At 42.5% G+C, this 288358-nt stretch overlaps 5 protein-coding genes and 1 long non-coding RNA gene across 19 annotated transcripts; 4 read left to right on the forward strand and 2 right to left on the reverse strand.

The window, feature by feature from the left end:
* The first annotated feature begins 41555 nt into the window (after window positions 1-41555).
* On the forward strand, window positions 41556-65495 carry SERPINE2 (serpin family E member 2). 4 transcript variants are annotated; one of them, XM_051781449.1, is made up of 10 exons: window positions 41556-41608; window positions 55147-55421; window positions 56599-56718; window positions 57884-58111; window positions 59209-59406; window positions 61885-62083; window positions 62206-62306; window positions 63309-63395; window positions 63946-64029; window positions 64835-65495. In XM_051781449.1, exons 2-10 carry the CDS (start codon window positions 55166-55168, stop codon window positions 64870-64872), a joined length of 1311 nt encoding a protein of 436 aa, XP_051637409.1. In that variant the 5' UTR covers window positions 41556-41608; window positions 55147-55165; the 3' UTR covers window positions 64873-65495. The 4 variants fall into 4 exon arrangements, with proteins under 4 accessions (XP_051637409.1, XP_051637410.1, XP_051637407.1 ...); XM_051781450.1 differs by having other exon boundaries at window positions 41564-41617; XM_051781447.1 differs by lacking the exon at window positions 41556-41608 and having other exon boundaries at window positions 56602-56718.
* Window positions 65496-74032: 8537 nt separating this feature from the next.
* On the forward strand, window positions 74033-119461 carry WDFY1 (WD repeat and FYVE domain containing 1). 3 transcript variants are annotated; one of them, XR_007903539.1, is made up of 16 exons: window positions 74033-74261; window positions 80320-80387; window positions 81083-81156; window positions 82357-82411; window positions 83748-83898; window positions 86570-86682; window positions 89272-89398; window positions 90866-90971; window positions 93317-93418; window positions 94192-94322; window positions 95342-95450; window positions 96136-98231; window positions 99249-99324; window positions 101255-101438; window positions 102695-102868; window positions 119339-119453. XR_007903539.1 is itself a non-coding variant. In XM_051781452.1 (12 exons), exons 1-12 carry the CDS (start codon window positions 74125-74127, stop codon window positions 96193-96195), a joined length of 1233 nt encoding a protein of 410 aa, XP_051637412.1. In that variant the 5' UTR covers window positions 74033-74124; the 3' UTR covers window positions 96196-98996. The 3 variants fall into 3 exon arrangements, 1 of the variants encoding a protein (XP_051637412.1); XR_007903540.1 differs by lacking the exon at window positions 102695-102868 and having other exon boundaries at window positions 119339-119461; XM_051781452.1 differs by lacking the exons at window positions 99249-99324; window positions 101255-101438; window positions 102695-102868; window positions 119339-119453 and having other exon boundaries at window positions 96136-98996.
* Window positions 106246-123433, forward strand: AP1S3 (adaptor related protein complex 1 subunit sigma 3). The gene is made up of 5 exons (XM_051781459.1): window positions 106246-106339; window positions 119339-119517; window positions 120681-120789; window positions 121715-121852; window positions 122782-123433. The coding sequence occupies exons 1-5, from the start codon at window positions 106337-106339 to the stop codon at window positions 122815-122817; spliced, it is 465 nt and encodes a 154-aa protein (XP_051637419.1). The 5' UTR covers window positions 106246-106336; the 3' UTR covers window positions 122818-123433.
* SCG2 (secretogranin II) lies at window positions 106324-161800 on the forward strand. 2 transcript variants are annotated; one of them, XM_051781439.1, is made up of 2 exons: window positions 106324-106339; window positions 159450-161800. In XM_051781439.1, the coding sequence occupies exon 2, from the start codon at window positions 159464-159466 to the stop codon at window positions 161330-161332; it is 1869 nt and encodes a 622-aa protein (XP_051637399.1). In that variant the 5' UTR covers window positions 106324-106339; window positions 159450-159463; the 3' UTR covers window positions 161333-161800. The 2 variants fall into 2 exon arrangements, with proteins under 2 accessions (XP_051637399.1, XP_051637398.1); XM_051781438.1 differs by lacking the exon at window positions 106324-106339 and adding an exon at window positions 156221-156270.
* Window positions 138564-240820, reverse strand: LOC127468378 (uncharacterized). 8 transcript variants are annotated; one of them, XR_007903546.1, is made up of 6 exons: window positions 240497-240648; window positions 231846-231900; window positions 231210-231302; window positions 198615-198717; window positions 156828-156944; window positions 156162-156720 (listed from the first exon to the last, which is right to left on the reverse strand). It is a non-coding gene; the product is annotated as an uncharacterized LOC127468378 (long non-coding RNA). The 8 variants fall into 8 exon arrangements; XR_007903544.1 differs by lacking the exon at window positions 156162-156720 and adding an exon at window positions 213446-213520 and having other exon boundaries at window positions 156803-156944; XR_007903545.1 differs by lacking the exons at window positions 156162-156720; window positions 156828-156944; window positions 198615-198717 and adding exons at window positions 138564-139063; window positions 147438-147614.
* Window positions 240821-283959: 43139 nt separating this feature from the next.
* On the reverse strand, window positions 283960-287020 carry KCNE4 (potassium voltage-gated channel subfamily E regulatory subunit 4). The gene is made up of 2 exons (XM_051781458.1): window positions 286944-287020; window positions 283960-286522 (listed from the first exon to the last, which is right to left on the reverse strand). Exon 2 carries the CDS (start codon window positions 286497-286499, stop codon window positions 286008-286010), a length of 492 nt encoding a protein of 163 aa, XP_051637418.1. The 5' UTR covers window positions 286500-286522; window positions 286944-287020; the 3' UTR covers window positions 283960-286007.
* Between the last annotated feature and the right edge of the window lie 1338 nt (window positions 287021-288358).

Consider the following 288358-nt stretch of genomic DNA (forward strand, 5'->3'; position numbering starts at 1 on the left):
GTTCATCTCCTCAGGAAGTTTTGTCACACTGCCAACCCCCTCAAACATTTGGGTTTCCAAACCCAGTTTCTCTTGCCCTCTAAATCAGCTCAGTGTGCCGTGCAGAAAAGCAGTCTGAGGGGCAGTGTCCTTGACAGAGCTGGTACAGCTTATTTTGAATTGAAAATAATGAGCCAGATGTTCTGAATATAAGGGGAAACTCAAAACTCTGCTGCTGTGGGGCCAGACCTACAACTGGTGGAGTGGGACCCCGTGTTGCTTGGGGCACTTTCCCCCCCTGGAGCTGCTTGCTGTCCCACTCTCCTCCCTGCACGTTGTCCTTGGGCTGCAGTGGGGCTGGGCATTTGTGTTCCAAGCCTCTCCCTACCCCATCCTGTGCTGCGTTACAGCTGACCCTAATCCTAACACCAAGTGACTCAGCCCTTCTGTGGGGCAGCTCCTTCTGCCCCTTTCACTGTCCCTGCCTGACCTCCCATGCACTCAGATGTGCTGTTGAATTTTGGTTTATATGCTTCTTTGGAGTCAGAAGCGTAAGCGGAAAAACAGCTGCCGTCAGGAGTTACCTGACTTGTCCTTTCCTGTGTGGCTTGGCTGCTGCCCCAGTTCTCTGGAGCAGCTCAGCAGTGCCCAAGCCTCCCAAGCTCTGGCATCTGGTCTGAGAGAGGTTTGCGTGTGGTAATGTGCTCAATGGCTCTCAGTCTGAGTGCTGAAAAATGCAAAGCACTCTGGAAAAACTGCTGGCCTTCGGTATTTAACTCTTTCACGATCATGTAACAAGCAGCTAATAGCTGTAAAAACTTAAATGTTTCCTCTTTTACCACCGACTTAAAAGAGAAGTTAAATCTGACTTCCCAGCCTTGTGTAGAAAGTCTCTGTAGACAACTTTTCTTGTCTGTATAAGATACTGCTATTTGCTTCACTCTTTTTACTCTATTTCGGATTTAATATCCAAGAATTTACTGATTTACTGTTTGAGACATTAGTTACCAATTTTCAGATCCTTGCAGGAATTAATCTATAAAGACACCGTCCCACAGACAGTTCCAGTGAGACTTGCTGCATTCCCTTGCTGAGTGATGTGTTGTACCTAAGCATCGTTTGCAGTGAGGTTTATCTCAAGTGGCAGTGTCTCCTGTCTACAGTATGAAAGAGGTCCACAGACTTGTGTCACGAAGTAAAGGTGACAGAAAAGCTGAAAAGTGGCTCTAACCTCTCTACTGCTAACCTCTGCCAACAGGCCAGGTGATGGCTGGGGCCTTCACAGGGTGGCTGGGGAGAATGGGCTGCCCAGGCTTGAGGCAACGTTACTTCCCCTGTGCATCACTGGATTAGTGGGGGCACCTGGAGCACGGAGGCTATGTCAGAACTAAAACACTTGTGAGAATTTCAAGGCCCAAACAGCAGTATGAATTCTGGTAACTAGTTTTTATGCACAAAGTATTACAGAAAAACACATTATAAGTTCCAACATACGTAGAGGGTGTGCGTTCCAGTAACACCTCAGCTCTACTGCGTGAAAATGCACAAGCTCCTCTGTGAACTTCAGCTGATCTTTGGTCCTTCCTCTAGCAATCAAGTATATTTTTTAATTGTTTTGGACAGTACCACATCACTGACAGGCACTTCATAAATACAGTTAAATCCATCCTGGCAGGCTTCATCTCTAATTTTACAATGTGGTTTCCTGTGGCAGATGACTACATTTTCTCCTAACTGTTTTAACAACAGCATCCAGCATGATTCAGGTTTATTCTCCTATCAACTGTACATGTTGTGCATTCAAAATAGCCAACTCTGATGTCTGGAGAGCTGTACTGTGCTCTTGAAGCAGCAAGTGAGGTGCTTTAATCTGAGATTCCCATTATGAAGATGATGAAATCAATTCATCTGACTTCTTAATACCTACACGTGGGTGTTTTCCCCCCTCGGTGACTACAAGTGACTCAGTGCAACTTCCCTGAATTGCTCTGGAGAAGCAGCCTGCTTATCTGTGATGCTTGTCCTGCTTCTGTTGCTCTTGGAGGGTGAGTAATGGGCCTGTACCTGTGCAGCTTATCCTTAGTCTGGCTCTAGGGACAGGCAACAGTGCAGAGCTGCTGTGCCCTCCCAGGGGATTACTCTGTACCAGCCTTGGCACTGAAGAGCTGTAGGAAGAGGTGCTGCATTCGTGGTCGGTCTCTTGGTGCTCATAGAGCCAAAAGTTTTACTGGTTTTTTTTTACTGTGTTCTACTTTTCTCCCTATGCACGCTCTCCTTTTGCAAGCAGAAATGTTCAGAAACAGCTGGAGCTGCTGGGTGAGAAGAAAACCATATCAGCAATTGATTTGAAAGGAAATAACAGACAGTTGTTGATGGGAGGTCAAGCCTATGGTACGTCATGTCTAACTAGCTGTTTATCTTCTACAGTTCTTTCAGAATGTTTCCTCACTCTTTTTTTTTTTTTTAAATGGAAAATCTGGGGGTGGTTCTTTCCTTTCTGCTTGTAATCTCTCATTTAGTTAAACCCACAAAAATGCTGAGAGAAATTGCTTAATCCCACAGAAGTCTGTCATCATCTTTCAGCTCAATATAAATTTTAGTTTGATTTTTGAGGAAACAGTTGTTTAAAGTGTTTCCTAGGCCGTGACAAAAGATGGTATCTGTATGTGTTATGGAAAGTTATTTAATAAGTACAACTAACATATTGCAAAACTGATGTTCTGCACGTTCAGTTTTTCTACCCAGGTCAAGGAAATGTCCCAGAGAGTCAGGCTCAGCAGGCTCCATGTGCTGTGCTCGGGCTAGCACAGGTTTCACCACACTTGATGACTAAGAGTACGTGTCTGTGAGGGTCTCACTTTCTGCTCTGTTATGCTTTCATATATCAAAGCTCCTGCTCTTAGTGCAAAGATCGTCTTCCAGGCTTTATGGCATTGGTGCAGCCTTCTCCAAAGCAGATCCTTACTATGTTCTCCCGTGTAACTTCCTATAAAATCACCTTTCTTTGAAAATACACATTGTGCTCTGGGTGGTTACAGCTTTGGCAATTACCTGTCTATGCACTTTGCAGGACAATATCTGCAGCAGAACAAAATAGGTTTACAGATGTATATAGGCCCTGACATCCCAGTAGGGTTATTGGTAAGAACCCCTTTTTTGGCCAAAATGTCCATGATACAGCATCCATCACTGATTCCAGAAAGTCATTATCATACCTGTCAAACGCTCAAGTTTTTTCCAACTCATAAATTTCCTAAACTGCTGTTGCATATACAACCTTTTATTTAGATCTTTCTTACAAGTCTGTTAATTTCTCAAAAGAACAATCTGTACTAACTGGATAAGCACCATATCCCTTTCCCTTTGCCTTCCATCCTTCCAAAAGATCTGCTTTTAACTGTGGCAGGTATTTGAGTTCAAGTCATCACCTAATCTAGAAAAATTAGATGATTAGATGATTTTGTCCATAGCACTTAATTCCTTATGCCTGTACTTCAGACTCACAGCTGACACTGAGCCGAACTTGCTGTTGAACTCTCTGTCCAGCAGCTTGAAAACATCTGTTCCTCTGTGACCAAATTGAATAAGCAGCAAAACTCAGAGGCTTTTTTTGGTTGGGTAGGTTAGGTTTTTTTGTTTACAAGTTTTAGCACAAATTCTGAGAAACTTCCATACCTTTCATGGTCTGAATGTACCAATGAACCTTCTTTGGTATAGGAAAATACCTGTGTGCCTGTATAATAGTTTTCCCATTCTTATTGTCAGTTGAAACTCTGATGACAGTAAGGTAGCATGATGTAGTGTACCAGGTTGGGAAGACACTTCCTGACTGAAAAACCTGTGTCTCTTGGTGGCAGAGGCTGTACAGACCAAACAGATTGCTCAAGTTGAGCTGTTTGGGAGGTTGCCCTCACTGTTTCCCGAGATAAATATGTGGTTTCAGTAAAACATAGTGTTTCTTTTTTTAAGAAAGAAAAATCCCACACTTGATTTGTCTGAGTAAGGGAATTCAATTCTCCATCAATGAAATCAGGAGGAGACATTTCCTCTGGGAAATGTTGATGAAATGTTGATACTTGTCTGCTTTTACAACAGTGGCTCTGTGCCAGCGTTGTGGCTAAACCTCAGTAGCTGAACACTGTCCTGTGACTGACTCACTGTGGGGCAGGTGCTGCACTGAAGAACACGGGGCCTCTGAGCCCAGTTTCACAGATGTTCATCTGAGCAGGTACAGGCGGCTGATTCCCCACAAGGAATGTTGGAGCCAAGAGTGTTCTGAGCTCCCGTGCTTCAAGGGAGGTTGCAAAACATGACCTTTTCTGTTCTGCTTTAGGACAAAGCCAAACATAGTTTCAAACAGGAAAAAGCAGTGATTCTTGAACCATCACCCATGGCCCACCTTAAGGTCTGGTAAGTCAGGATTAATGGAACAGACACACAGTGGCCTTAGAGACAGTCAAAGGCTGAGCCAAAATATTTTCCAAGGATTGCAATGGAAGTGGCCAGGGCAGATTGTTCTTCTGTCATCAGCTGTGCCTTAAAGAAAGCACTGCTGTTTTAAATGAAGAGTGAACAAATGCGTTTGAAAATAGAGCAGCTCAATACCTTGGCCAAGGACAGCAGCAGAGCTCTGACTTCACCTCCTGCAGAGTGTTTCCACCTTGCAGAGAATTACAACAATAGGCTGTATTTAGTCACCACCTCTGTGCATGCCCTCTGGATGTGGCCTTGCCTGGGACTCTCAGCTGGTGGCAGTCCCTGGCCAAGGTGGAAGGCACCTCCCCTGCATGGGGGGATGCTTGCCTGCATGGCTGGGCAATAGCGGCATGGGGGAAGTGAGGAGCAAGTGCTAAACTTTGGGTTGGAAGAGTGTAGGAACCAGAATATCACTGGATTGCTTGGAAGGGTGTGGGATCAAGTACTGGCATCTCATCTTGTTCTCTGTGTGACAGGGCTGCTGCTGTGCAGGTAAAGGTTGAGCTTTATTCATTGTTTCCTTGCAGCTCTTCTGAGCTGTTTTCTGCTGGCTGTGAGTGTTGCGAGGTTTCACTGGGCACTTTGCAGCTCTGAGGTATTCCAAAACAACCTCAGAAGGTGTTCTCTACAGCTTGGAGGAGCTGCTTTACAGCATACAATTGGATTATTTTGCCTTAGTAGGAATCCTACACTTGGGTTATAAAAGATAACAGACTTGATCCAGTGGGCAAAAAGGAAGCTCCAGCATCACCCCACTCACGCTTCACTTGGAGATATGAAAAGAAATGAAGTTTTTCACAGCAAATGAAGTAAGTTCCCATTTGGAAAGTTAACATAAAGTTGAAGCCATACTGATTTCCCTTGAAAATTCCTTAGAAAGATCAGTCGTAGCCAGTTCTTAAAACTAACTTCACTTATAGCATCTTATAAAATCATGTGATAGATGAGGAACATGTGACCCTTTTGCCTGTATTATTCTGCCCTATTTCAGCTCCTTTCTCTCACAAAGTCTGTCTTATGCAATATGTCTTAGCTTTATCTAAGGGCTCCTCCACAAATCTACACTGTTTCCACCCTAGTTAAGTGTGGAGAAAATATTGTTCAACACAGCCTAAAAAATGAGCATAAGAAAAGACTCATCTGAATAATTTCTGATCAATTGAGTTTTGGTTTGTTTTTATAACTGAGTTAAAGTAGTCCCACCTTGTGCAAACTCTTGTGAAAAAAGTGCAGCCAACATTGAATGTCATAGTCAGGAAACACCCACTACAAGGTGGTGATGGTAAAAGCCTGGCAGAAGCCAACACCAACTTACTGTTGGTGTTTGTACAGGGAGTGCTACTCCCTGCCCTGGGCAGGAAGAGTTAGCTCCCTGTGCCTTCCCAGCAGTGTCTGTCTCACACCACATGTAAAGCCAGGATGCTGTGGGGCAAAAGCTAAGGAAAATGTTCTTCTGGGGGCTCTGATGTCTGAAGCTGAGAGGCTGAGAGAAAACAAGATAAATCCACTGAGTCATCTGCCCTGGGAACAGTGTGCACCTCACTGGCTTCTGGAAATGGTTATAGCTGTTAATTTCCCAGGACAATCCCTCAGAGCAGTTCCAGTGCCATGACAGGAAGTGTTTGCTGTAAATTTAGGCAGGAGATGGATTGCCTGTGTTTCTAATCAGCGGGCCAGAGGGATGACTTGGATGACCAGCCCATGGACACCAGGGTCTGGTGCACAGGCAGTGTAGCCAGGAAGGAGACAATCTTCTCTCTGGGGACAGGTGCTGCAGCTCAACCAGGCCATTGGTACCTTGTCCCTGTGGCATCCTCCCAGCTTCCTGGCAGGCTGTGTTTTCCTGGTATTGAGAAGGGAGCAATTCTACCCCACACACTCCTTCTGACAACCAGATAAAGAACTGAAACATGGAACTACTGTCATCACTTTTTGGTGGCCTCCAGCTGCACCTTTGAGGGAGAGTATTTGTCTTTGGGGCCCAAGCAATGGACTCCAGACTGGGCTCACCCAAAGCCCCAAAGCTGTGCTCCTGTTTAGAGAGCATGGATAAACCCCAAGGCTTTGAGCACCAAGGAGATCTTTAGCAGGAAAGAAATGAAGAGAAAACTAAACACAGCTGAAAAATCCCTCAGTGACCCCAGATCCAGGGTTAGCTGTTCCCTAATAGGAGAAAGGAGGAATAATTTCCTCAGATCTCTTTTAGTGCCTGTTAAATAACTAATGTCTCTCTAGTTTAAACTTGAGCACCTGGAAAGCCCTGGATTGCATATAGGCCAAAGAAAACATATTTTTGCTATTAAAAGCACCCTCATTTTATCTTGTCAGCCTATGAATTTCTTGCAGACTATGTTAATGTTTGCAAAAGGGAATTTCTCATTTCTCTTTTCTCCTTGCATGCAACTATTCAGTTGGCCAAAGGTAAGGGAAAGTCTCTGGAGAAGACCTGACCTCACTGTAGACAAATGTCCCATTCTGGGTATGGAGGGTAAAAAACCTTTTTTAGTTGATTGCAAAGTTTCTGAGCTGACAATAGGCAAGACAAATGCCACGGTGGGGAGGAGAGAACTGCTCTGTTATGAGGAAGAAAATCTCAAGTTGCTGCCAATAACACAGGGGCAGAAATATTGAAAGAACTTGGTGAATCAACCCTTTCAAACTGAGGTCTTCGAAGTTAGATATATAGTGCAGCAACTTGATTTTCAAATGCTTTGGAATGAATGACAGCCTTGTTTTTCATTTGCCTTTCTGTGTGTGACTAGCCCTTGACATCCAAATCCTAAAGCTGTAGCTGGAGACTAGCCAGAGCAGGGTGGGGGAGGCAGGTGGAGGCAGCTGAGACAGCCCAGCAACCAGGCAGGAGAAGGGGAGGAAGGGCCTGCAGGGTACCATCATCGATGCTAGAAGGGAAGAAACTTGCAGCCTGTCCATGATGAGCACCACCTTGGGCAGCCTGTGCACAGGAGCGATGCTGTCTACCCACAGCGACCTTGGGAGCTGGATGTAGAGGTGAGGGAGGGAAGGGGTTGGACCAAGAACTGCTAATGTACTGTAAAGGGGCTTGGGCTATAGAAACAAACTGCTAAGGTTAGATTTTACTTGGTTTAAAGAAAATATTTCCATTTCATTTACGTTTCTTGTAGCAGCTGGGCCATCTGCAGGTCCTGTTTACCAGCATCCTCCCATCACCTGTCGATTCCCACCTGTGTTTATGGCAGAAGAAGAGAACGATGTTAAAGGAGAGATCCAACCTTTAAAAGCATCCAACTGTGTGTCTCCAGGTTTCTTACTCCCAGGCCTCTGATGGGAATTTCTAGATTTTTCAGGTATACAGCTGAATTTTTCAGGTATGCAGGTAGCCCTTGCTACCCTAGTGGCTAATTTAGTAAGCAAAATAGAGCAGCTCCCCTCAGCCGCTGGAAAGCTGGTACAGAGGGTTCTCAGTGCAGTGCTAGGGCTGGGAATAAGCTTTACTTCATCTGATTGTTGTTTTCTCCTGCAGTATTTCAGCTGGGAACAGACTCGACCTGCTATTCTAAACAAAGAGGACCTGTGATTTTCCTGTGTGATTGATGAAAAGCAAAATCTGCCTGGCATCCCTGGGGTGGGTGGAGGAGCTGTGGCAGCAGCCAGAAGAGGGAAACCCAGATTTTCCCCCTTACACAGAAAACAGAGCTAATTACAGGAAAGGGCAAGGTGGGGATGGGAAGCATGCTGTGCTGCTGCAACCCAGCGAGACCTGACGTGCCAGAGAGGGGCAAGGTGTTCCAGGGAGGAGTCTGGTGTCACCCGCGGTCTGCTCCCCACTGGATCCCTCACAGCTCGCTGGTGACTGGCTGGGAGAGGGTCAGGGCCCACCAATGTGCCATCCTGCCCATACTGCTCCCCTGGGACTGCTGGGATGGCTGCAGGAATGGCTGGAGCACAGAGTTATTGCAGGGCTTAGGAGCACTCGCCATGCCTCGTGCTGCCTGCTGTGCCTGCTGCTGCCAAGGAGGAATAGAGAGACATGATTCTTGCTCCCAAAACCTGTATAATTTTAGGGGGTTTTACATGATTAATAGAGCTGTTCCTACCTTTATTCCTACAAGGTCAAACCATTTGTTTTCATGAGGTATGCTAATGTAATCTATTTTTTCTTCTTTCTCAGCCATCTCTTAAAAAAAAAAGTTCTAAGAGGTTTGTTTGGGAAAGTGTTGCAGATGTATTTCTACGTGACATATTTATGCACACTGTCGCTGATCTGAATTCAGATTAGTGATACTGCACTATAGTAATAACTGATGGGTTGTAATGTAAACGTTGCTTTGAGATTTAAATTTAAGAGACAAGCATAGGAAATAGATCTTATCACAATACACTGTAACCAAATAGAGTCCCGATAAAGAGGAATAAAGAAAACAAATTTTGTATCTGGGCATTCAGCTTCTCCCAGATGTTAGGGACCATCTGCCAGGATTTTTTAGCTTTAAAGTAAGCTGCATTTATAACACCTATAAACCCAGTGATTTCTTCCCATCTCCTCCCCTACCCACACTTTTACAAGGGAAGGATACACATGATAGTAACTCATGTATTCATGTGCAGTTCACATGCATTAGTCACTCGATGTTTCAACTCTGACCTTTTTACTCCATGCTTGTCACACCCAGAGGATTTTTGGATTCCCTAGAACTCAGGTTTTTACTGGGAAAAAATGATGATATTTACTGAAATATTAAAAAATTCTTATCCAGTTTTGTTTTTGTTCTGAATCCCAGGGATTCCATACAAAGATGAGATTTATGAGAGACTTGAATGCTCAATTGTGTGCATTATTTCCATTGGATTGGGAGCAGATTCAAAACTGGAGAACTGGACATTCACATGGTCCAAGAACTGAAAGGTACAACTAGCACTGGGTTATTTTTTTCCCCTCTGAGTTATGCTGACAGCAGCCATAACATTTAAGCTGAAAAGTTTATTTACTATATAAAGGGCATATTTTCCCTTCTTATCCCAGCTTTTCTTGGCTTTCATTGCTTGGCAGTATCCCCTTAACCACTAACACCCAGAGGTGTGGTATTAAACTGGGATGAAAAATGAACATGCAGAAGAATATTGGAGATTTAAGTGGGTATGGTTCTAAGAAAAACGGTGGAAAATATGTTTACTCCAAGCATCTGTAGCACCTAATTGAAGCAGTGATATTCTCTGTAAGAACATAGGGAATGCTTTTCTGCTTTCTCTTTGGCTTTGAATTTCACTTTGAATCGATGTGACATAATTAATGGAATAATTTTCTCACAGCTGCAATGGAAACTTTCTGCCAATAGACAAGGATGTGTTAATCGAGGTGAAAAAGCTCACATTCAGTCCAGCTTTTGTGTTTTCTGGAGTTCTTGTTAGGAACTGTTGCTTCTTCCTAATTTATTGAAATCTAGTACACGGTAAACACTATTACTTTTGAACTATTAATGTTGCTGTAAATTCGAATGGCTAGAAAAGGGTGGCAGATTGTGATCAAAAGGGAGCTGATCTACAGCTGTGTGTGAAATCATTGCTGATACTAAATGTGACAGAGAATGAAGCACACATTAATGTGCCCATACAGGATGATGTAGTGCTCCTGGGCCAGCAGTATTGGCATCGCCAGATGAATTCCCCTGAATCTGATTTAGAAGAACTTAAAAAGAACCCATATCACCTTTAGGGCATCTGCAAGGGCTACTGGTTGGTACTTAGTTGTTTATTCATAATACCTTTCTCAGGCATCTTTAATTTGAAGGCTGAGTTCCCCTCCAATGGATTTGCCAGGACTGGTGAGGACATGCAGCAATCTTGGGAGCTGGGATGGGGGACCAGCCACTGATGCTGGCAGTGGCTCCTGGCCAAGGGAAGGCTCCTGGCATGTTGATCTCCCCCTGGAAGAGGTGGTGGGATGTGGGAAGGCCCTCAGTGGGGAGGCTGTCAGAGCACTGCACACACTCCCCCAGCACACCTCGCTAGCACCGTGCACGTACTGGAGTTGTAATTAAATTCAGCTAAGCCCTGGTCAGCAGTTTTAGCTCACTGTGGTCTGTCACTCCAGTGCCATTCTAGAACAAATAAAGAAAAGGCATTGTGCATGTTGAATGGGAACACATGGGCAGGGATGGCCTTTTCTTTCCTGCATCCCAGTCCCCCTCTTTTTTGAGGCAGTGGGGTCCTGCAGCAGCCATCTGTTCTAAAAGCTACAGAGTTAAGCAGCCAAATCTTGTTTAACCGTATCAGTCTGTATTTGTACAGGTCACTAATCTTCCCAGGCACACATCACAAAATGCAGGTAGGTAGTAAGCCCCTGATGGACTTGCACTGCCCAAGAAGCCATCAGTCTCAAACAGGGAGGGGACTCCTCCAGCCTCTGCCCTCATGGCAGCTGCATGGCCAGGCAGGCTCACCCACAGCTCAGGCATCCCTCAGCATCAGCTCAACACCCTTTTGCTTGCTCCCCAAGGAAACACTACTCCTGGCAGAACTGCCCAGGCCCCTGCTGACAGCCTGGACATGCCCATAGTCACTGGGAAGGGCCAAGCCTGGAGAGCTGCCCTCTGAGCCACTGGTGACTGCCCCAGCCACTCCCCAAAGGAGAGTAAATGGGTTTCCACAGCTCACTTATCAGTCCAGCCCTCTGTTTCCTTGCCTTTTATCACATATGCTTAAACAGGAGCTGTTTCAAAAAGGTGCTTTTTTTTCCCCAACATACAGATTTACATTTTTCAGAGACCTTTGAAGATGTAAATCGAACAAGATAAAATTTAAAGTTCCTTTTAATCAGCATCACAGCCCTGGTTTGTGCCATATGGAGGAGCAGAGGAACAAGTGGAGCTGAGAGTGGGATGGGCTGGGTGATGCACCAAACAGCCTCACCAGCGAGTTGCAACAGTGGAGGTAACCCCAAACAGGGAGATTTTACTGGGCACCACAGAGTACATGGTGATGGCCAGCACAACAGGGCATGATAGTGCCATCAGGGTGGCTGGAAAAAAATAGATTTTTCTCATTTAATCAACTGTATCATTTTACAGTCATGTTTTGTAGATTAACAATGAACAGAAGAGGCTACTGGTGCAAGTGCTTCAGAGACAGGGACTTCATCCTGCAAAAGGGTTATTGACAGCCCCGGCTGAAAACAGCAGGACAGTGTTCAAGCTGAACAAGCAGGGCCAGCTATGGGCTTTGAGCAGAGGTAATTTCCTGAATGTATCTGTGGGGAAAATGGTCGGAGTAGAAACAGCCCCAGTTGCTGCTGGAACGGCTGCTGCAGGCAGTGCTGTGCCTGGCTCTCACAAGCCTCTGCACAGCAGCAGAAATGTAATACTCACCTCACTATGAGGACCAGCATCCAAACATTTCCTCAGTGAACTGTTGAAAGGAAAGCTAATGTCCCTTCATGGACAAAACTTTGCTACTCTTCTACTGGCCAGTTGTCAGCCTGAGTGATGGATGTGGTCTTGGGTATGGGGTTCCATGCCCAGGAGGAGGTGGTTCCACTGCAGGGTCACAGCACTTCATGTAGTGGGAAGGGTCTTAGGGATTTGCTCAGTCTGGAAGAGGTGTTGTGATGGGAGGGAGTAGGCTGACTCCCCTTGCTCCCCATCCCTACCAGTGTCACTCCAAAGCTTTTTAGTGTGGTAACTTTCAGCCAAGTGAGAGCAGGATCTGACCTGCTGAGTGGCCCTGTGGTTGCCAGATCACTGTCACAGGGCTGCTTGTGAGGGTGCAACCCATGTCAGAGGTGGGAGCAGAACCTCCTGCTCACCTGAACACTGGTTCTCTCACTTCCCATAAAGCAGAGCAGGGCTTTATTCCAGGATTAGCCCCTGGGTACAGACACGGCTCCTTAAGGCACTGGGGCAGAATTCAGCTCGGTGGGGTCTCCATTGGTGTGCATAAAGAGCAGGTAAGTGGGAAGAGCTGTGGTACCTGACAAAGCAAAACCAGAGATGAAAAGTAAGTTCAGACTTTACCTTCAGCTTCCCATACATTCAAAACGGAGCTGGATTCCCTTCTCTGCCTTAAAAGCTCATCCAGCCCTGCCTGACTTTGAGCACTGAAGAAACATCGATTCTGCCACTCTTTTCCACCTCTCAGCCCTGTTGGTTTTTTTTCCCTCAGCAAGATTATTCTGAATGCAAACTGATGGGCTGAGAAGGACAGAGCTCTTCCCCAGCTCCCATCTAAGCCAGCAGAGGAGACCTGTGCCTCCCACCCATGTCACCATGAGACTGGCTGCTGGGAAGCTCCCTTTGGGTGACAGCTCTTCTGGGGGCAGCTGGCCTTTCACAGCTCTGCAAATATCCAAACACTGACAGGGATTTCTAAAAATGGTATTGAAAATGTATTTTTACCATTGCAAGTGCTGTCAACCTTTGCTGAGATCTCTGGGCTGGCTTGCAAAGGAAGTGCACAATGCTGGGCACGAAAATAGAAAATATTTATTTAAAGAAGTTAAAAGTTCTAATGTCTTCTCTCTTCTGATAAGTGTAAATTACTGGCAGTTCAGTGCTGTGCTGAAATAAGTGGGGTGAGATTGTGGGAGAGCTCTTTTCAGTCAGAAATACACAACACTTTAATTGTCACCCACTTGTTTGCTTTTTAATGTGAACGAGGCTTCAGCACCTGCTACCCACAGCCCCACCTGCTCTGGAGTGGCTCCAGCCAAGGCCCTCCAGCTTGCCCACAGGCAGGTTTTGAAAGAGCTACAAAATCACTGCTCAAGGAGCCGAATAGCTGCTCCTGTGTCTGTGACTGCAGCCTGGATAAAGGGCTCCACGCTTCCCAAAGTGGCAAGCTAGCAAAGGAAATGTGGGAACACCCTGCTTTGCTTGTTTCCCATGAGGCATCACTGGGTTATAACACCCTCCCCAGCTCCTGTGGCGAGGACACGCCCGCACAGCAACAGCCATCACATACTGTAGTGGAAGGGGGTCAGTCTTTGGGTTCTTCCTTCCCCAAATCCATGGTTGTTTTTGGAAGGGAAAGGGCCTCCCTCTATTTGAGGGTTTTCCAGAATCCTCTGCAGTGGCCAAATCCTGCTGCCACTGATATCCACTGGGAAAGCATCTGACTGATGCTGATTATTTCTGGAAGTTAGGTCCAAATACCCTGCAGGGGAGAGGAGCTGGACACCCCAGCAATGTTGTTGATGGGACCTCCAGAGCCATTAGACCACACAGCTCCTGAGAGCCACCTCTGGTTCTCTGTTACTTTGTATTGATATTCAGATTTACCTTGTATTTTTGCAATTTACTGTCAGGGAAATGGAATAATATTCCTTTCCTTCACCACTGTATTGGAGTCTAATCACCATCCTTAGCCATGTGCAGAGACCTGCATCCTGGAGCTGTAATTGCACCTGGGACACACCATAATGCAGAATAACAACTCGATGCTAATGAGCTCTCTCTGTTCGCTCAGGATGTCGTCCTCCTTCCCAATGAAATTACTGCTGGTCTGCTCATGCTGCTTTTTCAAGTGTGTGCTAAGATTTGCAACCAGTTTGAGCAATTCCTAGTTTTGATTCAAGTTGTCTCCTGAAATATCCAACAAAGAAAGGCAAAGCTAGGACAACTAAGCAGAGATGAATGTGCTTAAACCGGAAAAAAAAAAAAAAAAGACCTAAAGCTCTCTTTAATTTGCAGTTTATCTGCAATTTAAGGGAGTAAACACAGCCATGCTGAAGATGCCTAAACACAGCTTGGAGAGCCATTGAAATCTAGGTCAGGGTTTCAGCTGTGCCTGGGGATCTCATTACATGAATCAGGGAGATTCTGTGCTGCCCCAGGAGCCAGGCAGAGGACCCTTCTGAACGGGTACGATAAAACCAGGTAGGCTCCTGCACAATCAGCAGCAGCCCCACTGCAGACTGATAAACAGGGCACATAGACCATTGCTGTGCTTAAATTGCTAAATTATTCCAGAATCCCACCGGTCAGTCATGGTAAAGGCCTTTGACTCTCCAGTGGCTTCAGTCTGCAATTGTGCTCCAGGGAGCACCTCAAGCATTTGCCAGCAGTAACCAACTTGCCTTCCAGGTGCTTGGAGAGAGGTATAGAGCTGTCAATCTGATAGTTGTTCACAAAACACATAATTTGGGGGGAAAGAGAAAAAAAAAATCGCATTGATCCATGTTCATTTGCTTTGCAATCCAAGTATATGAGTGCTGCAGAGCATGAATCTATTCCGTATTTGAGACCCAGTCTGTGTTTGTGTTTTAAGCTAGTCTTCCAAGCAAAACATGTGAAAAGAGAACATTTAAACAGGAAGGGTTTGATATTTTTTTTTCCCTCATAAATTTCTTTAGGTCTTGTTACTGCTAATTACTGGAGATCTCAGCACAAGAGCTTTTCTTTCTAGCAAACCAGCTTCTCATGTTTCCTGCCCTTCAGTTAATCAGTTATAATCTCCTGCTCTGTTTGTTTATTTAACTTTTTTAAAAGCTAATTGACTGTTTGTGACATGAGTCTGTCTGAGACTACGAGAGCAGAGTTTGTTTGTGTGTACCCGCAGCGCAGACAGCGGGTGGGCTCTGGCAGTGCCCACACTTGCCACTGTGGCCTCTGTATGTTCCTCCCCTGATGCCCAGAGCCCACCAGCGTGCTCAGTGGGTGGGTTCAGCGCAGCCTCCTGGCTCAGTGTCCCTCAGTGTGCCTGCCAGGGAGGCTGTTTTCCCTGGAGGCAGGCAGTGGCCGGCAGGGCTGGCAGGTAGGGCACAGGCAGCTGCCAGGGCTGATGGTTTGCAGCCTTGCCTAACCAAGGCAGAATCCCAGCTGGAGAGGGTGGTTGGCATCAAGAAAGGCAGGGACATGGATGGGAGCCTGATCCTCTGATTCCTCTGGTGGGATGCAAAAGCAGATTAGCAAATAAAAATTTGAGGAGCTTTATAGCTCTGTGTCTCTGTTAATTGAAGAAAGATGTTTGTGGTGAGAGTGGTGGGCTTGTGTCCTCTTTTGCTCCACTGTCCCCCTGTTCCCTCCCTGGCACAGACGCCCTTTGAAAGGCCAGGCACCTATTGCTCACTGTGAACACGTGGCACAGGACGGTGGGTGCACCCACAGCTCTTTATTCCCCCGTGCCCCGGGCAGACTTCACAAGACACAAACCAGCACGTCTGGGTGTCAGGGCTCTGCCCTCAGTATGGTTCCTACCCACCTGGTACTGTGCCTCCCACCCCTGTGCCAAAGAGGCCTCTCCCTTGGGTGTGCTCCCGACAGTGGCTGTCTCCCCACACAGGTGCTCTGGGGTGTCACCAGTGGACCCTCCGAGCAAGATTACGAGATGGCTTTTCTCAAAATCAGTATTTAGTTGATTGTGAGGATTTTTTTGACCCTGTGGTTTTTTGCCTTGACCATGCAAGAATAACTAAGCAATGCTGATTTTAATTTTTTTTTTCTTTTTACCCTTTAAAATGGGTTCCTACATCAAATCAAACTTTGGCTCCCTTATAATTTCCTGTGGCATCACGTGGCTATAGGCTCAAAGGATATGGCCAGTGGCAAAATCTTGCTGCCTAAGGGGACTTTCTGAAAGGATGGATCTGCTATGAAATATCTTAGTTATGCTCATGCATGCATATTATCACTACAAAAGAGACTTGTTTTTTTGGCAACTGAGTGCTCCTGGATTGTGTTTCACCATTGGAGGAACAGGCTGAAGTGCAAAGACTCTTGAAAGGGTCCTACTTGAGTTTGTGGTATGACAAAACTACCCTTTAACCTCAGGCCATGAGGTATGAGGCACTCTCTGTTTCTAAAGTGACTTGAGACATTATGCACAGTTCTATAAAAATGCAAAATGGGGCTTCTGTATTACCCCCTATAGTTGAGGAGGTTTTGGAGCAATTGGTTCACCATTTGTTACCAAAAAAGCACTTCCTTAAAGCCACGGCTGCTGCATCTTCTTTTGCAGCAGGCTCTTTATTTTTGTGCTTATAACATTGCAGTTTATTTCCGTGGCAACAACTATAATGTGGTAATTTGCATCTATAATCACTGCTACTAGAAAAGGTAAAACTGTGACGATCATTTTGACAAAAATTATTTGAGCCCAACTGAAATTGCAAACTATAAAAAAATATTAATGGCTAGGGCATTAAATCATGACATAGTGAGCTGAGCATATGATTTTTATCGTCTCACTGCCACACTGAGGGGCAAGCCTGTGTAAAACGGCTGGAGAGCTGAGACTGGGGATGAGGGAACACACAAGAACTCTCATTCATATTTTACTCAAGCTTTGCCAATGTTGTTCTCTGTTTTCCCTTCCTTGAGGACTGCAATTACTCATGTACTGTTTTCCTTCACTTTACTAAGTGATGCACAAATTGTTTCTACATTCCAGGTTAGTTTCTGACCTCCCTCTCTTCTGTTTGTGTGTGGATAATGAAGATGCTGCCCTGTTCATCAGGAAATGAGTAGGCTGCCTGACTCCAACCTGAGCTGAAGGAGAGAAGTCACATCCAGGTCAGTGGAATTGCTATGGCTTACCACCAGCCCTGAACCAGGGTTTGCCTCAGCATTGCAAGTTGTTCAGTGATTTTGCACATGTTTTATCTTTTACCTGTGTCCAAAATCTCAATGCTGTCCTTCACTGTCAAGTTTAGGATGTAACATGGGCTCTGCTGGGACGAACACTGCACACAGTCATTGAGAAACTAAGGTCAAAATGCATTTTTCTTGGTTCAAATTCCAAAACCAACCACAGAGTGTCTTTCCTAGTTCTGTCTCCTGTGGGTTTGCTTGCTGTAAATCTTTTAGAACATAGCAAAAGTTTTTTTATTTTCTTGCACGTACACACACACTCTGGTTGGGTGATGAGACGCCTACAAAGGGTGTGTAGGACTTCACACTTGTCTGGTCTTCAATGCCATGTCTTGATTCAAATGATTCTCTGTTTTGATGAGTTGATTTAATCTATTTTAGCTAATACTTAGCAGAAGTCAGGCTACTGATAATATAGAACAAGCTAAGAAATCTGCTGTCCATATCCTTTGAGCTAAGAAATATACTGTCCACCTTTCACCTTGAGTGAAAGGTGTTCTTCCCACGGCAGGGGGGTTGGATCTAGGTGATATTTAGGGTCCCTTCTAGGCCATTCTGGGTTGGAAGGGACCATAATTCTATATTTCCTCCATAAATAGAAGTAAGAAAGCTGGCACTAAGAAAAAAGAGCAGGCTATCAGAGAGCTCAGTTTGACTGCTGTAGAAATGTCAGGTGATATGATTTTCTGTGCACCACTGACTGCATAACCAGGTTGAGAAGTTAGACAGTCAGACTTCTCCAGAAAAGGCAAGACCCATGTGAGCCATCTGAACCCACACGTGGCCATGAGCACTTCATCCTTGCTCGAGGCACCCGGGCAAGCAAGTATCGCTTTGCTTCGTTGTGTGTGATGTGGGTTGAGAGTTAGAATTACGAAACAAACCTCTTCGCTTGCTGCTTTGTCTCTTCACGTTTTCATAGGCCAAAAAGAACAAAAATCCCACATCCAATAATGCAAGTGTGGGCTTGCCTCAGCCCTGTGTTCCCTTGCCAAAGGGTGGTGAGAGGTCTCTTCCCAGCCCCTGAATGCTCCTAGGACATGCATGACCTACATCTCAGCTGGCCTAGGTCTGCCTCTTCTTCCTGTGTGCTGTTCTTGCCTGTGGTGCTCACCTACATCAGTACATGGATTTGGCAAGTATTTTGTGGCTTATATAGATGATCTGCAATCTGATAGTTAATGAATGGTCCTAATTAGAATACAGTTCTGAAGAGTTAGCTCTCTTTTAAATGTCCTGCTTTTCCTGTTGCATGATGTTGCGGTCTCTTAAGAGCTATTGGAGTCACCACGTGACGTGCTCCTTGTGGCTTTATGTGTTTATTTTTTTTGCTTCATATTCAGAGTATTATCAATATTGATTCTCAAGACAGTTGGTTTGTTGTTTCTAGAGAGACATGTAAATTGAGACACTTTCCATTTAATATTAACTGAAACTCCCTGGAACATTATCATCTGCATGGCAACCAGAAGCCCATCTGTGCCTAACATCAATACTACAAAGTGAAGGAGCCTGCTTTTTACAGGATAAATACACACTGTGAAAATCCTTATCAGCTCTGAACAAGGGCTTGGTGGGAAAAACCATCCCCTCCCTAACACCAGCTGCAGGTCACATCCTATTTCAGCTGTGAGTAATGGACAGCAGTGATTCACTCTGCAGCCAGTCTCATAAAAGTCCACTCCTAATTCTCAGAGATAAATAGGACTGATATTTTTATAGTCAAGTGTTGTTTCTGGTAAGTCCTTTCTAGGCCAGTTTAAACCAGCATGTGTAACCCCTCCTGGTTGATTCCCAGATTCATACAAGCTGGCAGATCCACTGGAGTACTGGAATGGTGCTTTGGAGGGGACATGCTGGACAAGCCACACGGTCAGGATTGGGAACTGGGTACAAAACCCCAAATATCAAAACTCAGGAGTGCTGAGCTCTCCTCTTTCAGTGAAAAATAAGTGTGTCAGGTGCTTGCTGGTGAGGAGGAAGCCTGGTCATCTGAGCACTGGCCACAGAGAGGACCTTCATACTTCCTGATGCTCTTCTGTCAAGGGGTGACATCAGTGTGGGCTCCCTGTTTGGGGCCTTGAATTCCCTCAAATTAATGGTGCTCTGCTGCTTATAAGAAATCAGGACAGTATTAATTTAGCTGTGTCTTAAATATTCCTTTTCTGTCTTTCTACGTATATGGCTGCTTTAATGCTTTAATGCAGTATTTTCCATTAAGCATTTCTATGCAGTACAACAAAAATAAACACTCTTATAAAAACATGTGTAAGATTAAACTATTAAACGTGCTCAAAGTATACAGTTCATAAATTAAAAGTGCTTATGCTCATACTTTAGTATTGATTGCTAAGTTGATACAAGTAGGAGAACTTGCCCTTAGGAAACAAAAATCACGGTTCCTTAAGCTTTTCTTTGTCAGGAAGCCAAAAAGACAACAGTACATGGAAATGTCACCATTTGTTCATGTCAAATATAGTTTATTCAATTAGATATTTTATAACTCTACTGAGTTATACAAAGGAGGTTAATATTTTTTATTGTTTTTCTTCATGCTGTGCCTCTCATATACACAGAGATAACGTAGCCTAGTAAAATATACAGTGTAATTTGGTAATGTGCTTATTGGATTCCAGCAAAAGTCTATGAGAAATTATTCAAGATTTTTGCTTCTTCAACTGAAATTTTCTTTCATTTTTTTGTTGTTTTAGTTTGGTTTTCTTTGGAGTTTTTTATTTTGTTTTCTTTGGGGGGGTTTGGGGAATTTTTTTATTTTTTTTTAATAATCTTGCAAGGTTTTTGTTTTCTAGAAATGCTTCAAAGAAGAAATCACTAGAAACACACTTGCATTTTTTCCTCTCAGAGTCAGGAAATAAGGACTTTCTGGAAAACAAGGACTTCAGATACATTCATGTTTTCATAAATTTGTCTATGGTTGTGAAACATATTTGACATCTTGCAGAATGATAAATACAAGAGGAGTGAGCCCAAGTTTACAGTAACTTGCCTTTTGAAAGTGTCTTACTGAGGGTACAAATGAGTTCTGGTTTTATGGATATGGTTTAAGTTAGCAAAAAATATTCCTTTTTCCGTGTGGAGTTGGTTTTCTGCCCAACTGGAGGCTGAAGCTCCACTCAGCTCCAGCTGTCAGATAAATGCCACCGCTGATGCAACGGAGAGAGGTGGGAGCACACAGCCAGTGAGAGGGAAAGGAGAGGATCAGTGACATCAACTTCAGGCTCACTTAACAAGCGATGGAACTTCAGCCAAAGCAGCTGGGTAAAGCTATGGGCGTGCTCCCAAGTTTTACTGAACTGAGGCAGTGGTACCCTGCCCTGTAAAATGGCCTTGCCACAGATGTAAAGGAAAAGGGGAAGCCAGGCTCTTCGGCTGACTTTTGGCTGAGAACCACCTTTGTGGTCCATGGTACTTCTTAAAAGTACCTGTGAGCACTTTCATTGTGTGAATCTGCAGGAGGTGACGTTTCTTGAAAGAACCAACACCCTTCCTGGAAAAATTGCAACAGTTCAGAAAAGGTGAAAGTTGAGCACTGCCACCCTCTTCCTCTTGCGTAATTTGATTAGCTCATCCCCTGAGGCAGCAGGAGTTGCTGTCCCCACAGTGCTGGCTTTAGGGCTTTTTTTAAGTCCTATGTTGTATTAGGAACTGCTATCATATTTGAACTTGATTGAGGACATGAAACCAACTGCAATTTGGCAAGCCATGCAGATTGGAGCTAATTTTTGTTCTCTGTTAATTTACCTGCCTGTGGTATTTTTGTGCTGCCCAGGATTTAATCTCAGCTTGCTCAGGAGATGCTAAACACGTTTGTCTGGAACTGTGCTGGCTGCTGACCAATGGGCAGCAGCAGCAGTGTGTCACCAGTCTGATTACTCCTCCCCATAGCAGGTACAGCTGCTGTGCTGTGACAGAGACAGACCCCAAGGCCAAGGCTTCCCATGACTACCACATCCCTGAGTACATGGGAGGAGCATTGAAGGGGTCTCTCACAGTGGGTACAGCTTTGAGCTGCCCTGGCTGGTAAGGAGTTAGTGGGGCTGACAGGCAGAAACCCCTCCATGAGCTTCCAGGCCAAACAAAGGAAGAGAAATGCTGGAAATGATGGTGTGCTGTGGCACAGTTTGTGGAGTGGCCTCTGGGAGGGGCGCCACAAACTGTGATGACTAAGAGTGGCCTGGAAGCTAAATCAAGTGTAACTAAGGGTGCAGATTCATGAAATGCTTAATCCAAGTTAAATGCAAGCTGTTTCCAACACAGGTGGCCCCTCCACATCTCACATGTGCATTCCTACCCTCTCTGTCTGTCGCCTCTGGGTGTCCCCAAGCTGTAGGTTGACTCAGATCACATTGCTCACCCAGTGCAAAGCAGCGTCACTGTAGGTTTGGTTTGTGTCAGGCCATAGCTATGCATACGAGAATCTGACCTAGGAGGCCCCTTCTGGTAGGGCAGAGGGAGAAATGCTGTTGTTTGGTAGCTTTCAGTTAGACAGGATTGAGTAAAAGGAAACTGCACTACACAGAAGCCAATTTGAATAATGCTCAGGGCTGAACTGGATTCAGCAGCTCAGGAGACTAAAAAACAGAAAACCACTGGAAACTCCTCTTAGCTACTTTGTGTAGGAAGCACACAAAACCTGGAGCCTTGCACTAAGCTCCAGCAAGAAGGGCTGTAGACAGAGGAGCCCTCTTTTGGAAACATCACTTGAAAGAAACCAGCCAGCCAGAAGTGGTTTGATGGGGTTTGCTGATACATTTATACAGGTCAACAATCTGGAGGCCAGGAAGGAGCTCTGGTTTCCAGATAAATGCCCTCTCTTGCATTCACTTTATTACTGGTCACAGTTCTCTTCCATTCCCTTTATTCCTTCTTGCTCTGGTTTCAGGACAGGGATGTGGCAGAGTTTGAACAGGTCTGGTGGTTGCTCATCGCTTGCACAGTGCTGTGAAGGAACACAACCACAGCATTGAAATCCAAACTAAATACCCCTTCATTGCTGCCTACTTATGCTTTGATTTTAAACACAGCTTTTTCTATTCCAAATGTAAACACTTCCCAGGTTTATCACCTCTGGTTTCTGCAAATGGATGCTTCTTTCAGGAAAAAAGTGGAAGAGCAGCATTCTTCCCAGGTAAGTTCCCAGGGCAGGAGGTTGCTTCTCTGCAGTGAGAAGCCTGTGGTGATTACTTCTTCCAGTCTTGTCAGATGAGTGTAGTTGCAGAGTGGAAACAAAAGCTGTTATAGCACTTCTGAGAGGAGCAGTGACTCAGGGAAATTTTGGGAAGATGCAGGTGGGAGCTGAAAGTGAGGGACAGGAGAAGATTTCTAGGTTTAATCTCTGATGGAAAAAACCAAACCAAATCAACCAACCAAACAAACAAAACCACAAACCTTAGAGAAATTAGGATATAAAAGTGGGGATAAAAGCAGGAAAAAAACATGGGAGGTCTTCTTCCAGCTTCTGCTTGCCTGTCCTGCTCCTCTTCTCTCTGTGTTTGGTGTTGGTGTGTTGCTGCTCTACACACTCACCTGCAGTGTTGCTGTGGATCCCACCCATCCTCCTCCTCACGTGGCTCACATGGTCAGTGCTGCAGGGGATGTTTTCTGACACACACAACTAAAGACTGCCCGGGTGGGTGCCCACCTCAGGCATTCCCAGAAGTGTCATGCCTACCAGCCCCACACCAGGAACTCAGACCAAGGTGCACACGGGATTTGTGAGGCTTGTGTGCAGCAGAAGAGTGGCTTCCACATGCCAGGATGTTGTGGGTGAAAAGTCAGATGATGGAGCAAGATTTAGGGGCTCACTGACTGCCCAGACAACACACCTTCCCATGTAGGCCTGTGGAGTCTACAACAGCTTCTCTGTCGCAGGTCAGGGATGCACTGCCTGCCCCAGCCCCTGCCCACAGTGACACAGCTCCATCCCAGAGCTGCAAATGAGGCTGTTCCCAGCCTCACAGCGAGAGAGTGAGGGGAGCAAGTGACTGGTAAAGAGCACGAACCCTGCAGACCTGGAAAGGTCTGCACAGTTACTGAGCAGTGCTGGACTCCAGACTCTGCAAACTTTATGATCACATAAAGTAAATACATAAAAATAAATTAATTTAGGTGGTCTGCTTTACACAGTAATGTCCTGCATATACCATCTCTGAAGTCTTTAATGAGTTCCTTGTACCGTAAATTCTGATCTTTTTTATTATTATTTTTAATTCTGTACTGTTCCAAAAATGTCATCCTATTTCCCGCTGTCATACAAAGTGCCTGAGGCTGTGATTGAAAAATCTTATGAAAAGACTCATATTCTGTTTCTAATCTGATGTTTCTGTCTTTAGAGTGCCTGCTAGTTTCTTTTTGCCTGCATGACATTTCTATTTTGATCTAACCTCTTCCTCTCCTCCCCTGTTGCAGTGCCTCTGTCTGCAGGGCCCGTTTCTCCTTCACAAGTTGTTAACGTGAAAAAACTACACTGCCCCATACTTGGGCAGGTCAGCTTCAAGCACTCCTGAATCACAGCTTCAGCTGGTGTTTACAGTGGCTAACAATGAAAAACCGTTTTTACGCTGAGGATAATGGTGTATTTGCTCTGTAAGATAAACCTTAGATGTAAAAGTCATTACTTATTTAATAAGCACATCAAAGAATACCACTGGAGAAGGGAATTTCAAAGTTTCCCAGAATAATCAGATTTCTGCTATTATGTGAAGTATTTTTTTCTCCTGACTCCATAATAATGAGTAATAGGAGTATAGTTCTCAGAAATCGTTGAAAGCATTACTAGATTGAACTAAAAAAAAGTGAAAAAGGAATTAAGCGTTTCCTTAGAAGCTAGAAATCTAGTAAGCAACAGGACTGCAGAGCTAATGAGAGAAAGAAATTCTGACTTAGAGCAGAATATAGCACTTCCCAAACCTGAGAAAGATTTTCTTTTAGGAAGGAGGAGAAGTACCATTGGGAAGGCTCGTTGCTTAATTTCCTACAGGACTTGCCTTAATTAAATGCATATTTAAATAAGCAGGAGCTCAGTAGTGGAAGTATCCTATAGCAACATTGTGCATTGTGCTCCCGCGGTACAGAAGCACCACTGAGGGCAGCCCTGTCCCCAGCATTGCATATTCTAGGTAAAGAGTGCCACAGAAAAGACATCCTTTGTGGCTCTCCCCTTACAGATTTGTCTGAACGACTTTCTAAAGCCTCTGATGACCGACTGTGAAACAAGGCCCCAGTTGATTAAGAAACCGAATGGCTTGGCAGAAGAATGAGGTCCTCAGTTTAAATTCAGGCTAGTTTCCGTTTTCTTAGTCCTTTCCATGGCTCACAGAGAAATCCCTCACAATTTTTTAACCCTTTGCTCTGCCTGGCTGAGCCCTGGAAAGATGGGGGCTGCGTGGGTCACCTTGAGCTTTCTTTGTTGGCAGCACCTCACTGCTGGAGTGACCCTGTGCCCACCTGGAGCCACAGTATGGCAGGAGAAGGCTCACCTGGCAGGGCTTGTGGAAGAGCTGGGTCCACTGGGCAGAAGGGAGTAACCAAGAGGAAAAAGGGGGCGTCCAGAAGGTGAAGGATGTATCTTCCAGCAGGATGGATTAAGGTCCAGGTGATGTAGTTTGTGGCAGAGAAGGAAGTGTGGTGGTCTCTGTCTCTCCCAGGTGTCTCTCCTGGGTGGTCTCTCCCAGGTCCATGTGCCACACACTGGCCCTGTCTGTGATCCTCCTGTGTCTGATGAAAGCCAGGGTGGAGAGTTCCCTGCTGTGAGTGTGACATTTGGTGAGCAGGCATTTGTGTTTGGCACTAATACAGGCAGCTACTGCTTCATCCCAGGCATGGTCGTGGCCCCAGAACTGGCAGGTTTTGCCAACAGCTCTGAAAGGTTTCTTCATCCTGAAAGCACAGGGTTCATTTCCTATCCCCATGATAGGTGCATTGTTTGCATGCTGTTGGGAAGGAAGAACAGTTTCTAAGTTGGTAGGGCAATGATCAAGGTCTCACTGGACATGGCTTCTTGTCTCACAGCTATCAAGAGTCTGCCCAGTGGCCTCCAGCAAATCACTTCACCTCCTCCTGTCTCAGTTTAGCTATTGTGAAACAGAAATATAGGTGCTAACCCTTGGCAAAGTTCACACAGGGACTTCCCTCAGCAGAGGGTATGGAGGTTAGACCAATATTATTATTACAGCTTGCACAAGGAGAACAATAGACAGAACTGGAACAAAACCAGATGAAGTGGAGGGGGGAAAGGATGGAGCTCACACTGGAAAAGAACATTTTATAACAGTGACAGCAAGCAGGAAAAATAGTTAGGTGAGAGCATGTCCTGTTGCCTAAGAGCAAACAGTGCTATGTCTGTGCATTAGGAGACATGGGTGACCTTAGTGTCTGTGTCTGATGACTTCACCCAGGTAGATTTCTGGACAACAATATGTGCATTGCAAAACTCTTCCCAGCCTTTGCTTGGCATTCTCAGACAGTGCTCCACAGTCCTCTGTAGGCAGCTGTGGCTTGCATGGCCCATGGTCCCAGCTCACTGGTGGCTGCTCGTGCTGCCCCAGCTCCCCAGGCTGAGATAACAAGCCCTGTGAGGGCTAAGGTGATGCTCATGCAGGCACGTGGCTTCTGGCTGGCTCACAGCATGGCCACAACTCGCTCAGGCATGTCTGCACAGTGCCTGTCAGGCTCCAGATGGGATCCAGCCTGCCAAATGACAACTGTTTTAAAACCTGGCTGGTGAAGAGTGGTGACACCCCCAAAGGCAGCTCAAGCTGCCTGCAGTTAGGTGTCCAGGAGCTCTGGCCGGGACATCACTGTGCCAGGGATGGCCAGTGCCCTCACCAAGCTGACTGGGGGCTGTATGCAGCACAGGAAAGCTTCAGGGTGGGCTGGACTGAGCTGGGGAGGGATGACCAAGTTTAGACTCTCCAAGGCATTGCACTGATTGGGGTTGTTCAGGAGAGCAGTGCCTCACCTGACAGAGCAAGAGATAATTTATCCTTCTGTAGCTCACCCAGAATTGCTCCCTCTGACACCACTAACACTCTTTCCTGTGGGTAGGGGATGTGCAGTGATCTGTATTCTCGGCTCACACAAGATGTACCTTTTTCCACAGCGCTTTCAAGTGCTATCAAACACAAAGGTACATTTTCCTTTGTCCTAAATACCATATTAAAAAAAATAATCTGTGGTTCAAGTGGTCCAAAGTATACGACTGAGAGCTTTTTAGAGATAATAATCTGCAGGTGTGTTCCAGTCCTGGACAGTGATGGATCTACTGCAGAGAGTCCTTCCAACAAAGAAAGGGGCTCCTTCTTGTGGGATGTGAAACACAGCAGGAATGAAATGCTTGAAAGAATATTGATCTATGTACGGGCGGCAAAGATAGTGTCAGTTTAATTTTAAAATCAATACAGGCGCTTGTAATGATTCCTAATTGCAGCAACCGAGACTCTTACATCTTTTGTTATTAGGGCTGGTGAAGTCAGGACAGAGAACTTCAGTGGGAGATTAGTACAGCTCTAACCATGCCATGGGACAGGAGATATGGGCCAGAGTTTCAGAGTATAGTTCCCCCCCAGAAGGATTTTTACTGTGTCAGGAGGAGTAAAAAGGAGGCTTATCCTCAATGCAGTACAGTACTTTTGGGGGAACAATACTAACAACAAATAGGATATAAAGCTGTCATAAGGGAAATTTTTATGGACCAACTCCAAGGAACAGAGGCTGGACCAAAAAAGCCCTGCAATAACAGGAGTGATAAATATAATATCTTCTAGAGCCTAAAAAGTGAAACCTAGAAAGTGACATAGAAAGGCTGGAAAGAACAGTATTTTGTATGAGTTTTGTGGTATTTTTGTGGAAAACTGACTAACAAGCACATGATGTGCAGCTTGGTAGAGTGGGGGGAAAGTGCTGGGACAGAAACCTGAGCTTTCAGAGAAATTAATCTCACTGACATTAAAACAAACTCAGTTCACACATTGGTAGGAGAAAGACTCAAGTGCCAGATTTCTAATGAAAACGTAGCTCTGATCAAGCCATGGACAGCAAAAAGGCATGGCAAAGGTTTAAAAAAAATGGCAACATATTGAGGAAAATCTAGGTGGAATATGTTGGCTCCAACTGCAATATTGAGACAGCTGTTGAATTGCAGGCTGAAAAAGCATAAAATATTGAGAGCTGGTAACACAAGCTCCAATTCTGAAATACTTGTGTGACAAGCAGAAGAGAAACTTGTTAGGAGCTGAAAATGTCACAGAACTAATTGCTTCATTTTGTTAGCTACCCTCCGTTGCATGCACATCAAAAACCACACCAAAAGATAAGGAATATTCAACTTTTTTCAAGCAGTAGTAGACTGTGACATCTGAACACCTCCATGCTCCAAATTTTTGCTGTCTGGCACCACAGTAAAGAAATGCCACTATTCCCATTTTACAGACAGGGAGGTAGATGAAAACAAATGAAGTGATTTTCTAAAGGTTGCACTGAGAGTTTGTTGGTGGGTCAGGGACTGAACCCAAGTCCCCAAAGAACTAGCTAAATCTTTAGCCACTGGATTTTTTTTTTTTCCTGAGTTGTGAAATGGGTCATTGTTAATAATCCAGATTTGTTATTCTTTTCTCCTTTGACAGATTTAAGGGTTTTCATGTGCCACCTCCTTGTTCTCTCGTATTTTTATATGGAGCATGCACTGCATATTTGGTTGAAAGCCAAGTCTGTGTGCCTCAGTTCTCCATCTGCTCTTTTTATGTTGCAACTTATCTCCCACCCCACCTCTGCATTGTCTTTTATAAGTGTATCTCTAATCTCAAGCAGCATTTAGCAAACCGAGATACCAGTGTCACAAGGGGTGACTGCCACAGCAGTGCTCCTCATGCTCTCCATGGTGCCTCTATGGAAAACTTGGGCAGTCCTAGGAACAGATCACTAGGTGTTTGAGATTATTTTCAAGAACCTTTGCTAAGTATTCACCAGGAATAGGGAGACAGCTGTTAACACTCCAGAAATACCAAGTGAAGGTTTGAATGCCAATCCAGAAAAGGAGTTGAGAATATAGGAGATGATTTATCAAGGGCATATTGGAGAAGTGTGAATAGAGATGGTGCTGTCATGATGTATCTCACAGTGTCTGATATTGGAATGACTGCTTGAAGACTTCTAGTTAGATGCAGCAAAATTCATGATAATTGCCAGTGTTGAGGGAGTCTATGTTAAATGGGCACCAAAAAGCAAAATGTGAAGAGCCTGAGGACAAGGAATTTTGTTGAGTACAATGGAATTTGGGCGGTTGGGTTTGTGGATTTTCTAATTTTTTTTATTTATTTATTTTTTAGGTTTGGATTTATTTTTTTTAAAATGTTCTGACAGAGATTATTATAGAGAATTAAGAAGAAAATGTCATTTTATCACCATCCCACTATTTACTAGCAGTGGCAGTTCTCCCCCTCTCTAGATCCAGAAATCAAAGGAAGGAGAGAGGACAGAGGTCTGGGGATGGACTGCTGAGTGCTGCATGGCAGTGTGTGTGGTGGGGACAGAAGGAAGAGCATCTGCTGCTTTTGTTTCCCTCAGTTCATCTCTGTTGGTTTCACAGGCAGCTGGGAGGTAGCCAGTCATACAAAGGGAATAACTTAATCCAAATAACAGAAATTGGTAATAAAATATAAAGGATACTTGCCAAGAGGGCTGTACAAAAAAAAAAAAAATGTTTTAGCCTGAGGTGTGATTGCACCTGAGGTGTGAGGTGTGAATTGCTGAATGCAGCTTTTTTTAGGAAAGAAGGATGCAAAACAAGGGAGCTGCTGGCACTGCTTGAGTGATACATGAGCTCGGTTTTGTCTACGTTACTTGGAATTGGCTTTTAACTTCTGCTACTCTATTATCTGCTCTTTTTTGACAGTAACTCAATAAATATAGGAGCCAACTGCTCTGAGGGGTCTATGTGTCCAACCTGGATGTGCAGTCCAAGTCCAGCCTGGTGTGTAGCTGGCCGTGTGTGTGCACAGATGCCCCTTTTGTGCGCGCAGTTGCTGTGTTAGTGCCAAGACGTGTGGAGTGTGCAGTTTGTGCAGGTACATATGCAAACAGGTAACCTGAAAATCGAGTCTTGAAAGTATTAGGGTTATTACCAGAAACGTAATTCACCTTGAATCAGTTTAATAATAGCATTTTGGAATGAGCCAAACCTAATGATTACGAAAAGAGACCTGCAAGGTTCCGTTCATTTTGAATACAGCGTATGGATACTGGGCTCTGATTCCCTGCCTTTGATCCTTGGGTAGTCATTTATTTCCTATGCAAAATGGACTCTAAATGCTGCTGAACTCGAATTCAGTTGTCCTGTGTTGCTCTGCTAATGTGAACAGACCGCTCCTAAAAGGTGAGGGAGCTCTGTTTTGTGACTGCCCGACTCTGGTTCTACAGACGTGTGAAAGGCTGGGGTCAGGCTTACTCTATTTGCCTGAAACACTCAGGCTTAGTAAAAACGTCTTTGTTTCAACTCTGAATGGAACTAATATCCAGTAGGCAGTTCTCTGCTCTTGATGACAGTGAACACTCAGTAAAAATGATGTAATACTAGACTGCTCAACACCTGACATGAAAAAAAGCTTATAAAAATTGTGTATATGAAGATTTACTTAGAGAAACCATGGCAAGGTTTCTCTCCACCAGGAACTTTTCTGTGAGAGAAATAACCACCCTAAGAAAGTGAAGTCCAGAGCACCTCTGAGGAATGGGCTGGCCAGAAGTGACAGTGAGAAATGGTTGCTCTAGAAGCACAGGGAATCTGAAGTGCTCTTGGAAGAAATGGATGGATGTGAGATGCTAGTGCTCTGAGCTGTCTCAAAGCTACTTTAGGCCTAATACCTAACCTTTCTCTTACAAAGTACTAAATACAATGGCTTCATATATATACCATTTATTTAACACAAATGATTGTTCAGCCTGAACAAATACCAATCACAGGGGGTAGGCATAAAGCACCAGGTGAGTGCTTTGGACTACCTTTGTGTATGAACCTTAGTGTATGAACCTTAGTGTATGAACCAAGTGAGAAATTCCTAAGGAAAGCTGAATTTGCTTTATGCAGCTCCTTGCCATCTGGACTACCTTCCTGGACCTTCCTGATAACAGGCAAATTGCCAAAAATAGCTTCCTCTGATACCACAGGGCACAAGAACCGGAAACATAAGGCCAGTGCAACATAAGGTGTACACCTCCTGTTGCTTCACACACCTTGTGTCCCTTCCCCCTCCGGGCACAGTTAGAAGAATCCTCTATGAGGGGACTTATCTGCATTTATTTGAACCCAGGCAGATGTTTTACATGGTTCTCCATGACCTCTGAACCACAGAGTGCACCAAATGAACTACAGATATTGGCTGCTTCATAGCATTGTGACTAGAGAGAGGTACATCCACATTCTACAGCTCTTGGTGCCAACTATCCAGGAACTCATGAAGTTAAAAAGTCTAATCCATGCATTTATTACCTTTGAGTAACTGACTCTGGAGATAAGCTGAAATGAGCCATCATTTCTGTGGTGATCCTTTCTCCTTGAGCACTGACAGCTTTCCTGAGTGCTGTCATCTCAAGGGAAGGCACTGGGGCTACTACATCAATCATTTCTGAAGTGTTGTCAAGCCTGATGGGGCAAGAGCAAGCCTGAGCTGGGGATGCTGCTGCCTGTGTATGAGCTTTCTGACTTAACAGCCTATCCACTGGACCCAAACAGTGCGACTGGAAAACAAAGCAGCAAAATCCTAGCTGACAAAAGTGGATGGAGGCAAGCCAGGATTAGAACAAAAAAAAACAAAACACCAAAGCTGCAAGTAAAATATAGATCATCTCTGCCCTGTTAAAGAAAAAAAAAGAAATTGCATTCTTGTGTGGCCAGGGGAAGTCCATGCAGTGGTGGGGACCTTGATTTATGTCCCCTCTTATGACACTGAAACACAGTGGAGAAGGCAGAGCTGTCTATTCAGCACAAAAAAAAAAAAAAAAAAGTCATGTTTACTTTTCCTTTAGAAGGAGGTGACATGAGACAACCTCCGGTTCATGGTGTCCTGTCTTGGCTAAGGAGTAGCTTTGATCTCTTGTCTGCTGGGCTATGTGTGTTTGTGGTGAAAAGGTGTTGACCCAGGAAAGACCCTGAGAGGGAGACTTTGGTGCAGAGCTGAGGTTTTCTTAGGCTAGTCCATGAGCCCACCAGTTTACATGTGGTTTCAGAATGCAGACAGTGTACACAGTTTGGAGACTGAAACATATCCCAAGCACTGTTATGATAGCTGTGGAAATGGAAGTCACTGTCTGCGGAGCCACAGCAAGATGGATCAGTGTTGGCAACATCTTCTGTTCAGGAAGGGACACTCCTGGTACTTGGGCACCAGCCAGAGGTTCAGGCTTGGGAGGCAAATGCCCTTCACCAGAGCTGTTCAGCCCTACAGGATGACTTCAGTGTGCTGAATTGCTTCTAGAGGGAGCCACTGGCTGGTGTAAGTGTCTAGGCTCCCAACTTCTGGCACGGTGAAAGGTACTCAGCCTGAGACAGGCTTTCCTAGTGGTGCTTGGATTCATGGATGGACCTATCTGCTGAAGCCTCAGAAAGAGTTGGAGCTTGTGTTGGTGCAGCAGGGAAGGGGCCTGGCAGAGGCAGGGGCTGGCCTTGGCCATCTGGCCAGGGTTTGACCTGGCACTGACACCAACGGGGACGGAAATAAATGAGGTGGTGGGAAGTTGTGGTGCAGGCTAACCACAGAACAAGAGCATGGGCTGCATCTGTCCACAACACCCACATGCCATAGGAATGGTGCTGCTGATGCCTGGGAAACGGTTCACCATCCTGTCTGTCCCACTCTTCCTCCATTTTCTCCTTGTGGTATCATTCCCGGCGAGCACTGACTGAGCAGATGTAGCATATTTAAGCTTCAGTTAGGGCTTAGTTAAGTTTGACTACAATGGTACCTAAACCACTTGTCCCAGAAAGTGTTCTGACCATAGCTTTCACCCTCTTCCTAATCTACAAATTTATGTTTTTGCTTACTAGGAACTGCAAGATGCAAAAGGGCCCTGCAGGCTCAAGGGCAGAGGCACTGAGTGGGGAAGGACACCACACTCACCAGAGGTAAGACTGCAACGTCTTGCTTTGATCTCACCATCACTGATGCCCAGACTAAGGTTTCAGCCAAAAAAACCCCACTTAGGCCACTGGCTGCAGTAGTGTAAGAGTGAATTGAGGGAGGGCGAATGTCGTTTTTTTCCTTGGTAGCTGTTTGGAGACTTCTAGAGCTTTCTTGGACACCTTTACATGAATAAGGACAAAGTTGTTTATGCTCAAAAGTCTATCTAGCTGTTTGTACTAAGGCAATGTCTTCTGTGATTAAAGGAGTTTGTTTTGTTATTGGTAGTTGTAAAAAACTTTTTCCTGAAACTTTCTGTTTTCTCCCATAGCACTGGTTTTCTTTGCTTTTCTTTCTTTATTTTAAATTTAAAAATCTTTGCTGCTTTTCTTTCTTTCTTTTAAATTTAAAAAAAAATAAATCTAAATTAATGTCATATGTGCTTTTATATATATTCACCATGTATTGAAAATATATCAAATCTTTCCTATAGAGTGATAATGGGTAGTTGATATTTTAGTCCTAATACACAGTAGCAACTAAATCTGAAGAATTAGATTTGTCCTCATCTTTTTTCCTGTTCCATCCTGTCAGACAGTCCTCCAAAGCAGACTGCTCTTGTCCCTCAGAAAACTGAAACTAATTCACAAGCTAGTGTGGCCCCACCCTTTTCTGAAAGAATGAGTTTGGACTATGAACCATTCAGTCTATTTCTGCCTTCAGAAACTGAAACTTCACAAACTTCAGAAATTCTGGCTTAAGGAATCGTTAGCCTGAACTCCAGCTCTGAGAAGGGGACATGGAAAAGGACCTTTCCCATCATGTCTCAAATTAATTCTTAAAGCTTTGAACGAGTTAATCCTGTCTTTACTGTTGTTGCAGCACAAACTGACTCAAGGGGATGTCTGGAGTCAACCATAGGCAAGAATCTCTCCTCCCAGAGAGGACATCAGTCCTGGAAGAAGCTGGTGCTGGAGTGCAGAAGGGGATGGGCAAACCCAAGACACTGAGGCATCAAACACACCAAATAGAGGTGGTGAGTGGAGAAATAAATTTGGGGAAAATAGAAAAAGAATGTTTTTCAGTACGGTGATAGGTGCTTTATATATATAACAAAGAAATATACATATAAATAAAAATATATATGAAACCTCCCCTTAACCAGAGCTGAGTGCTTAATTGCCAAGCCCTAGAGACCAGAAAGGTCAAGAAAAGCATGACAGAAGTCACAGAAGATGAAGATAATTAGCATGATCAGAGTTGCAGTGCAGGCAGGAAAACAGACCAGAAGAAATCTATGAAATATCTTGCTAAGAAATAATAGGCTTTTCAAGGACCCGAAGTATATTAATTAGTTGAAAGACAAAAACTGCCCAACCTGCCATCTCACGCATTGTTTTAGCAAAACAAGCAAAGCAAGATTTCCTGTGTTACTCCAGCTCGTCAACTCAGAAGCTGCCTTTGTTTTGGGAAGGGGCAGGCTAATGAGAGATGCTGAGGTTTAGCTAAGGTGTCAGGGCTGGCTGCCCTGTGATGGGGGAAGGTAGTTCTGATGGAAGGTGTTTGGGGGTGAGCCGTGGTGCTGCCCTGGCGCGCAGAGGAGCAGGTTTGCCGGGGCAGGAGCAAGGTAGGTTTGCATTGTCCCTTGGCTCCCTGCTGCTGGGCTTCCTTCCTGCCTGAGTGGCAAGTGATTACAGGCTGCAGCTGCTAATTGTTTCAGACAGTGGTTGGAACCTCTGGGGAATCAAAGCCATAGCATTTCTCTTAACTTCTGGACTCTTAATTTTGCACTTCAGGTGTTTACTGTCGGCTGAATAGGCCAATAACACGCTCTCTCCAACAGGCTGAGCAGCAGCCTATTTCATCCAAGAAGGTTGAAATCAAAGCCCTGAGCCTTGTTCCTTTCTACAGGCCTCTGAAAGAGAATAGTAATCAAAATTGATTTAATATTCTTGGGCTGAATATTGAATTTCTCTTCAGTCCTCATCCTCAGAGAATACAATGTACTTGTTAGCCTCAGAAGTCACTTGAGTGGGTACAGCACAAACCAAAAACCTAAATTCTTAATCTGTAAATGTTGGGGGGAGAATATTACCTTTTTATTGTTTCCCTGTCAATAAAATGCAGGAAATAGTCCTAACTGCCCCACCTCTACAGCTTCCCATTATTAATCACAACAAATGTCCCTTCTAGGCTCTTTGGTTTACTCCTGCAAAGGGATTATGCCAACATGTCCCACAGTTCAGCATATGGAACAGAACAGATCCAAACCCTGTTCAACCAAATGCAAGGTGCCTTCAGGTGATGCTGCTTCAGAGTGTGAGCTGACCTCTCCCAGGGAAGACAATGCACTGCACTGTCTTATGAGCTGTATGAAAACACTCAGGTAGGCTTGGAAAAACGGTTATCAGAAAGCATTCACTGGAGCTGTCAGGAAAACACATTTTGGAAACGCTTGTTTCATAAATATTTATTTTAAAAATTGAATTTTGTGAGTTTTCAGATGAAAGAAACCATAAAACAGCGAACAGAAACTTCAAGATTGAATTTTTTTATATAGAGTCCTTATAACCTCTTTTATCCTTTTTCAGTTTGAAAGAACTGAAGAAACTAAAATCTAAAAAAACCTGTCTCAGGCAGAATGCAGAGCCAAGGCCAGGTTTCCCGAAGAATGAGTCAGTAATAAAGAAACCTGCGGCTTGTAACCAAAATGCCTCGAGCTGTTATCATAAGTTATCTTGAATAAACTATGTATTGTGTGCTTCTTGAAGAGCATGACCAAAAACTCACTGAGACAGTGGATCTCCAAGTAGGTTATGGCTAAAAGCCCAACTAATGTTTTATGCCTCTTTTTAGTTCATATCCAAAAGGATGTTTGTTTGTTTGTTTTTACTCATTCATTACTCATGGAAAAAAAACCCCAACAACCCAGTGAACTTAAATGGGGTTTACAATACAAAATTAATTTTTCATTTCTTAGAGAGCACCTCCTCCAGACTGTAGAGAAATTGTTTCCCAGCATAGAAAAATCTTTACTGATGTGGTCAAGATTTAAAATTCAGTGATGTACTTCCTCTACTGGGGAAGTTCTGAATTTCTTCAGTGCAGTGAATCATTCTGGTGGTGGAACCGAACACAACTTACTTATGTTGAATGGCAAAAGAACAACAAAAACTTTCCCAAATTTGAAAATATCACTGAAAAAGAATAAAAGCACAATTGTCTTCAGCCATTATGGGCTGCCTTAATTTGAATCACACGGGAAAATGCTTTGTTAATGGCTTTCTTCTTTTACTCTTCATTGGCAACAAACCAAACCAAACCCTTTTCTTTGTTCTCTTCCTTTATGCATTGCTTTTCCATCTGGTTTTAGAAGAAGCTGGTCCTGTGGGTTAGCAAAGATGTGGAAATACTAGAGATCTGGGGTCATTTCCACAGATTTCCTGAACAGCCATGGAGTGATCACTTTACCTCCACTACTCTTTTGTAAAACAGGAATATTCCACTTTACCTCACAAGGCTGTGACTAGAAAATTTATTTACTGCTGTAAGATGTCCAGCTACCACTGGAATATTCAAGGCATATATATTTTGTATTTTTCCTTACAAGTGTGTGCTATGTAGAGTTTAAGCTAATGAGTCCCGATGATGATTCATGATGATTCATAAGAGGAACAAATTTGAATATATTTAAATACATACATGTAAAAGAAACATGTGAGGCCTCCCAGAACTCTTTGAAATATAAATGTGAGAATTCCTTTAGGTATAATGCTGGAAGCCTTCACATCAGACCATATTGGCAGGTGCCAGGAAGAAGGAGCCAGCCAGAAAGACTGATTTATGCAGTTTTTAGCTGGCAGACCCCAAAGATTGCAGCACTGCATCACTCCAAACCGTGGGGCGGGTAGTGGGATGCACTCCACTACCACCACCATCTGCTTTGAAACACAAGTAGAAGGCTTATTCCTCTGTGTTCTGGACCTATGGACTTTTTTTTTCTTCTTATACCAGCTTCTCCAAGTTTGATTTTCATTTTATTCCCCATTTTATTCCCCTCCTTAGAGTATTATTTACAACTGAATAGCAAAATGTTATAGGCTGAGCTGACAGGGCACTAAATATAGCAGGAGCAAGTTCGTTCCCCACTCTAATCATCTCCTTCTGCTTTTATGCAGATAGTAAATGATGGGCCACAGAGGGAATTGCCATTTGTCCCTAGGAAATGCATGTCAAAGGAGTTTAAGCGCTACATCCTGCCCACACCAAGGGAAGTTAATTTAGGCTTGACGCAGCAGCACTGGCTTTTCCTAGCGCTGAGGAGCTGCAGAAGAGATCTGTTGTCCTTCAGCTGAGTGCCATAGAACTCATGTTTTTGAATAGGGTATTTACGGTGGCAAATGGCAGCATTTCCAGCCTGAAGTAACAGGCAAATTTCAGCCAAAAAATTGTGGCATTCATTCACATCATCTCCCTTGCTGACCCCGCTGCCGACATACGCCTCTCTCGGCCTTGGGAACCCGGCCATGCCTTGGCCGGTGGCTCAGCTCTGCCTCACCAGGACCTGGGCCAGCCCCAAGGCTGCCATTTGCTTTGTTTGTGCTTTAGGCTCGCTCCTCTGACTTGCCTCCCCCGAGCCAGCTGACTTGCCTTTGCTTTTTTACCTCTGCCAAGTCTGCTTTTGCTGCCTTCTTTCAGGTCTGGAGCTGTTCTGCTGCCTGCTCTTTTAACAGCTGTCCAAGTGTGCAGAAATAGTTGAACCAACAATACAACTTCGCCAGCTCTGGTCACTTGGGTCCTACAAACTTAAACACAGTGTGCAGAAGTTTAAGCAGCGGCTTCGCTGATGGGGCTTAGCCCCAAATCCACACAAATCCAAGGTAATCTGGAAGCAGCTCACTGCTGCTTCCTTAAAATCAGCGTGAGACGGCTTCAGATGAGACGGGGGCTGAAGGAGCTGGGAGCTGTGTGCGTGCCTTGACAGAGAAAGTTTGTGATCTAAAGGTTTTAAAATCTGCATAATGAAAACTGCCAGAAAGTTTAGTGCAGCAGTTCTGCTTTTCTCCGTGCAGAGCTACAGGGCACAGGTTAAGGCTCAGCTCCAAGAGGTATTGCAATGCAAAGGAGCAGAGGAGATGCTGAGTACAAGGATATCAGTTAAAGTTTCTGTCCAGCCTAAGGGTTGTTTCATGTATTTTATAAACTGGTTGATTAATGTAAAATACAAAAGTATTCTGCCTGGCAAGCAGGGAGCAGAACTGCAGTCTCCACCCTCCCAAAGGATGACTTAGATATGGAGCTATGGTGCCATGCTCTTCCTTTCCTTCTGCCTGATCAAATGCATTTTTAATTCTTTAATGCAAAGAAGGAAGGCACCAAAATGAAGAGCTCTCTCTTGCTCCAGAAAAGCCTCAGACAGGGTAGATAGAGACCTCTCCTGGGAACACCAGCAACTCTCCTCCTGCCTTCCAGGGAGTTAAACTCACACGCCCCATGTTCTAAGTGACCACCTAACCCTGCAGTACAGGAAGAATGGAGCTCCACCCCCTCCCTAGCTGTGTGCAGGAGCACAGCACCAGATCCCATGGCATTTTGTACCCAAGCAGTCTCAGCAGTGACTAGAGCCAAGCCACCAGCCTGATTGCACAGGGCCTGTGGGCAAAAGCAAAAGCACAGGTTTAGTCACCGAAGGGATATGAGCTCTTCATGGCCCACTCCGAGATTTAAACATACTTTGGGAAGTCACCATTCAGTAAGAATTGCCTTATACCCTCGTGAATGTACAAAATACAGATCATTATAGTGGTCTTCCAAACTCAAAAACTGAACACTGTTTACTTCAGTAAAAGCACTGTTTACTTTATTCATTACAGGCAAAGCACTTCAGAGCCATTCCTCCTGAGGTGCTAAGGTCACTCACTGTGGTGTTTCTGTTGCAAGCTTACTGTGTCCCAAGTCACCAATAATTTCCAGTTAAAACACTTCAGATGAACGCAATGGAAGCCAATGAAAAACAGGAGATTTGTTGATTGGAAATGTTTCCCCATTCCTGCCACCAATGAAAGCAACCAGCAATCTGCTATGTTTGCACGGCGAAACAGAGTACAAACTTTTTAATCCTCAATTCAGAGTTCACCTAAAAGATTTAGAGCCAAATATTCCTCCTTTTACACCAGTGTAAATTTAGGGAAATTTGATCCAACTTAATGTACTACCAGGTGGTGGATTTTGCCTCAGATCTCATTATTTTTGGGCTTTTATTTATATTCAGCCACTGTGTGTATACACATATACAAAGCAGTAATTTTTTTGCCAGCAATGAGAGAGTGGAGTTTGCTATATAAATCGGTATTTCTCAGTCAATATGTTGCAACCCCTGAAGGGGTTATAAAAACCATCTGGGGGCTTGTAAAAAACTGAAAATTTTATAACAATCTAAAGCAAAGAAAATGTCATTTCTTCCACTCTCCATAGAGCAGCACCATTCTCTTGGCAACCTGTCAAAACCATACATGAAACAATAAATTCTATAGGCTTATCACTTTTACCATAGTTTTTTTACTTTAGCTTTACAAAACACGTATGGGAACTGGAAAGCTTTTTTTTTTTTTTTTTTTTCTCTTTTATATACGATTTCCAATCTGAACTGCTTGAGAAACGCTGCTTTAAAATTTTTGGCCTCAAAAGGCATTAGATTTCATGAAGGGCCTCCGCCTTGGTCTTCTCTTAAGCTGCTTGTTAAAACTACGGCCTATTTTGTCAAGCTTAGGCTTGTTTGTGTTGGAGCCAGTTTTTGTATTTCACTGTGACTTTCAGCCTGTCAGCTTCCTCTTTAAACCTAAATCATACAGGGAAACATCAACATTTCCCTTTGTGGGAAAAGATGTTTTGCTTCAAGTGGAAAAAATGGATGAGATTTCCTGTATCCTCATTAGCAATGTGGTGTATGGTTTGAAATCTGCCCTTTCTAAGGTGAGATACCATCTGAAGAACCTCTGTGCTTTAAAGTGTAGCCTCACAGCAGATGCAACTTGTCAGTGAATTTTGCTTTCATGGACTCATCTTTCATCTCTGTGCATAAGTACTTATCTATGAAATTAATTTCAGTAGCAACCAAGTGTATCCCACCTAAAGGAATCAGAGAATAAATTCAGAAATAAAGGCTCGGCGTTGTTTTTCTTCCCTGCCAGGATGAGATGGGTCACACAAGGACTGGGCAAGCAGCAGAGCTGGTGAGGCTCTGAGACCCTCAGAGGGATAGGGGAAAAAGGAGGGGATGGTAGTGCTCCCCTTTTGGCAGCTGTTTGGTTGGGTGAGCCAGTCTCATGCAGCTTCACCCCAAACTCCTCTTGGCTTCAACTATTTTTGCCTCATGCTTGAATTTCCACAAATTAGCTGTTTGTTGATGCTAAGTACTTTATAGGTGTGGTGTCTCTTTCCAAAAAGTGTGACTAGTTAACTGCTTAATGGGCACAAATTTGATCACTCAAATGACTTGCTAAGGAGGAGAAAGTGATTTCTTGCCTGGGTGGGAGGTGCTTGTCCACAGATAGAAACTGAACGAGCTCTGGGCTACAGGGCGACAACTAAAGGGAGGCTCCTACTCTTTAGCTCGAGTTTCACTGGATTGGAACTGTGCTGTCCAAACTGGGTGTAATCAAAACTGAGCCTATTTCATGGAAATCATTTGGAATGCAACTTTATCCTTGTCCCATTTCTACTGAACAGAGACTATAAAGTTTCCATGTGCAAAGGACGGCTTCAGATCCAAGCTGAGGCTATTTGGGGGCTTGACTGTTGGTCTTCAGCCTTTCAGACTAGAACCAGGGTTCTGCCCCAAGATCTGAGTTCAGCTAGCTAGTCAGGGTCTGGCTCTTTTGCTGCCTTTCCATAAACCAGATTGTACCAAAAGGATCCTAAACCCACTCAATTATATTTTTCCATGTAGTTTTCATGATTCTAAGCAGCTGGGCAGGAGATCTGACAGGGTCTACACAGCTTTCTGTTTTTGTCCTTGAGAGAAAATGGATGCTCAAAGGTTGTCTCTGCTAACTTGAAAAATCATGCAAAAGGCAGGTGGGTTTTGTTGTTGTTGTTGTTTTTAATTAATCTCTATTCTCAACTCAGAAATGGATCTGTGTAGGAAAGATGGTATGAAACATTTTTGGAAAAGAAGCCAAACTTTAATTAAAATAAGAAACTTGAGCTAGTTAGTAAGTAGCCTAAGAAATGTCCAGCAGACAGTGCTGCCCACAAAGAAGCCGTTCCTGGACATCTTTGCCTGCTGGTGCCAGCACCTTGTCTCAGCCAAATTCCTCCTGCCCTGGATGAGGCTGAGCTGCCTGCCTCCATGTATGGCCACGCTGTGCCACCTCCCTCATCCCTCTTTCCAGCATTTTGGTTTTGCCCAGGCACAGGGGCCCTCCACTGAGAGAGTCCACCTTGATGAACACAAGGCTCTCCACCATAAAGACCAAGAGCAGCTGCCACTGCTGCTGCTCCGGCTCATGCCAGGAGATGGGTTGTTTTGATTTTTTTATCCAGAAGAGTCCAAACTCCTGAGGGAAGAAATGTGGTTTATTGCATACTCATCCTGTTTCTTCAAAGCTGGACTGTGCCATGCATGAAAAATGTTTTGGAAAATAGGAGCAGAAAGAATGACTTAACAAGGCAGTATTGTCCACTGCTGGACCAACACACTGCCCGTTTCTCAGAAGTCAGCAGCGGCACCGTTTTGGTACGACGAGTAGAAATTGCTTCTTGTGCTTTGTCAGTCCAGGGCTGTCAGTCGGTGTTAAGGTTCACACGTGCTTTCCCGAGGTTACACTACTGTCCTGCCACTCTGCTGTGCCCATGCCTGTGCCATTATGCTGGAGCAGCAGCTTGCCTCAGATCCCTTGCACGGTTTGTGAAGATTAAAACCCCAGTGCCATACGAGGGACCGAGGTCCTTGGCTGAGGCATTTCCTCGTCCTCGCTGCTGGAGGACGTGGGTGCAGTGGTGGGTGATGAGAGGAGGTGCCCCTTTGGCCGAAATCGTCCAATGTCCCACCACGCCACTGGCCAGGAAGGAGCCTCCTGGTGCTGGGGGACGCTGCTGCATTTGGCCTCGGTGGTCTCTGTCCCCTCGCCACCCCTGGGCTGGGCACCGGCACTGCTGCCCCGGCTCCCCCTTCTCCCCGCCGCGGCTGGCGCGACTCCCGCCGAGCCGGCGGGGCTGGGGAGGGTCCCCGGGGCAGGGGCACAGGCCTGGGCAAAGGGACTCCGCGGGGGTACCCGGGCTCCCCGGCCCGGCACAGGAGCGCGGGGCGGGCTCGGGCCGTGCATCCCGGGCCCGGGGCGGGCCCGCGGCGCGGGGCGGGGCGGCCGCGGGCCCCATAAAGGGCGGGCGGCGGCGGCGCGGTCCGGCCGAGCCGGGCGGGCGGAGGGGCAGCGGCGGGGCGGGCGCGGAGCGGCGGGAGAGGTGAGAGAGGTGAGCGGGGCCGGCGGGGCCGCCGTGCCGGGCGCGGGGAGGGAGGACGCGGGTGGGCTGGAGGGGAGCGGACCGGGGCACCCAAAGTTTGGCTGCTGACACCCCGGGTCCGCGGTGGTCGCTCCGGCGGCTCCTCGGGTGCGCTGTTACCTGGCTCCCGCAAGTTTCCCAGTGCCCGGAGCGTGGGCGCTGTGCCGGGAGCGGGGCTGCTGGCTCGGTGAGTTTCTCCTCCCGCCTGTTGGTTTCCTGAAAGCTGGAGGGTTTTCCTGCCGTAGGAAGCGGGTTTCGAGGCTGGTGGCCCCCGTGTCGTCGTGCCCCGGCAGGGCGGGATCGCAGCATCGCCGCCGCGTCCCGGGCGGTGCGGGAGAGGCGGCACTGCCCGAGCACCGGCTGCGCTGGGAGAGCTCGGAAACTGCGAGTTCCTCGCTTCGTTCGTGTCTTCTGTCTGCTGCGAGAGGGAGCTTGCTGTTCTCCTACTAAATGGAAGTAATAAAAATCAAAATTCAGTTAGTAACGAAATTTTCTTTGCGTGTCGAGTGATAGAGTAACAGGGGAGCGGCGTTTTTAGTCTCAGAGAAGGAGAGGGTGACATCCTGATAGTGAAACAGGATTTGGATAGGTCTGGTGGCATCGCATTATGTGCCGAAGCAGGTTAGCTAAAACCTCTGACCTTGGCTCCCTTTAGACTAATATAGGAGCATCCTTCGTGTACTGAGTTCTGGGAAGATTTGGAAATGCAGAGTACGCCTCAGGAGAGAGCAGTTTGTCTCTTGGTTAAAACGGTGTTCGATATCTTGGCTCAATACTGTGCGGTGTAGGAGGATCTTCACAGAGAAATTAAACCTTTGGAGATACTATTGTGCTAATGAATAGGTGTTAAAATGTCAGATGTCCCTTAAAACTAGGGAATAATATCTCTTTATGGATTAGAGGCCTCAGTGTGATTTATTTCTCTCCCTCTTTCCTATGCCCTCATATGATTCTAAAACATGGTTTGTGTTTTGTGGTTTTAATTGCATTCTTGGGCAACTTCCTGAAAGAGAAACCTGGTAGACTGATTTTTTTTTTCTTTTTCACTGCACTGAAAAATGACCTCTTCTTCCTTTACTTTCTCTTGTGTGGGTATTTAGTAATGGCTTGCCCCCAGCTTGCCACAAGAATTCATTAGAAACCTGGTTTCTTAGGGAGTATTCACAAAATGCACGTAGGTGTAAGCAGCTGTGCTGCCGTGTAGCTTGGAAAAACGGGAGAAGCTGCAGACATCCATGAGAAAAGGGAAAAGCAGCTGCAGTGACTGCTGAGTGATCAGATGAGTCTTTAAAGTGTGTGAGGTGAAGACCAGCACAAATAAAAAACCTGAATGATTAAGTAGATTAATTCAACTACATATAAAATGTACTAGCTTGGAGTTTTAGAATTTTATGGGGTGTGATTAAACCTATAGCAGCTCTTTGGCACAGGAGTAAACTTTTGAGTAATGAGTGCTAGTCTGCAGCTTTTTACAATGATAGACAAATTGTATGTCAGACAAACTGTAAGCGAATTTTGTCAGTGCTCCTAAGGTGCTGAAAAGCTGCTTATCTGGGCATTATTGTTTTTTTTCTGCTCCCCAGGTATCAGGGTGATAAAAGAACTCTTTGCTTTGAATGGTGATACGGTCATCACTACAGTCACATATACATATCTATATATAGCTCCATGTATCTCGTGTGGGAGGCAATAGAAACTCACGTCAGTACAAAAAAGAAAACAACAGAAGCCTGCAGTGGATTTTGTCTCAAGGTGTATACAGAAGTGTTGAAGCTTCTGTTTGGTGTTGTCATTGACAACCAGGAGAATAGCATGGCTTAGTGGCATGTGGAGACTTTGTGTGGGTCTGTAAATTGCACAGCCAGAAGCGTGTTCCAGTCCTAGAGCTTCTTAACAGAATATTGTTAATCAGAAAAATGTCAAGCAGGGAACCCAGTAAGTTGAACTAGGCATTTTTAGATTAAATTGAAGTGTGTGTGTGTGTGTATAAATACATAAAAATAACCACCTCACCTTATTGCTAGGAATTACAGTGGAAATGGGGGATCAGAGAGAACTCTGGCTGGAGATTTGTGTTGCTGGTGTGATGGTGGGCTCAGTAGCTACCTGGCTTATGCAGCTGATTGTGGCTTTTGATTCTTGCTAGGCAACTAGTGTGCCCATATCTGAAAAACGTGAGGCTCAGTGGAAGGTTTTTCTTGGAAGCTGGAGTTAGGGTTGTCTGGACTGCTTGAATTGCTTCATCACAAGCATGCATGAGAGAGCATGCTTTTGTAATACTAATTAGGGGGAAATTCAGCCTAATCATCAAAACATTTCCAGTTACTTGGTCTGTTAACTGGATTCTACTACTCTCTAGGGTCAAAGGTTTTATACGTGGGAAGATGGGAAAGATGGATTAATCATCACTAATCTGTAAAGTGTTGCTAGATCCAGTCAGTCGTCTTTGTGTGCCTCTGGGCATCTTGCCAATCACCTGTGACATAACTTACAAATCATGTTTTAGACCAAAGTACTGGTTTGTAAGTACCACGTAATTCAGTGCACGTACACCAGCCATAAACAGCTTCTCAATAAGCAGAGTGATATACAGAATTATCTCTTTTCAGCTTTGAAGAACAGGTAGCAGTAGCATGCAGTAGTCAATCACCTACATACGAATTTAAAGATTAGCAATGTAAATGTTATGAAAATATAAGAAGGTTTTTTTTATTGTTATTAAAGTAGATAGCTTCCCTGTGTAAAAAATATGAGAAAGCTGAATATGAGCAACCATGTGCACGTTCAGGTGTGTCTCCTTCTAAGATGGTTAAAGTGGTGGGGTGGGAGGAGAGCAAAAAGAGATGAAAATAAAGGTGGTAGCACTCTACAATTGTAGCTACACGAATGTTTGGGCTGCCATGCTATTGGAAAAAAGCTGTCCTGTGTTCTTTTTTCATGTCTCTAGTGATAGGCTCTAATTCACTACTTGACTTACATGAATACTTCTGCAAGCAGAGGTGAGGTCTCTGCTAAAGTGAGAGTCAGTGATCCTGGACAGGGAGAGGATGGGGCAATTTTAGTGGCAATGCTTCTATTAGCCATAGGTTCTTGAGCTGTTTGTCATGCCTCAAAATATACTTAAGTGCTACCTGAAATGCTGTATTTGTGCTTTAGCACCTCTTCTTGAGCAATGTCTGTGGAAACACGTGCATTTTGGCAGCTGCTGTATCTTGTCTGTGATCTGGTGTTCACCTTTAATAGCCAGAAAGATTTTTTTCTTATATTTTCAGGCTGAAATCAGAAGATGCCTTATGCTGGGGTCGAATAAACTGCTTTGTGGCATAATTAAGTATGAAAGCATATTCATCTTGTGGAATTATCTCCCCGTGGTGGAAATTGCAGTCTTGCTGTCCATACTCATCAATGTGATGTAAAGTGTGGGCTTCAAGCAGTCTCCTGTTGTCTCCTTGGGCTTTGGAAATGTGGCCTGAACTTCTTTTTATTATCATGGAACCATGAAAGCAATTGTGGAAGGCATCAAGGCTGATTACCAGTGAGTTCTGAAGTTAAGATGCCTGCTCAAGGCTGTATATAGGTAGTGGCCTCAGCATGCAGGCAGGTTTGTTTGTGAGAATTATTAGTTGTCAAGAGACTGTAAGCTACAGTTGTAAATCCCACTGGGGTCTCCAGAAGCACAGTTGAGAAATGCTGGTACATCTTAGCTCTCTTAGTTTGGCTGATGTACAGATGATGTGAATTTATGTTAATCAGTTATGTGGCTTTGACCAAGACTTGTTTCTTCCTTAAATGCTTTTTGTATTATTTAACAGCTTGCACTTTAAACTTCTATTGCTGCAGAAGGGCATTTTGTGGTATTTAGTGATGTTTCTCACTGCTTCTGAGAGGCACTGTCACCTGGTCTGAAGTGCAAGCTTCTTCTGGCAAAAGGTTGAGTGGGTTTTGAGGTTTCGTGTTTTCATGGGAGAGGGGCAGTTTGTCATTGTCTCTGACAGGTTACAGGTACAAAACGAAGAGGAGAACTGAACTTTCCCACTCTGTTATTTTCTTATGTTACATCTCCAAGTAAGCTAAGAAATATATGTAGGAGTTGGTGGATTATCTGTTAGCTACACATCTCCATTTTGCTATATACCTTCCTCTTCCAGGAGTAGTTCATGTTGCTTTCTCAGCACTGAAACAAGCCTCCAGCTGCTCTGGCAGCTCAGCTTAAGAGGCTGCTTTCCCAGCTAATTGCCTACTTCCTCTGCAGGGGTTCGTCATCTGCGTTACAGAAATAGTGATGGACTCTGCGGAGGCTTCTCAGCCAACACAGCTCCCAGCTCAGCCTGCAAACTTTCAGGCTGAACTGAATCAGATGGTTTAATATACCAGGTCATGACCTGCTCTTGCAGAATTCATGTGCGTAGTTCATACTCAGTTGTCCCTTTTTTCCTATGGAAATTTAAGTCTTGCCTTTCCAAAAACCTGTAGTAAAGCCAGTGGGATCAGTCGGAAGTGAGGTGAGATTAAGGAAAAGAGTGTGTTCTCTTAAATACAGTCTTTAAACAGCTGGTAATTCTCTTATTAACTGATTAATGTAAGTCCTCTTGCAGATGACTGAGGAGGTGTCTATCTGAGCATATGGAGAGTTCCAGCACAGTGCTTCATTCCTACATCCTTACAGCATCCGTGACTGCTGGTTGCATTTGTGGTTGGCTGGTTCTGCTTCTGAAGCTGGGAGGGGGAAAAGATAAATATATGTAAATCTCTATATCCTGTAAAGAGAAATGTGAATATCCTTATCCTTTTTGAGTAGCCTTCAACCCAGTTCTGAAACAGCTGAGAAAAGGCCACTAAAAACAAGTATCTCATGTTCCTGTGAGCTTAAGTCTCTTTCAGTGATGCTGTCCTGGATACAGAAACTCAGTGTGCTTTTTTTTCATCTTAAGTACTAATAGTTTGGCTATATTACACTTTACATTTGTTATCTAGTCTTTCAGATGAGAAGGTGGTTTCTAAATTAGCTTGCAAATAGGAAGTGGTTGATTGCTAATGTTGTACAGTATGATTAATAAATAAATAAAAGGCTAGTCACCTCTTACTCTGCAGATCTCCAACCACAAGTACAGTAAATGGTTAGAACACTGTTCCAGGTAGTTTTGTCAGTTGGTAGCATTCCTGAGATGCAAATGCTTAAAGTATCAGGTCTTGGCTATCAATGAGTTTGTGTAAGTAAAAGTTTTTATAGAAGTTCTTGTTATGAACAGAGAATACTGGAGTTCCAATTTATTTTTATGGTGAAAAGAGTGTATTGATTGCAACTGTGTAAATTTGGAGAACTGCCAACACTGTTATTGCCAGAGCCTTTCCTCTTGTAGGAGGAAGGATAAGTAAAAAATTAGTAATATTGAATTACTTGCATTATTTTAAGCGGGGTTTCTTAAAGGCCACTTGAAACACTGGGAACCTGTCTCCTCTTACCAGCTGGGCATCTCTAACCCAAACATGAACAGGCTTTGGTTAGATGTCATGTGGCTGATATGTCCTCCTACCTCTCTTAGCTTCCCAGAAGAAGCTACATAGCTTCTTAGCTATGTAGAAAACCTAATTTTGAGTTGTGCTGTAAACCTAGACTGAACCATAGGGTGTGGAATGATGGGAACTGGGCTTTGTAGGGTGTTGCTTCATAGGAAATACAAGTACTTCTTCTGTAGAGTAACCTAAAAGGTGTAGAATCTGAAGGCAAACTGCCATCTATCTCCTGCTCTGCAGCAACTCACGTGCCTTTTCAAAGCTCTACTGAAATTTTCACTACTGGCTTGAGGACTCAATTCTATACCTTTAGCTTTCTTTGTTTCTTATACAGATTTTTTTTTTTCTTTGCTTAACAGTTCTCCAAGTCCCAATGTTATAGATATTAGTATCTTAACCCTTCTGAAGAAGGATGTGTACTGGAAAGCTCTTGGTATTCAATCTGCTCCAAGCACAGCTTTCCACACTTTAAGTGGCCATGGAGCCATCTTCACAAGGCTGTTTCTACTCTCAGCCAGGTAGGTGCAAGACACAAGGCATGAGTCACTGGCCAGCAGATTAAAATTTACCTGGGGAGAGGAGAACCAAATTTGTTTCCCCTGCAGGGGTGTAGAAGTGCCAGAGTCATGGTATCAGATGATACCAAGATACCTGCAAAAAGTGAAAATGAGTAAGGATACTGGGTTTCCCTTTAATATTTTTTAAGGAAGAAAGAAAGGTCAAATCCTATGGCAGAGGTGGGACTTAAGGTCAAAGTGGTGGTGAGGTACCTGATAAGATACCAGCCATTGTTAGTCCAACACATTGTGGACTATTTACTTCATAAATGTGTACTTTTATAACCCATTATCAAAGAGTTAATACCTTGTACCTTTATTAATGGGAGCTTGCAATGCTGTAGGCTTGCCCTTAGCTCCTGATGAGCCCCTGCTTGCATAATAAGCATTGTTAATGTACAGTAAATGTGGGAACTGTGGTTCCATGAGTGTTCCTTCCACAAAAAAAACTTAAAATGTGAACTTGAGTTTAGGCAATTGCTGTGATTGTTGAACCGCTGTTCCCTCTACTGGGGTGAATCCAGAGCTAGAAGGTATAGCCTCACCAGCATGTTGTGAAACACTGCTGTGCTGCCTCTTTTTGGGAAACTGGTTCTGCAGCATTAGTCATGATGAGCTGACTGTCCCAAGCTTGTTTCTTCATTACGTTGAGATAACCACATTGCATAAAGACCTTAAGAGTAACAAAACCACTTCTTTAATAAAGGGACACCAGTAAATTAAAAACATAATTCTCTTTAACCTTCCTGATACTGTAAAACTTGATAGTAGATCTTGGAAAATTCTGTGGCAATGCTGCTTTAAATACAGGAGTAAATAATATTTACAGGAGTAAATAATACAAAGAAACTTTTAACAACAGCTGTTGAACTTATAGCAGTGAGAGAATGCAGATAAAATTTGAAAATTGTGGTAGAAGTGTGCCCTATCGTATCAGCAAACTGTATTTGCTCCATGAAGCAGAGCTTAAGTTGGCTTTTTTAATTATGTAAAAATGAGAGATGGAAGGAAAAGCAAATGATACATAAATGCCTATCTATGTTCTTGAAACTCTGAATAGTGCCTGTGTAGTAGAGCGGTGAAGTAAAAAACACTCTGGTCAGCTTTGCATGATGTAAAATTGGTCTTTGTAATGAACTACCATGACCAAATGCTATTGAAGACAGATAGTGGTGCAAAAATCAGGGTGGCTTAGGAACTGGAGACCCTGTTCATGAGGCCACGGAAAGTTTTCTGCACTTCATGCTTAACAAATCCGCAAGAAGTGGTGCTGGTCAGGACTCTTCACAAAGAAGCCCTGAACTTGTAACTTTCTCCTCCTGTGGGAGCTGTGCTTGGACAAGGAGGTGGTTCCTGTCTGGGACCAGCCCAGTTTAACAAGCCAGGGCTCTGCTGGGAGATTCCTGCTTGGCAGGGGAGGCTGGTTGGACTCGGCAGAACAGGCATTCCAGACCGAAGTGACCCATCTTGAAACAAACACAAATGCACTAAAAAACTGGGAGGAATAGGAATAACAGAGGAAGGTTTAAGGTTGAGAGATGAAGGATTGAGCCATTACCATGCTTTCTACAGCTGTGTGCAGTGGTGGCTGTAGTGCCTGAAATCAGACCAATATCTTAACATACAAAATTAGGGTTTTTTTTAAAAATCACTTCCAGTTTTTCTCTGTGTACAAGTTGTTTATATCTTGTTGACGGTAACTCACTCCTCTTCAAAGCAGTGTAAGTACTGAGCTGTTTAAAAGCTAGCAAGCATCCTTTCTTGGTAACACTGTGCATATACTAAACTTTCCAACTATTGGGTAACAGTGGAAAGAGTTGTTAGATAAAAAGGGAGAGCCAACATTCAGGACGTACCAGAAAACCTGGAGGAAGATGAAATGTTTCCCAGATCTGTTGTGTGGAAGAAGCCACTCCTGAACTCACCTGCATTCAGACCATGATAGGAGAGGATACTGAAGCTGAAGGCTTTGGGATGTAAGAAGCTTAGGTGGGGAGTTATGAACACCTGTGAGGGGGAGAGAAGCCTACTGACAGGTTTGAGTGTTTTAATCATGTTTAATATATATTTAATTATGCTACCAAGTGGGCGTCATCTGAAAAACAAGACCCAGCATCTGACCTTCCCATTGCAACCAGAGTGGTCTCATTGCTTGGAAGAAACAATTGCTGTGTGCCCAGCCAGCTTCTTGAATGACTGTTAACAGGTTTGGTTGAGTATTTATTCAGTCCTGCTGGAGAGAGTTGGTTAAATGCCTGAAGTGAAGCTGCTTTCTTTGAGCTCACATGTCAGCTGAAATAAGACTTTTAAATTAGTAGCCCAGATGGCACTGACATGGAAACATCAACATCTCGGACTTGGAGAGGTCCCTGAATGTTTGTTCCGGGCCGAGTTTCCCTGGGTACACAGCCTGCCCAGTGTCTGCCACGTGGGCTCAGGGGATCTGAGCTTTTTGAGCTTAATGCATGAGACCAGCAATGCTGTGAGACTCTGCTGTTTACTTTTAGTCTGTTTAGCTGTGCTTGCTGCTGTTTTGGTTACAGCTATTCACAGAAGTGCAGTCTGGTGTGCAAACTTCCTGATGGCGTGGTATGTCTCTAAAGAAACTGCAGAATCAATCTTGCAGCTGCAAGAAGGAGTTTTTTTGGGTTATACGTTATTGCTGTTGAAGTCAGGTTTCAAAATAAACTCTTGGAGGTGTCTCATAGGAAGTGCAGCCAGTACAGATATCTGAAAATCTATGTGCAGTTCATTATTTCTTCCTCGATTCACTTCAAAGTGTTCTTCAGGCTCTCTGGGATAGGTCTTTTTCTCCAACTTAGATTTTAAATATGAGTATTTTTTCAGCTTATATTTTGCCTCTGATGTTGAACCAAACTAATTTTTCTTCTTCCTCTTGGGGAGAGGGCAGCAGCTTGGTTTGGCTCTCTGAAAACTAAGTCCGTCCTAAGCTAGTTCTTTCCTGTAGGAGGATCTCCATTCTTAGCAGTTTTTTGTGCTTGGGACTGAGATGTAACTTCTCCCTGCTCTACCAAAAGCGCTTTTCTAGACCCAGATTAAACACTCCATATTAATATAACTTCGCTTTTGTACCAGGCATTCTGTAAATGCAGACTGGAGGCATCTGTCCTCTTTGTTGACATAACTATTTCCATAATAAATTTCAGCCAAAAACTTAAACTATGCATTATGGGGGTGATCTGAATAGCTGAGCCTAGTGAGAGCTGAGTATGCTGCCTAGTGTGTCAGAGGGTTAGTGTTTTGAACACCAGCTTGAGGCTGAGGTCATCTAGAGATTGATATCCTGAAGACTTTTCATCATCTGTCATGAGACAATGCAGAATTATCAGTGTAGATAGGACATGGAACAGTCGTCTTCTCCTGCCTTTCCCAGAGCTCTGTGCCTGACTGGAATAGTTATCTGGAAATTATATAGCAGCTTAAACTAGGCTCTGCAGTTAGATACAGGTATAACTAGTACTCCAGTGTGGTGTACAGGACTTGGTGTGGTGCTGTTCAGTGAGGCAGGGGGAGTTAAGGAGTTCTTGGTGTGCTTGCCATGGACATGGCATCCCCCATACAGCTGAATGTGTGACACTGTCATCTGTTTTGTTCGGAAAATTTAGCATTAGGGTTAAGAACTGGATTTGCATAACAAATTGCAGGGGGGCCTGCTTTGGGTTTTTATTTATTTGTTCTTTAGATACATTTCTTTGGGTTAGTGACAGTATTTACATTGCCTATTAAGAAGTCTAAGTTGTGGGATGTCCTTCCTGTAAGTTCTCAATTTAAGAAGTGGGCAGCCTACCCTGAGGAGGGACAGTTTTTTTGGTCCAACATCTTTCAAAAGCCCACATTTATGTAAATGAATTCGCCTATACACCTTCCTCCTTCTCAGTTAACTTTGTAAAAAATTTAAAGGTCATAGGCAAAGAAATGCCTAGCTTGTATTTTTGTTTGGCTTTCTGAAGCATTAGATTCAGATTTAACTATCACTAAGTTTTCAGTTTCAGTGTTATGAAAGCTTGTTGAAAGCTTGTTGGTATTCTGTATAGCAGGTCAGCTGTTTTCCATCCTACACATTGTACATCCTTTTGGATTTCTTTTCCTTGCAATGTACTTAAGCTGTTTCTTTCAGGATATGCAAATGCACTTGTTGTTACTGAACTGCATAGAAGTTGAATATACTGAAATCCATGACGGAAACATTAATAACAGGGATGCCACTTTTGCTCAAAGATGAATTTATATCCTCAGATGAAATTATCTCCCTTTTTATTTAACAACTGTTACCTGGTTAAGCTATGCAGTGGCCATAACAGGACCAGGCCAAGAAGGGGCTGCTCTGTAACTGGTGCTGAAAAGTGTTTTTATGCTTTTCCCATGCTCAGAGCACTGCATGACTTTATTTCACTTATTAAGTATCTACTAGAGATTGTGCTCCAAAACAGAGACCAACCTGCCTTAATAGCGTGTTGGGGGTAGAGGTGAGGCAAACATCCTGTACTTGGTTTCCCAAGAGGTCTCCATGTTGTAATTTGAAACAAAACAACAAACACAAAAAAAACCCAAACAAAATAAGTCCTGCAGCAGTGGCCTTGGGGGCAGAGTTGGATTGTTTTGACAAGGCTTCACATGTGTCATGGTGAAAATGAAAGGCTGTCATCCTGAGTCTGTAGGGGGCTGTCACCAGTGAAGTAGAAGATTTAGGGACTTGCACTATATTGCGGTATAGGCAAAAAGAGAAATGTCTGACTTCAGCTAGGTTTGTGCAGATGCACTGTGTAAATGACAATGAGACATTGTTTTACTTGACTTCAAAGAAGTGTCACTCCTGTCTGTGCCCTCATAATATACTTCTTGAGGTGTAATGTGCTCAAAGTAGCCCAGTCTCCTTTGGTTTGGGCCAGGTGGAGCTGCCTCAGTCAAAAGCAGGGTTTTCAAATTGCAGCTCAAACTCTGCTTTGTGGTTGTCTGGCACTGTCCCTGTCCATCACTACATGGGACAGGCTGTATTGCACAAACATTAACTTTTGCTTGCTTGTAAGTGCATCTGGTAAAAATCTCTAATAGTTTTGGGGGTTTGAGGCTTTGTTTTGCCAAGGTATTTGGTAAAGGTAAAAGTCTGCTTAGTATTGGGATTCAGAATTTGTTTAAACTGCCCATTGGGTTTCCAAATAGGGAGAAGAGGTGGCAACCAAACCACCAAAGAAACCTTAAACCCTTAACTTCTCTTGGAGTGTCAAGCCACACTTGCCTCCTGCAAGGCAGCGTTGCCATCAGCATAGAGCTGCTGCCTGGGAGAGAGGGAAACCTTGTGCCTAAGAACAAAACTAGAGGTTCAGATGGTTTGTGCCAGCATCAAGGAACACTCAAGAATATTCCTTAACATTTTTTTATTTAAGAGTACAAGTTCACTTTCCCTGTCAGGCTCCTGGCTCTCCCCATGACAGCTTCATGCTGTAGCTGGTGGTGAGAGGTGCAAGGTGAACCTGGGAGTGACTCATGTAGCCTGTTTCAAGGGCTTGGGTGGCATTTGGGTTTTCTTCCTGCAGGTCTCTGCTGCAGATGGCCAAATCCTGTCTAAATTTTGGATTCAGCATGAATAGTTCCTGTTGATGGCAGATGTGGAGCTCCTTTGGAAGGAATTGTACTTCAGTGACTTCAGAACTGCTTGGGGGATTATTAGGTTGATGGGAAAGACTTAATTATTGGGTGGGCTATTAGCCTGCTTTGTAGGACAGTGTTTTTACTTTTACTTGCATAACTTAAATCAGTCCAACAAGCTGCTCTGGTAATACTAACAGTTGGACTGAGGGGAGAAAGATGTCTCAACTCCTTCATTATTTCATTTGGTTTATTCTGTGCTGCAGTGGCAAACTTTAACAAAGCCAGTTCTGTCCCCTGAAGCGGTGTAAAAGAAAGTGGAGATGCTGCATTTTGCTACTTTCAAGTGTTTTAGCACAGCTAAAAGTACATGCTATTAAAAGACGATTAAACAGATCTGTGCAAACGCCAGCTGGTTTGATGGTAATCAAATGCTCCAGCGTGGTTTGAACTCGCGGCGTAGGTAGGCTGGCGATGGCAGAGCTCCTGGGAGCCACACGCCCTTGGAGCGTGTGGGAGGAGGCTGCGAGTGACGCCTCATCCCGAAGCTCTGCGGCTCTGCCGGGCCGGCCCCCGGGATGCTGCAGCCGGGAGAGCCAGTGTGCCATGCTGGGCAAAGGCTCAAGACGGGCACAGACCCGCGTTGGGGGTTTGCGTGTGTTGTGCAAACGACACTTTATTCAGTTGTGTGCCTTCTCCGGCCTGATGAGCCTTTGGTGAACTAGGGAACCAGCTGATTCCTCCTCGGCGTGCTGGAAGACCAACAGCTCGGCGCGTTCTTGGAGTGCCAAAGTCAGCTTAGTGAGGCAACAGACACGCTACTGGTCTGAAAATAGAAGTCAGGGCTGTTAACTGTGCAACTGAAACGTCTTAACAATGTGTGAGCAGGGAACATAATTTAATGAAACTGAACATTATTGCATGACTGTTTCCCTAAGTACCTGTTCGCCCTAACAAAAAAGAGGTTGACTACAGTTTCATGAGTAGGAAATACAGTGTAGTAGTTACAGTACAGTGTTGAAGATTTGGTCTTGGTTCTCTATAATCAGTTGCTGAGAGGTCTTGAACAAACTGTTGCTGCTGCTTGTGCTTCATTTCCTGGGAGATCACAGGTGTCCTGATACTGAATTCTGTCAGGTGTTAGACCTGCAGATAGGCCTGTTTTGAATGTTAACTTCACTCTGTACTCATTAGCTCCTGTATTTTATGAAATGGAAAAGTGCAGGTTGGAATCCAAACTAAACTTTGCATTTTAAAATCTTAAAGTTTTCCTCTACATTCCCATTATGGAGAATGCCAATTATGCAGCTAACTCTTATTGTTCTAGGCAGGTGTAAATTCCCATGACAGAAGGTCTGTTTGCATATGTACACATGCTTTTGTTCACTGTGGAAAATGATCTATAAAGTGTACTGTGCATCACATCTTAGTGGATGAGGACTGTACCACATCACTTCTTACCACTAACTTACTCTAAAGGGCAGTCTAAATAGAATACCAAGACTCATTTAGTTGAAACACAAAACTAACAACTTGTGTGTGGTGGGAGGTAATCTCCCAGTTTGGTGGCTTTTGCCCTGTTACGTAGGCAGTGATATTTAGCCAGTTCATGATTATCTCTGCATCTGGAAACCCCTAGGCCTAAAATACCAGTAGTGGTAAGTAAAATGCAATTGTGAGCCTCACTGCCAGAGCTCTGTGAATGGTGTGTGGCACATGTGCAAGACTTGCCTGCTCTTTAGGTAAATAAGGATTTACATTAAAAATAAAAATGCTGTACTTGTGAAAACTGACTTAACTTTCCCTCTTGTTTTCTTACAGGTATCTCCAACTAGGAATCATGAACTGGCACTTCTCCCTCCTCTTTGTTCTTGGGACTTTAATGTCTGTATGTTCCCAGTTCAGTTTTTATCCTCTGGAGGAGCTTAGCTCTGATGTTGGAATCCAGGTCTTCAATCAAATAGTGAAAGCGAAGCCTCAGGACAACGTTGTTGTTTCTCCTCACGGGATTGCGTCAGTCCTGGGGGTGTTGCAACTGGGAGCTGATGGCAAGACCAAGAAGCAGCTGACAACTATGATGAGATACAGTGTAAATGGTCAGTGGTTCCTAAGGTGGTTTTGGGTGTGTTATGTCAGACTCTTTGTGCTGTGTGAGATGGCTTTCCAAGTGTGGTAGATTGCATCATGCACCAATTAGCTGTGTTTACCAAAGCACAAAATGGACAGACTTGAAGCTAATTGGCAGTTTGAGTATGGACCTATACATATACTCCAACTGGCTTATAAGCAGCTTGGTTAATGACTTCAGGGCCCCAGCTAGAACTGCCTTTGTCCTTGCAAAATTGATTTTTCAGAGCAGTGTGGGAGGTGGTCCAGTGCCAGCACCGTGCAGGAAGGCTGCAGTGTACCCCATTTCAGGCTGTGCTGAACAGCCTTTAATGTGCCACTCCTTAGATAAGAGGGCAAGAGAATATTTATTGGCACCATACTGAAAGCAATGCAAACTAGCCATACTATTGATACTTTCACTTTGCTCTTCAGCTTTTTTTCATGTGTTTTCTGCTGTCAGGATCCCTGTATCTTGTAGTGCCCTCTTCAGCCATTTCTGCTTGCCTCTGTGCCTGACACTGCATGCATCTGTGTTTGTGTTCCTCTGCCAATGTCTGCCCCTTGAGAGTGTGTAACCTGAAGGTTCTTACTGCTTTAATTTGCACGCTATTTTTGTGAGTGTTTGCCAGCAAGACTTAACATCTTAGTGCCAGCATTCTCCCTTACTTCCAAGAATAGGAAACCCTCTAAGAGGTAAGTGCACATTTAAATCTTGAGCAGTATTGTCATATGACATGCTGTTCTGTCTTCATTTGCTTTGCTGTTTTGGTCCTGGGTTTAAAGTACAGCAAAATTATTTGACAGTTTAAGATGGAAATGATGTAGATTGAAATCTCTTAATTGGATGATCAACTTTAGGAACATTTGAATGCTCAAAATAGAAGTACTTTGAAAAATTTTCAAGCATTATATCAACTTGTTTTATTTGGCCCACAGTCCTAATGCTGTGAGACACAGAGGTTCTCAAACACTTTAGAAGGTAACCAGTACCTTGTTAGAGACTTGTTATGGGATGGGGAGATACCTATCTCATTGCACAGATTTCCTCTGCTCTTGTTCATGATTGCCTTGCAGTTCTTTGGCAACTGCAGCAACTGCTTCTTTGGAAAGGTAATAGTTGAAAAGTATTTAATTTGTCTTTAGCTGTCTTTTAATGCAATTTAGCAGCTGGAAGCAAAGAGGAGAGCCAGCATCATGAGACCAGACAGCTCTCCCCGGACCATCAGCAAGTGATCCGTGGGCCACCAGTGGTCCACAGAATACAGTTTGAGAACCTCTGTTATGGTATGTTCTCCAGAAGAATTTGCCCATAGTATTGGAGAGTGAACATTTAGAAATTCATACAACTGTACTGTTAAAGCATTCATGATACGTGAAACAGCAAAGCCATCTGAGGCTTTTTTCTTGTATGCAGCTAAGAGAATAACTCTGAACTAATTTATTCACTTCATATCTCTTAAGTTTGTCTACATCAGGAAGTAGTCTGGAAATGTTTCTGCCTGAGTTGTATTGGGAAACAGAGGGAACTCATTAATAACTCTGAAAAACAGCCACCCAAGGATTCTGTTCAATATAATGGTTGAACATGAAGTTGCTTGCCTGGCAAGAGCTTCCCTGTGTAGACAAGCACTCCTTCATAAGCCATAACACTGGGGAGAACTGGGTATGGTGAACATAGCAGTTCTTCTGTGGTGCCATATGCCTTCTCTCATACACAGTGAAGGAGCTAGCAAGCACTTGATACAATCTGCTTTCAGGTACTAAGGATCTTGACTGTAACACCAGAACCTGCTACTTTCCCTTTTTCCTTTTTTTAGAGACAAGCTCATGTGTTAAGGGATTGATTCCTGCTTGTAGCTGATTTAGGCTGGGACCTAGTCTTGAGGGAAACCAAGACTTGACTTGCAGTTTATTAAAGAAATCTTGACAGTTTACTTTATTCTAGAATAAATGGAAAGGAAGTATGTCAAAAAACAATTTTTGCTTTACACTCTGCAAACCACTTGTTGTGCAAATCCTGCAGAGCTCTGACTGAGCAGCCTGACCCCTCGACTTTCTTTGTCACCGTCGCAGAACTGACAAGTTATCTGGGCTTATATGATATGAAATGTGTTTTGGAAGAGTCTGTTCTGTGGAAGAGTGTGGTTAGTAGCTCCACAGTGAGACTTGAACCTCAGTGTTATCCCAGCACTGTCTGTTGCATTCTTAGCAGACACCTAGAGGGGCAGCAGGAATCACAGCAGAGGTCATGTTTTTCTGGGAAATAGTAGCAATCTTCAGATGAGAGATCAGAAATGCTTGTTTTGGAAGTCCTCTGAGAATGCCTGCTATGATCTCCTTTTCTAGTCCAGCACTTAATGTCTTACCTTTCATGTCATTAATAGTTTGCATATAAAGTAACTGTTCATCAATCTTATTCTAAATTAAACTTGCTGTTCTTTCCAACTAGGAGTTGGTAAAGCCTTAAAGAAGATAAACAGGCTCATAGTCTCAAAAAAGAATAAAGACATTGTAACAATTGCTAATGCAGTGTTTGCAAAGAGTGGCTTTAAAATGGAAGTGCCTTTTGTTACAAGGAACAAAGAGGTGTTTCAGTGCAGCGTCAAGAGTGTGGACTTTGAGGACCCAAATGCAGCATGTGATTCCATCAACCAGTGGGTGAAAAATGAAACAAGGGGTGAGTATTGGTGAGTGCCTCTGTGTGTGGCAGGGTGGTATCTGAGACCTCAGATTCAAATGGAAATGCTGGGGAAAGATGGGGAGGTGGAGAAGGCTCTGCCCTGCAGCTAAAACTGTCTTTTAGCTGGCATTACTGTGGTATTTTAGAGCTGATGAGCCAGGACTCGGCATCTCACTGCCTCAGCAACTGAGCCTATCTGATGACCTGGAAGGGATGTGTGCAGTGTGTGTGCCTGTGTCCATCTGCCCATGGGATCAGGGGAGCTTCTGCTGTTCTTTACATTCATACAACTAGTGAGAAATCCAAGCAGAGTTTGGAACATGCTTTCTCTTGCAGCTATGCTTTCTCAAACATAAAAGATACTTTCAGGCAACTCAGATGTTTTACTCAGTAAATCAGACTTACAGAAAGATGTAGGGCAGTTCAGCTTTTGCTCTGACTGCCCTAAACTCTTGTAAGATATGACCCTGTTCTTATGACTCAGATTTAGTGGAGGATTCCTAATTAACCCTGCCTTGACAGAACTCCTCATGATTCAAGCCTTTTGGCATCTAGTTGTCAAGATTACATGTGCTAAAGCCAAAGATCACGTTTTGCAACATTTCCCAATGTAGGTGAACTACCTAGTTTGGTACCTCTTGGAGTTAAAACCAGTGCCTCCTGGATGTGAGGAGTGTGTTAATGATGTTGGATGTGGTATGTGTGAAACGAGGCTGTCAAATTCTTTCTCAACCACATCACCAGTTTTGCATAGCAATGTTGCAAGCAGCGTGTGAATGGGGAGGTGTTTCAGCTGAAACTATTACCACTGTAACAGTCTTAGATCTGTTCACATGCTGGAAAGGGTAAGGCCTTGTTAGTTGTTATAACATCACACTATCAATTAGTAAGATGTGTTTGAATTCTAGTTATCCCAAAGGCTTACTTTTTGACAAAGAATACCACTGGCTTTATGAATTGTGAATGTATTGCCCTGTGAAGAGCTGGCACGCTCACAGATCTAGAGGTCTAAACTAACATGTGCTTCACATTCCTCATGAACAGCTGGCAGCGTTATGACAGCAAATACTTAAGACTTCCTTTATTTCTTCTAGGTATGATCGATCAGGTTGTAGCTCCAGATGATATTGAAGGCAGTTTGACCAGACTGGTTCTAGTGAATGCCGTGTATTTCAAGGGCTTATGGAAATCGCGATTCCGACCTGAAAATACAAAGAAACGTCCATTTTATGGAGCTGATGGGAAGACCTACCAAGTTCCTATGCTGTCCCAGTTGTCCATCTTCCGCTGTGGTAAGCTCAGCGACTCCCACTACCATGGACAATAGTTGTAAACTCAGCTCTTTCAGACTGAAACAAGAGTTTTCTGTACACGTGGTGTTAAATGGTGCTACTTGTTGCAGCTGATGCAGGCAGCTTGTGTTAGAGAAGCTCTGTGCTGCTGGGGTATGGGTAAGCTTGCCCTGCAAGGTACTTAGCAGTTGCTTAAGGTTGAATATTCTGTCAAATCCTCTTGCCTTCCAAATGGAAAATCTGAAGTACCCAAATTGAGAAATTTGCATGCTACTTAAGCTTTGCTGTAAGGAGAAAAAAAAAGGTACAGATTCCTAAAGAGTGAGAATAAGGAAAAGCTGCAACAGAGACAGAATGTAGAGGTTTACCTGGTGTTGAGCTGTGTATGAAAGAAGATTGGAGTAGAATCAATCTATATTTTACTGCATATAAAGAAATGGAACTTGCACAGTCCCTAGTCCTATGAGAGCCAGAAGAGCACGGGGTTAGTATGTTGGCTGTATCTCTCAAGGTGTGAAACAGCTCTTTAGATTGAGTCACAAGTGAAAAGAAGTTCAGCAGGTTCAGCCAGACTTCCTTCAGAGATTCTCAGAGCTGACATAAGCAGCTTGATGTGACTGACAATGAACTGCAGAGCTGCAGTGTTGCAGCCCTGTGGGGATTTTAATGGTCAAAGTAAGATTGATACTCTGATAAAAACTTCTGTTGCATCCTTCCAAGAAGTGCTACTTGGAACTTGCTTCCTTGTGTGCTAAAGACAATCTGAGGAATAAGTCTGAGAGTACAGCTTTCTTGCTATAAATCCAAAGAGCAAGACCCGCTGTGCTTTTTTTAAATGCTTAGTTTTACTGTCAGTAGTGCTCACCTAATAATATTAGTAATTTATGTTAAAGTAAACAGCTGTGACTTTCTGTCCCAAACCTATATGTTAGAGCAGATGTAATGTAGTACTTTAGGTGACTGCTGAAAGTGTGAGTTGGAGGAGGTGGGGAAGCCTCCTGCAGTATGTACTAATCTGCGGAGTTTCAAAGAAGTTCATAACTTAAGATGGGGTTTAGCAAGACTATTATTTTGAAGGCTTTTGACTTCTGATACTGGTTAAAGTCTCCATTATGTTTAAGCTAGAAAAGCTATTAAGGCTAGAAAGGAACAAAAGAAATACTGCTGAGTTAGGACTCGCTTTAGTTTGTGAATCTCTGGATTTCCTCACACAGGGCTTCTGTTTTATCTATGCTTGCAAAGGGATCTTTAAAAGTTTAAATTTGTTAAGCATCTTGAATCCCATGAGCTGACTGAAGCTGAGCTTCCCCTCCTTTGGGAATGCCTCAGTAATGATGGCAGTGTGTAGCAGATCAGGAAAGCAGTGCTTACCTGTTGGGACAGTTCACCTTGTGTTACTGTCCCGTAGCTGAATTATGCAGCCAGTGTTGTGGTCTGCAGGCTCTAGTTTGAGAACCACTGCCATAATAAAAGGAAATAATGAAACTGCCAAGCATGACACTATTCCTGCAAAAGTGTGGTACTGCTGGTTCTGTAGCAATGTGAACTCAGTCAAGGCACGTTGCATGGCCCTGGCAATAAGATTTAATTAGTAAGGAAACTGTTGATTTTTCGGCTTGGGCTGATAAGTGCAAGTTTAGATGAAGAAAGGGGAAAGATAATAAGATCTTGCTGCTATCCAAAAACTTTGCCTGAAATCCTGTCTGTAGTTAAACTGACAAGTTTTCACTTGAAACTACTATAAAAAGCATTTGCTTCCCAGCCACATGCCAGAAATCCCACAGTAACTAAAGGGAACTTGGAAGAGGAGAGGGTTGCTCAAAGACAGTCTTCCTGACACTTGCTGCAACTTGGAGGTGTTGCTATCTCACTCCTTCTCATCTAATTGGCATTGTGCACTGCCTCTAAGTGGCTGATTTCCACTATCTTGCAAGGCTTAAGACTGCTTCCTAATCAGATCCTTATTCAGCAAGAAGATTAAGTAAATGCCACAGACTACTTCAGACAGGAGCTAGGAGCTCTTGCAATAACTCTTGGAGGAAAAAGCTTATCTACAAGATCTCTTCAAGTTGGAAAGATGCTTTTCCTTGCTTTTTGTTTCTCAGTGTGCAGTTGGTTCTGGTACAGCTGAGATCTGAAGTAGAGATGCAGCTGCTTTGCAGACTTTGTCACTTCTAACGTAGCTTCCTTGCTGCTCTGGGCTGATGAGGTTTGTCTGGGACACAGGATGTACATTAAATGAGTATTTGTTCCTTGGTGTCATCCTGTCTGTGCTTCATGTAAAGCTAGCATCTCTCCAGAGCCCATGCCTTTTGAAGGGTTGCCTAGTAGGAAGCCTGTGACTCTAGAGTCAGTTTTAAAATGTGGGAAAAACTTTCCTAACAAACTCTTACAGCTGTAGGTATCTAAAGGTAAGATGGACACTTAAGGCTGTAGGTTATGGCTCACTAGATTTGTTTTTTTGGTGTTTTTTTTTAGGTACTACAAGTACTCCAAATGAGCTGTGGTACAACATCATTGAGCTGCCATACCACGGTGAAATGATAAGCATGTTGATTGCATTGCCTACAGAAAGCACAACACCACTCTCTGCTATCATTCCCCACATCAGCACAAAAACAATAGGAAGCTGGATGACAACCATGGTAGCAAAAAGAGTGCAGGTTATTTTACCAAAGTAAGTACTGATGTAATCTGTTTCTCCTTCAGAGTGTTTTCAGGGGTTATTTATGTATATCTCGTCTGATACAGGGTGACTTTCCTGATGCATTCATTTTTACCTTTGTTTGTTCCTCCTAGATTTACAGCAGAAGCAGAAACAGACCTAAAGGACCCTTTGCAAGCACTCGGTATTACAGATATGTTTGACCAGTCGAAGGCAAACTTTGCAAAAATAACAAGTAAGGGGGGTTTTTGTTTGTTTTAATTCATGGTGGTCCTTCACAGTTCCTAGCACTGAATAAAGTGCCGCTTTACCAATCCAGTTTTGTCTGCTTTATCTTGGCTGTGTTACTATGACACTGGAGCTGGGTGTTATGTTGTAGCCAGCCAGGCATGACTGCTTGCCTCTGTTGAACGTTGCAGTAGCTCTTTTTTTCCCTTGTCTTGCATCACAGCAGTAAATCATGGCGGTCAGTTTAAGATTTGATAATACAGCCTGGGGGTCTCAAGCATTGTCTAAAATCTGTGGCAAGACTTATAACAATACTGTACCTTAGACTGTGGCAAATACTGCAACTACAATATGTAACTTTCCCTGAAGTGTGTGTTTAATGACTTTTTCTTGAGCTCTGTAGGAAAGCTCAAGGATTACATTCACACTTTAAAGGACTGGACTGACCCAGAGCTGTAAATATTAGTATCTGAAAATGGAGTATAGACACTTCTGAACTCATGGCTGTAAAATGTCATTGTATTTTTCTTCTCTGCTTTTATTAAACTTCTCCATAATGATCTAACAAAAAAGCCTGCCTTGTGCTGGCTTAATTTGAAAACAAATTCCTGTGTTTGATTGAAAGCAAGGTGTGTTGCTAAGTGCTTTTTCTCCCTCCCTGACATGGAGATAAGTGTCTTAAATTCAGGAAGCATATTTTTTTCAGGTGTTTTTTTTTTTAATTAAAACTATAAATGAAAGTGAACACTTAAATGAACACTTCTTAAACCATCAAATCAGAAAACCTAGTTAAATGGGGAGGGAGGGGAGTAAGATGGGTTATTCCCTGTCTTCCAGTTACTCAGTGACTGTATTCAATGATGTTACCAGTAGTGTTCTTCCCTGCAGCTTCAGGATTTCAGCAGCTTTTATTATTCTGAGCCATGCTGGCATAGCTACTAGCTACAAGGTACTTCAGGATTCTTTCAGGTAGTTTTACTGAAAGTGCTGTTCTCCATGGCTTTTTCAGGAACAGAAGGTCTTCATGTATCTAATGTTCTGCAAAAGACAAAAATTGAAGTTAGTGAAGATGGAACCAAAGCTTCTGCAGCAACAAGTAAGCAACTGCACTGATAACTGTCAGAATTGGGAAAACTCCATTATAAGGCTATAGCACTAAGCAAAGATAGTCCACTCAGAGACCATTGCAGGAATAATCTGACTTAGATCAGTTGATGGGTTTTATGTAATATCTCAGGAAAATCCCAATTTTCCCATGTTGATCACTGTAAGAAATGCTAACAGGCTTACTTCTAAAGAAGTGTCTTCTAATAGCTCTGACCACTCATAAAATGTTCTGGCTATCCAGGTGGCAAAGAGGACTGAGCTACTACATGCTTTGGGTGACAGCCCAAGAGTTCCAGCTTTCTGTGGGTCTTGTATTGTCTTTTTAATATGCATCCTGCAAGAATATCATGTGACCTATGTGGCTTTAAAGGTCTGAGTTGGTAGGTCTTAGGCATTTGTCTGCACCTGTGAAAGCCTATATGTATACACACACACATAGATATATATATACACACACACACACATTAGGAAACTGATAGAGTATATCATGTGTTGTCATGCTTGATTTGTCTCACTCTGAGTCTTATCTTTCCTGCAAGCTGCAATTTTAATAGCCAGGTCATCTCCTCCATGGTTCATAGTAGACAGACCGTTTGTATTTTTCATCCGGCACAATCCCACAGGTAAGCAGCATTTGTAGGTACTTTTTGGCTTAGCAGTTGAATGTCAGCTATGTAATAGTGACAAAAGAAGTCTGGAGCTACTGAATAACTATTTTTAAAAAAATCCTGCGAGTATATATTTATGCCTTTAATATTAGATTATTTTATTGGGAATACAACTCAGAACATGGTGAAAAATACATACTGGCTGCAAAGTTAACAGAAATAAGCATGGCAGGTTTATGGGTACAAAAAGAAGAGTTTAATAATCAGAGTTCCTCTGAGGGCAGAGGAAACAACTCTTACTGGTAGTGAATTGGTGAATAGGACCCAGCTTTCTGATGGACAGTCAGCTATTCAGGGCAGAGGCATGATAGGGGCTTCAGAGATCTAGGGTGTTGCTCCAGCCTGCTCTGAACCGAAGTCAGTGTTCAAATATAGTGGTCGTGGCTTCTCTGCACTATGGGCTGATTCTCCTAGAGCAGAGTTGCCCCATTTACTTAGAATAACTTGTCTGCTTCTTGCAGTGACATGTATGATAGATCTGTTAGTTAGCAGGGAACAAATGCGCTGCCAGCACTGGGGGAAGAGCAGGCTCCTGGCAGCAGTCCCCATCCCCAGGCTCCACAGAGCATCAACAGAACTGTGTCTCCAGAAATATGAGCTGGCCACCTATCCAAACATACCCTTCTCTGGGCTCACAAACTCGAGGGAGGCTAGACAAGACTGACGAGGTGGCTTGGCTGTGCTCTGTGAACTTCATGCTTTTATGGAAAAAACTCTACTTACAGACTATGGTAATCCTTGTTTTTGTTTCATCCCTCAGGTACAATCTTGTTTATGGGACAAATAAACAAACCTTGAATGTGGAAAAGACTTTCTTCGAGAAGTAAACAGGCACACCCCTGTTCTGTTAAATATTTTGTACACTACTCTTTGACTTCACTCAAGAGCTAGTTTTAACCACTGACTAGGTTTTGAAACAGGAGTCGACATAGTTCTGGCTTTGTGGGGAAAAATACAGATTGAAAACTACAGTATCTCTTCAAAATGTCTAAAAGATTCCCTAAACTACTGAATGGTTACCTATGCTAACAGCTTTTGAGCTTTTTCTGTATCTACTAAGAATTTTATGTATGGCTTTTTGTGAGAGGATTTTAACAAAGAATGATAAACGTTTCTATTAATGTTGGTTTTTTTCTTGTGTGTGGAAAAGGTCTAATTTTGTAGATACCACCTATCAAGACTACTTTTGGTTCTTGGTACCTGGATATTCTTGGTAGAAATAGAATAAAAGTTCTAGCAGTTTTTATATAGTGCATGTATCACTGAGAGTTCTAAAACTAGTGTGGTGTTCAGTACACATCGCATTGTCCTGTCTTATTGTAATGTAAACTTGTCATTGCTAGTATACACTTTCTATTGGATTTAAATTTTATATTTGTTTTTGTACAAAGGAAAAAATAAAAGTGCATTATGAACAGTCAGTGTTGTGGATCGTGGATGTGCTGGTGGATATTTGGCTCCAGAGCCCTGTGAACTACTTCTTTGAGACTTATTTCTAAGGAAGGTGAAAGGAGAGTGTTTTTGTGAGACCTTTCTGGGGGGAGGGTGTGGGGGGGTGGTTTGTGGGTTTTTTGTGTATGGGGGTTTTTTTTGTTGTTGTTTGGGGTCTTTTTGGTTTTTGTTTTTTGTTTATTTTTAATCCATGCTGCTGATTACATTTTTTTTGTTGAAGTCATTCTGCTGTGGATGAATTATCCATAAATTTAGTATCTGAAGACCAAACTCTATTTGCTGTGCCCAAGTTACTGCTAAAAACTGCCCTGTGAAGGCATCTCAATGCACCTTTGGGACTTTTCCTCCTGTTCCCTATGGTGTAGGTTACATGCTCATTGGCATCTCTTTGTGCCCCTTGCAGGACTCTCCTGAGTGTAAAACTCCTCAGAAGATGAGCAGTAAATCCCTTTGGCTTGTCACAGATGTTCTTTGTTTGAAAGCATGTTGTACTGCTCCTGTGGCAACCGAGGGATTTGGGTGGGTAAGGTAAATCTTTGATGTTAGCTGCTCCTCTTAAGGGCACACCAGCAGGGAGAGCAGCCTGGCTGCTGCTGGTGTGGGAGAGAAATTCCTGCACTCAGCCCTAGTGTGAGTAGATGACTTGCACATATCCATAAGCTGGAGGATGAATGAGCACTGAGCCTCTTTGTCAGGTAAGAATACAAGATGAAGAGAAAAGGCTTCCAGCTGAAAATACCTGAATGTGTTGTGCATGGCCAATCCTAACCCAATACAAAACCTGGGAGGAGAGCTCAAAATATGCTGCCAGATATTGGGCCAAGCTGCTGGCCTCTCATTTCCTGCTTGAGTTGAGTACTGCAGTTGTCAAGATGAATAAATCTGTTGAGCTGTCTTTTTTATGGGTTGTATTAGCTGCCTACCACCAAATCCTCTTAAGCTGGGAAAGGAGTGCTCCTGCTGCAGGCTGAGGGCTGGGTCTCCTGTACTCAACTGAGAGGTGCATGGAGGAACTAGTGTGACCTAGTTATCTTCCTATCTTGTTGAACAGAAAGTGAGCCATGCAGGTGGGGAAGGAAAAAAAAAGACAAAAAAACCCCCCAACAAAACAACCAAAAAATAAGTATGTGAGTAATGTAACTCAAGACTCTGATGCTGAGCAGGAGAGCTCTCCTGGCTAACCTGGCCAGACTTGTTCTCAATTCCTTGCATCTCATGGAGGTAAGGAGCACAAGTACTAACAGAATTATTACTGGGTTGTGTACAATTACAGTGACACTTGCATTGGTTTGTCTTGAATCTAGTTTGGGTATGGTTCCTCCTGCAAAAATAGAGAAATGTTGCATCACAGAAACTACATAGCCAGGACCACCTGAGCTAGACTTGAGAAACCATGATGTGTATGAGGAGTGACTACTGGAGTACAAGGCATCATCTTTGGGCTCTGGAGCAGTGTGGGATTGTATTTCAGAGTAACAGCTGCTATTTTGGTATCAAAATAAAATTGCAGTATGAGAATTTTCCAGTTGCTTCTATTTAATGTTTGTGGTGAGAATTCAAATATTACAGGGTTGGCACTCAAACTGGACTCCCACAGGACTTGCACACAGCAGCAGTGTGTGATCTGGGCAGCAAGTGGGCTTGGGATTAGGTTTGGGTAAGAAAAAAATGCAGTGACATAAGCTTTCAAGTTTGCCTTAGCACAGTTTCTGTGTAAACAACTGTCGGTCCCTTCTCTTAGTCCTGAAATAATTTGCAAAATAACACGATTGCTTTAGGACACTGAACAACGAGTGACTGTGGGTATTTTCTTTTTGCCCTGGTCAGGCCAAAAGTGGACAGTGAAGAGGGTGGCTTGGCAAAGGTGAACAGGCTTATTGAGCCTGATGGGGCCAGGAGTACCTGCCCAGGGTGAGCTCTGAGCAAACTGACTGGGAATGTCACACGTAGCAGCTACTTGTGAGCTTCAGGGTTCTGTGGTACAAGGGTGAAGTAAGTCACTGTGCAGAAAAAGGGGTTTTCAGCTCTGCTGCTGTAAGGCAGTACTACCCCCCCGCCCCTCATTGCTGGGAAGAAAAGCTTAACAAATGGTGATAGTATTTGCCTATAAACTGGGTAAGGGAGATCAGGATAAAAGGAAGTGAATTAAGAGTCTTGGAAGATGGGGGTTCGATTAGCTGCTAAAAATGTCCTTTTTGGTAGTGCTGTAAAAATAGTGTCTGTGCTCTTCTGTCCTGGGAGTTGATTAATATCAAATTTCCAGTCCTGCTTGTCAAAGTAACTAAAGTTCAGTGGGGTGTTTTTAACATTAGGGACATGCTTACTGTAGTCTCATTAACCCTTACTGTAGCAGTCTGTCAGCTGCTCTTGAAAGGCTTTGGGGAATCTGATTGCAATCAGCAGAGGTTGTATGTTAATTTTTTTTAAAGTCATCTTTGTCTCTAGAAGTATCCAGCCTAAGGTGAATGCTCATGTTGCTTGGTTCTGCTTCAGTCTACTCCTTCTTTACTCCCAACTGCTTCACAGTTGAACTTTGTCTTCATGGCAAAGCCAGGGTGCTTTTGAGCCCCTGAGCCCTGTGATGCAGCACCCCTGCACCCTGCTTGAGGGTAGGAGGGCTAGGGAGGAACCATCCTCATAGAAGAACAGAGACCGTGACACTGAATGCATAAAACTTAATAATGGATTGGTAACTTCAGGCAGGAGTTGCAGAATTGCTGCTCAGATGATTGCATTATCTGCTGTTCCTGGCTGCTCTCTCTATGGGTGCCTCAGTTTCTCAGTCTTTAAAAGTAGAGGTAATACATCCTTTGTAAACTTCTGAGGTGGAAAGCCTGGAGAGACTTAGCTCTTCAGTAATGAGAGGCTGAAACCCTAGTCAGGGACTGATTGTGAAAAATGCTTGTGGTTACAATTGCTTTAGCCTAGAAAGTGAGTAGGGAGAAAAAGTTTGGTAAAACTTGCCATGAGTTTCCTAAGCCAGATCTGTAATACAGAAAGTAGTTAATCATGAAGTAATTAACAGGTAAAATAGCAGGCTATTAATCTGCCAAACTGTGTCTCAACTTTGTTTTCCTAACTTGAGAGAGCTCTAAAAAGCTGGTTTTCTTTTACAACTTCCACATTTCATTAAGACTTTGTTTTCAAATCTTGTTTGCTGGACAGAATGGAAAGTGTAGGGAAGGGCCAGTTCCTCAGCCCATGTAAAGGGATAACTGCTGTGCACCCCTTGGCATCACAGCACATTCCCTGCTGGCAGCCCTCTTCTGACTGCAACCTCTCCATTAAAAACATGGCTGCATTGCTTCCCAGCAGCAGTGTGAGTTAATAAAGATGAAAAAGAGAAGTTGAAATACCTCTTTTGTAAGCAACATTTTATAAACTCTCCCTTGTGCTTCAAAGAAAGTAAAAGCCCTTTAGCTTAGCCCCACCAATGGAGTTTAACTGCATGTATTTAGTAGTAATGCAGTGGTTGAAACTTGTCTAACACTAATAATTTCCATTATTACTGTGGTGCCAGGAGTCTACGTTGGATGTGACACCCAGAAGGACACAAGTACCTCTTAAAAGCACCAGGGGACCCTAAAGGTAGAAGCTGCAGGGGGTGAGGCAGTTGCCCTCCTCCCCAGGAGGGTGGTGCTGGTGACAAACTGCAACTCTCCTTGCCGTCGGATTGCTGGGCCTGCAGCTAGGGCCAGGTGGGCACTGTTCACTCACTCAATGACAATTTTCTGTGGTAAGGATGGAGTCATGTTGGGTAGATGCTGCCACATCCACCTGTCCTCACAGCAGGGGCAGCCCCCTCAGTGCTGTGCTGCCTTCAGTCCTCTCTGTCCTTCAGATCATGCTGGAATTACCAGGGTTGTTAATTTTTGCTTTCAAGGCCATGTTGATGATAGCTGTTACAGTCTGGAAGGTTGGACCCTGTCTGGAATGCATGTGGCATGCATTATGCATTACCATTGTGTCATTTCCATTCCACCATACTGCCAATGCACAATCAACCCTGACCCAAGGATTAGCATCCCCAAGCCTTTTCTGGCTGCTAAGCTCATGGCATTTCCCTTGAATACTGGATCTGGGCTCCTAATGCACCACGTTCCCTGTAATTAAGTGTATCAGCTCCTGAAGGGCATTTGTGCAATAGAGGGAGTGAATCAGATGCTTTTTCTTTGGGGCACTGAGCACCTGGAGCCTGTGGCCATCAGTTAATTACGCTGGCTGTGAGCCACCCTGCCCTAGACAGAAGGGCTGGGTATGTCTCCTTGGTTCACAGGCACCATTTGTTTCACTTCCAGACTAATTTGCATTGGCTGGTTTGGGATCAGAACAGGTGGTGGAGAGGGGGGAAGGCAGGGCTGTATCTTTTGCTGTATCTGACCAGCCTGGGCTGTTCCACCTTCCTGAAATGGTTGTGGTGAGGACACTGCTGTTGACCTGCTCCAGGCCTTGCTGGCAGGAAGTACAGCTTTGTGTCACCTCTGGCCCTTCTTGCACACTGCCCCTGAACTCCTGGCTCCCAGCTCTCCCCAGCAGGCACCACTGGGCTTTGGGGGGCTGGGGCCATGTGTGTCCCTCTGAGAAGCAGTGCCACCTTCAGTGCTCTGCCTTGGACTTAAAAAAAAAACAACACCAAAACCAACAACAAAAAAACCCACCAACCAAAGACCTCCCTGCTAAAACCATTCTGAAGGACAATGATGGAATTTGACCAGTCTTGTTTTGTTTTTTTTTTGTGTTAAATTTTTTTCTATTGGGAGCTCTGATGGGTGTCCTCTAAGCACTGAGGTCAAGTAGAGGGGCTGAACAGGTGCCTTTCCTGCCCTGCTGGTCTATCCAGGAGGCAGTGTTTCAGCAGGAGGTTCCCACTGTCCCCATATCCCTCCATCCCTATGTCCCTCATCCCTGTATCCTCATACCCTCCTTGTCCCCCTGTGCCCATATCCCCATCCCTATATCCTCATGTTCCCCATACCCACATCCCCCTGTGCCCATACTCCTGTCCCTCTATCCCCATAACCCCCCTTCCTCATATCCCCATGTCCCCCTATCCCCCTGTCCCTACATCTCCTTATCCCCCTACTCCCCTATCCCCATGTCCCTACATCCCCATATCCCCCTATCCCCATATCCCTCTATCCCCCTATCCCCACGTTCCCGTGTCCCTACATCCCCATATCCCTCCATCCCCGCGTCCCCATGTCCCTACATCCCCATATCCCTCTATCCCCGCGTCCCCATGTCCCTACATCCCCATATCCCTCCATCCCCGTGTCCCCATGTCCCCATATCCCTCTATCCCCCTATCCCCCGGTCCCCATGTCCCTATATCCCCACATCCCTCTATCCCCGCGTCCCCATGTCCCCATATCCCCCTATCCCCGCGTCCCCATGTCCCTCTATCCCCATATCCCTATCCCCGCGTCCCCATGTCCCCATATCCCCCTATCCCCGCGTCCCCATGTCCCTACATCCCCATATCCCTCTATCCCCGCGTCCCCATGTCCCTATATCCCCATATCCCTCTATCCCCGCGTCCCCATGTCCCTCTATCCCCCTATCCCCGCGTCCCCATGTCCCTATATCCCTCTATCCCCGCGTCCCCATGTCCCTCTATCCCCCTATCCCCGCGTCCCCATGTCCCTATATCCCCACATCCCTCTATCCCCGCGTCCCTATGTCCCTATATCCCCCTATCCCCGCGTCCCCATGTCCCCACATCCCCATATCCCGTTGTCCCCCCGTCCCGCATTCCCGATCCCGGCGCTGCGGCAGCGCCCCCTGGCGGCCGGCGGCGCGCACGGCGCCGTGTCCAGAGGCTGGTCCCTCACATTGGAGTTCCGGAGCGGGATGTGCATCGGGACCTGGGAAACACGAGTTGTTTTCACATCCCCTGCTCCCGCGGGAGATGGAACTCCGTCCAGGACATGGAAAAGCTGGTAGAAGGATGTACCTCCGAGCCAAAATGCGTTTCCACCACGCTCCCAAGCCAAGGTCAGCGGGATGATGAGCACCAGATGATGAGGCCGGAGGGAATATCTTATGTGATAAGAAAGGAAGGTTAAAAAAAGTTCAAAACCACTAGTCATCAAATAAAGTTTTTGGATAGTTGCTCTTGAAAACGTTTCCCTGTGGATATGCCATCCTAGAGCCGTGCAGGAGTCCCTGCTGTGCAGCCTTTGTACAGGAGGAGCACTGCCTTCCTCTCTCTTCTTTGGGCAGAGAGCCAGAATCTCACTTCTGACAATGGGCAGCAGCAAAATAGGTCAGGCTTAAAATGCAGAGGAATAGATATGTACAAGTCTGAGCAAAAAAACAGACCACTGGGCAACAAGGTGCCTTTGGTGGCTGCTTGGATCATGAATTATTAATTCTGACTGCAGGTATGTCCACCGGGCCAAGTGCTGTATTGCTGTTTGCAAGCACAGCAAACATAGTCAAGGCCTGAAATATTGTGTTTGAAGGATTTTTAGATCCAGCTGTTCTATGTATTTCACTTATGTGGTCCTTGCCTGTTGTCTTAATTGGGCCAATTTGCTAGACCAGACCTGGAGTAATATTCTTGTCCTTGGTAACCAAACCTGACTGCCATGCACCAGGTCCCCCCTTGGGATTCAGGCCAGGTTCTCATGGCAGCATAGACCAGCACATCACTCAATAAAATCTGAAATTTAACCCTGGAGCTTCTGGTGACAGCAGTTCTTGTACAAGGAACTGGTAAATGATTACAGGTGATCCCACAGAATGGTGTTTGTACGCAGCAGCATCCCTGGGTGCAGTGGGCTGAGCCAGCAGCTCTGCTGTGTGCTGGACCTCAGCTCTGGGGCAGGTATTGAGCAGTAAAACACTGGGAGAAACCCTGTAGGGTACAGCAATGTAAGGTTTGTAGGTGTGGAGACTGAGAGCCTCAAAAGGAGATTTCTGTTTAATTCCCCTAGGTTCAAAGAGGATTCAGGCACCCGCATCCCTCTGAGGCTCTGGGATGGGCTCTTGGGACAGCTCTGCACAGTGAGTCACCTATTTTGAAAGACCTGTTTCCTATATATATCCTCCTGTGTCTGCTCCCTGGGTGAAGGCCTGCACAACCCTGGAAGAAGTGGATGTAGTCAGTCCCTTGTTACAGGGACTGATATCTTCCCTTCATCTTACAGATGAGCCTCTTCAGAACCATGGGAGACATGAGGTCTCCTCATGGGAGAGGTGAGGTGGTGCAGAGTGAGTTGGCTTGCTGCTGAGTTTGATTGTGGTGCTGGTGCAGATGTGGTGCTGGAAAAAATAGGCTGAGAAAGAAGAATAAATGGAGAGAAAAAGCAGGTTTTAAGTTAGGAACTGGACCAAAAGAGGAACATTGGAGAAAGCAAAGCACCATGGCACAGGTATGAGCTGAACGAATGGGGAGTGGGCAGGGCTCAGGAAGTAAGAAGGGTGGAAGAAAGGTGGACTCTGGAAATAGAGAGGAAAAATAAGGAAACAGGGAAATGCTGAGGCGAAACAAAGTGTATTTAACCAAAAGTATCTTAAAAACTTCAAGCTGGACCTATTCTTCCTGTGTCTGTTTCCTTTGCTGTCTAGCCAATCTCCCTTTCTGGGTTTCTCAGCTACAAAATTCCTCTCTTGGAGTAGGTCAGGGTCTTGGAGCAGGTCAGCAGTAAAGATAATTGCTGACTGCTGCCCTCTCCCAGGAGCCTGGGGAAGCCTCATTCAGCCTCCCTGGCTCCAGGTGTGGGACATGGTCTGTGATGGCTTTGGTCAAATGGTACAAACCTCACCACTGTGCTCTGGGAGGTTTGTCTGCACCTCATCTTATAGCTCATCTCTTTGGGCACAGTTCTGTCCAGGACAGACAGAGCTGAAAAAGCTTCATCCAGCTCCCAGTTAGGATTTTCAGTTAAGCCCAGTGTGTTGGCTATATAATATATATAAATATATAAATATATATGCGTTATATATATATATATGATTTATACATATAACACACTGTTGTTCAAATACAAAACCAGGAGGAATTCTGCCCCTGGTTAACCAGCTACATGGCCAATATTCACATGCATTGGACACAGAGGCACAGTAACAGCACAGTCCAGCTGCTTAAGGACTTAAAGGATGAAGGCTTACAGCTGCTTCTGGTTTAAAGGACAGACACCAGCTAATGTATTTCCTGTGACTACACATCCTTCCTCAGCCCATATCCCTCCGTTAATTACTCCAGGGGAAATAGCCTTTCTTCTGCTGTGCTGTGGTGGCCCCAGGCCGGCGGGACTCCTTGAGCCGAGATCATGGCAATGACTTTTCCTGGGCCGAGCACAGCCAGCCCCGCGGCGCACGCCACGAACACACGTGTTTGAGCCCACGGCCACCGTGTCCTCCCGGGCACTGCCGGAGGGGACACGACCGCACCGCCAGCCCGGCCCGGAGCCAGATCGCTCTTCTCCGCTTTTCTACGAAATACGGCCTCCCGCGGCCCTTCTATTCCAGAGAATACGCCCGCCTCCTTATCCCGCCCCACGCCCGTGACGGCATCGGCGCGCGGCTGAGCTGCGCCGCTACACGGGGCACCTCGGCCCGGGCCGGCGCCGCTACACGGGGCGTTACGGCGCGATGGCGGCCGAGATCCACTCGCGGCCGCAGAGCCGGCGGCCCGTCCTGCTCAGCAAGGTCGAGGGGCACCAGGACGCGGTGAGCGCCGCGCTCCTCATCCCCAAGGAGGACGGCGTCATCACGGCCGGCGAGGACAGGTGAGCCGGGGCCTGCTCCCCGCCGGGCCGCGGGGCCGGGGCTGGCGAGGGCGGGGGCCGGAGGAGAGGCGCGGGCGTGGGGGGTGCTCTGTGGGGAATTCGGTGTGGGCGATACCGGTGTGGGCGATGTCACTGTGCCAGGAGGCGCCCGGCCGTGACTCCGTGCCTGGAGCCACAAGGAAATAGAAAGCAATAAGAAACAGCCGGAGCTGCGGTTGCAGGGAGGGACTGGAGCCTCATCAGCTGTGAGGAGGAGCGGCTCAGCGGAGCCCGCAGCCTTCCCCGCCCGCTGTGTTCGTGTGTGTTCGAGCAGCCCCTGCTCGCCCGTGTGTGCAGATGGGCTCTGCGGAGGGTACGACACAACCAGGAGTCTGGGGATGTGTTTCCCTCGGCCTTCAGCCCCGCCGGCTGGGTCACTTGTAGTCACTTGGTGCTTCCCCCTGTGCCGGCAGAGCCGGAGCTCCCCGAGCTGCTCCAGCCGGAACGAGCCCGCTCCGATGGCTCGCCGTGAAGGTTCAAACCTGCTTCGCCCCGGCTGGAGCAGCTCAGGGAGTGAGGTGGCAGAGCGGGGCGGAGGGGGAGTGATGAGCAACTGAGGAGGATGGTTTCTGCTTGGAAAGGAAAATGCCTTCAGCGCCTAATCCTGGTCCGCAGCACTGGCTCACACAGCTGGGAAGCGCCTGCCACGGCAGCTGTGATGGCATTAAGCGGTTATTCGGATGAAAGGCAAGTAGAAACGAGGAAGCGAGTAGCACAGAGGGGTTGTGGCAATGAGAGTGGTGAGAGGTCTACAGCGTAGCGGTGAGAGAGGGGATTTCCCCCGTGCTGTGTGGAAAGTGACTTTTAAACGTTAAGAGGGATAGAAGATGCTCCTGTTTAGAAACGGTATCAGTGTCTTAAAGAAGCGTGTTAAAAATAAGAAAGTGCACTCTTTGAGGTGTAACTTGGTGGAGGGATAATTTTAAACTGAATTTGCATCAATTTTTGCATGAATTCCTATTTGAATAGCCTGACCTTGTGAGAAACAGGAGTGTGTTATCTGAACTGAGTTTTCTGGTATTTATTTTGGGTCAAAAAGCACAATCAGACCAGTTGGTCGATGGCTAGTTGGTTGGTCTCTTCCCTTCCCATGGAGATGACTTTGTGCAGTACATGTTTGATAATGGGTTTTGGATGGGACTGGGCAGCTTCCTTTTTATTCCACTCTTACGTGAGATTGTTCTGGTATCTTGGTGCTGGGCAGGGTGAAGTTGGGATTTAGGTGCCAGCATGGGCTGTGTTCAGTTCAATGTGCTTCCTGAAGGAGAGAAGAGGAAATAGCAATTTTTAAGAGTTCTTATCTGAGTTAAACCTGCACAGTTTCTTGGTGCAGGCTTGCAGAACCTTGCCTGTGGTAGACAGTGCCAACCTTTAAACCTCAAAGTCTAATGCTGAAGGTCAGCAGCCTGCATGTTTAGACTGTTGATAAGAGGCAAGGATGCAGCTGCATCTTTATCTGGGCAAGTTTTGATGTCAGACACAGAGCTGTGTGAGGAGAGCAGAGGCTGCTGCCCATGTTTGGTGTGTGTAATGTTAAGTGAGGCTGTGGACTCAAAGCAGAATTCATGTCACCTGCCTTGCGGTGGGAATTTACTTAGATCTTTAAACTTTCAGAAACTGTTGCACTGTTATTACCTCTAATCCGGGATACCTCCTACAGTACATCAAGCCTACTCACGTATCCTTTACCTACAGTTTAATGTGTTGTCAAACTTACTGCCCTGTTTGTTCACAAAAGTGGGGTGTAGGTGTTAATGCTGTGTAACTGATTATGCTGCTCACAGCAAGCAAAGTACAGAGTACAAGGAGCAAAAGAGCTGCTGTGTACACTAAGAGTAGGGCTAAAGTATTTTTTATTGCACCTTAATGCAGCTGAGGCTGTCAAGTATTTCATAATAACCAGTCAGAGGAATGTGTTTACAGCTTAAGTAGTGAGGAAAACATTGGTGCACATTCTCCAGGATTGTTGTAGATTATTCTCTCATTAGAGAAGTTGTAGTTCTTTCTATTTTAAATTATATTTCCTGGAATGAGAAGTAACAATTCTATTTTTTTTTTGAGAATACAAGAGGTTCCATAGTAGATCTGTGAATGCCAACACAGAGTCTAGGGTTTTTTTAAAGTTTTGAAGATGAAAAAGGAAAGAAGAATGCCATCAGGAGACAAACATTTAGTTTTCCCAATCTGATTGTTCAGCAGGATACTTGCCATCTGTGGAGCTTTCTCAGAACTAATCTAAAAAGGACAATCAACTCTGTGTCCCTGTCGGCATCTTGCCTGACCCTGGCTCCAAGACAGCATTGGGAATTGTTGCAGTGTGTCCCTCAGCAGACAGATAGCTAAGGCTAGATGAGTGTTTCCTAGCTGTAGTTGGGAATGCTGAGAGATGATAAGCTGTGTGCAAGACCCTAAATGCAAGATGAAGGTAATGTATTTACCACAGGCTAACAGGATCTCGAGTCACTGGCCCACCAGCTGCTTACATTGCAGTATTAGGTTTTGTTGGCTTTGCTGGTTTTTGGTTGTGGAACTTAAATATTGGTCAAAACACATTTTAGTGTACAGAAATTCAGTAAAAACTGTCAGCTGCAAGCTGTGTCCTTGAGATTCCACTGCACTGTGATTAAACCAGACTCATGCTGTTTTGGGAACAAGGTCAATATCAGTCTAAATACTTTTGATTTATTTTAACTACCAGAAAGATGCAGTCTTCTGTTCTTGCTAGGAAAACAAGAACTGTTTTAGTTAGTAACTGTTGGTAATTGATTTCAGATAGGAAAACAATTGCTGCTGGTTTGAAGGTGTTAGGACGGTGCAGAGCTTGGAACAGGGCTAGGGTAGCTGTGTAGTAACTTGCAGCAGTGCTTGTATTGTAGCAGGTTTGGATTTGCCTGCTAATCTTTCATCAGTTCTTACTCCCTGACATATGTGCAGTTGGCTTTTAGAGGGCAGCTTATGTAGCACAAGCACAGACACTGTTGTGATGCGGGATTTTCTCTGTTCTCAAACCCCAGACTTTTTCTCCAGCACTATTGGGTGCTTAATCACCCTGTAAAAGAAACAGCAATCAAGAACAATGAAAATTCTTAGAAATTGGTGAGGCCACACTCAGTATTGCTTGAAGATGGCTTTTGTGTGTGTTTCTTTATATTACATTAAAAAATCCAACCGAAAAACTGCTTTGAATGGCTCTTCTATAAATGTGCATGCTATCCAGCTGAAAGCAACTTCTGGTTCAATACTGAATGTTAGGGAAGTTTGGAGGTCATTTTTAGTCTTGTTTTGTTTCCTCCTGCCACTCTCAGCTGTCTGAGTCTACTGTAATTTAAAAAGTATGTTCCTATCTCTGGGTGCTCTTTAATGAGTTTCAACATTTTTATGTCCTTACCCAGACTGCTGTCAAACCAACCTGTGTCTTTCTAGGCCCTTAATAGGAAATGCTGAAGGAAAGGTGAGTGGTAGCCAGCTCTTCTCAGGCACTGAGCACAGGACTCCCCATTAAGTAAGACCAAGGTTTGAGAAGAGTGCTAAAGACTTTAGGGTGGTTCTCATGATAAAGCACTGTTGCAGTAGAAGGAGATTGTGTGAGCAGCATTACTGGAGGACTTCTCTAGTCCTTTAAGCTAAGAACTAGTATTTCACAAACTAATTTGTCCTAACATAAGGAGAGGCATCACAAAAACAGGACTGTATGAGAGAGAATTGAGTAGAAGTGGTATTTTGGCACAGGTCACTTGCTGAGTGAAATGATCTCTTCAAATTTTGCTCAGTCAGAGCTTTGTATAATTAGATATAAAGCTGTCTGACAGCTTATCTTTGCAAGCATGAGGCGAGTGTAGTCTAAATCTCACTTAAACTAAAATAAGAAGCTTTCAGAAGTTAATTTTGCTAACTCTTGCAGCTATTTGCTTAGGCTCTTGACTTCAGTGAGGGACTGAAGTTGATGATCAGTGCAGAAATTATACTTCCAAGAAACAATTTCTTAGAAAAGCCCAATTCTTTGCTTCCTTTACTCTAGTTTAGTATCATTAACTGCAATACTGAGAGGAAGAAAAATCTGCTTGTGAAAAATCTGCAATGGGTGATCTCAATCACCATGATAACCCAGTAGTCTTCTTACATAGAAAATAATTATGTGACTTTGGCTAGAAGTGAAAGAGCTGCATTAGTAAGGGTGGAAGATACCATCTGGTGAAGTTGCTTTACAAAGCAAATTAAAGGCTGATAAAAATAAATAGGTGGTAACTCATGCTACTATTGGCATTTGCATCATAAGAATTACTTGGAAACATTGTTTTTCCCATATTGTCATGTTACCAAGAAATAGCAAATGCTCTTCTGAAGTGTTAACTTACTGACATAAGGCAGGGTGTCGATTCTTGTAAAGAGGAAGTGATAGCTTTTAAGAGACAGTCTTAATGCAAAATATTTAGTGGACTGCATTAATGGACATATGTCATTGAACTGGTGGAAAAGTGACTTGATTTAAAAGCTGAAAATTATTGTTTTGGGGCAGTGTGTACTCAGCTGTATTGATTTCAAGTTTTAGAAAAGTAGTACATTAAGGGTGGGCATTGTTTGCTTTATTTTTGAGTGGTTTTTTAAACAAAAGCCCTGAAGTGGATTGCAAAATTAGAATGCCACCATTGTACCTTCAACCTGAAAAGTTCTAGTCTTGATGCAAGATACCAGTCCCCTGCTGTGCTCTTTTTGTTAAACTCTTTACTGTCAATCCTATATGATGTTTAGAAAAAAAAAAAAACCTAGTATTTTTCTAAAAAATTCTAAATACCAGGCCTTGTATTAGCTAACAGGAAATAGAACAATGCATCTCAATGAAGTCTCTTGACAGTGTTTCCAGGTACATATATTTACAGATCATTTAGGAATGAGGAAGTTGGATTTAAACAGTAACAAAAACGCAAACAATGGTTTGGAGAGGAAATTTCAAGTAGACTTAAAATAACCTGAGCACTGTCTACATGTGTGCTCTTAACTTCTTGATGTAGAGGCCCTTCAAATGTGTCTGTTGTAGGAATGTTTTTAATTGACAATAGCTTTCCACTTCCTTGCTGGGCTCTTATATCCCTCCTCCTAGGATTTGACAGTCATGAGAGCAGTGTAATGCTAAGTGTTCTTAAGATTCTTTTTCCTTTTCTTCTAAGGGGTGATTCTGGAAGGTTGCAAACTAAAACCAATTTTATAAAGAATCTTAGCATGCTGTCCAACTCATCTTGTCAGCTTGTTTCAGTTTTCATTTGAGTGCCTCATCAGTCCTGTTCATGTTTAGGCCAGAGGAGCAATGCAAACTTAAAGCAGCTAATGTTGTTTGTTCTTTGCATTTCTACATGAGGGAGTACAGGTATGGCTTAGTGGAAATAATACTGACTTAGATTTGTTGTCCTCTAAGAATTCACACATTAATTAATACTTGGGGATGGAGATGTCAGTAATATACTGGTCTGAAGGATTAGGTGCATCTCTTACTAATATTCAGTGTCTGGCTTGCTCAAGGCTGAGTTGCACAGAGAAGCTCTAAAAATGAAAAAGTTCAGACTTCCATAATGACATGATTTGCAATTTTTTAAAAACATATCAGGCACTTAATCTGTTACAAAACAAGCTGTGTTTGCACTGCCAAAGCTAGAAAGTTTCTGCAACTTGAATTTGACTTGCATCAGCCAGATCCAAGGAGGGGAATTAAAGGAATGCAATATGTAGCAATTTTGAGGTGAACTGAAATAGCATTTCCATTTCACACTTACTGAAACTCAATGTATAAATAGTCTTGAAGAAAACTCTTCAGAATCCAAGGGTGCCTATTCTTAGTACTATTATTCTTGTTAAGTTAGAGTAATATTTGAGTGCTGTTATTTCTGTTATGTCATTCCTCAATTATGTTTGAGTAGCACAAAAGCTTAGAGGGTTGGAGCTGATACATAAGTGATGAACTGGTTCAGATGCAAGGGATGATGCACTCACTCACAACTGGCTTCTCCCTGCTCTTCCCACGACATAGAACAATACGAGTGTGGCTGAAGAGAGACAGTGGACAGTACTGGCCCAGCATCTACCACACCATGTCATGTAAGTACAATACTGGAGATGGTAAGTGGTGGCCAGGCATACCATGGGGTTTGTGCTGTGTGTGGGAATACCTCCTTCCCATTTCCCCAAGTGCTGGAGTCCTTCAGTCATCTCGATTTTGGGAGCTTTGCAGCAAATCTAGCTCAGACGTCAATTTGAAACAAGCTGCATAGTGGGCAAGGTCCACGGCAGCTGTGTCAGAACCACACCCTTCACCAGGGGGGATCTGCAGCTGTAGGTGCCCCAAGTGCTGGCAAATAACTTGTCTGCCAGTTAAGTGGGCTTTTCAAACCACTAGCTCAAAGTTCAGGCATAAGAATATTCTGTGCTTTTTTATCTTTTAGGGCTCCATGTGAGATAATTTTAGTGAGCTCAAGTTCTTTAGTGTAACCAGCTGCTGATGCTGTTGCTGCTAGCTCAGCTTTCAGCCTGTGTAAAATTCCTCTTGCTGAGTTGCACCCTGTTGCAGGAAATTGTAGTAGTATATCTGGGTTACAGTAGTCATGTACCCATCCTCAGCTTCACAAGTGGGAATTTAACAATCTTACCAAGGGATGTTATCTGTGCAGGCTAATTTCTATCAAGCTACTTAAGTAGCTTTTGCCCTGAGTGAACGATTTGACTTTCTGAAAAGTCATGTGTATCCTAATAACTCTGTTTAAATCACTGTAATGTACTTGCTCTTTTTTTGGCAGCACCATGTTCTGCCATGGCTTATCATCATGACAGCAGACGAATATTTGTTGGCCAGGATAATGGAGCTATCATGGTAAGTTGTTGTGACTTTTCTTCAGAAAATAGATTAGAATTGCTTAGATTGTCTGTGAGCTCCAGGTGTTGCTGGCAGCTAATAATCTGTTTTCTTCCCATTCATTTTGGAATGCAGCTACTACTATATGGCTGAACTTCTTGGCAGTTCAGCTGAGCTGTGCAGGGGAGGACTGCAAAGCAAGGGTTCTTCTGGCTAGATGTGAGCCAGATAGCCTCAAGAAGTCAATGAGCCATTAGTGCAGCAGTGGACCCAAACAACTGCACTTTGTCAAGGAATTATTTTAAGGGGAGTACATTAAGCTGGGCAGGGTGCCATGGTGGAGAACTAACAGGGGTTATGAACTGCCTCTGGCCATGAATAATGATCTGCCTCTATCTTGCCATGCACATGTCTCTGGATTTGTTTTCTGCAGATCTTTTTATGATATGGAAATTTGAACACTAGCTCTAAAATTACAAGAGACTGGGTTTGTTTCTTTTCTTTCTGGGATCTCTTCCTTCTTTCTATACTTTTGCTGTAGTTGCTGTCCTTGTCCTGGAGAGCAGATACACACATAGCAGAACAGAAAGTGGGTTTGTATTCTTCCACTCTGTTCTTGGTAAAGAAGGGGAATCTTGTGACTCTCAGATGTTTTAATGGTTTCCTTTCTCTATGAAAATAAGGTCAAAATAATAACTGTCCTATAAGGAGTCAGGGTATGCATGAGTGTCATAAACAGTGATTCTACTGATAACTGCTGTGAATAGTCTACACAGAACTGCATAGAATGGTGATTCCTGTGGTAAATACTGAAACTTGTAAGTTGAGACTTCTAAAATTTCATAAGCCTAATGCATCAAATAGAGAATACTCTCACTTAAACCCATCCATTATGAAGTCTCAGACATGTAAATCCTAAATACTATAAGATACAGTGTTGTTTGGTTCTGCTGGGGATAAATGAGGTCTTATCTTTTCCTGTAATCTCCCTTCAGCAAACTCAGTTCTGAAAGGATGTTCCCTGTTGAAAATTCTGTTAACCTTAATTTACAGTTGGTATTTCAGTGTGCTTTGCTCCAGCCTCAAAAACGGCTCTGTTTTGGTGAGATATACTGCTGCTATATAACCTTTGGCCTGAGAGGCTACTGCTCCTTTTTGGGTATCAGTGTTGTTTATATCACTGTGGTATGTTTCCTAACAATTTCACTTTGCTTTTAGGAGTTTCATATTTCTGAGGACTTTAATAAGATGAACTTTGTGAAGACCTATCCAGGTAAACTGTTAACCAGTGTCTACACTAACATTTGTGTGAAGGGAAGGCGTCTAAAATGCTTGGTAAACTGGACACAGTCAAGATTAATCAAGTCTAGATATGCTTTAAATCTGACTGACCTCATAGCTGTCACTTAGTTGGGGATAACTGCCATAAGATAAATGTTCTGTCAGTCAGCTGAGTCCAAGTTGCAGTCATTAAGTTCACTACATCATTAGCCTGTAAGTGTAATGAGCCAGAACTAGTGAGTTCAGATTTTGCTCTTCAGTTGGAGTAGTTATACTACATGAGTGTTGGGGTAAGAGTTTTCTAAAGGTGAATTTTGCTATTTACAATTTCCATCCTTTTTGTAATCCCTGGGCTTGGTTACTTCTAGCTGAAGGTAAGAGTCCTTACCCTCTCTATCATCTTAGGAGGGCAGAAGGGATGAAAAAGATCATATTTTTCCTGTACATGGGAAATAGGAATTGTTCTTGTATTTATAGAGATGCTAATTTCAGCATTTGTCTGGACATCCTTAAAAGAAACACAAAACTCAATTGCTGGTTAAAATTGGAATATTAATGTGAAAGGCCAGAAGGAAGCTCTTAAAGACTGTAGATTATGTAGCAAAACAAAGTGCAGTTTGTCTTATGACTCCCTGGCACTGATAGAAGCAATGTTCTTGCTTAGGAGAAAAAGACCTTGTTTTTAAAGCAACAAAACCTCCCTTTATCCTAAGGGAGATGATTGGGAATTTGGTCAAGGGAAGTACTTCCATCTTGGGGTGGGGGGGACTTCTTTCTAATGTCCATGAAACTTCTTGCTTAGTGGCACCATTCAAAACAAAGCTGGGTGAGATTTGGTTGCTGTCACAGGGGGCAGATTGAGTGCCATGGACTACATATGCTTTCAGGTGCTTAAAAGTAGGAATCTGAGCATAGCTTCCCCAGGGTCAGGAAAAGAGGTATTTAAAGGAAGCAATTAAAGTTTTCAGATGTTTTACATTACTCCCCAGAAATCCTGGGCTAACTAGAGGAAGCTGAGGGTTTGCCTGTTCCTTAACCAGTGTGTCTTGGTTATCTGGGCTGAACTCAGCTTCTCTCTCTCAGGGAGTAAGGCTTAAATTAGCTGTCTGATGTGTTTGTTCTGTTTAGTATTTGCCTTCTGAATAGCTTAAGTGAACCAATATGAACCTTTTAATTCAGCCTAGTCACAAGTATAATAGTAAAAAAAAAAAATCTTCTTGAGCATTGCTTAGATATCATCCTCAGCCTCTGTCTCTCTGAATTAGAATGTAAGAACACATCACTTTGATTTTTGGGAAAAAATAGCCAAAATCTTTTTGTTCTCACAGCTCATCAGAATCGAGTGTCTGCTATTACCTTCTGCCTGGCATCAGAGTGGGTTATCAGCACAGGTCATGACAAATGTGTCAGCTGGATGTGCACCAGGAGTGGGAGTATGCTGGGGAGACATTACTTCACCTCTTGGGCTTCATGTCTACAGTATCCTTTGAAAAATGATTGCTACCCTGAAAATGGAAGAGTACCTTTAGATCAATTTGATCCCTCCTTTATGTGTAAAAAAGCTAGAGTGACATCTCTTACAAGTCTGCTAACCCTTACTCTGATTAGAAGTTTAGCACCTTTATTTCTGTTAGAGGTTGTTAGATTGCAGAAGTGACTGTGAGTTGCACAAATCAGTGTGTACTACTTCCTAATTTTGAGGTGTTTGTCTGCAACATCTTGTGGAAGTGACTAGTAACTATCTATAGCCTGGCCTGCATTCTTCCTAGGCAAGTCACTTTGTTCAACAGATGCCAGTGTGCATTTGAGTCCTTCTAGAGCATAAAACATCATGAAAACCCTTTGGACTGCTTCAATTTTTCTGTCTTTGCTCATGTTAATATCTTCTATCTTTAAGCTGCAGGGTATGTTGAAACTTTATTCACTACTAGTAGTAATTTTCTGTGTGCAGTTTGCTTTTTTAACCTGCAGCATTTGTAGGTTAAACACTCTGGTTGTCTGTCCAACTGTATAAGTACTTCAGGGCATTCTTTATCCTATGTAAAAGACTTACAAACCCAGTAACTTAAAGTGTGTTTCACATATCAAAACTTTTGAGCGAGTTAAATACTTAAAATCCTAAAACTATTTTGTAGCACTTGTTAATGGTAGCAGTTTAGATGTGGCTGGACAGTAATTGAGGTACTGGTTGATGTATGAGGATTAATGTCCGTAATGTTTTAGAAGTGGCAAGATTCAAAGATGAAAGAGGTGAACTACATCGCTTGAAAACATGAAGGCCCCCCTGGAGTGGCTATGTAGCCGTGTGGTGGTAAGAAACTAGGAAGAAAGGTAACTCATCAGTTGCCAGCAGCATGTCTGGCCTTCTGAGGTCTCCCATCTGTGCAGACCCTGCCTTACTGAAGAGCTGACAGGTTTGTACTGTTGCTCTTTTTTTGCTATCTTTTTGTTGTTTTAGAGCTCTGGTGGGTTGTGTCCCACAAAACATTTCATGTGCAGTTCCAGTTCGTCTCAACTGAGTGCAGCACAGAATGGGGTTAAAGCTGGAGAGTGTGTTGGAGACCAGCTAACAACAGTGGTGAACAGTCTGAGCCTCACTTAATTCAGTGAGTTCTGTAGCTAATGCTATTGCAAATAATGGGATGGTTTATTATTGAAATGGAGAAAAGAATATGACCTTTTATATCAAGATAAAAATAAATTTCCGCTGAAGAACTTGACATTTGAAAATGCTTTGTAATCAATCCTGCCTTTGGACTTGTGTTTGGAAGACCTAGCTTTCTGATATGTGTTCTAGGTGCTTGGTCTCCCTATTGGAGGTTCCTTAGCAGTTATTTGTTAATGATTCTATGTGTAAGCTTCTGAATAACACAGCAGAGTGCCTATTCTTTACTGGATTAGTGGGGATAATGCAAGTCTGAACTTCCAATATGAGGAAAGGATCACATGTTCAGGGACTTAGAGGATTTGTTGAAAGCGAATTGTTTATCTCAAGATTCTGAAGGCTTAAGAGGTTTTAGAATGTCATCAGATGGCAAAGCCTCTGCATTTTCACTTAAAGCAGTGGGCTTTTTGTTACACTGTCTTTTTAAAGTTAGCCTTTTCTGTGGCATACCAGAGGCTACTTAGTTTGCTGTTGCTTGTGGTTTTGTGTGGCTCCAGGAGGACACCTAAGTTTTTACACAGCTCTTAGGTGATGTGGTGTCAGCTCTATGGATCTTTCATAGCTCTTGCTTTTATTCTGAAGAGCAAAAGTCTTCTAAAGGCAGCAAATGTTCTAGTTCCATTGGCTTGCTGCTCTTCGGTTTCTGGAGACAGTAGTTATGCCGTGACAAAACTGAGTATCACAAAACTGTTATGAGGTATAATGCTTTTGCCCAATGTGCCACCATGTTAATAGATCCCATGTCAGGATGTGGTGTGGCTTTTATGTCAGTGTTAACTGACAGACTCCTTTCTGAAATACAGTTCAGTTTTCAATACCATGCTCAAGGACCTGCACTGGTAAACTTGGAAGTGCAGAGAACAGAACAAGAAACAAGATGGTCTCACCTTCTCTGTAGCCTGAACACTGGGAGTGTACTTCCACTGCAAGATGAACTAGCTGTGGAGGGTCAGCATCTTTGTATCCTGATTTTTTTTGTCTTGAGGATATCAACTATTATAACATGGTAGAAAACTGAGGGCTTATAGGGGAACATACCAGCTAAGACTGAATGCCACCCAGTGTCCAGTGAGGTGCTCCTGATGGTAGCTCTGCACTGAAATAAGTAGCCTGACAAGTTTTGGCATCTCCTGTAGACAAGCATGAGTGTTTTCTGTAAATATATGCTAGAAATGGCCCAAATCTACTTAGCTTGCCTAAAACTAGAGCATGGATTATCTCACAGCTTTCTCCAATGGCTTTTTAAAACTTTTCTCACTCATTTTCTTTATATGCAAGTACAGCTTTACTCACACATATAGGGAAGTGTGATGAGAAGAGAGGAATCAGAAGAATCAGAAAGGTTTATTACAGTCTCCAACCCCTTTAGAAGTATTTATGTAAATATTTATCTGACATATTAAAATGTTCTTTTCTGATTTTTTTTTTTTTTTGGTGCTATAGCTGACTATCTGTCATGTAAAATACTCCTTGACTGCTGTTCAGATATGACCATGAAACTCAGCATGCATTTGTTGGTGATTATTCTGGACAGATCACTCTTCTGAAGCTTGAGCAGAATACGTGCTCAGTTATCACAACCCTCAAAGGGCACGAAGGTAAACTCTTTGCTTAAATCCACTTGTCCTAGATGTAACACCTCGATGTAAACTGGGGTGAGACGTTCAGTTGCATATCTAGCTCTTAAGGATAGATTTGGGATAAAAAACCAGTCCAGGGTAGTAGTAACCATAAACTGTACATATGACTGTCTGCTAAAGAACACACACATTCTTGCTGAGGGTAAATCTTAGCCTAATAAATCTGGACAGGTATTTTTATTACAGGTGAAAAATAAAGGTAAATATATGCATTCAGTTAAACACAAGTTATCCACTAGATGGCCACCTTTAAAAGCTTTAGTCTCCTTAACTTAGAAGAGAAAGGATGCAAATGTGTTACTTTGTGGGGCTTTTTTCTCTTTTTTTAGGAGACCTTGTAATATGATAATACCTAAAGCAGCTTTAACAACCTCCAGTCTAGATTCTAAAATACCACTTAATTCTTCTCTATGCAAACCTTGCTGTTCTGATCAGTCTTTATGTTCTAGTTCAATTTCCTGTGTTTAGCTGAACCTAAGCTATAAGCAAGAAATCTAGAGAGCCTTTTAGAAACAAAAATGCCAAGTCAAAGGCAAATGTCTCATCCTGTATAGTATAGTTGTAGTCCTTGTATCAAATGAAGAACCAAATGGTCTGTAACATGATATAGAGCCACTGTCTGCTGCAATGAGTGGCAAGAATGCAAATCACAGAAGAATGTGTGACTTAATTATATGCTGAGAAAAATAAATAAGACAGTGCCTTTTCCCATGTGGTATTGCCAACTTTCAAATCAGTTGACTAGTTTGCATTTGGGTAAAGTTGAACTACTGGGTCATGAGTCTCTGACCCACTGGAAAAGGCTGCCTTGTTTAACAGCTGTAAGTATAGAGTAGGCTTTGTTAAAGCTGAGGAGACTCCTGATTTACAGATGACTGTGAAGTGATTAAGCTGGTTTGGAATGCGAGAGGCAGGTTGAGATTTTCAAGTGATAAATGTCTCTTCTGCTTTCAAGCAGAATTCCACATTATTTCAGTTAAGAGCAAAATAATTCTCTTGGCCCTAGAGACTCCTTTACCTCTCTGTTCTTTTGCACTAGTCTGTTCAAATGCAACTCCTTGGCAGATGTTCCTGTTAGTCTGAAAGCAGTATGTGTCCTTAGCAGTTCTTATAAGTGCAGGTTCTACCCATTGGGTTGTGATGGACTTCCAAGCACCAACTTCAGCAATAGTGTCTGCATAGCAGACAACTTTGGCTTATGTACTTCCATATGGGGATTGTGACCCTTAAAACAAGAATTGATCTAGAATAAAAGATGATTAAATTTGAGGGGCAGAAACAGGTTTCTCTTCAATTGGTATAATACTAGCTACTTCATCTTTTTTTCCCTTTTTTTTTTTTTTTAGTAAATCAGATTATGTGTAACTTTTTTTCCTCCACAGTATTACAGTATTTGTGTAATGTTCTCAAGATCTAGTAACTCTGAACTTAAATGGCATCTAGTTCTTCTCTGAGTGCACCTGTGTTTGACAGACATCAAAAGTCTGATTTCATCTTGTTTCCTTTCTAGCTCTTGCTAGATGGGACTTCATAAGCAAGCAGTGTTTGCTTTGCAGTTTAAATGGTTTTAGAGTTTGTTCTTCAGGTTAGCTTCCAGAATTCACCATATTTTACAGCTTGCTTTGTGTAATGCTGAGATAATACTCAAACTACTGTCTTTTGTGGTGCAAATGCTATTCCCAATGGGTCAGTCTGAAAACAGTGCAGCCCTAAAGGCAGCTAAAAAAAATCTCTTGCTCCAGAGCATTGAAATGGACTGATTTGGGTTCTAATTACCACTCATCTTGCTTTCAGACTAACAAGGCTTTTGATGACAGCTGAACAGTGGAAGGATGCTTTAAAGGGAAGGATCTCTGCAAAGGAATAAAATATCCCAACCTCACAACTATAGGTGGCATAAGTGACAAAATTACTCCTTTAGTCTCCTGGCTACATTACCATGCACATGAGTTTAATATAAAGCTGCTACTGTCAGATGACTCATTTCTTTCTCTGACTAGTGTAATGCATAGCCAGGCTGGGCCTTCTGAAATTTAGTTTGTAATTTAGTAAGTGGTAGCAGATACGCTAACAGCAGTGAAACTGTGACTTCGTTTCTTATTCCAACTATTTTAAGGTTGTAAATATTTATGTAAGGGAGTTGGTTTACCTGTGAACACTGCATGCTGTCCTGCAACCACTGACCAAGCACCTTGCTGAGTTGTAGATACTAGTCTCTGCTTGGCGAGTGTTCATACTTTTCATCTTCCAAAGCTTACAGAGCAGCCTGGCAACTCTTAAAACCACCTACCTAAATATAAGGGGCAGAAGGCTCATAACTCAAACTTTCTGGTTTATGCTTTATCTGTCTTCTTAGGGACATTCTCTTCTGTTGTCCAGTGCTCTTTCCCCTCTCCACCAGGACTGTATCTTGCTGTTGAATGTTGTCCTTTGCCTTAAGGCTTTCAATATGTTACCGGAATAAGGTTTCACTTTAGTCCTCCAGAAGGGCATCATTGTGCTGGGGAGTCAGTCCCTTACATCTAACTGAGGAATGTTCTTTCCTAGGGAGTATTACTTCCCTGTGGTGGGATCCTGTTCAGCGACTGCTCTTCTCAGGTGCCTCTGATCACAGCATCATCATGTGGGATATTGGCGGAAGGAAGGGGCGAACGCTGCTGCTCCAGGGACATCAGTATGTCATGGTGCCTTATTTTTCCTACGTGTTCAGTAATGAACACAGAGTCCCGGGAAGACTAAGTAGATATTCGAATCTTTGTGAATAATGGAGAAAATATCTTTTTGCAGAACCCTGAGGACTTTGAGGGAAGAAGGATAATCACTACTAGGAAAGCATTACTGATAAATCTTTTTTCTTGCTCGTGTTTGATATGTTCTTATTACTATAGTCTAGAAGTAATATAGAAGTAGTTTATAGAAAGAGGTGGATAAAAATCCTAAATCACCTGGTTTGTCTTTTATGTAAAAATTGGATGTGTCTGTATTGTAAATACTGCACTGAGTTACCTGTGAGGGTGGGGCTAGAACCTTAATGTATAAGCATGTTCATGTACCTGACTAGAATAAGCTTCAGTATGTTCCTGTTCTCTGTCTCTTTCTATCAGTGAGGTGATAAACTGATTGGCTAAATTACAGGGGTGGTCTCTCAACTTCAGACAGTGTGTCACATCTCCCCTGTTCTGCAGATGAGATAGCTGCTGTATTTAATCAACCCTTGATTTTTACAGAGACCCAACACTAGCTGCCATTTTTAAATGTAGGGCTCTAACTCAGTCTGAAAGGCAATTCACCACTAAAGATACATTCTACTTAGAAATGCACTGGTGGTAGAGATCTTGTTTGTGTTTAAAGATGTCTTTGTATAGCGCATTCTCCTCATGTCTAATTCATAGATACCTCCATCCACCTTTGATCAAGACTGATAGCCTTAGCCCTAGAACTCTTGTTAAATATTGAGGATTTAGTTCTATGGCTAAAGAATTAATACTGTTTACAAAAAAGTAACTGAAGTCAGTAGCTGGAGGACTGCTATTACTGCTCCCTCCTGTGTCCTGCTGAAGACTTACAACAGTTAAGTTTCTCTTCAAACATCACACTTAGCATCAAACTTCATACTGAATGGGAAAGGAAGTTCTACTGAGAAGCAGAATGACTTTTTTAATTCAACTTAGATGTTGCAAAGCAGTTTAATACTATTGAGATCCTTTGTTTAGTTTTTTAGGGTAGACTTTTATTTTGCCATGACTTTATTTAGGATTAAATTGTATTACTGGTAAATGCATCCTTTACTTTGCAGCTACAGACTGACTTACTGTGATTTGCTAGCAAAAGTGGAAAGAAGCTCTGTCTGCTTCTTAGCTGCATCTTAAAACAAATATTTCTCTTTATTTCTCCAGGTGTCTCTGTTTTGGTAACTTGGCTTTCCTTGCCAACATAGAAGAGTATTTGCACACACATTTGGAGCCAGTTGACACTCAGCACCTGTCCAGTCATCCTCATAGCTCTACTCAGCAGACTTAGCAAACTGTTTGGAAACGAGTTTTGCCGTCCTAGATAGCTTTACAAGGATAAATCAGGGTTTGCTGGGAAACTAAGCTTTGTTTAAATACCTCTGGTTAAATAGTGTCTACTTTGTTTTCAGTGACAAGGTGCAGGCTATCTGTTACCTCCAGCTGACACGGCAGCTGGTGTCTTGTTCAGCTGATGGAGGAATTGCTGTTTGGAACATGGATATCAGCCGAGAAGAGGTAAATTCATGTCCTAGGTCAAGACACTATTTTATTTTTCCCCCCTTTCAGAGACTGATGTGACTTTACTTAGTCAGTTCTGCAGGCTGCTTTCCTCACATTGTCTGACACTTTAAGATTCAGTGGTATTATTGAAACCTGTTCTGTTCTAGTGGCTGTCCATGCTGCATTGTAGTAAATGGACTCCCAGGACAGGAGAAGTGCAGGACACACTTGGGTCTGCTTAGAGTCTTATGTCAATGAGACAGCATGTTCACTGGAATGGCTGTGGCCCTTGCTGCTAGAACAATCTAAAAGCAGGCAATCTTCTGCAGTAAAAAATGGACTGTGCTTCAACAGTCTTGAAATAAGTTCTCAACTCGTGTCAAAGCAGGTAAAGAAGTGAGATGCAGGTTTTGAGATGCAGTTCAGAAGGCAGAGGTTCAGTCCCCAGGCAGTGCTTTTTTTGAAGATCTTAGTATGCAGCAACTGACCTTGCCATGCACGTTCTGCATCAGTTCATACCCATCACAGGAACTGAAAAGATATATATTACTACTCTCTGTGGTTAAACCATAATTATAGGAGGTAGTTTTGGTTACTCCCATAAAGCAGTATTTAAGGCTCAGCCTTTCTTGTCCTGTTGCTTTTTCTTAAATGCAGGTGTCATGATTAAGAACTGGTTTTTGATGTGTTGAGCTGTCACCTTAAACACACTGAATGCTGTATGTGATGCTCCTGACATTTTCAGCATGATGATCTCTCTTCAAAACTTCTGTAATGTTATGAACCTTTGTAGTTGAAAGGAGTTGACTTATGATACAATTGGGAAAACAAGATGTGGCCATTTCTCTTCTGGACCTGCACACAATAAAGGGATCTTCTAAATAATAGACAGTTTTAATGCAGCTAAAATAATGCAGTTAAGATAGAACAGCTGTGATGTATCAGAACTTGTTGGAAAAACATAATCAAGGCCAATCCAAAAGCAAAGAAACCCAATGTTTGACCAATGATGAACATACTGCCTCTGAAGCATTAGTTAGTGAGTCGTGTTACAGGGGTATCTTCAAATATGCACTAATGCACAGAAGACTAGAAAACAGACTTTTTTGATTAGAAGGAATGGTAACTCCACTGACAGCTGTGTTATTGCTCTTGAGCAGTTCCAACTGTATATTGGTAATAGTGTTGGTAGCATTGGCAAGTTTTTATCTTCTGTTTAATGTGTGAAATTAAGATGAAAAGAATTGGAGGATATCCTGTTTTTCTGCTAGAGGGAGCCAGAAAGGGGATTGTCTTCCCAAAAATGCTTTTAAGTGAAAACTGCTATTCTAAGTAACCGAAAGAAGCAATATGGAATATCTCATGTGATGGAGAGGCAACTCATTTCCTCTACTCTCCCTCCCACCCCCACACTGGACTTGTTACTACCCTTGACAGTATTTTCCACTGTTTGGGGAAGGAAGAGAATACAATTGAGGTTGAAGATTTAGGAACTGGACATCTGGAATCAATAAATGTTCGTGGTGAGATGGTGGTTCAACTGAGAATATTCTTGTTTTCTTACTGTCAGTGATGAATGTATGTGAATTAAGGAGAAAAAATGCTTTGTTGTTCCAGCTTTCCTCCTGTCAAGTCTCAAGGAGAATTGCCCATGAGGTCTATAAAGTTGTATAGAATATACATGTTCTAATTCAAGTCTATGTACTAAAAATATTGTGCCTCTTTCTATCCCTTACAAGGATGCTCAGTTAAAGATCTGAGAGAGTTGAGATGTGTGAAAGCTCTATTTTCATTTGGCCTAGTCCATTTATGGCAGGAAAAGTATGTGGGTGTGAGAAGGATTGCTTAATGAAGATGTGGGCAGGATGGAAAATGCAAAGGAGTTCTTAATTATTTTGAACTGCAATCCTAGGAAAGCAGAAAGTATAGTTATGCAGAATTTACTTCTGGATACCCCCTTCTTAGAGGGGGATAACTGCCTCATAGCTTCTACAGCTTGAATTACACTAGTCCTTAAAAATCATCTAGGCAATCAGAACAGCAGTCTTGGAATGCCTGCAGCAAGTTTAATAACTTAGATGTTTGAATGAGGTTTTTTTATTGAGGTAGGAACATAAGATATTGCTGTAGGTTTAAAAAGTGTAGGAGGTGTGTAGGTAACAAATAACTGTAGTCTTGGATTCAGGGTTTTTGTACTAAACTTCCTCTGTACTATACCCTAGGCAATCTATTGTTGTAATGTTCAGAACTGAGCCAGGGCATCTTTCCAAGTAAAACTTTACTTTTTCTTAAAACAAACTTCCTTGGCTGTTGTATGAGGGAAAACAATTCTGATTGCTTGCATCTCTGCTCTTTTGTAGGCTCCTCAATGGCTGGAAAGTGATTCCTGTCAGAAGTGTGAACAGCCTTTCTTCTGGAATATAAAGCAAATGTGGGACACAAAGACGATAGGGCTGAGACAGGTGAGATGGCTGGTTTGAGTGCTTGGTTATAATTCAGCACTTAAGTAAAATGTAAGCAGAAAACTGATAAAGCCATTAGATCTTTTCAACTGTTGATATTTTTGCTGCTTTGAAGTGAGGGTTTATTGAGAGGTTATGGCTTCTAGGCAGCGCTAAGACATTTCCAAGTTCTGTGGAAAGTGTTGCACCAAACTTCTGTCACAGGTCAAAGCAGGCTGTGCTAGGAGTGTTCTGTTGGATTTCTCTGGATATTTCTGTGCATTGGAGCTTTGAACAGCTAATCCTCAAGTGTTGTGTAAAGTGGCAAACAGTGCCCCATAACTGAGCAAATTGCAGCCTAACATGTTGTAGGTGCTCACTTCAAGGAAGCAGTAATGGCCCTGCTTTTACTGCGTGACAATGTGAAAGCTTTCCAGATAGCCTTTTTATGGAGGGGCTGCACAGGCACCAAGACATTCATCTAGTTTTGGCTTTCTTAGACTGTTATTTCCTTAGTTGCTTGTTCAGTCCACTTTTTCCCCTTCTCCCAGAAGAGGCTTGCAGAAGGAGAAGAGGATGTACACAGAGAATATGGAGATAAAACCATTAATGGCCCAGGTGACTGTTCAGAACTTGAGAGTCCTTGGTCTTTGGTTGAAGTAACAGAGTAACAGGTTGTTTTCTAACAGGTTGCAAAACAGAAGCTTTGTTGTTGTTCACTGAACACTTGGTAAAGGTGGTCAAGGGACACAGTATAATGATTTATTTTTTTGCTTTCTTCTTCCTCCATGAAGCATCATTGCAGAAAATGTGGGCAAGCAGTGTGTGGCAAGTGCAGTACCAAACGGTCCAGTTACCCAATCATGGGATTTGAGTTCCAGGTCCGTGTCTGTGATTCCTGTTTTGAGTCCATCAAGGATGAAGAGTGAGTATTAAGGACTAATAAACTGAGGTAGTACTGCTGGGGTGCAGAAACACTTGTGCTTGGTCCACATCCACACACAGTGCTACAAAACACACCAAGCTGACTCTCTGCTAATAGGCCACCTTTGCCTTGGGCACTCAGAGCACTGTGGTGGCAGAGATCCCTCAACTGGCTCTGCAAGCTCATTTGAATCAGGTGTGGTATTACAGCTTTTCTGTCAGCTTTGTTTCTTCCTCTCTGTGAGCCTAGATGTAGACTTGAAACATATTTGTCTCAAGATTTCTGTTCAGTTAAAAGCTATTGATTGTACTTAAAATTGCTAAATGGCTGCCTGACAATGCATCACAGCTGCCAGCATGTATATGCATTAGGTCATGTACCCTTATTGAATACTATTTCTACTGTTGAAAACTATTTCTACTAATGCTAATATTCTTCACGGCCCAACATTATTTTCCCCGTGCAAACAAATCGGGTTAAACATCATTTGCTGTCTTGTCATTTGCTAAACTTGTCTTAGCAATGAAGAAACGCCTTTTTATTTTGATATGAACAGAGTAATCAGATGTGACAATTTTAAGGGCATTTGGGGTTTTTTGTTGTGGTGGTGTTGGTTTTTTTGGTTGTTGCGGCTTTTTGTTTGGGTGTTGTTTTTTTTTTTTTTTGGAAAAGTGAGGTGCTGTGCCCCAGTTGGCTCACTGTAGCCAGCAGGAAAAAATGTAGCTGAGCTTGACTTTATTAACCAAGAGTAGGAGTATTTGCTAATGCAGTGTCCCACTTCTGCTCTAGTATTATTAACAGGCTGCAGAAGGCCAGGAAATGTCACACCTACACAAGCAGTGCCTTACCATGACTTGCTAATTTAATTCTGTCCCCTTTAATAAGGCACTGCAGCTCCCAGGATTGATTTATTAGTACTTGAGCAACTTAGTTTTCTTTTAAGTTTATTTTGCACTGCTATAATGATGCCATGAAGCTTCATCTGATGACTGGCTTTCATTCCAATCGTTCCTGTGCAGCCGTACTTCCTTGGCAACCTTTCATGAAGGAAAACACAACATTTCACACATGTCCATGGACATCTCCAGAGGGCTAATGGTGACCTGTGGGAGCGACCGGATTGTGAAGGTACTCCTGCATTTCTTAGAGATATTTAATAGAGAGTTAATTTTTGTATATTCTTTTTTCTTTCTGACAACTCTCGTTACAAAACTCTCTGTTGTGGGCAGCAAGAACTGTATTTATGTCAGGCTGTTCTTCCTGCAGCTGAATGACAAATTGACCTGTAACTCCCCTGTGTGGAGCATAGCTCTTGGAACTCATTACTGTTGTGTCTCTAGATGAACAAAGCAGGCAGGAGAATCTGCCAGCAGCCTTAAAGACACAGACCTGATGAAATGTGCAGGTGCCTTTACTCTGAGCTCCATGGCTTGGAGCATGGCCACTAAAAGCCCTTGTTACGAGACAAGCTCAGATTGATATAGAATCTTGGTGTGATTAAACTCAACATCTGCCATGGATATCAGAACTGAGACTGTCCCAGTCTGTCCTTGTTTCTCTGTAAGCATGTTTGTAGTAAACTGCATAGCACTTCTTAAAACAGGTCTACAAAGAAGTGCAAGAAGACTCTCTTGACCCCCAAGTTTGGCTTTTGGTTTGTAAGGCTGGTATAACTCTTTATGGCATTTTCCTCAAGTATAGTTTATCAGGATTTGTTATGTCCAGGGACATCTTTGTTTGCTTCTATGCCTCTTACAGAAAGCCCTGTTAGGTCTTATAATGCTGTATAATTCTCCACAATATTCTCTTCCAGATCTGGGACATGACTCCAGTAGTTGGTTGCAGCCTTGCAACGGGCTTCTCTTCCCGCTGATCTCGTCCACGGCAGGTTTATGCACCTTATGTACAGCAATACGCACCCAACGAATGGAATCCTCCTCGAGAATACTACCACCAACACTGGTTGCTTGATTCTTCTCCTGCTGCTGTTCCAGGATGGACAGTCACCTTTGTAGAGCACAGCTTTTCTGTTGGGCTCACCAGGAATCTCCTTGGTGCCGAAGTGCGGTTTCGCAGCCTCTCGGACTAACATGAAATGGCTTACCTGCAATATGACACCTCGATGGAAGGACCTGTTGTTTCTCAGTTTACATATGTAGTGTTAACAATGTGCTATCTCTGCTGATATATCTTGTATAGATGCCTTGTAGCTAAAACATTATCAGAGTAAAATGAGTGTAGTAAATTCAATTTGTGCAAATAGTAAAATAACTTATTCTCTCTTCCAAAAAGCAGTTCTGTCAAAATACTTTTGAGCAGTCACTTGTCTAAACTGCCTCCAAAAGGTATGTTGGTTATTCCTATGGAAGGAGGAGGTACTTCAAAGTGGCGGGTAGCTTCCTTCAGATGAGATAGTAAGAGAACCTTTTGATCACACAAGATTTCCTGTATTGGCTTTCTTGTAGTGTTTGTCTTCGAGTTCAGTTGTTAGTGAAATCACTTTTGTGGGACAGCTGTTCTGTAGCTGGTGAGTCTTCAAACAGTCCTGGGCTCTTTCTGTAGTCTTTTTAGCATAGCTAATAAACTTCTGTAGTTCTTGTGAACATGTGCAGCCCAGCTACTCTAAAGAGAGGCCGTAGGTATCAACTATATACTTTGACAACTCTATAATGCTGTTAAAAATGGGAACCTAAACAAATCTGCCTTGTTAAAGGTAATGACTAAGAAAAAACAGCCAGCTAAATTTTAGAAATTTTTTCCTGTGGAAAGGCTGTTGTTTCTTTACTGTTAGGGAACCTGTCTCTGCTCAAGTGCAGCATAAATTCAAATACTGTCTTGGTGTTGCTTAAAACAGATAAATACTGAGCAATAATTACTGAAGTACAGAACAGCTGCTTTTTTCCCTGCTCCTAGGTCTGTTAATCCTGAGATATCTATATTGATCCTTTCCTGTTTCAGACCTGAGAAGTATGAAGAAGAGCTGGGAGGCTTTTATGACTGTGCAGTTGGCACATACAGGAAATAACTAGTGAGATATTGTCAGTTAGCTGGTCTGACAGTTGAGTGAATCTCTGCATTTATACTCTGTAAAGAGAATTTATTTTGTAACTTTGAAACCTGAGGTAATATGTCACAGAGTTTAGTCTTGGAGCTGTTTAGATTTGTCTCAAAACAGATGCATATGTGTGAGGACAGAAAATGTGGGTAGGTCAGCTGGCCTGGAATAGGTAGTGTTGCACAATTATCAAAGGTAATAGGCTCTTTCTGGCAGAAGAGTTAAGGGTTAGACTGTCTTTATTTACAGCAACAATCAAGTGGTGCTATGAGTGTTAGTGAATTCAAGTCCTAGGTGTGCAACTTGACACTAATAATCTGCATTGGACCATGCTGTAGGCTGAAGTAGATTTAAGATCGTTATTACGTCATAATTCACTTTAAGCCAAAAATCTGATAGTCTCCAAAGGGCATTAGAATCCAGAATATGCTAGTTACTGTTACTTTTTCTGCCTTTCCATGGGCCTTCTCTGGAAGTTTTGTGAAGAGTTTTTATTTGCTAGCCTTATTGGGCCACTGAAGAATAAACAAATCCATCTTTTGTGGGAATCCCAAAACTTGTCTTGCCTTCAGTTCAGGATTTAGCACTTGTCACACTGATTTGATTCAGCTCTTGCTACATGCTGTATAGCTTAGGTTTTTTGGGAAGGTTTATTTCTAAGCTATTGAGAGAAAATCAGCTTGTACTAGAAAAGCAGTTGCAACTTTCTGCTTTGAAGGCCTTCACCCTTCTAGATTAGGAAGGAAACTGAGTGGTTGTAAGGGTGAATAAGTCCTGATAATGCTCTGCATTCACTTTCAGACTTGTTCCTATCTGACTCTGGAGGAGAATGGAAACCTTCTTCCTTGCAGCATGTAAGGCAGAACTTGAGTTATAGTGCTAGAACTGTTAAAAATCCTACTGTGGTAGGTAAGGAGGATCCAGGGCATGAATTAAACTTGGGGATTGAGTAACATTTTTCAAACCAGACATTCTGAAACTTACACCAATGACACTGAGGTGTAACTCCTTTGCAGCTAGTACTCCAGAGCCTCAGCTTTTTTAGTTCTGATTAGTCAAGGTACCCCCTGCTCAGCATGCAGCTCCCCCTTTCCTTCCCTTCCCTGTGAATACTTCCTTTACTTCTTTACGTTTTTGCCACTAGATAATATATTCTCTACCGCCTAAGGAATCTATTTTCTATAATTGATATACTTAAAGATAGTGTCAGTTCAGATATAACAAGACAAATATGGCCACTAAATCATTAGCCTTTTAAGTATACTCTTGGTGTTGAATGAGTAATGCTTACAAACCACTAAAAAGAGAATGGTTTTGTTTATAAACAACTGTTTTGAAGGCACACACTCTCTCCTGAAACTGAACATATTCAACTCTGTTAGCTCAAGTGTGCAATTACCGAGAAGCCTTGATTTGAAGCATTACTCATCTCGCTTGTGTAACCTCCTCTGCTGGAGCAGGGAAGGGGAGCAAAGGGTACTAATATGTGCTAATTCTTTACTAGTTGTATTTCTGTACCCTGCATAGATAAGAGATGCTAGATAATTCTGTCCTTTGCTCCTTCTTGTCTGTTTTTTAAACTTTGATTACATGTACAATAAAATATTTCTTGATATTCACTTAGTCTATTTGGGTGATCCATTTTTTCTTCCATCCTGTGAAGGTACAACCCCCATTGTATGCTCTGGCTCCTCTTTTATGTGACCCATGTCCAAAATCTGGGTTGATGGGACAGCTTGTCAGGTGTGTTGCATTGGGGCTGAATGAGCTGCAGCAAGTTAAAGGCCCATGATGAACTAGTGCACTGAGGGACAACTGCTGCATGGTCCCAGTTAGGGATGTATAACCTTATCCTGTGTTCTGTTTGCCAGCTCATGTAGACCTCTTCTCTGGTTACCAGTATCAGAGGATTAACCTCTTTCCTGAGATCCCTTGGACCTGTCTAAGGTATTAAAGAAATGTTAATTTTAATGGGGTGAGCAGAGTCTACAATATGATACATACAGAGGACACAAACTGCAGCCACAGGAGGTGGTTACACTTGTCTTATACTTTCTCGCAGAGAAAAGATGGAGATAAGCTGGGAACTATCCTTATCCCTCACAGCTGCTCACAGCCTTCACAGGCTCAAATACAGCATTGGCTGGCTTTGTAGCTCACTGCTTTCTTAGGGTATTTAGGAGCCATAGAAGGAATCTGAAAGAGTTTCACTAACTTGGCACCTTTGAAGGGTGGCTGAGTAGCCTGTGTAGTATATAATACTGTAATTTTTAATTTTTTTTTTAAAGACAGGTCTCATTTTAATCAGCTTAAGCTTCTTACCTTTCTCAAGGCAAAACCCCATGTTTTCGAGTTCCAACAAAGACTGACCGGAAAAAATCAAACTGTTACTGATCTGTAGTCAGAAAAACGTATTTAGATGTCTGTGTAGACCACCTTATGTTTTAAATAAGGCATATGAACTCTAGTTAAATTTCAAAATGTTGGAGAACTGCAAATCACTTGTAGTGAAAGCATGAAAATACACGTATTGGTTTCTAACTAAGAATGCATAGTTGATCACTTTTCACGTTCCTTATGTTGAAAAACTTCATTTAAATTTCAGATAGCTCTGTGCCACCTCTTAGTAACTGAGGGTTCTTTTTTTGGTGTTGACCTTACTCATTGAAGAGATTTCATATGCTAGATGAAGGAAAGGGACATTTTTTTGTTGATCAGATTTACTACTATATACTTCAGAAGGAAAGCTGTCTAAGCTTTATCTCTGTAGACAAGGCCTCAGTGCTGAATGGCCTGGCTTACAGTGAAATGCCATGATCAAACTACAGAAAATGATGAATTCTGCCAGCCTAAAATTTAAAACACTTGTTTTGTCATCAACTAACCATCTTACAGTGAGTTGCAATGTGGCCTTTGAAGGCTTTCTCTGCCTCTCTCGTTCTCATAAGGCAAGTCTTCTCAAGGATCTCTTTAAGTGACTGCTATCAAGTGATCCTACAAAATTTTTTGTCCCTGTGGATGAAGTAAGGGCATGGGCTCTAGGGAACCATGTGGTCTCCTAAACTGACATAAAAGGTAATTATTGAACAGATTCAAAGACAGTGTTGTAGGTTTTATCACCTCAGCAATGGAAGAAAGCATCAAGAGAATAGTAAAAAAATCTATACAGTTTTTTCATTAAATTAAATATAAACTGTTTTATCAAAGAATAAACTGAAATATATGGGGTCATTAGAAACTTTGCTTTCTGCTTCTATACAGGAGTCTTTTGCCCCCTGACATACAGGCAGCTCAGAGTTGCTATAACTAATTGCTGTTCAACTCATGTACCCAGGGTCTCTCACCAGTTTTAGTATATAATCTGTGCTCACACAGAGAAGTAGAAGCATTTTCTTTTAATTCCTCTTGATGTATTATATTAATTTTTGTCAGATTGACTGGCTCGTCTGCAGAATATTTGGTACATTCATTCCTAAACTGCTTTTTATCACAAAGATATGGCTTGTGGAGGTACATGCTTTTCTCCTCTTTAGCTTGTTTATAGAAAAGACACAAAATAGGGTTTAACTTGCTCCTAGCTTTGCTACTATAGCTGTCAAGTAAAGATACCATGCCTCTTACTATCTATATTGATTCTTTTTTTCTGAAGCCTGTTTTCCTTATGCTTTCAGCTGCTCTCAAAATCTACATGCATGTATCTGTCAAAACTCAAGTTCTTGTGAGCTGAAGTGCCACCCCTATGTTGCTGATCAAGAGAGGGCACTGCTTGCCAATACTCCTTGATGGCATTGCTGCTAAGTCACAGCAGTTTTTCTGTTCTAGTGCTGTCCTTTGTCTTTTCTCTGTTCTCATTCATTTCTCCTTCTTTCTCTCATAGTTTATGGCTCCTCCTCCGGGTTTCCTCCACCGCAGCACATCCATGTTGGAGTTTGGCTCCTTGAGACAAGTGATAGCAGCTCTTGAAGTACAAGTGACCTGCTGACCTGGGCCTCCTGATCTATAAGACTGAGCTGGTGTGGCAGTGGCTGAATAAGGGATGACCGAGGCAGCAGACATGGAAGGTGAGCATTGTTTAGGAAACAGCCTGTTACCTTACCCTCAGTTACCAGACTCCATCCCATAAAGCAACCATAGCAGTGCAGTCATAACTTGATCATCTGTTTGCTACAGCCTTTGCATGTTGGAAAAGAATACTGTAAAAGCCACTACCTCCTACAGCTCTGTGCAGTGCCCCAGTTGAGTGGTAGACAACAGATTTTTTAATCTTGGTGATTGGTAGCGAAGGTCTGGAATAAACAGGACAGTCAATAGTACTTACAGGTTTTGGAGAACATCAGAGTGATTTTTATGAGGGTAGAGAATTGCACATGTCTAAATGGTCTCTGTGGGACACTCAGTTTAAAACTTAATCTCACAGGCATTAACTAAAAGAGAGAAATAAGGCTGTGAATTTTGTTCATTACAGTCCCTTTATGGAGGAGAAATGCTGGGAATATAAGCATGCTCACAGGCAATGAGGGGCGTCCTGGTCCTCCTACTCCAAAACAGCAGTTCTCTTGTTTTATGTTGTGAATATACCAACTGAGCACTCTGCTGTTTCAGGAGCATGGGCTGATTTTACAGCCAGGATGGAAGGAGGAAAAACATGAAAGAAACTGAGGGAAGGTGTATAGGGCAAAGAGCTAGCTGGCAGTGTGGTTAAAGCATGCAGAGCCATGATTTCAGGGGTGGTGAGGAAGGGTGCTGTGGATCTAAAAGCTGTAAATCCAACTGAACACAAGAGGGCTACCATAACACATTTTCTTTGATTGAAGCAGAGTGCTGGATGGAGCTTTGTTAATATCTGTCTACCTTTCGGCCTGCTCTTAATTTTATACAGCTGGGAAATGAAATAAAATGCTATTTGACACCCTTTAAGTACTTGTATGCCTATCACTTCAGTACAGGCTATAAGGATTTGAGACTGCTATTTTTAACACTTTTCTAATACTTTAAACTACTTAAATGTTGGGACTACTTACTGAACATGCTGTTGCTGCTGATAAGGTACCAAAATCGGTGGCACAGATATGTAATTTGGTATGCACTCTAGTGATATGAATGCTTTGTTCTGCACTTAAACTGTGGAGAATCCAGATTGTGTGAGCAAATAAGGAAAAGGGAACATATGAAAGGCAGTCTGGAAAAGTACAAGTCCCTGCCTAGTAACCAAGAGCAAGTGTTAGGTTGCTTCTCTATTGATCCAAAGTGCAATTAAAAGATACCTCCTGCAGCTGAATTTAGATTGGGCTTTTAAAGTTTTTTCTTTCCTCCACAGACCTAGTATCAAGTGGAAAAAAAATCTGCATAGCAGGTGTCCTATAAAAAAATCACCAAGTGGAGTTTTCATCAGCCTCAACTCCCTGGTTTGTACAGGGCTACTTACCTGAAGTCTCTCAGCTCAGTTCAGGTGCTGAAAAATGACACCAAGGCATGTGCTGGCTAGAATCAGGTAAATGGCCAGTGTTCTGCTTCATTTGCTGTAGTACTCAATGTCAGGAAAAAGCCACCTTTCTGCAATATAAAGGTGCTTGGGTTTGGGGTTTGTTTTCGGAAGGAGTTTTTGTGCCTTTTTTTTTTTTTTAGAACAAAGTGAGAATGTTATATTTTGTTCACTCCCTGCTGTTCTTTAGACAGCAGTTTATCTCTTAATTGAAGCTGTCAGGATTTGTTTGTTTCTCTGGAAATGTACAGGAACATAACTTCCTAATCAATTGTAAATTATTGGTGAATATATAGCTTTATTTATATGGTCCAGGATTAGCTTCTGCAGTGCATAAAGCTTGCAGAGATTAAGAGGGCCTAAGACAAAGCCTGTTGCAGATTTAGGCATTGGACCTTTTAGCAATGACTTTTTTTCAAGTAAATAATGCCCAAACTCACCCGAACTGATACCTAGGAGCTAGAGCAGCTCTTATAGCAGGTGTAGGCACACAAGGCCCATTAAATCCACTGTAACTTTTGGTGTGAACATTTTCTGCTTCTGAATGCTACAGGCTGGTAGAAAAGTGGAATATAAGCAAAGAGGAGACAATATCCAGTAGCAGTAAAAAAGCTGCTTGTCTGTCTTAAAAGCCTATTTCAAAGGGCCCTTAAGAAAGGAGTATGAACATTTTCTTCCAGGCAGAGGCAGAAGCCAAAAGAGAAGGGTGTCAAAACTGCCTTTTGCAGAAGTTTTGAGTTAGAGAGATAAATTTGCATTCCTTTGCAAGCTTTCCTATTCAAATTAATTAACTGGGGCTAAGGGAAGAACTGGATGGAGTCCATCCTCTGGCATTTTCCTGGAATGAGTTCACCCCATCAGTTCACCTGGCACAACCGTGTGCTACAGGTGCCTCCCCCTGCTCCCATTGCTGAGTGACACTGGTAGCTCAAACCTCCCAAGTAGGAACCATTAGAAGATGCTTATCTTCCTTATCAGAGCATTATGCAGGTACACAGTGCTAGGAGAGGCAGGGAGGGGAGAATTCCAAGTCCTTACCACAGCTATTTAGGCAGTCATTAAGTGCAGCCTGGCTTTCTGAGCTGGAAAGCATCTAATTTAGGCATGATTCTATATCTACAGCCTTGTTTCTGTAGGGCTTCTTCTCTCTGCCAACCTCCAAGATTGGCCATAATAGGTTGATTTTGGCCACTGCTGTTCATGTGCACTGTATACATGATGTATTTGCTGCTGCTGCTTTTTTTCTGATTACTTGCAAAAAACCACAAAAGCAGCAGGATGGTTGTCTTGATCCTATGGGCCTAATTAGGGAAGATCTTTGCACAGAAAAGCAGGATTATTGGGAAACAGTTGTTAAGCAAAAAAAAAAAAAAATTACTGTCCATCACCTGAGTAAATTACATAGGTAGGGACTGAGGGGTATGTTCATCCCTTAATTTCAAATTCATTTTGGAGATAAAAGTGTTGATGTCCCACTTCTGTAGTACAGCTGTGCTGTGGTGTCCACATTCTTGCATGTAAGGCAAATCCAGTTCTGAGTGTTCACAGACACTTGGCTTTCCCAGTGCTGCAGTGCTATCTGGGAACACTCCCCATTCACCACAGTGTGTTTGGGTGCAAGTGCAGGCAGCTCTCTGTTCTTCTGCATAGGCCACAGTAGGCAGAGCTGGGGACTGCAAGGGGCAGGAGCATGAGCAGGGTCGTGGGGAAGGCAGATGTTTACCTCCTGGGAAAGGCAGTGTGGGCACTGTGGCACTTAGTGTGGCCTGTTTACTCATCCCAGCTGTCTTCCAGAGAATCTGTAAGATTGTGGTCTGTTTTGACAGATGCTGATTGCAGTAAGTGTGTCTTTGGCAGGCTCACTGAAGGCAAGATGGTGCCCCAGCAAAACGAGTGAGGCAGTGCAGTCTGGCAGCATGGCATGGTGTGTGCTGCACGGTGTGTGCTGCACAGCTGGGCAAAAAAGGGCAAGCATGTTCTTAGGGTCTGTAGATAGTACTGCTTTATGGGCTGGGATGTGTACTCAGGAAAGACAGAGGCCAGGGGCAAGTGAACAGATCACTGAGATCTGTAGGCAGCTGGGACTTGTTGTGTTGTGCACAAATGAAACCAGAGCACCCAGCAGCTGGGAGTGCCACAGCACAGCATGTGATGTGCTGCTTGGTGGGATGGGGCTGGAACATGCAGAAACCAGAACTGAGGAAACAGCAGTGAAAGACTCTGTGAAGAATAGACCAAATCAAAGCTTATGGAAGGCCAAGAGGAGTAGGGTCATGCATGCTTAGGGAAACGTGGAAATGACTTCGACACTGATAAATGAGGATAAGGAGCACACACATGCATTTGCTCTCTGCTCTTGCAAATAGGCATTTCCAGCTGGTAGCAGATTTAAGCCCAGTTCCCCTCTCAGCTATACATGCACAATTGCTTTTGGCCAAGGATCTCTCCCCTTTGCTGAAGCCAGAGGCTGAAGAGAGATTGTCAGTGTCCCCTAAAGTCCCCAAGCCCTTTTGGATTTCTTTCCCATTTTCACTGATGACTCAGATGCATCTAGCACTGCATCCAAGAGCAGGGCACAGCTCTTCCCTGAGCAGATGTGATCTGTATCCTGAATCCAGATACACTGTGCTTGGGACTAAATGCATGCTGTGCTGGGGGGATGTCTCTCCTTTAGATTACAAACACGGGACTTAAGCATCCTAACCCCTCTCATTTTATGCCAGTGGTCGTTTGCATCTGGATCAGACTCCTTGTACAAGCTTGAGAAGCCTTAGGCCTGGATTTTCGATTCAAGTGCTGAGTCTGTGGATGTTGCACATTCTTTTGGCACCAGCTCCTTATCAGCAAATCCCTGTCAGAGGTTACAGGGATTTGCTGATGCCTTGCCCTCTCATCCAGCTCCATCAAAAAGCACAGGGTTAGCAAATCCCAGCCCTTTAAGGTATTTAAACTATCTGAGTTTCATTTTGATGGAGATGGGATTGCTCTGGGAGATGGGCTGCAGAGCAATCGTACCTGCAGATCTACCAGTGTCTTCAGGGTATGAATGCCTGACAGGGGGTAGAGACGGTGCACCGCAAGAACTGCGTTTTTATTAATCTCGGGTGCTGTGGTGAGAAGGGTGCCATGGTGAGGAGGGTGCCCTCGGAGCGGTCCTGAACGACAAGGGGACAGCGGGCGGGGGCTCGGCACCCCCGGCCCGTCACCGCCCAGAGCCGGGCGCTGCGGGCACGGCGGTGCCGGGAGCCCCCGCTGCCCTGGCACAGGGCCGCCCAGCTGTGTCGCCCTCAGCCCAGCGCTGCCCTTCGCCCCAGGGGAGCGGGAGGAGGCGCCCGGGGAGTTCCCGTTCGGGGCATTGTGGGAAGGCGCGATGCGGCCGGGCCTCACCTGGCGCGGGGCGGGGAGGGCGGAGGGAGCGCCCGGGAGCCACCCGGGCCGGGCCGGGGCCGCGCCGGCTCCCAGCCTGCGCTCCGCACCATGGTAAGTGTCCGATCCCACCGGCTCCAGCCGCCCTCCCCGCCGCCCCCGCCTTCGCCCCCGGTGCTCCCCGGGGCCGCGGAGCCCTCGACGGGCGCGTTGTCAGGGCTCGGGGGAGGCCGGGCACACCCGGGCTGCCCCGCTTCCCTCAGCACCGGCTGCGCCGAGAGGCTGAAATGCCGTTTCCAGGCGGGTTTCCGCAAGGTTTGCACCTTTTTTTTTTGAGGAAACGAAAGTTATATATTCTGTTTTCTGTTTTCCGACCCCCGGGGTGAGCTCGGGTCACGCCGACGGTGTTTCGTGGCCAACCAGGAAAACAAGGCTGTTTTACAGGGAGGTTTCATAAAGCCTTCCTGTAACTTGAGGAGCTGAGGTTCAGGTCGGCTCCCGTGCCCGGAGAAGGATCGAATGTGGTTTCAGGTGGCTCTCTGTCTTTTGGCTGACTGGTGCAGAGAGGGTCAGTGTTGGGCAGTGGGTTTTCCTGTGACAGGATCGCTGGGAAGAGCCTTTCCTCAGGGGTATTCCCTGCGCCAGGTAAGTGGAGAGCTTGGACAGCAGCCTTGCCTCCAGGTCGGGTGCCTTTGCTCCACTGTCCGGTCTCACAGGGGTTGTAGGAATTTGACTCCAGCTCTCCATCAGGTGTCGTGCTGTGAGAGAGCGTGTGGGTCTGGTTGTGTCCCTCACCCGCTGGTCACCGGGATGGGTGACCCGGCCCCACGGCTGGGCAGTGGCAGCAGCAGCGACTTGTTTGAGCTTGGAAAGGAGGGAGGCTCTTTGACTCTCCAGTGCTGCGCTTGGCGGGGGTTTGCTGGTGTCAGTAAGGGTTTCTGTAGGTACTCTCTTATGCTAAGCGTGATGACCAATATCTTGAGAACAATGGCTGGATTTTCCCCAAGGAGGACTGCGGGCTCTCAAGCAGTGAGATGGTCAGCGATGCCTCTTAATGGAGAAGCCGTCTCACTGCTTGATAATTCAGACTTGTCTTGCACAGTTTGCCCATTGTGTGCACCTGTAATACCAGTTACTGGCAGTGCAGCCGAACAGGAGTCTCTCAACTCCTTCAGCAGAGGCCAAGTGCTGTTGTTTGTCTCTATCCTCAAAGGCAGAACTATGTTGTTTCTTCTCAGTAGTTTAGCCAGAATGCTAAATATGTGTTAGTCCACTGTATTTAGAAAGGTGTATCTGTCATTACATATGCAAATAGAATATGCACAGTAATGAATTTACAGATGGCAATGCAATCTCCACACCTTAAGTCCCTATATAGATGTAACTTTTCTAGTTACACCCTAAGACAACCCTGCATATCCAATTCCCTCTAATAAAGCTTATGTAAACAACTGGAGTTCCTATTTTGCCCTTGAAGGTCAGTAAATATGGGAGCTGATTTCAGGGAAGCTGATCTCAGAACTCTCCCTGATGCACGTACTTCACAAATGCCAGTTTTCAAAGCACTCACGATGGTCCCAGGGGAGCTCTGCTCACAATAGTGCTGCTTATTGACAATTTGGAGACTGACTGCTGTATTGGTGGTTAGAATTTTACAAGGTTGAGTGTGCATTCTTACAATTAATTTTTTTTTTCTGTGGTCATAGTGTGAACCCTTGCCGGTGTTATTACATTTAACTAGTGCTGTCAGCCTTACCCTATTCTCCCGTTGTAGATACAGTGCTAATGAAAGGATTCTTTTGTCAGGGAACCTTTACTTAAAATTCCTCTGTCATCCAGTCTCTGGGAAAGAGTTGTTAACACTGGGTTATGAGTCAAGAAATAAGGGTTTGCTGGGTTACAAACCAAGAATATAACTTACTCAGGCTCGGAAGTGACAAACTTTCAACAGGTCCTTTAAACTCTCTGTGCATTGTTTCCTCCAGTTTGGACTGACAGAATTATACTTGCAACCTTTTTTCTGTGTTTTGAGAGCAGAACGGAAGGTGCCATGTATATAATACCATGTTTTAGCAAGAGGGTTGTTTCAATTGTTTACTCTTGTATATTTCCAGGGAAGTTTCAGGGAAGAGTCTGTTTAGCAAAGCTGACTTCATTTCTTACTGAGAAAGACAGCTTTTCTGCCGAGCTGCTACTTTGGGATATGTTTTTAAAAAAAGACTTCTTAGAAAAGACTAAATTCTACTCCCTGACATGTGGGTGCAGCAGAGAAACATGTCACAAAGAATGGCTGTCTCAACAAAGTCAAAGAATGGGGAGAGAGTACAGAGAAGAAAATTATTAGTGTCCCCAAGGACATATTGCTGTAGTCTTTCATGCCTGGAAGTGTTGCAACACCTTGATCCTGCTGCTGCCTCAGTGTTATCAGTATTATTTTTGTGACAGTACATGGCTCTGCTTGCAAAGCTCTGAGTGCAGAATTGGTGCCTGCATAGTAAAGGCTCTGCTTCCCTCCTACCTGTGCTATTCATCAGTAAGGGGAGACAAATTAGTACTTGTGGGCACAATCTGAAACCCTGGAGAAAGATCAAAAGAATCCTATTGAGCACAGTGGCTCCAAAAATGTATTTGGCCCAAATAGAAAAGGAGTTGGCAAGCATTGATTCCACTTAGCAAGACATTTGATAAACAGTCACTGATCTAGAAGCTTGGATGCAAATATTAGTTGCTGTGACTGCAGCTGCTGACACCTTCCTAGTGTTTGGAAATGAACTCTCAGCTCTTCTGAATATCGACCTCACCAACAGTCTCAATGCTGTTAATTGTTAAAGTGGATCTGCAAAAGATGTTTTCATTGCTGCACAGAATTTACTATCTATAGTTCAAAGAATGACTTTTTATTTTCCACTTTTTACATTATTTTCCATTTTACAGCTGTGTGTTGGCCTAACAAAGACAATGAACTTTGCTTCTAGGCATTTAGCTCTGAAAGACAAGAGGGACAGCAGATTAGAACAGATGAGAGGAGAGAAAATGACAAATAAATTACTCTTGTTGTTCAAGGCAGTGTTGTACATGGAAAAAAAAAGTCCATGTGGTATTTCTGTGTTAATTTTTCTTGTAGTGAACTTTAGTATGATAGTAGAAAATGGCAATGGAATGGCATCTTGTTTAGACAGTCATGAGTATATGGACTTTTCTGCTTGGAAAGAGGTGACTGCAGGGGAAGTGATACAAATGCATGAAGTCATGAACACTATAAAGATTGGTTGCTACAAGAAGAGTCAGGGTACGTCCTGCAACATTTTTAGGCACTAAATGTATAATAAACAAAAGGGAATACTTTTCTACCCGGTGTAGGTGAATGTTTTTAATCCACTGCTGAGGGTGCTGTGGGTGTCCTAGTAGTTAGGCAGCTCATGGAGGGTGGGTCTACAGGTGGGTTGTCTGGATGCAGTTTCTGTCCCTGAATCCTTAAACTTGTGATTCATAGAGATAGGACTACCAGAGTGATTTTACACATGCCCTGTTTCTTATGCTGTCCCCTTCTGGAAGCTGCTTAGATCAGAGTACAGCTCAGAGGGTGATCCATAATCTGGCATTCAGTTACTCCCTGTAGGATACAGTTTTGTGGGATTTGCTAGGAAAAATGGTTTTTAGGGTTCTTAGCAGAGAATGTGTAATGTTGGACTTTCCAGTTTTGGATGTTCCTTCTCCACGTGCTCATGATCATTAGAGATTGTCTCTGTTTAATACTGGAGCCTGCTCGGGCTGGGCTGTCCGTGCAGGAATTGTGATGCATACTTTGCTGTCTCTGGGTAATAGGCCCATTTCTGGAAAGCAAAAGAAATGATTCTTTGGTTAAGTATTATTTTTTTTAATATTTTCACTCACAAGTAAAGAAATTGTAGACATGTCTCAGAGCCAGGAGTTACTAGGATGTGGAGTGCCTGGAGGGCATTGAAGAAAGCCATGGCATCTGGGATAGGCAAATGCAGGAAGAAAGCTGGAGGAGCAGTGGGCAGCTGGGTCTGTCATGAGGCAGGAAAATGCTGCCAAGCATATGGACCATGCAAAATGTTTGCTGTTTTGCCACATCTTTAATTACTTAAAAAATCCCATGCTTTATAAACGATCCCACAGACCTTCTGAAGGCATCAGTTACCTGCAAGAGCAGCAAAGGGACAAAATTATGAAAGTACTGAGGAAACTAATGCAGATAGAGCTGCTCCTCCCTGAAGTACTTGCAAGATTTTTGCTTCATCAGGCGTTTCTGTGCACCAGTATTGGTCCTTCCAGTGGTGACTAAATTAAAACAATACTACTCCTGTAAAAATAATTGTCTGTATCACATATGCTCAGCTACTAGTTACCCATTAATTCCCCTACTGTCCTATTCCTGCAGGCTGTCATCTGCATTTTCTTGGCTGCTTTGGCTGCATTCTTTCTTGAGTGGCCACCCCCAGACCTTTGCATTTCTTCAGGTGTTGCAATGTAGAGATAGAGGTGCAAGATCCAACCATGCCCAAATGGCATTTCATTTTGCAAGTAGGAATACAGCATGCAGAGGCATTGAGGTAGGATGGGAAAGTAAAATTTGCATTTGTGTTTGAAGGCAAGCTTGGCGTGTCTTTCTGGCTAGACATGTCTTTCTGGCCTGGTATGTCCTGGATGTGGATTTCTTAATATCACAGGCATAACCCCAGGTACTCTACACACCAGTGTTTTCTTCTCGTCTGTCTGAATTTATGTTGGATATCCATCTGTCTGGGAGGGCATTAAAATCCCTCTTCCCTAGCCAGTAAATGCCTGTTGTTGCCTTGCTCCTTGCCCTTAGAGCTTGGAGACAGGTTTGCTCAGATGCTTGCAGTTCTCAATGGCTTGTTAACCAGTGCAGGAACTCTGTGGTCACCGCCCTCTGCTTAGTGCCCTGTGGTGAGTGCTGGGCACAAACTGCAAAGGAATGAGAAATAGGCTCACTTTTGTTTAAAGAAAATGCAGAACTTTACTGTCTTGTGCCTTTGTCTTGCAAGTCCGTGCACTGCAGGCGAACACATGAAGTACTGGGTGAGTGCTGGTCTGCTCTGACCTCTGGAGAAGCCATGGGAAGGACTATGGGAAACTCTCACAGCAGCCACTGGGTTATGGAGATGGGGAAGGGCCAGTACCTCAGGCACTTCCTTTCCTCTGAATCTCGTGACAAGACTTGGATGAATAGCAGAATGAATTTGTGTTCCACTTTCTCAGTCTTGAGGCTAAATATGGGGCCAACATAAAGCATTTTGTGAAATCTGACCCTTCCTTCTGTAAACAGTGGTTGCATCTTTTATATTTATGCTTAGCTTAAATCCATGTTGTTTTTTTACTTTAATGAAAAAATGCCGTTTTAAAAGGGAAAATTGAGAATTTCTCTATTGAAAATGCCTGAATGAAATGCTTTAGCATTTAAAAGAAAATTATTCCTATGCTCTTTCATAGTAATTCACAAATGTGATCCGAACTCACGTGTATCTTTGGTCCTTTTGGAGCTCAGGTTTTCTGTGAACGTCTTTGTTGGGAGCTGGAGGAATGGGTGTGAGGCTCTGTTCCTGCTCCACCAGGCGTGGGAATCCCCAGGCTGAAGCACTGTCTGTCAGCTGGCTGAGGAGCCAGGGAAGCTTGTCACCTTCTGGATGTGCCTGCCCTGTCCCACAGCAAAGCTTCTAACTTTGCTTTTTGAGAGGTCAGAGTCAAGGGAAGGGCCCTGCAGTGCCTTCACTCAGCAGGGCTTTGCAAATACCTGATAAGGCGAACTGGAAATTAAACTAAAAGAGGCTGCACCTTTTACCAGAACCCATTGGATGAGATTTCAGCTCTGTTTCTTCACTAGGTGTTCAAGGAACAGACTGGAAAAATAGCTCCTTGTGACTGTGAAGTACACTGGGGTTATGGTGAATTAGGAGGAGCTCTGGTAGCTTGTTCAGCCTCTCCCCTGATCTTCTCCTCTGTGTAGTAACCTCATGAAGATTTTCACTGCCTCCCAGAAACATATAAGCAAATAAAAATTCTAAGAGCCCAGCCGGCCTAGGAGGCAGAAGGGATGTGATTATCTGGTTAAAAATTGCTCTGAATGTCTTCAAATTGTGCTGGTTTCTGTGAGGTCAGCCAGCTGCCAGCCCTGCCTCTGTCTGTCCCTGGGGGTGGCACTGAAGCTGGAGTGCCCTCTGTCTGGTTCTCACGGCTGTCCTGCCGTTCCTGGCCCGCTGTCCTATGGCAGAGCTTGAGGCAGGTTCTCTGCAAACTCCCGGCCTGGATCTGTTCTTGCTTATTGCCTGGAAACTGGAGTAACTCCACTTGCAGGAATAAAAAAGCACTGATTTAAGAAAGCCAAAAGTAACTATGCTCTGTAAAAACTGGGTGCCATTGCCTGTGCTGTCTCTCCTCTGGAAACCCGGGGTTGCCGTTGGTGGGATGGCTGGCAGCCTGTGAGGAGGAGGAGGAGGCACATGCTGTGCTGTAGGGAGGACACTGTTGAAGGAATACCACCAATTTGTGTGGAATGAGCCAAGGTTGGGAGGACTGAGATACAATGATAAGCAAGAGCAGAGCGGGAGGGAGCTTGTGGGGCACTTACAGGGCACTTATAAAGCTCCTTCAGCTTTGTTTTCTGATCCTTAGGTAGGGATCAGAAGTGAGGAGCTTCAGGGGATCTGTTTGGTTCAGAACTAGAGCTGAGCTATATTGTTTTAGATTATAGTTTAACTCAAGTGAGGCTAACAAGAAGGTTGTTATTGTCTGAATTGATACCATATGTTATAAATATCCTTTAAATGCTGGTGTGCTGGTCCATTTAAAATCTTCAGTAATAAGGGTGACTTCTGCATCAGGAAAAAGCATAAAATCAATGTGTAACTATAGTCACGTGTACCTGTAATGATCTGGCACGGCTTTTATTGCATGGACTTTGGATGTATTGTTTAGGGGAAATTGCTCAGAAATGTTCCTAATGGAGATTAAGTGAGAAAGAATCCTGTGCCAGTTAGGCAGCAACATGGTGCTTCGGGATTTCTGTGTTACTGTTTTTGTCCATGTTTTCTTTGTTCTTATTTGCTTACATCATGGAGGCTAAATGTATGTTTTAAATTTTAAAGCTGAGATCCAACAGTATTTAACAAACGTCTCTCAGCTGCTGTGAATGTTTTAGTGACAGAGTGAACAAGTAAGGAAATTAATATTTTTAATAAAGTAGTCTGTTTTGAATTTTACATATTTGCTTTAGAAGGGTCTAAAACCCCAGAGTGTGTATTAAAGGTCACTAACCAGATGGAGACTTTGTGCAACCTCAGAATACCAAAATAGCTGTACTTGAGTGTGTTAGTATTCTGCCTCATCCTGATGTGGGTAGATTGTTAATAGGTCCATAGTTGTCAGTTCAGTACATCTCTCTCAATTCACCCTGACATTCCAAACCATCTCTGTGTTCACAGTATAGCTGTTCTTTTTTTTTCTTTAAATTTCAGTATTTACTTTCCTTCTGCCAAAAAACAAACACTAAACAAAGCGAAAGCTAAAAGAAATCTACTATTCATCAAATGTTTTGGAGAAAAAAAAGTCACTTAAAAGGTGGAATACTGTGAATGTTTATACTTTTTAAAAGGAACAATTTAACGAAAGCAGGTTTTGTTCAATTTCAGATGTGATGTAAAAATAAATACTAGTAAAAAAATCTGGGCAGCTGTCTGTGCTGGGGCATAGATTCTTTCATATCAGAGAAAAGAATGAAAAATAGGAAAAGATAAGTAGAATATGAACTCAACTAGGCTAAAACAGTGCTAGAAGATCAAGCAGACTTCCAAGGAATCAGAATAAGTTCAGAGAGAACTTTATCATAAAAAGTAGCTTCCTCTGCCAGGTACAACTAGTCAGTCTGGTTTTCTCCAGGCTTCTGGCAGCAGCTGAAGGTATGGCTTTTTCATCCCACTTACCACTTTATGAGGTCCAGGAATTTTCATCCATTAGTGTGTCCTATATTGCCTGTTGCCCTACAGAAAGCTTTTAAGGAAATCTTAAGAGTTTCCACATTCTGCCAAGATGTTTTGGGATAGCGATTCCTAATTTGCAAACCTTAGTTACATGTGAATTTTAGGAATCTCTGTTTTATAAAGGTGGCTTTGGTTTTGGAGGGCTCTTAACTGAATTTGGAAGGGTTTCAGCTGGAGCAGAGTGTACCCCCAGTGCTGCCGGAGTGACAGAGCTGCCTAACCGAGCAAATCCTTGCCCAGAGAAGGCTGCTTGCTGTTTTTTCCACAGTCTTCCTCTTCTGCCTCCCCTCCCCTGAGGCTCCTTGCAGTCTTCCTGTCCTGTCCCCCCCAAGGACCTGGAGCAGCCAGATGCCACAGAACAGGTTTGAAACCGGTCAGCAAATGCAGTGCAGGTTGAATTATGGGAGGAGCAGAAGCATTTCTGGGGCACATTCTTTTCACAGTGGGGTGAATTAGAGCCTCGCTGCACACCCCTGGAGTTCACTTTGCAGGAAGAAATGTGGCATCTTTTACATGTTTACACCAAGGACAGTAAACTGGACAAATGACCCCTGTCTTCCCATGGAGTCATCTTTATTTGCTCTCCCTATGGGTGGTTTGCTGTATATGTAATAGAGTACAGGCTGGAGCCCTTTAGAGGGTTGTGCTAAATGTTGCAGTACAGATTAGGTTAAATTTAAAAACCTCTGTAAAAGCAACAAATGATCCGAGTTTGAAACCAGTGAGCCAACTGTAACGCGTTTGATCAGTCTGGAGTGTGTAATGGCCAAACACTGGGGAAGGCTGCACCAAAGGGGACCTCCAGTCCTGGCAGGGAACAGTCCAGAAGACAAGCTCGGGTGAGCTGCTTATCAGATCATGACAGCCCATTAGCTAAAGGAAGGAAAGGTCTCCCTAGGAAGGTGGAAAGAAATCAGTGTGTGTGTTAGTTTTACATACTTCTCTTCTGTTTGCTGTTCATGAACGTGCAAACCTGCATTTTGCATTTTTTATGTCTGTTCCATTTACTGGTAAATTATTTCATGTCAAAGTCTACCATTTGATTTTTTTGTAGCCCTGAAACTAAGGGTGTTAGCTTTTATCCCAGTACAGCTTTGTAGATCTCGATAAAAGAGAAGGCCCCATAACTTTCCAATCTGTCATGTAACTTAAAGTAGCAGTTGATTCAGAGATGCATGAGAACATAGAGTTCAAGTTTAGAAATCTGGTTTTAATGCTGGATTTAAAAAAAAAACCCTAATTTTTTTCCAGTAGCCTACAAATAGAAAGTGGAGTCATTTAGGCTACTTACTGACGTTTACGGAGGTCATTTCGCACAGTGCTGTAGGTGGTTGGGTCTGATTCAGTAAAACGAGCTAATAAAATTACACTCAGCTCCCAGACCAAAGCTTGTCTCCACAGACTCCACATGTGAAGGCAGCTGATGCTCTCGTAGGAACTGTACTCATCCCAACCCACTCAGTCTCGGACCTAAAAATTCCCTCTGGCATCGCCCCTGGGTCTGGTGCTTGTTAGTCACAGCCAGCACCCCCATAGGATGGTAGCAAAGGGAACCAAGCACCCTGCTTCTCAGGTATTTTGCTTGTAGAAAGTCATTTGCCTTTGTTTTCCTCTGGAGTTAGAACTTTTAATGATGAGTAAAACATTGCAATATAATCTACCTCTATTTGTAGTTTGGCTGCTGGAAACCAAGGAAAAAATCCTTAATCAACCTCCATCTTGCCATTGGCGCTATAGGAAAGCAAATATGTTTTCACAGTCAAGGAGCAAGGAACAGATGAGCTGTTAGATCTGTGTTTGTGCAGTACTTCAACATTTCCAGGTTTATTGATGCATCAGAATCTTTGCAGTGGGCTGTAATGAACAGAGCCATGAGAGTGAGGAATGTGTTATGTCATGTCAGTGTGACTGGGCAGAGCAAAGCTGAACTGAATGAAACAGTTGGATGCTTATGCTTACAGGAATGAAGCTATTTAACCTCTTGAGAATGTAATATTATTACAACTCCTAGAGAGTTAACCCAGATTGAAGGGGTTTTAGAATTTAGAAAAAGGAAGAAGAACCAAAAGAGGAGAAAACCCCCCCACAATATTTTCTCTTCTAAGCATCTGCAGCTTTGTAATGTGTTGTTTTGTTACAGTAATTCTCAGCTGGGCAGTCATATCTACCTTGTTATTATGCAGACTGTGAAATTAGAATTGTACTACAGTAGAGGCTCTACCAATTTTCTAGCTGCATATATTTCTGTAAAAATTACCATATGATGTATGCAGTTATATTCTGCATATGAAACAGTGTGATTTTGGAGCTTGTGTACGAATCTTGGTGCATTTAGGAGCATTAATAGATCTTTTCTGATTGCAAAGAATGTTGCCTCTGATCATGAAAGTGGTGGTGAGACATCAACTGCATTCTTAGAAGAACCAATGGAATTCTCAAAGCAGTTTTAAGTGAAGAGCATCGCACTTTGCTATGGGTGAAGCATAACATCCTGAAGTAACTAATCAGCAAAAAATAATGGTAGTATTCACAGTGATTCCCTGGTTTGTTGGTATTTATTTAACCTTTTAGAAGCATAAGGTTGCTCTCCTGGAGATATACATGTATTACTTGCAGGCACTCAGATTTAAGGTCTGTGGGGTCCAACAACTGAGGGTCCAACAAGTAAACCAGAATATCCTTTCATTTTCTTTCCCTGTTAAAGCACTGCAGGCAAATACATTTCTTCCTGAAGATGTCTCAAATCTCACAGTCTTATGCTGAACATACTGTCAGCTTTTGATAGGGTTTCACTGACTAATTCCCTGGCATTTTCAGTCAAAACTGATCATCCTCTCCGATCTGATGATTCACCATATCTTTAGAAATTTGTTTATCAAATAGCTGCTACCTGTACCCGATGGCTTTTAGAAGGACTCCTGCTGACCTGCTGCTCATATCTGTATAACCTGTGCTCAGCTTTTCAAAACATATTCATCTTTACAAGGGCTTTGGAGTTAATGTGCTGTGCAGAATAGCCTTTCATTCATCCAGCTCCTCTCAGTGGACAAGTGTATGGACAGTAAGTGCTGTCCCTACATGTTCTGGGAGGGGGTAACCCTGGCAGCTGGAATACTACCATGTCAAACCCAGTTGGTAATATAAGCAGAGAAAGGCAGAAACATGGTGCTTTGCTCTTCACTGTAATCAGGGTGTGTGTACTGCCAGCAGCATACTTTTTATTTGCAAGCTCGTCTGGAGGGTATTTTAGGACTCAACACAAGGCAGCTACAAAATCCTTGTAATTTTATCAAGCACATTAGACTAGTGATAGCGAGAGCCTTTTTTCCAGCAGTAGATGCTGCCACAGACACATGAATAAAGCAGTCCTCCTTTCCCTAAAACAATCCTATATTTGAAGTCTTTCTCAATATCTTTCTCTTATCTTTGGATTACTCAATAACTATGCAACTCAATAGCTAGAGAATGGTTCTGAATTATGAATGAATGCTTTGTTTAAAATCCAGTAGCTTTTTCTTTTTTTTCTATTTTGCAGAAGCTTCTCTGGTACACTTCTCTGCTCAGACTTTACCAGAGCGTGGAGTGATTTTATCTTTACAGAAATTTGCATTGTAATCTTGATAGTGATTGTGAACATTAACTTTATAAACCTCACTGGGGAAATGGAGTGATGAAGTATAGGTACAGTTATAACCTGGAATAGAAAACAAGAAGCAGAAGGGAGTAGGGTGTAGATTGAAAAACTAAAGGGAAGGGTAAGGTTAGGCTAATGGGAATGGGGTTGTGGTAAGGGATCTCCCAGATCTTCTGTTGGGACTTTGCAAGGATTGGGAGCAAGTGAGGAAAGCAAGGCTCCTGTGCTTCTCCCTGGTCCTCCTGGGATCCAGGGAAGCCATCAGTCACTGCACAGACAAGCAGCAGTGCACCTGTCATCATGCACATGGATGTGACCACAGTTAGACATCCTTCCTGCACATCCCTGGCCTCCAGGCATTGGTACTGGTGAGAACAGCAATGGGGGTGCCTGTCAAGAACAGGGCAGTTCACAGTGTCTTCAGCCATTGAAAACATCTCTATCCCCCCTAGGTGGGTTTGTGGAGTTGTTTTCCATTTAGCAGAGGATGTTCTGTTGAGAAGGATGTCCTCCTCAAATAGATGCCCTGCATTCTTAACACCATTTCTGCACTCTGAGTAAATGGCTTATTGTACTGCTCACATACACTAGGGTCAGTTATTTTAACCTGCTAATAGAAGTATTTGTATAAATGTGAATTGATACTTTTCTCCCAAAGCCCCACTGGCATTTAAAAGCTGGCTCTTGTGTATTTCAGTAATACTGCTTATGCTAAGCATGAAAAAATCATGAGTCAAACCCTATAAAATTATGACTAGCTTTAAACTGGAGATTTTAGAACAGCGTAGATATTATACTTTACTTAATATAATATATCCCTGCTCAGTGAGGTCTGTCCATCATCACAATTGTCTGTGTTTCATAGTCTGCTGATTTCTTTAGTAAAACTAGTCAAGCCTCCTTTCCAAAGTTCTTCTGCCCTTTATTGCCTCTTCTAGGAACCTGCTGCTTTGTTTGTGACCTGAAATATCAGAATTGTTAGTGATTACGATTACTGTCTCGGTATTCATATTTCTAGTCTTCTGCCACACTGATCTTGATTTCCCTAGCCCTGTTGTGGATAAGTCTTTATTCCCTTCACTGAGGTATCTGATCTTGCTGGAGGAGGGGGTGGTGCCCTCTTCTCACCACTGCAAAGTGGTGATGCTCCTCCTGTTCCCCAGGGCAGAGACAGAAAAGGAATCAAAGCTACTGTTTGCACAAGGTAAGGAAGGATGGGTAGGAGAGGATGCAAAGGGTTTGGCCTAGGGAAGAGGTCCCACAGGGAGGGGAGGGCTGCCTGGGGAAAAAACAGGAGAGAGGAGGGATCTTTCCCGTGGACCTTACTGACATCATGCCCAAACATCACACCAAGACTGGAGATGCGTGGCCAGGACTCAAGATTTCTGGCAATGGGCAGAGGACTGTTCTTCTCTGGCCATGGCCCTGGTGTTAACCATGTTGCTTTGTTTACTCTAGATACACTTTATACTGCTGTTCAGTCGGCAGGGGAAGTTAAGGCTTCAGAAATGGTACACGACGCTACCTGATAAAGAGAAGAAAAAGATCATTCGAGAAATTGTTCAGATTATTTTGTCTCGCAATCAAAAAACAAGTAGTTTCGTTGACTGGAAAGACCTCAAGCTTGTTTACAAAAGGTGTGAGTAATTTTATAAGAACGTATAATTATTATTCATCTGAATAACACATACTAGAAGAGAAGAGTAAAGGCTCACTTCAAGAAAAGCAGCAAACAACACTCTTAGTGCTAGGCTCAGTTAGGAGCCTGCCATCTGTGTATAACAATGCAGTGTCCCTGGACAAACCAGCAGGGTAAATTGTGGGGTGCAAAATGCTTGTACAATTTGTCAAATGAGAAAAATGGGAGTAGTCTAAAAAGTATTGGTGGTTAGAAGGCTCTAGACTTCACTGTGCCTTCTAATTCAACAAGGTAGCCTGCTGGGATGTGTGCTGGGCTTTATCAGGCTCTTTGGGGGGCTGCAAGAACTGTTCTGAGGTACTTCCAACATTTTGCCAAATTTTGTCTTTGAAATATTTGTTGCTCTGGAAAGTGTTAATTCCCATTTCCTTTTCCAAAGAAGTCACTGGTTCCCAGTTACACAATACCTAACATTTACTCCCTGTTCATTCTTCTAAAGTTGTAGCAAACAAAAGTAGCCTTAAGGTGTAGCTGGACAAATTAAGCAACATCTCCCATTTAGCAAAAATTGAGTTCCATGCAGTGAAAGGAGGGGTATAGACATCTGATCAGCTGCTCTGAGCCAGCCAGAGCACCAGCGAACTGAGGTGGATCGTTCTTGCATCTTAGGTTGGTTTAAACATAAAAGTTTTGCTGCAAGTTAGTTGTGAAGGTTGTTTGGTCTAAGCAGTTTCATGCATTCTGGCCCTCTGTCATTTGATAGCCAGCAGGCTTACTGAGATGTGACTCCTTTCACCTTTATTTTTGCCTTTTTTAATTAGGAGGAGTAGCTTGTCCTGCAGTTTAATTAACCCCACTTACTATAGTGCTATTACAGCAGGTGAGAGAGACCTGAAAGTACTACTGATTTATTGTTTATTTTATCCCAACCAGTGTTGGAGGTATCCCACTTTACCAAGGGTGGAGTTTGTTGGTCTCACTAAAATTTGTTTAAATTCTCTGATCTTTCAAAGTGTTTTCTGGGATACTATAAGAATGAAAGGAAATGTTTATTTTAGAGACTAGATAGGAATTAACTGTCATACGAGTAACTACTAAGAGACAAGCAGAGCACTGAGGTCCCAGCTATTCACTCTCATGTTTTTGCCTCTGTTTCCCCAGGTATGCCAGTTTGTATTTCTGCTGTGCAATAGAAGACCAGGATAATGAGCTCCTGACACTAGAGGTTGTTCATCGATACGTAGAGCTCCTGGACAAATACTTTGGAAACGTAGGTTTCACTTTCTCCCATGAACTCATTCCTGTGTCTGATAAACAAAGCTAGGTGAAGCTCATTTACTTCACATTTCCATCTGCAGTACTTGCCCTGCAGGCTTTCTCAATCCAGAGTGAAATTCATTATTAGAGTTATTTATAAAATAGTGCTGAAACAATCATAAGATTGTTTTTCCATCCTTTCTTCCCCCTCCTCCCCCCCCAAAATTAATCTTGATACTTAGTATGTCTGTCTTGGAATAGAATTTGAAGAGAAAGCTTGAGGAAAATTACTTTTAAAAAAACCCCTGGGGTAAAGTACTTTAATTCTCCCTCCTGATGTCTTCAGATATACTGGTTTTGTTTGCTTCATAATACTGCATAACACTTAAGGACACAGAACGAGGAAAAATATAAACTGGGTGTGTTTTCAAAGAAAAGACCTGAAGAAGGTCCAAGTAAGTCTTTTAGTAAGTCTTTGAAGACTACAAGAGACCCATCTTTTCTGTGAATATTTTTGAAACTATCCTGACTACCTTAATTCATCTCATTTCAGTCAGTGTGCCATGACTCGTGTCTGTACCACCTCAAAACACAACAGTGTTTGGTGGCTGTCACTAGGCAGGGAATTTGTCTTTCTCAGTAAAACCCATATTGCAAGGGCTATGTAGGACCTGTGATAAGGTTAGTAGGCTAGGAAGTCTACTTTGTTCTCTGAGAGCCAGTATGGATTTAATAATAAGTGGAATGTCTTTGCTGTAAGTCTGTTTATATGAAGAGGCTTCAACATTACATAACATGCAGTTTCTTTCTTCACCCTGGTACCTGCAACAAGAGTGCATATGTTGAGTATATTTGATTAACCCAACAACTTCTGACCCAGGAGTGCTTATAATGTTGTAAAAGTGGTTTAAATGTGATATGTCCTTTTTTTCTGGCAGGTGTGTGAGCTGGATATTATCTTTAATTTTGAAAAAGCTTATTTTATTCTTGATGAGTTTATAATTGGTGGAGAAGTACAAGAAACTTCAAAGAAGACCGCAGTGAAAGCCATAGAAGACTGTGACATGTTGCAGGAGGTAAGGCAGAGGAAGACAAAAGGCAAACACATCATCTTCCTTGTTTGACAGGAGCTGAAAACACAGCTAAGCACTTCTGTTATTTAATTATCCAAGTGTGTCTTGCATTCAGTTTCAACAGGTACAACAGTGCAGTTACATAAGCTTTCAGTTCAACCCTCTTGGAATCATCTGGAGACTATATATGGCTGTTGCTCTCTTGCAGTTTAACTGCTAGAATTTCACAGATAGTGTATTAAGAAATAGTTTAAGATGCATCAAAGATATTTCTATAAGATCATATTTTAAGATTATATTTTATGTATAGATACGTATATATAAATATGGAAAAATCTCTTGTGTTTCACTAGTACATTGGAAACAGATGACGTACTATTAACATTTAAAATTGGAAAGAGCATGTGCTGGCAAACTCCACTTCCATTCAGAAGCACCTGTGTAGTTCTGCCAGGCACAGATATGTAACCTTTATTCAGAACCCTGCAGAGAATTCAGGAATTCTCTGGTGTTGTGCCGGGAATGGCAAAAGCAGTTGCGTGGGATGGATTTATTTCATTTTTAACTCGATAGTGAAGGATCCATCCTAATTCTGAAGGAAGCAGCACATGGGTAGAAGTAGCTCGGGACACTTTGTGAGTTGAGCAGCTTTCCCAGTGGTCTGTCATGTGCACGTGGAACTCAGCCAGCTGTGTACAGAGGCCACTCGGCACAATGAGTTTAGCCACAGCTGGGGTATGTCATGATTTGAGGATCAGATTCTAAACCACTCTGTTACATGTTTTTAAAGCAGAATTATTTCTACATTTTAATTAATCTGATCTAATTCCATGTAAAACTACAACTGTCCTCAAGGAGGACAAGAGGTTTTGTATGAATATTACTGTACCACTCCATAATGCATCAGTTCTTTCTTCTATTTTTTTTTCTAGACAGTGGAAGAATACATGAACAAGCCTGCATTTTAATGTTAAACTACCTGGAGAGAAAACTGCTGTATGCACCTCTACAATGCACTTCCTGAAATTGCTTCCCAAAGTGCCAGATTCTCAGAAATACCAAAAACCAATAACTGAAGGGGTTTGTTTGTATAATGGTGAAGATGAAGGTCAGCTGATGTAGCAAAGGGTTTAACAGTTCTGTACTTTGCATTACTCTGCATATGAGTTTCCCAGAGTTGTTATTACCCTGGGTGTAGTTTTCTCTTTTCCTTGCTGGACTGAACTCTTGTTTTTTACCATGTCTTTTAGCTACAGATTTTGTCATCATAAAATGCTACTCTGACAGTACTTTGAAGAGATATTTTTACCAGTTTTGGTTCACTGCTGACTGTATGACTCTACTTTTGTACAAATGTCCATTATTTTGAATGTAAGGATTATTCTCTCTAATAATAATTTTTTTTCTAAAAGCCAAATTGTTGTGGGCCCTGATTTCATAAGCTTTTTGTGCCAAGATTAACCCATCTAGCATAAGAAGAAATATGCATCTCTTTGGGCCAGCCCACTTCTTTCACGATCTTCCCTCTCTTTTCTGCTCTAGTCTGCTAATAAGACTGCTCCAACTGCTACTAGAGTGCACTCCATGCCTCCATTTGATCTGGAAGACTGTTCTGACTGGAGGTAGGCTTCTCCTAGGTTTAATGAATCCTTTCTGCTGCTGCATGTGGATGGCCTGTCTCTGTCTTCCTCCTCATTTTCCTATCCCCTTCCTAGATCCCCTGGACCTGTGCAAAGGCTCCAAACTTTGGAAGTGTGCAGCTTGAGAGCAGGAGATAACCTGAAGAGGAAAAAATTAGTCTTTGGGATTTTAGCATGAAGATAATCTCATATATTGTTTGGTATCCACCAAAACCCATATTTCCCTTTAAAATTTTCCAGTCTCAAATTCACACACCTCTTGGGATGATCAGCTTTCAAGTAGTTGAACATGGCCCATTTTTGTGAAGATTGGACAATTAAAACAGTTTTTTTTAACTTTGCAAGCTGCAAAAAGGGTAAAATAGAAGAGTCAGCTGGGCTGTGTCTCTTACTGTATCTTAAAACATTGTAGCTGTGTATGTGTGGAACCGGCTGTGTTAACATAACTGTCTTTCAGTGCAATTTGGACCCTGTAAATTGATTGAACTGGCTTCCTTGGAGAGAGAATTTCCTCCTTTAACAGAATTCAAAGCTCAGGGAAATTCTCTTTATTAGCCCATAACTCACAGCTAGATGTTTTGTCTCTGTCAAATCATAAAATTATCCTGTACAAAAATTAGGCACGTTATCAGACAAATATGCCAGAATGATCCAAGCACTGATTCACATTTCCAGTCAAGATATATTTCCTTGATTTCTGGGGTGTACAGTCAGTATTTTCTTTCAGGGCTTTTTCTAATCTTTAAATGTCCTGCATGCTTACTTTGATTTTTTTCATTGCTCCTCCTTTCCTAGTCCGTTTGTATCTTCCCAGGGAGGGGTACAGGGGTTGTTTGGAGGGTGGGGGCACTTTGACCTAACACAGCAACTGTGCTGATTGTCAGCCCCCTCTTCTGCCTGTGCTTCCTGGTCTGATAGTAAAACTGTGACAAGCTGCTTCATAGCATCATGTTGCTCTTTTTATAATTACTTTATCCATCTGTTTTCTCTGCATTGATGTCAAAGGGATACTTTGAGCATTGAAAAAATAGTGAAATTGCTGAAGGGCTTTTAATAGCTCTGAAGACATCCAATTTAATAGTAAATTAATGAAATTGTATGAGTTGTATATTATTTTCTCATGGTTTGAAATGAAGTTTTTAAAAGTAGAGTGTTTAATTGATTAAGAAACCACTTCAGAATGTACAAAAAGGCTCCTTCTGCTCTTTGTAAGTGACTTCTATTCAGTGAAATTATCAGTAGTTTGATTTGCTTTTTCTCCTTTTTGGAGCCATGCTGTGATTCTCTGACTCTTGAAACTGTCATGTTGCTTGAATTCTGGATTATATCAAAATAAGATTTTAAAAAAAATTTTTGGTATGAATAAGGATATCATAAACCTGTCTTTTCTAAGGAGAGCTAGAAGACTTCTTTCCCTGTAATTTCAAATGAAGGAGAATTCCTTATGGAAAAAAAATAATAGACTAGCTAGGGGTACTTAGCCATGTCAGTATAGCATCTGAAATGAACAGCATTGCCAAACTGATGTATCCAGTCTCAACTTGAGAAGTGTGAAGGAATTAGTATGGTTTCCTTGCTTAGTGCAAAAGTTTATTGGAATATGGTGTGCTTGTTGTGCCACCTGCCTTTGTACTACAAAATTGAATGGAAAGTATATGTCAAGTACTCTAAAGAACTGCTAAATTATGTTCATGCTCTAAGAAATGTCTTCAGTTTCCTGTTGCCTACAGGTGGGCTACACAAAGCAGGCAGGGGAGCATTAATTAATGTGAGTTTTGCTAGTGTCAGCCTGCATGTATGGCATACTTAAAACCAGATTGGTTGGAAGCATAAAACTTGTATTTATACTTTTTACAATCTTCAGTGAGAAAGGGATTACTCACCTGAATGGTTTTGTAATGGAATTCAGCTCAACACAACTTTCCCAAAGGGAAGAAGCACAAATGAAACCCCGTTATTGTCGGGTTACCCTTAGGTCACTGTCAGAATGCCTGTGTCTCCATCTCTGTGGAACTCCATTGCCACCAACAGGACTCTGCACAGATCAGTGCACTGTGGAGCAGAGCTCATCAGAAGATTGATGTCTCTCTTGTTATCTTAGTTCCTTGATTTTTCTTAGAGCAGGAGGTGCACGTATCTTTGTACATAATTGACAGAGCTGGGAAGCATTGCCCATTTCATTTATATTTGCTCTTTTCAACTTGCCTGACTATACTAGGCAATGCTCAGTGTAAAGTTTTCTGAGATGACTTTATGAAATTATTATCCAAAAAGGTATCAGCAGATTCCTTAACAGTTTTCCCCATTTAATCTCATCTTTTGCAGTTACCTAAACTCTCACCTTGCTGACAAGCCTCAAGTACTTATCTCCTAGTTTCCAAAGTTGTGTTTACTAAAATAACCATGAATCACGGTCATGTTGCTAGCCTAGATTCCCTTCCTTGCTTTTGCCAGCTGCATCTAACAAAGAGCTGCTTGATTTTCATACGGGCATCTCTGCCTGGAGGATTCTTCTTGTGATCTTACTACTCACCAGCTGGGACAGAGCTGGTTCTCTGTCTGCTACTGTTTGCAACTCAGGAGTTGTGACATCTTTGAACATATGATGGCAATTAAAAAGAAAGAGACAGATATTAGACTGGGGTAAAAATAAGTGTAATAATGTCAAAAGGAATATTAAAAGTATGACAGATCATCATGAGTGAGAGGCAAGAGTGGCAGGATCTCATAGGATCCATTTTTATAATTTTTGTTTTCTTTTTTCATTATGAATTTCTGAGTGTAATGGCTCATTAAAAGGTGTCAACTCTTACGAATAACTGTAGGAAAAAAACTGACATTTAGGTTACCTCCCATCATCCTTTGTTTAACAAAGAGCCACTGAAAGGGAATCTTGAACGTGTCCCCCTCACTGCTCCTGCGAAGCCCCGCTGTGCTTCCAGAAACTCAGGTGGGAAACTTACAGTAAAGTTTGGATGTGAGTCTGTGTCTGAATTTTCACTGGACAGAATAATGCTGTACTTATAAAAGGATGATTTACCATTTTTTTCCTTTATTTTACAGTCCTTTGCATAGATAACACATTTTTCTATCCTCTGCTTAGCACTGTGCTGTATTGGAGTAATACAGCGTGCAAAACCGGTACATTAGGTGTCAGGAGGGACTGGTTTATAAGGAAAGATTACAAGAGTGTAACTGTGAGTGGGGCTTTCAAAGATACCCAGAGACATTCAGTTAACAGTCCCCTCAAAATAACAGTTCATACAGAGAGAGAACTCCTATCCCTGCCTGTCCATGACGTTCTGCTCCACTGAAAATGCGTTTGAAAATATTTCTGTCAGTACAGCTCCTGTGTGAGGGGGATTTTGCTCTCACCCTGCATAAGATGACTAAACCCAAAGGTCTCAGTTCTGCAGTTAATCCCTATGGTGGGGTTTTCATTAACTTTATCCAGTGTCTTTATGAGCATGGAGTCTGCATCATCATCTTGCATCATTGTATTTTCAATTTAGATGGCTGCCAGAATTTGTGAGCTCAGACCAGGTAACAGCATCCTTCTGGGGGAGTTGATGACATTCCTACTAAATTCAATAGCCTGCATGTTCCTTGGCAAGGTCACAGTACAAATAAAATACAGCTGTTGATTTAAATGTCTGTTAGGATATTTCAGGGATTTTTTTTTCATGAAGATAGCTGGTCTAGGTTAAAGTATAGTAGTGAAAGCTTAGTGTTCGTAGCAGAAATAACGGGCTGTGCTCCCAGAGAGTTAATGTTTGCTGTCATGGAAACCTGTTGCCTTGGAACATGACTAATGAGACACAGGCTAAGGGAAAGGAATAACCTATTCTTCAAATTAGTGATTAGCAAAGCCTAAGCAAGACCAGCAGTATATATTATCATGAATTGTAGTTATTTCAAATTCTGTTATCTGGTTCACTTAACTTTATCTTTTTATTTACTCATTCAACAGCTCTTGTAACCACATGTTTTCATGCAAAGAAAATAGTTAAGAGCTAATCCTTCGGCTGTCTAGAAATAGATAGCATCTTATTTGCATTCCTCTTTCCCAGTACACTACAACTTTTGTGGAAGGGACACACTGAAAACAAACTTGTGGCTGGTCTGGAATGCCCCCCAGTAAGGCAGGGGACAGTAGCAGTTTGGCTGAGGACTTTTACCTTTGATTGTAGCTGTAGGTTTCAAAGACAGTGCAGGAATATGAGGTCAGGAACATGTCTGTGTACTTACCCATATGGAAAAATCTGGTTACCCCTGTGTATCAGTGTGGTAAAACTGCTGCTCTCTAATGCTGAAAGGAAACTTGGTGGGGGGGAACGATCAGAAGGTATTTTAAAGTTGACTTCAGCATTCTGTCATCTCCTTTTAAAATTGGAGTTCCTACTCCAAACCCAGCATCTGTCTTTACACACCAGGCTCTGCAGTGGAGAATAAGAGTGCTGATGATTTTTTCCTGCAGAGGCAATTTGGTGTGTCTGTTGTGAAAAACAATGCTGAATGTAGAATCCCCAGTTACACAGGGTGACAAATTCATTAGAACTTGCTGAGGGTTTCAGCTGCTCTCTGAACCAGGATCTTGCATGAATAAATTGTCAGAGGCTTTAAGTCTCCCTGCCTTGTGGAGATCACGCTTCAGGGTCCTTCTGCAAGCTCACAGTGAGGAGTCAGCCTTAGCTGAGCTGAGCCAACAATGACAAGTCACAGAGGAACATCTCCACAGAAGTTTCAGGTGAAAGAATCTGTTCTTTTTTATTTCTCAGGAGGGCTTGGGATGTGGTCCTAGATGAGTATTATGCTGGATAACAACTCTGAAAGCACAACATGATGATGTGGCAAGAAGGAAATATTCTGGGAAAAACAACAAAGAATTGGCTGGGTGTGTAAGCTGACAGCTGCATTTGGGATGAAGGAGGGTTTTTTCTGGTCTCTTTTGTCAGGGACAAGGTGGTCCTTCCTTGTTCTTTGAGGGAAAACTGGCTTGGGTAATCAGTTCTTGTTTGGCAATGGCTGACACAGAGTGTTGTGTTGGCAATGACAAGAATGTTCTGCTGGCAAAGAGGTACTGCAGAGGGCAATGAAATATCATACATTATTTTTAAATATGATAAAACATTGATTCATTCTGGTTGGGCTAATATGAGGAAACAGCAACATTTACCATGACAGTTCAGTGAATGATGATGAAAATAATCAATATGCCAAAAAAGTTGTGTTGTTATGTATACTCCAGCATTTATGTTTAAGTCTGGCACAAAAGTGGAAAGACTGGGACCTCAAGAACTCTTGTTCATCTTTCAGTCCCAGGCAGGATCAGCTGATTTAAATCGTATCTGAGTGATGTTTTTCTAACAAATTCAAATCAGAGCAACCTGTGCATCCTGTGTGAAAAAGATTCTCCTAAATATTATAGCCATGTTGGAGCAGAAGAATGGGGAATATCTAAGACCCTAAATATCTCCAGTAACAGAAAAAACTAACAGAAAAGCAAAGGGGTACTTAAAGAGGGATGGATGAGAACCTCTGTTTTCCTTCTGTTCCTTAATGAAAATACCACGTTTTCTTATAAGAAGGTACTGCTGGCAAATATGGGGTTGTTAAGAGGTTTCTGTAATTTTTTTAAGTAATGAGTTTCTGTAGCTGCTGAAGGCTGCATGTTTGAGGCCAAGCAGCAATAGCGTGGCACAGGTAGACAGGAGTGAAAGTGCTTACTGCTCCCATTCTACTCCAAGGTGATCCTGGCCAAGAGCAGGAGGGAGGTCCTCCAGGTCTCTGGCACGCCACTTTCTCTTGGCACAGCCTGGGGAAGCAGGAGATCTCTTAGTCAGGGGTGGCAGCCAAGAGCATTAGAGAAGTCCTTGGTGCCAGCCGGTGGCAGGAGTGAAGGCAGACTCCCCCGCTTCCAGTGTCCCTGCAGGAGCAGGGAGCAGGGCAAAGAAGGTGAGCCCTACTCCAGAGGAGAGACTTTTGTAAGAAGGAGGTATGAGAAAGAGGATCTTCAGATGCAGTCTCCACACCATTTGGAGAGGGATAGTTTTAGTGGTGTTATCCACAGCTTTCACTCATTCTGCTTTCTATTTCTGGATGGCCACTGCCCCATACTCTCTTTACCACTTTTTTGCAAATCTTCCCAGTTTTCTCCAAACTTGTTTTTCTTCCTTTCTTTTTCGTGATGTCTGTTCTTACATAAACTCCCCTTCATCTCCCGTCTCTTCCTTTCTCTACTGACTTTTAACTGACTTTCTACGGAGGGAAGGAAAGGCTCTGTCTCTCCAGGGAAGGCAGAGCAGTGGAGCCCAGGAGCTCTGTTCTACTCAGCCCTCAGCTCCTGCTGACAGCACTTCTGCAACCTTCTCCTCTCTTCTCTTTTCTGTGTGTGCTTCTGCCAAGAATGCAAAGTCTTTTGGAAAGTCTTGTGTGAGGAATGACCACATTTTTGGTATTGTATTCCCCATTTCTTGTCCCTAAGTAATTGCATAGGGTGTTATGGCAGCTGTCAGATGGCAGCTTGGTGCTTTTGCAAACTGAAATGTTATTTAGGGTCCAAATACAAGATTATGAGGCACATGCAAAATTCAAGTCTATTGGCACCTTTGTTGCTAATTGATTCTAGAAAGATGAGCACTCCCATTTCGATGTGCTCTGTTGTCCGGAGTTAACTTGGACACCCAGGGGACATTTTTGCTGTGAACTTTCCATCTCTTTGCTGCATATCTATGTGAGAAAACTTCTGATTTGGACTGCAGATAGACAGAGACCCCACAGAAAAATGAGCAGTTAAACTGAATCAAGGCTAAGAATACTAACAGCCAAAAGGTTGGACAGGAAACCCATTTCACCCCAGAATGACAGAAAGACAGCGTTGATTATTTTTAAATAAAAAGTGTGTTGGGCAGAGGCCGCTGTCATGGCAACTCTCAGCCTGCGTGTAATACTGTGTTTCTGGCACCTTTTCTGTGATATGTGTTTGGTCAGTCATTTCGTGGCTTTCATACCATATCTGTGTCCTGAGGAGGTGTGAGGGGAAGGAGCGCAGGTGGGAGCGCAGCCGTTCTCCAGCTGCATTCTCCATCTCTGGCACAAACGCTGCCATGTGCTCTTTCCAAACCTCACTCTACTCCCTAATTGACTGCCTTTGGTGAAGAGATTGAGGCAGCAGCAGTGTTTCTACTTCCAGCGCTGTGCTGGGGAAGTCAGGAGTCGCGAGCTGTAAGCGATGCTGCAGCCGGGACCGGAGCTAAATATATCTCCTGCCCTGCCCTGCCGTTCCCAGCTGAGGAGCGGCTGCTGTCTGGGATGCGCTGCCGCGGGAGCTGGGCTTGCAGGAGGCTGGGGCTTGGCTGTGCTGCCTAAAGCTAGCAGAGAAAATAAGGTATCACAGATGTTAGTAATTAATCCCGTTTAAGGCTAAATCTCAAGTTACCCGGCTTGTTCCCCTCTCCATCACTTTGCAGGTTTTCTGGGTAAAATGTCGTGGTCCATGAGACAGGACTTGCAGCCTGGAGTAAAAACCAGAATTTTAACTACAGAGAAACAGCTCCTTTCTAGGTTACTACCTCTGCTTTTAACTGCGATGGCACCAGACCCAGGGTTTTTTTACAAATCCAGGGCTGTGTTCATCTATGAGGTTTCGGATGTCTGCACATTTCAGCACAACCTTAGCAGGGTACATATAGAGGACAGGGGATCTGGATTTTGGCAGCACTGGCCTTGTTGATGCTTCTCTGCCTGTCTATTTGGGCACCCTTATGGGGTGTTAATTGGCAGTATTATTTGAGTAATCTCAAGGACTGATTAACAGCCACTTTGGGTTGTGTCAACATCTTGTGAAAGTCCTCCCACCTCGCAGTGAGTGTGGGGAGAGCCAGGACAGGGTGTGCACTCACTGCCCTGCTGAGCCCACTGAGCAGGAAGCGTTCCTGCGGGATGCACGAGCAGGATTTACCAGAAGGCCTAATGCTGGGGGTTTGTTTTGATTTCTGAGTCAGTTTCTAATAAATCAACTTGCTTGAAGAAGTGTGTTTTATGGGTTTAGTATTCAACAGGAAAGTTTACCCTTTTGAAGGAGCTGTTGGTGCATATGCACAGTGTAGCTCTTCAGGCAGCAGCAGAGATGACCCCTGACCAAACCCCATGTGTTTGGGAGGAAGTTCAGGCTGTTATGTTGATACCTTTTTTTATCTTTTTAATGAAACCTCCTTCCTGCCATTTCAGAGGAGAGGAGGGTTTGACGTCATGTGCTGATGAGTCACTGCTTTTAACAGGCCAGCAAGCAGGGATTGAGAGTGCTGTCTGGAGCAGCTGCTCTGTTAATCATTCACAAAAAGCCCAGAGAAAGCTCAAGGGGAATGCTTGTGAATAATTAAATTTCTGTTTTCATTATGAAGATGCAGTTGATTTACCTGGATCTGCTAGAATCCAGGTATTGGGAAGTGAGAGAGGAGGACAATGATCTCACTGGTTTGTTGATACCACTGTGAATAGCTTTTGGATAGTCATTGGTGTCAGTCAAGCATATTACATGATTTAACAATTTCATGCAAAGCTTATGTAATAGAGCTCTGACCACCAGTTACATTTCACTTGTTGCAACCACTTCAACCATACCCATGTTTTCTAGAAGAGAGTTCTTGGGGAAGCAAATGCCCTTGACATTTGCAAGACATGGATTTCACTGGAAGGCTGTATTTCTGATGTGTCTCATAGCCTAAAGCTGTGTATTGTCAAAGGAAGCAGAGTTGTCTAGGTTTGTTCACTGATGGTTCTCCTGCTCATAAACACCTTCTGGGGGTGACTTGGATCATTTTGAGTTAATGCTGAATCAGTATCTTGACAAGAGATGTTGCACTCATCATTGTGATGAGCTTTAACTTCAATTGCCAACATGCTGTGATCAAAGAGTTCATTAGATTCCACTTTGGATGAGTAGGACTCTTATTTTAGACAAGAACATTTATCCAAACTGGATAAATACCTAAATGGTGAATTATTCACTGCTCAGCTCTTCCTCTCGAGGTTGAATGTCTTAGACAAGAGCTGCTGCCTTTTACCTAGAGGTAGAATAAGATGGGCAATCCCATCCCCTAATGGGCAGTTGAAGCTGCCTTAGAACAGAAGGATACTGCTTGGCCTTGACAAAATGTTAGGTTTAGCTTCGCCTACCCAGTTGGAGTGCTGGGATGGTGGGGGGTGTAGGATTGCTTACAAACACTGACTTTAATTACCTATACAGTGTGAGTAGGAAGTTGTTATTCTGCCTGTCAGATATATAATGAGAAAGAAAACCCACACTACGAAGCCATTTGAGTCTTATAAACCTTTCTGTCTTTGGGCATTGTTTTCATGGACTTGTGAAATCCCACAGATATGTAGGCAGAACCTAATTAGCTACAGCCATTGAAAGAGCAAAGTTTGAAACAACTTGTTGAAAACTGAATATGTTTTTCTTCTTTCAGCACTGTGGCCAATTAACTGTGCATTTGCCTTCTTGAATTGATTAGTAGAAAACTTTAACTGATTGTATCCATTTCTCCATACACACATTAGCCCCAAGTTCTAAAGCTTCTTATCATAATAAAATGCACTTATTCAATGGGCTGCACCATTCTTGATAGATGAAAAAAAATGTTGGCAGATGAAACCAGATAGTATCACCGGGAAACAGAGAGTTGTCCTAGAACTGCAGTAGCTGATGATCTGCCATTTCTGCAGTGAGATGATTTCCAGAGCCCACTTCTCAGTCTGCAGATATGATGGCCAGTCTGGACCCTTTCAGAAGAACTGGCCTTGCTCCCTGGGCAGGTACAGGCTTCCTGGTGGGGTAGGAGAGTATGGGGGCTATTTAGATATTTAGGGGGCAGTGGAGGACCAGCAGAGATTATATGAAAATCTTATACTGGGGAGCAGAGGGGTTTGTTGGAATAAATTGAAACCTGGGATGCAACAGAATGACTGTCCCGAGCTGGGAAACCAGAGCCAGAAGGATGGGGACAGCAATAGGATAAACTGGCAGCTGAGCTGTAGCTCTTCTGAAGAGGAGCAGAAGCAGAGGCAAATGGAAGGCCAGAGGAACGCTGGAAAGGCTTCTCTGCAGACCTGCAGAAATTAGCTCAGTTGAGAAAGCAGGATGTCCCTGCTGAGGAGTTCAGGGGCTGGGCTGGCTCTTTCCCAAGAGGACCAGAGGTGACCCTGAGAAGTGGTAAATGCTGGGACTAGGACAGCTGATGTGTCAGTGTGGTGAGTTTGGGGTTGTTAAGGTTTTGTGTGCTGTCTGTAAGTGAATGAGAGATTGCTGTGTACCATCACACAGCACAGGAGACTGGCTATGGAGAGATTGGGAACAAACTGGGACTAAAGTGGGAGAGCAGGATGGGAAAACCAGTAATGCTGTGCCCTTTTCACAAAGGTGACCTGCTTTCTACTGGGACCATGAGAGGGAAAATTTTTTACTTCACATAGCAGAGCAGCAGCACTGATGAAGTAGTAAGTGAGCAGGTTATTTCCAGCTTCTCAGATCATTGCTTGCTGTGGGGAGCACTGTCCCTGCAAACCCATGGAAGGTGTGATCAGGAGGAAATGAGGTTTGCATTGATTTTGGCAGGGGTAGAGCTCAATTTACAGGTGTCGACAGCAAGAGGTTCTGCATAAACTCTGTCACAAGCAATCAGAGATCATGAACCAAGTGACTTTTTCCCCATAGAATCTCAGCCTGAGAAAAAGGATGTCCAAGGATGGATGATTTGTAACTTAGATCCTGTGGCACATCCTTCCTAGAGCTCTTCTTTTTTTGCCTTCTGAGCCTTTGAGATTCCTCTGTTCAAGTTCTTAATAATTTCAAGGCCTGGAGAAACCTACATATTGAAAGATGTGATTCTAATAAATTATTGACATTATAAGAATACCTGGCTTTAGTAATAATTCCTGATATTGTGAGATTTGAATTCCTCAGCATCACGAGCCACTAAGTCTGGGATGTGGGATCGAGCCCAGTTTGGATATCACAGCTTAGGTTGGTTATTTATATTAGCAGGGGAAAAAGTATCAGCAAAGCAAATCGTGTTGCTCACAGATGGAGTATGCATTGTATGGCATAGAATAATAATGAAGGTCATCTCTCAGAGCAGAGTTGCTAGCAAAAATTGAGGAGTATTGAAAATAGGGGAAATCAAACAGGAACTTACAAAGTATGGGAATAAAACTAAATCAAAAGGAGGAAAGCAGTTAAAATCTAAAAAGAACACTGGTTTTGAGGCCTTATGTCAAATGTTGATTCTACAAAAGATGCTTTTTTTTTAATGGTTGTTCATTAAAAAGGGTCCTACTGAAGAGCTGTTGTTCCCTGAGAAATCAGATGCATTGTGTAGTCAAATACCATATTAAAAAAGAAAAGGATTTTTGAGACGATGTGGATAAAAGAAAGCAATAAATTCTGAAGAGTTTGCTAAAAGCCACCCAGAGAAATTTGCCATGCGAGATGTGTTACAACACTGAGAAGCCATCAGCAACAAGACATCTTCTGGGACACCAAAGCCTGAGTCTGCAGGTGATCCTGAGCACCTGGGAGCCTCTGAGCTCCCTCTCCTGGAGTCCTTGCCGTGTGGATGAGGACAGCTGTTGGCCTTTGCTCTGACATTTCTATGACTGGAAGCATTCTCTGTGGAAAAGGATGGCAGGTTTAAAAACAAGTTTGAAAATTTTCCATATTCTCCAGACACATTTTTTCTCCTAATTGCAAAGCAAGTATAAGATGTTTTTTTTTTAAAATAACCGATTCAGCCAGCCATTTAATCTTTTGCTGTCTGTATTCAGCAAAAATGTGAGGTTGTCTGGAAAAATAATAAGAGGAGAAGGATTAACACAAGGGACCAAAACAATCTGTGATTAAACAGGAGTCTTTCCCCAGCCCAGGTCAACAGTAACCAGAAACTGTCCAGTAGATTTTGACATTAATCATGGTCTTGTGCCAGTGTCCAGGGTAAGTATGAGCCCTGGAGCATTAAAGGGTGAGTACTCCCTCCCTCAGGCACTCTCACCAGAGCACAGGCCTGTCTGCTTGCCTGCCTTGGTGCTCATTAGTGATCACAGTGTTATGGGGTGAGAAGCAGCACAATTGGTTGCTGGTCAAATCATTAGATTTCTTTGCTCGCTTCTGAGCTCTCAATTTGTGCTCGGGAGAGCTCGTCAGGGCTCCTGGAACCTGCCAGCTCCCCAGGGCTGCAGTCAATGTCTTACTCACACAGCAAAACACTGGGGAGTTCTTGTAATGCCAGAGCTGGTTACGTTAGGTGTGTCATCATTAATTATTTACAGAGCACTCAGAGATGGGATTGTGATATTTCTGTTCTTCGTTTCTTTTATGAGAAAAAGAATAGCTTCTAAAGTTAAATTTTAAAAGTTTAGAAGTTTAAAGAGATGCCTATTCTGCCACGCCTGAGGGAATGCATTTGTTTTCTTCTAAGGTGAGAAATAAGTTTCTTTTCCAGCTTCCATCCTTGATCCAACACCTTGGGATTTGAAAAGGGCTCTGTGTCCCATGTAAACCAGCACATCAGATGACTCCAACAGATCAGCTACAAGCTGCTCTCACAGGTATAGTACCAAAGGCAGAAGAGTAGTTCTGGCTTTGGTGCAATTATTAACTGCTCCCTGTTTCTCCAAAGTGCTGGGCAGGTATCCTCAGAATCCATCACGACTAGAATTGATGCTTAAAAAGATGGAAATACCTGTTGCACCCCTGCTTTGGCAGCCCCATCTTTCCTATTGCGTCCTTCCATACATTGTGGCAGGGATTCTGAGTGTCCCCATGAAGCTGTTCTGCATTTCAAGAGCATGGCACCTTATCTCCTCAGAGAGATAAAGACTTGCCTTTCTTTTAGCTCCAGGCCTGCTGGAAAACAAGGTCAACCTGATTGTTTTGGAACAGATGGCTTCCTTCCATGTAGTGGCATTTCCCTGGCTCAAAGGAGCCAGACTGCACATAAATATCAAATGTAGCTATATGTGGATCTATAAGTATAGTAACAAATTTCAGGTTAGGAGAATTTAGAGCTGCTGAAGAAATTACGATTTATTTCCCAATAAAATCAGTCAGCACTTTAGGTTACTAGTTTTTTTTTTTTATCTTCAATAGTCATCCTTTAAGCTAAGCTAAACTGGCAGGTGACAGGTTACCCCAGTCCCTCCTGGGGAAGGTTTACAGTGGAAGATGGCTGGAAGCAACTGCACAAGGAGAGCTTCATATATTCTGAGCCATCCCCCCTGGCAGAGCGAGGGTTTGTGGAGTTCTGTGGAAATGTGAGCTAAACCAGATCTCATCTGGATACTAAAACAGGAGATTGACAGGGAAGCATGAGGCTAGAAAAAAATACAGGTTAATTAATGGCACACAGAAAGACTACCTTGCTGTTTCTGAGTAAAAGCAAGCTGCTGTCAGTTTTGCTTGTTTTTTTTTTCAGAATATAGGGAATGATTGTGCCCCAAATTCTTGTCTGTCTGTATTACAACATGCTTGTGGGGGGGATAGGGGAGTGACCTACATGCTTTATGCAAGAGAGCATTACTTGAGATTTCCTGTTTTTCAGGATGTCTGTATGCTTTTCCTGGTCCCAAAGAAATAATTCAGATAGTATTAACTAATTTTTTCAAATACTATTGTTCAGGAGGGCAGAAGACCTCCAGAGGCTCATTCCAGCTCTATTTTCATGTTGTCAAAAAAGCAGGCAGCCCCACCAGCGAACATCCCTGCTACAGGCTGTTTGCCCCTGTGTGAGAGAGTGGCCCTGGCAGTGTGTGGAGAGCCCTGCCTTTCCAAGGGGGGCATTCAGAGCTCTCCCCTCCAGCTTTATCTCATTAGCTCCTTTCAGAAAGTGCAGCAGAAATGTAATGTAATAACTTTGTCGTTCAGAGGCCCTGGCTCAGTGTAGGACACTGGCTCAGTAAGGAGAAATGCTGCTTCATGACTCACTTCTACTCCTCAGCCAGTGAGTCACTGTGCACCCCTGTTGCAAGAACTACCTGAGAGAGTCTGACTGGATTCCTGGGCACTTGGTGTTTTACCACATTTCAGATGTGTAAGGAATCACTTAAAGACATGGAAGCTTGTTGTCCCCTCCAAAACACCATGAACTATCCTAAGATTTAGGAAGTGAGTTTGAAAGCCTGGCTTAAAAACACACAGGTTTCCTTTGGCTGGTAAGTGATATGCTGAAAAAAGGACTGAACCACAGATACAAGGACTTCAAAGGACTTCAATGAGCTAGAGCTGAATTTCTCTTTTGTAGCTTGGGCTTGTTTCCAGAGCAGAAAAGAACTTGCTTATGCATTTTAAATACCATCAGTCCTGCAAGTCAAGCACCAAGTTCAAGTGTACAGTGAAGTGAGGACCTTGACTGAGGTGGCTCTGTGGTGCCCAGCTGTAGTTTGTGCTCCTGCATCTGAGCAGGAGGGGAATAACCATCAGGAACACCTCCACCCTACCCCTTTGGCACACCCTCAGCCTTCCTCTGCCCAGGTTTCCTGACTCTGTGCTCTTCTTTCTAACTGCTTGTTCTGCTTCCAGAAGTGCTGCCAGCTCCCCACAGTTTGCCTTTGCTGTCAGATTTCCCAGTGCCTGGAGTGACATCCCATGAGTCTCCCTGGTGCAGCTGTAAATCCAGAAGCTGCTGTGGTCTTAGCTGTGAGCCTGCTCAACCTCCCCTCACATAATCATCCAAACGTGTCAAGAGATCCAAAGTATTTTAAAAGCAAACCCAGTTCATTACACGATAATTTTCCAAAATAAACACTTGTGTGTATTTGGAGGATTTTTTCCTCTTTCTTCACTCAAAGGTTTTTTCGTTCTTCATCTATATTTGAGTCATTCTGTTTTAGGAAATTTAGATTTTTAGATTTTTTTGGGATTAAAGCTATTTTAACACAGTAGACCCCAGTATTCTTATAAAAAATGCTCACTTGTTTAAACCTCTTTACAAATCCCAAGGAACAAATACCAGCATCAGCATTAAGAGACTGAAGTGAAGCTAGATGCATCATTTATTTCTCAATAGATTTAGGCCCCCCAACTCCCCAAATTCCCAGGTTTTCATCCCTTTTCTTGTGATTTGGTTGTCTAAGGCAACAATTATGTAGCAAAGTAATATGATGTAATATTTCTTCACACAGACCTTGTCTTTAGTTCCAGAATTTCCAAAGGAGACATCCCAGCCTGCTTGGAGCAACTTGCCAGAAGGCAAACTCGTTATTCAGAGACCTGCTTTACACAGTTTCCTTTCTGCTCCCAAGTAAAAGTGATCTTAGTCATAAGAGTTGTTGACCATCTCTGTACACTTGTCAGCATTCATCAACCCAACTGTTAGTCCAGAACAGTTTGGGGTATTTTACTTTGTTAAGAGCTAGTGAACAGTCACAGTGACTAAAGGAGGGTCGGAGCAGCTCCAGGGCTGCTGGCTGCCTTCCCAATCCTGTGCTCCTGGGGATGGTGTTGGACTGTTCCAGAGCTTCAGTGGCAGCAACCAGGAGCTTGGGCCGAGATCTTTCCTGCCCCAGTAAGTTGATACGTCCCCTGTAATAAGCACAGACCAGAATATTACTGTAAGTAGGTCTATTATATAAGGCAGCTAAGAAATTAGCGGGAAACAAAGCGAAACCTGGCTCCATAAAATCTGATTAGTAGTTTTTGCTAGAAAATGCTGGCAGCACAAAGATTTTATTTGTGTTGTTTCACAGAGCTTGGCTGAGACTAAATGACTGAGGCTGGGCAAGGAGTGATGTATATGCTTGGTTTACATGTGCCCTGTCCAAAACAATCTTGATGTTCATGTGTGAGTTTAAATATTCCCAGAGTCTTTGCAGAAGCAAGTCCCTGAAATTAACTTTCAAAGGCTGGAAATGTATTTCCCCAGGGCTCATGGATATTTAAATCCCTGTTGTTTGGCTTTGCTTATTATAGGATGCATCCTTCCCTCTGATTAAGGCGTTTATCAGATATGTACAGCCAGATAAACACAAATAAAAAAGACTGAATTTATGAATTACTGGCCCTCAGTAACCCCTGATGATTGATGCAGTCTTGGTGTGATTTGGGTTGCACCTCCAGTGCAGCTGCTTGAAGCTGCCTGTACCCTCCTCAGGTTCTCTTTCCCCTTTGGGAGGGAGAAGAGACAATTTCTGAAGACTGAACCTGACTTCTGAATTTCTGCAGTCTTCCAAGTTTGCTTTCTTTTATTGTATTTGACACATCTCATGAAGTGACTTAGTAGTGGGGTATTGAATATTGGGGCTTCTTTGGTTTTAGTTCTACAGCTGCATTTTAGTTAGTCCCCTCTTCCATCACTGAAGTCATATTAAAATGGTTTGGAACAGAAAATTAAATGTACTAAAGTAATTTGAAAACTTATAGCCACCAGAAGCTAAATTTAAATCTGCAGCAGGGGGTTGCTGTTCTGTTTGTTTGCAGGCAAGTTTTCAGCAAACTCTCTGGATAAGATGCAGAAAGGTTGTATCATTGCCACAGCTCTGTCTGGCAAAACATGCCATAAGAGCAGAATAGCGTTGCTTAGCGACTCATGAGAGATGATTAACCCTTTCCTAGAACTGCCCAATATTTCTGTGGACGCCCTCCTGAGGCATCTTTGTGGACAATAATTGAATATGAAGAAACTTATATCTTTAGCTACTATATGTATTGATTTATTCATCATTAATGTTAAATGAAGGACCATTAGTTACTGAAGGAGATCACTTAATGAAAAGTCATTCATGCATAGTGTGTCATGCAATTTTTGCACAGGAAGGCTCATATAATTACAATAAAGATGGAGTAAGGAGTGATTAAAAATAATTTGGGAGTGATGGCAGTTAATGGTACGCTTCTATTTCTTTGTGTGAACTCAAGTATTTCTAAAATTTCAGCTAGATTTAAAGACTGAGCCCATGTGTTGACACTGCTCTTGCACGGGTACCTTGAAGCAGAGTTTACTGTAGCAACAGTAGTTAGGGAAGTTCCTCACCTCCCCTCTCTTTTCAGTGCGACAGGGACATTGTAAAGGCCATTTCAGTGTGAAAACATTAATTTTAATTAAAAATGTAATTAATCTTTGAGGTTGATGGGCTGAAAAATTTCAGTTTTCTTTTTGAAAGGTGCCTGAAATTCTGCATGAGCTGATAAGCAGGAATGCGTGGGTGTGGCGGGCGGGTTTGGTTGTACCTGGTGTTGTCCTTTTGCAGATACTACAGAGCAGAAATTTTCCACCTGGTGTTACTAATGTGTTCCAGCATTTGGATTGATGTATTTTTCAAACATGATCACTTTGGATGGCGTTCACCTCATCCAGCTTGAGCTCTGTTAAAATGGGATGTGGAGCAATTCTGATGGGTCATTCACTACACCTCTCACAAATATCCCCCTTGGGTGGGCTGAACTGCCCAGGTTTGCCCTCTTTTGAGGCAGCTGGAAAGACACTTGGATTCCAGCCCGTGGAGAGTGCTGATTGACAGGAGCCCAATCCTCTGACTTGGGTGGTGTCCTGAGCAGTGTTACCTCTGCAAGGATGGCTTCCCGGTGTTCACTGGACTGCTTAACAACAGTGACAGAGCAACATGGTGTTCAAGAACAGCCGTGGAAAAATCCTCACATGGGAACAGAGGTTAAAACACAGATAGAGGATTTTAAATTGCAGTGGCTACTCTTTGTGGAATTAAGTGGCAATAAAGGCAAGAATTCCCCTGGAGCAAGAAACAATCTTGGTTTCACCTCTCCCCCTTGAAGAGTTCCAGCAGCAGCAATAGTTTCTGTAACTATTGGTCCTCAGTTCTGGTAGCTTGAGAGCAGGTTGGGGCTGTTTGTCGTGGGGGCAGCGGCCACATGCACATGGGCCTGTGTGCAGCAGCATTCCCAACACCTGTGTCTCTCTGCCATCAATAGGGAAAACCATCTGAGCTAGAAACATTTTGTACTAGGTAGCGTTGAGATTGTGTTCTCCTCTTGTCTGCAGGTGGGTTAACTCTGTGACCGGAACAGAAACTTGTAAGGTGTTAGAATCAATCCAGGTGACACCTTGCCATGAAGATAACTTTTGCTATGACATATCCCAATTTGTCTTATTCAGTAATATTATGTGTGCTCCTATCAGGCAGAAACAGAAATTGCTGGAGGTCTTGTTTCCCAAATGTCTTATCCTGATGCATTTCAGACTTTTGGTTCCAGAGAGCAGCCCATGTGACAAACAAGCTGACTGTGTGCCACGTGGGATTTTGTACTACTGCTTTTTGTATAAGTCCATGCCACTAAAAGATCTCCAGGGAGATTAATTCTGTAACAGAGGCACAAACCAATGCAGATATTTCTGAATTGCTAGGCAGATCATTTACTGCTGTTTTGAACACGCTTTTGTAACTCACCAACAGCAAAAAGAAACTTGTGTGACTGATATCTGAGCTGTTCTCTTTCACTGCCGTCAGTAAGGAGATGGAGCTTCCAAACTGGGATGTTTTGGCATTTCACTAGAATGGATGGATTTGACTTGTCTGAAATACAATTTCTGTTGGCACCTGTGAGAGGAAACAGCCATTTGTCTTGCACTGTGCTGGCTGGTGTGTCACGCAGTGGGGACAGTGTGTATTATCAGCCCGGCCCTGTCCCTCTCCTGGCACGCGTTAATCACACGAGCTGTGGTGCTTTGGTTGTGAGCGAGAAATCCTGCGCTTGGGCTTCCAGCTGTTGCTGGGCAGAGACCAGCCTGGGAAACTGTAATGTCAGTGCTTGTGCACAGAGAAGTCCAGCAGTCTGCTGTGTGCCCCTGAGGAGGAACAAGCAGGGCAGGGGGTGGGGAGGGACAGGGCTGAAGCACCAGAGCCCTGAGCTCTCTGCTGAGCCACGGTGAGAGTGGGCAGTGCTGGTCTGTCTGCTCCTGTCTCTGTGCCTGCTCACCACGGCTGGGAGTCAGACCACTGGTGGGCACAGTGGGAGGCAACAAGTGCTCACACCGTGGGCTCTGCCCTGGCTGGAGCCTGAGCGTCTCTGTTCTCTCACGTCTGTTTCTGGGTGGGAGTTTCACAGGGCTGAGATGCTGGAATTTTGTAATATGCTTCAGGGAGAAACAAACTTAAGCTGAGATCTGTGTGGGCAGTAGGGCCATGGCAAAGTAATATGTGTGGATGAATCTGGTTGCCCTTGGGGGAAATTCTTGGCATTTCTTGTACCTTTTCTGCTTCAGATTTGGTGTGATTTTGGGGCGCTGTGTTGTTTTGTCTCTGTAGGAGAGTCTGTGCTATGGAAAGGCTGCAATGTGCTTGGACACTGAAATGTAACCACAGCTGGAGTGTCCGGGGGCTAAGTGGGTTTCAGGGTGAAGGGTGGTGCAGGGGCTGAGACATTTCTGTGGGCTTGGGCAGCCTTAGATTGGCTCTGGGTCCCCCACAGACATCCCACATGTGCACATTGGGTACCTGGGGCTTACACTCGCTGTGAAACCATGGCTATTTGTAAAGTACTGTCCTCTCCCCTCCCTGCCTTCTGTGCTGCACCAGGGAGGAGAACTATGGCAGAGAGAAAGCTGAAATACCCTGGTAGTTAGTGAGGAGGATATTGGCACCTGAGCACATGCTGGGACCTGCCCCTGCCTGCCTGTGCACCCTGGTGGGGTGGATCCGGGTCAGCCGTGGTCCAGCTCCACAGAGCTGTGTTAGTACCAGGATGGATTTGCTGTCAGCAAATACACATGTACCTGCCTACGGGGAGCCAGTTCTCCATTTCCCATAAATTCTTTAATTCAAGGGAAAGATGTGGATGTGTGGTTGTTTATTAGCTCCAGGGGTGCTTCATCCATGTGAATCGTAAATAAGAAAGTGGCATGTGAAATTCTAGTCACGAGGACGGGGAAATAAAAGGCAACTAATCGAGAAATTATTGATTTTTTTTTTTAGTCGTTCTTGGTTAATATTTAGCCACACCCAGCTGTGCTTGAACGCAGTTGTGAACAATAAATGTGAGACAGGCAATAAGGAGTGGCTGATCTCATTTTAACATCCTTTAATTAGTGCAGAAAATAGCCTGTCACCCATATCTGAAGTGAAAGGGCTGCACACTGAAGTGTTCCCTGGGATGAAATAATATGTGATTCCAGGTGAGGCTTCTTCTTTCAGTGTTGTCAACAGTGAGCCCTGGGGAGTTTGTTCTTTCCAGCTGGATGATAGCTAGTGACAGATTTCTTAATATTCATTACAGTGTTGATGCCTTTGACTGCATGGCACATCAGGAAAAGAAGATTCACTGAGAAACATCACCTTTATTTTGGGAGTGCTTTTTTTCCCTGTCCCATGTGAACAATTTGATCTTCCTGACCCATTTGCAGCAGCATGTAATAGCCAAGCATGTATTTTCAGCTGTCACACAGGGTTTGATGCCCTGAGATCCTGGCTATAGGTCACAGCTCAGAGCATTGACAATATCCAGTAATGAGGCAGAGTCATGTCAGATACGACTGGATGAGTTATTTGTAGCAAACAGCTGATTTAATTTCTTTCCCTCAGTCCCTGAATGATCTACTGTGAGGTTTTGACTGCCAGAGATCTGTGTGTGTGAAATGACAATGACTGTTTTATGCAAATGGGTTTCATGCTCTGGATTGCCTATCAGCTATTCAGAGACATTATTTCTCATTATTTGCTGTTTCGGCTGAATGAAAGTCCTTGCAAGTCACGGGGCGTTGAGTCTGATCCCTGAATGAACAGCTTCCAAACTCACGTGGAGCTTCCAAGATGATCTTTCAGCAGGGCCATATGCAGGCTCAGAGCATAAACCCTCATGCAAACAGATTTGCTGTGCTTTCCTTGTGTTCTTGTACCGTGTTTACTGCTGGCAAAGAATGGGAGTGTCGCCTGCTCTGCAGGGCAACCACTTGCCTGACTTCAGATGAAGCTCTGTGAGTGGGTTTTGGCAGCATTTTCTTGTTTGTAAGTACGTGAGAGGCCAGTGCAGAGAGGCAGGATTGAACTGACAGCCAGTGTGGCAGTGGGCAATGGATGACCTGGTTTGGGTTTGGCCACAGGTGGGTTGAGCCAATCCATGCCACTGGACTCGGCACTGTCTCTTCTGCTCTCACAGACCAGGCCTTGTCTCTGCCCAGGAAGCAGTTGGTGTTTGCTCTGTTCCTTATGCAGTTTTTCAGCAAGAGGTTGTACATGAGAGAGCTACATCAGTTGTGACAGTTGTAGCTCTAAATAGGAAATGATTAATATTTCATGATTATTTTTCTGTAAGGCATGATTCTTGGGAGAATGCATCAGTTTGACTTGGTGGAGAGAACAAGCCTGCCTTGCTCAGCTTCAAATGAGAATGTAGTCAAGCACTGCATGCTAATATTCCTACATTAGATGAAAGCTCTTTGGCTGTCTGAGTAATGCTCTACTGCCAGTACGTCAGTGCAAAAGCGTACACTGCACTTTCAGAAACTTCTCTTTCACTCGTCAGTCTTGCAAGTTATCTGCCTTTCTGCCTTTGCCTTGTGCACCTTTAGTCTGGGTTTTAAGTGGTACCAGAGGTCGTGAATGTCAGCTGACTGCAACAACTACAAAATTTTTTATTCTGATATTTCCTTTTTTATTTACTTATATTTCCCTTTCTTGAGTCACGAGCACTTCAAAATATTTCAGGGTTGCACCAGAGAACAGCAAACAATTGGTCAAGGAAAGAGTCTTGTCTCTGTGATACAACTTTTCTGTGAAGGCAGCAGTTCAAAATGCCTCTAGTTAACATATATTGACAAATCTTACAGAAGTTTTGCCCTTATTTATTGAATGGTCACAGAGCTACTGTTAGTCAGCAGTGAGTCCACCAAGGCTTTGACTTATGCCCTGGACTGCTACAAGAAAGTCTACAGGAAGGTGATGGAAAGCTTGGTAAGAAAAGTGCCACTCTTCTTTCTGCTCTGCAAGAAGTTACACCACGTTGGAGAAGGATGCTGTTAAGTGCTGCAAAACAGGATAAAAGAAACAGAGAGAAAGATTTCTATTTAAATATAAAGGTTCTATTCTTTAATCTGAACTAAGTAAGACTGGAAGAAAATGCAGCTGAAAGATGCTGTGTGTATATGTAAGTATAATGATTTAATCTTTGCACAAAGAGCTATACTGGAATATAAACTATTCACAGCATATTCTGCTCGTCCCAGCCAGGGTTTCATTCTGTTAGACACAATGTAGAATACTCAGAAACATGATGGAGGAGAGTCAAGATTGAAGAAAAAAAGATATGTTAGGATGTGTCAGCATTGAAGTGGTCTGTGAAATGTTAATTTAACCATCCTCCACTCCTGTCTTCTGCAAGTACTACACTTGCTCTTAATCACAGTCATGTGTACCTACTCTGTACAAAAGAGTGGATGTACTTGCTACCACCAAGCAAAACAAGGACTCCTGATTCTTTCTAGGGTGCTATTTTACAGCTGGATTTGTTTTTATATATATTTTGTTCCAGATTATTTTAGAGTATCATGGTAGCCTTGAAATAAAGCAGAAAGGAATGCGTAGGAATGACAACTACTTTCCTAGACAGCCCTACATTCACAGGACACTTGAAAATAAGTTTTGGAGAGGAATAGTTAGAGACTTCATTGAGGCACAGGCTCATCTCAGAGTTTTTGTCTCTGCTATGTAAGGATTCGGGGACTCAGAAAACTACATAGCTGAATTGCTTTGCTTTGCTTTTCTGCCTTAAAAAACCTGATAAAACAACCTCTTTGAGGTGGGTATAATTTTCTGCACATGTGGTTATAGTGTGGTATTTGGTGATCCATCTTTTTTAAGCTAATGCAGATGATATGTCAGGCAAGACTTGCTCAGCATTATTAAAATTCTTTTTGCTTTATGAATTTAGGACTTACATCAGCACAATGCAAAGTATGAATTCAACAGCTACTCCATAGATCAGAGTAGTCTTCAGCTAATAGGCTATACAACCATGGGAAGGTACCACATTAATCAGTGGATTGTAGGCACCTTTGTAGATGTTGGTTTTGATGATTACCATAGCAAGCAAATTTGCAGGCTTGTTTTATGATCTGTTTGCCTGAAAATCAGTGCTTGCTTGCTTGGGTTTTGATTTTTTTTTTTTAATCTTTTCTCCTAAAGGGTCATTGTTTGGAAAAACGACTGGTTGGGTTTGGTTTTAATGATTACAAAAGGAGGTTTGGTTTGGTTTCATCTGATGCTACTGGCACAGAAAAGCCTCTGCAGTTCTGTTTGGTTTCCAAGTTAATGCTGTCTGTGGATAGATGATCTCAGAGCCCTGGCTGTCTAAGCAGCTGTGAGAAGTAACAACACAAACTTAAGATTAAGAATTTTGCCAATAGTAATTAAAAGTCATGGTTAAGGGCTCTCATTCAGCAAACACTGACTGCTGCTCAAAGCACTTAGATATGTTTTTAATTTTGTGCATATTTCAAATATATTTGGTCTAATTACAACTGAAGTATATACTTTGAATTGCATAGTTTTACTGCTTTTTAAAAGCAAATAAGTGGTTGTAATCTATATATGTACTTGGTGGGTAAAAATCAGGAAACATAACTGGAGTTTTTGGATGGATTTACTTTTGGGAGCAGGCTCTTTATTTCTGCTTCCCTGCAGGTTAATTGTGCTGGGATTTGCTCTGTTATGCTTCTCCCTTCAACTAATTTTTCCTAAGATTTCTCTTCTATTGTAAGCCTCATTTCATACATTTAATATCCTTGTTCATCAGCCTAATTACCCCTTGGTCCCACCTCCTTGGCACAGACCCTCAAAGAGAGACTCAACATTCCCGCCTCAGCTCCTGCACCATCTGGTCTTTCCGGCTCGGAGCCTCTGTCCGTGGTTTCCAGAGGCGCATCCGTCTCCGTGCTGTGCTGGCTCACGTACTGCAGCTGCATCCCTGGCAGCTGGCTGCTTTCTCCACTTACCAATTTTTGCTCTGTCCCCTCACTTGTTACAGTTCCTCCCTTCTGTTTCTTCCTGTCCCGTACAGAACACCTCTGTTCTTCAAAAAGTATAAGATGGGATTGTCGTCCTTCACGGGAGCTCAGGGAGGATTGCTTCTGCACAGGACCGAGTCCACACACACCAGGCACTGCTGGGGCCTTGCAGAAGAGAGGATGAGGCATGAGAAAAGGGCCTTCATGCACCAGGGTGAGAACCAGCCACTGAGGCTTTGCAAACAGCCACTGGACCAGGACAGTTTCCGCAGCCGTGGTCAGAGAGGCACCAAGCAGCAGCAGGGTGCTGTGGGGAGCACCGTGTACACCTGCTGCAGCAGGCAGCAGCACGTCAGGAGAAGCTGAGAAGATACCACCCCAACAACATGTTGGTCACGACACCCTGATCAAAAGCAAGCATCAGCAACCCTGAAGAGGAGGGCTGTGTTTGGTTTTGTTTGTTTGTTTTTCATATAATAAGATCATGAAACAGTTAGAATTGAGAACCTCATCAATATTACATCTGCAACAGATGGTGAAAACCTACCTGCAGGGACAAGAAATCCATTTAGCTCTTCAGACAGGATCTCCAGTGCCAGAGATGGTATCTGGCCTTTTGGTTCCTCTTGAGATACACTAGTGGAAAACCACAGCCAGCCAAGAGCTCCCTGTGACCCCCCGTCTGCGCAGGAGTGTATGCGAGCCACGCTCCCAATGAGGCTGACAGTAATTCATCACAGGGCTTTGCGACCTGATTTGAGACAGCTGCAATGAATTGCCTTTGCCTTGAATTTCAAACAATTTATTTTGGGAGAGCAGAACACTTCTATGAGATGCAGCATCATGCTGAATGCAGTGGATATGGATGACAGGATACCTGGCATTGTTTGGAAGATGGCCACTGAGTCCTTGGGGGATGCAGGTTGCGTTGGTGAGCAGCTCCTGGGCTGTGATTTTTGGCATGTGCAGCCCCACTGCTGGTGGAATGGACCCGGGGAGATGGTTTGCAGCAGGGCTGGTTCAAAATATAGTTACCACTTAAAAGTCTAGTGGAAAATGTATCCTGCCAAGCAGGAGCCTCAGGGCTGGGAAGGGCACTCAGCCCATCTCAAGCACCCACCAGTAAGGTATATCACACAGAAAGTATTTACCTTAGGGGAAAATCATAGCATTTTCTCATGATTATATGGATTTTACTTGCCAGTAAAGCCTCTGATAGCTGAGAGAGATGCAAGACTGCTATCTAAAACACTTTGGACTTCCAAGCAAATGTTCTTTCCAGCTTGCAGAAGTGTTAGTAGTTGTCCAGTGATTGAAGCCTGTTTGGGGAAACAATGTCACTGCTTGTATTTTGTCTTTTGGTAGAGAAAGGAGCAGCCTGCCTATCAGTTTTTTTCCTGCCCCAAGAGACCTTTTTATGACTGAGTGATAAGAAAAAGCAAATTATAGATGTTAACAGAGCTCCTAATCTTTCCAGTGGATGGATGCCATGTTGTGCCGTGTACCCAGCTGTACCCACCCTCTGGCTCCCTCCCCATCCACAGTGGATGGAGCGCAGTGGTTTTCCATGCATACTTGCACATTGTGGAAATGTGCTGCTCCCAGACCACATTGCTTGATTTCTCTGTCTCCTGCTGTTCAGAATATGCCTCCTGCATATCCTGATGATGGCATTGAATCCTCACCACCCGGGATTTGCTCTGTCAGTAGGTCAATGGGCCATGCTGCTTCTGCTCTCACGCCTGGCTGCAGCGAGGAAGGTGCAAGGTTGAGGGGTAAATGATTAAACCTGCATCTGTTCTGCTTTTTCCACCAAGTTCCTGGACTTGCCTTGATCCTACAACTACTAAACTATTGAAGCCAGCCAGCTCTCCCTGGCTCTGTATCCTGAAATTCAAAGTCAATGCAGTTCAACTCTGGAACTACAAGATTTCTGCTTTGATGCTGATGTGACAAATGCTAACAGCTATAACAACATGAGACATAGGAATTTGTGCTCTCTTTTTCATGAAATCACTCATTATTATGTTGAAACTTTTAATTTAGTATATGTTTTTTAAAAAGGGCATGACATGAACTGGTTCTGCCTTGTCCACGTGAACTACCAAGTCAAATTGTTTGCTTTCTTCTTGTAAAAGTTGTCTCCAGGAGGAAATTCTGTCTCTGTGCAATGCACAGAGTCTCTTTTTTCTATTTTTATCACATTCTTGACCAAATACTAGATTTGATTTTGACCCAGGTCTGTATAAATTACAGTAGGGTTGGAATGTATGCACATACATACTAAGCAAAGGACAAACCTCTGGCCACAAAAAAGGCTGTAATGGCACCAGTGAAACTAATGACACTAACAAGGACAATGCAAGAGAAAATTGTGGTAATGTATTATGGCATGGAAGCAGAGTATGGCTTTTTGCCCTCTCAGCTTTAGCACATAAATTCTCACACACTGCACTGCTAAAGTACCTGTTGCCCTAATGGCTTGGGGATGGAGGAACATTTGCCCACATGCAGTAGTGCCAGCATGGTAACCCATGCTTTGAGAATGGCTGGATTCTCAAAAAAAAAAAAAAAAAAAAAAAGAGTAAGAACAGGAATATTAATTTTGGAGTGGCATTTCTGCTACTCTGAGCCCTATCCTGTGTTGTCAGACAAGGCAGCAGATAGCAGAATAGAGACTTTCTGCTGGAGACAGGGAGATCCAAAATCACTGAGCTTCTTCATGTTTATGAGTGATTAATGTGAAAATTAATGAGGCTTTAATGTAAGTAAGGGATAGAAATGGCTTAGCCCCAAGATCGTGAAGTTTCTGCGAAGCAGAATTGCTGAATGATTTAACAGAGGACTAAATAATGGAACCAGCCTTATGCACAGCTGTGAAAGCACTTCTCTCTGTTTATTTAAAATGAAAACTCACACAAATGTGTGTACAGATCACTGTTGTGCCAACTTTTTTCTCTCTTGTAAAATTTTTGTGTTCTCTTGTGAACAAATATCACTGAAAGACAATTCTGGCTGACCCAAATACCCCAAAGTGACCAATACCCCAAATTGGACACTCATACCAGCCAAGGAGCTTGACACAGGAAGGTAGAGGCAAACTGGTTTTGCTGTCTGCTGGTGATGATTGTTGCCACAGCTGCTCTGAAAGGCTCAGGTCTCAGTTATGTAATCTCCAATGATTTTGGGTGAACCTGTGCAGTTTCCCCAGCTCCCAAGGCGTGGTTGCTTTGTCTCCTTCCCCCATGAGTCAGCACCGGGGAGCGGTGCAGCTCCTCAAAAAGAAGTAACCTGGTTATCAGCAGACGTTTTTGACTCAACTTTAGCAAAGGAAAGTTGGCTGAGGCTTTTGTATCCAAACAATGCTAAAAGTTGCCAGGTCGTGCAGTGTCCTGTGGGTGAGGCATCGTTAGAGCAACCTGCGGGCAGCAAACCCTGCCTGAGCACAGCAAGCCCTGCAGCTGAGCTCCTTGGAGTGTCAAGGGAAAGGGGAGCCTGCCCCACGCTAATTAAAACTCTTCTCTCAACTTTTCCTTGGCAAGGTGCAAAGAAATCCTCTTTTCATCCTCAACAACTAAAAATAAATCCTATTTTGGGTTTCAGAAGCAGCCTCATGACTAAAATGAGCCCTTCGGTTTCATTCATGTTTGCTGTCTATTAATCTGTTCTCCTCACCCTCAGCAGGGTATGACTCAGGGTTTCACATTGTCTTCCTCCCTCAACTATCTCTGTTTTGACTTTAAATTCTGCTGTCTGACGCAAAGCAGTGCTGAAATCATGACAGTTTGATCCAGCCAGCTCCCAGGAGACTCTTGATCTTTACTGGCTGGTAAATGTAGCACTCAGAACAGCCGTGCAGAGAAGATACCGATATTTTTACACCAAATGTTGGTAAGCAGATGTCACAGGCTTGTGAAAAGCCTTGAAACTCCACGGAAGAAAATATGTGAGTATGTGTGTGTGGGAGGCCTGAGGATAAAAATAATTTGGTGTTTATATGAGAAGACATATATTCCCTAATCCGTTGGTGTTCTGCTATTCCTGTGCATTGTACTCAAACTGGAGGCTGCACTGTAACAAGTATAGCAGTAAACTCTTACCCTGTTGATTCATCTGCTGCTTTTGCAGCTCTTTCCAGTGCAGGCTTCTCTGCTTCTCTAGTCCTGGCTGAGCTGATAGATCCCATTCTCCTGCCCTGAGCAGGGGGTTTCTGCTATGGGGTGGACCCTGATTGTCCCAAGCTTGAGGCATCAAGTGTAGGTCACTGGGCAGGGAGGTAGGAGCAGTGAGGCAACAGGGCTGGGCTCCTCCAGCAGTCACTGGAGAAAACAAGAGGCACTTGAGAGGTGACAAAGCTGCAGGGAAGGACTCTGAGAAGGCACAGCAGAGCTGAGCCTCAGGTGACCCCAGCCCTGGTACAGGAGGGCTGAGCTGCCATAGGTGCAGGGCTGTGATTCCCATTGCAGAGCAGTGATTCCCATTGCAGAGCACCAGTTCCCATTGCAGTTTAACTCTGCTCTAAGCAGTTGTGCTGGGCCAGGGGGGCTGCTGTGCAGGTTGCTGGGCATGCATGGAACAAGAGTCTGCCAGGTGCCCTCAGCCAAGCTGCCACCTGTCTTGCCACCTCCTCCTGTGGGCACCTGCACAGGCTCTCTGGGTGCCAAGGAAGCCTCAGGCATACGGGTATGGAAACCCCACTAGTGGCACAAGGAGCTGGTGCTGAAACAATGACACTGGCAAGGTGGTTGGTGCATCCACGCTGCAGAGGTGGGCACACACCCATGTCTCAGGGGGGGCAGCCAAGCCTAGCCTAAGGCTCCTCTTCCTGGTTAATTTTTTTTACAAGCAGGCAGCCTGAAATCCTGAACATGGAAGGATTTTGATTTTTTTGTTTTTCCTTATCAAAACCTGTTCTTGAAACGTCCCTTCAGGAAGACGTGTCGGTCAGGCTGGTGTTAAACCTACTTAATCTCATTGCAGCGTGGAGTAAAGCCCAGTGATCTACAGCCAGCAGACCATTGCCTTGACATCCCTGTTTTTAAAGGACTGTGGTTACAAACTGCAAAGCCCTTACTTTTCCTCAGAATGCTGTATTTATCCCTCCCCTTATGGCTTTGGTAATGAAATTTGAGCCATTTTTTATGCACTAAATTTAGGGAGGCCAAAAATATTTGCATACAAATATGATTGATCTCTCAAGCGTGCAACATGAGCAGAAAATAACAAGTCTGATGTCGGACACAAGCAGAGTTCAAGTATTTTAAAATTAAAATAATTTAAAAGAATCTATATCTCTGATGGCAGATGAGCTTTTTCTGAAGAAAAAAACCCTCTTTCTCATTATATACAGACTAAATGCAGATATTCAAGTCAGATATGGACTGAATTTTAAATTTGACAATGGCACTTATTCTGGAGGAAATGCCATGTCTGTAATGAATTGTAAATTATTTTTAGTTGCTACTGGAAACAGAGGAAGGGGGAGAAATAATCAATATTGACACAACCCTGCTTTATTTTTAAGCAGTGCTGATCTTTGACATGGATTAGAGGAGGAGTGAGCTAGAGCTGAAGTGAAGGGCACAAACTGCAAAACTATTTTGGTGTTTAGAAAAGGGCTACAGCAGCCAGACAAATGTGCTGCTTGCACATTGCTCATTGCTGCTGGGATAGTCATACAGCAAGATCATTATTCCATCCTCTCCTGTGAGCTGGGCAGGTCTGGTGGGAGGCTGCAGTCCGTGATCAGTGGTGGTTCTGGCCATGGTTCATCACACCTCTGGTGCTGGTGCTGTCCCAGGGCCTGGGCACAAGGACAGTGACACCAGTGACCATGCCAGACCTTGCTTTCTCCTGAAGATAAGTTACCTGACTTTTCTTTCCCAAATTACTTTGGTGATGATGATGTCTCAGCTGAGTATGACACAAGAGAGTGGGCTGGAGTCCTATGGCCTCTGTTTGATGCAGTGAAGTACCCCCCCCATGCCCTCTTTCTTACATGAAATGGAATAAAAGCCCTTTGAAGCAAGGTGATTGATTAACTTTTATCTTCTCATGATGCATGACTAGATAAGGTAGAGCATGTGACAAGGCAAGCTGTTCAGAGAAATCATTGTGTATATAGCTGGTCTGTTCCCAGGATCCACAAAAGGATGCAGCACAGTCAAAATGCACTCAGAAAAACAAGATCACCGAGCTCCTTTGCTTAAGCAGTTGATACTAAGCTAGTTCTAATGCAATGTCCTAAAATTCAGAGATGCTGTGATGTGATCACACTCTTGTATAAAATGCCATGGAACTTCTGATGACAGAACAGATCAAATTTTCTGTTGCATGACTCATTCTGAGGAAAAGAATGCCATACATTCAATGTGAACAAAAAAAGTACATTCAGTAGAGCCCTCCTTATAGGGTTGTGCAGATGCAACCAGTCATAAGTGCAAAGTCCAGGCAACATTTTTTGATATGGAGTAAAATTGACAGCTGAATTGTAGACAGCCTTTGGTAAATTTTATCCACTGAACCCAGAATAGCCACAGTAGAGACCTAAGTCAAGTGTCTGCCTGACTTTACATGCTGTAAATCTCAGGTGAGTGGTTAAGGAGGATGGAATCTCTCTGATGTGCCAATTAATCTAATTGGGTTGTCTAAAACATGCACTAATCTAAAGAGCAGGGATAGATGGATGGGGTTCAGCAGGATGATTTCATGGCAAAGGATTTGCTAGATGCATTAGGCATTTGGTGGCAGAATGCACAAGAGTCTGATGGAAATACCTGCAGAGGCACAAGAAAAGTCCTGAAAATCTGAATCAAGTAATTTTCTTCTAGAGTTTTTTGTTATTGTTTTTTTGTTTGTTTTGATCACACTGAGTATCTTCTGTGCGGACTGAGGTGTATTAGCAACAGCAATGTCTGCAGTGTTATGTTTTGTGGGCATTCAGAGCCTTGCTGAAGGGGATGTGATGTTCAGCAATACAGTTCCCAGCTGCCCAGGGGGCACTTGGGCCTTTCCTTCTGCTTACTGCAGCAGATGCCTTTATTTTTCCCTTCTTCACAGTTGCTATCATGGCCCCTAATGGAACATTTTTTTGGGGTCTTTTCTTCCTGGGTCTGGTGATGAAAGTGAGCATGTTGGATGGTATCTGGGGCCTGAAACAAGCTGCTGCTGAAGAGTTTCAGCACAAAAACTGATACTATATTTTACTCATAAAACTGTGTGATGTGAAAAAGATCTCTATTTCCAGATCTCCCTGTCAGCTAGAGCAGATGCAACCAGGATAGTCTTTTTGTCTCTGTTCATGGCTACAATCATTTCTACCTTTCTGTTCTTAGGACAATTTAATTTGGTAACATTTATTGGTTTGAAAGATATATTCATCCTAGGGTTTTTTTCCATTTTGTGCTGTAAAAGGTCAAAATTGTCACGCAAGATTTATTTTTGGATAAAAGGAATCCTTACTTAAAAGCCAAAGTAAAACAACCTTCCTGGAATAGAAAGGAAGCAGAAGGAAGAAGCAAAAGCCCAGAGCATCAGCTGAAGCAACGTGTAACATCTTGTGCTTTGTGATTTATGGCATAGTAGTATTTACTCACCCTAGTGATCCAGGCGTGCAAGCACTACCCTTTGCACTTGGAGTGCTGAAAATGGAGTTAAAACTGTGAGGGCATCGCCAGTGGTGCCTGGCAGTGGTGCCAGAGGTGGGTAGTTCTTTCTGGCTCCATCCCCATCTGGGTGAGTGCCAGCCTGGTCCCAGACCCATGCTACAGCCACTGATAGAGGTAGAGCCTTGAAGAAGTGGGGAGCTTTCCCCCTCCCACACCACAGGCCAGGGCAGGGGGCTACTGGGGCGGGGGAACCTTCTACCTTATCTTTCCCTGACATGCTTCAGTTTTTCCATCTATTTTAGGCACACAATGGAGGAGTGTCATTCCCCCTGCACAGCTCCCTCCCCCAAGGGCACCCTCCTGTAGTTGATCCGGAGCTTCTGAGCCTCCCACGTCTGATGATGAGGCCACAGATGCCGTGGACTGTCCCTGCCCTGTGGCAAAGCCAGAGCTGTGCTACAATGGCTCAGTTAGTGAACTAAAGAAAATAAATAAAAAAACCCTTGCTGGCCATAGTTATTGAAAGGCCGGTTCCTGCCGAGGCATGAGCACAGCCAGGCACACACACACACGTGCACTCACACTCACACTGACCCTTGTGCACAGGGTTTTCCTCGCACTTGGGCTCACACCCGCCTTCAGCCCCTGCGTGTCCCCAGCTCCGTTCCTGCCCCACAGCCCTAGGCGTGTGTCCCTGCTGCTGGCTTGGCTGGCACCCACCCCCCGAGGTGTGAGTCGGCTTCACCCACCCCCCGAGGTGAGGACCATCTTCATCCACCCCCGATGTGCAGGTCGGGTTTCTCGAGTCCCCCCTCCCAGCCCGTGGGAGCCGAGAAGCAGAAGGCAATGGCTGTATCACGTCTGCCTTTTTGGTTTTTTTCTTTTTAATCCCTTTTCCCCCTTTTTACTCTTCTTTTTTTTCCTCGCCTCCCTTTTCCCTTCTCTTGCCTTTTTTTTTTTTTTTTGCGCGTTTTATTTTTCCCCTCTTTCGTTTTTACTCTTCTCCCCTCTTTTCCCTTTCCCCCCCGTTTGCCGCTCCCGGTTTCCCCCTCCCTACTGGCTGCCCGCCCGGGTGGATGGGGGTCCCTGCGCGGCCGGGCGGGGCGGGGCGGGGCGCGGCCGTGACGTGCGGGCGAGGGCGGTATAAGCGGGCGCTGTCCCGGTGCTGAAGGCGGCGGGAGCGGCAGGAGCGGCGGGAGAGGCAGGAGAGGCAGGTAGGGATGCGCCGGGCGGGCATGGAGGAGCCCCGGTACCGCCGTCCCTCGGCCGGCACCGGCGGGGAACCCACACAGAGCGAGCGGTGAAGCCACGCAGCGAGGCAGTGGGGCTGGGGCTTGCGATGAAAACTATCCCTGTAAAACGTGACCCCATCGTTGTGCACATTATATATGTTATATACGCGTTCTCAGCATCGCTCGTGGCTGAAGACGGGAGGCAGAGCGCTCCCGTCAGCGACGGCGTTCAGTCGTGCCGGGTCACCGACATGGCACTTCAGGCACTCCGAGTACGGGCGGAGAGCTTCCCTGGGATGCAAACAGCGCCCCGACTCGCTTCCCAGATGTGTCCGTATGCAAACAGTCGTTATATTCGCTCAGAACTGCCGGGGATTTGGGGTTGTGCCCTCCTGCTCACCTCGTTGTTGTTTTGTTCATGTTTTCAGAACCCTGCACAGGGTTAGAGACGCTTTTAAACAAGGCAAATTTACTGCAGTCGTGTTATTTATGGCAAAAAAAGAAAACCGGGCAGGAGAGTGCATGATATATTTATTTACCTTATGAAAAACTGCTGTTAGATTTTGCCTCAGACTGTCAGGGCAGGGACAGGAAAACCTATGAGTTTTCATAGCAAATTTTCACTGGAAACATTACCATCACATCAGAGACAACTGCTGAGAGAGACTGAGAGAAAAAATTACTGCTACCATGGAAACATCCCAGAAAGGAGATTGTTTTTTGTGTTTGTTTTTTAGGGAACTTTTGTCAGTCTGCATTGCCTTTGTACGTTTTAAATTGTGAACATGATTACCTCATTTTGTAAAGAGGAACTTCTTCATCTTCATTTGTTGGCTAAAAGATGATTTTCCTGTTTGTTAGGTGCTAATAGAGGAGAAAATATGCTCTCTATCTAGACTAGCTTCACAATTATCCATCTGGAGACAAAAGAACCGTTTTAGTATATTGACCTTTGAGAGGCACAGCAGGGAATGTTTACTATAGATCCTAAAGATAGTCTAAAATGTTCTCTTTTTTTTTTTTTTAAAAAAAAAAAAAAAAAAGAATTAAAGTCTGAAGGGCTGGGGAGGAGTCCTCTTACCTTAGAGTAATATTTAATGACAAGATTTATGACCGAAACTCAAAGCTTTTAAAATAAATCATTCCCAAATCCATTTGACAAGGCTTTCAAGTATTATCTACCAATAAATTAGAAGTGGAAATTGACCTAGAGGCAAATGCACACAAAATATGAAGACAGGAGCCAATGGCCTGTTATTCCTGCAAAGGAAATATCCAGTTGAGCAATGTCCTTGTGGAACACTAAACTAAACTTTGCCTGGCTGCACACATTTTGATTATAATGGGGTGCCAACAGCTCTTACAAAGGCTGTAACAATCCAAATCGTGTGCAGCGAAGGAGGGTGAGTTCCTGGTCTTTGGGAGTGGGAGGTGCTTGGTAAATGATTATAGAATGAATCTCCCTTCCCCCACCCTTCGGAAAGGACAGTTTCTCATGCACTAATCAGTCTAACTCTGTTAATAACCAGTCTCTTTGCTGGAAAAGAAAGCCTTAATTTAATTTAGTTGCTACAGAAAGTAGCAAATTGCCTTTTTTTTTTTCTTTTTTTTTTTCATGGAGACACACATTTATGCACAGGGCTAGTGCCTTTTCTGTGACAGAAAGTGAAACGATGTGTGAGCTTTGTTTCAGGGCAAATTCAGATATGAAGGGTGGGACCCTCTTAGCTGTTGAACTAATCCTACATGAAATCAATGCTCAAACATATCCAGGCTTGAAGCCAGAAATGTTTGGGGAAATTGTTTGCTATCATGACTGTTAGTTTTCCCAAGCGCACCAAAGGGGAAAACAGCAGCTCTCTGAACTGATAGTGCTTTAATTATTTAGTTAAGTCACATTATGTTAAGAACAAAAACTGAGCGGAAAAATCTACAAGTGAGCTGAAATGAGCATATTCATGCTCACTCTCTACTTACAGCAGTGGGTAAATAGTGGTATACATAGCTCATTCAGTTTGTCATGAACCACCAATGTCTCAACAGGATACTTTTACCAAGCCAAAAACCAAAGGAACCAAAATAGGTCAATTAATCAAAGCAGTTTCTATCTTTATAATTCCTTTCTTGTTATTGCACTTTATTTGTTAGTGTAAGTGGATCAGAAAAAAGTCTGATCTGTCTCATGGCCCAAGTGTGTCAGTGCCTGAGCATCTCTTAGGAAATATGACTGATGCCAGTTTTTCTCTGTGCCGTGTGGAGGGTGCTCAGCTCCCTGCAAGGCTGGGCTTGTACAGCTGTATCCTCATACACAGTGGTGCTATAATCATCTTAATTCAGTTGGAGGCATATTTATCCCAATTCTGCTCCAGAGTTTATTGTTGACTGGTGTAAGCTGGGCAGACATGGGCTTCTGCTGATCTATTCTAACTGAATTTGCCAATGGTCGTGTTTCTGCCTGTCCTGGGACCTGATTCAATTTCTGCTGAAGTGAATGAATGAGCAAATGAATGAAATCACCACTCAGAACCTACCTACTCGAGCTCATTTCCAAGATGGGTTTTAAGGGATTCAGTAAAATTATATTGTACCTTTAGGATAAATTGTAGTTTGTCACTCATATAGGGGATCATTGCCCATAGGAAAGTGACTCATAGAGTCATTAATTAAAATTCACCTGTAATACAAATAATGGGGGTTTTAAATGAAATAGCAAAAAAGGAAGAAATAGCACTATCAGTAATGACAGAAATAAACTTGCAAGTAATTTTATATGCCATGTTCTGCACTTCATCACATTAATTTTATTACAGTCTAGCACCATTCAGAAATATTATCCTGGCATGAAATTAGATGCGTTATGGAGCAATCTCACAAAATAATTCTGTCTGCAGTTTTAATATTAATATTTTGAGCAGCATTTAAATATATGGATGCACTGATTTTACCATTTAGGAGCTTCATTTTCATAACCAAAATGGCATCTATATTCCTTTCATGAGCTATATAGCATTGGTATTTTTACTTTTTTGCTGCCATTGGAAAATTAATGTTCATAAAGTGTGTAGAGCTTAAAGATAAGAAATTTCTAGCATAGCTCAGTTTCCTAAGTCTGTCTCCGTGTGTTAACTGCTTCTTTTTTTCTTTTTCTTCTTTATTTAAAGGAAATATTTTAAATATGGCAGAAACTAAAACCTTCCAGCCTGGAGCAGCCTGTACTCTCACCTTTTTCTTTGTCCTCATCTGTTGGGTTGATGCAGCTTCCTTCCAGCAGCATCAGCTGCTTCAGAAAGATCCAGACTATGTAATGAAAAACTTACAAAGACTCCCAAATCCTGATATGATCAAAGCACTGGAATACATAGAAGATCTTCGCAAGCAAGCTAACAAGGGAGAAAGCAGCCCTGATTACAGCTCTTATCAAAGTGTCCCATATCTCCTGCAACAGAAAGAAAGCAAGGATCAGACTCACCTACCAGATAATGTAAGGGATTCTTTGACTGAAGATGAGTCCCAGTGGGTTAAGGTAATGTTGGAAGCCTTGCGGCAAGCTGAGAAAGAGTCAAAAGCTGGCCCAAAGGAGAATAAACCTTACGGTCTGAGTTCAGATAACAGCTTTGCAGCTGGAGTAAGTGATGATTATGAGGCTTACAAGTGGCCTGAGAGGTGGCAAAAGTATCTCAAAATGCCACTTGGGCACTACGAAGACAGTTCAAGAGACAGTCCTTTCAAGCGTACCAATGAAATCGTGGAAGAGCAGTACACCCCCCAAAGCCTTGCCACGCTGGAGTCTGTGTTTCAGGAGCTGGGGAAGATGGCAGGACCGAGTAACCACAAGAAAGAAAGGCTGGATGAGGACCAGAAATTGTATGCAGACGATGAAGATGATGTGTATAAAGTGAATAACATTGCCTATGAAGATGTGGTTGGAGGAGAAGATTGGAATCCCATAGAGGAAAAAGTGGAAAGCCAAACCCAGGAAGAGATAAAAGACAGCAAAGAGGAAATTGATAAACATGAAGAGGAGATTGACGATGAAATGAAAAGATCAGGGAAGCTCAACTTCCTTGAGGATGAAATAAGAAGAGACAATAAAGATCAAATGTCAGAGGATGTTTCAAAGCTAATGAATTATTACCTGAAGAGGCTGATGGGTAGTGCTGGGAATAGGAAATTAAGGACTGGAGAACTTGAGGAAAAAAGAGCACCAATGTTTTTGGATAAACAACTTGATCCTCAGTCTATAGCTCAGCTGATAGAAATCTCAAGGAATTTACAAATTCCTCCTGAGGATTTAATAGACATATTGAAAGCTGGAGAAAAAAAGCAGCTTCAGAGTGAAAGGTTGGAAGCCGAGCAGGAAGTAGAATTCCCAGAAGACCTCGACGAGATAGCTGAAACCAATCTAGGACAGAGTGATATATTTAAAAATAATGTAAACTCTAAAAACGGGTACATGAAGCAGCCTCTTATTCCAGAAAATCTACCTGAAGACCTCAATATTGAAGATATTGTCAGTCTTCTGGGAAATGACAATTTAGCTAATCAGAATCCCTCCTATTTACTAAATCGTCTTAATCAAGACAATGATTTGCCAAGACTGTCTTACATTCCCAGAAGATTGAAAGGACACCTGTTTCCTAAAGCTGCCTGGATGAACGATTTGGAAAGGCGACAAATGGAGTATGAGAAACTGAATGAGAAGGACGAAGAACTGGCCGATTACTTGGCCAAGGTGTTGGCAAAGTATCCCGAAGTAATCAATACGAACCAGATGAAACGAGTCCCAGCTTCTGAAAGCAACCTGCAGGAAGATGACCACCTGGAGCAGGCCATCAGAGAGCACCTAAATCAGCTGGAACCCCAGGAGGCTGCGAAGTTGGCTTCGCTCAGCAAAAGGCTCTCCATGGCGGGAGAAGCCGATGACACGCAGAATAGGCAGTATCTGGATGAGGATATGCTAGCAAAGGTGCTAGAGTATCTAAAACAGGAGAAATCAGAGCTTGAAAGAGATCACATTACTAAGAGAGCTATGGAAAACATGTAATTGTTCCCCAAATACTATTTCTCTTCAATGTGTTGACTTCTATCCCAATTCAGTTGTGATTTATTCCTGCTCTCCCACTAAACAACTATGGTAGACTATTTACCATTGAACAGTCTGCATATCTTTCTCAGAGCTGTTATATTGTTTATTGATATACTTATATGTTATAAATTATGGGGCAAACAACAAATTGCTTCAAGTGTTTTAAGAAAAAATTTAATGATATCAAGTAAAACTATAATATGTAAACAAATTACCTTTGCATTGTTAATAAAACATGATAAATGAAGAGTGACAATTATAATTTGAAATTTTTAAGATTAATTGGATTATTTTGTTACTGTCTGTAGTGTTTTTTGTGGAGTATCAAATAAAAAAATAAAGCATTATATATATATATAGTTTTATTTACAAGGCTTTTTCTATTCAGTGTTTTATTGTTGATGAATAAATTATTTCTGGACAATCGACTGTGTTTCTTTGTGACAGTTGATAAAGTCATACTAATTGGAAACATATTTTTACTTCTACAGATGACTCTTCTGAAATATACTACTTTTCCCATAGAATATAGTTGGTAGCATAAACGTCTGGTTTTCTGGGCTGTAAGAATAGCAATTGGCATTATCCTTAAGGGCAGTGATGGCAACCATAAAGAAAGAGCCAGGCTCCAAGGAAAGGCAGGCAGGGAACTCATCTGTAAGGAACACCAGGGGTTTGTCTGATAAAAATATTTTCATGAAATATCTATTACATGTGTACATGAGTACACAAACAACCTTTGTTATTCAGTACACTACTTTGGACACTTGAAATGTCTTTTGATCTCCTGTTATGACCTGCAGTAGATGGTCTGGAAAGGTTCTGGCTCTTTTACAGAAGGAAATGTGCTTGTGTAACTCTGTGACTCAGATGCGATTTTCACTAGGACAGCTCATTTCCAGGATTATAGTTTAAAAGTGGTTTTCCCTGTGGTATTCTTCAGCAGCTCATCTCTGCTAAGTGGGGTGGGGATGATTTTTGGCGAGGCAATGTCTAATTAAGCAAAGTACAAAGGCTGCAGAAATACATCTTCAGTGCCACCATTACTGTGAGCAATTGCAGCCGACAGGAGCTCAGTCAGAGCTCTTGCTCTGGGCCACACCAAAATCCTCCAGTTTCCTGTTACTTGGACGAGTCAAAACATTAAACAGGAAACTGAAAAAATACCGGAGTTAATTTCATGTCTGTTTTCTAAAGAAAGACAAACCTGCTGAGATCCACTTGCTTGTGACACTGGGAATTTGGAATCACTGTATTTTATTCAAAACAAAACTGTGTTTTTAACAAATTGATTCCTAATATTTTTAGTCTCCTTATTCCTAACACTGCTCCTACAATACTCATAGTGTAGAAAAATGTCTTTCAGTCAAATCAGTAACATTTAATACTTAAATATGTAATATGTAAAACTGGGGATGAGTAATAAAAACAGTAGTACTGGGGGATGAGTAATAAAAACTCAGTACTCAGGAGTACTGAGACGTAAATAAATGTTTGCTGTTTTCAGTGAAGAAGTTTCACAATTTCACATTTGCCTTCCAAGGTCATATTTAAACAGGAGACTTTACTTACTCCCCACATCCACACCCTCAGACAGCATACCACAGCTGAACTGCATAACCACTTGACAGACACTCTGTTTTTCCAGGGCTGTAGCTAAATGCTGGAAGGGGTTCTGCCTGCAGCATCACGGAGTTGGCCATGCATGTGCCTGGTTCTCCTGGGCGTAGTGAGGGCATCTTCCCACTGCCTCACCTCACACACCAAATGTGGAGTGGTTTGTCAATCTCTGCAGAACATTTCTCCCTGGAGAAGAGTTTTATTGGAAAGGCTGACTGCAAAGGCTCCATTTGTGTCCAGGGAGCAGTCTGCCATTCCGTGGCTCAGCTTGGTGAGAGACCAAGGGCTCTGTGATGACCATACAGAAGGACTTGTGCTCCTGCAGCCTCCAGGCCTGGGGATCTGGTCCCCTGGACGTGGTTGCAACCTGTGTGCTGCAGTGTGGGGCTGGCACTGCAGAGCAGCCCGAGGCAGGGCAGGATCCCAGGAGTCACAGCTTCACTGGAGGCGTACGGTGGTGGCAAACACGCTGCTTAACACACTTAGTAAACACCATCATGATACCAGACTAAAAAATTAAAAATATATTTAGCAGGACTTGGGCAAAGCTCACTGAAGACAATCTTCTCCCTGACTCTTGCACACACCGTAAAATGTCACATTTCTTCTGCCTCAGGCAGCTCAAAGCATGAGCAGGGTGTCAAGGAGACACTGAATGAGTTCTTTTTGTAGCAGTAACCTTAAAGCATGTGAGTGTATGTGTGCCCTCTGCCCCCAGCTCTAAGCAGATAGTGGAGTCACCCATCAAAGCTAATACCTTGCACCATTCCTGCTACCACCATACAGGCATGCTGCTGGGTTTGTGCTCATAGCTAAAATACATACATTTTTATCCATTTTTTTCGCAGTGAAAATTAAAACATAATTTTTTTCCTTTTGCTGCCCTCCTTTCTTTCATTGGTGACGTAAAATGTTGCTTAAAAAAGGAGTTTTTCCCCTTACCCTCATCCTGCAGGGCTGAGCAGGACGTGGCTATGGCAGTGGGAGGCAGCCCAGTCACCACCCAGCATCAATACCCTTTCCTCTTCAAACCACAGAAAGCAGACAACTAATCTCCCTATGAAGTACTTTATTTCTAACAAACTCATTTCCAACTCCATATTGAAATTAAATGAAATGAGCAAATATTAAATAGGCAGCACCCTCTTGGTAGCTGTAGCTGCCTCTTGCTATTCAACCAGAGCTCCCACAGAAAAACAGATAGTTATACCTGAATATGCAAGACAGCATTATCCAAATGTACATCCTATCATGAGATCTGCTCCATTAAACCACTCCATGGTCGCCCCCTGCAGAGAGGCTGTGTAGTGCTTAATTGCTCTTAATAGCCACGGCTGCTTCTGCTTTCATTTGTCTGTGGTTTATGTTTTCCTTATGGGTGTAATGGGACAAACAGTCATGTTGTTAATAATGCACACAGAATGCATAATCCATAACAGATACACTATCAAGCTTATTATTGTAATTGTATACAAAATAAAGTGACCACCCTGCAATTTTTACTCAGGCAAAGTAAGGAGAAGATTTTTAATTCCTCTTGTGTGCTATGATTTGACAGCATCCCAGATGCAACTGGTTTGTACTCTCTATCAGTGGCTTTTGTCCAGTAAAGAAAATGTTTCTGCTTACATCTTCCTCTTAAAACTTGCACTAAGCTTCATTGTGTCCTCACATTTAAGGTCCTCCCCAAAATGCAGATTGAACGGAAATTCTTCATTTTGTCTGAATATAACAAGCTACTGAACACCTTCCTCAAGGCATGAGGCAGTTCTTCTTTGTACATGTATTAGAATTCATTGTATTGGTACCCATAAGAGTTAATACCTTTTTGGTTTTCCATTAATTCATATGCTACTGCAAGTGCTTTGTTTACATCTGCATCTCGATGGCTCCATTATTTTGTCAGCCAGAGCTCTTAAATGAGAACACTTGTTGACTCAAAAATTAATGTAACCAAATTGCCTCGTCTGGAGATTTGAGACTGTTGCGATTGTTTTCCTCTAAAAGGGTATTTCCACATTGCAGTGGAAGGAGTTTGAATTGCATGTAAGATGACAGTTGCTAGTATTTCCCAAAGCACTTTAAAAGACACCTCATTTTGCAGGAGAAGTGACATAAGCCATCTATGATTTTCTCAACACGCCAAAGGGGGACCCAAGCTGGAGCACAGATACTCTGAGCTGTGCTTTGTCTCACAGCTTCATTGTGCCATTCTTGCTGTTGCTAACTAATGAGAAGACTCATGCTTCAAACCTGCCTCTCCAGACACACCTTACAAAGCCCAGTCTTCCATCAGTTCAGGTCAAACCTGGCATTGTGGGAATGGAGGAGTTCTGTGGAAAAGTGATGTGCAGCGATGACTGCCATGTGGGAACGTTCCCTGGAGCATCCCATACCTTCCCCCCAAGATGCACAACAACGATCAGTGGCTATTTACTCCATGGTGCATAAATCTGTACAGACACAGCTGGATGCCAGCTGCACTTTGCATTTGTTCAGCTACCCAAGTGCCTCCAGAGAGGTTAATCTGAGCTACAGGAACTCCAGTTAGCAGCAGCAGGCAGGTGCAGAGCCTCTAGTGCATAAAGTGGAAAGGAGAAGCCCCGAATCAGAGCTGATTAGCTAAAGAGCCATGTTATTCCTGACTTTTGGATCATTCAAAAACATTTGAGATCATTAATAATTCATTTGCAGATGTAGCAGAGCTCTAAATGTGGCTGATTAAATGCATTTGACGTTTCTCTTGAGAGAGGCTGTTATTCCAGGAAACCACTTGGCATCTGCAAATGTCTTGGAATTAGTGTACTCAAAATTACAGGTTCACTCACAGCGTTTTTCCCTTGTAAAGAAAGGAAAGTGACCTCTGATTCCAAATGTAATGTACCCTGGTGAATAACTATAGCACAATTATTTTAAGTTGCCCACAGCCTCAGCAGATCTGCTATGTAATGATGTGATTCAACACAGAGAACTCTGCCTTCCTCTGCTAAAAAAAAAACCATGCAGACAATGAGCCAGGCAGGTCCTACACACCCAGGGAAGGAGAGTTTAAAAAGTGGTTGTTTGGCAACTCACAGCTCCTACAATTGCTGCTCTGTGATATGCTTCCCAAAAGCCTTCCTGGCATCTGCCTAAAAATAGAGCCCATGTGTTATCCCGGCAGAGAAGCCAACCTCTCTTGGGGCACCTTGGTCCTCTGGGTCGGATGAGCAGGATCCAAAACAGGATCTAAAAGAAATAATGAGCTTTATACCACCTTTGCATTTCCCTGATTATGTCAGCAGACCTGGGTCCGGTGGATTTGTTTGGCTTCATGCTTAAGTTAATCTCTTCTGGTGTAGCTGTGGGGTGCATTTCGTGCCACTCCATTTAAATGTTTAATGAGAACTAAGGATTTATGCAAACTTGAGCACGCATTTTTCAAGTGGGTCACCCACATCAGGGCAGTTTTCCTACTACTCTGCTTAGTGCAGTCACCACCACCAGGGCATCTCATCTACTGCAAACAGTGGGATCCTCCCCTGACAGGACTTTGTTCAGTGTCACCCTGGTAAAGCCTTTTTGGGTTATTTTCCTCTTGCCCTAAGTTCATTCCAACACACAGAAAGGGGGGACACTGCATCTGTCTGTTGAGATCTCCAGGTGAAACATACGGTCATTCTTTTTTGTCTATTAAAACTCATTCCAAAACCATATTTCCTTCAAGTGGACCTTTTTTTCCTAGCTCAAATTTCAGATTCCGTTTAGTTTCACACTGTAAATCTGTTGACCCTGAATGCAAAAAGAAACTTCCCATCCCCACTTTTCTCTCTCCTCTTTGACTTAAGGAAAGGTGTGAGACTGTTGGATGAGATGCAACATATAATTTCTGCAAAGAACACATTTTCTACCATGGCTGCATGTTTTGCCACCTGCTAATAAATGTCATAGAGCACAACAAACCTCTTAGACATTACCAGCACTTGTACTCCCATATTAAGTATGTAAGAGCCAGGCCAGGAACAGCGTGTACAGACACTCAAAAAGATAAAAATAAAGATAAATCACCAAAGGGGATAAATCCAAAATTCCTTGCTTGTTATTTATGTGGCATAACCACAGGAGATGTGTTAAATCCCTGCTAGTAAATTTTGGGATGTAAATGTAATCTGACAGGAAAACTGTTTTCTGCAAGGTTAAATTTATTCAGATCCAACACACTATCAATTGATTTTTTTTCCTTACAAACACGAATGCAACAAGGTGGAAACTTTCTGCTAATGACTAACACACTGAAAGAGGCTAAGCAAAAAAAAAAAATAAATCAGAAACTGCATCTACCACCATATTCCACCAGTTAATTTAGGCAACATAAATGTTACTGTGCAAATTCACAAGCCCATGGCCAAGTCTCACCCATGGCCCTGGACTTTGCTTTCCTACAAGCAGTAGTCAGGCTGAACTTCGTTTACATGTATTTTTGGTTTTCTAATTTCTATTTAAAACATACCAGCCCCCTGGCCCTCTCCTCACCAGAGTGCACAGTCTGAAGCTGGTGCAACCACAGTCACACGAACCTTTAGGGATGGCTGGGGCACAGTGGCTGCTTTAACACCACAAGGTTCTGACTTCTGCACTCCTGAGCCTCCTCCCCATGGCAAAGGAGTTATTTCGTCCAAAGGATCTTTCTCTGCTGGGAAAAGCTCATGGATATTTCTATTCTAGAAGAAATATTGTTGTTGAAAATGATGCAACTATGAGAAACTTTTAAAAAAAAAAAAAAAAAAGGAAAGTTACCAAATCCTCAGACTTTCTTACTTGTTACTGTCTTAGTTGTTACAGAAATACTGATTTTGCTTTACTTTATGTTGTTTCTCCTTTTCTCCTTTTAGGGTCAGCACACTGCACTTTGCTGATGCCGCACAAGAGTTCAAAGTTACTGTTGGCTTTCCCTTTTGGCAACACTTTTTGCATCAATCTTACTCATATCTGACACAGTGCAGGTGAAATCCAACAACTTCCCCCAACTCCATGCTGCATGGTGCTATTTGGTTCTCTGCTGGTAAATTTGGTGACATCCCATGTAACAAGGCTATATTTAAGCTGAAGCTTATCCCCAGCCCAGAGAAGATGTGGGGGCAGGAATCAGAAACCCATCCTGTATCACAGACAGACCAATGCTTGACCAACACTGCCTTGAGAGCTCCAGTTCCCCCTCCTGAGTGTGAGGGAAGTCAGGGACACAAGTATAAATATTTCGAGACACAGTGGCAAATGTGTAGCTAAAACATATAGTTTACTATGTAGTTAAACAAACCACTTTGCATGGGGAGCCACAGAGCAAGTCTGGTTTTCTTCAGCATTCCTGTGGCCGTGAAGTTCCTTTCAGGTTAGTGCAAGATGCCCTCTGTGGAGCTGATCACTGCTTCATGCATAGATGGCCAAATCAGACTCCAAATCTCTTGGCTCCAAACTAAGATGTTATTTATAGATCCCCCTCAGCCCTCTGCACCTGCCTTTCAAACAGGCTGAAGTATCAACTCTGAAAGTACAAAACTCTGTTCAGGCACAGACATGAGAACAAAGGGGATGTTAAATAGTTTGGACATTAAAAATATGCTAAGATAAATTGTGGCAGGCAGGTCAAGTCCCTGAGGAAAAATATTTTGACAAAAGCCTTCCAAGAAAATTCTGAAGTACAATCAGTAAAATCAATACTATGCTCAAACACCTTTTCCCATTCATCCAATCCACAAGTAGGCAGCCAGAAAATCAGATTAGCTTTATTTCATTAACCCTGCTAAAGGCAACATTTACATTTTTAACTTAATACTGGATGCTCACTGAAGTGCTCTCCAAAGCCAGGTGATGAATGAGGCTGGGGAGGCCTCCCATCCCTGTCACTTGGCTCCCACCACGTACTACGGAGAAGATAAATGGTAACTGGGAACCTGGCCATGCTGCAGACTGATGGAGCTGTCTGGGGAAAATGGGACTGGTGATTGCCTGCAGATCAGCATTCCCATGGGCAATCTTAGGCTTTGGGAGCCTTCTGTCTTTGAGCTGACACCTCGGTGGTTACTTTCTTGGCTAACTCATTTGTTAATCAGGTTGTGTAATTTCCTTTCCTTCCATTTACCATCCTCCTGACTTAGCTCAGTGTATGAGTCAGTAAGCCTGGCTTAATCATCTTCATTATAAATTCTGAGTCTATTTTATTGCTGATAAAGTTCTTGCTGACCAGCTCCTATAGCTAAAATATCCAAAATGGAAAAAAAGGTGGGACTTCACCTTTGGCTTGTGGGTCTTTCTTTAAAATTAACTTCTGCCCTATAGCACCTTTCCAAAGAAGCAGACAAAGCAGCAGCAGACTGTTTTATAAATATAAAAAGGATGTGACCTTTTAAAAGTACATACTTTATATATCAAACTGCAAAGATAAAGTAGAATTTAGTCATCCTATGCCAAGACTGTTGACAATTTGGCTTTTTCCTAAGGAAATGACTTTGCTTGTAGCTCACCTTTTATAATGCACACTTTTCTCCCTGTGAAATTCATTACCCAGTACTTGATCTCCTCTGTAGCCTAATGCTGATGTCCTTAGGAAATTACTTTTTTAACAGTCTTCTTGAAGAACATGTGTTTTGTGGCACCTGAAAATAGATGTACTGTAAATCTAGGCTAGATGAATATTTTACCTATTCAGCTGTACATTTCAGTAGCTGTGGCTTTCTATGTGTGGAGATGGAAATCATTTAGAGTCATTTGCTTGACAAGATATGCTTATTTGTCCTCCTACATATCCTATGAGTACAAGGTTGGATTTATAGCTTGCCTTTCTTACTTTATGTCTTCCAAAAGGCAAGGAACAAGGAATGCACTACGTTATTAAGACTTGATGGGTGGGCACAGGAATTGTAGTGATACACCCCTCTTATAACAAAGACTATTGGGATGTACAAAGCAGCAGGTGCTTTAATTCAGGTGTTGCTACAGACAGGACAAAAAAGATGGACAGTGAGCAAGCAAGCCCCTGCTTGACATTCATAGGTTAGGAATGAAGTGTGGGGGACCTTTTCTGCCACCAGATCTGACTTGGGTAGCAGGAGATGGGTCTTCAGCTTGACTTTCTCACAAGGATGGCACCAGACCTGGCTAATCAGTGCTTCTGCTACTTATCCAGGTTTCTGGTAAAACAAACTTTAGCCAGGGATGCTATTTGCCCAAAAATACATGATCTTTGGAATTGCAGAATAATTTGGCTGCCTAAAACTGGGCATCCACATTAAACCAGCTTGTCTTTCGAAGTTGCTATGCCTTGGCAAAGCTAAGAAAACATTGAAAACATCAAGTTTTGCTTTTCTTATAAATAGATGCATTGTGTACTGGGACAACTTACTGCAGCTCTGCTGACTTCACTGAGTACAGAGGGTTTGGCCATCTCGAGAAATGATTACATAGAGCCAAATTATCTGCCATATCTATGTCCTGTTTGAGTGTGTGACAATTACATATGCATCCAGCATCTCTGATGAGCATCAGTCCCTGCCCAGGGACTCCTGGAGGTGCCCAGCTCACCTCCTCCCTGTGTCCCAGGGAGCAGCAGGCAGCAGATGACTGACATAGCATGGGAACATACTTGTGACAGGACCACCTCCCCTGGCACAAAGAAGAGGAGAGAGAAAGGAGAAAATGTCTGAGGTCTCTTTGAAGACAAAGATGCAGCACCCTTTCATAGGGGCACCCTAAGAACGCTCTCACATATCTCCTTGAAACCCACTCACTGAGTATTTATACACCTTCTCTAAATGGGCAGGGCACAACTCTCCTGTGGGCCCTGTGCCATTCCCACAGGAGCTGGGCTACCTCAGGACAAGCCTGGGATCCCGGCTGGGGAACCTCACCCTTGGGTGCTGTGCAGGTGGGGAGCCCTCCCAGGGGACAGGAGCTGCTCCCAGCTGTGGTGGGCAAAGCTCCCCCTGCCCTTCCTTGTCGTGGGCCACTGCCTTTGGGCAGGCTCTGGAAGGTTCCTTTCTTCATCAGCCTGATCAGTTTCCTGACTACCCAGGTCTGGGGAACACAGGAGGTAGTGGCTGGGGGCACTTAAGGACAGATATGCTTATAGTCTATCCATGTTACATTTTCTCCAACGCTTGTATGAATCAAAACATTAACAAACCCCAAATGCTTCATTTCACACAACACAAATTTTTATACAGCTCTTGAAGTTGTTTTTAAAGCTCTTCTATAAAATGAAGTACAAGTTGAGGATAAGAACCATCTGAACATAAACTAAACTATAGTCTCTTCTGAAAATTCCCTTTCTGTTTAGCTTCTGAGGGTTTTTTCCTGTTTCAAGAATCTGCAGACTGCTTTACTCAAATAAGACTGTCATTTTTCAGCAAAAGTAATACCTTGTTTCAAGAAAAGAAAATATTACCCTCCTCTTTTAACCTAGAAAGCAGAAAATAGGATGTTCTTTCCAGCGTTTCTATGGTTGACAGCATCTATAACAGGCTTTCTGCATTCTGTCTTGCAAGAGAATTAGTGAAAAATTAAATATAATATAAACACGTTGAGACAGAACTACAGCCCAGTGCAAAATAAAGTATCTTCCCATCCAGGAAGGTATTGTGACTCCAGAAAAGTCTGACAGGCAGCATTACTGATAACAGCATATAGCAGCCATAGTTCTGTTCCCCAGAACTAGTCAGTTTGCTTCCTTCACCTGTAATTTGAAATTTGATATAATTTTCAACTTTGAATGCTGAGGGACTTATGAAGTTAATTTCTGGAATCCAGTTCAATTTAGCAAGTAATTTGCAGAGCCCAGCTCTCTGATTGCAGCATGTTTTTCTGCCCATTGCAGAAAGCACAAAGAGAAGAGGAAGGCAGACAGCAGCATTAGTGACCCCAAGTAATCCTCTCTAACACAAAAGGTAATTGCAAGTGAATATATCAAAGTGCTGAGATGCCAATTAGCTACTTTAATGCAAATCATTCTTTTATTTATAGGGTGGTTCTTCCTTAAACCTGAAATTGCTGTAGCTCTAATGCTAACACCGAGTCATGAGATAAATGAATCACAGAGTCAGGTTACATCTGCAAAGAGTGTTCTTGAGTCTAACCTGATGCTACAGCAGTTGCAGGAGATCTGTGCATGTGTGCACGTATCTGTCAGTTGAAGCAAATCCCACTTTCTGGTGCTCACAGGGCTGGAGGGCATTGAACCTGCTCATTGAGCCAGCCACAGCTTTGGGTCCACCAAAAGGGGGACACATCCCTCCCCTTCTCTGCTCTATGGAAAGGCTCATTTAGGTGAGTTCACCCCTCTCTGGGCACTTCATCATCTCCTCCAAGCCCAGATCTGAATCCTGCCTCACTGGAGCAAGCAGCACAGCAGTTTGGTGGGGCAAATGCCAAGTGTACCTGTGTTATCAGAGGGATCCTGATCTGGGAAACTTATCCATCTATTCCCATCAGACTGGTCCAGCCACTGGTCCCCATCTTCCTTGCCTGCCTCTAGGAATCCAAGTCTTCAATGCAGCAAACATAAGCCAGCAAAGAGGAAACAGGCTGTGTTATATATAAAGACAGATAGCTGGAGGCTTTCCAGAAAAATCTGGAGGTTTTTGCACTGCTGTTTTCTTTGGGACACCTAAGATGAAGCCAAACCCACAGGGTCAGCTTTCTGCACTACAATGAAGGTTTCTCAGCTATTCCCCCCAGTGTCCCCCAGGAATACAAGCTCTTCTTGCACCTCCAAGTGCTGCTCCCCCATTTCAGCATGGGCTTCCCGTGCACCCCACCTGCACTGGCCACCCCATCCCACCATCCAGCCCTGCTGGCAATTAGAAAATGGCATCTGAGAGTCTGTGGGCTACTGCAATAGATCCACAGCAGTCCAGGAGGGAAACAGGTCCATTGCTGGTCAGCTTGAACAGACAGAGCTGCAGTCCACGTTGGCAGCAGGAAATATCTAAGAGACAGCAGACTGACAGATGATGCTGTGCAACGTACACACAGGCAGAAACAGGCTGATCAGCTCTTGGCTGAGGTCATACAACACAGTAAATACAGAAATGGGATTATAACTGCATCAGCTATGGCCTTTTCAGTTCAGATTCTAGGAGTGGAAGTACTAAAAAGTTCCCACAAATACTCTGGCCAATTAGTTACCAAGTGTTTCTGAGATACCTAAAGCAACTTCACAAGTCAGAGTATTTGTTGTAATTGGAAAAATATTTAATTTTCTTACATTCTCATTTCATCCTTTGCAGGGCTGTAGCAGAGTCCATTATCATGTGCCTAGCTATACCCTGCTAATAAATGCCTACAGAGAAATTTAAGGCAAAAAATATGATTGCACTGAGCTCAGTGGGAGTCCACCATTGCCATCAGTATCTCCCAGACTTTGTCTTGGTCTTTAGAGACCATGTCTGTGAAATATGCCCTGTCCCTAAGGCAAAGCTCTAAAGCTCCCTCCTGTTTCTAATCCTATTTCTAAACTTTTAAATCTTGTGTTAAAATCTGCCTTAACTGGGCATTAAGTTCCAAACCCTTTCCACAGATCTAGAAAGGATTTCATTATGTTCCTACATTTAAAACAGAAAAATTGCTCAATTTTTTGGTAAAAACAACATAGCTGTAACAGGACACAGCTACCAAGTGGGAGTTGATCAGATGACACAGTCGGTCCCAGGACTGGCTCCTGGGAATCTCTCCACCTGCAGCTGGGGAGGTAGAGCCTAAAGGAGGCTCATTAGAAAGCAATAGAACTGAAATCACCAGGCCTGTGTGGTCACCTCCAGGGACTCCCAGCAGCCATTTCCATGTCACGATGTTTTCCAGTGTGTGCAGAGGCAGACTGGTACTGCACCAGTCCTGATGAGATGTTGGCTCCTGTTGGTAGCCGCAGCTGCCTCTGAAACATTAGTCATTCACGCAGGCACACGCAGAACAATTCGGGGAATTTAGGAGAGACAGCAGCATAAACTGTTCTTCAATTTCCTATTTTGTTATCTCTCTATATTTGGTTTGCTTGCTTGTCTCATGTCTCCCAGGCCTGATCTCAAGAGTGATTTTTCTGCCAGGGTGATTTCTTTCTGCTGGACTATCTGCCTTTCCCAGGCTGACTGTGCAAGTGGAAATAAAATTCCATTGAAACAGATTCATTAAAAGAAGATTAGTAAGATTAGTTGAACTATAACTGGTTTGTGCCTTCTTTGCTGAATATAAAGAATTGTGCTACAAACAACAGAGCCAAGGGCCAGCCCTTCTCTATAAGCATCCAATATTGCTCCATCTATTCTGACCCTATCAACAGCTACTTGCCAGTAAATGGATGATACCTGCTGTAAGGTTCTGGTGCTATACACTCACATGAACTCATAAAAAAGGACTTTTGTGCAAGCAAAATTTTTCAGTCATGCACAGTGATTGAAACTGCTGTTTTGTGAAGGTGGACTCAGGGTCACAGCTCTCACTGGCACAGCATACCAGCCAAAGGGGGGCTTCATTTGTAATGCACCCAAGCTGTAGAGTTGCCAGTGACTGTTTCATGGCTTTAATCGAAAGACAGAGGTATTTCTAGCTTCCCTCAGACTTTTAGAGCTGTTTTCCAAGAGCTACTCATGCCACTCTCTGAATTGCTTGGGCAATAGGTTTCCCATCCAAAAGCTCTCTGAGAGCTTTTGGGATTGCCTGTGGTACTCAGCCACGAACAATTGCTGGGACCTGTGCCTTCTCCTCCACACACAAACCCATTAGCAGGAGCATTGAGCACCCTAACAGGAACCAAGCATTTTCCCTGGCTCCAGAGCTGGAGGAACATCAACACAGCTGTAGCTGGGCAGAGGCAGTGTGATGTCTCGCAGTGCTCTGAAACAAAGGCAGGCTTATTACATCCATACTGCCCAACACATCCCTGCCTCTCCAGCATGTCTCATGGACTGCTCCTGCTGTGTCCAGCCAGCCTCACTCACTGCCACAGTGCTTTCTGCCACCTCCCTGTCCCCAGCAGGAGAAGGACTGGCAGCAGATCCCCAAGCTCCATGACAGAAGGGAGCAAGGGTGTTTCAGTATTTGGGGACTGGAAGAGGTCAGGCCTCTTCCAAAAGCTATGGATCTCACAAGAAAAAAAATCCTCCTGACTGACTCAATTACACAGGAAACCACTACCGTGGTTGATGCTAGACAGGCTTTAGCTCTTCCTAGAAACAGCTGTCATCTTCCCCCTTTGCATTTTCTGCTGCCTGCTTTTGTTTCCAGCTGAGGAACTTTAAAGAAAGAAAAAGAAGAAAAAGAAAAAGAAGAAAAAGTAAAAGAAGACGAACAGCAGCAGAGAAAGAACAAGCCTGAAGCACAGCAGGTCAGGAATAGCAGAGAGAAGGCAGATCAGGAGCTTGTGTTCTTCCCATCTCAGAGTACACGAGCAATCAATGACATTAAAAGCAGCAAACATGAAGCTGATGGAAGGAAGGATTGTTTCAACTAACTAACACATAATTAGACAAAAGAACTCAGTGCTGTGGATGGACTTCCAGGGTAAGGACATAGCAAAATTTGAACAATTATCTGTGTAACAGGAATAACAGTTTTAATAGCTAACAGTCTTGTGTGGACATGATGTAACACAGGGTGTTTCCCACTTTAAGCCATTCAGGATTAGGAGAAGCACTGTTAGAAATATCAGCCAGTCATAACAGCTGAGAGCAAGGCTGCCCAGGCCTGCTGCAAGGTGCCTGGAGTGCCCACTTGCTGAAGATCCACTTGACCAGATGGACTGTGGGCCTGCTTTGCTGTGGTAACACTCTTCTCTTTTCCCTGTTCCATTCCCATTATACCTCTGAGCACAACAGTGGCCATGAACCAATCCTACTCCTCAGCTCACCTACCTGCACCACACACCAGTGTCTCTGGCTGGCATCTGTGCCCATGTGCACCCACCTTTGGGAAGAAGAGCGAATCAGAGTATTAAAACACTTAGGAAAGTGTTTAGGAAATAGATTTCATTACAGTGTATGCAAACTCCATTTGCAGCTTGAGCACACAAGGCTATTTATGAGAGGAATTTGCTGCTAGAGATAATGAGCCAGTTTTCAGCAAAGTGTAAATCTGCCGCCTGCTTGTAGAGGCTCATGGGCTGTCAGAGCACAGATCATTGCTACTGAGTGCTCTGCTAATACTGTAAACAGTGATGACATTTAGAGTATTGTTTAACTGAGGGAGGAGATTTAAGTCATTCCTATAGTAACACCTAATGGGGAGTAAACCTCTGCAGATCATATCTCACAACTCTGGCAGCAGTCTGCAACGTCTTTAAGCTACATCTTTAAATTATGAATAATGCCTATTAAAAAATCACACCACCTAGTTGTGGTAAACATCTTTGGGTAAGATGCTGTCAGAAAGATTAGAGCCCAGATCATGAATGCAGTATCTGTCCTCATCCCATGGAACACTTTCTGAGATCAGCACACCATTATAATAGTTTATTGCACCTCTTAAAACCAACACACTGCAAAGTGCTTCCCACCAACAATCTTTTCACTTAGGATTTGATTTAAGCCCCTTCTAAGTCTGAACATCTGAGAGCATGAAGAATTAGTAGGATGTGCATTTTAAGGAAGTCTTTTGTAACTTTGAGAAAATTATTTCCTCTAAGCAAAGATTTACTTATCTTGTAGCAAGGTAACTTACTTTGAGGCAATGCAAGATGAGCATGGCTACTCTTTTCTGTCCCCATAGCAAAGAGGAAGCCCTTGGTCTGTGTCCCTGAAACCATGCTCACGTCTGTGTGGTTATTTCTGCAGCAGTGCAAGAGGTGTGTGAAAGAAAGCCTCTGGGCAGTGCCAGGATATGTGAAAATTTACCTAAAGCCAGCTAGTTCAGCTTTAAATTGTATTTAGCTTTCAAGTTAAAGTGCAAAAAACTCATACACTTCTAAAGTCAGTGTGAAAGTTGGGGCATGTGTAGCCCTAAATTTCATTAAGAGCAGAACAGGGTGCATCCTTTTGTCCAAATTTGTGCTGGTCCAGCACCTCTTCCCTGTGAAGTCAGGGAGCCTGGAAGCTCCCTGGGCACCAGGCAGAAACAGCCTCCGGCCATCTGCTCACTGTAGACACTGCAAACCTCACAGGAGGGGAAAGCTGGTGAGAAGGAGGCACTTCTTCAGCACAGCAGTGTGAGATCTGAGCTGGGTGTACAGTGGTGGTGAGATCACTGGGGGAGTCACTGGAGGGATTCAGGCTTCCAAACCCAAACGGGCAATCTGGCACCACAGGGCAGGGATACCTGCATAGTGGGGCAGGACCAGGGCAGGGGCTCAACCACAGGGATATTTCTTATCACAGAGAGTATGTGGGACTTGCAGGCACTCGTGGTGAGTGGGAAAAGCAGTGTGGCTCTGCTTGCCCTTGCCCCCCTCAATCCTCCAGCTGGAGGGCAAGCACAGTGGCCAAGCCAGTATTTCACTCATCACACAGACTAAAAATAGCTGCTGGCCTTAATGCAGCCTTTTTCTCTGACCACTGTCTTCTTATCAGCTGCATAAAGGCCAACCACTCTCTGTGCACCACAGAGCAAGAGAGAAATGCTGAGCCCAACTGCCAGGTCACTCATTTAACCTCAAGAGTTTCATCTTCTGACTGTCTCCATGAATGAGGAGTGGGAACAGGTAGGTTAATGCCATCAGTGAATTAGCAGCACCATCCATAGGCTTGCAGAAGGAAAGAAAACCAGAGCAGTACCACACAAAGAGAGGAACTTCTGGCAGCTTAGCAAAAGCTTTCTGGAAGTGCAGGCAGGCTGCAGGCAAGCTACAGACAAGCAGAGTAGTCACAGGACATGGCAGACACCAGTTTTTAATGCATTTTTACTCAGGGGATTCAAGTCATGTTTGCCTCCCCCCTCTCTACTCTAGCTGATAGAGACATGCCTATGGACAGCAAGAGTTTTTGAGGTGTGACTGAAGTTTGGAGCTCATCATCCTACAAGAATACACCTATAATGAGAATATTTTACACCAACATTTAATTTAGCATTTTGCATTTACCACACACTACCAACATTAAAACGAGATGAACTGACAAACACACCAGCTGCACCTCCCACTCTGCACAGCATCCATGATGGCCAGTGTTCCCTTCCAGCAGATTATTTCCCCTGTAGAAGCCAGCTGCCAACAACATCAAGTTCATCTGTTTGGAACATTAACTCTCTCCAATTCCTACTTTCTTAGTGGGCCTTCGCCATAGAAACCTTCCTTAGCAACAGGAGGCAGAGCAGCAGCAGCTTCAGCCAGGGACATTCATGAGGCAGCCCTGTGTGGCACCATGCCTTGTGCCCTGCCTCCCCAGCTTACCTTTTCCAGCAGAATCAGGGTGTGAGGCAGGAGGGAAATGGCTGAATTGGAAAATTGTTTGGGACCACTTAAAAATTACACTTTGATTAAGTTCTCTTGGCCTGGTTTATCACCCAGCTCACCCAAGGCAAATGGTTTGCCCCTGCACAGCACAGCTGTGCCAAGGGTGATTTCTGATGTTTGTGGCTGTGGGCACAGGACCCAACAAAAAGAATCAACAGGAAAGCAGGGAGAGATTAAAGCTGGAGCATCATGGGCTCAGGAGCCACTCTGCCAAAGTGAGAGAGAAACAAGTAGAATGGCTCAGGACATTGAAAACAGAGTATTCTTTCATGGAGAAAGAATACCCTGAGCACAATCCTGTCTTGCATCATCATTTGTGATCCTCACTGGCCAGTGGGCAATGGTTTCTGGTGTGTCTAAGCCTAGGAGCAGTACTGCTCTCTGAGTGATGCTCTACTGTTATTCCTGCCACCCATTTCTGCTGTATCTTGACTTGCTGTTTCTTTTTCTGGTTCAAAAAATCAGTATTTGCCTCTCTGATGGGAGGGATGCTACAAAGAGAAGAACAGTGGCTGCATGAATAAAGGGGCAGTTCCTCAGCCCTGTACCCTCATGAGCAGATGTCATGCAGAAATGCAGGCAAGAAAAGCTGGCATTTCAAACTCCTAAGCAAGCAGCATCCAGACTGTAAAAGAAGTGGTGAAAGATCAGGGTATTGTTACTGTTGCCATTGTTACTGCTTCTATATCATCCTTCCTTCAGGCCTGTACCTTTCTATTCCCAATAGCTTTATTTTGGCAGGCAGATAAAGTGGGATGCATGTTCCTCTGAATTTTCCACTTCTTTCAGGGAAACAGCTGCTCTACAGACAGAGGCAAGTTGGCTCTGCCTGTGTTGTAAATTTCTGAAGTGTAAATGTCTTGTCAAGGGTAAACATCTCAGCACAGGTCCAGAGTCAAGCTAAAGCCAGTGATACACACTTTTGTTGTAGAGCCTGCTTGTGTCCAGCCACCTTGGAGGCCAAGTGTCCTGACAAAAAGCTTCCCTAGCTGCATCCCCTCTGAAGGGCCAACACAAGGACAAGTCTCAAGTATTGATACAGGCACTTACCACCACTTCCAGTCTTAGAAACCTGTACCTTTATCCTTCTGTTCTCTGAGTCATCCTGTCACAAACACACCACACAAGCACCCTGCTGCTTCCAGTATTACACCATGACTCACTGGTAAACCTGCACTGCTCTCACTTCCAATCCTCCCTGCCAGGTTTTTCATTATCTGCTCTGCTGCCTGTGGGACAATCATCTCCGGGGAGAGCCCGGGTGGTCTGCACCTCAAAACCCCTCTCCCCTGCTCACCCGTCAGCACAGGACACAATTAACTGCCAGCAGCTGACCTGAATTCACAGGCCTGGTTTGTAGGCAATAGGGAACAAACAATTCATCCTGCTTGTCCTCTACAGTGGGAACAAGTACTTTTATCATTATGGGTCACAGAATTTGTGGAACTTCTGTTACATATACAGGAAAACATTTTTGTGTTATTTTTTGTTTGCTAGTTTGGTTTCATGTTTTAATGTTTTCTAACTTTCATCCAGTGACAAACATTTCTGCTCTTAGACGAGGAAGTATTTGTTTATGCTTCTGACTAAAACTAATGTCCTGAGAGGGCTTAGATTTAGCACATTCATTCAACACCTAACTGGGGAACTACAGCCTTGACTTACATGATTTATTTGGTATGTTTGATCTTGAAGACATTTGAAAACTTGATTATATCAAAGGCTGCTATTTATAAAGTCTGTTTCTCATAATATAAACTCACAAATCTAAATTTTTGGATGAATGCTTGCTGAATGAAATAGAGAAATCTAATGGTTTTCGTTACACATGCAAATATTCTCACACAGAGCTATGAGTAATTACACATAAAAAGTTCATGGAAAAAAATCAAACATGCTAAAGGTTGATTGTAACATATCTTTCACCATCAAAGAGAGAAAGTTTCAAGACATAGAATATTCTTAACACAAAGTCAAAGGCAAACATTCCTTAGAAACAGGTCACCACCTATAATAAGGATAAGGTGTCAAGACTGGGCAGTGCCTAATTCCCAGGAATTAGTTACTGGCACATGCTCAGGTACCTTAATTCCAGTGCAAGTAATTCAAGAAAATGGACTTCCCTTCAAATCTAGTTTACTCCCTGGGTCTGCATGTGCAGGGCAGGTAACCCCAGCAGACCTTTGCTTCTGCAGAGCCACATGTGCTGATGTCAGTACTCGCTTCTGCAGGGAGCCAGGCAAAGGCAGCACAAGGCACAGACAGCAGACAGCTCCCTTTTCTGCAGGCAGGAAAACTCCAAAGACCTGGCTTACCTATGGAATGAAAACACCTGGAAATATGATCCAGCATAATGCTTATCCTCAGAGCTTTATTCTGATCACAGCCTCCTGAAAATGTTTTTTTAATCTTTTTTTTTTTTTCCTCAAGAAACATAAACAACAAAAAAAGTGTAACTCTTCGTAAGTGCATTTGGAAATAATTTCTACCATTTCAATTCTGATAAAAGAAAAACACATTACAACTTTATTCTTTATATTTTTTTGTTCAAAGAAGGAATAATTCCTGGTTTGCACATAAACTGTCAGGACAAAATCTTCCCCTCTACAAGTTCTAACTTCTCCTTTTATCTTATTTTTTCCTTTTCCATCACTACAAAGTTCTCTGAGCTTACAGACACACAGGGTATTGGCAATGGCATTTCTCCTTCAGTATGGCAGCCGTAAGGAGCTGTATCTTCACAGGGGAAGGGGAACAAGGCTCCCATTTATCTTGCAGGTGCCCTGTTGGAGCTCTGCAGAGGACAAACTCTTGTAAGCAGATGGCTGAAAGTCGCCATGCAAGACAGGAGAGATCCCCCACTGCCTCCTCAGACCTCATACACTTTTTAATCACAAAGTAAGATGACCTTGGCTCTCTTAGCACATTATTTTCTGCCAAAATTATGAAACCCAATTAAGTTTCACAACTGGGTTCAAGCACTGATTTCCATTTGGAGGGCTGGGAAAATTCACAGCAACCTACAGCTTCCATGCACGTGGTTCACACTTTCTCCACAGGCTGAGTACCAAATAAACAATATTACTAGGATTCCAGTGGGAACCTGAGTAGCAGGAAGGAAGTAGAAAGCGAATGGGGCTCATGGATGCAGCTATTTATCCCTATTTATCTCTCAATTTTAACCCTTTGGAAAGAAGAGATGCAAATCACAGCTTGATTCATGGTGGCACTGATGGGGCTACATGATGACTGGAGCACACCTCATGCTGGGTGGTGCTTGCAGTGTCCCTTGTATGCACTAAACCCTGTGACAGATGGGAGTCTCACTCCTTGGAGATTTTGATAACTAGGCAATCACACCACATATTTGTACACACTAAACAAAAAATGTACACTGCTGTCTGGCTGACTTCTTCCTGCCCTCTGCACACCTGGCCCTCACTCTTTCTCAAGTACCATTTTATTCAGACAGCTGTAGTTGTTGTTGCATCTGCATGAAGCAGAGCAGCAAAGCAACCAGGGCCCACGTGCCATGGCAATGGCATCAATAGATGGGCCTGGAAAGAAATCTGACCTCTCCACAAGAATTACTTGCTTGAGTAAGTAATTACCAGCTCAGTCCAGTCTGCTGCTGTTCAGCATCTTCAGCAGAGTCCATCACCTTCTGCAACATGCTGAAAGGACACAGGTTTTCAGGGAGAGAGGTGGTAGATGTAGCCCTGAGTCTCTGTACTGTATTGGTTAATCAGGCAGTTAAACTGAGCAGTTTGCTTTGGAAGCATCAGACAAAGCCCAAAACTCCCCTAAAATCAAACGAATCTACTAAGTGCATTGGGAAGAACCAATTTTCAAATATTATTATTTTTAGAACCTGTATTAAAGACAGGAACAACAACAGCCACACTACTCGAAAATGCTCTGGAGCTCCTCCTGGGGGTTGAGATGCCAGTACAGCTCTTCTTCAGTCTTCCCAGAGCACTAAAGAGCTGATCCCCTTGTCACCCACCTGCCATGCCTCCTTAACCAGGCCACAGGCAGCTCTGAGAGAGCAAATATTCATGGCTAGCCAGGAAGCTTGCTGGAAGGCGAAAGTAAAACCTGAAGAGCACTTCAAAATTGAGTCTGACTTCAAAGAGCCCTGCTGGGGGACCTGCACCTGAAGCTTTTCATGTTTTCTTGCTATGTTTGACTGTTTATCATTAAACTATTCATTCAGCCAGATCGGCACAACAAGCCCTCTACTGGATCTTAGGCTAAAAAGAGTTCAGCCTGCAAACATAAAAAGCAAACATATAATCTTTCATGAAGAAAACTTTGATGTATCTCAAAATAACATATTTTCAGAAGTAGTTACACAGTTACCTTTTTTCCTTCCTGTGGGCTTTTCAAGACTTAATAAATCCAAGAGCTCTTATTGACCAGGCACAGCAGGTGCATACATTGGAGCATCTCACTGGAATCCAGGATGAGAAAATTGGCTCTGAATTCCTACTACTGCTGGAGCACCATGCTCAGGGTCACACAGGAAAGCCTTCTTCTCATGCATCTGTGAGCCTAGGAAGCTCTAAGGATAGAAACATCTGCAAAATTTTCAAGCAACCTGATTCTCAGTGAATCAGTGAAACTTCTGATTTATACCATCAAGGACTTGTCTCGATCTCATTAGGTTCCAAAATCTAAATTGAAACATGTACAAAGCTTTCTTGGCTATCTGCTCATCCTTGTAATATGGCGCCCATGACCATAGTATTGGAGTGCTTCATGATTTTCAACATATTTATGCTCACAGTGCCCCACTGGGATGGAGAAATGTAGGTTTTTCTTCCTTTTATAGACTGGAAGCTGAAACATAGAGAGACCAAAGAGTTTGACCCATCGAAGTATACAGGATCCCTAAGGACTAGACTCCAAACTCGAGACCCTGAACCTGTAAGTGTTCAGAGTTTACCCAGTCCTTAAGCAAAAGCTTGTCTCAAATACTTGGCGTCATCGTCACACCTTTTTCATATCATATTTCCTGCTGCAAAAATCACCCATCAGAAAGTCAATGCTCAGTATAGAAAAGAAATCAGATGCTCTGAAATTACGAAAGCAAATCAAGTCAGAGACTCCTGTTCAGGGCAATGAGGCACATCAACATTATTTATCCTAACAAATAGGCCTCTCTGGACCATGCAGAAATCTCCAGACTCTCTCCCTTGGCATCAGCAGCACCCAGGCCAGCATGAGTCTATTGGAATATTTTAAATTTGCCTTACCTTCTCAGACATTTAGTGGGAAAAAGTAACAGAAAGTTATAGTTGAAAGGGATATTATGTGGCTATGTGACTGTCACATAATGGAACACTCTCTTTAAGTAATTGCGTAAAGAGCAATTTTGTGGGTTTTATTGAATAGCTCAAGAAAATTTAAACCTCCATAAAAGGATAGTGAAAATAAAAAATAACTCTGGTACAGGAAGACACGTCCTCACATAAAGAATGCTAGAGGTACAACATTTATGAATGTACTTGAATTTTAACTTTTTCAGAAAACATTTTAAAAGGAGTAGCTTTTGTTCAGATAGGCCAATTATTTAGTACATAGCACACAAGTTCTGAATGTTGTACACATATGATATGTAGCTGCATTCAGTGCTATACAAAACATAATGGAAAGAAAAAACCCTGTTCTAAAAAATATCATCTGTCTCCTTGCCACTGTACCTACACCTACATCACCTACCTCCACTCATACACTTACCACTTTAAAAATCAGACGGATTTTTGCCCAAGATACTCCTAACAGAAGTGCCATCTAAAGAGTGAAAACATAAAGGTTACATACGTTGTTGTTTTGGTTTGGGTTTTTTAAATTTTGTTTGGGTTTTGTTTGTTTGTTTGTTTGTTGGGGTTTTGTGTGTGTGTGTGTTTTGGTTTGGTTTGTTTTTTTCCGTGCTTTTTGTTTTTTTATGGGGAGCATCACCATCAAAAGATTCATCTGTTTACCCCCATCTACCCAGAATCACTCTGGCAGACCTGGAGAGCCGGCCTTGGCCCCCTTGACTCCCAGCCCTCTGTTTAGCCAAGTGCTAACAGAAGTTATTAAACATGCCACTGAAGACAAAAGCACTAAAAACACACCCTGAGACAGGGTGTCAAAATGTACAGGCTGTTTGGTTTTCTAATTTATTTCCTTTAGTTTTCTCTTTTAAAGGTAATGTCAACATCACATCTTTCTCAAGGTAAGGATTTTTGCGAGCAGGGCTATTGTTAATCTTGCTGGGGAAAAAACACCAAGCAAACAATGACAAGCATAATTCAGTTCAGTTCTCACAAGAAAACATATACAGTGGCAGGGAGCCAGCTTCTGATCTCATTTACACTGGGGCAAAGCCATGGCAACGGCACTGCTGAAGCACCAGAGCCTCTTCTGCTGTAAGGGAGATGGGCAGCCAGCACAGCCTCCCCGGATGGGGGTTTGCAGCGTGGTGCAGACAGCCTCTCTCAGCAAATGGGAAAGATCTAGACTGGTGCTTGGAACGAGCAGCAACATGTTTATGCATCACAAAAAGATTTTTCCTGTCTCATTTAGGCATTTTGCTGTTAAGCTTTTCTAGTAAATTCTAGAAAACCCAGGCAATGGTTTGAATCAGGCTTTGATTCTGTGCTAGAAGGTTTCAGTAATCTGTTTGCACTCTTCCTTAGGAAAGCAGGCCATGAGACACCAGGCTACTTACACACTTGCTTCAGCCAGATGTCAGCAAGACTTTGCCAGGTGCTCGATGCAGAAGGAGGTCAGGGTCAGACCCACTGCCCCCGCACTCCCCAGCACAGCTGCTTGGCTAAAGGCACCACACTGAGCCATCAGGGTGCCCTGCAGACTGAGCATGTTCTGTCTTGGGCAGCAGCTGGTGCCAGCTGGGAGATGTTCTGGGGAGTGCGGCAGCGCTCAGTGCTGAGTCAGACCAAGGGGGAATGACTCACCCAGAAACGTCAATGAAAGACAATATTTATTCTCTCCAGGCTGCCCTTGTGCCTTGTGCTGCCTTGTGCTTTTCATCCTAAAGGCCAAGGTCCCTTTGCACCTTTCTAGACAGCAGCTGAACAGTTTTTAACAGCACAGAGTTTCAAAATGCTGTTCTTTCTCGATGTTTCTCTCACAGCAGATGCTTTGTTCTGTGCCTGACACAAGACACCGTGTCCCATTGCAGCAGCAGAAAGTGCAGCAGGAACCACAAAGGAGACTAGATGTAAACCAGCACCAGGCTTGGGAGGGTGGGCTGGCTGCTGGAACAGCAGACAGACACAGGGCAGGCTGGCTCCCACGTTTGCACAACAAATGGCTGCACATTTGCCCTCCTCCATCCCTCTCAATTCTACTCATCTTCTAGCCCTGTGACGGTGATAACTTTATTTTGAGCAGCCTCATTACATCACTACATGGCATTTGTTCACATGTGTTTCCATACACTCAAATAAGGGATACCATCTGTAGACACGGGAGAGTAAGAACAGTAAGAACAGGAGAGCTACAAAAGAAACAGAAAGACCAGAACTTAAGGGGATATCTGTGTCACAAACAGGGCTGTAAATCATGGCTTCAGTCATAAGCCTACCAAAAATAGCTGAAACACCTCAGGCCCACACTAAGGTATTTATCTGGCATTGTTTCATGACCATTTTACTTGACAGGTCTGCAGAAAAATCTTTAATTTTTATCAGCCAAGTGTAAATCAGGGACTGAAGAGTAGGCGACTACAAGTTGACCCTAATTTAGGACCAAACACCATTTAGATTAGAGACACCAAATGTCAAGGTTGATTTGAGGCAAGCCTAAGAACTGGAAGCACGTCCTACCTTTCTGATAATACTGGGAAGTTATTTTGCACCAGATTTTAGAGGTGGTACAAGGAACAAGAAATTTTTTTTGCGTAATTTCATCCAGAAGAGAGGAAAGCACAAACCCCAATATCCCCATTCAGGCTGTGGCCCTAACATGTACCCATGCTCTGTAGCACAAGAGACCTCCAATCTTTCCATGACAGGACAAGACCAGGCATTCAGGAAACCTTCTCTTGGTCCTTACACTGACATTGAGAGTTTACTCAAGCCTGGACAGTGAGGGAAGGGAGAAGACAGTGTGACATACTTCTTACATCATCTTTTCTTCAGTCTGCTGTCCTTAATTTAGGTACACTTACAAGTATTCGCTCACTGTGGGTCACACCTACCCACCAGCACATCATTGGGATCCAAAGAGGTGCCAGTGAGGGTGTGTGTATTACAGCATTTTCCTTAGAGAAGGCACAAGTAGTTGACATTTTAATGGTATAATTAGCACCCATAAAAACTCTGTATTCTAAGAATAGTCACAAGAAACGGAAATATGGAGTGGGAGCTTATAAAATGCTATCAGTTTTGTCATCCCTTTGGAGAAAAGCCTGCCAACTGGCCTCAATTCATCATTCAAGGGTATAGTAAATGCTGGAAAGTAGCTTTTTAGAACAGTTTTACTCCAGCCTCCTCAGAAATCTAAGCAGTTTTTTATTGCTCTCTCTTTGAACAGCAAAGCTAAAGTGTGTCACCAGAGGTAAAAATTCTCAGGTTAATGAATGAATTAGCTAATTGCACTTGGCTGCCGTACCTGAGCATTTAAGTACAAAGCAGCAGTAATCAGTAATCAATAGAGCTGACCAGGGTATGGCATTTGTACATTTGTATACAGGATCCAAGAAGCTGATGAATAGTAACTGGCACTGGAATTTGCACAGGTTCATTAAACACAAAGTTTTCTGCAGACGTGGGGTAGAATTCAGGGGAAAAAGACAAACGTGGACTCCTATTAATTTGAGGGCTGCTGGCCACAAAGAGCACATTTTGCAACCAAGAGTCAAAATCTAAATCCAAACTCACTTGTCTCCAAAGCAGTATCCTTTTGCTGCTGCCATTTGGTTGCATGCCACAGAGCTACCCCATTACCCGTCAGGCAAACTGATGCTTGCCAGGCAGCCCTGCAGAGCAGCCTTGCCAGAGGAAGGCAAGGCACCTGCACAGCATCCCAACACTGATGGCAACCAGTCTGCAGTCCTTCGCTTCATCAATGCCTGCACAGGTCAGTCAGACCTGCCAGTTTTCCTAGGTAGCCTAACAATCAGGTACCCCGCTTTCATTATTGCAATGTACACATTCCCTTAGGTCCATAATCTTAATCACCCTTCAAATATTGTGCTGTTGATGTGGGATTTAGGTTTCTTTACCACTTTTGCTCTTATCTCTGCTGTTCAGAGTGAGTAGATACTTTTGGATTGATCCGAGTCGCTGTTCTTTTTCTTTGCAGCCTAACACCCATCTTTATTCTGTGCATCTCTCTCAACAGAGGATTAGATGATAGATTTGCCTGGCTTTTGCACAACAGTTAGGTAAACATAAGAGAAGATGAAAGAGCTATTCAGCTGAAATGGCTTCTCCCTTCTTCCCAACACAATGTGCATTTTTCTCAGGACTCCGTGTTTCTAACCTACAGGTCAACCCCTGGTCCAGGCCTATGCTGAAAATAAGGTGTGGCCTAAGAAAACATAAGCTTCCCAGGACTCCTACATCTGCATCTGCTCATTCTCCCAGCTGCAGAGGTAGACTCCCACAGAATAAGCAAAGCATAGGTCCACTCCGCTTTCCATTGGCATCTGTAAGTTTAGCAAGACAGATCACCCTGGAAAACCCCAAAGAAAATGGCAAAGGAATGAATTAATAAATCTTTTTCACTATAATGGCTTTGAATTCGCAGTAAGGGAAGAAAGCTTTTGGGAAACAATTTATTTTTATAGGTAAAAGTCTTTGATTCCACTGGGAAGCCTGAAAGATTAGCTGCAAATTCCAGTTAAAGACATTGTAATGAAGATGAGCTAATATACAGCAAGGTGTGAGGATATGATGGTAAAGCAGTAGACTATGTTTTTAACAGAGTGCAAGGGACATTTATGGGAAGAACTTACAAGCAGAGAATCAAGAGACTAGAAGATGCAGTTTAAGGCACTAAAAAAAAGCAATAAGGAAATAATAATCGTCATTTTTAACTCTTTACTGTATTTATGAGCTTTTGAATGCTTTATAGACAGTACTTTATAAAAGGGGCTTGGAAAGCTGCTTTGATTGCTGGAGTGGGAAAGATCGCCTTAATTATTATCTCATCAACTAGAGCTTCGACAGTTTCAGAGGAAAGGAAGTGCTCAACCTATTCTGAGATATAAAACATCTCACCAAATCACCTTAAGTGGTACCATTTCAAGTTATCATAAATTCTTGCAAAGATTTCCCAAGATTAAGAGCTTGCTCAGTGAGAAGAAAGACACCATGGATTTCCTGTCCTCTGAGACACAGGACAGCCCCGACAGTGTTCCCTAGGATGGGGTTCTTAGGAAATATATTGAGTATTAAACACAGCCCCTTCATGGAGGGCTGATCACACACTGCATGCTTACCAGAATATGCTACTTTGGATAGCAAAATTATGCTCCTACACTGGAACAAACCCAGCCAGGAAATTAAGAATTTCGTTGCTGCCGGTAGATGTTCATCATTATTAACCTTTCCCTGAAATTACCTGATCATCTATTGTTATCTTAAATAATTCTGCATTTTGAAAGAAGTCCAGACATAGCTGAGGCAGTTAATTACCCACAGAAAATGAAGGAACACAGTGCTCCTATGTAGTTTCCCATAATTCTGAGGTGTTCAATAACAAACTGGAATGGGAACTCATAGTCAGATTTCTAAAAAAATCCCAAAGCCTTCAGGTGAGAGACAAGAGAGTCTGAGAGGAAAAACGAAACACAGAGGAAAACAATGGAAGAGGACTCCACTGAAATTCAAATATCACAGTTTCTGACTCTGCTTGAAGGCAGTCATGTTTAATGCACAGCTCATCAAGCACAACTGTCTCATTCTCTTTGGAGCAGTGCATTTTCCTCCTTTTGGCAATGTGGGCTTCTTCCATTGCAGATCTCTGTGTTGCAACATGGCCCTTTGTCCCCTTGTTTCATCTTGACAAACAAAACAAAAAACCCTGTCTTGTTTCCTTTAGGGAGCTATTTTGTCATGCAGATTTTGAGGCAAACCAAAATGTGCAAACTTGCTCTAATTTAGTTTTATTTGGAAAACTAACAGTAGCCATTACTGTAAATTTGTAGGGGAGAAATAAACTACACCTTTTTTGCACATGAAAATATAAGAAAAGACAGGCTCAAACTAGAGTGTCCACGAACAGCTCCAGATGTGAATATGTCCAGATTTCAAACAGCTTTGTAAGTGGGATTCTTGGCTAAGCTCACTAGAAATACAAGGGCAAGGCATGAAGGTCCAGAGGAGAGGTAAACTTTTTATAATCCTCTAACCAGGAAATTATAGAATCATAGAATGATTTGGGTTGGAAGGGACCTTAAAAATCACCTAGTCCCAACATCCCTGCCATGAGTGGGGAAAGGTATTGAAGTCGACATCTTATTAAGCAGGGCAAAGGAACAAATAGGAATGTTACATGACATGCTTCTGTTTTGTCTGCCACACAGATATTCTCTGTATCTCCCTAGGTAACTGAGAAACCAAATTGCCAGATACCTTCCGCTCTGATGTGCCAAATCCCTATCACTGCAAAAGCGCTAAATTCCACAACACCACAGCTGTGGTCAACAGAATTAGAGCTCTTAATAATAGGAAATGGAACATAAATGGCTTTTAGGCTTTCCTCAGATCCAAAAGCATGGATCCCTTCCATTCATTGCAATAGGAATAGTATGACTTTTTCTTTCAGAAAGATGACTTTTTTTTTTGCTCTATCACTACAAAACAGCGTTGATATTTGTCCAAGTCTTAAGTTTAAAGGTAAGTTATCTTCAGAGATATAAGCTATTAGTCCAGGAAAGATAGTGATTTAGAATTTAAAATCTTTTTTTCCCTCTCTCTTTATCGTTCCCTTTCCTTCCAATAAGTATTTGTCTGCAAAAGTGCACTTCCCAAGGGGTCATGTTAATATTAGAACAACACCTTAACTGGCCAACATTAGTTTATTTCAACACATACCAATCATTCCAGACCAGCTGGGAAACCCGTCTGTAATATGCCTCTACCCAACTGACTAAAGCACAGTTTGACCATAAAGATACATATTCCATCCTGTTACTAGACAGGTTGTGGCTCTGTAGGAAAGTAAACATCACAAGGTTATTAAATTTCTACCTCAAGGTACAACTGTGAAGAATGGCTTCTTAGCAACCAGAAACAGAGGAGCACCCTAATGGCACATTTTGCAAGGAACTGCAAAAGCTCACATCAACCTGTAACACCTAGGCCAATGCAACTGATCTCCACAAACAGCTCCAAACTTGTATTGACAGGAAATGATCAGATTTAAAAGCCCAACGTGTGTGACAAATATCTCAGCCCCCCAACTTCCTTGACCTTTCTTGTCCTTGCCATCACCATCTTTTCCAATTGGATTTAAATGAGTAATCTCAGTTTTAAAAGGTTGGTTCAATATTTATGTTGGTTATTAAGGTCGAGGAGTCAAGAGATGAGAACGCTAATTTCTGCAAGCAGATTGCCTGACATTTGAACAAGATTGAAAATTCCATCAATATGACACATTTTTCTTCACAAAAAGTTCATGTAATTTCTCAGGCATTAATCAGCAGACATTAGACCTGAATGACAAAGAAAAAGCAACAACCTGGATCCTCTATGCCATGTCATCCAGTCTCATTGGAATGCTCATCCAAAGGGGAGTACAGATTATACAGTAGAAGGCAAATCCAACATAACCTATACAGACCTCTGATGTGATTGGGAAAACTGTATGGGAATTTGCTTAATGGAGGGGAAGAATTCAGGGATGCAGGTAAAGGACCAGTCACGTGAAGCCACCACACAGGCATAGAAGAAGGAGCAAATGGGTTGGGGCACAGAAGAACTGGCTGCAACAAGCTATGTCCGTGATTTCACTGAGGCAACATGAGGTATGGAAAAGGAAGGACTATTCCGGTCTGCAGACTCTGGATCACCACATGTCTAGTGAGAATTACCATATGTCAGAGGCAGCAATGCTGTAAGAACAACCCAAGTTTCTGCCTGTTGCCAGAACAGGGCACATGAACTGGTCAAGGCACTGCCCCATGAGAGGACTGGATGAACTTCAGTATTCTTTTAGCTGCAGCTTTTTCAAGCTTTGCTCAGCTCTCAGAACACCCACCCTCTCTTCCTTTGCTGCCAGCAGTTGTGAACCTTGTCTTCTTTTTTCCAGTTTCAGGACCTTCAGCCATATCAAAATAAAGCACACTGAGAATCTTTTTGGCTTGTCAGGATATGAGGAAATACACCCCTAAGTGTGTATCATTCAAATAGTTATTTAATGAGTCCAGTGACTTGTGTGGAAGCTGCAGCCAGAGGAAAGAAAGGCTTTTAAGGCATCTTCCTGATTGCTCTAGACCTATAGCACTAAGATGGTTCCTTATTACAGCACGTTAGAGTAACATCATCATGCTGGGAATCACACGTGAGCCAGCCAGCTCCTCAGCTGCACTGCAAACAAGGAGCAAACTGGGAATGCCAGGGAGGGAAATACATCAGACTCATAGATGAGAATAATCTCAGGGTGAAGCTGATTAGAAACTTTTAGAGACTAAGTTGAAAAAAGTAAGCCTTTAAAAATGCTCCAGAGTTTCATGTATACATGAAATGTTGAGGACTACTGCACTCTTTTCCTTGAAGAATATTTTTCCTTTCTAAGATCCCTCAAGAAATGTATGTGATGTTGGACAAATGTTAGCTAACTTGCACATGAAAAAAAAAGAGGAAGGAAAACAAATCCCCACAAACAGCAAAAAATCCCCCCCAGTTTTCATCTGCTGATTAATTACCAGAAATCATTCCCTTCAGCATACCAGCTGCACAGTCTCTCTCTGCTTTTTGGAAAGTCTTGGGCTTGTTTCTTTGGGTGTTTTTTAAAATTTCTTATTATGTGATTAAATATTGGCTATAATGTACAGAAAATATATTAGCCTAGAGTCCCTTGGAGTGACAAAACATGGGATATATGCTGCATTGCTGCCGTGTCCTACTTTTGATGTCGCATAGACCTGAGGCCAGTCTATCCCCTCCCCATGGACAGCTCGGAGAGACCTGCTGGCCTGGGATAAAATCCCTCTACTGTCCATCAATTAGTGCCTGGTTTTGCTGGTAAGAGCCTTCTCCTTGTGTTCTCCAGATAGCTGTTTTGCAATGCATTACAAAAGACAAAGACTGGGTACCTTTTGAGTTCTGTCCTTCCTCTGGAGCTCCATATGAGTTTAAAGGAATACACTCCCATATATATATATTCCAATTATATGGAAAGAAAGGTTACATGCACATGCTAAGTGAGTTAAAGCTCAATTATTGGCCATGTCTGATGTTTCAGTATTTTCCAGGATTATTTTTTTTTTGTTTAAGAGCAGAATTTGGTTAAATTTTAGCCAAAATACAATAAACAGAATGATCACGAATGAAGCCTGAATATGGTTGTCTCAACTTGTTCATTAAATCTACTAACACCTTCAGAAAACTTCAAGAAAAAAAATAAACTTAAGAAAGGGCAAAAGAGGCTGTTTTGAATTAAGAAACAATCAGCGGTTTTCTAAGAACTGAATTTAAAATACCTGTATTGGTCCCTTTCATACAGCCCTGTGGCATTCCTGGGATTTGTGAGCTCCCTCTCGTGGCCGCGTTAACAATTCTGGGCTGTTTTTTATCAGATCATCACTGGCTGTAGATTAATGCGGCACAAAAGGGCAGTTTGTCGTTCTCCGAGGAAGGAATTGATTTTAATCTCCTCGGTAGCTAAATGAGTCACCCGGGCTCCTGCTGAATCACCGTCACAGCCGGGGAGAGATGGATCTTTGCCGCATATGGGAGATGGGCAGGATACATAGACAGTGCTTGAGGATGCAGGGCTTGGGAAGTGCTGCAGGGTGGGCTCCTACAAATCCAGGTTGGTATGGCACGGGCTACCTTGGATGCCAACGGCTGTGCTGGCCCAAGAGCAGGACGGCCTCCAGAGGATCATGAGCTGCCATTACAATGTGTAATTTCAAGGCTACTCCAGCAAAGATGTGCAGCACAGCACCAGTGAAGGGTGGGGGTGATGCAGGATAACCCCTGTGCTGCTCACCCCGGCACGCAGGAGAGCTTGGGGTGGCTGACAGTGGGCAGCACCAGCCTGGTTTCTACAGGCCAATTAATGAGTAGAAAGTGAAATATCCAGCTACCACACCTGTCTGTAGAATGGGCTACAGGGAAGTAATGGACCAAGAGAGCAGCAGAGAGATTTGCAAAGCAAATCTTACACATTTCTGAAACCAGCAGCTCCAGAGTTTGGAGGCTGAACTGAAAACTACCTTTTTAAAAATAAAAGGTCATATTGTGCAAGTGTATCATATGAGTTCTGGCAATGGATGCCTTTTAAACTGGCAGAACACTATTTACAAACTTATGGTATCAATTTGCAGACAGTCATTAAAGGTATGACTGAGATTTCCCATCTATTTTTAACACAAGCAAAATGGAAAGACAAAAAGAAGAAAAGCTGTTGCTTCCACCCTAGATTTATTTTCCCCTCAAACCAAACACGTTGTCTCAGAAGACTGATTGTCCTCTTAGTACTAAAAGCTGGACTGCAGATTTAGTAACTCAGCTCTAGACAGATTTGGGTGGTACACATGGCAATAAATGAATTATAGCCATTGAAATCCTACAAAATTGCTAATTTTGGAACCTTATTACTAAGATTTATTGCAGGCACTGTGCCACAAGAAGAAACATGCTGTCCTGCAAGCATTACATAAATCCTCTATTACTACCTCTTAACACAGGAGTTCACCGAAGAAAAGTTCACTTATTAAAAAGAATTAATTAAAATTCATCAGTGTAATTAATTTTTCTTGTAGATCAGTACTGTAGATCAATACTACCTAATAACAAGACTATCAATATCTGGTAAAGCTCTGGGCCATATGTACCATAAAAACCCACACATTTAGTTTGTGCAAAAATATGTGAATTTACTCTCAGATCATCTGCATCTACAGTGCCATGGGCAAATAAGATGCTAAAATGCACACACAGCTACAACTCCTGCTGTTCTGTTTGAACCGGCAGTTATCTAATCACGATGCAAAATTGCTTTTTCTAAGCTTGATCTGATCATGACAATAGTAATTGTAATGGTTAGACCTCAGGCTTCTTAATTTAAAAAATGGTACCCCCATAATCTGCCCCCTTCCCCTTTCCTGTCTGCTGCCCCCCATCTCCCTCAGTTATCCCCAGGACTGCAAAGGGCTTCTCTCATTGCATTGGTCAGACTTTGGACCCAAGCTTTGAGACAAGTCCTTAGTCACAAGACTTGGTATCAAGATGCTGCAGTAACACGTAGCTGGGGAAGTTAAATGCTTCACTTACAGAGATAGAATAACAACAAAGCTGCCTCAAAAGGCCCCACAACATAAGCTGTTGTACACACTACAGTACAAGCTCAGTTCCTCCTGTAATTATTTCACATTGAACAGCATTTTCCTTTTTCAGAGGTTTCAAAGGAAGAAGAAATAAAAAAACCCCAAACCCCACAACCCAGAAGAAAGCCCAGACCTCTGAAAGGTGGATATCAGATGGCAGCCCTGAAAGCTGCAGTACCTAAGGAGCTGCTGCCTGCAGAAAGGGCTTCAGCACTTCATCATGCCCATTTTCTGGCAGCTGAACATTGCATTTCACCATGGATCAGCTCCCCATCCCTGTGCCTGGCATGTTCATCTGAATGTTGGATCACCTGCATGTTGGACCAGCTCAGGAGCACAGGATGCAGTGCCCAGGAAAGCCTTCTTTAGGCTGTCTGCCCTGGAGCTGCATCAGAGGGACAGGGCTGGACCTCTCACAGGGGTACCTGTGCCCCAACACCACAGGTGTGCCCAGCCCTGCCTGAGCTGCACAGAGGCAGCCAGGGGAGCTCAGCATCACCACAGGCACCAAGGAACCTCTTGAAAAAAGCTTTCCACAGCTGCATTATTCCTGTCTGGAAAACATCTGTTGATGCAAACACAAATTGAAGGTTTCTCCCGTCACTCCCCCACCTTCCCCTCTGGTGTTTGAGAGGGAAAACAGATTTTAGAGATTACTCCCACCACCAGATCCTAACGCAGATAATTCTCTTAAAAGGTAAATTTTGAGCTGAAAGCTCACACAGCAGAGAAGAGTTTAACTCCACGATAATTTTAAGGGAAAGGCAGATCCAAAACAACATCTCCAAAGTACTCATTTCACCAGACTGTTTGTCTATCTCTGTCCTTGCTGAGAACACAGTCTGCAGAACAGGCTTGGAGCAATGTGATGGCAATGATAGCTAGCACTGAGCAGGGAATTATGAAGTGCAGATGCAAAGTTTGGCTAAGACTTTCAAATGCTAAAAGACTACAGTTGGAATCTGGTTTTTGGAATTATCAAAGTTGTAAGCTCTTCGAAATGTAACCATTTTTGCACATTTTAACACTGCATATGTAGATTAAATATTTTTTCCCACATTCTCTCTCAGGCAGAAAGAAATTAGGCAGACTAATAACGCACACATTTTAGAGATGATGCCTTTGGGGAAAAAATAATACCCTATAGCTAATTTACTGAGAGAGATAAGTGATACTCATCTCCTTTACTACCTAGTATGATATTTAAAGATGCTGCAAAAACCTAATTACCTTATTGATGTGAAGCAGATATAAGACTAAAACCTGTTTAATAGTTAAGCCTGTTGCTATAACAACCACATTTCAAGGACATGGATATACAAAAAACATACAACAACATCTGCATTAACAAAATGTCTCACTGCAATTGAACTTTACCTGGCAAAAGAACCAGTTAAATGTGAAACTTCTTCGTTCAAAAAGAGAAAAAATTAAAAGAATCCCATTATTTTGTTATTGTCAGTGGAATTCCATCTTTGAACACCAACAGCCTCTCCATGGGAGATTTGCTATTTAATTCATCTGGTTTTGGATTCCTCCCCAAATGTTTCCCCTCCAAGGACAAGAAGTGAACCTCAGTGTTTCCAACTCAGTCAAGCAGACATTTAAGCCTCTGGTTGTTTCCATTAAACATGTAGGAATATTGTTTTGGATGTGTATTGCACCACTCTCAGAGATATGACTTCTTCCAGACTTTGCTCATGAAATTAAGAGAATAAAGTGCAGAAACAACTGTTTCACTGCAATGTAACATAACAGGCCAGGCAAGGAATCAGCAGAGTTTTTGTTTGTTTGTTTGACAAATTGAGTAATCAACTGGCACAACTTTTTCCCTTATTAGACCATTATTTAGCAGCCCAGGATAGAAAATGGCTACAGAATAATTTTTTTTTTTAAAGGAAGATGGTCAAGCTGAGGTCAATAGAGATGTGTTCAGTGATGTTCAAGAGCGTGGTTTTTGCTTCTCTGAATAAATATGAACAATTTTTACAGGCTAGGGAAGTTCAGTTCTACTTGAATATAATAATGCAGAAAGGACTGTTATGCATGAAACATACTAATAGCCACTGATTAAGATGCCAAGATTGTTACAGCAAAATGAAAAGTAAAGAGAATGCAAACTTTTGCAAAATACTTTAAACCACTTTAAAGCTACCTAAATGGTTACAGTAGAAAGGAGTGGAGCTCATCCTGCACAGTGATTATTTCCCCAGCTTTGGAAAATTTCAGTTTACCCATAAAATATCCCACAGCTAGAAAGACCAAAAGTGAGTTGGATCTAATTTAGGAAATAATTATTTGCAGCATAAAAATTATTCATCGTGCAAGTTTCAAATACATAATAAGGGCTTCATAATCATATTTCTGTTTGCAAAAGGATGAATACAGCTTCCTCCTAGCTAAATCTGTGCTTTGCTTCCTCCTAGCTAAATCTGTGCTAGGCATGAAACATGGCAGTGGAGAGATAAGAGGTGGTAGCAGTACTTGTACACCTCTGCAGTGCTTGTACACCTCTGATTTACAAGTGTCTTGACATTTCTGTGCCCTGTTTCTCTGATCAGAGCATCTCAAGCAATATAACTCCAACAATAAACGCAAATTGCTTTGACTTTGTTCCATTCCCCTCTCCTCTTTTTCGGTTTCCTGGATTTACGCAATTGCATATTCTAGGGAGACAGCTTCAGAAGCAAGATTAAATTCAGCACAAGTTTCACAAAGCTTTCCAGAACTGTGACTTTGTTAATAATAAACACAAAATAGAGGTTTCTCTACAACTATCTTTTAGTTCTCTCTTGAAAACAGCAGCTGTTTACGTTATTGTTTTCATTTGACTGCACACCTGTTAAAGAAGCAATAAGAGCACTGGAAGCAGAAGTCAACAACTGCATTACATTCAAGGTTCAAGGTTTCTGGTTTCAACACAGACTGCATACTAGGAAGGCAGCCTGCCAAAGTCAGACCACAGAAAGAGATTTAGCAATAAAACTCACACTTCTTTTTTTTTCTTAAATGTAAACACAAACTCTGACATTAGAGCAAAACAGTAGAAGGCAACAAGAACATCATGCCATTAATGATGGAACAACACAAGTTGCAAACTTAAACAAAACTACTGCCATCCTTTAGATGAGCTTTTTAGCTGGATGAATTTGCAATCACCATCTTGTATCTGTTTCTAAATTCACTTTTATAAACCAAGCACTTTTAGCAATCTGCTTATCAATTACCAAACCTACTTGACTCTTCCAATTCAGAGGTCTAATGGCAGGGGAAGGAAAGGTTAAATGTATCATACAACATGTTACAGCAGCTGTTAAAGCCAAAGGCTGAAATCCAATCCCCTAGTGCAAAAGGGACAGAGCTGATTTATTAAATCATAAGATGAAAGCAGAAGGTGCTGCTGTGATGCTAACCACCATAATCAAACACTGCAAACTAGCAGCTCTTTGCTCAAAAATGTGTTAAGTAAGATTAAGATCAGAAAAGCTAAATGTAAGTTATTAATTTGCAAATGAGATCCAATATAACCAAATAATGCTTGTGGACAATGTCTGATTCCTATCATCTAAAGATCATGAGCACCTATACTACACATGGAGAGCAAGTTACAAAATAGCTTCTGATTACAGGAAAAGGCTGACAAGAAGAGAGGAAATCACCTAATCTCTTCATTGACATAACTGGTGTCACACTCATACCTCTATCCAAACTGTAGCCATCATCCTCCACACCTCACTCTTTTCTTCTTAAGTGTGAGAAGAGGTAAACCCTCTTCAGCCAAATTCAAGCCAAATGGTATAGCTGAAAAAAAAATACAAGCACATCATCATTAGTTCAGATATTTTGCAGCCTTAAGCATCGGGAGGTCAGTGAAGAGCTACCTCCTCTTCAAAAGAGCAATTTCTTTAAGAGGAACTCAGACACGGCTGAGGCATGCTGAGCAGCCTTGGAGTCCCTGCTAGACCCTGCACAAGCAGTGGCAGGCTCCCAGCTGGAGGACAAGCAGCCCTAAGGCTATTCTGACATGTGCCAGACACATTATTCTATCTTCTTCCATTTCAGAGAGCTGTATTGGTTTCCCCAGCACTCATTTTCCTACTGCTCATCCCTTTTAGCCCCCAGCACAATTTTCAAATTACAAACAATGATAAGAACAATGTGCACAAAGTGACTGATGTTAAATATTGTCATCTGTCTCCACTAAAACCTCTTGGTTATTCAGCATAACAACTGGCGAGGAGACAGATGACATCCTTTATATATTTCAGCAAATTTGCTCTATTATCAATTATTTATGCTCACTTTTGGTTAGAGATGTGCAAGACAGCCCATTTCTCATTTTCCAAACTGAGGCTCTCAGGACTGGATTCAATTACAGCTAAATTATGAGATAAGGTTAGGGATAAATGTTGCCACCCTCTGACAGTCTTCACAGACTCTGGTGAGGCTGAATGTTTGCTTGTACGACACGAGAACAGGGCAACCTTCAGCTTCAGCCTAGCAATGCCATGATGAGGGCTGCCTTGGGGCCACACTGTGTAGAATAGCTGTCACTTCCACACAGGATCACAAAGGATCCTTTCGTTCTGCCTGTACTGCCAGCAACACCAGTAAGTGCTACATGTTTCCCATGAAGAGGGAAAATGCTCCATAAAGAGTTGTTTCACAGAAGCATTTGAGACGGTTGGAAATTTGTCCTATCTTAATAAAAATTTTAGTGCCTTGACTAAAAAAGAGAAGTGCACACCTAAAATATACATCCCAAATCATCACATTTCTGTTTCTAATGCAATGGTTGGTGAGAACTTAGCTTAGGTACATCCTGTTCTCCTTCCTGAGCAGCCTTAGTCAAGATGCTCCTGGGAGTAGGAGACTGTTTCTCATGGATGTGAAATGGCCAAAGAGTATCATGGGCTACCACAAAAACAAGTTCATGGAGGGCAAGGAGAACATGAAGACAGAATTACAGCCTTATAGTATGTTGCCCTGGAGCAGACAGCTGCAACATTTCATGTGGAAAACAAGTAGTTTTTGGGAAAAAGTCCCCATAAACCATCAATAGATTAAATGCAAAATGCTTGCTTACGTCCAGGTGTTATCCTACAGAAAGCAATGAGCAATGTATCGGGAGCACAGCTGTGCTGCCAGCGGCAGATTTGCTGTCGGGACACGCTGGCTGGAGGAGCTCCCCCAGCTCTGGCTGCACCCACCCCAAGGTCTCTGCTACAGCCACTAGAGGTCAACACGATCACACGCTTGAGAGCCCCCAGCTCAGCCCGGGCAGGAGCCCGAGCTCGGCTGTGGCTCCTCAACATCTGCTGTTTGCGGCCGGCGGGGTCCGAGGCGGGCTGGGGTCGCTGCTGACCTCTGGGAGCAGTGAGGCTCCACGTGGGAAACTTTAGGCACCTCCAGACCGCGCTGCTCCAGTCAGGACCTGCACCACAACCATCCTGGTAAATAAGGGGATGCGCAGCCCTGTGGAGAGAGAGCAGCAAAACAGCGCGTGGTGCTCGTCAGCAGGTGAGGACTAACGAGCTGTGGCTGATGGTCTGCCCCTAACGAGACCATCTGAGCTGTGGCTGATGGTCTGCTTAAACCCCGAAATACAAAACCAGGAAACCCTTTTATAGAGAACAGTGACAAGTACACTTCTTGCATATTCATATTCTCCATGATTTCCTGAAACAACCAGTATCTAGTTCAGGAATGTTATTTATTTTGTCTGCCCTAGGAGCTTGTTTAACTATCCAGCATTTTGGATTCTGAGAAATCAGTGGGTAGAAAAGGCATATACATTCAGTGGAAAACAGCTCTCCAACCATACAACAACCTCCAAAATACCATTTTTTTTCCTGCAAGGACTGACACAACTGAACATTGTTATGAAATTTTTTCTCTCTCATTTCCCCAATTTTACTGCTGCAACTTGATAATTTCTTCCCTGACTCAATGTTTGCTTTTCCTAATCTGTCACTAAAGTTCCCATTTTTAAAAAGCAATCTGTTATTCAAACACAGAAACATTATTAACGTCTTCCCAACTTTCTGTCCAACAGCATTTACATCTACGCTGATTTCCCCCATCCCAGTTAATTGTCACGTTCTTGTGTAGTCTTGGGCAATGTTCAGCCTCATTTGAACTTCCTTCATTTGCTGCCTCTGTGAGATGAATGCCCTCTGTCTACCACTGTATCAAGGGAGGGAACCAAACATGTGATAAGTTTTAGCAAAAGACAAATATTACAAAGTTTGCCCACACCTTTATATTCCACCCACCTCCAGAAAAGAGCAAGTCTTCAACAGATTTTTCTCAATAAAGATGGTTTTAAAGTGCAGGTAACAGCAGATTCAAGTTATTACTGACTTCTGAAAGCTTCCATACCAAAGGAAAAATATTATTATAAGCCTTTTTATGTTTTCTCCTTATTGACATGCAAGCATTATAGATGAACTGCTGTCTGATTGCTGTCTGTGGCTTATTGTAGAATGCAAACTGAGACCTATGGTTATACTAATAGCTTTTCAAGGTCTTTTTATAACAGTAATTCCATTTTCCTGGAGTAATTACATATACTTATTAAACACTGCAAACCACTTTATAGTTTTAGTAACTTGTAATTCCACAATGCTTCAAAAAATAAGAGTCCATATACAATTTTTAAGTCTAGAAATGTAGGATAGTTAATTATTAGAAATTTCATAAGGAGCCTTGATATTCTCCCACCTATTTGAAATTAAAAATATGAAATTATTCTATTGATTGGTAAAACATGTCCTTTTAACTTTTTTTTCCTTTTGCTATTTTGCAGTTTATTCTTGTTGAAGAAAAAACTAGGAACATGTATCTTAAGAGACCACAGCAAAAGTACACACTGGTTTCTAGAAAACAAAATGTGCTTTTGACAAGGAACTGTTGCCTACCCTGCCTGCTGAAGGTTTCCTGCTGTGCATGGAGAAAGGCTCTTGGGGCAGCAGGATGGTGGGCACCTCTGAAGGAGGAGAGTTGGGCTCCCTGCTCCATTGCTGCCCTCCTTCCTTGGAACTTTCTAGAGCAAGATCTAGAAAGGAACCGTGGGCTGAGAACTCGAGGGTTAGAGTGATTCCCCAGGAGCATGTTCCTATCCACCCAGTATCCTCCTGTTTTGCTGTCCAGTCCTGTGCTGGGCACACCAGTGTCTTCCAGTGTGAATCACTATGCCATCCATAGCCCCTGAATGCTTTCCTGTGGCTTCTCCCAGCTGTGACAGTCCCCACTTGTAGTGCTGGCAAAGACAGTGAAAATAATGAATGCAACTCTAGCAAGAAGAGGCACAGAGCGTGGAACAGGGAAGATCGTTTTTGAGTGCAGGGTTCACATGTATTTCAGGCATGGGTTTAGCTACTATAAAGAGTTGGAAAAGTCTTCTCAGACCTCATGAATCATTCTCAGCTAATGAGAGCACAGTGTGGCTCAGCTATCAAATAAACATGCGTTATCTGCTCTTAGCCCTGGCGGACGTGACTGCGGGGCTGAAACGAATCAGCAGAGCCCCCGGCTGCTTGAACACGCAGGTAGGGATTAAGTTTCACTTTGCTTTTTTGCTGTTGTGTGCACTGATTTATTTGGTAACAGAAAGACCTCGGGCAAGACAGTGCCAAAAGCACTGCTGAGTTCCTGTAAGGTTAAATTCATTCTTTTGCCAGTAAGATTTTAGTATGTTATAAAAAGAAAACGATGTGGCCTTGCAAACCTCTCCAGGTTTCTCCCTACTCTGGTTTTGAGCCATTAGGTCCTGAAGGGAGAACAAACCAGAAATATATATATCCCAACCAGAACTATATATCCAACTGTATCACATTTAGGAAAAAAAAAAAAAAAAGTAGAAAAACCCACCAAAGCTCCGCCATGTTAAAGTTTTTCTTTCTCACTTTTTGTTGTTTGTTTTTTTCTCTTCCCCGCTGCCTGTTCATTTCTGTCTGCAGACAGATACTGAAGACTTAGAGAAAGACATTTCAGAAGGTCGTGGCTGTGAAAGACAGCAGTCAGTTTATCAGAACCTTAACACAGCCCTGGTAAGACGTAGCATTCACAAACGGGTTGAAGGGCTTCTGCAGAGATCCTCTAAATCAGGCAAAATTCCCACTGACGCCACCGAGACTGCTGCTTAGATAAAGGCTGATGTCTCACGTCACTCAAAGGGAAAGCACATTGGTGAGCAAATTTCATGCCATCAAAATACAGCCTCAGTCATGATACTTGAAAATATTTAGATGTGTGGCTTTTGTTTGCTTATAATTTTAGCAAAGCTCCACATTTCATGTCTTCACACAAAACAAGAGATCTTATGCAAAACTTTTCAGTTTCACATGTAAACTGGGAGCAGGGTGGGCACTTTCCTAAATCAATAAATATTTTCCAACACTTCTGTATTCATAAAACATTAAATAAATCAACATGCATTATCTAAACACAACTCTCCTGGCCTGTAGTTGTGGGCAGACAAAATCAGTCAACCCAATTATTTGCCTGGGGAAGCCAAAGAAATGAGTATTTTGTACCTTCTAATACATCAAATATTACACAGGGAAATGTTTACCTCTCTTCTAAATGTAAATACAACTTCTGTTCTACAGATATGTGGACCTATAACCAAACAACACTTGATAGATCATTATCAAATCCTAAAAACATGTTGAGGAGAGTACCTTCCACTTTCATTTCATTTACAGAGAAATAGGTGGTCCTACACTTGAGATTGATTGGTGGTAGCATATAGCATTTGTTATCTTTGTGGAGTGTAGGATTTGAATGTCTTGCATTCCATCATCACCAAACCATCCAGGATCCAAGGCTCTGTCCTGGATCAGCCTTCCTGCTCAGACTGTGCTTGCAGTTTCACTGGCAGTGGTGTTAGGTCACAGCTGAGACAGACGACCATCCCTCTTCTCTGCATTTCTCCTTCCTCCTGTTCCTGCTCCCAGCTACACAGCCCAGTCCCTTCCTGAGACCTGCCAGGTACCAGCAGTCAATTGAATTTGTCTCAGCATAAAACTAGTTCTAGTCAGTAATTTAAATCAGTTCCTACGTGGGTTGAGTGAGCACCAAAAGAGTCAGAGGCAAAGCAGTGGGATGTATGGCTGGAGTGGAGCAGGTGGAGGTGGGAGAGAGGGTGAGAGAGACAAACACCTTCATGACAGGATCTTCAATAACCTGTGGAGCCATACCTTTTATCTCCCGTGCTCTCCTATGGTCTTCTGCCCTGCTGAGCCACCTGGCAGTACCAGTACCAGCCTAATGGGAAACAACATCACAGAGGAAACTCTTTTCCCTGGGGTGGGAGAGCCAGGTAGGACACAGGACTGGAAGCTGAAGCATTTGGAAGCTACTTATGGCTTTATTATAATATTCCCAAATACTTTATCTCTTACTTTAGGTTTAGGCCCAAATTTTTGGCATTCAAGGGCAGGATGAAATGTCTTCATGCTATTTCAGTCAATATGTATCTGCCTGCAAGTCTACCACCTGATTTGGTTGTGTGAAAGGTTAACAGACTTTCACTTAAAGTAAAATTAAAACTTCTCACATCCTTTCTTACAAATGGCTTGGGAGCTGCTCTGCTATGACTAATGCTTTTTACACCAAACACAGCTCTCTCACCTAGTGCTCAGCTCATCATGGCCACCTGCTGTTTCCTACATTGTTCTGAGACTGCATAGGGAGCAACCATCATCTTCCACTATGTATTTGTTTGTGTACCTCAGACTGGGCTCTGGCTGGGCCATCAACATGATAAAAACATTTAATAATCACACATAACTAGAACAACTATCCAGAGGAAAATGTGCAGCCAGTTATTCTCAGACTGCAATGCACTGTGAAAACCAAACAGGCTAAAAAAGGGTTACTTTACCCACGTAGTCGTTCTGGGGTAGTGAGGGTGAAACAACAAAGGGTTCCATTTTTATTTCCTACATTGGCAGCCTCTCCCCCAGCCACGTTTCAAAAAATTAAACAGGACAGACAAGTGATGCCACTGCAGAGGTTTGCTTATTTGATTGATAGTACTGTTGCAATGACCCCAAGGAAGCACTCACAGATACAAATAACACTGCTGTTGCCTGATCTCTGTAATGTGGTGAGAGCCTGCAGCAGTTGCAGCCTCTCCTCCCTGGCAGGAAGGTTTGCATTCCACAAGCATGCAACTGATGCAGTGGATCAGGCAGCTTGCAGGCCACTTGTTTACAAAAGCAGTATCAAAGTCTCACAATCCTGTACCTGTATCTCTGGAGATACACGTAGATAGATATACTATGACCTTAAAACTGTTTGCTGTCTGTCAAACCCTGAGCATTCAGGTAAAAGCAGTGGGCTAAGAGGTTTAATGCTTCCTGTGCTTTCAGCAGGGTGATGTGTATAGTTCTAGCAAGAACATCCCTGGATGATGAAGCAAACTAAAATGTTCACATTAAAAAATAACAAAGGGAAGCTATTCTTGGAGCCATTTGGGCCACCAGATTCTTCCTAAATGATGCAGGAATATCAACTTTGAATAATTAATGCCTGAAGTGGGTGATTCTTACTCAGGAAAGGAAGCAGCCTATGCTGGTCCTCCAGTAGTCATTCCCACCAGAAGTGAAAGCCAACTTTTGTCCTGTCATGGAGGAATATTCAGCCTCATAGATGGCAGCAGCAACAAGACACTGCCCTCCTTTCCTCCAGAGATCCGGACAGGGAAATGTTCAAGGTCTGTCAGAGAGTCTATTGGAAAGAAGAGGGCTCAACCCTATATATAACACAGTCCTCATTAATTATATATATATAATTATATATATATATTTTAGGGCCTCAACCGCCCTACAATTTAACCAGGTACCTCGACACAGCTGAAAGAGTTGTGTCCTATCCACCCTCATGATCACCAACTATCACATGTCCAGGCAAGCAACATAAAAACATGCTTTTTCCTCAGAACACCAGAAGAGAGAGTGGTAGCTTTAGATTAGATTTTAGGAAGAAATTCTTTACTGAAATGGTAATGAGGCACTGGAACAGGTTGCCCAGAGAAGTTGTGGATGCCCCATCCCTGGAAGTGTTCAAGGCCAGGTTGGATAGGGCTCTGAGCCATCAGATCTAGTGAATGTCATCCCTGCCCATGGGGGGGGGGTGTGTGTGTGTGGAACTAGATGATTTTTAAGGTCCCTTCCGACCCAAACCATTCTGTGATTCTATGATTCTATAAAGGTGAGGTTTATGGTCCATTCCAGGCAAAAGGAGGTAAGTTTGACAGATACTCTCACCTGAAGGGAGATTATCTTAAGGCACCTCAAAGGTACCTCAGAAAAATTAGCAGTTTTTCTCTGCAAAGCAGGTCTGTGTGAGCCCTGTCAGCTCCAGCCTGCTGTCCTGACTGGTCCAGCACTTTTAGACCAAGCAGAATCTTGCTTCACAGAATTTCAGATAGTTTTTGGTGTGCAGCTATTTGTGGGCTTTGCAGTAACTGAGATTCCTCATGAATCAGGAAATACTGAGACAGTACAAATTTTATATCCCAGTAGCATGAAATGGAAAAACCTATTCAGGTCGAGGAATAAAGTATGTAGATTCAGAAATTCTACATATTCCTTATCTCTTCAAGGAGACTAAAGCTGATCAAATCCTCAAGGTTTTGTTTTTTAAAACACAATCTCATGCAACTTTGGGTGCAGGTTGGGACATGAACTCCAGGTTAGCTAAGTCTATTCAACTCAAAGGATAGTTGAAATAGCAGGACACATGTCCTGGAAAGAACAGGGCTGGAAACAGGAAAATAACTTCACTGATGACTAAAGCCTTCAGGCAAAACAAATGACCTTTATCCTTTGGAACCCAAACAAAAAAATAAATCTTGCTCCACATTAGTGGCATATAATGAATAAACTAAATAATAACGATGACCCTCTGTAATTTCTTGTAATTTTTTTTTACAGAATATTATTTCTGGCGTACCTCTGAATAAAAGAAAATAGTGGCCGGAAACAAAGGGCTGATATGAGAATGAAACACTTTCTTCCTCTTCTCCTTTTGAAACTGATTTAGGTCTCTTTTACACAGCTGGGACTTAGCACTTAGCTGTAACTAAGAGCAAGTGTAAGAAATGAGTCATATCAAAATTTCCACACTGATTGACTGTGAGTAGCCCACTTACTCGACCAGCCTAACACACTATTATTTTTAACAGGGCTGACAGGGGCAAGTGCTGGACTCTGTTGGGATTTGCCATGTTTATGTTGATAAAACCCCTCCAGCTAAGTCTAATACTTGGAATTTGTTGGTTCTTGCCAGTAGTGCTGTCAGCCCAATCATGCCTGGTCCCCAGCTCAGACAGCAGCCATAAACAGTGTCCTGGAGCAATCTGGAGTGTCAGAAGTCAGCCAAGAAGCAGGGGTCTGCTTGGTCTAAACACACAGTGTCAGGTTCATCTCAATCTATATGGGAAACCATAAAGGGCTTCAGCTTCCAAACTTGGGGCTGTAACACAGGCATCTGCTCTTGCTGTCTTTCGCCAAAAAACCCCCAACCCCCCCAGAAAGAGCACCAGATGGGGTCTGTGACAAAGGCACGAGTGTAACTGCCCATACCATGAGCCACTGAGCACTGCTGAGATGAGCACAGAGCCCTGGGTATATAACACAGCATGGAAATACCACTTAACCTGGCCAGAGCATTCAAGGAGCAAGGGTAGAAGAAACATCACACAGCCTAATCCCCCTTATTTGCTCTGCAGTACAATCCATCACCCTAAGACCTGAGCCCTAGAGAAAACACAAGGGCTGGAGCACTCTGAAAGAAGGTGTGCTACCAGAGCAAGGTCATCAGATATTAAGCCACCTTGTATTAGCCAGAACATACGTGCCTATCATGCCACCTCAATGGTTAAGCCTTCATGATTTCAAGACAATATGACAAATCTGCACTTATGGGCCCTTTTTAAAGGCTTCAAACTATGTCATAAAGAAAATGGTGAAAGGGTAGTCAAGGCATCCAGGATGGATGTACTTGCCCATGACACAGTCAGTTAGACTAAATTAGGCTATTGCAGAGTGCTGGTGCTCGACAAGAAACAAAGAAAATTATTCAGGCAGTCCCAACAGGAACTCAATTAATTATTAATAGGGACTTGTTATAGCTGACATGTACTGCATTAGAGGAAACCCCAGTGGTTTAGTGTGTGGGTGAGATATTCAGTTCTGGTTAAATGAGCCAATCTGGCCAATAAACTTTGGCAGCTTTTCTTGGTTGGCCAAAAGCAGGGAGAAAAGCAAGGAGAAAAATCAGTCTGTTTGAAATACTGACCTTATGACAAAAAGTCTAGACTTTCATTGTCTCGAATATTTAAAGTCTTAAAGTTTATTAAGCCAATAAATATAATCCAATGGTTAAAAAAGAAAAAGGGACAAATCCTGAATACTTCTGGAAGAGTTCTAAGTGAATATCTCCTTTTCCTTTCTTTTCTTTCTCCTGCTTTGGGATTTTGATAAAGGGTGGTTGGCTTACAGGCTAGAATATGTATTTTTCTCTAGTTTTTACTCCAGTACCATGAAGCTATTTGGAACCTGGATGAAGATAACATCCTTATTCACAGACAAAAAGATTTAATTTGGTAGGCCAATTTCTGATATGGTAAGAATTGCCAGTCACAAGCATTCAGACAGTTTTTACAAAAATCTCTACAGATTCAAAAATTTTCATGCATTGTAGCATGGGGAATTATTCAGGAGAAAATTTGCAGCTAGAGATCATCATAATTTATTCTCCTCTATGCAGAGCTTCAATGACTCCAATGAGAAGTGGAAACAATAACTCAGGGAACAAGAAGTGGGGGACCAACATAGGTGATTAAAAGTTACTTATCAATCAAAGCAGGAATACGCAACCACAAAGCCTTTGGGCAGCAATATATACAAATACACCAGCAAACAAGAGAGTGAGATCAGAAAAACTGTGCTTAAGGAGTTAAAAAGATACAGAGTCTGTAACCAATGTCTAAACAAGCTTCACCTGCTCCTGGACGAAGTGCCACTGCACAGGCAGACATTTGCAGACAGGTGACCGAATTTCCAAATGTTCTACCCCACAGAAGGGCTCCAGACTTTGTTCTCTAGACACTGTCTCCATCTCACAACTGTAGCCAAGAATATAAAACAGGACATGCCTAGAGAGAACAGATTTCTATTTTAGGATGAGGTTTTCCTTTACATGGAGAATCCTTGCAATTCAAAAGCCCTCAAAGTAATAAACATAACCGAGGCCATAGTTAGCTGGAAGCGGCTTCCCGGAGAGGGGGGGGGTGGGCGTGGGGCAAACATTCTCCATCAGCTGCTCTTGTGAATGCTTACCCCTCTGAAGGGATGTGAGAGTTACTCCACTGATTTTACTTTTGAAAAACACCACATTCAGCTTTCCCAGTCAAACTTTAAGTCTTTCATACAACCTGTGAACTGGGCATCCTCTCTGTACCTGCGACCAGGCACGTGCAGTTTTGGCTTGGAGACGTGTGCAGGCATGTGCTTTATTTCCTGCTGTCTTTTCCAAGTACCATCCTTAAGCTTTTCCTCAAGGCTAGGATAACTACACATTTGCAGTTTCTTAAGGTTGAGATTAGCCTAGGGCAGGTGGCAGGCCTAATAATCACCTTTGTGGTTAGATCTGTGACCCTTAAGGATTTCTTTTAATTACAAATGTAATTCCCTACTATTGCACCTGCAAGTAGTTCAGCTTCCCAGAACCTAGAAGTGTAGAGGAAGGAGACTCCAAAAGCATGTTTTCTTTGTAGACACAGTTGGAAGTGTCTCTGACAAATAATCAGGTTTTTCCTCAAATACTGAAGCTCTCAATGATTTCTGAACACTACAAATATTGGCATGCTGCCTACTGCTTCCAATTAGCTTCTAATTACACAGTGTAATGTATGGAATATAATGCAAGAGGCAAAGTTGTCCATTAATATGAATGTGATGAGACCACAGAGAATGTGTCTGTATGAGCTGCTAAACTGACTTGAGAGTGATTGATCGTCTTCATTTCAGTTTTATTCCCAGTGTTCAGTGTTGCTTGGTTTGAGGTTTGGAATTTAATAAGATTTGCATCTAGAATATTAGATCTGAAAGCTTTCATCTCATCTGGATTTCCTGGAATTAGTTTAAGATTTTAAATAAAAAATGAGGAGGGGGAGGAAGGCAAGAAACACTCCCAAACATCCAATGCTAGAGCTGTACTATTTTGAAAGATTCTGAGAAAGATGTGTGGAAGTTGAAAATGCAGACAGGTACGGTATCTGCTAAAAAAAACAAAAAAAAAATACCTTGCCTAAGCTTATGGGCACCGCTAAGAGTGAGAATGCATGAACAACACGAGGCATGTTTTTAAGCAGCTTTTTAAGCAAGCTTTGGGAAGAATTAAATACAAGTAACCTTCCACTGCCATTATGTTGGTTTCCTATGGGAATTAAGGAAAGAGAATGTACAATCCAGGGGCTGAGTCACAGGATCAAGTCTCTGTATTCTAACCAGTAATCACGTTCAGTGGGGTCAGCAATCAATGGATGCTCAATCCTAGGTCACTGCACACAGAGAAAACAGTAGAAATGCCAGAATTCCCTGAGTCATGAGCGATGGGAGCCTGGGAGAAGCATAGGAGAGATATTCCTGTGTGATTCTTCTTGTTCTGCAGGCACTGGCTGCCAGGGCCAGTCCCCTGCCCCTGTACAGCTCCACACACACTGTCCTGCACACTGATGGCACAGATGCTCACCTGCATGGAGGGTGGGGTGGAGAAGAGACCCCAGCGGAGCTGCCTGCAAGGCTGTCCCCCAGCTGGACGTGTCCTGCATGCCTGCCCACATCTACCCAGTCAGAGCCTCCCAGCTGCACCCAGGGCCACATCCTCTGCCAGGTTCTCCATGAGGATCTGGTGAATCCCTGCTGGGATGGAGGTGGAGGTGGCTCAGTCCCCTCAACCTTAAGAAACTGCAAATGTGTAGTTATCCTAGCCTTGAGAAAAGGCTTAAGGATGGTACTTGGAAAAGACAGCAGGAAATAAGCACATGCCTGCACACTTCTCCAAGCCAAAACTGCACGTGCCAAGACAGTATTGCCCTGGCTGACATCTCTCCCACAGGCAGTGGTTGCCTTCAGCTTCCTCTCCTTTCCCCACCAACTAGCCCCCAAACAGCCTGCAGAGCCTGCTCCAGCTCCCCTCTGTCCCTTCTCCCTCCATTAAAAGCATGCAGGGAGCTCAAAGCTCCCTCCAGGGTTCTCCATGCAGATTCTCTGAGAATCTGCCAGCCCAGGAGAAGCAGCTAGGCCCTCAGTGACCCAGTGTCCCCCCAGCAAGAGGTGTCCCCCACTCACCTTTGGGGCCACTGCATGTGCCTGAGCTCCATCCTACACCCTGCCTCTGAGCTGAGGGTCAGGAAGGGACAACACTGTCTCCTGCCTGGAACAGCTTTTGCAAGGAAATGCAGAAAATATCTCTTAAACACTGTTTTCCATCAGAAAATCTCCTGCAGATGGCAAAGGTGAAGCAAAAAATGAAGTGACTTTATAGAAGTCACTGAAGAGGATCAGTTTGGAAATGATTCTGTGTGTTCAAACTCTATAGACACAGCAATCAAGTACTCAGGAGATTATGAATAGTAGGTGAGAGGGTGACATTTCTCCTTCAGAAAGAAAAACATATTTTGCCTTACCTATGCTGCCCTTCATAAAGTTATGCTGAGAAAGATCAATTCAATGAATTTCTCCTGCTGCTTTCTTCGAAAAAAAGTTCGTATGCACAGAGGTGCTTGGGATTATTTCCCCCCTCTTCACTCAGTACTACTGAGCCTGTTGAAAAGACTGAAGCCTTTGTCAACATGCTCCAGGTTCAGGCAGTAATAGATTTTATTTGGAATTAAGTAGTTTCATTTCTACTTGAGCTGAGGTGCATGGTTATTTACCTACCTCTTGTCTGCAGGGACCTGTTTCTTTGTAGTCTAACTCTCATATTGGTTGCAGCAGTGCACATAGATTCCTCTTGTTCAAGTTTCTCTTCCTACTTTTTTCTCTCCTCCCAAGCAAAGCAAATACTTTCAAGACAACACCTTTTATAACTTGTATTCCTGTAGCACCTGGCAAGGTCCTGAAGTTTTGGATTGGGTTTTTTTGCGTCATTCACAGGTCACAACTGACACACTCTGTGCAATTTATTATGGCTATAACACACCCACTGCAAGTCACACTGCGACTGCAGTCAGGTCACGTCCCTGAAGATCATTTACCCTCCAGTACTAATATCAAAAGGTGCTTTGGGAAATCTTTCCCGCAAGTCCTTTTCCTTCGACCGCTGATATTACACTTGTACAGATGACTGATGTGACATTCCCATCTGTGCTTCCAGTACCCTCTCTTACCCCCAGTGGCATTAGTTCTGACAGACCTTGACAGGCAAAAGAGACTGTGCTCAGGAGTTAATGAATCTGAGTGCCTTGCTAGAGGTGTTTTCAAAAGAGGGCAGACAGTGAGATGAAGGAGAGAGCAATCACTCTGCAAGGGCTGAGCGCCCTCTGAGTGGAGGATAAGAGACACATGGGCCCTTTTGGCAATCTCAGTCAGCGCCTGTGCAGCCCAGCTTACACAGCTGGGCCCCGTTTAGAATTGTGAAAGGATTTTTTTTTTCCTTGGTTGGTCGGCTGGTTGTTTTACTTTCAGATCACTTAACAAACAGGAAATGAAGAGGACATCAAACAAAACGCAAACAGAGCTCCACACATTACACTGCTCAGCTGGGAAGCTCAGTGTGAGTCTCATTGAGGGGTGGGAGTTCCAGGGGCTGTACATCCCTAGCTGTGACCCATTTCTTCTCAGCCCTTCCCTTTTATTCTGTGACTATGAAAAGGCTTTTTTATTTTACCAGCATGGGGAATCCTTTGTTTCAGCTGACTAAAAGCCAGACCACTACTTAATTTAAAACACAAATGGAAAGAAAAGAGAGTAAGAGAGAGTTAATGAGAGCATTACAGCCTTCATTGCCTCTGTGGACCAAGACAGCAGGTGGTAGGATGCAACTTTCAGCATACTGTCACCACTGCAATTAGCTGAGATTTGCAGGAGCCCAAACCAACTGCAGATTTTTTTTGAAGCCCAGGATAGAGATCAGATTTAAGGATCTGGGTTCATCTTTGGTTACTTTTAAAAGGATATTTCTCAAACAAACACCAGAAATCCACACAAGCCATTCATGTTTTCTCTGCACCCCTCCCACTCATCCAGCTTTCTAACAGCTCAGCTCAGTCAGACTTTGAAACCACTCAGGAGGAAAATCATAGTCACACAACTCCCAGACCAACGAGAAGTGGGATGGGTCATAATAATCATGAACAATCTGTTCCCAGGAGATCTCAGCAGCCCCACTAGTTCATATTGCCCCGTTATATTTCAGACAGACAGCATGGAATATGCCATAATACTAATGAAAGGAGTTGGTACAAGTCCTTCCTGTCTGTGGTACCTTCAGCAGACAGGTATCTCCCTACCTTAGAGTACCACTGAGGGTCCATGCTTGGAAATTGCTTTCCCTTCTCCAGTTCTGTTCTCCTGGCCTGAAACCTCTGTCAGAGCACAAGCACATTTGTTAATGCAGGGAAAAGCAGAGTGCATGGAAATGTATTCTTACTTTTCAGACTCTGATTGCCACATTTTTGTGCTAGCTTTAAACCTGAGGTTAATGCTAGCAATTAAATAAACCAGTCCTATTACAAGTGCACCATCTTGGTATATTAAATTAATAAATCTATACTTAACATTATTGTTTAGTCATAGATATACATATTAGTATTTTAAGCAGATACTGTATAATTCACCATGGAAGGAATTACTTAATATTCATCATCAGAGCGAAAGGCAGAGCAGGGTGTGATGCCAGGCTTTAGCCTTCTCTTCCACCTGAACCTGTACCACAGCATGGAGGGCCAGAATTTGTGACAAGCTTTTCTAAACTTCTCCTGAGCAGTAAATATACTCATAGCTTGTCATTGGAGAGATCTGAGAACAGGAGCAAAATGTGAGCCCAGAGTAAACACAGCACAACATCACAGCAGACAGGCAACACAGTATTTATAACCTTACCTGCTCTTATTAACAACACTAGAAAACTTCAAGGGTGTTTTTAGGTTTGGTACATCCCAGGCTGCAAAGCTGGTGCTTCCTTGGGCACACTCAGCTCTCACTTCTCTAAACACACACTGGCTTTACAATTCGGCTTCTTGTGAAGGCAGCCAAGCCACCTGGGTGTGAGCAAAAGCAGACTTTGCCTCACTGTATAGGATGTATAGCCTGTGTAGCACAAGAACATGACAAAGATTTCCCAAAAGGCTTTGTTGTGCTGCTCCATCCTCATGGCAGCATGACTGGAGCCACACCTAGGCAGACAGTCTTTCCTTATAATCTATTACGTGCTCTAGGCAAGTTATCAGTGTCAGAGCTTCCTGGCATTTGTGACATCTTTGAGGGATTCTGCAGCACTCAGACTATAAAGAAGGTAACTGGGATCAGAACAATAATAAATTTAATAAATGGATCCCCAGTTAGTCTTTGTTCTAGGCTTGATGAGCTGTAATAGGCACTACAGAAAGCACTGAAGTTAGACATCACAGAACACAGCATTGACCTCCTCACTACATTATATGTAATATTTAATGGCCTAAAGATCTATAATCTAAGCTTAAAGATCTGTATCATTATGAATGATATCTTACAAGGTTTTGGTTAAGTGCTCAAATATATCATCAGCACATATGATGGACAAAATCACATTATATCACAGCATTCCTTACATGTGAAAGGTATTTGCCTTTAATGTAGCCAAAACCAAACCTGAGCTCTGTTTTCTCACTGGTAGTGCAGTTTTAGGTTAAAATCTGATGAAGATTTCTTCATGTGAGAAACCCTCTGGAAATCAATGGAGTTACTTGGAGGTAAAAAAAAAATCAGTACAGAAGGATGCCTAATTTGCTGAAACACTATGGATGGCAGGACTGGGGTGCACACTCTGTCAGTGTTCCCATCTTCACTGTTTTCCATTCACAGGTTCAATGTCAAGTGGAACAATTACAAGAATCTAAAGGAAAATAAGGCCAGCTCTCCAGTCCGAGCCCTTGCTTGTTTAGGTAAACTAATTAGGTATAACTGACATTTCTTTGGCAGACAAAGCTCAAAAGTACAGACTTTTAAAGTCTTTTTGCTGGCATGGTTTATTTCACTCAACAGAACTGGTAAACTTTATTAGCAAATGCACTTTTCCTTCAGTAAAAGATGAGTCTACACAAGGACTGTTCTGTTAGCATAGCTGTGCTGGCAAATCTCTTAAGCAGAGACCGATCCCAACAGAACTGCAGATGAAGGCCAAAGTTCAGATTCATAAATCAGAAATCACTGGGTACCAGCTGAGACCTAGTAGCTGCCTGTGAGCATGCTTTTGATTAGAGACAATAGTTTTAACATCTTTTACTGTAGCTTAAATTGGCTTGCTGTGAACTAAGTAAAGGTTCACAGGCAACTTGCTGCATTATGACTTGTTAAACCAAAGTAAAGTGACCCAAGCACATGTAGAGCAGTCAGCTAAAGGGAATACTGCTCTTCCCTCTTCTCAAACCTGACACAGAAACAAAAAAAACCCAACACTAGCATGTACTGACTCTGCCTGAAGTACACATTCCATTTTCCATCACTCAAATCCTACTAAATCATCAGACCAAGATGGTTTCATTTTTTATTTTGTTGGTGTTTTTTTAAGCCAAAGCTGTTGCAGCCTACATTTTGGTCTGATTTGTTCTGCTGAATCTGATTATAACTCTCAAGTGACAGAGACCAAGTCTTCCCCAATGTTTATATTTTACCAAGCAGACTGCAGACAATCAATAAATCATAGATCATCTCAATAAAAGTTTGTATACATTTTATTAAGTCATTTAAGTGTGTGTGTAAGTAACTGTATGAACAGTCTCCAAGTGGAGCACTGTGAAACTCCATAGCAACACTAATGACATCAGGGAAAAGAAAGAGCCTTTGAAAAAATAGATAGCTGGAGAGGTCATGGCTTTGAGCCACACTCGATCTCTCAGCGTTCAGCATAAAACATACTGTTCATTCCCCCAGCTGGTGAAGAACTCGATAGACAGAAGACAATTTAAATGAGGGGTGATGCTCTCCTTCACATTGATGTCATTTTTAAACACACAGTTGCTTCCCTTGGGGTTCTTCACCTGTGGTAACTCTGGGAGAAAACCTGGGCAAGGCCTTGGCTGGCTGCTCTTAGAAGCAATGATTAGGACAGCCAGTAACAACAGTCAAAGAAAACCTAGTACATAATGTTGGAAACAAGTTCTTATTCCAAAGAATCACTCTGTGCAAAAGGCCTTTTCATACAACACCACCAATTATTTCAAGAGTTCAGAGCCACAGCTCCTTAACTTGAGCAGAAAAAAAGAAAACAAATGTCTGTAATCCTGTCCTGGCTCTTGTCAACCTCACATCTGCACCATGGGCACCTCTGTCCTTTTGGTGCAGGTATCACCCCACAGCTGTGTATAAGCCCTGACTGGCTCCAGATGTGAAGAGCAATTGAGAGGATGTGGATCCACAGGTTGAAGTGGGGCTCAAGCTTCCTGGCATTCCGAGGCTGCTTGCTCTTGTGTGGACACTGAGGAAGAAGGATCTGTGTAACTCAGCTTTCCCTGCTCACCCTGAGCTGCCTGTGTGTCTGGGAGGCCCTTGGATGGCTGATTTGCAGGGAAGCCAAGCACTACATCAGCACTGCAACACACAGGGAAGCACCCAGGACTGAAGTGTCACTGCTGTGGACTCAGGGGTGACAAACTCAAAGTGTTCAACCGCACAGGTGCCTGGAAGGGACAGAGTCTGCACAAGAGGGTTTGTGCTCCAGTCACCTCAGGAAAGGAAAAAAATAACTCAACCAGGAAAATACTCAATCAAACTCATTGAAAAATCCTTCAGACATTTTAAATAGTGCTTATTATTATTTTTAATATCTGCATTTCAGATTTTCCTGTGAATAATGTTATTATTATTCCTATCCCTTAAGAAGTAGAAAGGGACATAGAAGAGCTAAGATATTTCCTGATCTATTTTGTTTCCCTTTAGATAAATAAACCTGCAAACATTTCAAAAGATACTCTGAGTTTTGTTTCCAATACACATCACCCATGTCATTTCCTCTCAGAAATATATTTGTGGAATGCTCAACCAGTTCCCATATTGACATCATAACAGACAACTTCTGATTTCAAATTAAAGCAGTCAATGACCAGCTCTGCACATGACAGGACCTTATTGACACATAGGAGATACTTCTTTCACTGTTATGAATTCATACACTTCTCTTCTGCAGGCTGTGATACTTTTCCTATGCTACTGGTACCCCTTATAGAAATTGTTTTGCCCTGGTACAGAGCTCTGTCAGTAAAAACCCAGAGTACAGGCTGAGCCATACTGGCAAAAGAGTTTTTCTGATGGCTCATTTTGCCTTGGAACAAACAAGTAGTGGAGGACAAGCAAGTCCTTGGGACTGATTTCACCTATCTAATGGAATAAGTACAACAGCAGCAGCAAACCCAATTAGCTGTTTTACCATCTGTCATCTGGATGCAAAGATTCGACTTCAGGATGTTCTGCACGGCCACACTTTCCAAATGGCTCGCCCAGGAAGCACACAGATGTCAGCCAGGGCAATCCTCAGTCCATCAGCAAAGCTGATCTACTTGCTCACAAGAGCAAACAACCCAAAGATCACACAACTCAATGCAGCAGCACACCCTGCTGCTGAAAGGCTTGCTCCTCCCTTCATCTTGCCCTCTACTGATGTTAAAAAAGCAGTTATTGCCATGAAACGTGAGCATCAGAAAAGAGAGCCAGTGTGCTGGATTTGAAGTGCACAGTCTCAAGTTAAAAAGGCTATTGTTAAATTTGCAGACAGTTTAATATTTCTGTTTTTCCAAGGCATGTCAAAGGAGGGGATGTGAGGTCATCAGTCCATATTGACAGATCTCTGACTGAAAAACCCAGGTTATTTTGGCATGCTACCTGCTTTTGTTCAGTAGTATACTAAATTTATTACATATTGAGATCAGTTTCTTTGTAAGAGAAGGATTCCTTCAGGAAAAAAAAAATAAAAAGACCATAACCAAAAACCTCACTTCAACTTTGAATTTCTGGAGTGGTTTTGGTTTGTTGGTTGGTTTGGTTCTTTTAAAGCCTTCTATAAAACAAAATCAGGGGAGGAAAGGTCTCCAGTGCTCATAAGATGTGAAGGTAACCTTCAAAATGTGAGTCAAATATAACCTATGCAGTAATGCCTACTCAAGCTGCCAAAGAGCTCAAAGCAATAACACATTAACTGTCCAGTTCTGCTTCCATAACAATTATCCACACCAAGTATTTCATAGCTCAACAAATACCTGTAAGAGGAACAGGGTAATTACTCCAGGGATCTGTAAAATGCAGTGTTGTCAACCTCAAATACTGAAAAATGTCCCACATAAATTCCACTTCCCAAAAAAGACAAAGAACCAGGTAAAAGAGATGAAATAAAATACTTGTGGGCATTGCTTTATGCTTTGTAATTTCAGATCTCTTGTGTACACTGAGGTCAAAGTTTCAGGCTTTTATCTACATTCAGAAATGTAAGAAAAAAAATATTAAAGTCATCTTATAGCCATTTGACTTTTAAGGGCAGAGAGAAATACATCACTCTCAGTCTCACAGTTAACTTCTGAGAGAGATGACAAGGTCAGCAGCAACATATGACCAGTATCTCTTTTCTAGTGCTGAGGACAGCAGATTCTTGGGCTGTAAATCAAGCTGACAGATCAGCATCACTTCAGCATATGCTAAACTGGTCCTGAAAGGTTAAATCCCACTGAAAGAATGTGAGGATATTTTGATTGCACAAGTGCTCCATTTATTCATCACATTTATTCACTTACTCTGGTAAAGACTCACCCCTGAAGCCCAGTCTGCTAAAGATGAAATCATTACTGTAAGTCATCACCTCTTCCTTCACATCGAAGGACCTCATTCTTGTTACCATATATTTATGTCACTGAAACCAATGACAAATGTGCACTGTGCGAATAAAGCCAAAATGCAGTCCTGATAACCAATGTAGGAAGAAATACAATCACCACAACACAAAAGAGAACCAACCCATGAGTCCATAAGAGGACACAGAGAAGCCACCCATTTCCTGGCTTACTTTGGTGAAAAGAAAAAAAAATCCAGACTGTTAAAATACATATTGTACTTCTCAGCCTTTCAGCCCAAGGGAATGAATGCCAGAAGCAAACAGCGAAAGCAGAAATGTCAGCAACAAGAGCTGTGTTACAGCCCTGCTTTTAAAGGCAAGCTTTGATCCTGTGCTGAGTGTGGGGAGATGAGAGGACAGGCTGGTGTTCCCATTTCTGAAGCACAACATGGTGCAAGCTTCCTTTGCACTAAGCAAGCTCTAGATTTGTGTCCAGCACAATGCACTGCCATGCTCAGAACCACACAAGGTTCCCACCATCCTCCCCTCAATATGGCCTTTACCTCAGAGAAACTCTTGAATCCATCAACACAAGCAAAGAAAAGGCAGTCCTTCTGGCTCCTCTGCAAGATTTCCTCCAAGTCAGAGCCTGGTTTAATTTTCCTTCACAATAACATAATATGTGTTTCTGCCCCTAGTTATTAAGGAGTGCAGGGAAGGGAGAGAAAGAAGTGCAAGTCTTCATACAAGCAATGCTCTGAGCAATGTTCCTCACTGCCCTTCTGTGGCATCAGGCATTCATTAAAAAAGTCTTGGTTGTGCTCTCTTGGTTGTTAATAAAGTGTGCTGTGTAAAGCTATGGAGTCCTGCTCCAGGCACAACCCCTCCTACAGCTTGTCTTTATTGAACTCAGTTTCACTGTACTTATTTTTTGTTTGCACAAGGACTTCTGCAATTTCAAAGGGCAAAACTTGTGTAGCATTTGTAGCACGGTGGTTTTCCATTTGCTCTCCTGAGCTATCCAAGTTCAAGCTGGATAGACTTGAGAGACAATCTATCTGGTTACAAATTATTGTGTTCTTCATTGGAATAGCTCCCAGTGAAAAAATTTTAGCTGGGATTCAACAGTCTGTTGTAATTTTTCCTTGATTTTATGGCAAAAAAGATGAAGGAACCAAACTCTTCTATTTTTCCACAAAGGCTTCTTACCATTGGGATTATTCTCACCATTACAACAATAACAGCAGCATGGTAAAGAACTTTGAGGCTTACAGAAAGTCATTTTAGATTAACCAAGACTGGAGAAGTCTGGTGCAGAAACCCTGCCACCACTGTCTTCCTGTCCCTGGCATTGTGCATTCCTCCTGCCAAACCTCTGCAGAATACCTTGAAGAGAAGGCAGAAAATGGCAAGAGGTTGTCCTGCCCACCCTCTCCCATGCCAATAGTGGAGCAACATGGAGCTGCTGGCTTCTTGACAGGACCCTCACAGCAACGCTACACACAGCAAGAGCTGACTTTTGCCTCAAGAGCCAGCTCTAGCTAAAAAGGAAAGCAAAGAGCATATTACCCTGCTGTTTCACAGAGAACCAAAGTTAACACAATGTATCATCTCAAGATATAATAATGTTTGCAGCCGTGGGATCCACGCATCTTCTCTGGGAACAGTCATTTTTTGCCAGTCTCACTTGTGTTGGTAAAAAGGGGCAGCAAAGAGTCTTTTATCTGAAAGCACGTTTCCCTGGAGATCAAAAGTATATTCTTTAGTTTTCAAATCTTCCCTCTTTATCCTCACAGTTCCCATATATGGGAAAAAAATGGCAAAACGTTAGTGAGAGTATATATAAATCACACCAACCACTGATCCTCTTATCCAGTAACCATAACACATCATACATTGAAAGTCTTTCTCAGAGAGAGTAAAATAAATTACATTTTGCTTGCCAGCATACAGAACCTTATGTTGGTTATTGTAAATTACTGGAAGCACAAAGGTATAGTCTTTGTGTGCTCTTCTTAGAACATGGAATATGAACATCAAAGGCAGCAGTTACCGAAAGTGCTTTTTCTCTGCCTCTGCCAATAGGCTGATCTTCTCCCATCCATTACCAAGTTAAAAGAAGCAGAATTAGACAAACCATCTGAAAAAAAACCAAACCACTTGTTACCAAAGATAGTAAATTATTTGTGCTATAAATATCACCATAACCAAATAGTTTGGCATTCATATAATTAATTATAGGATAAAAGCCTAAATAGACCTAGTAAAAAAAAAAAAAAAAAAAAAAAGAAAAGAAAAAGGTGAAGAAAATTATATGGAATTTTTTCAATATTCAAGTTTTTAAAAATTTTATCACCTACAGTTAATGAAAAGAATCATTACTACCATCAAAATTTCCTTTTTAAACAATAAGAGATCATCATTCTGCATATGAGAAAATTAGTCAATGTGAAATCATCCTACCTTAATACAAATTTTTTTTGCCAATATGTTGTTAGTGTAAAGGAGACCTGTCTATTACTCTAAAAATGGGATAACACACACCAAATCACAGCGGCTTTGTCAAGGGATTCTAGAATAAAACTGACCTTTTTGCATCCTTCACTGCAAAAAAACTTCAGAATTTTTCTCTTTCTTAACATGAAAAATGACACAAGCATCACCACCATAAGTGTTTTTCCCAGTCAAACTCACAGATTTATTTTAATTCTGGGGTTTTCACAAAGCTGCTCACAGTTGTACCCCACCTGTAGTTCCAGGGTGGTCTCAGAAGACTCACACAACTAAGGCTCAGGTAAGAAAGCAAAGCATCCTGAAGCTACTTCATGAATTAACTTGTATGGAATTTTTCATCATAGCAGAACAGAGAATGCCTGCAGGTTTTGCTTTAGAATAGATTTTCCAGACCAGCTGTACTTTTACTTGTGGGTCTCGATCTTCTCCCAACACATGAACTAGATTCAGTGTCAGCTGAGAATCTCTATCCTGTTAAAACTTCTTTCAAGCAACATGTAGGACTCATCCACTCAATAATTCCAACAAATAAACCAAACTTCTGATCTGTGTCACTCTAAACAGAGAACACTTAGTATCAATGCTTACAGATGCTGCTTTGAACATGGTGCAGAAATAAGAGGAATGAGGAGTCACAAGCCACACTGACCTCTTGGTGTAGAGCAGGACTTGCCCCTGCCCTCCCTGTGTGCTCAGCAGAGAGAGGGCAGATAGGAAAGTCACTCAAACGAGAAAAGAATGTCTCCTGTCCTTGTCAAGAGAGCATGTTAATTATGTTTCTCAGTTTTAAAATGCACCAAGATGACTTTGTTTTATAAATGCTATGGAGCCTGAGGCACAGTTGGGTGCTTTTATTGCATATTGTACTTTTAATTGTTCCTTAGAAGATCAAGCATTTTTCCACTGAGAAATCTAATACATTATTATTATTTCTAATTCCACAATTATTTGCATCACTGTGGTGCATGTCAGCCACATGACTTGTGTGTATCTTTCTTTTTCTTCCTCTCTCAAAGGATTCTGTTGTTTGGATTATGCAATCATTTTGCTAATACCAGGACAGATGGCCACAATGAAAACACACAGGGTACTCTCTCTGACAGATACTTGCCAATATCAACAGGAAAGAGCAGAATTAAATTCATGAACTTCAGAGAGAAAGCACAAGCTTGTTCTCGAGCAGTGAATAGCATAATGCTTTCATGTACACTGTAATAGCCAGTGACAATCTACAGATATTGCAGGTTGCAAGACTAGAATAATTCAAAATAGGGTCTGAAGTAACCTTTAGAGGTCATGTCACAGAGAGCTGCAAATGCCCTGTTTGTCACAAATGGCAAAAAGGTCAGATGTGGAAATGATGCAGGGTAAGAATCCAGTGCTTTGCTATTCCAGCCACCCAAAAGGTTTCCCAACATCAAACTTAAATTGCCACCTGCCTGATGCAATTCAAACCCACCATCTCTCACTCTGCCCACTCATTTTTCAGCAGACTGTTACAGTCTGGAAAACTGTTCCTTTATCTCCCTACTGCCACCTCTAACCAGGATGAACCAAGCACACAGTGATTTAGCTGTGTGTCCCCCTCCCCAGCAACACACCATCAATACTACTCCATGCCTTGGGTGCTGAGCCCATAACTTGTGGGGGAGCTCCAGGGCACACAGCTAAGCCTGCATGTCTCATCATATGGCAGGAGCAGGGGAAGATGGTTTCCTACCCAGTAGAGAGACAATCCAGACTTCAGCTTGAAAACTTGCAGATTTGGCTGCTAAACTCACCAGACCTCGAAAGGAAGTCTAATACATCTGGAAAATTTCCATCCTCCCGACACTGCCTGTTCCCATGATGTCGCTGCTTGCTTTCAACCAAGAGGGGCTCTTAGATGTCCCTCAGTAACACCAGGAAATCCATCTCCATTGCCACAGAAAGAACTTATGGCACAAAAGGTCACTAAAGAACAGGAAGATTTAATAAGACACCACCCCCAGTGAAAAATATGAATTTTTTTTTCAGAGACTGAAAAAAGAAATGGAAAAGTTAAAATTTCCATCTGACACTTCTGTTTACCAGCAAAATTATGATGTTAAATGGGGTGTTATGGAGCAAGCTACATTTCTTTAAGAATGAGTCTTGTATAGACTCAGAGGGGAAATATAATGGCAAATTCTTTTAACCTTAGCACTATAGTATATCGCCCCTATATTTGTGGTTAATGCTTAGTTTTATATCATATAGTGCTTAGTACAAATGCCAGAGATTAGTGTGGCCTTGTGTTAACTGCCTGGATCTGTGACTAATAACTCTTGTTCAAGCTAATGCTTCCTTATTTATTTATATCAGTGATTAATCTGTCCTAGTAGATGTCTTAGTTTTGAGAACAAAGATAGAGTGCCAGAGTAGAGAATGATTAGAGAGGTGCATCATGACTTGAACACATATTTGAGATACTCTCAGGGAAAGAAGATTCATCAGAAGATCCAAGACCATAATAAGGAATTCTGGGGAATGAGATGTTCCCAAATGACCACCAAAGACCCTCAAAGCACCCCTACTCATATTCAAATAAATTCACTAAAATAATGAGCACATATTAATGTATTCAGGAAAGCTAATGAATATGTAATAGACATGTGATGAATATGTATCAATTTATTGACTATAACCTGGTCTGTTAGGTTGCTGCTCATGAATGTTTTGAGGAGTAACCCCCATACATCCAGAATTGCTAATAATGTCAGATTTCTAACCTAGCAAATTGGTTAGAGAGTTTATTTCCTGGTTTTCAGTGACAGGGGCACTGCTTATATTGGAAAGCTGAATGCATGACGAAATAAAAAGATAATCTTTGCTTTTTTAAACACGTGGTCTCTGACACCTGGGAAAATTTTGTCAGAGTTTGCTAAATCCAGAAATTTCAAAATAATAACTGGAGGAAAGTGCAAGAAGAGAACTAGTCATTGCTAGAGAACCTTGCATTTCTTTAAGCCAAGTAACTAAGACCAGATTCTGCTCAGGGCAATATTCCTTGTCTTTACAATCAAAATGCAGATGCATACAGTAAGCAGACACTCTACCAAAGCTTACACCTATAACATGAACCTAAACCTCAAGATGAAGCGTGAGGTACTTCCAATACCTCAAAAATCTCAATATAGATCTCCCTGGTGTTAAGCCCAGTGCTCACATGCCCTTACAAGTGTACTCATACAGTATTTGTAATATGACTGTATTGCTCTCAAACAGAAATGGGTAATACAGATTTGGGCATAGTGGAAGTAAAATGACACTGTATAAATTTTCTGCTAGCAGTCATTCAGGGAACTGTCTTTGCACTCAAACACAAGTCTTTAAAGTTTTTTCTTATACTCCTCAGCAGTTAAAGCAAAAAGCATTAATACAGAGGAGACTCGTCCTTGATTTCTGTGTGAACTGGATCGATATGTAATATATTTTTCTGAGACTACAGTTCAAGAAATAAATAGCATTTCAAGCTGTAAATAGTGCAAGGCAAGCTGGGTGTACCAGGGAAGTGGTGAGATCCAAAACAAGAACTCCTTTGCATACATGACTGTACTGCCCCACATACAAATTCAATACCTAAAATAAAAATTTGTCTCAATTTGAAGTAAGACAAGGGAGTACTTCTGTGTTCATTGAAGTGGATCACATTAACTAATGTCAACTTTTCATGAACCTGATCTTCTACTGGAGAAATCTAATCACTGGCTTTTGCTATTCACAAACAGGGTAGATTTTGAAGACCAAGTATTTGCCAAACCCAGAGACCAACCTCTGGTAAGATACATGCAAAGATCAGGGTTAATCAAAACCTTTTCTCCAAGAAAATGGGAACGACACAGCCTGTGTTCATCTCAACAGGCATCTTTCAATACTAGACTATAGCTAATCCTGTGGTAAACACCTACAGAGAAAGGTAAAGTCCTGAATTCATATAGTGTGTTCTCAGAAGAGCTCAGCCAACTTTCCAATAGGATCTAAAGTACTTGTGCAGTGGTGATTTATTGCTGACCAGGAATACTTTTTCCCAACTTGACATTTTAAAACAGATTTATTATATTAATTTCCATGCCAACCCAAAGAAAATGTCACAAACTAAACCAAACTAGAATCTTGAGAAAAATTGATTCTGGTTCCACATTTAGGCCCTTCATTCCTTTATTCCAGCTGTCATTCCATTGTTTGTCTCATTTTTCATTAAAAATGGTTTTGATGAATGCACATTTTATAATGAAAAAAGTTGCAAAAAAATGCAGTGGTATTTTTATTCATATTACTTCTAAATGATGTTGAGTAAAACAGAAGGATGACGTCAGTTGACTTTATTGTCTCCATCTGACTTAAAAGTGTTATGTTAGAGTTCTTTAACGGAAGCACATGAAAAATCAAGACAACTGATATGAGTGAATACCTTCCCTAAATGGACCACTTCATCACAGCTGTTGAACACTGACAGAATCCCACTCATTTCATGTGAACAAGCAACTCCAAAGATTTCGATCATACATGTTGAATACAGCCATAAGGATTTACTATACACCTACAACACCACTGCTGGCAGAAGAAGTGCAATTTCCTACAGATCACACAGTTCTTCTCCCCCAGATCTATCAAGAGAAGATTCCCATAAAGGTACTTGCTAGCACTGGGTCTCATCTCCCTTCATCAAGTTATAAGTAGGACAAAATGAAGATGTATTTCCCACGTAAATTAAAATTGTTCTTATGATTGCAATATTTGTGTCCCCAAGAGAAGAAGTGTTTGAGGTGGGTGGATAAACAAATATTCTAATCACATTCTTTTGAAAGCTGCAATTTGATTTCAACATCATTGTGTTTTTTTCTTCTTAATTTCTTCTCTTAGCTCAGTGGGAACTATAAAAAAACAACAATAACATGTCCTTGTAACTTACCGCTGTTCGATCTGTAATGATTTATTTCTGTGTTTATTTTCCTTGTAATAATGATTGTTTAATATTTTTTTTTTTTGTTACTGTTTTCACAGTGCATTTCAGGGAACAACGTTCGCTTGATTTCTGGCTGATGAGTGATTAACCCAAGGGGAGTCAATCTGCAAACCCTACAAGCCAACTGAGTTACATTCACTCATGCTTCTAGTCCCACTGGCTGTATTCTTACCACACTTCCAGTATGGGTTCCAGCCATGCATCTCAGAACACCAGTGGTGAGGAGGATGGTTGCAGATTAATATGTCTCTGTGTGCTGCCCCAAGACCACACTGATACAACACAGACCACAGGCTACATCTGGTTCGGACATACTGAGCCTGGATATGGCCCCATGTCCTTCATATGAATCCACCACTGTGCCATATTCATCTGGCTGGTGAAGGACAGACAAGTTGGCTTTCCAGAAGCCACAAAACCTGTTATCTAAGCCTGGACTGTGGGAAAGGTGAGAGGGCTGGATGTGGGCTCAGGATGTGGCATGCAGTCTAGAAGCATCATCAGGCCAGCTGCACAGTGAAAAGGCCTTGAGGATGCTGTGAGACAACCACCTGCTCTCTGGCTTACCAAAGTAGTGTAGGTATCTTCATTGACTCCTGGGGGACTAAATGCAAAGGGATTTAGGAAACAAAAAAGCTTTGGGAAAATTTAGGAAAAGATCTCAAAGCAGTGTCAACTTGCATCTTATTCTGGACGCTGCACTTACATGAGGGAAGTGCTTAGGGGTTAATTTGGGAATGTTAAAGTCATGAAAACAGCATCTCTGGACTTAGCTTCCTATGTAGTGTAGCTACTTTAAATATCATTGATTTTGCACGGCCATATTGTCACTTCAGTGACAGTGACATGTTAACAGAGCTTTTAGTGGCAGCAGAGACAATCTCTGCAGTTTTTTAACTAACATGACCATATTAGTTTACTAGATTTATGGCCTAACCATGCAATTGCTTTTCGCTTTGCAAAAAGTCATTACATTTTATCATCTACACAACCCGCAAGGGTCTGATGCCTTCCTAATGTTTCCCTCTCTCAGTCAATGACAGAAAAAACACAAAAGGACTTGAGTAGAGCTGGGTCCTGGATCTGAACTGAGAGAAGGCAGCAAAGAGAGAGAAGGAACAGCAGGACACAGTGGGACTGTGAGACACAACAAGTTGTATTTCTCTAGTCTGATCAGAGGTGCCTGCCCGTCTGGTCAGAACATCCACACCTGACAGCAGAGGAGAGCCCAAGGTGATTAAATCATCATGTTTTATGAATCTAGGTAGCTGGTGAGAGATGGAAAGCCCCATTAGTGCCCTGAGAGCAACACAGCCACCTCTTGGGCTTCAAAGGACGTACACCTGTGATACCATCCTGCTCTAGGTCTCTCAGGAAAAGCTTCAATTTAGTCCTTAAACAGGAACTACATGTTTTCAGAACAAAACTTTAAGAGGGTTCAAGCTGCTACACAAACTGAGAGCAACATTAAGCAGAAGAGCAAGATTTACAATGTTTGGAAGTGAAGAAATGCTGAAAAAATGACCAGAGGGAACATGGGAATGTCAATAATGAGCATAAGGCCAAGAACAGCAAGACCGAGACTACAGAAATGAACTAAGATAAAGGCACTCAAATCATCACAGGCAAATGCACAGTAAGTAAGTAACAAGCAAGTAATGCTAGGGTGACTGTTCACTCTGCATATTTATATTTGTCTTCACTCTGTATTCACAGAGCTCTTTGAAATGCAAGAGTAAACTTCTGGGAGGCTTAAAGGATTTAGCCATCAAGCTAAAACAAACAAAACACTCCTGTCTGAGGAGGAGCACTAGATAATACTAGTTACAAGAAATGCTTAAACTAGTTGTTACAAAAAGAAAAAAAACACAATAAAACAACAACAAACCCCAAACATCCAAACCCAAAACTCCATCCAAATCTCCATATCTTTTTCCTTATTAATTTTGTGAATATTGCTGCCACTCCACCTGTTCTGTGGGGCTTGGTGTCCTAAAGAGAAAAGAAAGAATTGAAAGAAAGAAACACAACAAGAACTGGGGAGAAAAAATTCAAAAGGGTACTTCTGGTCATTCAAGCTGTCCCTTCCACTCCAGTCACTTTCTTTGTGCTCTTGCTCCTGGGAATTTTTAGCTGCAGCTTTGAAACACACAGGAGTGCTCAACATCAAACAACCAGACCACATGGACACATCCCAGATATTACCACATCACTATATTACAAATATTCAAAGAAGTTTATTGGCCCTCCTCACTTCACCATTATCTCTGCCCTCCATGTTTCCAAAAAAGGGCTGGTGGAAAAGATTAACAGCGCTGAAAATATTCCTCATCCAGAAAAGATATAAGAGAGCTTGAACTCAGACAATCCCTACTTGATATTTTTGCTTGTTAGGAGCTGGCAAGAATCTGAAATTTTAGATGACAAAAACAAACAAAAAAGAGATATTTGGAAATTAATCAATACGACGAATTCTTCAGATGAGAAAGTTGAAGAGGAGGGGAAATAGGTCCTAAATAAGCAGAACCAAGAGAATCATAACCTGGAGGCATGCAGAAGTCTCTCTTTTAATTCTGTGAACAGATTTTTTTCAGCACTAACCATCTACAATACTGCCCAGTCTCTACCAGACAGAAGGAATGCATCCATTTTTCAAAACTGTACTTATGAGCATGGAGAAAAAAATCATAGTGGGCAAGTCCCAGATGATAGGAACTTTACATTCCGAAATACGGACAGTGTACAGCCAGATTTCATTTCCTCTGCCCACCTTTTATTTGTGTGTAGTTAGCTCTTTTGTGGGGGGAAAAAAAATAACAACAACAACAACAAAAAAAGCCTACTTGAAACACACTAAGATTTGGAAACAGTGTCTCTGCCAAGTTTAAGGACACACACAGAATGAAAGCTGGATTCAAGCCTGTTAAACAGTGGCAAAATTATTTACCAATAAATTTCCATTCCTTTCTAACACCTCACCTGAGCATTGCTTGAGCTGCTCTGTTTTCTTATCACATCTGAAGGATCCAGTTGTTAAAAGACCCTTGACATCTTTCATACATCCCTTTTTGAAGGAATGGAAGGAAAATCTATTTTTAAGACACCTAGTTATCTACTCTTCACTGTCACCAGAAGTGGCCTAATAATTCCATTTCAACACAGTGCATTTTGCATGTTGGTGTTATCTGATAGTTCTTCCCATGTGTTTTAAAGACCTGTTTTCTCTGGTTACTGAAGACTGGCAAATGCCACATGAGTGACTGGGGAAAGCAAGCAGTGCACAAAGCCAAGGCAGAGTGACATTCAAACTGGTCACATACTATCTCTCTTTTAAGGCAGGCACCCAAAATGCACCCTCTTCTCAATTGCTTACTAATCTCCAGGAAGATCTGTTTCAAAACCCTAAAAATAAAGAAATACAGTAAGTTCACATTTGCCAAAGCAGAGCATAAGAATACATGGTGTTATTTTCTCCTCCAAATGGAAACTCTGGAAATTAATGTTATAGTCCAATGGTTTTGACAAAATATTTTTCATAAAATCATATGTTATTTAACAACATTTTCAGTGTAGTTAGGGTAGGTATCTGGGATCTCAAATGAAGTCATAAAGATCCCAAATTAAAAAAAAAAAAAAAGTCTGACATTGGGAATCTGAAAATGGATGTTTCAACAGCTTTACTTCACAGACAGTAAAAGGTTTGATCTCGTTCCAATGGAGAATTTCAAACCTTAGAGGCTGTTGCAAGACAGAATTTCTTGTTCCTCAGCCAGCTCTTGTTAGCATAGTCATAATAACCATCATCAGAGATTTATGTAGTCTTTTATCCCCATAGAACTTAAAGCAGTTTGCAAGTGACTGTGTTCATAAAAAGCATAATCACACTCATACTCCTCACTGAGCAAAAGAAGTTAGTCTGCACTGAAGCATGGCAGCTGTTGAAGAAAGCACAGAATTATGGTTTAAGAATAAGTGTGAGGAAGATACAGCAACTAATTGAACAGCAGAAGGGGTTTAAGTAGGCAACTTCTATAACTGAATTTAGCTACAAGATGAAAGCAAACAAGCAAGAGGTCTTGACTGACAGGATGACGTGCATTGTGTTTTATCTCAAGAAAGACTCTTCCCCTAGAAGCCCAATTTCAGTCCCTAAGCTAAGTACCACAGGCCTGGTTTCACCTGATGCAGCAAAACCTCAGTCAGACAGGTCTGTGCACACAGTTCACCAGTGTCTGGAGAAGTTACTACTTCACCACAAAAGGTTTCTCCAAGACCACCAAAGCAGAAGTGCAGTGTCATCATAGATCATTTACATGCTACTGGATTTTTTTTTTTAAAAAGTACTGTAATACCAATCTGTGCAGCTATTTACACAAAATTTGATGCATAGTTATCATATTTATGAAGTTAAACAGCAAGAGAAGATGATGCCAATTGACATGATTCCAGATAGGTCGGAAAGGCATTTCTCATTCACACAGCTTTAGAGGCTCCACTCTCTCATGCCAATCTCATATCATTTGAGGCTTAAATTCATGAAATACTCCTGTGAGAGCATTATGCTTTAAAGATTATTGTGTCAAAGAGCAAAGCAGAGACCTCTGACAAGGAAGACATTTCCAAGAACTTGGTGAGACGAGCTTCAGCAGAATGCACAGCTGATGAAGCAGAGCTTCTGCAGAGAGAAAAACAACTACCTCTGTTAAAAGCAAAGACAAGAAACTTGTGAAGTGCTGCAAAGGAGAAATACAGTACTTACCAAAGTGGTAAAATGCTGCAAAGAAGACTGACAGGAACTTTGCCGTTGTCGTGGTTGTAGGATATCATTATCACTGCAGTGAATGTTTGTGCACTGAAGGCAAAAGGGACAAAAATAATAGTGTAAAATATGGCAGGTTTGGTGAATGAGATGCTGTATATTCTGAATATGTCTGAATTTATCAGAAATAATTAATTTTTTTTTAATTTTAGAAAAATTACTGACAACTAGAAACCTCTCACATCAGGTTTAGTTGCAATTATGGAGTCACATGCAAGCTAACAAATAAAATCTACTAAAAAAGCTAACATTTACATTTTAGCCTTTTTTTGTTACTATACCACAATAAAGGGCACAAACTAGTTAGATTTGGTCATCTCCCCAGTGTCCTCAACCGAAGGGTAATTTTTAAGAGATTTAAAATCTTCTCAAATAGTGGAATAAGCTGGGGTCATAACAGAGACAAAAAGCCACTCCTGCTCCCCAACTGATGCTGTCAGGTGTACCTTGGCAGGAACTGAGGCCTGAACCCATAATGCGGGGTTGTTCTGCTGCATCCCCTGCCACACACAGTCTGGATACAAAGGTCAGTCAGTCTGTCATGGTGTCACTACAGCCTACTTTGCTCATACCTACCCAGCAAAGCGTCCTTGGACTCACTCTAAACCCCACACTAGAAGTCATCACACATCTGAAATGGAGAAAAAGATAAACAGTTTAAGCAAAGCTGAGTACTGGTAGCACTGGTAATCTCTGAACTCAGCCAGGCTCCAGAGAAGGGTTCCCAGGCGAGAAGGGAGCACAGAGTACAGCAAATGGGCTTAAAATTTCTTGATGCAACTCAATGGAAAGAAGACCCTGAGCAACATAAAAAATACTGGGTGTTTTTCAACTAAAGGCCTCTCAGAGAAAGGAGCACTTTAAAAGGACTGACCCCTGGAGAGTTTGTTCAAGTTCCTTTAATTCTTCAGCTTAAGTGAATGAATTTCTACTGTATATTTTGCCCACAGAAAAACCTGTAATCCAGGCACTGTTAAAGCTCTCTCCAAAGTACTTCTAAAGATGATTTGTCATATTTTTTTTTTTTTGACTAACAAGTATTATATAAAGCTATATAGCAAATCTTGAGAACAGAAGAAACTTACCCCTTTGTATCAGGAATGGGCATCAAAACAAGCCCACTTCCTTTCCGTCACCTACAGACAACTTGAACCCAATTTCAAACCCTTTCTGATTCAGGAGGAAACCTGAGCTTCAAGTGCAGAAAGAAAATAGAAAAAGAACACCACTATTAAAGAAATTTCTGTCATATATAGTGTCTTCAGAGGGAACCTGTCTTGTGATTAAACTTCTTTTTAAAGTACATGAAAGAGAAAAGCACTACCAAACTCCAGACACTCCTACAGGGGTTTGGAAGAGATTAGAGTCCTCAAATGACACTGTGAAGCTAAAGGGTGGAAGCGGAGGAAGAAAAATGGATGTACAAATAAACATACAGTTACCAGGGTGGCACAGAACTTTTAGAAGATGATGGCAGTTCTGAATTGCTTGGCTGAAAAATAAAAGAGACATAAGAAAAATGGCATAAAGTTAAGCAACAAGCAGCAGGAGAAGGTGGGAGATATCCAAGTTACAGATTCTGTGCTTGCTATGTTACCCTCGCCAGCCAAAGCCAGTACTGGTAAAAAATTCCAGGCACCCAAGGGATGTCTCAGAATCTTTTAACATGGGAGTAGGGACTGGATATCCACCAGTATCTGCTCCTCAATGTGAGCAGTGGGGCGTTTTGGGTTTCTCCACTGGAACCCCATTTTTTCTTTGCCTTTGAAACAGGAACAAATTCCTGGAGGTCAGTGAACAGTTTCACATATTCAGGGACACAGACCTGCACCTTTAGTAGTCTCAGTTACACGTGCAGGGTCACACAGGGCTGGCTGGGCTGGCTCCAGCACTCTGCCTCCTGTGTGGCACACACACACTCCCAGCCCCTCCTGATGCACCCCAGGTCCCTCAGGTGTGAGCCATTCTGGCAACCCAACAAAGGTAATTGGCCTTGAGGCAAAAATGGGACATGAAGGCCTTCACCCGCCATTCATACACAGATTGCTACAGTGATATTTCTGACTTTACAGTTATTTATTTTCAGATTAGTTTTTCCAGTTTCACCACTTAATGTGAGGTGAGGGTGACTGCGGCTTTGGCTTTGAATTCATTAGAGATTTTGCTCTCCTATAAAAAAACCCCAAGAACTAACCCATAACCCTAATCCTCCCCTCAGAAATACCCAAAATAGGGAGTAGAAAGTAGTAACACCACCTCTTCAATCCAATTTTCATTTCAAGACTGCCTTCAGACTTTTTTTACATAGGTTGTATGATGCAGTATTAAACTTTATTTGGACAAGATTCCTATCCTTTCAACAATAAAGAACTATGCAGTAGACACTAAGTGCTCTTCCCTGTGGAAATGTTAACACCCAGTAACACCCAGACAGTTTCACCCTGATCATTTGGTTTTCTTTCTGCCTTCCAATGTACCAGCACATTGTGAATGGCACACAGCAATCTGCCTTCTTGTCAGTAGTTGAATGAATTATAATCATAACCCTCAACAAATAAAGCAGCCTAACTTCAGTTGCATAAACACAAACTTGCAGTGAAGTAATTTACTTGCACATTACACAAGATTAAACAACAAACAGAATACATGGAAACTACAATGATCCTTTGAAAGCTTAAAGAGGATTTGGGCTGAGTTGGAAGCAACCGTGATTCTCATGTGAAAATCTTATTTATTTTGAAAAAGTGCCCTTATTTTGACTTCCTATAACCCAAGAACTTCTCCTTACGATTTTCTTAAAACTAGAAACAATTAAGTGATAATCTTTTACAATGGTGTGGAAGATTTAGATGACTGTTCTATATCTGCACACTCTTTGGCTGGATAAATAGTTTTCCATCTCTGCATGATTTCTTTTTTTTCCTGCTTATAAAAAGACCTCTCCCCAGTTGAAACAGAGCAGATGTAATAAGTCTCCTGCAAAGCTACATATTTCAAGATTTTTTTTTTTGAAGTTGCATATTTTGATAACATTATATCAGAATTATGAACCTATTATCAGACTGGTTTTTCCCCCTAGAGCTAAAAGTCAGGTATCACTGAAGAAAGTACATGTATATGCAAGTCTTCTTCATCATTTTTCCACGGTAACTAGATTTAGAGCAGATGAAAGTCTTAATCCTAAAATGAGGCAATTAGGAGAGTCTAGGTGATTCATAGCTGATCTTTAGTTTGAAGGTTTGGGTGAGTCATTACTTTTTAAAAATTCCCTGATTACTGAGCTTCTCAAGGTACAGATCAGCATTCTGGATTATTTATCAATAACAGCAGAAGCACAAGAGGAAAATCACCCACTTTTTTCTGAGCTAAAGTAAAAAATAAAGTTCCTGCCAAAACCACCTCCAAGTCAATGCAGAATGGCTAGTGGTTCTTTAAAACATTATTGGATGTAATTTGAGTTCAGATGAAAGTAGGAGAGGAAAAATAATCGAAATATTAAATAGCAAGCACTTTTCTTTACAAACTTATTCCATCCTGTGTATGTATATGGCTTTTTCTCTATCAGTCTTTTATTACTGTCCTGTTCCTCACATTGCCTGGTTGGAATTACCTGCAAAAGGCTTTGAAGTAAACACTGCATATGAGCCAAAATTATTAAACCTTCTGCATTCTTGCTACTTATACTATATATGAGTATCATATGTCTGCTAAAAGGAGTAAAAACATTTTTCTTTGCACACAATAAGTTCTTTACAAGACATAGCATCTCAGTGATTCAGAGACAGGGCCTGGGTTGTCCAAACAATGACAAACCCTAAATGTCACGTCACTGCTACATTTTAGCTGATATAGGCTGTAGCACTGTGTGTCAGATCTGCAGCTTATTCATATCAATCCCATGGAGCCAAACCAATTTATAAGCTGACAATCTTGGTCTGTGTTATTTTTTCCTTCACATTAATACTACAGTATGGAAACATGACATGCTTAACTTCCAGAGTAGTAGTAGTACTGAATTATATCCTTTTGTGATTAAAATTGCATAGCAAGGGACTGGCCTTTCATTGCAACATTAACCACAATACCACACAATGGGGATGTGAAATGCTGACAGACAGTGCTTGCTGGTGCTTTAACCTAACGTGGCACTGAGGAGACTCTTTGACCACCTCGTGTTAATAAATAAGTTAGCCAAAAAATGCTAAAGGAAAATGCATACCTGGCCTGGCCAAAGCAAGCAAAAGGAGTGTCATGGTCTAAGCAGTCATGAGAAATCTACGTACTACACGTGGAAAAGGTCTGCCCTCTGGCTGCCCTGCAGGATGACAGATTCCCACCGAGTGCCTCAGTCAGAAGCCTGGCTGTCCTTAGTCAGTGGGGAGAGAGGCAGCTGTGCAGGGTGATGCAGACTGAGTCACACTGGGGAGCCACTTGCTCTCTCCATTAACTATATCTGGGACCTAGGAATCTCTGCTCCAAACTTCAGCACCTCCTTTAAGCCAACTGAAGGAGTTCTTCTTCCCCATGTGCAGACACTGAAATGAACTTATTCAGAGCCAGCTCAGAGGCAGCTTCGCTGCAGCTCTGCTGGTGCAAAGCTCTGTCCTGGCTGATTCACTTTGCATTATGCAGATCCCAAAGATTACCTAGAAATGAAAATACAAGATTTTTAACCGTTTCAACAATTCTGCCCCGGAACCATGCACATAGAAATACTCAACCCTGTGCAGAGCAGTGTAGACAAACAGAACCATTATCAGACACCTGCTAGCACAGATCCCTCACCCCCAGTACAAGGTAGGGGTGCAAAGCACTGTGCAGCAAAGTACCCACAGCAGGGGGGTGCAGGACTGAGACCCTCACCTTCCTGCCCAAAGAAAATTGTAGATGTGGTTCCAGAGGGTCCAGATACTCTTATTAACCACAGTAAGACCCCCTCTAAATATATTAAAGCACCTCCTGTGTTTAGAGAAAGTGGCTTTGAATTTCTGAGCTGGCTGCTGGATGTACTCCAGGGAGTACTGTCACACATTAATTTGCAGCAGTTGATTCTCAGCACGGTTTTCTGTCAGGGGAGATTGATCAGGTTAAACACAGTCAGGATGCAAGGTCCCACATAGCAGTGTGGAAAGGAGCACTTGTGACCTGACAGGTGTCTTTCTGAAGGACATCTGATGGTATCTAGAAGTGTTCTCTGTATAAACACATTAGGATAATGGAGATGGGACACTGGGGAGGGGAAGAGAAAGCTGCAGCTTGTGATCAAGTCTTTGTAAATCACAACTTCATACAGAGAAAATAACTGAATGGATTATAACATGCCAATATTTTGTTATAAGTGGTCAGACCAGCATAATATCAGAGCTCTACTGCAAAGACACAGTCCTATCTCTCTGAAATGCCTGTGCCTTCTCTTCCCCCACTTCTCACTTCCTTCTGATGCTCTTTCCAATGCATGAAACAACCCAGAGAAGCATCCACAGACAGCCTGCTTGCTACACAAACTGCTTATCTCAAAGCCTGACTATTTTCTGCACAGAATGATACCAGAGCCCTACAGAAACCTCTGTGGCAGCTGTGGAACAGAATATCTAAAGGCATCAGAACAGGGAGGTGAATTGAGGTTGTACAGACCTAGTTATAAGAAATAAGAGTATCCAGAAATTGAGAGCTGAGAGTACTTAAGAATTAAGTGCCAATATATAATAATAAAATTATTGCCTAACTTTCATCCTACTTCCTACTTGCAAACTCACCACATTTTCAGAGAAGAGAAATAGAAAAAAATAATGGAAAAAATCACAGAATATTCAAAGTTGGAAGGGACTCACAAGGATCATCAAGTCCAACTCTTCAGTGAATGGCCCATATGGGGATCAAAACCACAACCTTGGTATTATTAACACCATGCTCTGACCAACTGATACAACATTAGTCCATTTTACTGTGGGGAAACTGAGAAACAAAGCAACAAAAAGATTTGTCCATAATAATCCAAAGGACCTATGACAGAAGTGGGCATCATCCTGGATCCAACTTGGCCCTTTGGACATGAAGTCTAGACCAGGCACCCCCGTAACACTCCAAGTCTCTGGGTGTTGGTGCTCAGCCAGGGAATCACAACTCCAGGCCAGTGCAGGACCCACAGCAGCCACCCCACAGTGTTCTCAGTGCCAACACAGAAGCATGAATGCATTTCCTCAGGAGCTGCAGGGCAACCACGTGGTGAAATCTCCAACACAACACACCCCAAGTAAGCAAATATTGTCAATAATATCCATTTAAAAGAAAGCAACAAAAACCTTATACAGGGGGATAAAAAAGTGACATTTTCCCCCACATGTTGCCAGCCAAGTGCTGCTGCTCACCCAGCTAAAAATATTACTCTTGTCTAAATGGTGGTAGAAATATACCTTATTATTAACAGTTGCTGAGAGGCAGCTGTGTAAACTTTCTACTGACTACTGATGGTGAGTTGAGCAATAATTTGATTTACAACATTCAAATTCCCTTTTGGTTGTTCCCTCCATTATATATACACATCAGAGAACACCACAGAAAAATTCTGGCCCGTCTTCAATTTAAACTATTAATGTAATACTTTGACTCATACATCTCTCACACTATAAATGTTTTGCTAATATGATACAGTGTTCAAGATGAGGATAAATTGTGGCTGTAAGAAGAATTTTCTTTCCACTTCCAGAACCACCCTTTGAGTACCCAGATAGAATACTAACCTATGACACAAAGAAAGCCTAGTAAAAACTAATTTAATAAATGCAAATCTATTAATAAAAGCAGGCAAAATGTGGAATGAGGATGTTCACCTTCTCCTTAGTTTTTTCATTGTGCCAGGACTGAACAGAGGATTAAGGCTATGATTACTTTTCTGCTGCTCTGTATAGCAGTTCATTTCACACATGGAACATTGGGACTTTGCACACCCATGGAATACTAATCATCAACTTATATTAGTGATTTAAATACAAAATTGAAGGGGTAGCAAACCACTGAAAGCTCAAGCTACTATTTAAAGCTCAATCTGAGTCCATTCTGAGCTGAATAAGAAAAGACAGCTGGTTCTGGGACCAATTCAGGATAGTTGGGCCCAAAATGGTGCTGGAAGTAGGAGCTGGCTTGCTAACAAATATTTTTTTCCACAGAAAGAATAAATTGTAGAAAATTTTCCAAAACTTCTTCCTGCATTGCTAGAATAGCTGGATTGCTTTAAAACATTTCTACTATTAAAAAACTTTTATTAATTTCAGAAAACAAGACATTTTCTAAAGTATTTAACAACCAGATATATATATGAAAGAGGGAAAAATATTCCTCCCTACTTAGCTACTTACTATCCAATCATAAGTTTTATTTCCCTCCCATGAGCAGTATAATTTTTCTACAAGAAAGGAAAATACTGATGTCTGGTCACAACTTGGGATTTTGATAGCAACAGAACTCACCATTAAATCATCTGAAAGCACTTCAACTGACTCAGATTCAACATATTCATTAAGGATTTATATAAAACCACCTGCACCCAAAACTTGAGCCAAAGGTTCCATTAAACTGGATAAAACCAAAATGCAAGCTTGATGTAAGTTACTGCAGGAAAGCAAGTTGAATGATCACTTATGAACAATGGATGTGGCTCTTTTTGGACCGAAGGTAACCACCCTGAGCTAGGAATACCTGCAGTATTTGCAGCCTACAGAAAATATGAAGAACCTGGTTTGGATTACAATGTAGGCATCTTGGACTAATTTTAAGAATATCTATATTCACACAAAATTATTACAACATCAATTTATTAAAAAATATTCATATATATAATTTTGCCAATACAATGTGCTGGTTTTTTAAGAAATCTGCAATGTTTTTAGCTCTTTGGGAAAAATCAGCAGTGTGCTTCTAGCTGTGTTATGTTTCAAGCCATTATAGGCCAGCAGAGCATGTTCTGCAAATTCTCCAGCCAACAGTGGCTATGCTGAATCAGTATCTTCCAAACTAACCAAGTCTTTATCAGAGAGCCTTAGTCCTGTAACAAGTTGATCTTAACTGCATCAGAAGAGAGATGAGAACTTTTCACCCCATAAATCAGCTCAAATTGTGTTTTCAACCAGAGATGGAAAAGGAGCCTTTCCTCTAAGTAGGACAAAAGTAAACTTAATCCTATCCCTGGAAATTTTTCTAGTAATATTGGGTTCCTTCTGTTCCTTAAAAGGCAAAAAGAACTTCATCTGTGTTTAAAGAGTGCAGAGTACAGAATTTTGGAACAGTCTCTTGAGGCAGGTGCACTTTCAGACACACTAAATACCTACAGATGTAGCCAAAGAGAAGCCCCATCTTTTTGTGATCCCATGTTCTTCTGTCAGTCCCATGGCTTCATACAGCTGTGTGCTTCTCCTTTAGGTAGGGTGTTCACCAGTAGGTCTTATTGTCACCATGGCTTGTAGTATGTTGTCTTCCTAACCAAGGTATAAAGAAGACACCCAACATTCAGCTTGGTGATCTTTTGAGCTCAGAGCTTAAAGCTGAGTCAGTTTCTTTGATGGACTCCATGTTACAAATGCTGAGTCTCTTAGGAAATCTGAGTACTGGTTTTGGTGCTGAAAGTAAGTTCTTTAAATTATATTCTATTGGACTTCTACATAGGCAAAAAGTCAGTTTTAGCTCTCTCAGAATACAATTTTCTAAGTAGATGAGTCTCCAGTTAGAGAAAGATAGAAATCATTCATTCTGAATCTAAACGTGCTTATACTTTGGGTGACTGATCGGAAATTAATGCATCAAATTTATTTCTAATTAAATTAGGTTGACTAAATTCCACAGGTTACTGTGTTTATTCTTTCCAGATCTACATACAGTGACCAAACAGCTACTTAAAAATTGCCAAGTAGCTGTGCTATATTTATGATTGGCTACTGCTGCTCGGAACCATAAAAGGTATACATACTTTTTTTCCCTTTTTCCACTTTTCTCTCTCTTTTTTTTTTTTCTTTTTTTTTTCTTCTTTTTGGTACATGTCAGATAAAAAGATTTTATCTTGCTGTTGCTATTACTCACTTTTTGGATGCATCCCTGACCCCATCACAATTAACTAGGTTGTTCTTCTGCCTCCACACAGCATAAACAACAGGGTAGGCCCAACAGGAGGTATACAGAGGAATAAAACAACATCAAGTAACAAACTGTTCTAAGTGTGTGAAGGGATAAGGTCTCACCTGCTGCAAAAGTCTTGTCTCAAGGGATGGCTGGTTGCAGAGGGGATGAAATCTTGCACCTCTAGAAGTTGCTCTCAGCAGACTTGCAACCAGCCATTGAAACTTGCACTGCACTTGCAACTTGCACTTGCAACTGCACTGTCATTGAAACACATGATTTCTGCATAGTCACAGACCAACTCACCCCAGTTCCAGTCTGTCTGCAACTCCATACTCCTCGGACACAGACCATGCCTCCTGCAGGGGCACCTCCACTGCAGATGCAACTTGAGGATCTCTTTTCAGGATCTCTTTTCACAGGATGGCACAACTATCAAGTTGCATTGCCTCCTTTGCCTGCAATAAGAATGACAAAAGCAAAAGTTGGTCTCTGAATTGCAACTTGAGTTCTAAGTGTTTCCCTCCTCAATTTTATTGAGAGAGAATCTTCACAGATGAGGTTGTGTGCAGAGTTCATCTGTCAACTTCATCTGCTTAAGAAGAGATGCCAAAGCTCACTAAATCACCCTTAACTTGCTACCTCACCTTAAGGCAAAAGGATTATCTGTGGCTTAGCTGAGTTCTAGGTAGGCAGCTGGCATGGACAGGGAAAGATCTGTGCAAATCCTGTAGACCAGTAGAAAGGAAGGGACTACACTAATTACACATGCAAGCAAGCAATATAACTATACTTATTTTAAGGGAATTACTAATTTGTGAAATAAGGATGTGCATGACAAGTGTACAATTGCCTTCCCACAATAAGTCTGAGTTAATAGCTTAATTTCACACCTACTGTGTCACAGAGGACAAGAGAGAAGGGCTGTATTTAGTGCTACTCAAACACACACTGATTTATGACCGTACTTTTTCCAACAGCTTGAGCTGTGTTTTGGTCCAGGACAGATAGCCAGCAGAAACACAAAGTCAAAATCTACCAAAGCTGAATATAAACTTATGTTCACAAGTGTCTGATCAAATTTATGATTTTCATTAATACGCGCGTAGATTTAAGTCTGTTTTACAAGGAAATTGCAAAGCAAATGCTGAATTGTTTAAACTATTTTTATTTTCCATGACCTCTGATATTGCTTCACTGCAAAATAAGGTCTCAAAATTCACCATTTCGTCACATAGGAATCTGAAAGAATTTTACCTCCTTTCCAGGTCCTATATTTAAGTGTCTATACACTGCATAATCTTTCCAAAGATAGACATGCTCATTATAAATACCTTTAGCAATGATATTTGAATCTGTTTATTTTTTTATTATACAGAGAAAGCAGTAAAGTAAAATTGCTTATAAGTACAGCTAGAGAGAATAAATCCTATTCTGGAGGGATTTTGCAATGTGTTGAATCTTGGTTTCGCTCTGACTGGAAATTCTCCAAAGGAATGTTTTTCCATAGGAAAATGCTGATTCATCAAAACCAAAGCATTTAGCAGTAGAAAAGGCCAACTACAGTGGAAACCTATCTTCTACTGGAAATATGCCCAGGCTTCTGCCAGCTTGCCCGAGCCTCTGTGCTGCCCAGATGGGAAACCAAAGCATCCTGAAACTAAAAATAAGAGGTTTGACACAGAGATAAGATCATGGAAGTCTCATCAGCTCCTGTTTCCAATGTCCTACATTTCCAAGGTTTCTCATTTGAACACAATTCACCTGGGGAGGTTGCTGGGCTGGTAGAGAAGGATCCAGTGAACTGAGAGGGTAATACTTATGATCTCCAGGGCCAGGAGATCCCACTGCTCCCTGCCTGCTCTCTCCCCATTCGCCAGTCAGGATGACAGAGCTCAGGAGCTTTGAGGTATGAGAATACTATAAAACTCACAAAGCTTATATGGAGTACAAAACTTATTACCACTGCTTTTGAAAAAAAAAAAAATTCTCTAAACCTTCTCTTGCCCCCAAACCCAACATGAGCTCTGTAATACTCACATGAAAATATGTTTTGTATGATACTCCTATTTGGACACTCAGACCCATTCCCTTTACCATTAAATGTTTAAAAGGGCCACAGAGTGATATTCTCCCCAAACTCATACTTTTTTTCAAGTGAGGAAATTTTATTATACATTAAATTAATGAAATTAATTTAAAAGATTGTTCAGAAATACTGAGGTATAAACATAGATCAAACTACCACAAAAATCCCCAAAATCATACATGTGGGAGCTGCAGGTGCTAGGACATCCTGAAATGGGCCTCAAACTTGCCACCCACATACCCAGAAGTATGTTAGTCCACCTCACTGCTCCTGGGAGTGTCGGTGCCCTCACTTGCATCGACAGGAGCAAGAACAAGACTTGGCTCAAAGTCCCCACTCGAAGTCTGCAGTCTGGGTAACAGCAAAGTGTGGGATGAAACTCGTAGGGAAGTTCATGACAAGACAGCTCTCAAAGTCTAGCTGACTCTACTAATGCACATACAGCCCCATGGCAAAAGGCTTGCACTGAAGGATGACCACACCTTGCTAGTGAGCACGGAGGCAGTGCCCATGCTATGGGCTGTCAGGCAGTGCCCAGGTGAGAGCACACACACCTGCTCAGCAGACTGTCAGAAACAACCTGCTTTTTACCTCATCAGGTCTTCTGATGCCTAAGTGCTTCTCAGGGCACTGGGCCACCACGGGCTGCTCTGTGGTCACTGCTCCCTGCTCCTCAGGGAAGGACTGAATATTTCCCAGCATGCCAAGAAATCCAGCTCTATCTTCTAACTTTATTTAATTTGGACAATTCTATTCAGAGCTGGAGCCAGCAACAACAGGGGACTAAGGAGCGCCAAGTGGCTGATGCTCAATCTAAACAAGCCAGAGAATGCAAACTCCTTCAGGAGTAGGATTGCTATAATGGGCATAAGTGTTCTCAAATCAGTGGTGACTTTAGATGTTTCTGTAAGACAGGCATTCAGTGCAGCTTTTGGAAAGTGGAGTTGACTGCTTGCTAAGCAAGTCCTCTTGCAGGGAGCATGTAACTGGTGCCCCAGAGTTCAATCCAGCTGCCCATTAGCCTTGGTGAGACAGGAGAAGTTTAAACTTTCAAAACAAAGCTTAAATTGAAATACCAACTAAGGATGGCATGCTATTGACTTAAATCACTGACATTTACTACAAAAATAGCTGTTTCTGGCTTTGTTTTGCAATTAGATCATGTTTTATCATCGAAATGCACTAAGATATGTAATAACAGGAATTACTGCAATGGAATTTCATATCTTTAATAATTCACTAGCCTGCCTTTGGGAGAGCATCCCACAAATATGCAACTCAGCATGCAGATGGAATGTCAACTAGAAAATATTAGTAAGTCCATTATATATCTGAAAATTACCATATGGAGTATCAAACAACTAGTTGCTTGCCCTAGCAACAGGACCTACAACTTCTAATATGGCAAATAAAATACAATGGCTTACTTGACAGTTCCTCCTTTTCTTTTGTATCTCTTTCCTGAGGCAGGCTTTCAGGCTTGCCCCTTTCCAGTATTCTGGATCCTCGCCTTTCCTCCCAGACTGCAAAGACATTTGCTTATGGCTGTCTCAGATGGGCTAGAGCAAAATATTTTGGAGCTTTTAAGACACTGTGAAACTTTAGACCCACAGGGTGACCATTACATGAAGAATCACAGTCTGACTATAACAAAGAAAAATACCACTGCAGTGTCATGAATCCCTTCAAACCAAATTAGACTCCTCTGTGGCCACAATGGATTCCTCTAGAAGACCCTCCTCCTCTCCATCTTCACCGTGCAGTCTAAAGAATGAAGAAACCCCTGTATTTGCTCAGTTGTAGTTATTCTTGGTCAAACTTATAGAGGAAAGGAACATTTCAAAGCTTCAGGGAATCTTAACATTATCTTGTGCAGTCAGAACCATATAGTGAAAACTACAGATCACCATTTTCAGAAAACTATAGGACCTTTTATGAGAGTTACTTGCCACTGAACTCCACTAAGAACACTGCTGAGCACAAAATTCTGGGAGATGAAAGGGACAAGAATGTAATAAAATCATTATGTAGGATTTCCACTGCTCTCTTCTAAATTGGTCTTATATCAGAAAGTTTGACCTTTGGAGGATTGTTTCTTGGAACAACTTGTTCTGGAGCACACAGGGGAGAGGATGTTCTGACCCTTGTCCTGAAAACACATGAGCCTGGCTTGGCACAGCTCAAGAAACAGCTCTAATGGAGCTGCTAGTGAGAGTGACCACCATAGAACCAAATGCAATGTCCTTGAGGAAGAAATAGCATGGGAGGGGGGGAATATATAAAAGGGATTTTCAATCTAGTGAAGTTACACTAACGTCTAGAAAGAGGAATTTTTTCAAAACTTGATTTTGTTAAACACACTCTGAAATGCAAATATACAAATTGAGGTATTTAGCAAAGATATTTCTTTTGATTTGTTTAAATAAAAAATGCATCCTTAGAAAAGAGAAATCCAACCCCAGCCAGTCAGTAAACTTAAGTAAACCAGGAACAAGAAATAAATTGACTGAAATTAGGGCCAAAGTGTTCCACATGACTTACAGGCAGCGATCAGAAGGACGTGACTATGATAAAAATAAATAATTAAATGAAGCTCCCTCTTTTCCCATAAAGTCACAAGTGCTAATATCTTCTTTGCTTGTTCAGCTATGTTGTCCAGGGTGTGGGAGAGTGGAGCTTGGTTTTACCAGTTATAGAGACACAGAAAAGAATGGTCTAGCAGGTACTTTAGTCATACATGAAATTAAAAATAACAAAAAATGAGATGGCTGTCAATAAGTTTATGGACCTCTCAGGTATACAGCCTGAAAATACACAGTCTAGTGCATAAGAAAATAGTTTATTTTCTAGAGCAATGAAATTTTGTGCAAAAAGTAAAGGACAAGAAAGGAAATTGCCCAGTAAATAAAACTATATTAAAGCTATCTACTAGAGGGTTCATAGTGTCTTCCTTTGGAAATACTCAGATGGTCCTACCATTTGAGACAGGGAGCTAATTAGGTGTGACTATAGATACCTATGCATAGATGTGCCCCTAGTATGAGTTTTTACATGAACAGCAGAAGGCCAAAAAGTCACACTATCTTGCAAATTTATGCAGGATGTTATGGGACACAGTGCCAGATTTCTCAAGGCTCCAAGTATCTCCTCCTGTGGAGTACAAGATACACTGATGTCTTGAGATGCCTTTGTAATCACATTCCTCTAGAATCTTTTTCTACAGCTTCTTTCCTTCTTTAAATGAACATTTAAAGGTTCATTTGCTTGTGTCCAGAGGTTGCTCTAATAGCACACAGCTGTATAACCTTGAAACCATGTTCCATTAAAACAGGGAAGGTGTGAGAAGCAAAGCTGTGCTGCCCCATCTGTCTGTTCCACTTGGTCACCTTCTGCCCTTTGGATTGGGAGATGCATCTGGTTCTTCTCTCAAGTACATGACAGGTTTACTGCACCTGGTTGAACTTTGACTTTGCCTTGACTTCTTCTCTTCACTTTGGACCTGTCTTGTCACCAGACTTGTCTGGTGATCACTGAACTCTTCTCTGGACCTGGCTATTCTTACTGGACCTGCTGTGCCCTCGTTCAGGTGCTGTTGGATCCTTGCCAGAGAAGCTGCTGTGTCCTTGCCACACTGCCACCCCCAGCTCCCTCACACACGTGACATTTCACCATGGGCATTCCAAGCACCTCCTGAGCAGAACCTGTGTACCAACCATGTGAACAGATCAGCATTGAACATCTGTTAGATCAATATTTTAAATTAACTGCTAAAAGTGTCAATGCAGCGGTTGCTTCATCTTGGGAAAACTAGGGAGAGCTGAACTGATGTTCATGTTGTGATGGAAAGTTCTTTGGCTGACTTTGTGGGGGGTGGTTTCCATCCCTTTGTGGAGCCATGGTTTATTTTGTTTCTTGTTTTGTTTCTTGATAGTTTGCCAGCATCCTCTGGGATAGATTATTCCTCAGCATTTTCTGAATCTCTGTCAGTGCAGTCCAACGCCTCCTCCTCCCAGCTCTCATACATCCAATGACTCAGCCCTGGCTCTCACTTTCCCTTTGTTGAACTTTGTGACAATTTTTTCAGCTTCATTGCTATGTGGCCAGAAGAAGCATGTATACACTGTGCCAAAAAAGAATTTCAAACAACGGAAAGAAAAAGCAAGACAACTATTTGTTTGCTTTGTATTAGAATATTTCTGCATTTTGTATCTGAAATCTACGTGCATAAGGACACTTACATTTATCTATGCAAGACTAGTGTGACACATAAGATGCTCAACAGTTGCTAACCCTGCAGAACATTTTACCCGGGAAAAGTTTGGGATAATGCTTTTTTGTTTCACATTATCATCAGAGGGCACTAACAAGACACATCTGAGACTTTAAAAAATTAAGTGATGGAATGAGCTGCAGAGATGGACTTGTGGACATAAAAGGTTGGATAAGACAGTCTCTTTGAATTACAGGCCTAGAATGGGTTGCAAGCAAAATAACCCATTATTGTTACTAAATGCAAGGATGACAATTAATGACTACAACTTCATAGGGAAATACCACAAGGAGCCAGTGATGCCCCCAGTAAAAAGAAGAGGATAGGATAGCTAGAGAAATTGGGAGTCACTCTAAGGTAATTTTCAATTTGACTTTGAATGGACAAAAGTGGATAATGAAGTTCTTGTTCAGATAAGCTTGATGCTTTTTTCACAATTCAATTCCAATTAAAAACATACAAGGAAGGAAAACCCTTAATGAACATGGTACTGGTGAGAGTCAGGGAAAGCAAACAGGTACTGAATAAAAGAAATCTTTAATCCCTGTCACTACACATTCCCCAAAAAACATTCACATCTAAAAAAAAAGTCTGTATTGCACTCTGTCACTGCATACTTACTGAAAGCTTGATGCACCAGTGTTTCCTAATTCATGGAACAATTAACTCCTCTGTGAAAGGGGTCTGAAGCACAATTAAATCCCAAACTGAAATCTTGTCTCTGGCTTACTAGAGTAGCCTAAACTTTTTCCAAGTTTCAAAAGTTAGGGAGAAACTCATCAATTAAGTGGAAGAATCCAACAAGCCATGCACACATTTTCCTCCTTTTTCTCAGATTAGTTTTGTTACTGTTGTGTTCTGCTACAATATTTTACTGCAGTTGCTGAAGAGCAATAACTTATATTGATCTCCCAGTCTAAGCTCTGTCTCTTGAGTCTGTGTGAACTCTCAAAAGCACAGATCGAGCCTTTGCCTTGGCATAAGAGCTGGAGGGTTTTTGTTTATTTAAGAATTGTTTGTACCATTGCTGCTGGCCAAGGGATAGCCAAGGCTCCCACCTCTGCTGGATTCTTTTCAACTTAGTTCTCCTGTAAAACATCACCAGTGTTCAGATTCCTAATTCAATGAAGATTTGTTGTAAACAACTCCTCCTATCACCATCTTTTCTAGGTCACAGTCAGGCTTTCACAGACATCTTCCCCGAGAGGGATGTGTTGTTGCCATGGCCTTTCCTCAGGATATCACTTATATAACAGCTCTGTGGTGACGCAAACCTCGCACATTCCCGGCCACAGCAGGACAGTGTGTGAAATGTGCACCCTCCAGGAAATAATGCTTCAAGTCATGATAATGCTCCATTTGGGATCTCAATCTGGAGATGGGTCTGAGCTAAAACAGTGGTCAGATGCACGTGTTGTCTGAAGATCATGCTTCTTTGTATGTACATAAAGAATTACCAGGGTTGCTGCAACATTGGAATTTTTTTTCTACCTCCATAACTACCTGCTCCCATCTTGACAGAATCCATTTCTGTGCTGTGGTTTAGGCTGCTCAGCCTTGAAAACAAGAACTTTTCTATTAGTTCAAATCTGTCCTTCAGGTTGGCTGTGGGGAAGGGCTGTAACTGTGGAGGCACAGGAGTCCCTCTAACATTATTTCACTGGAAAATTGTTTACAAACCAATAACTACAGAATCTGTTCCTGCCTGCTAACATTCAAAAAAGTTAAACTATTTAAAGTAAATGAACAAGAAGGAGGAAAATAGAGGCAAGTCCTTCCCATTCTAGCAGCTAGCTAGCAAACAAGCTAACATTACTGTGACTAAATGGTATGGTTTCTGTTTCCTTCATATAAACATTAATAGTCTCAAGTGGAACAAAAAAAAGGAGGTTCAAGAAACTATAATGTTTATACCAAAATGCCTTGCTCTTGGTAAAGCATGTTGATTTTGATAAACAGAGTCATTTCAATAAACTTCAATATTATATAGAAGCTTTTCTGTTTTTTTTTTTTAAATTATGATTTATAGCACTCTATGAAGTCATATTATAGCACTGTAAGCTATGGTTTAATAGTTCAAATTTAAGGAAGATAAGTTGGCATTTGTTAAGCTATGGATGGGCTCATCCACATTAGGCAGGATTCTCTAAACCTTGTCTGATTTTAGGAGTTTAATAGTATTTGGCTTGGAGATTCCTAAAATCCTGAGTACCCTATGCACAAGGGAAGCAGGTCAGCAGCTGGCAAACACCACAGGAGTCAGATGAGCTGGTGAAGTCCACTCTGCCTCATGGCCAATCCTGAGCTAATGGAGGAGGAGGCAGGGGGAGGAGAAGGAGGAGGACAGGGACTAAAGGAATGCTTTAATTATACAGAGTGCACAAAGAAGAGATGCTTGTCCTGTGACATCAGAGGTGCTGAAAGGATACTTAACACTCAGTGTGGGAACTTCTTGACTTCACAGGAAGGATTAATTCTAACTCCCAGTTTACTCATTAGGAGCATTTTGGGTATGTTGTTATCTGCAGTTTCAAGGGAGCCGGTTTGCTTGCTTTTAAAAAATTCTGATGCATCCTTGCAGTTTCTGTTAAATGATATGAAGGGACAGCAGAATAAGAAAATATGAGAAAGATATAAGACTAAGGGTACAAAATGGTGCCATGTCAGGGAAATTATTTATCTAGTAGAATAAATTGTTTCCATTTAACTTGAAGGTAATTTTCCCCCAGTTCTGCATAAAAGACCTAAACTACATTTTGGGTGACTGTTCCAGGGCAGATTGACATCATTTTTAAGCACAACAAAAAAGAGAAAGACAATTGTGTTCTATTCAGACATGAAAAAGTTAGAAAATGAAATCCACTAAAAATTTACAATTTGCTATATAATATGAATAAACCAGCAAGTAAAGTAACATGAAAACTAATCTATTATCCCTCTAAAGGAAAATTGAACCAACTTGACATTTATACTGAGGAAAGGGGACCTTTTTGCAAAACAGTGAGCCATTTCTATTCTACTCCACAGATTTCTGTGAGGAATCAGTGAAACTCAACAGGTTTTTTTCCAGCACAATGGAGAGCAGAACCTGTTCTGACTGCTATTGTTATTCTGATCATTAGCTTTATACTTATTCTCTTTCAGAAGTGACAAACAGCCTTTAAGACTTTCACACAGTCAATGCATCAGTGGTACATCATTCTACTTTGTAAGGGGGCACCTCAATTTTCCGCATATTTATACTTGAGTCTGTCCTGCTTACACATAGGCATTAGAGTTTTGAACATAACTCTTATCACATACAAGCCAGGAGACTCTTTTCTGTGGTCTGCAACCTAGAGAAATTCAAAGAACATTTGAAAATCCAAATTGCAGTGTTTTTCTTCTGGTTCTGAAAATGAGTTTTAAAAACCTGGCAGCATTGAGAGCATTCGAGCAGCTGGTTTTCTCATCCCTTGCCAGATCACAAGAAGGAGTGTAATGCATCAAGGAAAGGCTTTCTCAAAGGCCTGTATGAATGCAAAGTGAAGTAGTGACTCCAGGTGATCTAGAGAGGCATCTTCCCATCTAATGCTTCCCATGGGAAGGATTGTGTGGCCACAGAAACAACCAGAGGCATTTTACATTTATTTGTGAAGCCTCCCTCAATAGAGACCTTTATCTAGTCCCTCTCATCACCATCCTCTCCACAGCAGGATCACAGAGCTCCCCACTAGTACACATTTGTTCTGAGGATGAGAATCCATCAGCTTGCTTACGTTGAGTAACTTTGACGACTGAAAAAGCCAGGAAAAATGGAATAAATCACTACAATGACTTGCCATCCTCTTTTAGTAACAAAGAACCACAGATTTTACTTTGCTGTGTAGCTAACATGAGAACCGGCAACCGGGTTGCAATGGCCCTTGAAACCTCTCTAGACACTCAGGGCCCCACAGCAACTGGCATGGTCGATAGGGAAGGCTGTAGAAACCACAGCGAGAAACTCTTCTGGAAATTTCAAGTCCCAGCAAACATGGGAGCCCCGGGAACTCTTACTACATTGCCAAAGCTGTAATTTAATGTTCAGACCGAATTCATTGCACTGCGCATTGGGGAGACACTGTGGTCTGGAGGTTACAGAAGAGGGCTGGGAACCACAAGTATCCTCTTGGGATTCCATCCAAAATGAGCTGCTCACTGCGTGACTTGAAGGAAGTCACTTAATCTGATTTCTGTATGCCTTAGTCAATTTAGATATAAAACTGGATAGAAAGCAGAACAAAGCTAAAATTTCCTGTTACTGCAGGCAGACCTTATCTATGCAGAATAAATAAGTCCTTTTGACATAATTTGCTATGGAAGGGAATATCAGACAAGAAAGGTGACCCAGAAACAGTCTGGTTTCTTAACAAGAAGCAAAACCAGGCACAAAGAGAAGTAGTATTTTCAAATATTGAAGAAACGTATACAAACAGCACAGCAAACACATCAGTGCTCACAGTGCCTGCAGAGAGTGGATTTTGGATAGGAAAAAAGTCTGAGAAGTCTCAGTGTCATCCTATCATCCATTCATTAAAAAGATGATACCTGAGCAATCAGGTTGGCTTTGCTGGTGCTGAGATGAGGGTACACATTTTGGAGTAATTTGATCAACAGTTTGCTGTATCCACTTGTGAGAAAGAAGCAGAGAACAAAGATGTAAGCAGATGTAGTGGTCCCCTGATGATCTATGGAAGTGGACAGAATAGTCCTACAGGGTCATATGCCTACACAGGATCCAAAGCCACTTGCAGCTAAGGAAAGTGGAGCTCTTTATACACTACAGCCAGTTTGAACATCCAGGATTTTCTTACTACAGCTGGAAACTGAGTATTAGAGATCTGGGTTTACCACATTCAGGGCTTTCTAGAAGCTTCTAATCTGTTTCATCTCTGAACTTAGAAGATCATGAGAGAGAAGTGATCTCCCCTCAGGATGGAGACTTAGATAACAGTATGATTTTAAAGCAAACAAACAAAGCAACCAACACTGGCTACCCACAAAGCAGCCTACATACTGAAACTTCAAGTCCAGACCCATATCTCAAAATATTCTGAAAGTTTAAGGGGTTTTGCATGGAAAACTACTGAAAAAGAGGTGTGGAGGCATCACTTCAAATACAAATTCAAGGAGAAAAGTCAAGTCAAGCAGAGGAATTTCATGCAGGTTCCTGTTTGATACAAGAAGCATTCCGAACACATCAAAGTATACCAACAGTTGATCAAGAGACAGATTTTAGCCTGTAGGTTTTAATTTATGAAACTATATTCTATGTAACTATGTAAAATATATATCTATATTTTAGCCCCATTTTTTTCTCCAGACTAGAAGCTCCTCAGCAGAGTAACATGCCTACCTGTGAACAGAGAACATTACAGTAAAGCTGTGGTGACTGCCAGGGAGATGTTCAATTATGAAGGTGTGCAGGAGCCCAAGGCATCATCCAAGGAAGTTTTACTCAAATAAGGAATCCTGGACAGAGCTTGAAAAATACCAAATCATTCAGTCCATCTAACCCAATATTCTCTGAAAGCTGCACCAGGATCCAACCAAATTAATTGACCATACAGTGAGCCAAAAAAAAAAAAGAAAAAAAATTCATAGCTACAGCAAGATTTTCCCCTCAGTTTAACATGTAACATATTGTCACCTAAAAAAAAGTGTAAAATATATTTTAATTTCATTGTTACTATTTCTATGTTAATTGCACACTTTTTAGTATTTCCTTTAAAAGTCATGGCAAATGAATATGATGGGAAAACATTCTGCAACAAGTATGCGCTCTCCCTCTGCTCACAAATGGCTTATAAAATTCAACAGTAACATTTTGGCAATCAGAACTATTTACATAGGAGACAGATGACTAGGCATGGGAAAGCAGCCTTTTGTTCACATCAAAGGACCACATACAAATTCTCACATGGTACTCTCATTTTTAAAAATTCTCATTTTATTTACATAGAAGAAAGATTGAGCAACTTGATACAAGCATGAATGGTGAGAAGTACAGTATGTAGAAAGGGGGAGAATGCTGCTTTACTAGCACAGCATAAGGAAAAGTTGTCTTGTTGCATCATATAGGAAAGTGTTGGCTCAGAGTTCAACCTGGGGACATGAAAGCATGGCTCCTGCACCCTCTGCACTCTTTAAATGTCCTACAACATAAAGGAAGTTGCTAAGTTATATTTCTTACTTTGACTACTTCAAAAATAGGTCCTACTACATAACTGAGGATTTAAGTACAAAAGAAAACCCACAAAGGAAACAAAACAACAACCTCCAAAAAAACCCCAAACAACCCAACAACAAAACCAAAACCAACCAAACAACAAACCCAAACAACCAACTAAAAAACCTTCAAAAACAACCCACAAAAAATCCTCAATAAACCAAAGAGCCTGAAACAGGAGACTGGCTACAGCTACCTGCTGTAACAGCTGCCTCACATCAATGACCTTCCTCACTACAAAAAAACCCTCAGTTTATTTAAGAAACAAAAGTGGGCCTAGAATCTTACTTTTAAATGTTTGGGGGAAAGTATCCCAACCAGGTATATTATGTTTAAGACATGAATTCTGCAGTAGCATTGAGTAGAGGCAGCTAGCAGCAACCAGCTTACTAGTTCACACCATGGCAACCTCAGCCTTACTGAAGAACTGTTAGGAACCTGGATTTAAGTTCATGTTGTATCACACAAGGGATTTTAGTGATGAATAAAAGAATCTATAACATACTACCTTATAATACAAATACTGTACATGGTACTCAACTTTCCTACTACTACTACTTTATTTTTTTTTAACCTCTGCCTGTTTTTTTTCCTTCCCTCAATGGTTGCTGTTGTTTCTTGAGTTTTTTTGGTCCTCCCAACTCCAACACAGATTGAATCAATTTCTAAACAGCTAAATAATTCTTTCATGACAACAGGATATAGTTTGTTGTTCACAAATTGTGAACCACTGGGGTACACTGGCAATTAGTGAGCAAAGACAGTTCAAAATCCATGGTATTTCAACACTAAGCTACCATTTCTGCAAGTGCATGCACAAACATATTAGTGTGATGTTTAACTGACAAAAGTACATTAAAGCTCTTATGGTCTCCATACATGTCTTAAGACTGTCCAAAGCTTATGACTAGGATGTCTAAAGGGCTATTTTGCTCGTGTAAGAAGGACTGTGGTCAACATATTCATTCCTTGGACATGGTCGGGCTCACTACAGTAAAGAGTTCATCTTCTCCAGAGTCAGAAGTTGGTCAGAGACCATGGTGAAAATTCCCCCAGGAATGCAGGATCATCACAAGGCTCCCTCCTTCCTATTTTGACCACTTTTCTCATTATTCTTTTTTTAACATATTTATGTGGCAATATGTATTTAATAAGGACAAACATAACCAAGACACTTCTCATCATAGATGTTTCCCTTTAGAAAGATGGTAACAGACACACTTTCATGTGACAGATGGTAGTTATATCATTTAACACACTACTGGAAGACAAGATATTCCTACATATGGTAGGATAAGCTCCCTATGAAGGGAAGTGTTACTAGGACGTGAAATGAAAGAGGCAGACACTGTTACTTCCTGCAAGACCATTCATTTTTCCCCTCCCTAGATCTGTTGTAGTCCCATATGCTCTTTTCTACTAACAAACAAGCACACATCAGCCCCCAGAGAACTGATTTCAAGGGAGTGACAACACAGACTTCTTGCCCACTGAATTGGTAAATTCTCTGTGGCCTTTCTTTGCCTGGTGCGGATCTTTCCCAGCTACTCAAGCATAGTCCAAGGCTACTGAACTCCAAACAGTTCACATTCTGTCTGATGACAGCAGTTCCAATCACTGACCACCTGCTGTAAACAGGCTATACACCTACAGCTTACTCACTGACTCATTTGCAATAGCCATTTTGACCCACTGTTTTACTTATTTTACCAACTGTAAAACACCTTCTCAAAATAAGGTTAAAAATAAGCTATGGCTTTAAATTCCACCTAGAAAATACACTGATATTGTTTCAGACAGTTTGACCTTCTCTGATCAGGGATGAGTGACTTGTGGACTGGAGGAGAATGTCTAAAACTAAGTAGCAATTCATACAAATTGTTTACTGACAGAAGAGATGTGTTTACAGTCAATACTACTTGATTTTCTTAGAGGAGAACAGCTTGTAAGGAAGGAGGTTAAATATGCAATATGCATTTTTTCTATTCCCAGGGAATAAAAATTTCTCTTATTTTGCAACTGAAACACAAAGTTCTAGACATGCATACTTCTTTGTTGCTACATTTTTTTCTTCTTCTTTAATGCAGGCTACTTATCTGGGAAATAAATTTTCTATCTTTACTGCATAGATATAAGTGTTTGGAAACAGTCGAACAGTATCTCAGTTCCTGATAAACAAAACCCTCAAAAGTAGAGCTTTTTTCCAGGTATGAATTGCAGTAACAAGGTACAACTTGCTACTTGATTCTTGCTGTAGAATCACTTTCATCAGACAGAAAATGCTGCTTTATATGCAAGTCTCTTATTTGCAGAACAGTGTTGACTGGAAAAATGTTTGGAGAAGGTGGAATGCTAAACTTGCTTTTTACACATTGGTGATGTTAATCAAGGATTAACTAGACCATTCTGCCACCACGTGTAACTTCTTCAGCAGACCGAGGGAATCCGAAAGTCAAAAAAATATTCCCAAAACTTCAATGACTGTTATCACACACAAGAATGTCTCTTACCCGTTTGGGATTGTTCTGCTACTGGGGCAGCCCACGTGCACATTAAACAAAATTTCCTTAGCCTTTCCTCCAGACTTACAGGAAACCTAAATTTGTTCCTCTCTTCACTTGGCCTGCAGGGTTAATACTGTTGTCTCCTAAGACCTGGATTTGGGAAACCTGTGCTATTGAAAGTCTGGGCAAACTTGTAACAGTGAGGGGAGTTAGGCTGGTCAAACCAGCTGAAAGTCTGATGCTTTCTCTGTACTAGTAATTTGAATTGAGGTTAGGTGGCAAAGGTTGAAAAGCTGTAAGTCCAGAAATAACACCTGATACCATGTGAAACTGAGGAGTTATGACTTGGTGCATTACTGAAAAAAGAGATTTGGAGATGCATCCAAATTCAGTGTGAGAGGATGAATAGGTTCAAGAGTCTTGTTTTCCCTTAAATGTCATAAACCTCTCAGCTTCTGGCATGACACCCTTCAGTAATGCAGTGCTTCAGCTTGCTTGCCCTCAGTAGTTCCACTGGCTTCCACACAGGTGGAATAAGGCACTTTTGGCAGCAGTAAATATTTTCCTGGCTGAGATAGATAAGTTTACAACAAAGCAAATTTCTCTTTAGCTTTCATTAAAGGGTTAGATGTAACAAATTACAATGCAAAAGTTCTCCTAAACAGAGAGAAAGGTTTCAAAATTTTGACAGTGAAAAATGGTATCATTTACTTTCTCGTGCTCAGTGAAAACATTTTATGCAAGAAGCAATCAAAATAAAATAACTACAGCCAGGAAAACAAGTGTTAAATCATGCTGCCAGTCTTGTCAATTTTACATATTTTCACTGAAAACAAAGACACAAGCTACTTATTTAATTCTATGTTAAAATATGTGAGCGTGCTAAATAAGAAGTGCAGCCTAAGATAAATAAAATATAAATAGAATTTCTAGCATAGCCCAGCCATTTTTTTGCATCATTTATTATTTTTATTGATTTCTTTTTTCCCCTGCCAGCTACTTAGTTCTGTTGTTTCTTCAAGCACTTCTTTCTTAGATTCTTCTTAAGAAAAACACTTCTTTCTTGGGTAATTGCAAACAGGGATTTGAAGAAATTTGCTGACAATCAGATACCAGTAGACCTTATGTGAGAATCTTTACTCATTTGTGTCTTAAAAAAAAAAATATTGTGAAAACATACATATACACTTAGTCGATCAAGAAACACGGAAGTCAAACTCTGTTATTGATTCAGAGTTAGACAGAACTGCAGTGTTCTTGCCACAACTGTATTTAAATAATAATTTTAACCAAGCCTGAAAGCAGATAATGTGAATAAATAACTAGCACTGTTTCCGTAGTGTTACCCCATGTAACCATTCCCCTCAGTTAAATTCTCTTTCACATATCCAAGCCTATGCTCTGCTGCCAAAGAAAATATTCAAAAATCAGCTGGAGTAATTTCTTAATGAAGGTAGTTTCCCTAACTGGTTGAGCCATGAAGTTCTTCTATTTTTTCCTTATTTTTTTAGATATTGTCTCTATTATAGAAGAAAAAAAAAAGATATTAAAAAAGTCTATGTCATCCTAGTTAGGTCCTCTGAATACAGTAAGCCAATTAACTCATGTTAAATATTAGTTAGAACAAAATCCATGAGTTAGTGCATTGCATTCAAGGTAGTATTTTAAACACAGGAAATTATCTCCTCTGCTAATTTATCAAAGATTTTTCCCCTGTGTAATGTGGATATATTTTTTCATTCAGATTCCAAACCAGCAGAGAATATGCAAATTAATTCACTGTAGGCTAGCCTTTTTGTTGTTGTTGTTGTTGTTATTTTTTATTTTATTACTAATTAAACTTAGAGTCTAGCCATAGACCATGACTCTGAATGGGTTAGGTGCCACTGCTCAGACAAAATAAGTCTATCCAAAGAGTTCCAAATCGACGAGCAAGTCAAGATCCAACAGCAGGATCCAGAGAACCAAGCACAGAGCAGCAACAAAACAGCTTGTAAAGAACATCTACAGGCAACCATAAGACACTAAAAACAGAAGAGAAGGTATGTGCAAAACAACTGGTTTCCCAAGTCTACAGAATGTATTGATTTCCTGCCCTACAAAAATTTGATGACTAGTCTAATTCAAGATAACATAAAAATAATTCTGCTTTCCAGCTTCACCTTGAGTGTGTGAACTTTGGGACTCCAGTCATTCTAACACAGATACAGACATGCTGCTGAGAGGTCACTGTTTTGGAAAATACATCCCAGGGTTTTCCTCCATAGATTAAACAAAAGGAGACTGTTCTCACATGAAGAATAATTAAGCTGAGGAACTCCAGAGTGGGATATAATGGATGCTAAAAGCTTACAACTATTTAAGGGAAAACTGGATGTGTTCATAAGAGAAAGATTAATTGAATGCCACTAAATACATAGAAGTTCTGTTGGCTGAGGACATCTGAGCTGAAAATGGGAGCCTGAGAGAGTGTTCACAGGGAAATTGTGCACATTCATTCTGCTCCCACATTCTTCCCTACACTATCATCCATTTTCAGTCTCCATCAGAGACAAGATGCCAGACTGGGTAGGTCTTCGGAATGAAATGAAGGTTCTTATGTTCTTGTTTCTTGTAGATTAGGATTTCATCACTTGCTGGTTTGTTGGGTTGTTGTTTACTGTTATTATGCCCTGTTTCAAGAACTGTATTCCTCACAGTTCCACAAAACTACTGGATATGAGATGACCAATGGGTATACAATGACTGCAGTATATTATCAAACAGTTTTACAAACCTATACACAAGTCCTGACCAGGAAATAATGAAAAGCAGGATCGACAAATCTTATTCCTGGACTCTACTTCCCACAGTATACAAAATACAAAATTATTCTTGTGCCTTTCCAAGACTGCAGAAAATTCAGCTTGCTACTAATGAACAATTCAGCTGCACAATGTCTGCCATAACACCTAGACATGTTGTTTTGCACATTACTTCAGTTCATTATGCAATTTTCATCACTATCACCGTAATTCTGCCTGAGAAGTGTCAAAGTTCAGTCTAGTTATCCATGGCAAAATACACTGTTCCATTCATTTCCCAACAACAATTGTTTGGTTTTTTCCCTAATAACATCAGCTGCTTTCAGCTCTGTTGAATAAAGTAAATTAGTTATTCTACACCAGAAAGTCAGTGATCCTTGCTCGCAGCAGCCTCTCCAGCAGGAACCATTTGCCAAGGATCATAAGATGAGCAGCTAATTGTGGCTTTCTAAAATGCCTTTCACATTCTCCACCACAGAAGTACTATTTCTGCCTTATTTAGCTGACAAACTCAAGCAGAACTGTCACTGTGGAAGTGGGCTGAGCTTCACTGCATTGATCTGAGCTTTCTCAAAAGCTCAAGTATTTTCCAGTCTTAGATTTAACTTTTGTCCTTTGCAGACATTGAAGTCTGCTTCAAAACTTCTAATTTAATATGCAATATTTATCATATTTCAAGCAAAGCATTACATTTCTGAAGCATTTTGAGATACTAGAATATTAAGTGACATTAATGTTTTCTAAGGATGAAAACAAATCTTCCTAATGGAGGAGGTCACAGTATATTTTAAACAGTTACAGAAATCACATTAAATGGATGTTTGAAACACTATTCCTTTATAGATTTTGCCTTCAGTATCCACCTAAAGTAGAGGTCAAACACAGACATGATGATAAAAGTGACCACAAAATGGTGCTGAGGATCAGAGAGGCCACAAAGACTGACAAGATCAAGAAGTTTTGGCTACCTCTGTACTGACTGCATAAAACTCATAGTGGCATAAGCTTTAAATAAGCTTAGAAATAACCTCAGAAAACATATAAACAGTGATTCTCAAGCACAAGATGTGGCTCAAGATGAATCACTGAAAAACTGTTGTTTGATGACAACATTATAGTCAAATTCTCATAACATTACAAGACAGAAAACACTTCAGAATTCCACCACAGTAATATTAAATTTTCTAAAGGAAATTACAGAAAAATGAAAATCATATTTAAAATTTCAAAGAGCAACTACAAGGGTAGGGCAAATTGCATACAGCAGGGAGGCTGTTCAAAGTATTACATAAAGGCTCTCAGTTCACAGCCATCTGAGAAAAAAAAGACTCCAAAAGTAGCAGTAAAAACAACAGTGTGGTTAAACATCTGAGTAAGGACTGTTATTAGAAGAAAAAAAAATTTTTCAAAAATATGGAATATATGGCTAGATGGAGAACACAGAAAAAGGAATTAATTCTGTCAAGTTAAAAGTAAAAGCACATTTTAAAAAATTCTTAATTGTTGGCATAAAGTACAACTTGCAATAGGTAGAAATACATACTAATAAAAACTTTTTCAAAATTACTGGGAACCAGAAGCCTGCCAGAAAGTTTCTGAAACCAACAGATCATAAAGATATAAACACTTAAGAAGATAAGCCCATTTCAGAAACACCAGCGAATTCTTTCCATTTGTGTGCAGCACAGGGAGGTCAGGCAGGTTCACCCACTAAGCCAGTCTGCCCAAGGAACGAGTCTGAGGAACTGCCTCCAATCAAAGTGTTAAAAGAGGCAGCCTTTTCCCAGCTCTGTAAAGTGAACAGCCATAAATCGTCAAGACCAGGGAATATTCACCCAGGAGTTCTAAGGAACTCTAATATGAAATTTTGCCAAGCTGCTCTGGTGCATAACTTGTCATGTAAATCTTCCTCACTTGCAGAGGGGCACAGCAGGCAAACATCTCCCAAATCCTGTAAAATGGATCAAGGGTGTTCTTGCAAACAACAAACCAAAGAATTTAACTTCTGCTTATGTAAGTGAGTAAAACATACAGTAAAGGTCAGAATCAATAAATCCTTAGATAAATATGATGTACTGACGAAGAGTCGATGAGCTTTTCAAACACAAAGTGCTGCTTAGTAAATCTACCAGAATGCTTTGAAGTGTTCATCAGTGTGTTAATAAAGGCAAACCACAGTAGACAGTGCACTAGGATTTCCCCCCAAAGACACTGACATAGGTTTCTGAATGGCTTTGACAGCCACTGCTCTTCTGTGGGCTCTCTGACTTTGCTACAGGATAAAGCAGTGTCTTTCAAGAATTAGTAAATTGTCAAATGACAGAGACAAAGGTTTAATTTTCAGATTGAAAGAAGTTATAACAGGGGTACTCCAAGAATCTATGTTAGGACCTGTGCTACTAAACATTCTCTTAATCTGAGGAGGTCAGATGGGGAAAGAAACAGAACAAGAGAATTTGCCAATTATAAAAACGGGGAGAAAAAACCAACCAATATGAAACCCCCATTCTGAACAGTTAAAACCTAAGCCTAACTATGAAGGTCCAGAAATTTCCCAGTGTTGGCTAATTAGGTCATTAAATGAAAATAGAATTTATTGTCAATAAAAAGAAAGTAACGCACACAGGGAAAAGCAGCTTAACTGTTCCTGTGCAGTGATGATCTAGTTTTGCCATTAGTATTCACATCTGTTATCCAAATTTTACTGCAGGTAACACCTAAAATAGCAGATAGATTGTCAGAAAGCAGCTAAAAATACCCAATCAAGTGATAGGAATTGTTTTGACATTAAGAGGTAGAAAATGTGTTCTATTCAAAACCCACTGTTCACATGCTACACAGTATCTTTAATTCAGTATTTCCTTTTTACTCTCCTCTTTCTCAAAACACAACAGAAGAACTGGGAAGTAATTGGATAGCATTTCAGGCACAGGATCACCTAATATATGAATTGGGAGGTGGTGGTTTCATTTTGGTGTTGTTCTCTTTTTTTGAAATTTTTTTTGTTGGTGGTGTTTTGGTGTGTTTCCACAGACATTTATTCTTCGCAGTCACCAGAGGATATCTGGCAAGGGTTCTGGCAGTTCCTATGCCATGCTTTCAGTTTTCCACATCGTGCACACAGGTATGGCCAAGTCTACAGTCCTAGTTTGGCCAAATGCATCTTTCAGGGGGAGATGTGGTCTATAAAGAAAGGAATTCCTCCTTTTTCTTTTTGTTAATGCATTTTTGCTATTTAGCAGATTGTTAACGTTAAGGGTGACTGAGCAAACTGACTCTCTCTGACTCAATGCACTTTGAGCAAATAAATATGTCTCATCTACTAAAAGATTCATAGACTCTACTGGCATCACATTTAAATAGGTACTCACTGCTCTTTCATATAATCTGGGAATTTGATTATTTTTAGCAACAACAACAACAAAAAGATAAATTCTCTCATCGTATATTAAGTTTGTACAGGTTCTAAAAGCCTCTTTTCACCATACCAAAATCTACTTGTAACTAGTACAGACATCCAGAATCTGTAGCCTTGTGAAAACATCTCTTAACATCTCTCTGTGGTAGCTGAACTGCAGCTTTCACCAGGACATACAAATTTTTTTTCATGAGGGAGGTGAGTGGGTGGATGTCTTTATATGTAAACAAAGATTTTCTGAGGGGTCCTCACCAACATCAAAACCTATGAATTTTATCAAAGGTTTCCATCTTTTATACACAGACTGCAGCTCACAGAGCACAGTGCCAAAAGCAGTTAGCACCATCTCCAAACAAACCAGCTCCTGGAGCATTTTGGTGTAAATAAACAAAGTAGTGCATTATGCCAGCCAAAAAAAACCAAACAAAAACAAGACAATAAATAAATAAATAAATAAATCTTAGAAATTGCAAGAGCACAGCCCACAAAAGCTCTAGTTTCCTGAACTAGCTCAGTATTTCTAATTCATAAGCATCTTTGGACAAGGAACAAACAAGCAAATATTAAGCAGGGGAAAGGGAACTCAGTCTTAATTTTGGAAAACCGCAGCAGTACAGCAGATAGCTTGCACTTTCCTCAAATAACCTGGTAGCAGGATTTCTAGTTGTACACAAGAAGCTGCCCCTGAGCCACATCCCACCTCAGCCTCACCAAATCCCACTTAGAGGAGCACCAATCCATGCAATTCTTCCCAGCCCCAAGACAGCCATTTGACCACCACCAAACTGAGCTGAGAAAAATTAGGTCTATTATGGTCCTCAGGAGACAATTACAGCCTTATTACCAGCCTGTGAACTCTTGTCGTGCTGGAGCCAGAAGTGCTATGAAGCAGCAGCAACAACACGCCAGGGGCTGCAGCTCTTGAATTTCAGACACACAAACATAAAACGAGATTGCTTGACAAACAAAGGAGAGCATTATCTTTTTCCTTTACCTTTAAACATGCAGACACAAGGAAGAAGCAGCTGTCCATCTCCTCTCAAGGCACACTTTGTACGGAGACCATGTCTCAGTACAGCAGAAGTTTCATGCCATAAATACACCTTGCTAAGGAAAACAACCAGCAACGTAGATATCCTCTTAAATAAGTAACATTCTTTACTAAATCCTGTCAAGTAATTGGTGGGGAAATACCTCTTAGAGATGCTGTATAAACAAAAGCTATAAAAACTAGAAACGTCTAAAGTTTCTTTTGCTTCCAAAAGGAAACTCTGATATTTGTAAATTCAGTTAGAAACCAGCAAGTAGAGCTTTTCAATGCTGGGTCAGTTAATTTCTGTGGTGAGGATACAGTCAGGCTTCCTTTGCAGGAAGACCGACACAGTTTCCAGGCAAAAGCACCTGAAAGCTGGATCTGAAGGCACAGTCAAAAAGGTATTCTTTTACCAAACAATATTACCTGACAGGAGTGTGGGGTATTTGCCCAGGGGAACTTCATAAAGAACAGCAGTACTACAGATTTCCTCAGCCCATCTCCAACCAAGGTAACAAATTGCTCCCAAATCTCCTGGGAGAGCTGCTACCAGCCTGGAAAGGTGGCCCAGCCACCATACTCATTAAAATTCCTGCTCGTTGCCTTAGCTGTGTTCCCTTCAACGTCATGCTGAGCATCCAAAATGTATAGAAAATTAAAACCATGTATTGCACTCTGTTCCCAAAGATAGCACATCCAATTACTCATGTTTTTTTACTTTCACAGCTGTTCACCAAGTGTCTAACCAGAGCACAGATTAATTTTAATCTGCCAATCTAAACATTTTCCATATATTATCCAATTATGTAGCTTAGATTCTTCTAGTTTGAAGCTTGAACATTTGAATATTACTAGTGCTTTTCAGGAATAGCACACAGGAAATAAAACTAATTTCCTCAAAAACCAGGACAAAAAGCAGTCTAATAGTCACCCCCCTCAATGAGTCTGCATAACCAATCATCACTAGTGTGTATGAAAACATGAAAAGTAATGGACTCTCAGAAATCCCCTCTGTGTTACATGCTGCTATCAAATGTATAAAAATACCATATGAAGATTCCAAAATCCCTGTGTTCACTGATAATTAACTCTGTTCAAACAATTTTTTTTTCTGAAATTTTCCATTTTTAGATATTGAGGTGGATTTTTTTTTTCTGAAAAGTCTGAGAAAACTCCTTCCAGCTGTTTCAGAAACATGTGGGAGTTAAATTCCCCTGCTATAAAAAACCCCCAAACCCTGCCAAACAAACAAAAATCCCCACCAAAACAAAAAACCCAAACTCACACTCACTCAACCACCCACAAAAATCCCCCTTTTAAATTACACTGAATAAAACAGCAGCAGCATCAACAACTGATATATCTTGCATACCTTTCAGTTAATACTCTCCTTTTAAGACAGATGGCAAACTTTTGGCAAGTTTGTTTTACTGGGTCTCACTCCTGTGATATATGTCTCAGAAAATCTATACTTTGGAGATAAACAAATGGAAAATTCAGCTGGTAGGATAAAACATTCTCATCTTGCAGAAGCAAGATGAGAAATAAACAGGCTAGCCATGCAGCCACTGGACTAACAGGAATCCCACCAAGTTTAGTTTATCCATTGTACTAAGAAACCAAGAAGTGCCTTCTTTTGTCCTGATGTGTGAGGAGACCTAGCTGAGGACACTGACAATGGCCTTTATTGTCTTGACTTCATATACTTCTACAGGAGCCAGACTTCCACAGGGCAGAAAGCTGGATGAAGACAGAGGTTTCCTTGGAATATACCAGGGAGATTCCACAGCAACACTGCATGTACAGGGTCAGGTCAAAGATCCATCTAATCTGCTGGTTTTCCCCTGCAGCAGCTGGGATGCCTAGTGAAAGTAGCACAAGTATACAATAATATTTCCCTTGTGTATCCTCCCAGCTCTGAACTTCCTCAACCAGAGACTGTATCTACTGTTCAGGAGCCCTTTGTGGATTGTTTCTTCCATTGATTTGTGTAATAATGGTTTGTAACATTTGGCCTTCAAAACATCCTGTGGCAAGGCGTGCCATCATTTAATTACGTTTCTGTGGAAAAAGTAAGGGGGGTTTTGTTTATCTTAAACTTGTCAGCTGGTTATTTCTTATGTACTTATAGTCCTCGTGTCATGAGAAATATTGATTATGCCTTCACTAGTCACCTTTTCCATACCTCCTCTGATTTTATAAACTGCCATGATCTGCTTTTCCCATCCTCTAACTCACATCATATCTTCCAAGTTTAAGACTTGCATGTCACCACTTCCTACATCTTCACATAAACTTCTGAACACTGTGAGAGGTCCAAAACCACACACACCAAGCGAGACAAGAACAAACTATGATGATGCTTTCTCTTTTATTTTCCTAGTATTTGTCCCAATATTACTTTTCTGCCTTTTTTATTACTGCCAACCACTCCACTGTGAAAAACTAATGCTTTATTCCCAACTCAATCTCTGTGAGGAATTTTGAGTGTGTGTTTTGGGGCTTTTTGCTTGTTTGGGGTTTGTTCTATGTTTTCGTCTGGTTGGGCTTTTTTAAGAAGTTTTAGTACTCTAACATAAGCCAGATGGAGACTTAGCTCCTTCATTATTGAGACCTTACAGAAATATCACAGTTGTAAGGCATGGTTTCTTTGTGTAAAGGCTGTGTGAACCACCCTTCTTAAAGTATGACTACTAATTCTATTGTTTATTATAATTGTTTAATAGTTTTCTCCTGTAGAAAGCCATTCTTACCCAACTTAATCTTCCCTGACCCCCTTAAGAACCAGCATCAATTTCCTCTCTGTTATTCCTTTGGCATCAAGGCTAATTTAACTTGTATGTTATTCACCACAGCTAACGGCTCAGTAATGTCATATCTGAATTCCTTCGAAACACCCAGGCTACACCATTTGGCCTTGACAATTTGTAACTACTCACTTTCATGGATTTGCTCCAAAAACTTCTACTGACATCACAAAACTTCTGTGTGAAACAGTCCAAGTAAGTAAGACCATGTCACACCAGCACAGACACATGAAAGAGTGGAGACTGTCCCACAGAAAAGGATGTACAGAGAGGGCTTGGTGCTGTCACAATGTATTATGCAACTAAAAGACAACATTAACCTTAGGAGTGTAAATGCCAAATTTGGAAAGAGACAAAGATGTTTGCCTTCATCACACAAACATTAAAGCTGACACCATTTATAACTCACCACAGGAAATTTCCAAGCTGGCTGGTAAAACTTTTTGCTGGTCTTGTGTGCTATAAAAGTCTGAAGATTAAACATTACATTTAGCTGTATGCAATACCTTTTAGGATCACATTACTTGAGGCCAGGGAGAGTACAGAACATCAAGACTGAACGCAATACCTTCCAAAGATAAGCAAACAACAAACTGCTTTGTCCTGGGGCTCCTTTTGTTCTGTAAAAGGTTGCTAGGCTTAAAGGCCATGTTACCTAAAACAATGTAGCACAGCCAAAGACCACACATTTTCAGGTCTAGGCTCATGTTGTAATATAAGTGTCTTATGAAAGCAAAGTTTCTTAAGGTTATCTAATGAAGGTTATTTGAGACAGGGGAAAAAAAGTAATAAATTGAGCTGTGTTCCCACAGGCATTCTTCTTTTCCTCACGCCTCGTTTTTTCCACTTTCTTCTATTTTTCATTTAAGTTCCTTCTGCTTACAAGCACACCTCAAGATGGTTTCTTTAGCTTAGTAGTAGACACTTACTAAAACTGATTTTTTAGTTATTTATTCTGGTAGCTATCATGCCCCTCCTAGGCAAGCACAGCCTTTATCTCTGTCTTTGAACTACAACAAAAGCAACAAGGAGGACTCAACTAACAAATAATGGTTAATTATCTAGAAGCAAAAAAGAGCAGTGGCTTTCCTCCCTTGACCTACATATTTGTTTTCCAAATGTCATAGTATCCCTGCACAAAGCAAAACCACTTTCAAGTACCACCCCTCTGCCCAATACCAGAGCCAGCAATGTTCTGGAGGTGTTTTAGAGGAAGGTGACAGGAAAGGCAGTAAAGAATGAGTTGCCAGCACTGAATAATCCCTTCTCAGTAGATCACCTCAAGGATCACAAGCAGATCCCTGTAAGAAAAGCAAAACAAACAAAAAACCCCACGCAAACAAACCCCCAAACTATCTCCATATGCAGAAAACCACATAATTTTGCTAACTCTAAAAGTCTCAACACCTGATGAGAATAACTTTTCACTCAGGTGAAATGACATCTGTTTGCTTGCAGAAGAAACTGGGAAAAGGGAGGATTTCACATCCTTTGACTTATTTTGTCAGGTTGAATTTGATCTTACCCACATCATCATTTCAGACAGTGAACACCAAGAGCTCCAGGGAAAGGGAACCAGACAGTTCATGAGAAGAAATAAGATCTTTTGAACATGAAGATCAGTGAATATCCCATCTTATCAGGCATGTACATGTGCTAAAGATATTTACCATCCTCAGCCTGATGTAGTTTTTATCTAAATTGTTGTTGCTTAAGGAGTACCATTTCTCCCCTAATTCAAACACCTACAATTAAATCCTGATTGAATTAGGTGATCTGTAGGTTTTCTTAAGATATTTAACCAAGTCTCCGAGTTATAATACAATAGAATAAAGAAAGGAAAACATATTTGCAGAGACAGTTCAATGTTAAAATGCAGCAGGAGCTAGCAATCCTAAAAGCAGCATCCATGGCAGTGAAATAAGGCAGCAGTGCTTCTGCCCACATTAACACACTGCTCTTTTCCAGCCCAAAAGATAAAGCTACTGGGGTTTTTGAGGCTTTTTTGCTCAACTAAGAAAAAGTCAGAGAGGTATAAATAACAAGAATCTTTAAATTCTAGCTACACCAGGTACAGCTTTGGTTCAGGACACAGAGATCACACCACACAGGTTGGCAGGACGTATATATACACATATAGAGAGAGACATATACATACTCTGTGACTGCAGGATTAGCCCATGTGAGTCATTATTAAGAATAAAATGAACTGAAGGATTTTGCATAGTCAGAGAAGAAATTACAGAAATGTAAGTAGCCTGGCATTCAAATTTAGAGTGCTTTGGGATTAAACCTGAGTTTTAAGATTAGAAATCAATTTATAAGATCTGATAGTACTGAAAAAAATGCATGTTAGTGTTCCCTAGCACTGGAGAAAGCAAAGCACCAAGAAAACAGAAGAGAGTCACTCCCTCAAAATCATCCTTACTTTTAGCAGATCTGGTCTCCCAGTACCACTTATTTATAGAGAATACTAGAGACATCTCTAAGAGGGAATGGAGTATCCAGTGTCACACACTTGACAAGTTATAAAGGTCCTTTTCACTGGATGTGCAGTGAGCCCAGTGCACTCCAGGAGCCCTGGATGTCTGAAGTTCCTGCTCTGCTACTCATGTGCAGTGACCCCATCCCAGAAGAACAGGGAAATTTGGTCTTTGTCAGAGGCATGTAACCAGTGGAGCCACTCTCATCAGGCCCAGCAAATGGGATTCTTCAGGACTGCTGCACATGAGCAGAGCAATTTCACAAATACTGGCTTTGGGGCAATTTTAGAACTACTAAACCAGTACACCAGGAACCTACAGCTTAAGCCTTAAGTTACTATTAGTGAATACACCAGTTTGAGCAGCCCTTCCCCAATTCTGCCTTGTGCTTACACAAGGCACAGCCAGTGCATTCTGCTTGTTTGACACCATTTATACCCACAGAACTATAAACTGTTGGAGTTAGCCAGAGCTTGTAGAGGTCATGGACACCTAAATGCAGACCCTTTGGTCACCTGAGAGCCTTCTCAGAGGATCACACAGAGCCTGCCTTGGCAAGCCATGGTTTGCAGTGGTGTCAGGACACACCAAGAACTTGGCAAGCAGATCCAGACATGTGAAAGTTGTGCCCAAGGGCAGATTTTATCAGCACTCATTGTTATGGTAGTCTGAGCAAACCGAGACTTTCTAAAAATAATCTGAACAGCAATTTCAGAGCCTTTGTGAAGTCACAGTTCTTTAGCTTCTGTCCTTAAGTAGACTTGAAGGTTTTGACTGTAGTGACATAAACCTTCTTTACAGCAGATAGATATCCAAGCCCTATATTTACATGCATAGGTGACACAAAAACTCAAAGAATCCTTCTTCACTTTTAAACAATTTTTTCAGTCACACTGAGGGCAATAAGCTTCAGCTACTCCTTATCCCTTGCATTTCCAGGAACTGACCCATTTCTGAAGGTGGCATATCACAAGGAACCACATCTCTTTTTGGAAACAAGTGGCTAAAAAGGAGTTTGACAGTTTAGGCAACCTTCACACTATAGACAAGCTAAAAATCAGTTCTTAATTCGGACAGTACTCTTCCCAGCTCTAGAGCTATCTATCTGAAAAACTCACCCTCAGACCCACTGGTGGGCTAAATTCCAGCAGTGTCATGGACTACCTGCTTTCACTGCAAGAGTGACTAGCTTTTCTTACCCCCATGACTTGTTTTTCCTTGCACCTGTATTTCTGCATACCTTTGAAAGGTCACACGGTCTGAATGTCATGGTTTACTCACTCATTTGCAAAGCCAGTAACAGCTTGCAGGTCTCTGGCTGATCCACAGCAGTGTTTGCATAAGCTACTTTCTTCTCCTGGAGATATAATTTTACAGTCTCACATCTGCTGAACCTGCAGCCTCTTTGAGAGTGACTCTAAAGGTCATAATTCTGTGTTTCCATGCATAACAGCTCAAGGGTTTCAGCCCCCAAATTTTGCTCAGCTTAGCTGTACAACAGGAAGAATAAGTGCTTCCTTCCACGTTTGTAGACTAAAAGGATGCAAACTGCCTTAGCTGAGAATAATCCCTTTAAAATCTGACTATCACACTATGATTATCCAAGAAATTTCAGCAGCTTACAACATCAGTAACACAATATCTTGGTATATTATTGTAAATACGTTAATAAGCTTTTTTTGTGTAAGTAGTTATTTTTCCCCTAGGTAAAGTACGTCTGTAAAGCTCAGAAAGATAATAATGGCTGTTAACTGATAGACCAGAAAAGCCATCTAGCACAGTATCTCCAAGAATACCCTATAATGGATGCATACAGAAAGGAGTAGAAGCAAGGAAAACACAGAATAATGCTTGCACAGAATAGTCCCTCAGCATCCTGATACATGTTGCTCAGTAAGAGACCTCAGTGGTCAGTTTAGTAACTTCAAACCTTAAAAAAGCTCTAATTACAAGACTAAAAACAAGGAATGTGCCTCTAAAAAAAGGTGGGATTATGGTTCCCAAAAATGATGAAAGGGAACCTATGAATGTAAGTCAGGAGGACCACCAGGACCTGCATCGTACCTGACCTCTGCAAGGATCAGCAGTTTCCCAGACTGCAAAGTCCTGATGGCGTATCCTACTTCAGAGAGAGAAAAACACCAGCCAGGGCTATGCTGCCACGACTCAGTGAAAGGGACAGAGGACAGGGAGGTGACAACAGCAGCAGACAATTTCACAAAATCGTCTCTGGCACACCTTGATGCAGCTCCACCTGCGTGAAGCAGCAGCTCCCCTCTCTGCAGGGACTCTGGGGCACGCAGGGGCACTGTGCTCACTCACAGAGACAAGGGCAGCACAGAGTATTCCTTTTACCTCCACAGACTGCTCCAGTGCCATGGCAACGTGGACAACAAATAAAAAGCAAGACAATATGAACTTTGAGCAGAATTTGCCATTTTCATAGCTTCTGACTAAAAAAAAAAAAAAAAAAATAAAAAAGCTTTGAGAATTTTTTAGTGTTTTTCCACATTTCCTTGAGTTTCTTCTGCCAGATCTGGTCTCTGCCTACACTTTTCATGGGCAGATCCCCAGGTAATAATTATACTTCAGCAGTTTTTTTCCAGGGAACTTTTTCCATATCTTTTATAAAAGCAGTACCCAAAGGCCTATCCACTAATGATGACTGTTCTTTGTAATTTCTCCTTCCAGTTCCCGGTGGCAGCTGCTGCCCTGAGACAGCAGGTCACAGAAAAGTTTGGAAAGAAAGGCAACAGGAAGGACCCATTAAAATGCTCCATAGCTTTCAAGAAACAGATACTTAAAATATGAATTCTTTCCACTTTGGTTTGCCATGCTTTGTTGGAAGCAAAAGTCTTCTGGAGAACCATGGAGGTTCTCTCTTGAGCAGAGAACCTCAACTGTTCTCCAGAAGACTTCTGCTTCCAACACCTCCCAAAGGCAGTGTGTACTAGAGACTCAAGGAACTTGTGCTCTGGCACAGAACCAGGATTCTTACAGACATTCATGTTCCATATGAAGTATCAGAACAAAGCAGCATACAGAAATTGCCACCTTGGTTCTCAGATCACCCTTCAGCTTTTTGATGTAGCCTTCCCTGCTTTCAGGGGTTTTGTTCTTGCACCATATGACCACACACACGAGTGTACAAATGTATATACTGCAAATCTACTGAAGAATCTGAAATTCAACTGTAACACCTTTCACTGACCTTTCCGCTTAGAACATTTAATTGCCTTTTAAAGACTATTGAAATATTTATCCACAAAGCCTCTGTCCAGGTTTAATGATGACAGCAGGGATGTCAGTGAAAGGGAACCCTTGTCCATGAGTTTGCACATCTTTCTGGCCTCGCAGGAAAAAAACCCCACATTAAAAAAACCCCAAAACAAAACCACACAAACACCCCACATTAAGGTTCATCTTAGATTTCTGGAAGCTGGGCCTAGTATAGTTGTGGTAGCAGGGTTATTTTGCCTGTGTTGTGGTAACTGCAAGTCTGCCTCCTCCGCCCTCTTTCCCTGCTCTTCACTACTCACAGACTTGATGCCCCAGCACGGGAGGTTTTAGCCAAACCAAGGACTGAAGTGGTGAGCCACAAAACTCAAAAGCATGAGCTCTTCCTGCTGAAACACCAGGCTCCCAGTGAAATGTGTCCCATATGCACACATCCTCTGTGAACTGGGCACAGCTGGGGATGTGCTCCACAAAACCCACCCACGCAATGCTCCGAAGGTCACTCACCAAGTATGTGGGACTGACAACTGAACACAACATTTGAATGTGGTGAGTCACATCACAGCTTCCAAACCCTGGGTTTGCAGCAAAAAGAACGCATTGCCATGTAAAACACTAGAAACTTCCCAGCCAGCCCAGGCAAACCAGCAGCAGTGTTCAAGTTCCATGATCTCCTAGATTTGACCCACCCTTAACAACCTACCAGGGTGACCCCTCCCACCCACTCTGAGCAGCTCACGAGATGGAGGGAACATTTTTCTGATTTGTCACAGGCAGTTACAGCCAAACCTCCCTAAATCTGAGCAGGACTGAGAATCTGAAAAGCTCTTTTCCCACAGAGATTGGTTATTACCTGCTAAAGTACTACAATAGATCTCACCATACTTACAAATTCCTCTATATGACTGCTTTCTTACTGCCATAATATTCCAGGCCACATAAAAAATGAAAATATCCCAAATGTGAAATACAGGAAAGAATCATAAACACACCTTTCAATCGCAGAAGCAGTACTTAAAGTAACATCTTCCTGTTTTTCATCTTCTGAGAGCAAACAGGAGGGCTGTGGAGGAGGAGCTTAATTCCCTCAGGGCACTAATAAGCCTTTATTACCCTGATAGACATCAGTCACCCACACCTGTGTCCAAGGCCCAGGAGCTCCTTTGTAGCCTAGGTTTGGTACACCAGTCCCAGAGCACACAGCAATGATGAGCCCCCCAGCTGGTCTGGGCTGATGTTTCAAAGTCTCAATCCAGGATGTCTAAACTGAGAAGTCCCCTTTTTGTCCTGATCACTGGAGCTTCGTCAAGCTAGAAGGGGTCAGCATTTGTATAGGAGACCTCAAAATAAAGCAACACATTGTAAAATGCAAGCAGATTTCCTAACTACTTCTCTCACACTTCTGCTTTTGTTTTATGCCCCACTGCCAATTCACAGCCATGGGATACATCTCCTCTCAGGCCACAGGTGCACAGTCTTCTTTCCAGATCTGGCAGCTCACACCAGTGCCTTCCCTTCTATCCCATGGTGAGACTGATTGTCTTTATCCTTCATACAGGGATGTAGAGTACATGACCGACCATACAGTGCCCTGTTTGCTTTGCCACCTCATTCTGTCTCTTCTTCCCAGTATAATATTGTGCAGGCAGACCTTGCAGGAATGCAACAGTCCTCTTAAAATCTGCTTGTGAAGTTTCCATTCAGTCTTTGCCATACCTGCCATGGGGCAGCTTTTCAGCTGTTTGCTGCATGGATCAGGTTGGACAGGGGAGGAAGGTACTAACACTTTGAACTGCTACTGCAGCACGGTTAGCTGGCTATTAACCACCTGCAGAGGTGCAGCTGAAATTCAAGCCTTCTTATAGGTTATACCCAGTACTTTCATCCTTCCTGACTGAAAGGAATTCTGTTTTTCCCAGTAAAAACAGATCTATAAGAAAATTAGCAAAATTGAAGAGACCATTGTGAGCTTTCTTGAAGTGATCCAAAAGCCTGTGCTTAACAGTGGTGTTTTGTAGGACTTTTCCCCTGACATTCTGCCCACTGCACCTTCCCCAGTACTACAGCTACTAAAAAAAAAGACAGGGCATATTCTCATCAAAACTCTAAGGTCTGTTTCCAGTTAAGGGTGCAGTAAAATAACATGTCATTTATAAAATCAGATGGAAAAACCCGAAGAACAATTTAAAGACAGGCTGGTTTCTTCTCAGAAAAACAAATGTCAGCCTAGCCCCACTTTTTCTTCTATGCTCAGGATAGACTGAGAAGAAAAGAGGTCAAACGGTCCTTTCCGTCTCATGAGCTGGATATTTCCCACACCCTTGCACTAGAAAAGTTTGTTGTAGCCTGCAGCACCTTGAACAAGGAAGGAGTGAGTGAGTGAGATCTGATTATTGTTTTCAGGTTGTTTTTAAATATTAACGTAGTTGCCAAAAGACTAATACCTCCCTACAATGCATTGCCTACCTGGCCCAGGTCATCCAAACAGCATACCAGGTTACTTGGTCTCATCTCTCTGTTTACCACATCTCTTCTCAGCTTTGGGAGTGGAGTTGCTTTTTTTGTATCCCTTCCTTTAGCAGCTGAGAAATGAGGCCCCACCTTGACAGATTCACATGAGTAAATGCTTTTAGCCAAAAGCATGATTTACAAAAGTTGATGTTTCCTCACCAAAAACTAAACCAACATGGCTTTGACTTGAAACACAGTTGTTTCAACAAAACATTTGCTTCCTGTAAACAACAAAAGAGAAGAAAGGGCAGGATATTTAATTCCCTGATTAAATCCAAGAAGCAGTGGATGCAGACTGATTTCTACCCAGGACCTGAGGAAATCCACATCTCTTATGGGAGCACTGTGACTGCCAAGATACAGGATAGCCAAATCTTGCAGTGTCTTGATGTTCTCGTACAATTTCATACAAGTTATAGTCAGAACAGACTATACAACAGAAATCAAATATATTCTTACCTCTGTATTTGCTAACTACTGTGCTAGAGAGTATTTGTAATTTCCTTTTCTCTGGCTCAAAAAATAGGTATTTTATATGGTAGGGACACAGGTCCAATGGGAGGTCCCACGGATATGCTGCCCTTTCTTCCTAACATGCTCAAAAGTGCTGATAATTCAGTGGGAACAGATTATCCAGCTCCACCCAAGCATACACAGAAACTGTCTGAGGGATTCCCAGTTTCTGGGCAAATGCATTAACCCCTGGGTTTAGTAAAAGGGAAAAATTACTGTGAATAAAAATCCACTCCCAGAAAAAAAAGAAATCCCAGGAGTAAGTAGTTAGAAAATTTGACCTGAATTCATAAATAGTTTTAGGATGACCTAAATACCATTTTCCCAACAAACTTACTGTTCACCAGAACTTTTTCTTCTGATTTTAGAGTCCAGTTGGTTCATTTGAGTTCCCTTGCTATAGACATTAAACAACAAACAATATAAGGTTTTCTTTGTATACATCTTGAGTAGAAAGGAACTCATTATGGGATTCCCTAGTCCAAACTTAGAAAGCTGCAGTTTGGTTTTCTAGAGTGGCCGTCATAACAGAATTATCACTATGAGGAACACAGCAGACAAAGTGGCCACAATCATCCCCAAGAATGACATTCTCCCAAGTTAAAGGTCACAAATTGCCTGACAGAATTGCCCTTTTCATAAGTCACTGTAAATATTAAAGTTCCTGAGAAAAGCGGATGACACGGTATCATCCTCAGCTACAGAGCAAAATGAAAGGGCACCTAATTAGAAGTTTCACAAATATCAACAAGGCAAAGCTAGAGCAGATCTCAGCCTGTGGGAAGGAATTTCCTTCTGATTACCCCATAAATGAGACCCCAACTGTGGTCACCACTGCTACCACAGACTGACCACATCTTTCCTCCACCTCCACAGGCAAAGTCACGAGGCAGTTCAGCCTCAGACACAGGGACAAGCGTTCACTTGAACCTCTTCACGCTCATTTTGAACCCTCACAAAGGAGCTCTGTAAAGGATGAGGAGACATCAGAGTGGTTGGTATTAAAGATGCAGTAAAGGTAAAGCACCCATTGGATGAGCTTGGCACATCTCTCATCAGGCTGATCAGCACTGGGAGGCAGATGCTGTCAGCTAATGGAGCCTGACAGGCTGAGCAACTGGAGACATTATTCAGACTGGGGATGTGTAATTAAATCATAAAGTGTACCCTGATGTGGCTGCTGGGGAATAATCATGGGCCTCAGGGGGATGAAAAGGCATAAAGTTGTGAGCAGCAGCACTTAAAAGGTGCGATTATGGAGGAAATCATAGGATTTGTTATTCTTCTGGTTAGCCTGGCACTGGTGGACCTGGTCAATGCCCTTCACCCTGGCCCCACGGGGAGACTTCTGCCATGCCCCTCACCATCACCTTGAGCCCACCCCTGTCCCCAGGTTCTATCATGGCAAATGGCCTCGGGTGGAGGTGTGGGGCTGCTGTGGGACTCAAAAAGCACTGGCTTGGACTGCACCCCACAGAAACCTCTCAGAGATCCCCCATGGGGACTGCGAGCTCTCTGCAATGCTTGCAGCCTCTCACTGAGCTGCACGCTGCTTGCTGCCCTTGCTCGAAGGCAGGAATTCTCATTTCATGGCTTTTATCACCAGTTTCTTCTGAGAGTCTATCTGTATAATTAAGAGAGTTTTTCAATAACTTCCAGTCACTCCACACACGTAAACAAAACAGCCAGAGGGCTGCACGGAAGTGCTGTGCAAAGGCAACTGTGTGGCCACTGCACATGTCTGCCCCATCTCTGCAATGGTTTCCTTCACCCCTGGCAGATTCAATCCCCACAGCAGGTGGAAGGGGGTGTTGGGGCACCCCAGGCCCCCAGCTCACTGTGCGTGGGGCAGGGCTCTGTGTCAGAGCAGCCTGTTCCCTGTCCTGCTGAGCCAGAGCACAGTGGGGAGAAAAGTGGGGGGAAAAAATGAAAAAAAGGATCTATGAAAGGCAGGTTAAAAGCAGGCTGCAGCTTAACCCACCCTCTGGGACATCTGTGACTGAAGGTGAGGAATCTGGTGTGAATTGGACACAAAACAACAGGTTCAGTGTGAGGAGACCCCACTGGCATGCCTGAAAGTCTACAGGGTCCAAGGCCACTGGAGCTTTTTTGGTGTCATTCATAGTGAAACACCTCTGGTGAGAGGAGCCGGGAGCAAACCCTTTACTGGGTTGACAAGAAATATGCAAATCTAGAGAAACAGCATTAATTTTATCACTTCACCACTTTACTTTTACATCTACTGTTACATACAGAAAGAGACCCATGATGCTGAGGAGGACAGGGGGGCCCATGGAAACTGGAGTACAAGGAGAAGATGCTGGATCAAAGGTAACAGAGCAAACAGTTATGTGTGCGAGGATGAGCTGTCCTCACCAAATCTTCAGAGCTTCTCTTTTAAAACTATTCCAAAGCAAGACGTGGTGCTACAATTCTAGCATTTATTGTTCAGCTCTGTCTGAGCTTTAAAATGCAGGTCCCATGGCAGTATGGAGAGATGGGGAACTTCAGCCAATTTTCAATAACTAGGGGAACAGTGACAGTAACTGCACATATTAGCTGCATTGCTAACCCCACAACGCTTGAAGTCATTATTTCCACACACAAAATATATCACCAATAATGAATCCCATGAAAAAGATAAGGAGAGCAGGGTAAAAAAGGCTGAGGTGGGTAGCTGGCACTAGAGCAGGGTGCTGTTTTCACTATGTCACAGCTCAGCTGATTGCTTGAAGCCCAGTCTTTCCCTAGGGCTTTGTAGCACAGTCGCTTTTCTGGACTTGTGCTTAAATGGAACAGTTTGGCCTTCAGATGCAACAATAGCTTACGTGCAGGACTCCCTAAAAGCTCAGATCCCTGGAGAGGAACATGAGGATGTCTACAGGAATGAGCTGGCTGTGGCCCGAAACGGCGGAGCAGATTTGTGTAATCCCTTATAGACCAAAGAGAGGAGTTAATAACTTTCCAGGCAGTGCTTCAAATTGGATCACTAGGGATATCTGCAAGGATTCCAAAAGAAATGTTCCTGATGGTCATTAATGTGTTCCCATTGACGTACAAGATGCACATACACATGTGCAGAAGCAAAGCAGAAACTGGCCTGGAAAAAAACCCAACTTGTGTGCAAAGGTGCACTTACAGTAAATCTCATCGCAAGGGACTCATTCATTTCCAAGACAAACAATGACTCCCATTGCCCTTCCACGTGTGCTCCCGACAAAGGGGTGTGGGAGCTGGATGCAGGGCATGTGTATAGCCCAGCTTCCACCCTTGAAAACTCCAAGGGGCCACGCTCTGTTTCCATAACACTTTTTACATGCTTACTTTTATGGGTCTCTTGATGACAATCTAAATCCTGCCTGTTCTTCAATAAACCATTAATCTTCCAGATCGAGTTCAGGGAAGTTGCTGTGTAGCAATAAAGTGCATGTTTCCAGAGCCCAGAGGGAACAAAAAGGGAAAAAAAAGTGAAAGAGAGCAACATTGTTTCTGAAAAACAACTTCCTGGCTTGGAGGGGTTTGGGGGCATGCAGGGTTATCTCCCCAAATCCTACCTGGAGCCTATCCCTCCCCTCACCAAACCTTGATGCCACTTGGACTGTAACATTTGTGAGAAGGTCCACCCTCCAACAGCAGTGTAAGCATAAGAAAGGGGCTGGTGAGCCCTTCCACCCTGATGGCCCAGGAGCCTTTTGTGAGTGGGGCCAGCTGGAACTGTGCTTTGATGAGCAGATACCAGCTGGGAAGAGTCAGTGATCATCACCTAGCTCCTGCTAGGCCTGGCTTGGAGGTCAGTGGGGAGAAGGCTCCATCGTTTCCCCTTCAGGATCTAGCTTGCATCACCTCATTTACAGGCTTGCTGCTTTTGTAGACTGAAGCGTAAAATGTTTCCTCTCTGTCTTCAAACTACCTCCTTTGGTGTGCTGGGGGAACCAGTCTCACAGAGCTGGTGGTGCAAAAGCCATCAAGTCCCCACACCAACCCTGTCCTGGGTTTGCATTTGAACTGGTGACCCACAGTCTAAGTTAAAAGTTCTGTGCCCCACTTTATAACAGGAAAAATTAACAGAATCCCTTGTGCTTCTAGGCCCCTATAAAACTGATGGTAACCATATGTCAGTGTGTGTAGCTGTTAGGAAAGCACGTACTACCCTACTCAAAAGAGATGGTAGCAGTCAGTATGAGAAAATGCCAAAAAAATCATGTTCAACCTGACTTCAGTGCCTTAAGCTATGTCTTTTATGCAGTAAAGAAAAAGAGGACAAGGATAGGCCTGAAAAATAATTTCCCTGAGCTATAGTCCTGTAGAAAAATGAGTGTAAGGGGGGAAAAATAGGCACATCAGGAACACACGTTCGGATAGAAGTCCAATTATTGGATTCTCCCCGTTCAAACTGACACAGCTCTCAGCAGAAAAATGAGGGAAAATTCACTGTCTGTCTAGACATCATAAATAAATACAAGGACTCAAAGTGTCTAGTACTATTACTATAAACTCCTGTGTCTCTGATCCTTCCCTGGCACACATGTATCTCAAAAATATTCCTATACAGGACACTTTTAATCCCAAAGCTCTGCCTATTCCACATGAATGTTATGTTCTCTTCTTTCCACATGAATTTAATGTTCTTGTTGTTCCTGATGATAGTACTTCACAAAACAAGAAGGAATCATCGGACATATTGAATGTTCTTCATGAGCTTCTTTACAAAAGTAATGCATAACTCAGTATGTAAATATCCACACAAACACTAAGTACAGTATCTATAGATCACCTGAAGCAATAAAAGCCTTGTGCAACCAGCTGTAAGGCAGCATTTTTCTAGCCATTGCAGTACATGAAAGTTAGCCCTGTCAGAAGCCATTTGCACCTCTCTGCAGAAGTGAACTCCACAATTCTTTTAATCTGGTCCTGCATTGCTGATGAATGTAGGAGAAAAAAATCTTTACAGTGAGCATCCATTTGAGATACACATCCTGGCCAAGGAGCAGCTAATTAGATATGACTGAAGTTAATTATGTTTAACACTGAGCAAATATATCCCCAGCAACAGAATGTGACAGAGTTCTTGCTGCTGTTTCCTTTGGTGGAGGCACAACGAGCAGTTCCTTGGTAAATATGGGTAGGTGCTACCATCACATCACCCATGGGCCTCACTGTCATTTCTTAGATAATACTCATCCTTCTAACCAAAGTCAACAGCATCCTTCGGTGTAAAATCCTGTGCAGCTGATGAAAATTAACACCCACACACACGATGTGTGCCCATCCCCAGAATTTCCCTAGTACTCTCATACAGTGCTGTGTATGCAAAGTCACATCTGGAGAACTGTCCCAGTGGTGATTGGGCTTTCAGCAGTCTCAGCACTGCTCCATGCTTCTACAAGTGTCAAAAGTGTTCCCTGCTTCCCAGTGTGGCCGCAGCACAGTGCTAGCAGGCTGGAAAGCAACTACTGACACTCAGTGACCTGCTGTTGCTGACAGGATCAGCAATAGAAGCAGGTCATCCTGTAGCATCAGGAAAATGATGGAATGGGTGTTCCATTAAGGCTTTGAAAGAGACACCACTGGGGCTTGTCTGTGTAATTTTCAAGGGCAGTCTGCTGCAGTATTGCTCCATGCCTATTGATAAAAAATAGTAGCAGCAGCAGTTTGTCTCTTCCTCTCTTGTCTCTTACAGGAAACCTTGCTTGATCAGTTTATCGTGTTCTGAGGAAAGAGAAGGGCTGTATACATCCTTAGAGGTGCACAGTTTACATTTCCTCCTGAAGAGAAGGAAAGGACTGGTCTTTTGTTGACTGTCTAGGGTAGAATTCAAAATCACTTGCCTGTCTCACATCCTCTCGCCTGCACTATTCAGCTGATGTTTTCATTGCTGGGATGAGACACAGCTGTCCCAGGGAGGGCTAGGCTGGGGACCAGCCCCACAGCAGGCTTGCTCCAGATAAGCTGCAGGCACTGGAGGCATCACATGCTGGTCCCATCTAAACAGCTGGAGTTCACACCGGAGGAAGTTCTTTAATATCGTGGTTCCTTCTCCAAGTATAAACAACTCATCTGCCTTTTCTCACTTTGCCTCAGAGCTCAGCACTCTGAAATTCTCAGCGTGGTTATTCTCACGTTAGCCTTACACAGTGAAGATGTGATCTTTATAAATTAGAATCTTAGCCAAAGCAAGTAATTTTCCAGAGTGCCACGGTGAACCTGCAGCTGAAGGGAGAACTGAATTTAGTCTCCCATATCCCAGAATGACTGCCCTGCTCACCAGCTCTCAGCCAAGCAAAAAGGTTCTCTTACAGGGCTTCCACTGACCTGACTGGGGATAAGCTGAAATATTCCCGTGGTAGCCAAGTGCTAGCAATTGGCATTTGTTACCAGTGGCTACTCTCACATCTGATAGTATTAAGGAGGGCAAAAAAGTTTGTTGTTCCTAAGTGGGCAAATGCTTTGTATTTATACCAATCTTTCATCTGAGATTCATGGCCATTTCATGCCTGTCAGGAACACATCATATTCACACAGACAGCAATATATGTGGCATCATCTGATAATCAAGTGAAGCACAAGACAGTAAAACAGATTACCAGGGGAGAGAGCTGGGAACACTGCCTGTAATGCACCATTCAATAGCCTTTATTATCCTTCTTTTAGTCACTTTTTTAGGTGGCAAAAGCTTCAGTCTAACCTGGTCTAATATAAACTAGAACCCTACCCAAAGTAAAGCAAAACGAAATTAAGCTTTGAAAAACTCTGGTGCTCATTGATTTTCTATTATTTTTTATTTTCTTGCCTAGTTGAGCTGGTTACAGAAGTGTCAGTGCACTAAGAAGGTGGCTCATCCTGCATCTGTTTTTGGCTGTGTGTAGTAGGAACTGCAGAGGCATGTGAAAATGAAAAGAATATAAAACCAAATCAACAAATACGAGGAGTCAAATATGATCAGTGCATAGAAAAAAAATAGCCTGAACAATTTTATTAACTTTTATGCCTCTTAGATACAAGTCTGGTATTTTCAACCTATAATGCTACTGTGAACTCATGAAGAAATCATCTTCCCACTACAACAACAAGGTCCAAAAAGATTATTATGTGACCATGTAGGTCAACAACCACAGGAGAGCATGGTCCAGTTTCGGCACAGCTGCAGCTATGCTGCACCCCACTTTGAGCATCTCTGAGAATGTTCATCTATCACATAGTGGGGACTCCTTCCAATGTAAAAATTTTTAGACAAATATTGAAGTCAGGTGGTTTAATCTCGTGGTTAAAATGGCTGTGACAAAAACACGGTCTTCACTGGGGTCCTGTGTGCTCCCTGTCCTTGAGCAGTACACCTACCCTTGTCCAGCAGCATGCACTGGGGACCTAGAAACAGAAATGACAGTTAGAGTTTATGTGTTTCCTTCTTTTCCAGCTCTTTGAGAATTGATTTGATAATTTGGGTAAGTGTGGGCATTTTTCTGAGAAAGGGACAGGTCCAGGGGAACCCACTGTGAGAGGGCCAAGCTGGGGAGAGAAGTTTTGTGAAGAGTTGTAACACATGAGGCCCCTGGCCTTACTTACCACCATCTGTGACCTGTGCTCTGGTCCCAGGAAAGTGGATTCTCTCATTAACCTTCTTTCTCTGGTTAACTCTTTCCCTGGCAGAGCACAGCAGTGCTGTGAGAGCTTGGGAGATCCTGTGCCTGAGGCAGAGACAAGTTCTGCATTTCCACTTCAGTTATTCAGCAGGTTCAGTCTGTTGAATGAGTAACCTCACAGGTGCATCTGTACATGATTCACTGGTAGGATTTAGGACAGCTACTACCACAGATCCCAATGTGGTTTGAGAGCTGGCACTTTTGTTTACAGTAGGTCCTGGAGCCAGACCATGTACACATGCCACATGTGACCTTCTTTTCCTCTTCTATCAAAGGGGGTATGTATTAACTGTTCCAGCAAACATGTGAGGTATAGCACTGCCAAGAAATGGGAGCCTAACTACTGTGTTCTTCTAAGAACGGATGCATTTGTAAAAAAATAAATCATCTCCATTCAGTCAAATTATGGTCAATTATCATTGCCTTCAAGCCAAGATATATTAGCTCTGAATCTGCTTTAACTCAGTTACTGAAGCACACTGGAAATGTCATTCAATTTGGAAAAAAAATATTATTACCTTTTATTCCTTAGCAGTCAAAAAGATTTTGAAATAAGATTAATGGGGGAAATTTTCTTCCTTCTATCTGTAGCTTTTGAAAATTAACAATGCTTCTTTTATTTTGGTGTAATGGATACCTGACAATCTTCAGTCACTGGACTGTCTGCAAGGCATCATTGCATTCACTTCACATGCAATTAACTCTAATGACTAAAACATATTTTTGCTTTTTTTTTCCCTGCTGCCATCAAAATATGAATTTGGACAAAGACAAATGCAAGTATATACAAAACTATCCACATGCTTTCTCAAACCCCTCAGGCCAAGGATAGCTCTGTCAGTCTGCAAGAAAATGGCCACATTTTCGTGCTTACTACCTCACTTCAAGTGTAAACAGACCCCAAAACACAGAGTGTTTCCCTCATACCAGCTCAATTTAATGCAAGAAACCACTGGAATAAGCAAGCTTTTTTGATCCATAAAGCAGAGCTGTAATTTACATTTTGTTCTGTTTTTCCTTCTTATCACCAGTGCTGTCAGAAGACTCTTGATTCATTATTGTGGCAATGGAAACACTGAAGCACTGAGACAGCGGCATGGGTAAATGTGGAAGATGCAATTACTGACTGACCCGCTATTCCAGGACACCGAGGGTGTCCCAGGAGATTACATTGCTGGAGGGAAACACAGTCTTGCTGATGGGTAGCTTGAGCTCCACAGGAGCTTGTGATCAGGACCCAGAATTATTTAATAGAGAGTGAATGAAGAAAGCAGAGCACAGCGGAGCAGGTTTTGTGGGAAAGCAAGCAGATATAACTTTATAGCAATCTGATTTTTGAAACAACCTCAAACAACCCACACAAGCAGGTCTTAGCTAGTGCTGGCAAACCTGTACATAGCCTGACAGATTTAGGGAAGTGCAAAGTTGCCTCTAAACATTCACTCTCTGCATTGGGAGACAAAATCCCAAAACATCCCCTATATGTAATGTTGGAAATGACAAAGCAGCAGTGAGACCCAGGGTTAAAGCTTGTGACAAAGCCAGCTACATACCATGGCCAAGGAGTGGAAATCCAGTGGGACCAGAGATCTGTGTCAGATACTTGCCCATAAGCTCAACGCCAGCCCACACAATTTGCTACAATGCAAATCTAAATCCAAAAAACTCAAAATGCACTTTTTTCCAGAGGCTGAATAAGCAGTGCAGGTTTCTATAGCAGCTGGTCAGTTTTGCCAGCCTCCCCAGTGGCTCACCAGCACCCCCAGCCTCCTTGCAGGAGGGTGTCCCTGTGGCTCTGCCTGCACACACTGGGGACCTGCTGCCCGGTGCCCTGATGCGCCAACAGGTACTGAAGGCAGATCTGGAGCACCTGGCTCAGCCCTGTGGGCAATGCTGCAGTACTATAAAACACAAGGAATCGTTTCAAAAAGAGGCTAAGAAAAGGATCCTGTACAAACTGTGCCCAGTCTCGTTACTGGAAATCTATTTGACGCAGTGAACAAACATGGAGACTTTTCCAGGAAAAGTGTTTCTTTATTTAAATAAAATTAGTGCCAGTAGAAACATAATAATAAACTTTAAATACATGAGACAATTATATACAACTCAATGTTAGGAATTATATACATCAGCTTTTTACAGATACAAATACATTTATATCAAAAGTAAAGGACGAAGGAGAAAGCAATGGAAAATGTGACAACTCGCGCATGTCAGTCTCATTTGGAAAGTTTCAGGATTCAAGTGATTCCAGGCAAAGTGCCAAACTTAATTTGGCTTCTTTCAAACTTAAAACAGCCCCTTTTAGAGTAAATCTACCAAAAAGCTTTATATGGTCTGATCCAAAGTTCACTGAAGTAGATGGAAAAACTCCCACTGCCTTCAGTCTGCCCCAATCAGGCCCTTTGTGAGCACAATAGAGCCTTTGTTCTGCTGTGGTTAGTGAGAGACAGCGATCCCTGATCCCTCGGCATCCTGCATGACATTAACCCTCTGAGCCCAACACAGGCTTGGCCCTTCCCAACAGCAGGAGCACAGCAGATTCCAGCTTCAGTTCATTTCTGCCATTTTCCAAGCTGTCTCTCCAGCCCTAATGCCAGTGGATACATCACAGAGCTGTTTTAGTGCAGGAAATACGTGGAGACGTTTTGCAAATATTTTGCTGTGCAATGCTTTAGATTCAGGCTCTTCAGCCCTCATGCTTTAAAGCTAATCAAAACACTGTAATAAGTTATTATAAAATATAAGGTATGATTGAAATATTATTTTTAATTTTTATTATTTTTTTACTTCTTTTAAAAGTGCAATAATTTAGTAACAAATTTCATGAGCAGTTGAAAAATGTCACAGTACCATTAAACGGGGGGGGGGGGTTGAAGTTTGTGGTGGTTTTAAAACCTGGTTGCTAATAGCTTTATAGAAATGCATGTGTCACATGCAAGCTGATTAAAAAAAAAGATGTAATGCAATGTTTACCTACACTGGCTTAAACAGAGCAGAAAGTCTAGATTCTTTAATGATGTAAATGAGTACAGTTTTACTGACCTCAAATGGAGAATTTACCTCCAACAGAGAAGCACAAAATCTTGTGTCTGTCCCTGACTCAGCTGATGACTTCAGTGGGGCCAGGAATACACCCTTACTAGGTTAAATTGTATCTGGAATTCCACCTATTTTTCAAGGGGGCATAACAGAGCAGCATTTGTTCAAGCCTTTCTACATCTTACAGCCTGTAACAAAGATCTTTTAGCATCTTCTTTATCTTACAGATCATTGCCTTTAGTGACCAAATGTACATGTCTTTAAAAAAAAATACAAAAGCAAAAAACAAAACCACTTTTCCTACTAGTAACTCAGTCACAGGCTGAATTGCAGCAGAAGGTGGGGAACCTGACCCAGCCAGTACAGGTATAACTTAAGCAAAGACAGATATAAATGGCATGGATCTGAAACTGGGCTTTACAAACTGCCTAGAAATTTGGTACCTTTTTTTTTTCTCCTTTGTCTTTCACTCTTTCTGTGCCTAAAGTCAGTCTCCAGACATGATGCAATCTCCCTTCAAGTACAACATCAACAAGTCTTCAGCTTTTGAGGCCTCATTGAGCATATCTGCTGTTGGCTGTGGTTTGTCATAAGAAAAACACAGTAAAAGTACTTCTAGTCTATCACAGTTTTGTGTGAATGAGCATTATCCATAGCCTTTAAGAACCAGGCACTTGCATTAGGGTAACTTCCCTAAACATTTCCCAGATATTTACAGAAATCTGAAATATGCAGAGACATGCCAGTAATAATTACCTCGTTAGAAAAAACATCTACATTCTCCTTGTTCTTAGCTCTCATAGTCAGAAATAATAATGGAAAAATTAAAATTAAGCAACCCAATTATGTGCAAGTTACACTTTGGGGTTGGGTACCACTGCTTCCTTGTCCTGCCAGCTCTTGGGAGCGCCTCTGGCCCAGGGGCACAGATACCTGTTCAGAGTTCATTGGAGAGCATAAAAGTAGAGCCACAAGTTCTTAGTGGGAGCTCCACTCACGCTTTGGCAGCAGATCAAGGGAACCCTGCAAGTGCTAGGAGTTCTTATGGATGTTTTCCACAGACCCCTCGCTGCTCTCGTTGAGGAGTGTTTCTGACACTTCCCCTAGTTCAGTATCCAGCACTTCCTCCTGGATGGTGAAGTGCACATCTGGGGAGGAGGATTCGGAGCTCACGCTGCTGCCTTCCATGGAGCAGATGGCACAGGACAGGGATGGCACCATGCTCTCCTGCAGCATGTTCAGCATCATGGGGATCTGGACAGATTTCAGCCCCGCCACGGTTGGTAGAGGCTTTACAGCTTCCCCCCATTCTCTCTCCTCATCTTTGTAGAGCAGAAGCAAATTGGACGACTTCTCTTTTCTTTTGGATTTCATGTAGCCAAGCATTATCCCTATCAGGAAGATCCCATAGAAAGACATGACAATCAGAATGTAAAAATATTCGTTGCTGTTGTTCTTCTCTGTGCTGCGGGATTCAGCATCAAGCATGGCTTGGGTCACATTTGCATGGTCCATCTTCAGCATGGAAAGTGTTTTACCACAGAAGCCTGGAGGAGAATGTGCATGGATATGTAAGATCAAACTTCAGAGCAAAGATGTAAAAGAAACAATTGAAAAAAGATTGCCCCAACTCTTCCTTGCTACCTGTAATTTGTAAGTTTGCAAACCCCATACCTGACTGAAGTTCACAATCTGTCATACCTCTGCATTACTATTGTAAGTGCATGAACTCTTATTAAGATACAGAAAATATTAAAGAAAAAACATAATATTAAATTATCTTGAGTTCTAAGCTGAATTATAAAACACCCAATCCACATAATTAAAGAAAGAAAACTAAATAGAAATACCCTGCTAGGCACTTAAATATAGTTTTGTGCTACTTGATCATGTTTCCATGGTGGGGGAAAGTTAGAGGTATTATTTTGTTCAATGATACAGGAAAAAAATAATCAAAAAGCAACTTACGTTGGTATGCAAATAATTCCTCCTTTTGCAAAGCTCAAGAGACCTTTCCTCTACCAAATGCCGGGTGTTCTGAAAACTTTCCTCTGCTGCAGTTGGAATAAATAGCTCTCAAGAAATGTTTCATCACGTGTTTTAGAGGCACAGTTTATAATAGTTTTGTGTTGGAGTCAACAGATGAACTTGAAGGATTGCAGTTCAACCCACTGAACTCTTAACAGCTGTGAAAAGAAAAAGAGTTGGGAATTCAGAATTTACTCTTTCCTAACCAGTTTAGCGCTGCCTCTTTCAGCTTGTGAATCCATTCCTTTCACGTCCCAATTGCTAAATCTGACCTGTTACCTAGAGAGCTGCTACACAGAATGGAAAACCTGCAAACCATTATTCTGTGTTTGTCATATAGAAAAATATATATGTGAATTTTGTGGTAGACACTATCAAATTATTTACATGCCTGCTACACATAGTCTTCACTGAAGAGATGGGAAACAGGTCAGGATTAGTGACAAAGCTTTAAAAAGTTTGTGCAAAACAAAGTGGTGATTTTAAACTTGTGTTGCAGCTCCACTTTACCACAAGGCGTGGGACTGAGGAAAACTGAGCCCTGAGTCTCGAGTGAGTTTTGGATGGAAGGGTGTTGGTGCTACCTAACTTTTGGCCATCAAAGCAGCAAATGTGGGATCTGGATTCCCTATATAATCAGTGGAATGGTGCAGACTCCTCCAGGAAGAGACTTGGAGCTGCTGAAGTTCATGGCCCCCTTCTCCCACTGTTTGTTACATTCTCTCTGCACGGTGTTTGTGCCTAAATAGACCAGGGCCACTGAGTCAACGTAGATTTTGGTATGAAGGGACATTAGCAATTTCTGGGCAGTGATGCTTTCCGAGTGACTGCTGGAGGCTGCTGTAACTGGCTGCTGGGCTGAGCAGGACACCTCCCAGATGGCTGGGGAAGGCAGAGTTAGGATGCAGTCTGGGTTGCAGGGCCCACAGAGTTCCCAGCTCAGTGGTACAAGAGGCTCTGAGACCCCTTTTCAACACGTAAGCAACAGTACAGGCCATGGGAAGAAGGAGGCCCAGCTTGCACCTTAGGGATTTCATTTCCTTATCCTCTCCATCCCCGTTCTTCACACACAAAGCCCAATTAGTCAGGCCCCACATGTGAATGTCACCCCTTCTGCAAAGCTTCAAGGATGTTTATGTAACAGAACACTCCACTTCCAGAAAGCAGTAGACTGGTGCTGGAGTTTCCCAACGGTAGGTCTGGGTGGTTTTTTTCCCCTGCAGTCACTTGTGGATTGTTTGCATAGACAGCAAATTCTTCTCCAAACTCTGCCCTCACAATCCCTCTGAGGTAAAGGCAGATAGGATTAACTTCTCTTCACATGTAGGAAAAGGCAAGAGAGAAAAGTTAAGCAA

This window comes from Manacus candei, unplaced genomic scaffold (assembly GCF_025592945.1).
Source record: "Manacus candei isolate 608988 ecotype Guabito, Panama unplaced genomic scaffold, ASM2559294v1 h1tg000015l, whole genome shotgun sequence".
NCBI classification, from domain to species: Eukaryota; Metazoa; Chordata; class Aves; order Passeriformes; family Pipridae; genus Manacus; species Manacus candei.

Excerpts from the sequence above, each read along its gene's own strand:
- SERPINE2 (XM_051781449.1), top strand. The coding sequence starts at position 55,166 with ATGAACTGGCACTTCTCCCTCCTCTTTGTTCTTGGGACTTTAATGTCT. Across the intron at positions 55,422-56,598 it reads GATGAGATACAGTGTAAATG|CAGCTGGAAGCAAAGAGGAG; the intron begins GTCAGTGGTTCC and ends AATGCAATTTAG. Across the intron at positions 63,396-63,945 it reads CAAAGCTTCTGCAGCAACAA|CTGCAATTTTAATAGCCAGG; the intron begins GTAAGCAACTGC and ends CTTTCCTGCAAG.
- WDFY1 (XM_051781452.1), top strand. The coding sequence starts at position 74,125 with ATGGCGGCCGAGATCCACTCGCGGCCGCAGAGCCGGCGGCCCGTCCTG. Across the intron at positions 74,262-80,319 it reads ATCACGGCCGGCGAGGACAG|AACAATACGAGTGTGGCTGA; the intron begins GTGAGCCGGGGC and ends CCCACGACATAG. Across the intron at positions 93,419-94,191 it reads AGACGATAGGGCTGAGACAG|CATCATTGCAGAAAATGTGG; the intron begins GTGAGATGGCTG and ends TCCTCCATGAAG.
- AP1S3 (XM_051781459.1), top strand. Across the intron at positions 120,790-121,714 it reads TGGACAAATACTTTGGAAAC|GTGTGTGAGCTGGATATTAT; the intron begins GTAGGTTTCACT and ends TTTTTCTGGCAG. Across the intron at positions 121,853-122,781 it reads ACTGTGACATGTTGCAGGAG|ACAGTGGAAGAATACATGAA; the intron begins GTAAGGCAGAGG and ends TTTTTTTTCTAG.
- SCG2 (XM_051781439.1), top strand. The coding sequence starts at position 159,464 with ATGGCAGAAACTAAAACCTTCCAGCCTGGAGCAGCCTGTACTCTCACC.
- KCNE4 (XM_051781458.1), bottom strand. The coding sequence starts at position 286,499 with ATGCTGAAGATGGACCATGCAAATGTGACCCAAGCCATGCTTGATGCT.